We start from the raw sequence: 288,358 nt of genomic DNA, 5'->3' as shown, positions 1-288,358 counted from the left end.
AAACTTAAGCACCTGTTATAAAAGTCTGGTGCATGTCACACTGTCACAATATCCTTTCTGTGGGTTATGGAAAGCTGGAGAAGCATTGTTTCAGACATGGGGACAAACAGAGGACTGGGGCCTGTGGTCCTGCCATCCCGGTTTGGAAATGGGAGAGGTCTGATCTGATCAAGGCAGAATCTGGATTAAGTAGAAATATATTCAGAGCCAAGACAACAATCATGGATATACATACTCCATACATGGAACTACATTATCCATGAGATGGAAGAGGAATGCTCCTTCCAGCCCTCCTAAATTATTTGTTTAACATATACGAAAGACATTAATCTCTAGCCACTCACACCCCTCAAAACTTCTAGGGGTAGGATTTATTATTCAGTATTGAGAACACCCAGTTCTGCTAGGACAGCTGAATATTAGAATTTGAAGGATGACTTTACTCGGGGTTTAAAAAAAAAGCAGGAACAATTCCTCCTACACAGTTGACCCTCAAACAACATGGGCTTGAACCGTGCAGGTCCACTTACACATGGATGTTTTTTCAATGAAAGTTACACCAAGTCTGCCTGCCCCTCCTGCCTCCCCTTCCAATTCCTCTACCTGGTCATCCTCTGCCACCCCTGAGACAGCAGATCAACTCCCCCTCTTTCTCCTGCTCCTCATTCTACTCACTGTGAAGACAAGATGAAGACCTAATGAATAGTAAACATATTTTCTCTTCTTTATAATTTTCCTGATAATATTTTCTTTTCTCTAGCTTCCTTTATTGTAACAACAGTATGTATTACATATAACGTACAAAATACGTGCTAATCAGCTGTTTATAGTAGGATATTAGTAGTTAAGTTTTGGGTGAGTCAAAAGTTATACTCAGATTTTTTACTGAGCTGGGCGTCAGCGCCCCTAATGAACTATGTTGGAGGGTCAAGGGTCAACTGTATTAGTTCACTAGAGCTGTCATAATAAAGTACCAAAATTTGGGTAGCTTAAACAACAGAAATTAGTTGCCTCAGTTCAGGAAGCTAAAAGTCCAAAATCAAGGTGTCCAGAGAGTTGATTTTTTCTGTGGACTGTGAGGAAAGGATCCATTCTAGACCATTCTCCTTGGCTTGCACATGGCTGTCTTCTCCCTGCATCTTCATGTCATCTTTCTTTTTTGTTTTTTTTTTTTTTTTTTTGAGATAGAGTCTTGCTCTGTTGCCCAGGCTGGAGTGCAATGGCAAGATCTTGGCTCACTGCAACCTCCACCTCCCAAGTTCAAATGATTCTCCTGCCTCATCCTCCTGAGTAGCTCGGATTCCAGGTGCATGCCACCATGCCCGGCTAATTTTTGTATTTTTAGTAGAGATGGGGTTTCACTATGTTGGCCAGGCTGGTCTCAAACCCGAGTCATCTTTCTTCTGTGTGTGTCTCTGCATCGGAAATTTCTCTCTTTTATCCCTTTTTATAAGGACACCAGTCACAGTGAATTATAACCCATTCCAAGAATTTCATTTTAATTTGGTTGCCACTGTGAATACCCTACCTCCAAATAAGGTCACATTCTGAGGTACCAGAGGTTAGGACTCCCACATATCTTTTTTGAGAAGAATACAATTAAACCTGTAACCCCTCCCTTTCCACAAAATCTAGTTCCATGGTTCTAAAGGAGGGAAAGAGCATCAGAATTAATGCCTTCTCATGAGTAAGGCACACTGGGGGCACTAGGAGAAGGGATTAAGTCAGAGAGAGACAGGCTCTAGAAATCCAGCCAAGAAGAAGGTCCTATGTAACCTTTACATTTTCTTTGCACATTCAATTAGAAATTAGAAAATGAGAAGACTCTGAGTTCTTCAGCAAATGACTAGACTATGAGTCCATTGACTGGGTAATTTATAAAGAATGAAATTTATTTCTCACACTTTCAGAGGGCTAGAAAATCCAAGATCAAGGCGCCAGTAGGTCTGGGGTCTGGTAAGAGCCCAGTCTCTGCTTCCAAGGTGGGGCCTTGAATGCTGCAACCTCCAGAGAGGATGAACTCCTTCCTCACATGGCAGAAGGGCAGAAGAGAGCAAACCCACTTTTCTGAGCCCTTTTTATAGAATCGTCAATCCATTCATGAGGATGGAGCCCTCATGACCTAAACACTTCACATTAGGTGCCACCTCTCAACACTCTTGCATTGGAGATGAGGTTTTAACCCGTGAATCTTGGAGGGAACACAAACATTCACACTGTATCATAGATAAATAGACTTGTCCATAGATGGCCCTCAAATGCTAGAAGGACTCTGCACAGGAACCCAGGGACAAGACCCATCTATGATTTGGCTACAGAGAGCAGAAAGAGCACAGGGGTCAGTACAAGCCTGCATGCATGCATCTGGGGCCCCTCCCCACCCAAATAAGGCCCTACAATCACCTTTTGGAGAGGAGAAAAAACAGAGATAGGAGCCTGACATGTTGAGAATTTACCCCAAGGAGATGTTTCCACAAAGGTGACTATTTTAAACTGAAAGACACTTTCAAACCAAAAGAGTGAGTCTGAGATGCTTTAATTGGCAAGTTGAAAAACTAGAAACATGTTTTCTTTTCTACCCATCTGGGGGAGGGTACTGGAGCAAGATTAGCTCCATTATGGAAAATAAAATTTACATTTTCTTTGCACATCCAATTAGTAATATAAAATTGTCAGCCCTTGTTCCTACTACACAGGGAAATGGAGTTACAGAGACCAAGTGAGAGGACATTTTGGGGAACATTTAAAAATCTAAACCCTGAACAGAGGTAGATATGAAACCAAGAATGAGGTGAACAATAAGAATGGGAACATCTGCACAGATGTTAGACTAGCTTTCAATGTAGCTAAGTAGATACCTTTACTCTGACCCAAACCTACCTTACGTAAAGTCTCAACTGTGTGGCCATGACCATACTGGCCATTTTCCCCACCAGGGAAAATGTCAGGGTTCTCTAGAGGGACAGAACTAATAGGCTAGATGTATAAATAAAGTGGAGTTTATTAATGAGTATTGACTCACATGATCACAAGGTGAAGTCCCACAATAGTCCATCTGCAAGCTAAGAAGCAAGGAAGCCAGTCTGAGTCCCAAAACCTCAAAAGTAGGGAAGCCAACAGTGCAGTCTTCAGTTTGTGGCCAAAGGCCCAAGAGTCCCTGGCAAACCACTGGTGTAAATCCAAGAGTCCAAAAGCTGAAGAACTTGGAGTCCAAATTTGAGGGGCAGGAAGCATCCAGCATGGGAGAAAGTTGAAGGCTGGAAGACTCAGTAAGTCTACTCTTCCATTTTCCCCTGCCTGCCTTATTCTAGCTGTGCTGGCAGCTAATTAGATGGTACTCACCCAGATCGAAGGTGGGTATGCCTCTCCCAGTCCACTGACTCAAATATAACACCCTCACAGACACACTTAGGGACAATACTTTGCATCCTTCAATCCAATCAAGTTGACACTCAGTATTAACCATCACATCATCACTTTCACAAGTGCTTTCCTGTGCAACCCCAAGTCCATCTTGCTCTTCCTCCTGAACTCTCCTCCTTCCTCCCAAACTGCCTCTGGATTTTAACCATTCTCCAATGTCTTAGTTCATTTTGTGTTGCTATAAAGGAATACCTTAGGCTGGACAAATTATAAAGAAAAAAGGTTCATTTGGCTCAAGATTTAGATGGCTGAAACGTTCAAGCTTGGGTGTCTGCATATGGTGAGAGCCTCAGGCTGCTTCCACTTGTGGTGGAGGGTGAAGGAGAGCTAGCATGTGCAGGGGTCACATGGCTAGAGAGGAGGAAAGAGGGATGGAGGAGGTGCCAGGCTCTTTTTAACTACCAGCACTCATCGAAACTAATGGTGAGAATTTACTCACTTCCAGGGAAGACGCCAATCTATTCATCCGCTGCCATAATCCAAATACTTCCCATTACCCCACCTCTGACACTGGGAATCAAATTTCAACATGAGGCTTGATGGGGACAAACAATCAAACCATAGCACCCCTTGATCTGTGCACTCCCTCTATTAGAGCACAAGCCTAATGCATGCAAAACAATTACATATCAAAAGCATTCTCCAAATGACTCTCTTTCATTGTGAAAGGGAGCTTGCTGTTAGCACAAGAGCTAAGCAAGCAACAGCTTTCGGGAAGTGATAACATCAGGATCTGATAGTGGAGCCCATGCCAAATCTCAGCAGAGAGCCTCAGGGCCTGCAAGCACTGTGCATCAGACTTGGCACTGGTATCCTCAAGCCACAGAAGAACCATTTCTGGAAAAGCAAATGAAAGCCAGAGGGCAAAGGAGCCAGAACAGCAGTGAGGCACTGAGAACTCTAAGCTCAACCCATAAGAGCACTCCCCTCCAAGTCAGCACAACAAGTAAGCACAGGCTTTCTACCTCCGTCAGGCCAGATGTTTCTCTCCCCGTTCTAGCTGAAGGCTGAAATATCCCTTAACTAGTTCTGTGAGTGTGTTGTTGGTTATAGCTTCTCTCTGTATTGCTACAGCCCCTGCCTCTCACATCCACCTGCTCCAGGGCACACAGCGCTTGCCCTGCAGGCTGAGGTCCTCCTGCTGGGCTCTGAGTGGCAAAGACTTTAGCATTTTTAGCATCCTGCTACTCAAATCTCAAACTGTGGGCCCTACACCAGCAGCTTCAGCGTCACCTGGATGCTTGTTAGAAATACAGGCTCCATTGCAGACCCACTGAATCCAAATCTGCCATTTCAACATGACCCCAGATGATTGTGAGACAGAGTCAAGTTTGAGATACACTTTAACAGACTTTTCAAACTAGGTGTAAATGGAATCACCTGGGGAGTTTTTAAAAATATTGATGCTTACCTCCCACCTCCCAAAATTCTGATCTAACTGACACAGGGTGAGATCAAAAGTATTAAGGGTTTTAAAAGCTCAGATGATTCTACTGGGGAGCATAGCTTGAGAACCAATGTTTCACTCCTCTCCCACTTGGATCTTCTATTTGTTCATTGATTCGCTCTCCAGTTACTGAACAAAGCAAATTATAAGCTCTCTTTTTCTATTTAATTTTATTTTTAACTTTTATTTTAGATTCAGGGGGTACATGTTTGTTACCTGGATATATTGCATGATGCTGAGGTTTGGGGTATGAATGATCCCATCACCCAGGTAACGAGCATAGCACCCAACAGTTTTTCAACCCTTGCCCTTGTCTTTTCCTCCCCACTCTAGTAGTCCCCAGTGTCTATTGTTCCCTTCTTTGTGTCCATGTGTACTCAATGTTTAGCTCCCACTTAGAACATGCGATATTTGGTTTTTTGTTCTTGTGTTTATTTGCTTAGGATAATGGCCTCCAGCTGCATCCACGTTGCTGGAAAGGGCATGATTTTCTTCTTTTTTATGGCCTTGTAATGGTTCATGGTGTATATGCACCACATTTTCTTCACCCATTCCATCGTTGATGGACATCTAGGTTGATTCCACGTCTTTGCTATTGTTAATAGTGTTGCAATGAACATATGAGTGCGTGTGTCTTTTCAATAGAACTTTCTTTTTCTTTTGGATATACACCCAGTAATAAGATTGCTGGGTCGAATGGTTATTGTCATTCCCTTTTTAACAAACCAAGTTATAAAAAGATTTTAAATCCAAGCTTTGTGCTGCTAACTCTAATGAGTCCAGAGCTTCTACTTTTTATCTTCCATGGAGGTAGGAGGTCTGCAGAAGGTGGTGGCAGACACAGGCCCAGCCAGGAACTGACAGCTTTTCAACCACAGCCTGGTTTCCTCTCCGAGGGCAGAGCAAGGGTTTGTCCTTTAGTATCTGGACAGAAGGAGAACTTTAGGGGCAGATCAGGCAGTTGACTAGCCTGAAGGGTGTATTGGGTCCCTGGTTAAAAATCGATAACTCCCCGGTGGAGTGGCTAAGCTCCGTCCCTTTTTTTAGATCAAGCCTAGTGGTGATGAACTTCAGATCAACACCCTCAACACCAGCAAGCTCTAGTTACATGAGCATTAGCCCAACCTGGGCCCCCTCCAAGAACGACAATATCAACCGGCAAGAGGCTGGGATCCCAGCTGCCATCTATGAGGGAATAAGCCCAAGGAAGCTGGCAAAAGGGGTTCTGCTTACATCCAAAAAATTCCTGCAAGGCACAGTGGCTCACACCTATAATCCCAGCAGTTTGGGAGGCCAAGGCGGGCAGATCACCTGAGGTTGGGAGTTCGAGACCATCCTGGCTAACATGGAGAAACCCCATCTCTACTAAAAACACGAAAAATTAGCCGGGCGTGGTGGCGGGCACCTGTAGTCCCAGCTACTCGGGAGGCTGAGGCAGGAGAATGGCATGAACCTGGGAGGCGGAGCTTGCAGTGAGCAGAGATGGCGCCACTGCACCCCAGCCTGGGCGACAGAGCAAAACTCTGTCTCAAAAAAAAAAAACAAAAAACAAAAAAATTAGCCAGGCATGGTGGCAGGCACCTGCAATCCCAGCTACTCGGGAGGCTGAGGCAGGAGAATCGCTTGAACCCAGGAGGTGGAGGTTGTGATGAGCCGAGATCATGCCATTGCACTCCAGCCTGAGCAACAAAGGAAAAAACAAAAAAAAAAAAAAAAAAAAAAGTCCAAGAAGGAGGGTGGGAAGCCCCAGCCCAGAGTCTTTGCCGAACGTGAGCCCTTTATTGGGCCACAGGGTCCCTCTCATTTCTCAAAGTATAGGCTGCCTAACTAGGGCCTTCCCAGATTTTTGGACCCAAGTAGGCTTCATCTTTTATATGGAAAATTGGCTTATATTACAATCTGAGTAGTTTTATTTATTTGTTGTAAAGAAAATTTGCCCCAAAGTGGGTGTCTGAAGGAAATGAAAGAAATAGGAGATCTGTCCCCCAGTAATCTTTTTTAAAAGTACAGGTTCTCATCCACCAGGTACACTTAGGAGGAAGAAGGGGAGTAATGCCATGCCTCAGAGTGGCTGTATGACCTTCAGTGAGTCATCTCCCAGATCTGAGCCTCAGCTTCCCAATATGTAAAATAGGGGGACTCAGTTTCAATGATCTGTAAGGGGCACCTTCCTATTTAAATGGTGTATGGTCCTACCTAAAGGCTGAGGCTTTAATTTTAAACACTTGGCAACAACTGTTACAATCCCAAAATCTGGTGACATAGTTCCTCCTGATTGGAACTTGGTCCATATGTCCATCAACTAAGGAATGTGTAGAAAATTCCTGAGAGGATGTTAGGGGAGATAATACAGGCAGGACGGGGTATCATCAGCCCTGACTGGAGGTTGCTGATGCTCTTGTTTTGTTCCACTTCATGGAGCAGCAAAGACGAATGAATCTTCTGAGCCCACGCCAATCAGGCTTTCACCACCACCTCTCCACCAAAATAGGTCCTTTCCAAGGTCACCAACAACTTCACATTGTTAAAATAGTAGCAGAGCTTACCCTTAGCTGACTACACCTCTCAGCAACATTCCTCACGGTTGACCCCTCCTGCATCCTTGAAATACTGTCTTCCTCTGGCTTCCAGGACACCCCACATGCCTGATTGTCCACCTACTTCTCTCACCACTCCTTCCTGGTCTCCTTTGTTTGTTTCTTCCCATCTCCCCAAATACTTAGTGTTACAGTGTCCCTGGTCTTTCGACCTCTTCTCTTTTCTCTCTGTATCTACTCCCCCTGGTGATCTCACCTGTCTCATGGCTTTAAAACCACTAATGATTTCCATCATTACATCTCCAGCCCTGACCTCTCCCTGCTATAGGATGTCAAGTGAGCCTCAACTGACCAGAGATGTTTGAGATAAAGGAGCTTGTATTCCCAGTGAAAGACAGGGAAACACCACCTTGAGGCTAGCCAGTTTTTAAAGCTTCCTTTGTAGAAGAGAATGAGTACTTACTGCTTACAAGACAAGCAGCATGTTTTTCAAAAGTCAAAAGGAAGCTTATGAGGAACAAGGTAATACTCTCTAGATTGCTGGCCTTGTCTTACGCACATTCATTAATTCATTTTGTACACAGAAATAATATGTCCATGAACCTGGGGGAACCACTCTTTTGAGAGACCTTGCCCTTGGAGTTCCTCTGACTCAACATTAGGAGCAAGATAGAGTAAGACACCTGTTCTTTTATGTTTGCCATTACCTATGAATGAATGAAACAAACGCATAGTTCTGCATTGGTTAATAAAACAAAAAGCCCGCTAAAAGGCAATGGTATATATTCAGCAATCACATTTTGAAGAACAACTATATTCAAGACTCATGGCAGGTTCTGCATGCCACTGATGCATCTGCATGACCTTTCCAAGGCTATTTGTCACAGCAGCCCCGAAATCCTGGCCTCTAAGGGCCTAAGTGTTCTGGAGTAAATAGGCCAGGCCAGCACCTCTGAGAAGTAGGGGCTCACCCCATCCTGAGCCACCTTCCTAGTCTCTGAGCAACCTCAGCATCAGTGGCCCTCTGACCGCATCAACCTGTGGGTCCCTACTTGTCTGAACACATACAATTTTCTTTCTTTTAATTGGCAAGCTTTGGAAAACAAGTACATGAGTGAACACAGAGCAAAGAGTTTAGTCTGGGAGCTATTTCTCGGAACTCTCTTTTGAGAAAGAGTTTCTAGCCCTTCCCCACTTTCATGAGATTAGAGAGATAAGAACAGGTACATGGAGGGAGGGGTCCACGCTCTGGAAAACATTTTTGGATCTGATAACCACCCTAATGAAGCCCCAAAGCTATCACCTTTGGATGGGTTTCTCAAACATGGAATTCTACCAAGATTTCTGTCAACAGGCCTCAGAATCCCCTCTCGCCTGCCAAGCCACATGCTACACAAAGGTGAAGAAAAAAGCAAGGCACTGAGACACGTGTTCTATCAAGCCAGGGGATGCGCAATGTCTGCCCATGCAGGCTACGTTATTATCAGCAGGAACTGACAGAGGGGTCTGTTCTCCCCTCTCCAGGCAATGGAGGGGACGCTTCCCACCTCTGACCTGTGGCTGAGCCTGGCCTGAGCAGAAATCCCAGGAGAGGTCCCGGCCTTGCTCGCATCCTGCTTCCTGTGCTAAGACCTGGTCGGAATGAAAGATGGTAAAAGTTCTTTCATATTGGGAAGGCCTTTACAAAGCTTGCCTTTACTATTTTATAATCTCTACATTTTATTGTCCTTTTAAAATCGCAAAAGCAAGCAGAAACATGAGGAGGCTGCTTTATTTGCTCTCACACTCAACAACTGGGCTGCTGAGTTACCAGTTCCCCCTACTCCTTGATTCAGAAATGGACACTAGAAATTTTTCCCACTTGTGACTGAAGCTGCAGAAACTTCAACCTGTTTTCAGTTACCCTGTTGTACCTCACAAGATTCCATCCTCTTCTCAGTGGAAAGAAAGCCATGGCCGAGGCATTGCAGGTCTAGTGTGGCTCTCAGACTCTCTGGGAGCAGCTGACACACATTCAAGAACAGGGAGTCCCTGAAGGGCGGCTGAGGACAGATCATGGGACCAGAGGTGAGAGGCGCCCCACAGGGTTGGAGACCTCCTTATAGGTGTGAGCAGTGGGGTCTGATGCACCACGGTGAAGGCATTCAGCAGCCAGGTCCTGAGTAGCTGAAACACAGGATACACAGAGGGCAATGTCTTAGAGCCACACCAACTGGGTAGGACTGAACAGATGGTCATTCAACAGATGATACACCTTTAGGGTGTATCAGCAATCCGTTGGAAAACTTGTTAAAAGGCAGATTCTAGCTCAGCCCTAGATTCTGATCCAGCAGGCAGGAATCTGCATTTTTCCAGTTTTTCCAGCTGATTCTAACGTAGATGGACTCTGGATTGCCATTTGAGAGACACTGATGTAGAACAAGATCGGTTAGACTGGAGACATTAGCCAAGGTAATTTCTAGAGAGAATGTGCTTACTCAAAGTCTTGAGGACAAATTTAAGGTCAGAGTCCAGAGAAATGAACATGAACACACTCGCAGCTTAAAGACTAGGTTGGGAGGCCCAAAGGAAGCACAGGTTCAAAGGCGCAAGGGAGTCATTACGGTGAACAAGCCTCAGAGAAGCTTCTGGAAGCCCATGATCTGGCAGATGGCACACACAATAGTATGGCAGATAGCACATACCAGGTAAACCCTAAATGCATACGGTTCATATTACATATAGGAAAACAAGGCATAAGCCTAAGCAAGAGGCCTGGCCCCTCCAAATCTACAGCTAATGCGCAGAGTCCTTTAGAAGCGTGGGTCCATTAGGGAATTTTACCTTGCCTCAACAGAAACTATGGTAAGCATAGGTGCTGCAAGGAAGCCATAGTTCAATTGCTCTACATCTATTGTTCCAGCAAGGATGATGCTAGGTTCTATGAGAAATTCTAAAGATGACACAGCTCTATTGTCAAAGGGCTTACGATATAATCATAAAGCACTTTAGAAAACTTGGCTATTTAAGTAAGCCCAAATACTGGATAATGTTGAAGTAGTTGACTGCAATCTAGAGCACAAAGTGGGTCCTGTGCAGACAGGAAAAAGCTCACAGAGTAGGCAGAGGGTCGGGACTAAGTGATTTAAAGCCCTCGTAATTCTTTCTGCATGGCCCCTTTTTCCAGCAGGCCTGACCATGTTCTATGCAATTCACACCATCTGAAAATACATCGCAGCCCTCCTGTTCCCCTCACAGCATTAGTTCTCACCTTGCAGCCTCTGGGACTCACATTCAGCTTCTTGCTCTGTTCCTACTCTCATCTTCTGATACTTCATCTTCACTGTTAAGGTTTTGCCATGCCCTTGAACATGACATTAGATACAACTCCAGTTTTGACACTTACTACCCTCTCTCTCCCCACTCACGGCACAATGATGATTTGCAAACTCCCTCCAGCCATCTTGGATATATAATCATGCTCCCTGATCCAACCTTGCCCCTGACCCTTGCATCCTTGTACCTTGGTATGGCACCTTGTACCTCCATGGGCAGCAGCTCCATGGGAATTTTCCAGTCCCAGAGAATTCATGCATTCATGAAGGGAAAGAACAAATGGGGTGAGTATGAAGGCAGAAAGGAGAGTTGGAAGATAAGGAGCAATAGTCAGACAGGAGAACCTACATTTTGAGATCAACGATAATGTCTTCCCTCTCAATCAGGATACTTCTTAATCTCAAGTACTCTATTGGGAAGGAAGAGATCAGCTGTTTCTGGGCTCAAATAAAGGTAACCTTTGACTGGAAGCACTAGGCAGGCACAGTCTTCTACACCTTGATGGAACCTCATAGGAAGGTGGAGGCTAAAGCACAAATGACATGTAAAGGCAAGTCTGGTGAGACTGAGCATTAGTGGAAGAACTCCAGTGGCCTGGCCTGATCTTCACCTGAGCCAGGTTGCTGGAGGCGTGTTCTTGCTGAGCTTCATCTGTGGCCCCAAAGCCTTTGGGGATTCAGAACCAATGGGTACTCTGCAGTCTGGTCTCCACATGACCCCCAGCTGGCTTCGTGATGAAAGAAATCATGCTCCATGTAAGAACCCATCTTCTGAACACCCCACTGCACTGTCACTGGTAGAAGACAAATCTGATGCTCTAGGGAGTTATATAGTTTATTTCTTCTCATTTCAACCTTTCTATTTCTCAGACACATATGCACAGGTGCACACACACACACAAGTGCACACACACACAAGTGCTTGTGCACACGCATACACACACAGAGGACTTTGAACTGCCTAAGGCAAGAATAATTCCATATTCATGTTCCACAATGCCTGGAGAAAGCTTTTCACACAGTAGGCCTTCAAAAAATCCCACTAATGAGCAGGATTCATAATAGTAAAGTAAATGATGCTGCTACAAATCTGAACCGTGGGAGGATCCATGAAGAATGCCAGGTATGAATATCTGCAGGGTCCATCTCATAAGGATGCAGTCCCACAGATGTCTATAAGCCCCTTAACTCACAGCCTCAAATTAATCAAGCAAAGAGACTAAGAGAAACTTGTCAAGTCTTGTATCTCCTTAATTTTACCTTATGCTAAGTTTCCATGATAGGGAGCAGCTATGGCCGGTCAGCAGTCACCAGCCATAGTCCAGCCCTTGGAGGCTTGGAGATCTACAGCCTAGATTGAAGAGTGTGGAAATGGCTAGGAAAGTAAGGATAGGTAAGAATTATCTATTGTATCTACTCTATAAAATTATAGATAAGCCACTCTTCACTTTCCCAAGAACCCCTCATTGATAAAGATTTGCAGAAAGTGTCTGTCTGGGGTCCCTGTTGCTTCCTTTACTTTTCCTGAGTCAGCCACAGCTGTTTCCCTCCTTATAATCATCTCATTGTCGTTGGATGGCAGCAGAGACTTTATGAGAAAGCTCATGGGGCTACGGCCCTGCCTCCTTTGCACAAGGATGAGAGGTTTCAAGGATACCTTTTTCACAAGGGCTGCTCCAGGATTTGGGCCAGTCCCACAGCATTCCAGATGCTTGAAGTCTGGCTGAAAACCTTGTGGGAAGAGAAAATCCTTTAAGCAAGAGAAAGCCAACATACATTAAACTGTTCTTGTCTTCCCGGATAGGTTGTGTTTTGTGAATAGGGCAATATGTTATTTCTCCCAAGAAAAGAAAAAACAAAACTGATTCAAAATGTACTGAGGTAAAAAGAGTTGTAGAAGAAAATTAATCTTCAGATTCCCTAACTTTTTGTGCCCATAAATAATCTGTGGCCTTGTCCCAGAGAGAAAAGCGTCTGCCATTTTGGCAAACCAGGTATCTCAGAGAGAGAATAGAGTTGCCCTGTCTTGAGAAAAGACCACAAGGGCAAACATAAATGAAAAGAACAAAGACTCTGTATTGTTGAGCTGAATGGCCACCCAAATATCCCAAAGAATGAACTTTAACTTTCTCAACAGAAAGGCAACCACAAGAAGTTTGGCAGCTCATGGAGAAAGTTCCTTCATGAATATGTGGCCTTCACAGTGCTTCATCTTTACACAGAATTAACTCTGGTCCTGAAAGATGTGTGCCTTTTCCTGTTTTGTTTTAATGGCAGACTCAGAACACAGGGTACAGTTTTGCTTCTGTCTTTAAAGTTGTCCTTGCTTTGCCCTCCAAGGCCTGTAGCCAGTCGAGCATTTTTGGCAAAACAGAAACACTCTCTAATCCCAAGAATGCCCAGGAATCAGCAGACATAGATGGTTCCTAAGCTTATTTCCTGTGTTCAGATTCAAGAGTGGAATCCCAGTTTGGCCTGGCTACAGAGGCTGGAAGATAGAAAAGGTGAAAAATTCTCTAAAATGTTTCCAGGTTTTCTATTTACTTGGATAAGCAACAAACCAATAGCTGTTTGGAGTAGCTAGCTGGCTGGCAGCAATTTTCCAAGAATTTCCAAATAGCAATACGTGGCCTAAGAAAGGGAGGTACCAGGAAAGAAGTAAGAAGGGAGCAAAGTAAAAAATGATTTATTGGTGCCCTTGGCAATATAAACTTGAAGTGGACAGCGCAGCCAAAAGTATCTTGCTACTGCAGTAGGGAAATTAGCCAAAGGTGGTGTCAATTAGAGATACAAGGGGTGGTAATTTCATTGGAGAAGCCAACTCTAGGCAAAGGGTATGGGTGCTGAGCAATTGCCCCAGCAACCTGCCAAGGTACACTCTATTTGTTTTCACCAGGACTATGGATAGGGGTGTGTGTGCATGAGAGAGAGAGAGAGAGAGAGAGAGAAAGAAAAAAAGTAGGTCATCCTATCGAAAGAGAAGGTGAAAGGGTTGAGGAAGGCCTCTCTTCTCTCTGATTTATTGTAGAGCAGGAAGAGTCACTGTCTGCAATACACAAAATAATACATTAGGAAAACAAGAAGTCAAACTTTCAAGAAGGCAAAGGGAAATCAAAACCAGAGATAGGACAAGGATGAATGAAAACACCTGGCATAGAAGTGAAACGAGAAAAAAGGAAACTTTTGCTTTCTCGGAAATACACAATTGGTCTGAGCCTCATTCTTTGGAAGTTAAGTCCAGTCCTTCTGAAAAAGATGTGTGGACCACTGAAGAGGAACCATGATGATAATTCGCCCCCTGCAGGCTGTGGGAGAGGAGGTTTGGAAGACAGGTAGGAAGTTGGCTCTCTGAATAATGTAAACAATGAGGAGGTACATTGTCCTTTGAGAGGTGATAAGGAGGCAGCCATCATTTAGCAAAATACTATTGCCCTCAATGATAGATGTGCTTAGGTATTTCTATACCAATGGTTGTAATGAAAAGAGTACAAACTTGAGTCAAACAGAAACAACTTTTCTTTGTGTATACAACAGGAATAATGCTGATTACCCCAATCTTGGCTACAGAGTTAGAATGAAATGGCACCTGGAACTTAATAGATATTCTTTAGATTTAATTTATTCTCTTATCCTCTTCATGCCGAGATAAAAGAGTACCAGTAGAAGAAGTTTAAGACACATTCTCTAGAGACAGAAAATGTAAATTGCATAAGATAATCAGTGGCTTTACCCATTGATTCTTCCAAAGAAAAGTTGGGTGTAATGGGCAAGAAAGGAAGGGATGAGAAACAAAAGACAGTGGACAAACAGAATTCAAAATCAGTTGTGTATTTCTGGTTCTGGATTTCAGACACTAAATGTAGAGCCTCTAGTTAAGAGTGGAACGTCTCTCACAATGCCTGGAGACCAAATGAACTAATCCAGAAGCTTTAACTAATGTGAAGGAAATGCCAGATAAAAAAAATGAAGAGAAGCTATAAAGAATAAGAGATATGGCAAGAAATATAAAGTTGGAAAGGTGATCAGTGAACCACATGAAGAAATAACTAAAAATCAGGCAAAAACAATACTAATGAACTCAGACCTCTATGTTCCAATGTCAGAGCATGGACAACAAAAAACAAGATTCCAACATTGAATGGAAAATCTGATCTCAAAAGCTTTACCAGTGGCCAGGTGCAGTGGCTCACGCCTGTAATCCCAACACTTTAGGAGGCCGGGACTGGCAGATCTGGCCTGAGGTCAGAAATTCAAGACCAGCCTGGCCAACATGCTGAAACCCCGTCTCTATTAAAAATACAAAAATTAGCCAGGCATGGTGGTAACACACCTGTAGTCCCAGCTACTTGGGAGGCTGAGGCACAAGAATTATTTGAACCTGAGGGGTGGAGGCTGTAGTGAGCTGAGATCATGCCACTGTACTCCAGCCTGGCCAACTGAGTAAGAGTCTGTCCCCAAAAAAAAATTACCAGAACTTCTTCGAATGGAGCTCAACATTGAAATATTGCAAACATGCTGAGAAGGGAAGACAAAGTAGTTATAGACCTAAATAATGCTCTGTGTTGCTGATGGCATTACTCACACACTGTAGGCAGAGATATAAAATGGTACATATTTCCTAGAGGGTAATTGAAAATGTGTAGTGAGTGTTGTGATGTGCCATCAGACTCTTCCTTCAGAACCAAGGGAGCCATTCTTCTAGTTGCAAGAGGCCAGCCTGCTGCACTGGTTTCTGATAGCTGCTCTCACAAATATTACCACAAATTTCATGGCTTATGTTTTAGGCAAATGCTAAAACTGTTTTAAACAAATGTATTATCTTATAGTTCTAGGCATCAGAAGTCTGAAATGGGTCTTGTGTGGCTAAAATCAAGACGCTGGTAGAGCTGCATTCCTTTCTGGAGGTTCTTGGGAAGAATCTATTTTGTTTGTTTCTGTTGGGGTTTTCTGGGATTTTTGTTTTTTTACTTTTTTTTCTTTTGTCTTTTCCAGCCTTTAGAGGCTGCCTGCCTTCCTCGGCTCATGGCCCCATTCAATCTTCAAAGTTGAATCTTTCTTACATTATATCATTGACACCCTCTCCCTTCTGCCTTCCTCTTTATAAGGATCCTTGTAATTATACTGGACCTACCTGGATAATCCAGTATGATATCTACATCTTCATTTCATCTGCGACCTTCATTCTTCTTTGCCTTGTAATCTAACATATTCATAGACTTCAGGAATTAAGATATAGACATCTTTGGGGGCTGTTATTCTACCCACCATGTCTGACAGCTGCTCAGAGCTGAGTCTCTCCCCAGGAGTTATCTTTGGTTGAAAGCAGCTGCCTCACACAAGGTTATGCTCCACAGGAAAAACTGGCATCCAATGACTGGCTGATTTGAAGGCTCAAAGGTCCAGCCCCCCTCAATGCCTCAGTATGGAACAATCCTCACTAGCCATCCCAGCTCCAGGGTCCCCTTGAATCAACTAAAGCCATTGCTGCAATGTATTCCAAAATTCAGCTTTTTTCTGGGACTAGTCTTGCTTTTTTAGGTCCCTCCAAGTTGTTGTTCTCAAGAGCTCTCTCCAATATCTTCTTGCTAACAAATCTCTGTCTCAAAGTGTTTCATGGGAAACCCCAACCTAAGGCAGTGGATGTCAAGTATGGTCAGAGGAAGCTGACTCTAAAATAGAACTTAGGAGATGGGCACCTGCTAGCCCATTAACAATGAGGACCCCATCACTAGTGAAAACTGAAGTATGTATGGCCCTCACATGTTATACTGGTGTGTTAAAATATACCTTGGTGCTCAGTGGGATGGGATACAAGTGGAAGGAAATGCACCAAAGGATGCAATATCTTTGACATTTGAGCTATTCTGGGGAAACTGGGATTGCTGATGCTGAGTATTATCTATGTGCTGGGAAAAAAGAAGGGAAATATGGGAAAGGGGAGCTGATCAATTGTCTATTGAAATCAAATTGTGATAGCCAGAGGACTTCCTTGGCAGCACTAAAAAGTGACTCTCATCTTGTATAGTTTGAAAGCAAAAAAAATCTGAGAATCAGGCCAACGACTTAATTATTAGTACAACTCAAAAAAAGGTAGAATTCTCAATCCCAGCAAATCTTGATACTCCAGATCCCCTCAGAACCATTTGCTCCTATAGAAGTGATGCTCTCCTGTTCAAGTAAAGACCCCTTAGTTGAAGACAACACAGGGTTCTCTGCCTGTAAAACAATATGTCTTCTCTTGGGATTTGGCTCACATCTACCCTCCTGGCCACTAGACAGTCGAGTTGCAATAGAAGCTGGCTAGGAAAGTGCCGAGTCAGCTAGGAAAATAAAGAGCGCAAACCCCAAAGGGGTTGTAGGTCCCAACCAAAATGTGCCAGCAGAGGTCAGTAAACTGTAAATGGAACTAAAGCCTGAGAAACCTGGATCAAGGGGAGTAGAATACAAATTTGAATAAGGGAGAGATTGTTGCTTTGAAGCTACTCTCTCACAATACAGGGTTCAACTCTGGTAGGAACCCAGGCAGATGGTGATTAACGTTCTGCTAGCATAGCTCTTGGAAACTACCATATTCTACCATAATACATTATAAAAGAAGAAACCAAAAGACTCAAAGGGGTGGGCATAAAATGTAGAGACAAAATGGAAGCTGGAAAACCTACCAGCAGATGATGTTCTAAGACATATCAGAAAGACATTGTGCTCACCAGACTGATGAGAGAGGTAATGGGAGCACAGCAGCAACAGCATCAAGAAATTCAGTGTTGCCTGTCCTCTGTAGGCCAAGCTGATTATGAAAATTAAAAAGTGGGTCAGGCATGGTGGCTCATGCCTGTAATCCCAGCACTTTGGGAGCCTGAGGCGAGCAGATCATGAGGTCAGGAGATCAAGACCATCCTGGCTAACACGGTGAAACTCTGTCTTTACTGAACTACAAAAAAATTAGCTGGGCATGGTGGAGGGCGCCTGTAGTCCCAGCTACTCCGGAGGCTGAGGCAGGAGAATGGCATGAACGCAGGAGGCAGAGCTTGCAGTAAGCCAAGATCATGCCACTGCACTCCAGCCTGGGCAACGGTGCAAGACTCCATCTCAAAAAAAAAAAAAAGAAAGAAAAGAAAAGAAATTAAAAAGTGATAATCCTTTACCCACTTTCCAGGACTAAACCAGTTTTCAGATCTTCCAGTGTTTGACTGAAGGAGAGACCAGGTACCCAGAAGGAACAGCTCTGCAGTGCCACAGCAAGTGTGTAAGGTAATGACTGCCTCGGTTTTTGCCTAAAGGACCTATAGCCATTTAGTCAAGTAACTCTAAACTGAGGAAAGGGGAATATTCTGACACTTTGAGGTTGATGGACGCACGGTCAAAAATAACATGGATACCTAGGAAACTGAAGCATCATCATGCTTCCCTTGTTAGAGGACATAAAGAGGGCAGATAATAGAGCTGGGCAAGTTGGACCAACGAATCTTACAGTGGGTTTTTTCAAAAGATAAACAAAATTGACAAAACTTTAATTAGATTAACCAAGGAAAAAAGAAAGGGCTCAAAAAAATAAAATTACAAATGAAAGGAGGTATTAAAACTGATACCACAGAAGTACAAAGGATCACAAGAGACTATGATGAACAATTACACACCAGCAAATTGGATGATCTAGAAGAAATGAATACATTCCTAGAAGCATACAACCTGCAAAGACTGACTCATGAAGAAATAGAAAATTTAAACAGACCAATAACAAGAAGATTGAATCAGTAATCGAAAACCTCCCAACAAAGAAAATCCTAGAACCAAATGGCATTATTGGTGAACTCAATCAAGCATTTAAATAATTAACATCAATCCTTCTCAAATTCTTCCAAAAAAATGAAGAGAAGGAAACACTTTCAAATTCATTTTATGAGGTCAGCATTACACTGATACCAAAGCCAGTTAAGGATGCTACAGCAAGATAAAATTACAGGTTGATACTCCTAATGAATGTAGACACAAAAATTCTCAACTCTAGCAAACCAAATTCAAAGCACACTAAGAGGATTGTATGCCATAATCAAGTGGGATAATCCCAGGAATGCAAGGATGGTTGAACATATGCAAATCAATAAGTGGGATAAACTACATTAACAGAATGAAGATTTATGATCATCTCAATAGATGTTTCAACAAAAGCATTCAACAAAACTCAACATTGTTTTATAATAAAAACTCTCAACAAGTTGGGTACAGAAGAAATATACCTCAACATAATAAAGCTATATATGTCAAGCCCACAGTTAATATTATGCTCAAATGATGAATAATCAGGAGCAAGATAAGGGCACCCACTCCCACCACTACCAATATTATTGAAACTTATAGCCAGAGCAATTAGGCAAGAAAAAGAAATAAAAGTCATCTAAATTGAAAAGGAAGAAGTAAAATTGTCTCTGTTTGTAGTTGATGTGATCTTACACATTCAGCCAGAAAAACATTAGAACTAATAAGCAAATTCAGTAGAGTTGCAGAAAACAAAATCAGCACACAAAAATCAGTGTGTTTCTATATAATAACAACAAAGTATCAGAAAAAGAAATAAAGAAAAAATGTTATTTACAATAGAATCAGAAACAAAGTATTTAGGAATAAATTTAATCAAGGAGAAATAAAAGATCTGTACACTGTACATAAACTATAAGGAATTGAAACAAACTGAAGAAGATATAAATAAATAGGAAGGTATCCCATGTTCATGGATTTTTAAAAATTAACATTATTAAAATGTCTACACTACCCAAAATAATCTACTGATTCAATGCCTTTCCTATCCAAATTCTGTGGGCATTCTTCGAAGACATAGGAAAAACAATCCCAAAATTTGTATGGAACCACAAATGACCCCAAAAAAGCCACAGCACTCTTGAGAAAGAACAAAGCTGGAGGCATTACATGTCCTGATTTCTAATCATATTACAAAGCTATAGTAATCAAAACAGTATAGTACTAGCATTAAAACAGACACACAGACCAATGAAACAGGATAGAGAGCCCAGAAATAAACCCACACATATAGGGTAAACTAATATTTGACAAGAGTACCAGGAATGCATATTGTGGAAAGAATAATCATTTTCATACACAGTGTTGAAAAACTGGATATCCACATGCAAAAGAATGAAACTGGACCTCTGTCTTATAACACACACAAAAAAAACACTCGAAATTAAAAACACAAATATAAGATCTGAAACCATAAAACTCCTACAAGAAAACATAGAAAAAACTTCCTTGACATTGGCTTCACAATTACTTTTTTGATATGACACCAAAACACAGGAAACAAAAGCAAAAATAAATAAATAGGACTGCATCAAGCTAAAAAGCTTCTGCATGACAAAAGAATCAGCAAAATGAAAAGGCATCTATAGAATGGGAGAAAATATTGGCAAACCATGTATCCATTAAGGGGTTCATTTCCAAAATATATAAGGAACTCATACAACTCAATAGCAAATAATAATAATAATTTAAACTAAAATTAAATTAAATTTCAATTTATTAAATTAATACTCCAATTAATTTTAATTTATTAAATTAACAGCCTAATGAAAATGGTCAAAAGACCTGAACAGACACTTTTCTAAATTCATAAAAATGTCCAGCAGGTTCATGGGCAGGTGTTCAACATCGCTAACCATCAGGCAAATGCAAATCAAAACTACAATAAGGTATCACCATATGCTTTCTGTATGGCTATTATCAATAAGACAAGAGGTAAGTGTTGGTGAGGATGTAGAGAAAAGAGAAAACTTGCGTACCCTTGGTAGAATGTAAATTGGCACAGCCATTATGGAAAACAGTATGCTGTTGCCTCAAAAAATTAAAAAAATAACTACCATATGACCCACCAATCCCACTTCTGTGTCTATATATCCAAAGGAAATAATATCAATCTCTCAAGGAGATATCTGCACTCTTGTGTTCACTGCAGCATTAGTCATAATAGCCAAGACATGGGAACAACTTAACTGCCTGTCAACAAATGAATAAAGAAACTGTGGTATACATGTAGTTAAATATTATTCAGCCATAAAATTGGAGAATATCTTGCCATTTGTGACAATATGGATGAAACGGGAGGGCATTATGCTAACTGAAATAAGCCAGAAAAATGAAGACAAATACTGTATTATCTCACATATGGAATCTAAAAAAGTCACACTCACCGAAACAGAAAGTTGAATGATGGTTGCCAGGGGCTGGAGGTTAGGGGAAATAAGAGTATGTTGGTCAAAGGATACAAACTTTAGAATATAAGATTAATAAGCTCTGAGGATCTAATGTACAGCATGGTGGCTATATTTAATAATACTGTATTGTATATTTGTGATTTGCTGAGAATAGATCTTGTGTTCTCACCACAAAAACAACAATGGTAACTATCTGAGGTGAGGGATATGTTAACCAACATAGCTGTGATAATCCTTCCTTCACAATATATACTTATATCAAATAATCATGTTGTAAATTTTAAATATGTACAATTTTATTTGTCAATTACACGTCAATACAAGTGGGAGGGAAAAGACAAGAAAATTGCATGAGCTAATGACCCAAGTCCTAATGTCATTCACCACTGTTGCACCAGCTATGGCTATATGGGCACCACTTATGTTCAGCTGATAGAGGAAGGGAAAAGCGAAGCTTTGTTCAAAACAGATGGGCCAGTTTGATGTAGGAATACAAAACAGAAAAAGTCTTTAGTGTTCTCAGTCCCACTCATGAGTAACCCTAAAAGACAGCAGTGAGGGGACATCCTCCCAAAGGACTTTAGGTGATGTACCTGGCCACCCACTTTGTGTGGAAAGTGGCTGAAGGTAAAATACATCTAAACTCATGGGCAATTGTAAATGGGTTGGCTGGCTGCTTAGTGGCCTGGAAGGAGAAAGACTGAAAGATAAGGAATAAGGAAGTCTGGGGAAGAGGAATACGGAAGTGGACATGAAGTGCAAAGAGCTTCATAAAGATCTTTGTATACCATGTTAACACCCACCATGGAAGAGGCACTTCCTAGTCAAATGGACAGACTGATTTGGCCAGGTGATGTCAGCCAGCCTTTCTCATTAAGCCTTTCCCAGTGCCAGCCTTTCCCAGTGCCAGCCTTTCCCAGTGCTGGCACAGCAGGCATATGAACAGAGTAATCATGGTGGCAGGCATGGAGGCTGTGCAAGGCAGCTTACAATATAGCTGATCTAGTTTCTGCTGCTGCTGAATATCCAGACTATCAGGAACAGAGATTACTGCCGAGCCCCTGACAAAGAACAATTCTTCAAAGAGTCCAATCGGCCACGTGGTGGCACAGCAATTACATCAAACTTCCTTCTCCATGGAAGGGTCAGCAATTCATCTTGAAGGAAATAAACACATATTTAGGATACAGGTTTGCCCTTCCTGCCCACAGATCCTCAGCCGGCACCGTTATCTAAGGACTTACTTCATGTACGATTCACTTAACACAGGAGCCCACACAACATCCTGTTGTACCGAGAAACTCACTTTAGAAGAAAAGAGGTGCAACAATGAGCACAGGACCACAGCATCCACTGGTCCTGCACTTTCTGTACCATCCAGAAGCTGCTGACTTTATAAAGTAAAGGAACACCCTTTTGAAAATATTGCTGAAGTACCACATTCAATATAATGCTTAAGGCTAGAGTGGTTAAGCATCCTGCATCCTCCAGGATGCAGCGTCCACCCTTAATAATAAGTGACTATTATACAGTACTGTGTCTCCTCTATATAGATTACATGGTTCAGGGTGGAAATAGGGCTAGTCCCTCTCACTATCTCACTCAATAACCTACCCAGGGAATTCATCCCTTCCGTCCCCACAACTCTGAGCTCTGCAGCTCTAGAGAGTCTGGTTCCAAGAATAGAAACACTTATACCAGGAACACTACAAGAATCCCATTAAACTTTAAGCTACAGCTGTTGGCACTTTATATTTCTTGTGCCAAGAGGTCAACAGGCCAAAAAAGGCATCACCATTTTGGCAGTGGTAATTGTTCAGGAGAAGGTTGAGCTATTGTTACACAAGGTGACAGAAAAGACTATTTGGCATCCAGAAGGACTTCTTGGGCATCTCTTGGTAATACCTTAGCCAATTGTAATGGTAAATGGATAAAAGTAGTAGTCACGGCTTGAGAAGGGCCTGATGACTACAGGCTCAGATCCTTCATGGATGAAGGTTTGGGTCACCCAACCAGGTAAGCCACCTGGAGCAGAGCTTTCAGCCAAGAGGGAGGGAACTCTACACTGGGTTGTAAAGAAGGGATTTGATGAGTGTCAGTTGTGTCCCTGAGAACAGCTGCATTGTTGAGAGCTACAGTTTGTCCCATTAATCTTCCTCTTGTACATTTCCCTAGGAAAAGAAGCAAACCAGAGTTCTAGAGGAGCTCTTCCCAGATAGGGTGATTTTTTAAAATAAGAAATATGTGGTCCAAGAGTTGAAAGGGGTAACTGAAACAGTCACTTTGATGCACCACAAGCTTCCCCACTTCAGTTCTGAGGGCTCATTCCCCCAGCTGCCAGATACGTTATCTGCTGACAGCTAGCTATTGAGTCTTTCTTTTGGAATTGCTCTTGGCCAAAGGCAGATGCCTCACCCAAGGTCATGACCTCTCCCTGGAGACAACCTGCATCCAATGAGAGGTCAATGCAAGACCACAAAAGCTCAGCCCCCTTGCCTCAGCTTGGGACAACTCACAGGAGAGCTCCAAACTCCAGCGCTCCTCAGGATCAGCTGAGGCCATTGTTGCAATACATCATAGTTCATCTTCTTCCTTTGCCCAATCCTTTTCCTCACCCTCTCAAGGGTGTTGAGGGCACTCCTTTAAAAAATTCCCACACAGAGACTCTCTGTCTCTGAGTCTATTTCATTGGAACATGATCTATAACATAATATATATCAAAATCCTTGAAAACATTCATCCACTTTAACCCAGTACTCTCACATCTAAGACAGTCTAAGGTAATGAGAGATTAAATCATAGTTTTGAGTTTGCTGTTATAACATTATAATTTTTAAAAAACTATAAAGAAGCTAAATGTTCAAAAAGAAAGAAATAGCTAACATAATGGTATAGAATTCTTTACAGCCATTACAATTCACATTTCTGAGAAATATAGTGACATAGGAAAATGTTCACAATATAATTTTAAGTGAAAACAGCAGGATACAGAACTATAAAATTAAAAATGGTTTGCAAACATATTACTTAGAGAACTATCACCTTTAAGAGAAACTCAATGACCCCAGTGGTAAATATATTTAAAAAAATCTAAGGAGATAGTCAAATTTTGTTTAATTGAGTAAAATTTGATCTCATAGCCAGACCTATTTTTAGGTAAAATAAAGATAGTAAATTCTCTAGCACTGGATATTTGAAGAAGAGCACAAATGACACTTGGCTTGCTGTAGAGTAGAATTAAGCATGAATTTTAAATGTTTAAGGCACCATTTTGCCCTCTGGAATTCCATTCTGCAGTGGGTGTCTTAGAGATGTGTGGTTTTGGTCGGCTTGCCTCTGCTTCCCCTTGGCTGGCTTGGCTTTGTTTGATTTGTCTTAGTTAACAACTTAACTCTTGAAGACATCTGATTTCTTTGGCTAACTTTGACAATTAGGCAAGAAGGAATTTGTTTGATCATCTTCACCTCAAAACCCTACAACCTTTAGACCTTTATCACAAGCATAGAGGAAAAGAATTCAAAGAAAAGAAACTCATGTAAGATGATACTACCAAGTATCTCTAGGCAATAGGAAGGAGTAACCCAGACCCACCATTAAGGGAAGGGCAGTGCTTTTAGAAAATAAGATTGTATATTGAGACAGACTAATTGTGATGTTGTTATGTCGCATGTTTAAATAATCCCAGGTGCACATTCTCTCACTTTCATCAGAACCCAACCACACCAAAGTAGGTCAAAGAATCTGACTCCCTTCCACCACCAAGCCTCTTAACATTTTCTAGACCTGAATACAAACCAAACACTCTCATTTTCCCAATTTCTTACTCCCACCCAAGATATTTCAAACATGTGAAATTGATTATTTGAAGGCATAAAGGAGTGAAATTTAAGATGAAAGACATTCCTTCCCCAACCACTGCTCTGCACTCACATGGCAACTTGGCCTATGCTATAGACAGGGGAGATGACATTTAAGCTCCATGCAGAGATGAGCCCTGTCTTTGAGTTCTTTGTGGCCTTTCCTTCAGTGAAGAGTGTCAGTCCCTGTCTGTCCCTGCCCTGCCCCTCCTAACCACAGATGTCCTAGCCTGGCCATGGATGTGGAGTTCTTCAGAGCAAATAGAGTCCATGATTTTGTGTTCTCAGGGGTCATCAAGGTGTGCCAATAGCTTTATCTTCCCTTTTCACTTCATTTTTCTCTAATATGTGATTAAAATGCAGGGCTATCCCAGAAGGAGTTGACTAGAGAACTAAAAAACAAACAAACAAAACAAAGGGACCCTAAAATGACTTCATGGTTAAAAGAAAAACCTAACAGTGAAAAAATAAAGGCATTATAATGAACTCTTCCTCATACTGTCTAGAGTACTGGGGAAATCTCTTTGATGTAGAATCACTGAATGAAGAAAAGCCCATGTGAAACCAGAACACTTGGGTTTATCCAACAAATATTTTTAAAGCACTTGCTATGTATCGGGCACTGTACTAGATGCTGAAGATACATAGACCTGGACACTGCCCTCATGGAAATTATATTCCAGCAACTCAGATTTGTCAGAAGATTGTCCCACAACACTGGGTAGACTGCACAACAATGTCAGGCACAGTAGTGCCGTAAGCTTATCCATCCCTTACATGTTCCCAGAGGGCTAAGAAAGGGAAATACCAGCCAGAAACATCCTATGAAAAGATTACCTGGAACGACTCAAGAAAATCTGCCCAGGTGCATCTGTTTACCTCTCCTCCTCTGCCAAGCAGAAGAACAACATTGAATTGGAGAACACGTACGTTAATAACTCCAAAGAGAGGCTAGTATCTCAGCTTTAGCACCAGCTCCCTGGGTGCTACTATAGTTCTGGGCAAAACTGCAAAGCAGCCAAAGTTGGTCTTGCAACCATCCCAACTTTAGCCCATTATCAATCTCCCAGACATCACATGCACATAGCCTACCCTAAATCTGCCCCAAATCCTTCAATCAGCCTAGACATGCCTCTAGAGTAGCGTCTGGTTTAAAATGTAAATAAGGTTTAACCTTAGCAGGGATGCCTCAACATCTCCCGGCAGACCTCCCGGCAGACCTTCCGCCTAGACAGGAAGAGGTGGCATAATGGAGCAAGCCTGGGTTTGGGGCCAGAAAGACCTGGTTTTCTACCCCAGTTTCACTACTTACTATTTTGTGACCACAGGCAAGTTACTTAACCTCGGTTAAGCCTCAATGCTCTTGGCCACAAAATGCAGATAATAATGCCTGTCCAGATATATTTCGGGAAGATTAAATACAAACAAGTTCTTCATTTCTTATCCTATCCTTCCTCATCTCATAAGGGGAACCAATAAAGCTCAGCAAAAACACAATAAAGACATTGATTTTATTTATTTATAGGCATTGGCAGAAACCCCATCATGAATAGGGAGAACCTTCGGAATTCTGCTGCAATTGATTGCCTTGGCTGGGAGATGTGAGGAGGTTCCCGGAGCAATGTGAAGAAATCCAGGGGATCGCCTGGGCAGGACCCAGGCCTCTAGGCAAAATGTGTGGAATAAGACATTGGTTTTGTAATCCTCCTAAGAAAGAGCATGAAAAGCAAAGTGCATTCTTAATTATTTCAAAGAGCTCTGGGTTCTATATAATCTGTCCTGGAAATAATGAAGAGAAGAAAGACAAAACTTCACTTTATTTACAGAGGTGACGTTACAGGGATTCACCATCTATTATTACCTGGCAATACCTTAGGGCTGGCCTCCACCACTGCTTTTTACGCAGAGTAAAGTACACATGAAGTCTGTTGTTCAAGGCCCTGACCCACATCCAACCTGGACTCCCACCACTCTCTCTCAGGCATTTTGGGCTAAGCTGTAACTCGGCCATGTCTTCCCTACACTAGTGACAGGCTTCTGCTTCATCCTGCTCTTCTCTCCAACTACCAAGCCCTCCTTTCATGTCTTCCCATCAACCTTCTCCACATAGCCAGGCCCCTGCTCAAATGGACCCTCTCCATCAGGGAGAGGTAACAGAAGCTAGAACCCAGGCTCAGGGTCCATAGACCAGGCCCCGGGGCCTGCTGGGGCCAGTCAGTATGGTGGTCTCAAAACCACAGACCTGGGACTCCGTTCATAATGTGGCTGTCAACCGGGGTGCCCTTACAATTAACTTGGGAGCTTTTAGAAATATATAGATGCTCATATCCCCACCCCAAATCTTCTAAATCAATATTCCTTAGGGGATAAGAGAGGTACCTCGGTATCTGAATTTTTTAAAGACTCCACCCTGGATTCTAATGCATGGACTTAGCTGAAAACCATGGCTCACAGATAGGGACTCTTCTATAAAAAGGAAACTAGATACTATGGCATGACTTCAAAGACTCTATAAATAGAGCTGATGGAAAATAATACAAAAAGTAGTAACTGGACAACCTGAACATTTACAAATCAAAAGGGCCAGGTGATAAGTCGTTCGGGGTGTTCAAAGATCTGAGTAAGAAACCAGTGAAAAGTTTCATTATTTCTCACAACTTACTGGGAAGCAGATGGGTGGAGGGGAGTGGAAGCTGAAAATGTCTGGACATTTGTTCTGAAACTAACCAGCACCTGTAAATCTGTAATTAGCAAAGTAAGGATAGTTGTGGCTAAAAATGTAGTTTGTAAATGTATCAAGGACAGTGGAATGTCTCAAGCAATAAGCAAAATGGCTTTCTTAAGGACAAAAAAATCCAAAACTACATGATATCTTGTTTTGGAAAGGGTAACCATATGAGAAGACAAAAGAAACACAGCAGCTGCTGTGTTTGGGGCTTGAGTTGCAGCATTTCATACAACAGCTCATGAAATTTTAATTGCTAACATTTAAAGGTTCAAATTGGCAGGGAGAGCTAGTCACATGGGTTGAACACTAACAAAAGATTACCAAGGAAAGGTGAGGCTCTGTGGCACATCTCCAGCAAGAAGAGGTGCTTAGCAGGGTGCCCCGGAGTCAGTGCTTGCTCACTCCAGATTGGATTCTGCTTTCTAATTAACAATGTGGAAGAGAGAACAAAAGACCCCTGAAAGATACCAGAAGAAGACTTGCAGAGGAGGATGAGGGCAACCCCCAGAGAGAAGAGCAAAATGAGACAGGTGAGTCCACAAAGCTTAATCTATAGGCAAAAACAGCAGATAGCTGAGACTACTTACAAAAAGGCAAACTAGCTCATTGGAGGAAAATTCACTAGAGCCCCTTATATTTTGGAAACAAAATGACACAGACCACAAAAATGTCTCAACTATCAACATGGGTAAGAGTGTCCAGCACCCTGGAGAGGAGGTCAGGCTGTACAGGAGGCAGCCAACCCACCTTCAGATCAGGATCAGCAGAGGCATTGCCAAGACAAAGTACATTCAGAATACTAATTAATAGCTATCAATGGTTTCTCTCTAGAAAAAAAATGAAGTGCTACAGGGAATGTCTATTAACCAAATAATCCACTTGAAGATCTTTTTGCCCAACTGCTGTCATAATTTGGTTTCTCGTTCCAATTTCAGATTAAGTTCACACTACTGTCATAATTTGATCAGCATGTGCAAACAGCCAAAACCAGAAACACATCCATACCTCTACAGCAGCCTAATCTAAGAAGAAAAAGGGGAGGTTGGGTTGGTGGTCAAAGGGAGAAAGGAATTTTCATTCCCTGTATCTGCCCCTGGGCTAATAACAGCCACCATGAGCTGAGTGCCTGGTATAAGTCTAGCCCTGTATGAGACACATCATTCATATTGCTCACTTTAACTGCCATGGCAGAGTTGTGAGGCAGTTATTAGACTTATGACTTGGAGAAACTGAGCAACTTCCATACACATCTAGCAAATGCAATTGTCTGGATTTGAACTTGTGTCCCTCGGACTTCTCAATCTATGCTCTTTCCCTGCATTGTTCAGTCACCCCCTGTTCTCTTTAAGAGAGTTTTCTCCCCAGTTCCCCCAGCTCTCCACCGCCCTCTATTCCGCCTCTGTGCCTGAGAGGCCTTGACAGCCTTGAGAGCATCACTGGACAACCCTGGCATACAGACCCTTTCACTGGGGCCCGGCCAATAAGCAAGCTTTTCTTTGATACAGAAATGTTTGTGGCAGTCTCCACCAATCTCACTGTCCCACTAGCTAGCTCCCTGTGGAGTCAGGAAGGGCAAAGATCCTCTTCTTCTGGGAGTGATCCTACTCCTTGGAAATGCTTCACGTAGAATTCTATGGTTTCCAACTGCTGGTGAGTCAATCTCTGCCCCCCTGGATTAAGAATCAGGTAGAAGGAATTGAAAAGGAGCTCTGCGGCCAGCAGGCATTTAAAAGGCCATAGAGAAAAATGCAGGACCGCTTGAGAAGGGCAGATAGCAGAGCAGCTAGGAGTGCCCCTGCTGGAGCTAGAGAGTGAGGGTGTAAATCCTGGCCCCAGCATGTTCTATGTGCACTTGGGCAACCTGCCTAACCTCGCTCAGCCTTCGTTTTCATATCAGCAAAATAGGTTGTGGTGAGCAACAGGGTAAAGCACTTAGTAATGCTCAATGGATGCTAGAGAAACAAAAACAGAGCAGAGGCAAAGATTCCAGAAGCCTCAGGATGCACTTTCAACATCCCTAGATGAAGAACTTTCATTAACTTAATCTCTCTTGTTCACTTCTCCAGGGACTAGTCCTTGTTTCTCTTGTCTTGTGTAGGCTAATATACCTCTGAAGTTGTTCTTGCAACCATTTCCCCTAAGTTGATGAGGGATAACATACAAGCAAAACATGCACTGAAGTTGAGTGGCTGCAAGCAATGGACTTCTTTGAGTCAGAAAAAAAAAAAAAAAGGGAAGGAGCTAGGAGCTGTCGGGTGGGGAAGAAGGAGAAATGATCATAAAATTGGATTCCAAAGCATTCAATATGAACATTCCCAGCAATAGCAGATGCTTTTTGCCTACTTTAGATAAGACTTCTGTGATTTAGACCTCTGGGCAAACTGAGAAGCTGTTGGATGTTGAGACATTAAATCTAAACATGAATGCCTGAACCCAAGCACAAAAACAAGCCCAAACAAGCCTGCAGTTCCCGCTACCCATCGCATCTCACCATGAGTCAAAAACCCACTACTTAGGCCAGCTGCCACTGCTGCTGCTGCCAAAACACAAGGTGGGTGGAACCTGAGCAGTGTTCTACCACCAAAGAAAGAACTGGATGAGGGTTCTGCTTACTCAGTGGGCGGGTTCCACGTGGAAGGGTTTCCTGCCACACACAGGGTCCAGCATGAGAAATGGCAAAGGCAGGGAACAATTCAGGGGTGTCCAAGGGAGAGAATACAGTCACAGGTTCTTAGTTGCTGTTTCTGGTTGGGCCAGTAAAGCCCCTTCCTCATCCCTCTTTTCCATTTATCACTAGAGACAGAAACTAAAAACCATGGCTTCAGGCTGCTAAAAGCCTAAAACAAAATAAAAAGAACAACAAAATAAGGCGGGTTGGACAAGCCAACTAAATGATTGTATATACTATTTTACTATAGCTACTGCCCCCAAAGGCAGCTTTGGATGCCATCTTTGGATTTCTCACGATTTTTCAATATGTAGAACATAGTAGATTCTCACACAATATCTGCAGAATGAAAAAATAAAAGTGTGCATGCAAAGGGGTGGCTGGGTCACTGTAGTCCACCCCCGAGAAGATGGGAAAATGCATTTCGTTAAGGCACACGGTGATGAGAGGCATCCCACATGGTAGAAAGAGAACCAGACTCGGCATCCAGCCTTTAAATGAGTATGTAAAAGAATTTCCCAAGGCTCTTGTTAAAAATGCAGATCCTGGTCAGGCGTGGTGGCTCATGCCTGTAATTCCAGCACTTTGGGAGGTCTAGGCGGGTGGATCACCTGAGGTCAGGAGTTTGAGACTATCCTGGCCAAAATGGTGAAACCCTGTCTCTACCAAAAATACAAAATCAGCCAAGCATGGTGGCGCGTGCCTATAATCCCAGCCACTAGGGAGGCTGAGGCAGGGGAATCACTTGAACCCGGGAGGCGGAGCTTGCAGTGAGCCAAGATGGTGCCATTGGACTCCAGCCTGGATAACAAGAGTGAAACTCCATCTCAAAAAAAAAAAAAAAAAAAAAAAACATGCAAATCCTAAGGCTTCCCTCTCCAGGAACTAAAATTCTGGAGTGGGGCCCAGGAATTTGCTTTCCTAACAAGCTCCTGGGATGATTGTGATCCAGGTGGCCTGTGGTTCACATTTTAAGGAACAACCATTCTAAGTCCCACTTAATGGTAGCCTTACCTTGAGCTTCAAAGATGATCAGCATGCTGGCCACATCTTCCTCCAAGGGCGTCTCTTTAGCCTCTGAAATACTAATGGATACCAGCAGCCTCTAAGACCTACGCGCCATGTTATGTTCTGGAGGAGATGACAGGCAAACCCACTCATCAACAAAGGGCTTATTTGTAAGAGAAGTTCCTGGTGGGGCCAGTGGTGAGAAAGGGGGAGTAGCATTATCTGAACCATAGTCCATGCCCCACTAAAATTTCTGTCACAGGAAGTAAGAGCCTTCTGTGTAAAAGCACGTGTCCCTTGGAGAGAACATTCCTAGAAAACATAGAGGTTTTCATTGCTTAGTTTTAGAAAGGCGACAGGGTCAATCCCCCCATTACTATGAAATACGGGTAAATGGAGAGCGTAGTATGCTGCAAAGCATCATAAAAATAATTTTACATTGTTACTGGCTTGATTTTAATGGTAGGTTTTTAGGGGAACAAAATAATAAGAGAAATTTTTCTGAGTGCTCCGACAGGAGACCTCTCTTCAGAGTTGAGAGACATCCGTTGCAAAGCTGACTGATCCCAAGAGGAGTGCATTCTTGGAAGCCCAAGTCCAAGACACACAAAACTCTGGGTTCAGGAAACAGCCCCTCTCTGGAGAAGGAGCCTCACCAGGTGCGTGAGAGTGAAGAAACCAAACACAAGACTAAGGAGGAACTATTAATAGCAAGCTTAGCTCCCAACCTAAAGCCAATGAAGTGAAATGCAATCTGCACCCTGTATCTAGGCCAAGGAACCAGGAAGACAACGCCGTGCCCTCACCCATGCTGGATGAAGTCTGTCAGCCTCAGGCTCAGCCCTCTGCAGCAACCTGATGCCCTGCCTTCTTCCAAACCAAGACTGTCTTCTATTTTGTTCTACTAGTGTTTGTTGAGTGCGTACTGTATACTCTTGGAAGTGTGAAGAAATGATCCTACCTGCCTAGCAGTGTGTATACCTGTCATTCCAGACCAGTTTCCAGTCTCATCTGAGATCATAAGACACCCATAAAGTCCCAAAACTTTCTTTTTAAATTCATAGTTTAAATGTCAGACCACATTCTCCAAAGGGACAGTGCTGTAGTCATCAGATGTGTAGTCTAAACCTAACAAATTCATAATATAGCTAAAATTATACACATGTGCCATAAAAACAAGGAAAACATTTCTGCTACATTATTATAATTACATTTAAAATAACTCAAAAATATTTTTGAGCAGTTATCCTTAGTGATGACATCCTTGGGAAATAACGTTTAATTAGAATTTAATGAAAGAGAGTTCTGTAGAAAGTATGAGAAAACTGCATTCATAAGGACTTTAGATTCTTATCTCACATTCTTTAAAAATTTTTTCTCTTTGTAAAAATACTACATGCTTTTGTGGAAATTTTGGCAAAACATTAACATTTTTAATACAGATATAAAAAATAAAATTTAATATGAAACCAAAAATTAAAAGCTAATATGTATTTCTGTCCAAGATTTTTTAATTCTAAATATATATGCGTGTATTTTTTACTTGAAAAATAATTTACAAATATTGTTGTAATCTACTTTTTCACTTTTCTGTTATCAAATTATCTATTTTATCATAGTCTTCTCAACATTGTATATTAGCTTTCTTCTTAATCCTTGCCAAATAGCTCAATTAAAAATTATATCTCATTTTCATTTTTATTTATTCGATTACTGTTGAAATTGGTCTTTTCTCCAATTTAATGGCCACTTGTATTTTATCTATATGTAATTATAATTAATTATCTTTCCATCTTTTACCTACTTTTCTGCTGGACTGCTTATAGTTTTCTTAAGTTGAAAAGATTGTGAATCTTTACATATTGCAAATATTTTCATGGTTTGTCATTTAATTTTTATCTGGTTCATGGTGGTAACACACAGAAATTTTAAGCTTTATATAGTCAAATCTATCCAGTTTTTCTCTTTTAGTTTCTCCCTATTTTAAATACTGAAACTATTTCCCCGGATGATCCAAGTTCATTTGCATTTACATGATGAAAAGGTCAAATCTATATAGATAGAAATACATTGACAGGCCTTGCCTCTATCCCTACCATCCGCACCTCATTCGTCCCCATCCCCTGCAGGGAAGCAATTTTATTTGTGTCTTACTGATCCTTTTAGTACGTCTTTTTGCAAACTTTAAAACAATTATCTAGTTGATCTTTCTGGAATTGGTACATGGTATTGCATTTTGAAAAGGTTGTTTTTTCCAATAAATTTTCTAATTGTTTACAGTTGATATCAAAACAAACTGTTGATTTCTGAACCTTTATTTTGATTACATTCACCTTGTTGATCTAGTAATTTTTTAGTTAATTGTCTCAGGTTTTTAGATGGACAATTACATCATTTTTATAATTTATGTTGATAATTTTGTCTTCTACTTCCAAATAGTATGTTATTATTATAGTTCTTATTTTATTCCATCTAAATAAGCCACCATTTTACTTTGTGATGGCTTTATAATTAGCACTATTTATGGTTTTTAATCATAATTGGTATCTCTCTTTTCCAGTTCTTAAAGGGAATGGCCGTGCCACATCTAGAGTTGCTGTTATCATTTATGTTAGTTAGGATGGTCTAAACTGTGTTGCTTTTAGTAAAACAACCCTAAAATCTCAAAAGCCTGGGACAGCGAAAACTTATTTATCACTTAAGCTACAAGTTGATCATGGGTCAATGGAAAGGTCAGGTCAGGTCATCTAGATCCAGGCCCATTCCACCAGAGCTTATACAATCAAAGGCTGTCATTTAGGCCGGGCACGGTGGCTCACGCCTGCAATCCCAGCACTTTGGGAGGCTGAGGCGGGTGGATCACAAGGTCAGGAGATCGAGACCATCCTGGCTAACACGGTGAAAACCCATCTCTACTAAAAATTACAAAAAAAATTAGACTGGCCTGGTGGCGGGCACCTGTAGTCCCAGCTACTCGGGAGGCTGAGGCAGGAGAATGGCGTGAACCTGGGAGGCAGAGCTTGCAGTGAGTCAAGATCGCGCCACTGCACTCCAGCCTTGGCGACACAGCGAGACTCCTTCTGAAAAATAAAAAATAAAAAATAAAAAAAGGGCTGTCGTTTACTGTGATTGAAGCTAGAGGAAATAGAGGAAGGAAAGCTGGAAAATTTTGCACTGGCTTTTACAGGTTTCGGTCCAGAAGTGACACACATCATCTCCAATCACATTTTACTGGCCAAATCAGGTCACTTAGCCATGTTCCAAAAGGGCATAGAAATTTATTCCTACCATTTGCCTAAAAGAACAGCTTGGAAATATGGGTGGACAGAGCTAATAAGTTACCATATCACTCTGAAGCACACACTTTCATATATACACCACAAATGCACAGAAGACATTCCTTCACTACTGGCGATAGGTTTTCAATATTAGATTTTTGGATTTTTGGAGGAGACAGAGTGATGTAAACTAGTTGCACAGATGAACTAGATGATTGTTAAATGAACTCTAATCCAATAATACTCACCTTTTATAAAGATTAGAGTCAACTCAAAGATAAAAATTTTTTTAATGCATGAGTTGTTAAGAGCTTTTACTTAATTCTTCTCTTCCCCTTGGAAAGCATAAATTAACTAAAGTTTACTATAATTACTAGTGGCTGAATTCCAGATTTAGATTTATAATCATGTACAGCATAGCTAATAATTTAATTATAAGTGTAAACGATTCCTAAGATGCCAATACTTCATTGTCAAACCTTAACTGTTTCACAAAATTTGGGTAATCTATGGTCTAGAAAAGACACTGCCTTTTATAACATTGAATAATAACAAAATGGCCGTATATTCAATAAATACTAAGTAATTACTAAATAATTCAGCCTGGTAAACCATTTTCAATTGTGTCAAAAGCCAAAGGTATCATTCAATCTTTCCTCATTTGAGATGTATTGCATTTCTTACATGTGATGGTTAATTTTAGGTCTCAACCTGACCGGATTAATGGATACTCAGGTGCTTGGTAAAATAATATTTCTGAGTATGTCTGTGAGGGTGTTTCTGAGAGATTAGCATTTGAATCAGAGGACTGAGAACAGAAGATCACCCTCACCAAGAAGGGTGAGCATCATCCAATCCATCAAGGGCCAAAGTAGAACAAAAAGGCAGAGAAAGGGCGAATCTGCTCTCCTGGATCTGGGACATCCACCTTCTCCTGCCCACAGACATCAGAACTCCAGGTTCTGGGGCATTAGGACTCAGGGACTTACACCAGTGCCCCCCACCCACCAGATTCTCAAGCCGTTAACCTCGAACTGAGAATTATACCATCATCTCCCCCGGTTTTCAGGCCTTTAGACTCAGACTGAATTATACCTTTAGCTTCCCTGGTTCTCCAGCTTCCAGCTGGAATATCATGGGACTTCCCAGCCTCCAGAATAACATGAGTCAAAGCTCATGTACACCCCTCTTAGAGAGAAATAGAAACTCTATTGGTTCTGCTTCTCTGGAGAACCCTGTCTAATACATTATACAAGGCAACTCTTTACTGTGAAGAAAATGGAGTCATTCAATCTTCACCATCCCAAACAGAACAGGCTCTTCCACCACGGCCTCCATCAGGCCCTTGTTGGCAGGCCTGGGGCATGAAATCACATAAAGTGGACTCTGGATGGAGAAGGCATTCAGGAACCAGTGCACTGGTCTGCAGTGTGCAATAAGCTCACTCATGTGCCCCTATATCTCCATTTTCTACCTCTCTCTAATGAGAACATGAGGGATTGCTTTTAATACACAGATGAACATTTGGGCCATTCATATAAACATACAACAATCCTGTCAACAGTATTATAGTGGATGTCCCATAGTTGTGCCTCCTCTAACCTGTGAATTAGCAATAGATCATCCTATCCAGAGGCTTGGTCTGTGTGCTTCTTCTAAAGGTATCAAAATAAAGAAGTTGTTTCTTCTTTTCTCTGCTCCATAATCAATATACAACACAAAGCTCCATTCATGCATAGTTTGAGCTAGGCCATAGCATGACCATGTCCTAGAACTTACTTTCTGCCTTCTGATATCCATAGTAAATCGCCAAAATATGTACTCAATACATTAATTTTTAAAACTAGTCAATTTAAGATAGAAATATCACAAATGGGATTTTGGCATCATAAGATAAAAAAATCAATTGATTGAAAGTCTTGTTCTTTAAGATTGAATTATTTTACATTAGAGAGCACTGAGTATACACTAAATAAATTCATAATTGGTTTGATTGACATCATTTATCCACAGTCCATAAACCAAAGTTATCCATTGTCATTGATGAACAGCGTTTGAAAACTATCATCAATTTAGTTGCTTAGAAATGCCAAGATGCGGCCGGGCGCGGTGGCTCACGCTTGTAATCCCAGCACTTTGGGAGGCCGAGGCGGGCGGATCACGAGGTCAGGAGATCGAGACCACGGTGAAACCCCGTCTCTACTAAAAATACAAAAAATTAGCCGGGCGTGGTGGCGGGCGCCTGTAGTCCCAGCTACTCGGAGAGGCTGAGGCAGGAGAATGGCGTGAACCCGGGAGGCGGAGCTTGCAGTGAGCCGAGATTGCGCCACTGCACTCCAGCCTGGGCGACAGAGCGAGACTCCGTCTCAAAAAAAAAAAAAGAAATGCCAAGATGCCACCTTAGACGAGGAAGGCCTCTGGCAAAATACATTCATGTTCTGCCTAATGACTTTTGTCCACCATGGACTGCATATATGACAGTAGACTCATAAGATTATAATACTGTATTTTATTGTATCTCTTCTAAGATTAGATCTGTTTAGCTACACAAATACTTACCATTGTGTTACAATTTCCTACGATATTCAGTACAGTAACATCCTGTACTGGTTTGTAGCTCAGGAACAATAGGCTATACCATATAGCCTCCACATGTAATAGCCTATACCATCTAGGTGTGTGTAAGTTCATTCTATGATGTTCACACAAAGATGAAATCGCCTAAGGACACATTTCTCAGAACATATCTGGACTGTAGGAGAACAACAATCTGATTATCAGATCTTCAAAACGTGGGCAGCCTTACAAGATTCAGAGTTTAACTGATAAGCATGTAATTTGCAATTTCCTAACCCTGAAAGTTGTCAAGATAACGTTTTAATAGTCCCTTATAGAACTAACAGACTCTTCCAATAAGTAGATGCTGCTTTGTGAATTCAGTCCTATCATGAGACTTCTGAGTTGGGATCTTGGAATCTCATTAGCCTCAGAATCCTAAGTTTATAATAAAGATGCATAGAGGCGTAGTGAGTAGCATTTGGAAGATGCCCTTAATTCTCAGTTCTCCAGTTTATCTTAATCTCTTTATACAAACTCCTCTAATCCTCAACCTGGCTTCTGCCTGTGCAAAAGTCAACATATGAGTTAGTTACTACTCCCCAGTGAAAGACGATAACATTTTCGGAGTGATACTTTATGTATATTTAGCATTTGTCTTCCCTAAACTTCAGTTATAGAAATTCTCTCATGAATCCCAAAAATATGTCAGTGAACTAAGAGTCTATAAACATACAATCATGGCATTTAATATCTTATTAGCTACACAGAAAAATAAGGTATTTTATAGCACATGCTCCTTAAGAGATTTCACTATTGACATTAAAATCTCCAATGGAAATTCTCCTTGGAATTGAGGATATATTGTAGCAGTGGTAAAAAATATTAATATTTGTTGAGAACTCACCATAGCCCTGGCATTCTGCTAAATATTGGATATCCTTTTCTCATTTAAACCTCACTGCTATCCTATGAAGTAGAAACTATTATTACCCCTATTTTACCAGAAGCAAATTGAATCAAGAGAGTAACTGTTTTCCCAAAAATCATCAGCAGGAATGTTGCCAAACAATGGCCTCACTGCCCAAGGTACACAGAAGTCAGTACTATGGCACCAGCTTTTGAGAAAAGAAAGGGCTTTATTGCAGGTCAACTGCCAAGGAGACAGGAGCCAACATTCAAATCTGTCTTCCTGAACTGGGGTTTGAGAGCAGGTTTTCCAGGCAAACAGCAACAATGCAAGGGACAGGAAAATGAAACAAGCCATGATTTGACTGGATCATGCAAAGTAATGCCAGGTCTTTGGCTAAGTCCATACTGCAGCAAAACAGGGCACCCCTTGCTTCTTAATTTGGCCCTTGTTCCTTGATCCGAGCACTTGGGTTCCACACATGGTTGACTTTTTTATTCCAGCTGGCTCCAGTGTCCTGAATTAGGCACCCTTAGTTCATTTGGGCATGCTCAAGTAATGTGACCGGCAACCTGGGGTTCCATTGCACTGAAAAACAACTAATCATTTTGTTACTGACAACGTTGAATTGATTCTGCCATTACAGAACGACAAATTAGCAGGAACTGCAGTGTTGAGGTGTTGGTATCTTGGGCTAGGTCGTAACAGTGGAAATAGAAATGAGTGGATCTGGGGTACACTTTGCAGGCAACAGCAGCTGCTGATAGACTGAGTGTGGCAGGTGGAGAAGCAGCGGCAATCGGGGTGGCTACTAGGATTCTGCTTGAGTAGCTGCCCTGATGGCATTTATGTATATGAGAGAGAAGTAGGTTGATGCGTGTTCCCAAGAGGAGAATAAAACACACTGTAGTCACGATCTACAAATTAAACACATAATTATACACACAGACACATGTACCTAAACATATTCAAAACATGATCCTAGAGGAGGGTGTTTGTTCTCTTGCTGTTTTTCATACTGTCCTATCATGGGAGACCCACAATTAGGACTTTGAAGTCAGCTGTTTGCTTGGGGTTTTGCTAATGCTTCCATGTATCAAAGTAAGTCACACACTGCTGAGGAGAAATCTGGCATGGAAACATCCTTGAATGCCACCCTACCCACCATGGTTTATATAAACCTTAGCTACAGCATTGTCTAGAAATGGCTCTTCTTTGTCTTTTCTTTGGAACACATTTCTCACTTCAAATGCAACTACCCTTTGCCAGCCCAGGATTTTCCCAATACTGAACGGGTGCCCATCTTCAAGGACAATTCCAAAGGCGTGCCCCTGCCTTTGCAACAACGAAGAGGGTTTCCCTCATTGTTTTTCTTGTCTTATCTGCATCCAGAAATTTCTGGCTTGTGCCATTTTAGTTTTATATACTTTTACTTTATTTCATTTGAATTTTAGAAAATAATGAGTATTTAAGAGAATAAGTGTTTGAATTTAAACAACTAGGAGTAGGATTACTGCATGTAGAGCCTGGGATTGCCATTTGAAATCATTAACCGGCCTGAGACCAACCTTTCCAGCATGCCTGCAGGGATGTCTTCCCGCGTTCTGATACATCACACATTGTGTGACTCCCAAGCAAGCTCTTGGCCACTCAAAGAAAAACCACTGAATCAAAGGAGATGGCATATAAGTCATTTCATCAATTACTTATTTCACATAGATTTAAAACTATGTCTTGCTGAGCTCAACTTTACTGCATGTTTGAATAGTGAAAGATAATGTGCGAAGAAAAAAAGGGGCAAATCTAATCACGGGCACAAATACCCTTCTAGAACCACACTTTAGATAAGAGTGTCCCACAGAGGCTGGGTGAGGTGGGTCACGCCTGTAATCCCAGCACTTTGGGAGGCCGAGGCGGGCAGATCACGAGGTCAGGAGATCAAGACCATCCTGGCTAACATGGTGAAACCCTATCTCTACTAAAAAATACAAAAAATTAGCCAGGTGTGGTGGCGGGTGCCTGTAGTCCCAGCTACTCGGGAGGCTGAGGCAGGAGAATGGCGTGAACCCAGGAGGCAGAGCTTGCAGTGAGCCAAGATCACGCCACTGCACTCCAGCCTGGGTGACAGAGTGAGACTCTGTCTCAAAAAATAAATAAATAAAAAAGTGTTCCGCAGAACAACAGTTCCTTGGGATATTCACAGGTATTCTCTCTTTTTTTTGCAAATTTTATTTCTTTTTAAAAAATTGTTATGGGCACATAGTAGGTGTATATATTTATGGAGTACATGACATGTTTTGAAACAGGCATGCAGTGTGAAATAAGCACACCATGGCAACTGGGTTGTCCGTCCCCTCAAGCGTTTATCCTTTGAGTTGCAAACAATTCAATTACACTCCATACATTATTTAAAAATGTACAGTTACCTTATTGACTATATTCACCTGTTGTCTTATTCATTCTTTCTATTTTGTGTACCCATTAACCATTTCTACCCATTCCCAGCCCCCCACTTAACAGTGTATTCCAAAAGGGGACAAATGATCTGTGGTCACATGAGTAATGCTAGGTTAAGTATATTTGAACAGGCTCCTTCACTATAGACTTCTCTAGATCTTTTTGTTGTTGATGTTTTTCTGTTTTGTTTTGGTTTCGTTTTGTTTTGTTTTGTTTTGTTTTGTTTGAGATGGAGTCTTGCTCTGTTGCCCAGGCTGGAGTGCAGTGGTGCAATCTCAGCTCACTGCAACCTCCACCTCCCAGGTTCAAGTGATTCTCCTGCCTCAGCCTCCCGAGTAGCTGAGATTACAGGTCCGCACGACCATGCCTGGCTAATTTTTGTATTTTTAGTAGAGATGGGGTTTCACCATGTTGGCCAGGCTGTTCTCAAACTCTTCAGGTGATCCACCTGCCTCAGCCTCCCAAAGTGCTGGGATTACAGGCATGAGCTACCGTGCCCGGCCGACTTCTCCAGATCTTTAATGTGATGCTAATAGGTTCTGTATCTCCAAGAAAGGAGAGAGGGCATTTAACTGTTTCCCAAACTTATTTAATCACAGAAACCTACTTTTGAGAACGTTTTGTGGCACATATTTTGAGAATCTCAATTCCAAAGGAAAGAAAAACATAAATAAGGGCTTAATTGAAAGGACAACCTCATTTAAAAGTTGACATAGAGGCCATTATCTGGGTCACAGAAAACTAAGGCCTGAGATTTGTCATGGAGTTCACGTCCCCATTTGATCACTAAGATAGAGACTTGTCATTGTAATGGCTGCTCAGCACCTGTGAACACCTGCCGTGAACTGACCCAAACCAGTGTGACCCAAACACATGAGGCGAGGCATGCCCGTTATCACACTATCAAATAAGGAAACCAAGTCTTAAACCAATTTTTTGCTCCATATACAGACATTTACAATTGCTTATTAACAATTCATACAACATGTTTGGTAAGCTCAAAGAAGTCCCATTTTCTGTCCTTTTAGGGGCTCTCAGCACCACCTTGACTGAAACATTTCCTCAAGACAGACACGGCAACATGCCCGAGGCAGGATTCTGGAAGGTTCCTAGGCCATGCCGGGCAACTTGGAATTCTCCAACTAAGTGGGTGGACACAGGGCCAGTTAGCAATCAAGTCTCGGGTACTATCCCTAAGAAAAAGGCTGCAGTCTCTGCTGGAGCCTTATACCCTCTTCATTAAAAACAGGGAAGGGCTCTAATATTTTAGCCAATTGAGGTAGCTGTATTAGTTTGTGAGGGACCACAGGCTGGGTAATTTAAACAATAGAAATTTATTTTCCCAGAGTGCTGGAGGCTGGAATGCTAAGATCCAGGTGCTGGCAGGCTTGGTTTCTCCTGAGGCCTCTCCCCTTGTTTTGCAGATGGTCGTCTTCTCACTGTGTCCTCACATGGCCTTTTCTCCATACACGCACATCCCTGGTGTCCCTGAGTGTCCAAATCCCCTCATCTTATAAGGACTTCAGTCAGATTGCATTAGGGCCACAATAATGGCCTCATTTTAACATAATCACCTCTTCAAAGATCCTATCTTTAAATATAGTCACATTCTGAGGTACTGGGGCTTAGGGCTTAAATATATGAATTGGTAGCAGGGACACAATTCAGCCCATACCAGTATCCTAAATATTGATTTTTTTTTATCAAAATGATATCCCATATCTAATGTTCATTTTGCTAATTAATGTCACTAGTTTCCACAGTGAAAACTCCTTTCGGATATTCACTATGCTAATTAGCAAAGTCTCATACACTTCTCTTTTTTTTAAATATAATTTCAACTTTTCTTTTAGATGTGGGGGCTCATGTGCAGGTTTGTTACATGGGTATATTGTGTGACGCTGAGGTTTGAGGTATGAATGAATCCATCACTGAGATAGGGAGCATAGTACCCAATAGGTCGTTTTTCAGTCCCTTACTCCCCTCCTTCTCTTCCCCCAAGCAGTACCCAGTGCCTATTGTTGCCATCTCTATGTCCATGTGTACCAAATGTTTAGCTCCCACTTATAAGTGAGAATATGTGGTATATGGTTTTCTGTTCCTGCGTTAATTCACTCAGAATATCAGCCTCCAGCTGCATTCATGTTGCTGCAAAGGATATGATTTTGTTCCTTCTCATGGTTGCATAGTATTCTACGGCATATGTGTACCACATTTTCTTTATCCAATCCACCACTGATGGGCACCTAGATTGGTTCCATGTCTTTGCTATTGTCTCACTCGCTTCCTTCCATCACTAGCTCCATAATCAGTCAGGTGCAAGGGCATCTGACTGACTGAGCCTAATAGCAAGAGAGGCTGGTGAAGTATGTTTTTGGCTTTTATCCTGGGAGGAAAGGACTCATATAATTGGGCTCTTTTTTGCATTATCTGTATTTCTTTGCATATTTCAGCACAGACAATGTGATAAATCATCTGTATGCCAGCTTCAATGCTAAGGGCAGCCAATTACCTTAATACAGAATGTACACTAGAGGGTTGCTTACGTAGCAACACTCAGGAGACTTCAACAAATGCTCCGTTTATACCTATAAACTGAGTAGTGTCCTCATAGGAGCAGCCTTGGATGGGGTTTGGCCAAATGTCGTTATTTCAACTGTTTCTCTGTCTTCTGGAGATTCTGTGTTACCTCACAGATAATTCTTGTAATCCCTTTTCTGCTTAAACTAGCCAGAATTCATTTCCTTGCAGCCAAGGCACCTGATACAGTTACCAATCCTTAGATTTTCAGAAAGCATATGCAAGATATGTTATGGTATAGTGATCTCCTCTCTCATAAAACCAGGGAATCACAGGTTGACCAGTTGACCTGCCTAATTTAGACATCTCTATACCTACAGCAGGGAGAATTAGAGAGTCATATCATGTTGGAACTAGAAGGGACTGTAGCAGTCATCTAATACAGATGAAGAAATAGTCCTAGAGAGAAAAGACTGCACCAGGCCACATCCATTTTTATCCCTACCCCCAAAAGGATGTTTTAAAATAACCCCTGTAACAATTCTTAGCCTGGGATTATTTTTATTTAGGTTTAATAACTAAACCTATTAATGTCAGCCTGGAAGATGAATATAATAGGTGGTCCTAGTTGTTGGGGTTGTAATTTAGGAGAGAACAAGTTTCCATTTCTGTTTAAACCCATAATCCAAGGTGGCAGAGACAACGTCAGGAAAAAGCTGCACAGCCAGGTCTTCATTAGAGACACGCTGGAGCCCAGGTGAGCTTGCAGAGTGACCTATCCCCCAGGCTGGGCAGTGAGTCACTACAGGGTCAGTTCGGCATGTTTTTCTCTGTTTCAGACTACAGTTCAGCTAGGCTTTAGGTCGGCATCTTTCTAGGTTGCTGGGGAGGCCTCTCTGGTCAGGGTACGGAGAGGAAAACAAGATCTCCCGGCCTAACCAGACCAGGCTAGACAGGAGAGAGGCGCTGCTGTCTGGTTGTGGGCGTCATCCAGGGTAATTCACTCTTCTGTGTTTGCCACCCAGTCATATCTATGGTTGTAGGTTTGTTGTTGTTACTGTTGTTTTCCTTTGAGTTTTTTTGTGTGTGTTAAAAGCTAAAGTGTTCAAAGAAAATGCATGTTGTTCTCATCCCTCGACCAAGCATGTTTTCTCAATTAGATGCATTTTCACAGAGAATTAGTCTTAAAACCCCTGTGAGCTTAAAAATAGATTAAGAACTATTTCTTAAGCTCCCTTTCTTTGGAATTTAAAGTGTTTTTGAGTGGAGTTTTTTTGGGGGGTGGAAGAGAGGAAGTTTAGCATAATTAAGCAGATCAAGAAAAAAAGAAAATCATTTAACTATTTCTTATATGATCCTCAGGCTTTGAGGTTCACTCATGTAAATAAAGCTCAGCATGGATATTCATTCATTCATTCATACGTATACTCCTTCATTCACAAAAGACTGTGTATCTATCAGGTTCAAGGCACTGCGCTAAAAGAAATATACAGGAAGAAGCCCGGAGCATTTAAGAGCAGGATGTTGACAAACACACACATTGAAGATACTATGATTTGAGCTTCTGACATTTGGACTAACTAAAGCTGAGGAAATTGGCATCTATCTGGCAAAATGGCCAACAAAGAAGACACCAGGCAGAACAACCCACAGAAAATTTCATCAGCCAGGAAATTAGAATTCACTCTCCCCATCCAAAGAGAAAGTTAATTACTGGCTTTGGTGGATTGCATTCCTGGCTCTGCAGTATTATCTTAACACAGAAGGCAAGAGAAGGCAAGAAGGGGCTGAAAGAGCCATCCTTCCAAAATATACTTGGAAGAATTAAAACACAGATGTTCTTCTCTGGGGCCCTTGTGACTGGTCAGATCCTCTTGCCCAGATCCTAAGAGGGCTTAGTGGAAACAAAAATGGTGGTTGTGAATGTGAACACTATTAATTGGTCTTTCTTCTGTATCCAAAAGTCTAAGCCTTTCTGAATGGAGTCTTTCAAGACTCAGCTCAGACACTACCTTTTCAAGGAAACCTTTTGTGACCTCTCTGCCCCCAACCCCACACACACGACCACGCCAGCTAGACCACAGATCTTCCTTAGCATTTCCACACATCTGCATTACCCCTCATGGCCCAGCCTCATTATCAGCATCCCTCATGAGCCTGGTGGACACTTGGGGTGTCTCTGGCACATTGTAAGCCCTTCATAAATGATCTCTGAAGGACTGTAATACATAGTTTACACAATTTTCAGCATATGAATTTAAGGGAAAACATAAAAGAAAAATACCCATGGTGTACATTTAAATAATAATAATACATAAAGGAAAGTTCACATATTTAAACAGAAAAAGACTGACTTATACTAGAAGAGAAATAATGACCTATCCCACAGGGTATATGTAACACCATACATTTTCCAAATTGCCAAAAGAGAGGTAGTTTGCCTAAAGTTAACTCCCAACTCTATCCACTTAAAGGTGGAGGGTCCATTTATTTTTAACAGTGAGGAGCATTTCAGAATAGAATGTTCTCACACAAACACACTGAAGGCACATAATTTGAGCTACTGAAACCTTGAACTCGTTAAAGCTTTAGTTGTTGGAATGCCTACTCCTAACTCTGCAAGATTATCACACTTAGAGAACATCTGAGATTGCAGTCAAATAAAACTTAGGTTCATCTGAAAAATTAATTGGTCTACATAATTATTCTGCCACATAATAACAAGCTATCAGATGTAAGCAATTCATGTGTGTTATTTTAATAATTAGCACAACTAAGTTACTTTCCTTTTCCACCTCTGGCTTTATATATCCTCTAATATGTGTACAAGTGTCTGGCCTACTGTGTTCCCCACACCATGGATTATTAATGCCAACCACACACACACACACACGTAAGCAGAGGCAGCAAAAGATTAAAATCCTGCACACCCTGTTTTGCCTGCCTCTGCTATGGCCCCGGGTGGTGCTCCCCAGTACTCCCAAGCTCTCTGCCTCTTCATTCTCTCTCTTTTCCCCTACTTCCAAGGGAGGATTCACACTGGATGGGACTGAAACGTACACAGTTTGGGGTTTCTCATTTTCAAAAGATAATATTAAATTATTAATTCTACTGGGTGCGGTGGCTCACGCCTGTAATCCCAGCACTTTGGGAGGCCGAGGCAGGCGGGTCATAAGGTCAGAAGTTCAAGATTAGCCTGACCAACATGGTGAAACCCTGTCTCTACTAAAAATACAAAAAAATTAGCCAAGCATGGTGGCATACACCTGTAATCCCAGCTACTCAGGAGGCTGAGGCAGGAGAATCACTTGAACCCGGGAGGCGGAGGTTACAGTAAGCTGAGATTGCACCACTGCACTCCAGCCTGGGTGACAAAGCGAGACTCCATCTCAGAAAAAAAATTGTTTCAAAATTAGATAGAAGTAAATATGTATTTTAAATGAGAAGTCTCATCAAACTAAAAAACAAAGTAACAAATATCACAAAATCTAAGGGAAAAAAATCTCGAAATAAATGTATTAGATAGTTCTTTGTGTAGCACTGGTCCACGGACTGCCTTCTGACTATGCCATGTATATTTCAAACCTTGTCTCTCCTCCATGACCCACACGCATCCAGGGGCGGCCACTGTAGGTTGACATGACCATCGTGATAAGACCTCTAGCACTGCATCTTCAGGTCAGGGCAGCAGGTGGGCGATAGGAAGATGAATGGAAGCCATTCCAAGGCAAGGAGGGCTAGCCATCACCTCACACAGTGACTGTGAACCACACAGATATATCTTCACACCCTGTCCCCTTAGCTAGATCCCAAAATTGCCTGTAGTCACTCTAACTCTCTAACAGAGAAGTGTGACTGAGGCAAGTTAAAATGGAAAAGTCAGAGGACGTAAGCAGTTGTAGCTAACATGTCTTACTTGTGCAAATGTTGCCAAACATGACCACATGAACGCATCACAGGGGTTCTCTAGGGCCTGGGAAGGAACCCAGGCATGTGAGGGACCCTGACACCTAAGCCTCTACAGCTTCTTGGTAATCCCACCTCTGCCTTCCTCTCACACATCTTCCCATGGATTCCAGTCCCCAAGCTTCTGGGTCCAGCAAGGCAATGAGGCTCAAGGCACTGAGCGCCATGCCTTAGGGCAGGATGGACAAACTGGCAAAGGAAACAGGAAGAGTAAATCACACAGATGCCCTCTGCCTTCAAGTCTTGGGACAAAGAGGGATGGAGGGAGGGGTTAGAGTTCTGAGCAAAGCCGGGACTTTGAACTAAGCAAGTGGACGCTAGCTCATTGAATAACCATGAGCTAAGTGCTTCACATGGATTACTGCTTTCATCCTCACTACCACCCTAAGGAAAAGGAGAGAGGGAAGGAAAAAAGAAAGAAAAAGAGGAAGGAGAAAGGTGAGAGAAAGGATGATGAGGAGGAGGAGGAGGAGGAAGGAGAATATGGAGAAGAAGAATGTGAAAAAGAAGAAGGAAGAGAGAAAGAAGAGGGGTAGGAGGAGGGGAATAAGAAGGGCGAGGGGCCGGGCGCGGTGGCTCAAGCCTGTAATCCCAGCACTTTGGGAGGCCGAGGCGGGCGGATCACGAGGTCAGGAGATCGAGACCATCCTGGCTAACACGGCGAAAGTCTGTCTTTACTGAAACTACAAAAAAATTAGCTGGGCGTGGTGGAGGGTGCCTGTAGTCCCAGCTACTCGGGAGGCTGAGGCAGGAGAATGGCGTGAACCCGGGAGGCGGAGCTTGCAGTGAGCCGAGATTGCACCACTGCACTCCAGCCTGGGGGACAGAGAAAGACTCCGTCTCAAAAAAAAAAAAAAAAAAGAAGGGGGAGGAAGAGACAGAGGAAGAAGAGAAAGAAGAGAAAGAGATCAAGTGAAAAAGAAAAAGGGAAGGGGAGGGAAAAGAGCAAAGAAGAAAACGTAAGCTGATAGAGAGAGATAAAAGAAAAAAGAGAAAGTTTACTGGTGAACTCCTCTTCCCTAGGAAGCAGCAGTGTTTATCTTTGGTGTCATAATAAAATTAAAAGCTTTTTTTCAGACTATACACTCATCCTCTTAAATTAGAAAGAGTGACAATTTCTTTTGGCTCAGTTCTGCAAAATGCAAGTTGTCATGATCTCACCTCTTAAAAAAAGGAAAAAGGAAAAAAGCAACCTCCCAAGAGATGGCTATCACTTCAAGCGAATGCCCTGCGGGCCAGCCATTTGGTTGCTGTCCATATTTTCCAGTGGCATGTGAGTCTTTCACCCAGACTGCAATCCCATGCCAAGCTCCATGTCATGTTCAATCTTCAAAATCTTTTGTACGATTCCAACACTTTCCAGCAAGAGTTGATTTTCTTTATGTTTGCTTGTCTTTTAACTGACTGACACTCATAATTTTCTTCCAAGGAAAAAAGAATAGCAGAAAACTGGAAAATATCACCTAATCTGTACTGCACATGTTAAGACTGTTCAGAAAAGTTGAAAACTTATAATTCACAAATGGGTGGCTTGAAGCACCAGTTGAACCTCAGAAAAATTAAATTCTTTAGGAGGAATGCCTTTAATTAGAATCAGAAGCAGACTCCGTCATGGAAGTCCTGGAAACTCCATTATTTCACAGATTTGCAGACTCATAGACTTGCTTATTTATTGTCAGAAACTTCTGGAGGTCTCTCAATGAATCTCCAAGTTACTGGGTGAGACCACACCTAGCCCAGGATTCCAGATGAACTGCCTAGTCCATATTATTGGTGAAGACACCCAGGAAATATTTCACAACCTATCTCAGTAACATTCCAACGTGTTATAATCCTCGCTTTTAGGAAATCCTTCATTATTTCCAAAGATACTGCTACTGCTCTACATCTTTTGTGAAAATAACAAGATCAAAACCTTTACAATCTCAAAAAAAAAAAAAAAGGAAAAGAATTAAGGGACATTCTCTCTTTTTTTTTTTTTTTTTTTTGAGATGGAGTCCCATTCCGTAGCCCGGGTCAGAGTGCAATGGCGGGATCTCAGCTCTCTGCAGCCTCCGCCTTCCCGGTTCAAGCGATTCTCATACTCAGCCTCCTGAGTAGCTGGGATTACAGGCACCCGCCATCATGCCTGGCTAGTTTTTGTATTTTTAGTAGAGACAGGCTTTCACCATGTTGGCCAGCCTAGTCTCAAACTCCTGACTTCAAGTGATCCACCTGCCTTGGCCTTCCAAAGTGCTGGGATTACAGGTGTGAGCCACTGCACCCAGCCCACATTCTCTTCTTCTGCAAACTAACATGTCTATACCTTTTTCAGTCCTTTAATGATCTGTGTGGACCCTGTACATAACAACGTGCTCTGTGGGCCCCTCCGTTGTGGGTCGAACAACTAAACACCTCACTCTGGTTGGTGCCAGCCAGATGAGTTGATGAAACCTGAGAGGCCAGATTGCTTCCAGTTCTGTAAAACCTGTTTGAGAATTAAAAGAGATGCTCCATCATGTCCTAGGCTGAGTAAATATGAAGGAACAGTGTAATTCTATGGAAACTGACAATCCCAACAGTAAGCCAGCACAGCACCACCCCCAGGAGCAACAGCAAGTGTTTGAGTAGGCTCAAAAGAGAGTTGGGGAACTAGGGGAATTCGGGCTGCATGTGATGGGGAGAAGAGGGTGTGGGATAACATGGGTTGGCCTTGGTTGATAGGCTATGTCCAGTTTCTGCTGCCTCTGTCTCTCCTTCCTCCTCCTTACCTCACTCTTGAGCCCCCCACCTTTCTCTGTCTCCCTATCTGAAACATGTACCCTGCTCTTAATTGGGAAACTAGTAAACACTTCTGCTGATTTTAATCCTGAAACATCATTGAGACCATATGAAATGAGTCTCAAGGAGCAGAACCATATGAAGGGAAGGACTGTGGGCTTGCAGTCAGCGCACCTGTGCTGTCTTCTGGACTTCCACCACCAACAGTCTCCAGGACCTGTTTCAAGTTGCTTCACCTCTTTGAACCGACTTCATCTATTAACTGAGTGGTTGAACTAGATGACTCTTTCTGGCTTAATAATTCTGTGATTTCATTTCTGGAGGAATTTCAAGCATTGGTAGAGAGAGAAGAAACTGAGAGGCAAGAGGTATGGTTTGGACTCATCAAATTAAATCACAGGTGACTTTCCAGTCCCCCCACCACCCTGATCTGTCAGGCTGCCTTTGAGTGTGTGGCCTTCCTGCAAAATGGCAAACACTTGAAAAAGCTTCCACGCTGAAACCCAAACCAGACCATATTTAGGATGCCCCATAAGGTGGCATTTTTTACTAAGATGATAAAGGATAAACAGTGGCGGAGTCAGAGAGGCTGCTCCCAAATACAGTCCTCCCCATCAGCAACACTGCATTAGCCTGCACCTATCGTCCAGAGTATGAAAAAGACTTTTGCCAAAGACGGCTTTTGGGGATTTATCATTATTACATGTTAAGAGCCTGTTCTCCATGTCCTCACTTTCCTACCTTGCTAATCTTCCCCATTTCCATCTTTCAGCCCAGTGTGAGACCTCACCATCTCCTTTTCCCATCTTCTTTCCTCCATACACTTGGTTTCCTAGCAGGTCAATGTCCCTGCCCCTTCACTGGAATCCATCCCTCCTGGTTATTCTTTTCTTTGTGAACCCGCTGGACTACATTTCAAAGTTACCCAAAAGAGGGATACAAAGACACAATAAAATCAGAAATAATGCTCACCCTTACCGGCCTGCAGTTAAGAGTGTGTGGAACTAGGGTGGCTGCAGGCAAAGAGACAGGGAGAAGGGCTGCCTCCTGCCATGGGCAGGACAGTAAATGGTGCAAATTTTCTGGAAAGCATCTTAGTAATATAGGTGAAGAGCCTTTACAATGTGTTTATCCTATGACCTATCCTTATTTCTTTTATTCTAAAGGAATAAGAAGAGGTTTAAGCAAGGCACGAGTGAAAAGGCAATCCAGACACAGGAAAAGGGGCTGTTATGATGTCTATGGTTCTAAGAAATAGAAAACAACAACTTGGCTTAAATAATGAGCACATAGCCAAAGAAATCTAGAAGTAGGATGCCCTTAAGGGTTGAGAGATTTAACAGCTCAAAAATGTGACCTGACATACGAGTTCTTTCTATGCTTTTGTTCTTCCTCCTCCAACACTGGTTTCACACTAAACTTGGCTCCCCAGTGGCCAATAGCACCAAACAGCACTTATCAGCATTCTTGTTGGTATCCAAAAGTGATGGAGAAAGCCTGATTTCACATGGCTCTTCCTTAAAAGCAACAAAGGACTTTTCCCGGAAGCCTTCAGCAAACCTCTCACTGGCCAGAAGTGGATCACCACGTGCCAATTCCTAAATCAGTCACCGGCAGAGAAGCGGGGAAAAGGGGAGGAGGTGTTTACCCTCAACCAATAAGCCTACCCCTGCCCACTGAGATCAATTCCATAAAAGTATTGCTTCAGTTCTTTGAAGAGGGGTACAATGTTTGTAGGTCACTCACCACATTTACCTGCCAAGAGCTAAGGGATAACTGAGTAAAATGGTAGAGCTGGTAGGAAAATGGTGAGTAGTCCCGTCCTTCTGTGCCATAATCGACTTGTACACAAACAGACTTGGAAATTTAAACATAAGAACTCTCTCTTCCCAAGCCCAAGGCTTTGGGCACTTCAAATCTGGTCCTTGCCTGGGCACAGTGGCTCACGCCTGTGATCTCAGCAATTTGGGAAGCCAAGGAGGGTGGATCACCTGAGGTGATGAGTTTCAGACCAGCCTGGCCAACATGGCGAAACCCAACTCTACTAAAAAATACAAAAATTAACTGGATGTGGTGGCACACGCCTGGAATCCCAGCTACTCAGGAGGCTGAGGCAGGAAAATCACTTGAATCTGGGAGGCAGAGGTTGCAGTGAGCTGAGATCGCACCACTGCACTCCAGCCTGGGAGACAGAGCAAGACTCCATCCCAACCCCCACCAAAAAAAAAAAATCTAGTCTTTACATGTGAAAAAACAAAAGCTGATTTTTAAAAACTAAATAATAGTGTTAGGTGATAAGTTATATGATAGAGATAATGTGTGCTTTAAAACACACAGCATAAAGCAGATGGAAAACACCTCATGGAGAAGGGAGAGCTTGAATTGGTGTTTGATTGAAGGACAAGAAAAATCTGTTGGTAACTTCCCTCCGGCTCTGACCTCTGATGCAGTTAAAGTAAAGCAACTTAGAACCATGATCTAGGGAACATATTCAGAGAGAAATGAATTTATGATGTCTTCAATTTGAAGATGCTATGATTTTAGACTATTCTAGAATACAATGATTTTTGGCTGCTTCACACTTGTAAGAAATGTTCCACTACTGAAAATTTGCAACACTTAAAAAATTCCTACACAAAATCACAGCCCACCTTGCTGTTCTTTGCTAAATAAACAAAATATTTTTTCTCAATTATGTTGCTCTCCTTAATTACACGCAATTTTAAAACTAGCTGTAACTGACAGTCCTTTCCTCACATTTACTGCCAATGTATTTAGGTCAATCCCACCTCCAATTAGAGAAACTTAGAAAAAGGAAATCCTACAGTGAAATGCCATATGCCTTACAATTTTCAGTAACTAATCCTCAAGGATGACAACTTGGCGAAAAAGAGAACTGGACCAGGTTCCTGAAAGGTCCGTCACTTCGGCCCACGTTAATTGATTGCCTTAAAATCACAGGGCTTCCAGGTTGTAGAGACACACTCAAAACAGACTATTGCCCTCACATTAAAGGGGATAGGTTTTCTTTTCCCTTTTCCCATCCCTGCTTCTCTCAAAGCTGCATAGAGGTGTATGAGGTTTGGGGAATATTTGCAGCACATGTTGGCTGGCAAGAATGTGGGTGAATTCCTGTTAAGGTGCACAGACACTCCCTCTTCTATGACCTTTCCTTTCCACCCAGAACAACTGGAGTCTCATGATAAGAGGAAGGGCTTTGTGTTTGAGATAAGCAGCTTCTATACCTGTCAGCTTTCTCTAATAAGAAAGCTTTTTCCTGCCACCATATAGGTCACCTTCTTATTGGTAAAGCATGATGAAGTTTGGAAACTGTTGTCCTTGTTTTGTTGAAAGAAGCCAAGTTCCAAGAAATCTCCAGAGAAATTCCTACAATCCCTCAGCCATGGCAGCATGAATCCTGAAGGGGCAGTGAGTACTGGTTTCTACTCTCTCTGCACAGCTAAGCCTAGGGGAGATAATCTTTTCATACAAGATGCATTCTGCTTTTGTGGGCCTCTTGCAGCCCTCAAGCCCCCATCGGATCTGTACACAATGATCCAGTGGGCCAGAGGAGCCCAAAGCCATCAGCTGCCCATCCCTCCAAGAACTGTCTCTGACTGTCCAGTATCATTGAGCAAGTGGAAAGAAGAAAAAAAAAACCAATTACTTTTCAAAGAGCAAGACGAATGCTGTAGAAGGAGAAGGAAGGGGAGGGAGATGGATGGGTGCCGACCCCCGAATCTTCAGATCTGCTTGAATGAATCATTACCTATGATTTGAGGGACAAGAATCTGATTTTACTCATCAACCAATAGAAACTTTTCTTACTGCCTCCCAACATCTGAAATCCAACAAACATGTGCCTTAGAACATACCGGTCATATTTTAGAGGCATTTGATATACATATTGAGTAACCGGAAAACACTCTTTCCGTAATACACACACACACACACACACACACACACACACACACACACACACACACCATCTTGTCATACAACACTCCCACGCAAGAAAAGCGAAACTGCTGTTTGGTGAATGTAAACACTTGGCTGTTTGCAGCAGTCGGGAGTCCTGCCAGGTTTAAGTGCTAAGATGGGAGGTGAACCCCAGGGGTTTCCCCTGCCCATGCTGAGATCCTTATTTGGTCAAGCTTCTACCTATGCCCTGGCCTCGGAGCCAGCCCGATAGCGCTGGACCACAGCAGAGCCAGCGAGGCTGCTGACGTCCCATTCCGAAGAGATGAATGGAATTCCAGGCAGCTGGAGTCACGCTGGCTTGGGACAGTGGCTTGGAGACCAGACTTCAATGACAGAAGCACAAGGCAGCAGCACTCATGGCAATGTTTGCACCCACAGAAATGTAACCCACACCTCGGGTTCAGGAGCCCAAAATTGAAAAGAACGTTTAGGGAGGAAAAAGGGAAATACAATAATAGGCAGAGGGTAATTTATTACTCTATGGGTCTGCTCTGTAAATAGTTGAAGACTCTGGAGCCAGATGGTTCTGCAAATTCTCCAAACAGGAGTCACGTTAAGAAGCACGAGTGGGCACAAAAACTGTTTTTCAAGACACAATTTCAATTTGGCTTGAGGAAACTGGATACGAGTAAGTTTCCTTAAAATTCGAGTAGAAAGCAGTTGTCCTCCCCGGGCCCCTTGATGAGAATACGCACACCGCCCCCAAGCGGCCGGCCGAGGGAGCGCCGCGGCAGCGGGAGAGGAGCCTCTGTGGGCTCTCTGGCAGCCGCGGCAGGAAAGCGCCCGAAGGCAGCGAAGGCGAGCGTGGCGCACCAACCCGCCGGCCCCTCCGACGCCTCGCTGACCTCCCGCGGGGGCGGGCGTGGGTCCAGCTCAGGACAGGCGCTAGGGGGACGCGTGTCCTCACCCCACCCGGACAGCGGAGGAGAGTCAGCGAGGGCCCGAGGGGCAGGTACTTTAACGAATGGCTCTCTTGGTGTCCCCTGCGCCCCGTCGGCCCATTTTTCTTTTTACAAAACGGGCCCAGTCTCTAGTGTCCACCTCTCAGCCATCAACCAGGCATTCCGGGAGATCAGCTCGCCCGAAAGCTTCTGCCCCACCCCGCGAGCCCTCCTAGGTGGTCTCCCCAGCCCCGTCCCTGCTCGGGATGCTCGCTGATCACCCCGAGCCCGCGTGGCGCAAGAGCGAGAGCGCCTAGCCCGTGCGCGCCAAGGCTGCGTGGGCGGGCACCGACTTTTCTGAGAAGTTCTAGTGCTCCCAAGCCCCGACCCCCGCCCCCTTCACTTTCTAGCTGGAAAGTTGCGCGCCAGGCAGCGGGGGGCGGAGAGAGGAGCCCAGACTGGCCCCCCTCCCGCTTCCTGCCCGGTCGCCGCCCATTGGCCGGAGGAATCCCCAGGAATGCGAGCGCCCCTTTAAAAGCGCACGGCTTCTCCGCCTTGCCAGCCACTGCGCCCGAGCTGGCCTGCGAGTTCAGGGTTCCTGCCGCTCTCCAGGAGCAACCTCTACTCCGGACGCACAGGCAGTCCCCGCGCCCCTCCAGCCCTCGCCGCCCTCGCCACCGCTCCCGGCCGCCGCGCTCCGGTACACACAGGTAAGTCGCCCCCGGCGGCCGCCGAGGACTAAAGCTGCCCGGGACATCCACCTGGAGGGCTGAGGCTTCAGTCCCTCTGGTGGACCCCGGAACCTACACTCTCCCCGCTCGCCTGCCCCAGCCCGCCTCTCTCAGCCGCTGGAGGATTCTTCAGGGCAAGGCTCCAGAGCCATCCTCTCCAGCCTTGAGGTTCACAAACCAACTCATCAGGACACCCCAAGATTTCCTTACTCTCTGAAGTCCTCCTTAAGCCTTTGTATCCGCACTCCAGGGAAGAGTCTGTACTTCCCCGTGCCCTCCCTGCAACCCCAAACTACAGCTTCTGATCTTGTTCACCTTCGACTTCCCAAAAGCCCCCAAATTGTTGGTCTTGCGCCCCCCACACTTTAAAACCAGCATCTCTTTCCTCCACCTCTCTCTCTCTCATGCTCTCTGGAAAGTAATCCCGTTGTCCTTCATTTCAGCAAACGCGGGGTCAAAGAGGGATGGTCCCGGCCCTGTCCCCATGCCCGGCCCCGTTTCTGCGCACCCTCCCTGCCTAGCTGATCTCTGACCCTCCGCTCTTGTGCTTCCTGCTACAGGATCCCTGCTGGGCACCAACAGCTCCACCATGGGGCTGGCCTGGGGACTAGGCATCCTGTTCCTGCTGCATGTGTGTGGCACCAACCGCATTCCAGGTGAGTTTGTGTGGCACCTTTAGGGGAAGGAGGGACGAGGAAGAGGTGCTGGCTACCCCAGGTGTGCCCCCTCACGTGCTGTCCTCTCCCAGCTCCTTTGCTCTTGAGGCTGACTGGACATCAGGACGCAGCTTCACTCTGATCCTGGTGTTTATTCAGCTCTTTCAGTGGTTGCCAGGAGTTTTCACCCCAGCCCTTTGTCTCCACCCCTAAGGACTCAGCCCCCTACCGCTGGTTCCAGCCTAGAAAGCTCACTATGTGTTCTCTCCTGTCTAACAGAGTCTGGGGGAGACAACAGCGTATTTGACATCTTTGAACTCACCGGGGCCGCCCGCAAGGGGTCTGGGCGCCGACTGGTGAAGGGCCCCGACCCTTCCAGCCCTGCTTTCCGCATCGAGGATGCCAACCTGATCCCCCCTGTGCCTGATGACAAGTTCCAAGACCTGGTGGATGCTGTGCGGGCAGAAAAGGGTTTCCTCCTTCTGGCCTCCCTGAGGCAGATGAAGAAGACCCGGGGCACGCTGCTGGCCCTGGAGCGGAAAGACCACTCTGGCCAGGTCTTCAGCGTGGTGTCCAATGGCAAGGCGGGCACCCTGGACCTCAGCCTGACCGTCCAAGGAAAGCAGCACGTGGTGTCTGTGGAAGAAGCTCTCCTGGCAACCGGCCAGTGGAAGAGCATCACCCTGTTTGTGCAGGAAGACAGGGCCCAGCTGTACATCGACTGTGAAAAGATGGAGAATGCTGAGTTGGACGTCCCCATCCAAAGCGTCTTCACCAGAGACCTGGCCAGCATCGCCAGACTCCGCATCGCAAAGGGGGGCGTCAATGACAATTTCCAGGTGAGGCTTCTTCTCTGAGCCCTGCTCCGTGGGATCATCTGCTAGACAGGTGACCTGCCAGGAGGGCTACGGGAAATCCTGGCTGTAAACTAAAGCAGCAGTTCTCAGATTTTAGGCAGCATGAGCATCACCTGGAGGGCTTGTGAAAGCTCAGCCTGCTGCATCCCAGCCCCAGGGTCTGGGATTCTGTAAAACTGCAACTCTAACAAGTACCAGGTGATGCTGATGCCGGTGGTCTGGGAAGCACACTTTGAAAACCACTCAGGGAAACAAGAAGTGGTTTTCCTTTAGCAGTCAGCCTGTTCAAGCCTTAGATACTCCTTGGGCTCTTAAGAAAAGAGCTTATTTCAAATGCATTCCCCCAATTTTAATCTTGTTTGAAATGGATACTTTCTATGGGCAGAATCAGTACCACTTTGCTATTGGATTCCTCATGGGGATGCAGCCGGTCTCACATAAAAGGTTAAAATAGCAGTTAGTTGTTGCTGTTACAGCTTCATCTGTGCCTTAACTTCTAGATCTTTGCAACGGTGGCTTTGTACTCCCACATTTAACTCTTTGACACTGAAAAGTGTCATTATATCCTCTGGGCTTAGGATCAGATTCCATTTCCTGTGTACCCAAGTAGGCTGATAACTGAATTCTTTGTAAAATACTCAAGACTTGGCAGAAGTCACAATTAAGATTTTGAAGTTGTTTGGCGATTTATGTTGCTGTGTTATTTTGACATAGTGATCTTAAGACAGCTCTTTGAAGCTTTTAGAACATCTATTGTATGCTTTTCCTAGCATAGAGACAGTCTCCCCTAACCCCATCCCCACCCCCCTCAGCATTCTACAAGTAATGTGTGTCCTCTGCCCACAGGGGGTGCTGCAGAATGTGAGGTTTGTCTTTGGAACCACACCAGAAGACATCCTCAGGAACAAAGGCTGCTCCAGCTGTGAGTACCCCTCTATTTTTAGGGCACATAGGGAATCGGGGGGAATACCACCAAAAACAAGCTGAGAAATTTAGCAGTAGTGGTTATACATAAATTACCCCCAGTAAGATCAAGAGGCATACAGAAGTGACCCCAAGGGGTATTATACACACACACACACGTATACACACATGTGTGCACACATGCAACCCCTCTACCTGCATCCTTCACACCAAATGAAACGTCTTCTACCACTAAGAACTCAAGAGGCTGGTTGGTAAGAGTATCTATTTGAAGTTTTCATTTGGTTTCTTGCCAGCTACCAGTGTCCTCCTCACCCTTGACAACAACGTGGTGAATGGTTCCAGCCCTGCCATCCGCACTAACTACATTGGCCACAAGACAAAGGACTTGCAAGCCATCTGCGGCATCTCCTGTGATGAGCTGTCCAGCATGGTCCTGGAACTCAGGGGCCTGCGCACCATTGTCACCACGCTGCAGGACAGCATCCGCAAAGTGGTCAGTGACCTCTGCACCCAGCCCGTTAGCATGAACCCTGGAAGGTTTATCGCAGGTGGTCCCAAATGACTGAAAGTGCGGGGGGACACTAATGATATTCTCTCCCATTTAGACTGAAGAGAACAAAGAGTTGGCCAATGAGCTGAGGCGGCCTCCCCTGTGCTATCACAACGGAGTTCAGTACAGAAACAACGAGGAATGGACTGTTGATAGCTGCACTGAGTGTCGCTGTCAGGTAAGGGACCTTCACCAGCCAGAATAAGAATGGACAGCTTTTGTTTGAACCTACGTCTTTGGGGAAATACCCTAATCGCCACAGAGATTCTTTTTATGTTCCATGGCCTGATACCAAAGTGGGTTTTTTTCTTTAAGATGCAATTATGGCATCTATAAATTCTTCTTTAAACTCTCAGATGGTTTATCAAAGTGTTAATTATACCCCAGGCTAAGTATCTAAGAGAATGAATCTACTAAGACATCTGAATAATTTACCTACCTTAGTTCAAAGACTAAGTGTTGAATGTCAGGTAAATAAAACCTGGTTGGAACATTCATTTTTTTCCCAACCCTGATTTATATTCAACTTTGGCATAGCTTCTTTTGGTACAGTAGCAATTGCTTTTCAAATCACTTAGCCTGACACTGTTAGGACGTTACTGTCTACTTTGCCCAGATGGCACTGCCAGCTGTGTCTGATTCACTCTAGCATCCCCCCATGCCAGTGGCCATCTATTAGTAGCAAAGTATTTGAATTTGCTGAAATACAAATCACAGATGACTGGCTTTGGGAACCAACTTCATTAAATTCCCATTCTTTTCCAACAGAAAGACAGATCACAGATCTATAGATGAGAAAAAAAATGCTTATAGATCTTCCTTCCTCCCCCCAAACACACAATATAAAAATGTAAAAGTCCTGGCTGAATTTTCTGAGTTTGATTTCAGACATAGATTTGACCCATGATGTTTGTGGGTTCCTCTGCTATAAATTCTTTGTACTGTAACTTCCACCCTTGACTAAGTAGCAATTAAAAAGAACTTTCCAAGGAATGGAGTGACACGTAAACTAGGACTAGAACTGTCTCCACGATAGTGGTGGCTGCAAATATGACAGAGACAGATCTTCTATGAAAATCATTCCACTAGAGCATTGACAGCCCTGACCATGTTTTGGCTTGTAAAGGAAATGTTAACAGGATGTAGACTTCTGTATGCAACATGCTCAGCAGCCTGTTCCCCTCTCACTCTCTTGCCCTGCAGAACTCAGTTACCATCTGCAAAAAGGTGTCCTGCCCCATCATGCCCTGTTCCAATGCCACAGTTCCTGATGGAGAATGCTGCCCTCGCTGTTGGCGTAAGTTCCTCAAATGGCATAGCTATTCTTCAGTGACTAGGTCAGTTCTACATACATCCTAGATAGCCGAGCACAACACTGGAACCCCACCCCCATCTCCATCATGCTTTCATTCAGTTTCTTGCTGCAGCAGCTGGTTAACTGACAGCTTATCTGCTGTACAGAGCCAAAAACTCCATTATGAGTACATCATAATTACCCATCTGGATTGCAGTAATGGCAGTGAAGATCTTGGTATAGCTCATTAATTCTGATTTTTTGCTTTGAGGAAAAGAGATGAAGACGTGGCAGCAACAGCTCTAAGTTGACTGCTTTTAGAATTTGACCTTAGTGGCACAGAATTAAGAAAAATCTGCTCACCAGAGATATTGACAGGCTTACTGTGTGAGCATTGGCCTGATGGGGCCTGGAAGTTTTGCCCCTTTCATCTGTAGGGATAAGAGGGCCTAAGAGAATAACAGCAATCTGAGCTCCAGAGCACCAAAAGAAATAAGGCATGATATTATTCCATGGCACCTTATCCCTGGCTTTTGTTACCAGTAAAATTAATGACTTTGCTGAGACAATATTTAATGTAGCAGGTACAAGTTATAAAAGTGATTCATCACAACTAAGGAAGAAAACAGGAAAACAGCACTTGCCCTTCACACACACGTGCACACACACGCACATGCACACACACACAAATACACCCTTGTCACAGCTCAGAATAACCAATTCCTTCCAGGGATCATATCAGCGATATTGGCACTGTAATAATCGTTTTTACATCTGTTTGCTGTTCCGCACTCACTTGACATGTACATTAAAACGAACAAAGCTAGCTGGGGGTAGCAAAGTTTTGAACCTGAATCACGGATTGCTAAGAAAACTTACAACTAACGACCAAGGAAAATAAGTTCTTTGTCTTCTGTCTGATACAGCTAGATGTGATTGTAGCCGTGGTGCCTGGGCAGATGGTAAACAAACATGCTGTCCTCTTATGACAATATGTGCAGAGAAGGCCCCAAATGCTGGGGTGAGAGGAACAACAAACTGACTAACTCACGGCCGAGTTGGAGCCAGAGCCAACAACAGCTCGGCTGCCTTCAAACTCATCTGTCAAACACATGGCGTATGGCTCCGCTGACAGAAATGACTCCTATAAGCTTCCTCGTACTCGTGCATTCTTGGAAGTCTGAGACTGGAAATGCCTACCCAGATATCTTAAGTCAGTAAAGGAAAACTCATTTGCAATGCTGAGAGGGGAAAGGAAAAGCAATGAATAGGAGAGCATACACTGTGGGAAGGCTCAGCTGTACTGAGCCAGGCAAAGCATCCGATTACCCCACTGCTGTACACATCATGACCTGGGATAAACCCCTGGGCCGTTGGCCTAAGAAATATGTTGCTTTTCATCCTGTATAACTGCAACTTTGTGCCGGCTCATATTATGTTCTAGAGAGCTCATGTACACCATGGTGACCATAGTTAATAACACTGGATTGTGTGCTTGAAATTTGCTAAGAGAGTAGATCTTAAGTCATCACCAAAAAAAGTAACTATAAGATGACGGAGATGTGTTAATTGGCTTGACAGTGGTAATCACAATATATGTGTATATCAAAACATCACATTATACACCTTAAATGTATATAATATTTGTCAATTATACCTCAGTAAAGCCAAAAATAAATAAATATGTTGCTTTTCACCCTCTGGCAAGTGGAGGGCCCTGAATAGCCCTCTAAACAACAGCTTGTCCTAATCATCACGTACCTGATGAACCCGTTTCCCCTGCAGCCAGCGACTCTGCGGACGATGGCTGGTCTCCATGGTCTGAGTGGACCTCCTGTTCTACGAGCTGTGGCAATGGAATTCAGCAGCGTGGCCGCTCCTGCGATAGTCTCAACAACCGATGCGAGGGCTCCTCGGTCCAGACACGGACCTGCCACATTCAAGAGTGTGACAAGAGATGTAAGCATCTTAGCCTCTCAGGGACGTGGAGAACTGACCTGTCCTTGTTGTCATCACCAAGGGCAGCTCCACAGCATATCCATTAAGAACACGGGTTATAGGATCTCTGGATCCCAATCCCAGTGCTTAGCTGTGCACCCTTGAGCACAACTTACCCTCTCTGAGGCTTTTTCCTCATTTGCAACTTGGAGATAATAATAGTTCTTGATAAGTTTATCTTGAGCATTTTATTTAGATACTGCATGTAAAGCAGTTAGCATTGAGTTTTGGTTCATGGTAAGCACCCTGTAAATGTTAGGATATTAACAGCAACCCATAAAAACAGCAAACTTATCGGTTCTCTGGTAGAAAACATTCCATGTTGACATTTGGGCATGTGGCCAGGAGCCAATTTCTACCGTACACTGGGTTTAGTTGCCATTGACCATTTCCTGGAAATACTTCTGCGTGCTCCTGATGAGAGCCTCTATTTGGCTGTCTCTAAGCCAAAACCATTTGTGACCATCAACTTTGTACTTTAGTTAAACAGGATGGTGGCTGGAGCCACTGGTCCCCGTGGTCATCTTGTTCTGTGACATGTGGTGATGGTGTGATCACAAGGATCCGGCTCTGCAATTCTCCCAGCCCCCAGATGAACGGGAAACCCTGTGAAGGCGAAGCACGGGAGACCAAAGCCTGCAAGAAAGATGCCTGCCCCAGTAAGTGTGAGCTCCGCTGCAAGGGTGAGCATAGGCAGCAGCTCTGCCCAGCTGGTTGCCTGGCATCTGCAGCCTGCAATTCAGTGGGTCATAGAGCAGGAAGGTTACCTACTAGAGAAACAAACAGAAGCAAAGTCCTGCAGGCTCAGCAACTTCTTTTAATGAAAAACAAACTCACCCTCTTCCCCAGCATTCTTTCCATGTGTCAGAGAAGCAGAGGTTTCTTGAACGGGCTTATTAGGAGAGTCTATGACAAGGGAGGGATATGAAAGTTGATCTTAATTGTTGCCTGTGGCTCATCTTCTTACAGTCAATGGAGGCTGGGGTCCTTGGTCACCATGGGACATCTGTTCTGTCACCTGTGGAGGAGGGGTACAGAAACGTAGCCGGCTCTGCAACAACCCCACACCCCAGTTTGGAGGCAAGGACTGCGTTGGTGATGTGACAGAAAACCAGATCTGCAACAAGCAGGACTGTCCAATTGGTGAGCCACGCAGCCCAGGAAGAAATGACCTAGGAGCTTTGCTATTTTACTGAATGCTGCAGTCAGCATTCAAGGAGATTCCAGCTTGGTTAGTCCTGAGCGGTTTGATTGCTCAAAGATGCAGGTGGACAACCTAATCCCAACAAGTTATCGGTTCCCTATACCCTATAATATCTTACACTGTGTTAAGTGCCCAGCATGGCAGTATGGCAGCTTAGACCAATCATTTACTGTGCCTGTCTCTCTCTCCTTGTCTCAGATGGATGCCTGTCCAATCCCTGCTTTGCCGGCGTGAAGTGTACTAGCTACCCTGATGGCAGCTGGAAATGTGGTGCTTGTCCCCCTGGTTACAGTGGAAATGGCATCCAGTGCACAGATGTTGATGAGGTGAGGAACTGATGGGGCTCCAAGTTTCTGGATCTAGGAAAGCAGCTAACCTGTGCAGTCGCTTCCTTATGGCAGTGACTTCTAAACATGAAGCACGCTCTTATTTCCTCCATAGTGCAAAGAAGTGCCTGACGCCTGCTTCATCCACAATGGAGAGCACAGGTGTAAGAACACGGACCCCGGCTACAACTGCCTGCCCTGCCCCCCACGCTTCACCGGCTCACAGCCCTTCGGCCAGAGCGTCGAATATGCCACGGCCAACAAGCAGGTACAGTCAACTAGATGAGTAAACCAGAGGAGAGGAGAGCTGTCCTTGACCAAAACAACTAGGAGAGGGAGGAATGTAATTTCTTACCCTTCACCAAAAAAAAAAGGGCGAGGAGATGAATGTACGGTCTCATTTTAGAAATGTGATTAGAAAATCCATGGTAAATCCTGCAAGGGAAAAATAGTCTTCCATATTTAAAAATGCTGCTCTGGAATAAGTTGTGAGCAGATGGACTTGTAAACGCCTAGGTGCTGAGCAAATTCAAGAAAAATAAACATAGAGCAAAGTTTGCTTATAGCCTCAGGGAGAATGGGGACAGAGGTAACCCACACTCTTCCAAATGGAGCCTCTGTCTTCTCAGAGATGACAGGGATCTGGACTCTTGTTTCCATGATATCTGAGGATTCTCGAAAGCTCTGTGTAACAGCAGGATGGTGTACCCTCAGGTGTGCAAGCCCCGTAACCCCTGCACGGATGGGACCCACGACTGCAACAAGAACGCCAAGTGCAACTACCTGGGCCACTATAGCGACCCCATGTACCGCTGCGAGTGCAAGCCTGGCTACGCTGGCAATGGCATCATCTGTGGGGAGGACACAGACCTGGATGGCTGGCCCAATGAGAACCTGGTGTGCGTGGCCAATGCGACTTACCACTGCAAAAAGGTAGAGCCAGGTCCCTCGTGTGCCTCCAGAAAGAGGGCCCATCACCTTATCAAAACACATGCTAAGGAATTTTAAATACTTAAAAGTTTGGACATGAAACTAAAAGATTAAATCTCCCAAAGGGAGAGGGGCACTAATTCCTATTAAAACTAAATCACTTGGTGCCAAAAACACGAACAGGGCTAGCTCTTTGGGCAACTGTGTTCCATAGTCAAATCTTCTGTCCAAAAAAAAAGTTCGGTACTCTATCCAAATACCAGCAGAGCATGACTTGCGTTCACAACATCTATAAAGCCTAGAGCATTTACACAAATTATGTATGTATATCCCCCAAGAAAAGTTTTATTTTCTTGTCTTCCCATAAAAAAACATACGCTGTTACTGAGCCAAATTCTGTTCTTTTTCTATTTGGAATTCCAGGTACACTCCCTCATGCATGAGCTCAGCATGAGGAAGGCAACTGAAGCAGTGATATATATCTTCTCTTTCCTAGGATAATTGCCCCAACCTCCCCAACTCAGGGCAGGAAGACTATGACAAGGATGGAATTGGTGATGCCTGTGATGATGACGATGACAATGATAAAATTCCAGATGACAGGGTAAAAACAGTTTTCCATCCCTTTTTCATCTTTTTAATTCAGCAACAGCCTGAAACACTTTAGGATTCAAGGAAATTACATGGCTATGGCAAAAAATATACCAAATCAATACACAGGATAATTAGAAATTATTCATTGTGTTCCAGTAGTTTAAGGATGTAGATGTTGCCAAGAGAATTTTTAAATGAGGGTTTTGTTTTTCATCAGAACTGTTTTTCTCTGCACTTGAGAAATTATAATGCATAAACAAATGTCACTTTGTTCCCTAGATTCATTTCAAATGTCACATCGAAATTACAGTAAAATTGGCTTTGGGCACACTACGAACTGAGATGATGGGATTATATTCTACATCTCACTAACTTCTAACCCACAGGGATCCATTTTTTTAACTATGTCCTTTTAACTTTTGTAGTGATCATTTTACACGGAGTGATCAATTAGCCTATGCACTAGGTGGAAAGTATTGCCGATTTTCACAGTTTTAGACATATTATGCACATGGTTTGAGGCTTGAGCTGTTTTCAAGGACAACATTGTTAAGTGCTCCATTTCTTCTCTTTGCAGGACAACTGTCCATTCCATTACAACCCAGCTCAGTATGACTATGACAGAGATGACGTGGGAGACCGCTGTGACAACTGTCCCTACAACCACAACCCAGATCAGGCAGACACAGACAACAATGGGGAAGGAGACGCCTGTGCTGCAGACATTGATGGAGACGGTAAGGTGCTGCCTGATCAGAGGGCCCGCAGGAGACAGGGACATGCACAGCTTTCCAAGCTTACTTCTGTCTAGTCCTGGCTATTAGTATGCACTTTGGTGGAAACATCCAAGGCTGGAGAGCCCAGCTCTTATTTGTCCCTTGTTCTCTCCAGGTATCCTCAATGAACGGGACAACTGCCAGTATGTCTACAATGTGGACCAGAGAGACACTGATATGGATGGGGTTGGAGATCAGTGTGACAACTGCCCCTTGGAACACAATCCGGATCAGGTAGGTGGATGGACTCCTTTCAGAGTCTTTCAGTAAACTATTGGAATATCCCTTTCATGGCCTTTGAAAAATGAGCTTAACAAATTTCAAACACTTTCATTACCGTGGCTCCCCGGGTTCTCATAGCCAACTGGAATATGTTCACGTAAATAATTTGCCTGACATGAGATCCTTGCACAGAGTCTCACAGATCTTTAGCATGAAGATCTCGTAACTTCGGTCTTACGTTCTGTAAGAAGGGCTACTGGACTTGGCTCAGCATGGTCTACCATTGTTAAGACAAATTATACAAAGCAGAGATCTGTGACTGACAACTGTACAATATTAATATGTAATACTAAGAGATGGAAAAATAAATGTGCATAAGCAAAATAACCATGTTCATGGCTAATGATGTAATCTAGCTATGAGAAAATCATCAAACTAAGGATACATCCAAAACCAAAGTAATTTATCCCTGTCATAAACATTACCCAGACAGTATACAACACAGGGACCAGTGGTCTGTTTCCATCTTTTCAGGACTTACAGAAGTTGACATGTCAACAGTTTTACAACTGAAACCTTCTAAGGAAATTCTGTTAAAGTGTCCAGAGAATTTCATTTAACATTAAGATGTAAACAGTTAACATTTCATTTCATCTTTAGTAATTAAATAACTCTATTTGATCTTATTTAGAAAGTTTTATATTTAAAACATTTTTAAATTATCCCTTCTCAGATTTTTATAAGAAAACAAGGATAAAGGAAAAAAACTTTTAAAATGTAATTGCTACTATTGCTATCTTTCTGCAGGAGTATGTAAACAGACATGACACCCCACTGGCTATATCAAACAATGGAGAATTTTCCCTGTGGTGGGCGCATAAGCTATCTTTAACATGAATGGTTTGTACTGCAATTTACCCTCCGTTTACCTCTCTCTTTCAGCTGGACTCTGACTCAGACCGCATTGGAGATACCTGTGACAACAATCAGGATATTGATGAAGATGGCCACCAGAACAATCTGGACAACTGTCCCTATGTGCCCAATGCCAACCAGGCTGACCATGACAAAGATGGCAAGGGAGATGCCTGTGACCACGATGATGACAACGATGGCATTCCTGATGACAGGGACAACTGCAGACTCGTGCCCAATCCCGACCAGAAGGACTCTGATGGTGAGTGAGGGGAGCCACCTTCTAAGAGAGGGACCGCTGGCACGGCTGTGTAGACTGAGGAAATGAAACCAAGGCTCAAAGCATTTGAGAGGATGAAGGGACCAAATGCCAACTTAGACAAGATAGTGACATTTCTGACACCAGGAATAATAATAGCACTTCAGAATTTTGCTGAACTCTTGCTTTTTTGACCTCAGGCGATGGTCGAGGTGATGCTTGCAAAGATGATTTTGACCATGACAGTGTGCCAGACATCGATGACATCTGTCCCGAGAATGTTGACATCAGTGAGACCGATTTCCGCCGATTCCAGATGATTCCTCTGGATCCCAAAGGGACATCCCAAAATGACCCTAACTGGGTGGTACGCCATCAGGGTAAAGAACTCGTCCAGACTGTCAACTGTGATCCTGGACTCGCTGTAGGTGAGTAGTGAGTTCTTAGATCCTAAGAGGCTGATGCATACATGGGGAAAAACAAATATAAAACCTGGCAGTTGTACCTATCCCTGTGGGTGCTGAGGATGTCTGGGAACACGATGGAGAACCTTCTGAAGGCTGCAGGTTTTAACCTGGCTCTGGGCTCTTCTTCCAGGTTTTGACGAGTTTAATGCTGTGGACTTCAGTGGCACCTTCTTCATCAACACCGAAAGGGATGATGACTATGCTGGGTTTGTCTTTGGCTACCAGTCCAGCAGCCGCTTTTATGTTGTGATGTGGAAGCAAGTCACCCAGTCCTACTGGGACACCAACCCCACGAGGGCTCAGGGATACTCGGGCCTTTCTGTGAAAGTTGTTAACTCCACCACAGGGCCTGGCGAGCACCTGCGGAACGCCCTGTGGCACACAGGAAACACCCCTGGCCAGGTAAGAAGCAAAGCCCTGCAACAGAGAGAGAGCTTATGGGTGCCTGACTAGCACTGGGGATGCTGTGCTTTGACCAAGACTCTGACCAGGGAGTCTTAGAAACTTCCCAGCATCACCAGCTGCAGCATTGAACTCTGGTTTGTGAAAACATAATGGTGTTGAAAAGGGAGCTTGACCAAGAATTGCCCTGCAAATCCTTAGGTGCCTTCAGCCTTTTCAAACAAAAAGAACTCCTTCCCTCCTCTCTGTCTGCTTTATATGTGCGCTCACTGGCACACAACAAATATGAGAGGACTTGGAAAAATTCCCCATTGCAGCCCTCTAACTTAGATCAGCTCAGTACCTTTCAAGCATTGCTTCTGATGGAATGAAACAGAAATCTTTACCTGAAGGAGCTGTGTTTCAACCTTTCCTTTTCCTTTTCCTTCAGGTACGCACCCTGTGGCATGACCCTCGTCACATAGGCTGGAAAGATTTCACCGCCTACAGATGGCGTCTCAGCCACAGGCCAAAGACGGGTTTCATTAGGTACGATCATACTGATTCAATTTCACTTACAGTCACACTGATGGACAAAAAGACAAAAAGTATTAAACAGCATTGTCACTGAACAAGATTTTTTTTCCCCTGCAGAGTGGTGATGTATGAAGGGAAGAAAATCATGGCTGACTCAGGACCCATCTATGATAAAACCTATGCTGGTGGTAGACTAGGGTTGTTTGTCTTCTCTCAAGAAATGGTGTTCTTCTCCGACCTGAAATATGAATGTAGAGGTAAGAGCAGCGTCACCATGAATGTACACTGGACATCTCTATTTCAGACTAGTATCAAGGATGACAGTTATGGGGGAGTCCAATGTAAAGACTGTTTTGGAGACAGGGTTATTTCTATTTTGCTTTTGAGGACACAAGGACAAAAATGGAATAATGCCTAGGCACTGTGGCTTATGAGTTCCTGAGTCCTTAGATATAATATTAGTTTGCTTAGCAATCTCTGTGCTCCTCATACACAGTGCAAAGGTAAGGTGCAGAAAAGCTCCTATACAATTTGGACTTCATTAATAATACTGTTCTTTACAATTATATATTTATATATCTTACTGCTTAGTGTTTTATGCATGCCATCACAGCACAAGTTAGCATTCCCAACTTTTCCCTGTATATAAAGAAGGGAGAGGAATGTTGCTTTCATATTGGCATGTTAAATTAATGTTCACTATTAAACTTAGCATATTTTTTCTCATTCTTTTTTATTCAGTGATTACTTAAGCTCACTGAATCCAACACTGGCTCCACCACAAAATAAGTACTTAATATATGTTTACTGGGCCAAGGCCAGATACCTAAAAGATCAATCAGAGTAGAGAAAGATGGTTGATTTTACTCAAAAAAAAATCTAAATTATTAATGTAATTTTTGGGTCTGAATTTTTAAAATAAGACTCCCTAAACTTTTAACATTGAAAGCCTTGGAAAGCATAATATACGTTCTGGAAGGTTCACGCTGTGTCGGTCTCCTAGCATCAATGTCAGCTAATAAAATTAAATGCTAATGTGCTTGAACAATCTTCAAATTAGGCTTTTGTCATTAGAAAAGTAGAGCTATTCCTATGTGGTTAACTTATTAACTGATACTAAGATGTCTATGCTTTTATGAATTCGTTTTCATTTGTATATTTATTTATATTTGTTTATTTAACAGATCCCTAATCATCAAATTGTTAATTGAAAGACTGATCATAAATCAATGCTGGTATTGCACCTTCTGGAACTGTGGGCTTGAGAAAACCCCCAGGATCACTTCTCCTTGCCTTCCTTCTTTTCTCTGCTTGCATCAGTGTGGACTCCTAGAATATGTGACCTGCCTCAAGAAAATGCAGTTTTCAAAAACAGACTCAGCATTCAGCCTCCAATGAATAAGACATCTTCCAAGCATATAAACAATTGCTTTGGTTTCCTTTTGAAAAAGCATCTACTTGCTTCAGTTGGGAAGGTGCCCATTCCACTCTGCCTTTGTCACAGAGCAGGGTGCTATTGTGAGGCCATCTCTGAGCAGTGGACTCAAAAGCATTTTCAGGCATGTCAGAGAAGGGAGGACTCACTAGAATTAGCAAACAAAACCACCCTGACATCCTCCTTCAGGAACACGGGGAGCAGAGGCCAAAGCACTAAGGGGAGGGCGCATACCTGAGACGATTGTATGAAGAAAATACGGAGGAACTGTTACATGTTCGGTACTAAGTCATTTTCAGGGGATTGAAAGACTATTGCTGGATTTCATGATGCTGACTGGCGTTAGCTGATTAACCCATGTAAATAGGCACTTAAATAGAAGCAGGAAAGGGAGAGAAAGACTGGCTTCTGGACTTCCTCCCTGATCCCCACCCCTTACTTATCACCTGCAGTGGCCAGAATTAGGGAATCAGAATCAAACCAGTGTAAGGCAGTGCTGGCTGCCATTGCCTGGTCACATTGAAACTGGTGGTTTCATTCTAGACGTAGCTTGTGCAAATGTAGCAGGAAAATAGGAAAACCTACCATCTCAGTGAGCACCAGCTGCTTCCCAAAGGAGGGGCAGCCGTGCTTATATTTTTATGGTTACAATGGCACAAAATTATTATGAACCTAACTAAAACATTCCTTTTCTCTTTTTTCCTGAATTATCATGGAGTTTTCTAATTCTCTCTTTTGGAGTGTAGATTTTTTTTAAAATGCTTTACGATGTAAAATATTTATTTTTTACTTATTCTGGAAGATCTGGCTGAAGGATTATTCATGGAACAGGAAGAAGCGTAAAGACTATCCATGTCATCTTTGTTGAGAGTCTTCGTGACTGTAAGATTGTAAATACAGATTATTTATTAACTCTGTTCTGCCTGGAATGTAGGCTTCATACGGAAAGTGTTTGAGAGCAAGTAGTTGACATTTATCAGCAAATCTCTTGCAAGAACAGCACAAGGAAAATCAGCCTCATGAGCTGCTCTGCCCCTTGTGCTCAGAGTGGATGTGATGGGGTTCTTTGTTTCTCTGTTTTATCTTTTCAAGTGGAATTAGTTGGTTATCCATTTGCAAATGTTTTAAATTGCGAAGAAAGCCATGAGGTCTTCAATACTGTTTTACCCCATCCCTTGTGCCTATTTCCAGGGAGAAGGAAAGCATGTACACTTTTTTCTTTCATTTTTCCAAAAGAGAAAAAAATGACAAAGGTGAAACTTACATACAAATATTACCTCATTTGTTGTGTGACTGAGTAAAGAATTTTTGGATCAAGCAGAAAGAGTTTAAGTGTCTAACAAACTTAAAGCTACTGTAGTACCTAAAAAGTCAATGTTGTACATAGTATAAAAACTCTGCAGAGAAGTATTCCCAATAAGGAAATAGCATTGAAATGTTAAATACAATTTCTGAAAGTTATGTTTTTTTCTATCATCTTATATACCATTGCTTTATTTTTATAAATTATTTTCTCATTGCCATTGGAATAGATATCTCAGATTGTGTAGATATGCTATTTAAATAATTTATCAGGAATACTGCCTGTAGAGCTAGTATTTCTATTTTTATATAATGTTTGCACACTGAATTGAAGAATTGTTGGTTTTTTCTTTTTTTTGTTTTGATTTGTTCCTTTTTTTTTTTTTTTTTCTTTTGACCTCCCCACATTTTTACTATTTGCCAATACCTTTTTCTAGGAATGTGCTTTTTTGTACACATTTTTATCCATTTTACATTCTAAAGCAGTGTAAGTTGTATATTACTGTTTCTTATGTACAAGGAACAACAATAAATCATATGGAAATTTATATTTATACTTACTGTATCCATGCTTATTTGTTCCCTACTGGCTTTATGTCATGAGGTATATAGGTAAATACCATTCATAAATCAATAAAGCATATACAAAAAGAAATTACAGTAAATCATAGCAACAGTCACAGTTTGTATGCGATTTAGAAAGACTGAGTTGCTAAGGCCTAGGCTTAGAATTTGCTGGGTTTGTGGAATAAAAGAACAAAATGATACATTAGCCTGCCATATCAAAAACATATCAAACAGAAATTACCCCCAAGTCAAGGGCCCCCATAAGAATAAAATTTCATATTAATGTCATTAGATGTCATTGAATCCTTTTCAAAGTGCAGTATGAAAACAAAGGGAAAAACACTGAAGCACACGCAACTCTCGCAGCGACATTTTCTGACCCATGAATGATGCATTGGGTGGGCAACACGAGTGCATGTTGTGGAGACACTTTGGAAGTAAATGTGGATTAGGGAGGAGCTGTCCTTGCAATGTTGAGCCAAGCATTACAGATACCTCCTCTTGAAGAAGGAATAATAAGTTTAATCAAAAAAGAAGACCAAAAAAATGTAAAATTTGGAAGGAATTCATAAATGCATGTGTGTCTAAATACAAATTATCATGTGAAGAAAAGGCCCAAGTGTACCAATAAGCAAACCTTGATTTTTGGATGGGCTAATCATGAATGTGGAATACTGACCAGTTAATTTCCAGTTTTAATGAAAACAGATCAAAGAAGAAATTTTATGAGTAGGTTAAAGGTCTGGCTTTGAGGTCTATTAAACACTAGAAAGGACTGGCTGGGTGAAATAAAATCTTCCTTGTTGATTTTTCACTCTCATTCTATAAATACTCATCTTTCTGAGTAGCAATGATCACATATAAATGTAAATTGCCAAATCATTTTATAGTACCAAGGTGAAGAAGCAGGAACTAGAAAGTGTTGATAATAGCTGTGGAGTTAGGAAAACTGATCTGAAGGAAATAATTCTTTGAAATGGCAAACAAATAGCATCATTCATTCTCAGAAGAGTTCAACGTTTGAAGTGCTTGGAGATAATTCTAATTCATTCTTGGACAGTGAAGCAAAACTGATTGAAAATACCAAGATAAGACAGAAAAAGCTACTGGGAAGAGAAGCTTTTCTTCCAGGCATGTTCCAGTTTCACCCTAAGACTGACCTTCAAATAATCAGGTTGTACTGAAATAAAGGACTGTTAAAAATTAAAATTATGTCATCGAGATGATAGCTTTTTTCCTCCTCCAACAGTTTATTGTCATGTGTTGTGGGAGAGCTCAAGTGAAGAGCAATAAACTCTAGGTCTTACAGGAATGTACAATAAAGGTGGTGCCAGTAGTTTTTATTTCTAAAGAGTCACATGTAGAAAAGCCTCCAATTTTAAGCTCCTAAATTCATTCCCTAAATTAATTGACTCTCTCTCTCTTCTATAATTTCTTTTTCTTTTTCTTTTTGAGATGAAGTCTTGCTCTGTCGCCCAGGCTGGAGTGCAGTGACACAATCTTGGCTCACTGCAACCTCTGCCTCCCGGGTTCAAGCAATTCTCCCTCCTGCCTCAGCCTCCCAAGTAGCTGGGACTACAGGCGCCCGCCACCACACCCGGCTAATCTGTATTTTTAGTAGAGACGGAGTTTCACCTTGTTCTGGACAAACACTAAGCCCTAAAGGGAAATCCAAAATAAAAACACTTATTTTTAATAACACTTTCTATCTAAATGAGGGTGACTTTTAAAAAAAAATCCAGAAGCTTTGTGTTGAATTATATTACAGACTTAGTTACCAGTCCTTGTTAGAGTTACCTTCAGTTGACATGCTATGAAGGGTCTCACCTCTTTTATGGCAGAATTCATTACTTAAAATCACTCTTATTTTCTTCCCCCTTACCTAAATAACAGAAAGACTCACTATGGCCCAAATATCATTGGCAGAAGTAAACTATAAAGTCATAAGCCCTTTGCAGTGCAAGTCTAGAAATAATTTTATTCTGTGTTTCTTTCTCTCCCCCTTCCCTCCCCTTCTTCCTCCCTCCCCTCCCCTCCCCTCCCTCCTCCATCTCTCTTTCTGTCTCTCTCTCCTCTCTCTCTCTCTCTCTCTCTCATACATATAAACATCAAATACCAGAAAAGCATAGATTTAGAAAGCTGAACTCCTCTGAAAGGCTGATGGACAACACTGGCCCCTCTCTGCCCCATAACAAATTCTCACCCGTATCACCTTTGCCCTCTGATTCTTCCCATCCAAATCCTAAAACACAGAGTGTGCCTCATGGCATTCCAATGAGAATCTAAAATCACGACTTTTAACTTATGCTTCCATCCCACAGCAAAACTCTTGGCATCAAGATAAATTATATGTAGCACATTGACATCAGCATGAACAATTGCTATTTTAAATGAACAAATAGTAAACTGAAATAGTGTCTGGAAAAAGAAACTGCCTATCAATACCTCTGAAAATAGTAGCCATAGAATTCCTCATTTTAAAAGGTCAAAGAAATTCCACGTAAACAATCATTAATGTTATTCACTATCAGTGGATGAACATGTGCCAGCAAAAACAATGTTATGTATACATTACTCCAAATTTTATTAAAGGCAGCACAATAGCCTGCTCATTTTTTGATTCAGAAATAAACTGGACTTCCAATCCTAATGCCAACTCATCTTATGGAATGTCAACATAAAATTTTCTCATGAATCTAAGTTACTGACTTGTAACTAAACCATCTCTCTTAAAATAGTACCGCAGACTTTCTTTTAAAGTAGCTCATCTTTATTTGATGCAATCTAAAAGGCCCAAACTCTGAAAGAAAATAAGAAACTATTGTTAACTATTATTAGCAAAGTAATATATCAAATAATTCAAACTCCTACTTAAGAAACGTGTCATCACCAATAAGGTAGTAAAGGCTCTTCTAACATTGCTTTGTTGAGGCAATTCATTTCATCTTATGGCAGGCTGTACCAATTTCACAGAAATGAGACGAGTGGGAAGAAGGAAAAGCAGGGCCACGGCAAAAATTCCCAGTGACCAGCATGATCTGTCTGAATCACAGTAGAGGTGAAACATACAAAATTGAATACAGGACAATCACAACACTTCAACGAGTCTTACCCTAACACATATACATTAAAATGTTGGTTTTTATAATGAATCCTAATATTGTAAGATTAGCAATAAATTTACAAACAATGGTCCCAAAAATTTTAATGAGCAAAAACCATTGAACAATTACACCCCAAGTCTCAAAAATATCAAGGAAATATAATCCACAAAGAGCGACTCCAAATGTCAAAATCAATAAAGAATAGTCTCTACAGTGCATTCATTGAATTCAAATAATTCAATGAAAAATTTACTTTAACTTCATTACCAACTTTCTTAAAAGCACACCCAGCAAGTCCTTGATTAGGATTCTTTACATTCTTCTGCTGCATCTTTAGTCTCCTGCTCATCTGCACATAAAAACAATAACCACAGTTATTAGAGATTCAGAAATGTATGCAATAATTAAGAAAAATAACTCAGCCTATAAAATATTAAATCCTTTTACACATGAGGCAATAATCACACTCTCATTTAATACTTATTGAACAGCCACCATGAGCTGCAGACAAAGTTTACAAGAAAAATAGAAAGATCAGGGCACCTACTCTCACTGAGCTTACAGCTCAGGGAGGACACTACAGGTTTTGGAGCTAAAATGATTATGGATGTGGAGACACACACCGAAGTTAATATTTTGCTTTATACTAAGTTTCTGGGAAGTAGAGTGAGACCAAAAGTAGATGTTATATGTAGAATAGATAAGAGCTGATCGCCTTTCATTTCTTGAAGTGAGAAAAAAAAATTGTGACATTAACATAAATGGAATGGAAATATTTTTCTACCCTTGGTGAGAAGGTATCAGAAAATGCAGAATTGACAATAGAACTAAATTTTAAAAAGACAAAGAGAAACAGGAGAAACTGGAACCTTCACGCACGACTGGCAGGAATGGAAAATGGTGCAGTAGCTTTAGAAACAGTCTGGCAGTTCCTGAGAAGGTTACCATAGACCTGGCAATTCCACTTCTAGGTATATGCCCAAGAGAAATGAAAGCATACATCCATACAAAAACTTGTACACAAGGGTTTATGTCAACATTATATGTAATAGCCAAAAAGTGGAAACAATCCAAATGTCCATCAAATGATGAATGGATAAGCAAAATGTGATATAGCCATATAATTGAGACTTATTCAACAACAGAAAAGAGTGGAGTACGGATACATGCTACAACATGGATGAATCTTGAAGACATAATGTAAGAAGCCAGTCACAAAAGGCCATATGCCATATGATTCCATTTATATGAAATGTTCAGACTAGGCAAATTCACAGAGACAGAAAGACTGGTGATTGCCTAGGGCTGGGGTTGGGGAGAAATGGGAAGTGATTACTAATACCTACAATGTTGCGTTGTGGGGGGTGGAAAAAATAAAAAATTGATAGTGGTGATGGAGGTACAACTCTGTAAATATACTACAAACCATTGAATTGCACATTTAATGGGATAAATTGTAGGAAGCTGGTGAACAGTGGCTCCCCAAAACTCACATCCTCATCCCTGCAACCTGTGAAAAGGGTCTTTCTAGATGCAATTAAATTAAGCATCTTGAGATAAGAAGATCATCCTGGATTCTCTGGGTGGGCCCTATATTCAATAAGAAGTGTTGTTATACAAAAAAGACAGAGGGAGATTAACACACACACAGATGGAGGGAGGCAATGTGAAGACAGAGGCAGAGACTGGAGTGACGTGGCCACAAAGCCAGGAATGCCCATACCCAGGGGAAGCTGGAAGAAGCATGGAAGTGTTCTAGCATTCTCTCCTAGGGCCTCCAGGTGGCATGTGGCCTTGGTGACATCTTGATTTCAAACTTCTGGCCTCCAAAACTGCGAGAGAATAAATTTCTGTCATGGTAATTTGTTGTGACAACCATAGGAAACTAATACAAATATATAAATTATATCTCAATAAAGCTCTTATTTAAAAAAGACTCAACCTTGTAATGAAGGGCAGATGACTTGCAGTTTCAGAGCAAAGTGATAAATGTAGTGGTACTGTCAACACATAGAGAAGAAATATTAAACAGGATGTAGAGGGAGGTGGGATGAATGAAAAGTGGATCACAATACCCCATGCATGAGGTGGGAGATGATGGGACATAATTCCATGCCTTCGTAAGTGCTATTCTCTCACTATGGAGTGTTCTTTTTGCCCACCCAGCAAATAACCATTCATCCTTGGAGGTGCAACTTAAATGCCACCTCCCATCCCTCTGTAGTGTTGCCTATGTACTTTGTCCTGAAGCTCTTACTATGTTTGTCCTACCCTACTGTAATTATCTGTTTTAAGTGTCTGTCTTTAAACTCACTTAAAAATCATCATCAATAGACCTACATTGAGTAATAAAATTTTTCATCAATAGACCTAGAACAACGGTCCTCAACTGGGGGAAATTTTGCCCCCAAAGAACATGTTTTGCAATGTCTGGAGACGTGTTTGCCTGTCGTAACTGCAGAGGACACTACCGACATCAAGTGAGTAAAAGCCAGGGATTCCATTAAACACCCTACGACGCACAAGACAGCCCTTCGGATGTCCAGCTCAAAACGCTAACAGTGCTGAGGCTGAAAAACTCTTAGAACTTAGAAAAGCATCTATTACACAGTAGAATCTCATGAAACGTTTGTGGGGTAAATCGACGAATGAATGGATGGCAGATGGATGATGAATGACTAGCATGGAGCCCTGGGGTTTTAAAGCATGGCTGCGCAGCAGAATCACCCAGACCCTGTTCTCAGAAACTGACTTAAATGACTGCTGCCAGAACCCACCCCTAGAAATTGATTTAATTCATCTGGGATGGAACCAAGCTGCTAATCTGTTTTAAATCTCACCAGGTGATTCTAACATGCAGACAGAGGTAAGAGGCAGCACCGGCTAAGGAACAGACTCAGTATAGCTTAAATGCCAGGCCGGCTCAAGGCAGATGGAAGTAGAGAGACTGGGCAATCAAAAGTATGCAAAGCATAGATAGTTCCATACTGGTTATATGTGTCTCAAAAATAAAATATTAACGAGGAAAGAGTAGAGAACTCAAGGGAGGGTCCCGGGGCATGCTTGCTCTGACTAAGAGGTTGCCCAAAAGAATGACAAGATGGATGGCTGGAGAGATCACAAGACAATGTGGATGCAGCAGTATCTTCATTAAAAAGAAATTTAAGAAGAAAAAAGCAGAGATTCAGCAGATGGGGAAAAAGATACTTTCTGTACATTATTTTCACTACCACCATCTGTTTTTGATAATCCTAAAGTAGAAGTAAGTAGTAAACCATTTAGTCCGGAGCTTCTCACTCTTTAACATGCACACAAATCACTGGGGGTATCTTAAAATTCAGGCTCTGATTCAGTAGGTCTGCAGTGGGCCTGGGACTCTACATTTCTTTTTGTTGTTGTTATTGCCCAGGCTGGCGTGCCATATCATGATCTCAGTTCACCGCAACCTTCACCTCCCGAGTTCAAGCAATTCTCCTGCCTCAGCCTCCCGAGTAGCTGGGATTACAGGCATGCACCACCATACCCGGCTAATTTTGTATTTTTAGTGCAGACGGGGTTTCTCCATGTTGGTCAGGCTGGTCTCAAACTCCCAACCTCTGGTGATCTGCCCGCCTGGGCCTCCCAAAGTGCTGGGATTACAGGCGTGAGCCACAGTGCCCAGCTGAGACTCTACATTTCTAACAAGCTTCCAGCTGATGCTGACACCACTAGTCCATAGACCTAGTTTACAGTCACAATAGCGGATCTTCAGTAACTTTTTACTTTACCCAATTTGAATGAAGCAACAGAATCAGAAGTTTCCAATAATTGATAAAGTGATAAGGACATTACAGTTAAATATCAAAACTCTCAAGCATGCCTTTGTTCATTTTATATTGCTAAACAAAAAGATAGAGAAAATGATCAATAGCAAATATTTATATGAAAAGTCTACCTCAAGAAGAATTAAAGAAAATTAGTTGAAAGTAAATTGAAGATGTAAATTAATCAAATATAAACTTACTATACACTAAGGTTTTATATTAAAAAATGAATTAACATTAGACATTTCTAATATGGCATCTCTGATATTTTGGCCAAATAAACTCTGGAAGAGGGTTGGTTTGACTAGACAAAGGGAGGTTAAGTCACTAAGGGCATTGAAGAAGCAATGTGTAGCCTTGGAAAAGTAATTTAACAAATAGTAACTATGAGGTCTGAAGGCACACACTGTTTGAGACAAACAGAAAACTATTAAGGCAATGATGAGTTAAGGACTTCCCTAAGAGCAATCCAAAATATTTTTAATGGAAAAGATCAGCTAATAGGGTCACTGTTTCTAGAATCTCACCACTCTCCTGCAAACCAGTAAGACTATACTATAACAAAGAAAGTTTTCTGAAACAATCTAGTTGCCTTGAAACTGTTCAGGTGGTATGACGAAGGACATATACCAACACAGACCCCCTTCAAACCACTGCAACACCCTTACCAAAAGTCAATCTGCCGGCAACCAGGCCTCATCCAGCAAGTTACAATCAATGGGCAAAATTTCAACCTCAAGTATATTCAGATTATATAGTCATCATTATTAGTAGAACTTTTTTTTTATCTGAGGATCCCAATAAGATAACATAATTAGCTTTCTTTCATCTAAACTGAAATCTATAGTTCTCAAGTGTTCACAGTGAAATCCTGTCCCTAGCATTAATTTAGCAGCCTGGACATTCCATCCCGGGAACTCTGATTTCAGCAAGTCTGGATAGGTCCTTGGACACAGCTAGAAAACAAATAAGCAAAAAACTCCCCAGATGATCTTGATACTTACTGTGGATAGGAATAATGCTCTGTGGTTTGTAACAGTGCTTCTCAAACTTTATTGCCGGGAAGTTATCACCAGGGATCTTATTAAAATGAAAATTCTCATGCCCTAGGTTGTGGGTGGGCCCTTAGGGGCCCTGCATTTCTAACAAGCTCCCAGTGGTAGGACTGCACTACAAGCAGAGGAGACTTACAACATGGAATGGAAATTCAGTGTCTCCAAAGGACCAAGCCCATGAAGTAGAGAGCGCTAGGTGGGGGCTGTGTCCCCTTGGAGAATACACACGCCTTCTAAGGGGAGCATCTGCTACTCAGCTCCCGTAGGTGGTGGTAGAACTTGCTGATTTGTCAGAAATGTCAGAAATCTAGCCTTTTATGGAAAAATCTCCTGACAACGTTCAATGTTAAATGCCATGTAAGCCAACCAAGTCCAGTCACAGAGCTAATCATTTTATGTGAATGTTCTCATTTGATCCTCATTACAACCCTACAGGGTATTAAGCCATCTTATATGATAGATAAGGAAACCAAGGTGTAGAGGAGAGAGAAAGAAATTAACTAACTTACCTAAGATCTCCATCTAGCAGCAGAACAAGGATTCAAACCCAGGTCTTCCCTACCCAGAACCCACGTTCCTAACCACTAGGCCACTTCCCACTGGTGCGTGGTAGGCCACCCTCCCTCTGCTAATCTACGTTCTAGCCTGGGATTCTGCTACTTACTTGGACTCCCTTAGTTTGGTCCTTTGAGTAACTAATCTGCTCTTTGGTTTTATGTTCACAGTTTCAATTCAGAGTGACCAACCGTTCCAGTTTGCTAGAGGCTGAGGATTTCCTGGGACATGGGACATTCAATGGTAAAACCAGGACACTTCTGAGCAATCCAAGACAGTTGGCCACTATAGTTTTCATTTAGAGGTATTATTTTAAAAAGAAAACAAAACTTACATGACTCTTACTGCATTTACTATAGGCTTTTAAACTGACACATAATTGTACATATCTATGGGATACACAATGATATTTTAATACATACAATGTCTAGTGGTCAAATCAGGTAAATTGCATACCCGTCACCTCATTTATCAATTCTCTGTGTTAAGAACATTCAAAATCCTCTCTTCTAGCTATCTGAAAATATATATTATTGTTGACTATAGTCACCCTACAGTGCTATAGAATATTAGAACTTATTCCTCCTATATAGCTATAATTTTGTATCCTTTAACCAATAACTCCCTATCCCTTCCTCCCTGCTAACTTATACAACTTTTCAAGAATACTGTTCACTCAATAGGTCCAATGAGAAATTCCACTTTGTTTTTCTTAAAGAATTAGTGCAGTTCTGTCCCCGTTTTTTACTGCACAACTGATTTTGTGTCCGGTTTTGCCCTATTTTACTACGTTTGTTATTTGCTAATACCATGTTCATCTTTATTTTATGAATTTCTGTTAATAATTAGCTCAAATGCTTAGTAGGAAGGGAGAATACTATACAAGCATAGATGGCTTTTGCTTTGATTACCTAGAAAGCAACTCAGTATTAGATAATTTGATTAAATACTAGACTAACTCACAGACCTGATGCTTTTTGCTTCGGAAGTGCCAATACATTCAGGATTGTCTCTGAGGTTAAGTGTGACCTGACAACACTTAATCCCCACTCTCCTCATGCTTCCACAAGGAGGAACTTGCAGTGGAAGCATGCTGGCCTCACTTCACAGGCTCCACACTGTCCGCGGGAAGCTAAGTTTGGGGGATGAAATGGCATGCTCAGCTCAGCCCCTGCCTCCTCAGGAGTCGGCACCCAGCTCCCACCTGACGCTGCTCCCCAAGGCTCCACGCTTTGCTCCTCCACCCTATTGGTTTTACATGGACAGGTCTCCACAGATGATGCCTGAGGTTTTCCATCTCTGCCAGTGACTGGGTGGGTATGTTTATTTTAAAGGCATAGCATTAGAAGCCTGCCTGGCTGCCCACCGGATCATGACAATCCTCTACATTTCATTAGCAATAAAGCGAACCTCCTTGATCTCCATTTGTCAGAATCTACCTCTCTCTCAATTGGTTCTGACCTGGGTGGGGAAGAGAAGAGTACTATTTATTTGTCCCGTAAAACCCCAGTAACTAGTGAGTACAATGCTGAATTTACTGAACCTTGTATTCAAAAATTCAAATAATAATGGTTACCATGAAGCTTAAAGCACAAACATTGATAACGTGTTTCACATTGAAAATTTTTAATACAACTGATAGGCAAATCCTTATTTTTCAATACCACCATTTAAATTGGTCTTCAAGGTCACTGAGTTTGGTTCTTGTTTTGAAGCCTTATCTGACTCTGCCTTTTAGAAGCAGAATTGAAATAGATGGAACAGACCTCAGCACATCAAGGAAAAGACAACTACGTATCAGTAACACTTGCTACTGAAAGAGAAAACAATAAATGGCTTTTCTTATTTTCTTCCTGTCTGCTTCCAGAAATCTAATCGGAATCACACTCTTGTGTATCTATTTCCTGAGAAGGAGGTAGAACAGAAATGTAACAGCCGAACACACAGTGACTCCTCATTAGTTATGTCTCCAAAGGGCTTTTTGTCAAGAAAACTGACACAGCATTCAGTTTTGATGCACACTTTTATAGAAAGCACATAATGTACAATTTAGTATTTTAGAATAAAATTGATCAGCAAGTTATTTTAATAATTGTAAATAATGAGGTTAGTAAAACTCCAACTTCAGATATTCTAACATGCTCAAAGTAATAATGTAGGACCTATTCCTTCGAGCTTATTATGTAATAAACAGAAAGTAAAATATGGTTCACATATTCACACCTACGACATCTTAATCATACTCACAGAGTTAATTGTTATAATTGCATATTAAGATTATCTGGTATAATCAGAGCCATGTTCTATGTCTCCATAGCTTCTTTCCATTAAGTCACATTAAGTTCCAATTCATTCCATCTTGTCATGCTCTACCCAGTGACAGATATGCATCAGTGTGACTCATGTTCACATAAAAATAAAGTCATATCTTAGCAAATTACTTTTCTAAACCCCCCTACATTATGGACTCCATGGGAATGAGATCCCATACACAAGAAATCATTGCATCCAATTTCGTAAGTTTGATTTCAGAAGTCAGAGGAGATTCAGATACTTTCTCTCTAATAAAAACCCTTTATCCAAAAAGAAGGACAATATACTGCAATTTTAGAGTAGAACAAAGTTTTCACAGTTCATTTATTAAATGAAGATCTTTGGTGTGGAGAAAGCAAACCACACCCATCTAACTGAATTGCATTTGTAAGTGAACTCTGCTGCTAAATAAAAACATTATAGCTGGAAGTTCTAGTCAGCAAGACGGCAGAATGGGAGTTGCTCAGCTCCCATACCCCCAACAAAAATCCAACCAACAACTATTTACAAGCAAGAATATCTTCATTAATACTCCTGAACTCCTTGAACGTGAAAGGCTGAGACACCCCCTTGGACCACATAACTGAAAAAAGCCTCATTCAAGGGGTAAGTGGAATAGAGGAATGGTTTCACTTTGACCACATCACCACTCCCCAAACCCTGCCACACCTCAAGCCAGCACAGCACCACACACAGAAGATTCCCTGGGCCCACAGTTTCTACAGTGGGAAAAGAGAGTCAGAGGCAAACATTCAGCTTCCCCAACATTCTGGGACCCTGAGCAGGAAACTCACTCATTATTATCGCCCGGGAAACACTGGGAGTTCAGGCAGGGCTAGACCACCTAGGATCAGCCAGAAACACAGAACAAAAGTGAGACTCACAGAAACGAGCACATGGATCTTGCAGTGGCTCTGCATTCTAGCCAATGGAGGCACTCCACCAGAGAAACTGGCCAACAGCATTAGCATTGTCCTGCAGGAAGTACAGTCAACTGATCTGTCAGGCTTCACTCCCTAGCCAGCTTCCCCACCTAGCTCTGGTGCTCTCCTTAAGCCTTCCCCAGGCCAGGCAGCAAGGGCAGGTCACTGATTACCTAAGGAGGGTAGCAACGGGCCCCACCCAACCCCAGCAGCCAACTAGCCTAACCCTACCAAGTCTTCATGTTCTGCTTAAGGCTTCCCAGGCTGGGAGGCAAGTGCAGGTCAATGAATGAATATCTATGGACAAAAGTACCTGGCCCCACTCAACCCCAGCAGCTGCATGGTGACCCCACAAAGCCTCAGTGCTTTGCTTAAGGCTTCCCTGAGGGAAGCCTGCATCCACGCATTTCTCTAGATGATAGCCTGGTCCATCCTGAATGGCTGAGCACAACAGCAGAAACCTTGCCCAGTCTCTGAGCCCAGCACACAGCCCTGCCCAGCTACAGATTAAAAACAGCAGTACTTCCCAGTCAGAGAAAATAACATGCAACCCTGTGCAATCAGAGGCTATTACAGAGACCAGCCAGTAGCTCCACCTTAACTGTGGAGTCCAGCTAGTGATCTGTCTCATCAGACCACAGAGCACAGCCAGAAGTTCCACTTGACCTCAAAGCACAGGCAGCAGGCTGGCCCAACAGCAACCCAACAGCAAGGTCTACCTGTCTGGGGTTGTTACCAGCTGGCCCATCCATAATCAAATGCTAAACTAACTAGTGAAGGTCTACCAATGTGAAAGAAAACCTTCACGGCCAAAAGTGGTGGCCATTTCCTCAAATGTGTAGACAACAAGGTTTAGAAAGAATCAGGGAAATGTGACACAACAAAAAGAAACTAATAAAGCCCCAATAATGGACCCTGAAAAAAATGGAGAGCTATGAAAAAAGAATGAAGAAAGCCTACATAAATTATGGGACACCATCAAGAAAACTAACTTTCTTACAATAAAAATCTAAGAAAGATATGATAAAGAAAAAGGCCCAGAAAATATATTTAAGAAAATATGGCTGAAAGTTTCCAAAATTTGTGGAAATACAACAACATCCAGGTATAGAAAGCTCAGAGATCTCCAATTAAATTCAAGCCAAAGATGAGTGCACCAAGACAAATCATAATCAAACTATTAAAAAACAAAGACGGCCGGGCACGGTGGCTCATGCCTGTAATCCTAGCACTTTGGGAGGTTGAGGTGGGCGGATCACAAAGTCAGGAGTTTGAGACCAGCCTGGCCAATATGGTGAAACCCCGTCTCTACTAAAAATACAAAAATTTGCTGGGCATGGTGGTGCGTGCCTGTAGTCTCAGCTACTCAGGAGGCTGAGGCAGGAGAATCGCTTAAACCCAGGAGGCAGAGGCTGCAGTAAGCCAAGATCATGCCACTGCACTCTAGCCTGGGTGACAGAGCAAGACTCTGCCTTAAAATAAAATAAGATAAAAATAAAAATAAAACAAAGACAAAGAATCCTGAAAGCAGTAAGAGATCAGGAATGTATCACATTCAAGGGAGTCCCAAAACAGCAATCAGCAGATTTCTCAGCAGAATCCCTGCAAGCCATAAAAGGGTGGGATAATATAATCAAAGTGCAGAAGAAAAACAAAACTGGCAACCAAGAATACTTAACTCAGCAAAGCTATTCCTCAGAAATAAGGGATAAATAAAAACTTTCCCAAACAAACAAAAACTAAGTAAGTTTATCATCATTAGGGCTGCCTTACAGGAAATGCTAAAGGGAGCTAGGCTGAAATAAAAGGCTCCTAATTGATACATAAAACGTATAAAAGCAAAAAGCACTAAATGGTGTAAGTAAGACATAGTCATATTCAGAATAATACTGTAAGGATGATGTGTAAAGGAATTTTCTCTGTATTATGAGAGTTAAAAAACAAAACTATTAAAAACAAATGCAGCTATAATGAATTGTTAAACGAATCCAAATTACAAAAAGATGTAAAATTTACATCTAAATCATAAAAGATGTCGGGGGAGGGAGTTAAAGTATTGAGATTTTATATGCGATAAAAGTTATCAGCTTAAAATAGCCTGTTATAAGAAGATTTTTTGTTTTTGTTTTTTTTTATTTTTTAAAGATATGGAGTCTTGCTATATTGCCCAGGCAGGGCTCAAACTCCTTGGCTGAAGTGATCCTCCTACTTCATCCTTCCAAGTAGATGGGACTACAGGTATGCACAACCATGCCCAGCCTGTACAAGATGTTTTATATAAACCTGATGGTAAACACAAACAAAAACCTGTAATAGTTGCACAAAATATAAAAGGAAAAGATTCAAAGCATACCATCACAGAAAATTAGCAAACCACAAAGGAAAAGTAGCAAGAGAGGAAGAAAGAAACAACGGATCTACAAAACAACCAGAAGCAAATTACAAAATGGCAGTAGCAAGTCCTTACCTATCAGCAATTACCTTGAATGTAAATGGATTAAAGTCGCTAGTCAAAATACATAGAGTGGCTGAATGGGTTTTAAACATAGTAATAAAAGGCCAACTATATGCTACCTATGAGAGACTCACTTTACTAGTAAGAAAATACATAGACAAAGTGAAGGGATGGAAAAATTACTCCACGCAAACGAAAACCAAAAGAGAGCAGGGATTAGCTATACTTATATCAGACAAAATAGACTTTAAGTCAAAAGCTACACAAAGAGACAAAGAAGGTCATTATATAATGATAAAGGGATCATTTCATTAAGAGGACATAATTGTAAACATATACACACCCAACACTGGAACACCTAAATACATAAAGCAATTATTACATGATCTGAGAGATAGACTGCAATAGTATAAGAGTAGGGGACCTCAATACCCCACTTTCAATGATGAAGAGACCATCTAGACAGAAAATCAATAAGAAAACATTGGACTTGAATTACACTTTAAATCAAATGGACCTCACATTCATATACAAAACATCACATCCTACAGCAAGAAAATACACATTCTTAAGCACACATGGCACATTCTCCAGGATAGGCCACAAAACAAGTCTTAATGAACTTAAGAGGATTTTAATCATATCAAGTATCTTTTCTGATTACAGTGGCATGAAACTACAAATCTATAACAAGAAATCTTGGAAAATTCACAAATATGTGGAAATTAAACAACATGCTCCTAAACAAACAATAGGTCAGAGGGGGAAAAAAGGAAATCAAACTATATTTTGAGATAAAAATGGAAACACAACATAACAAAACTAATGGGATGCTGACAAAAGCAGTTCTAAGTGGGAAATATATAACAATAAATGCATATTATCAAAGAAAAAATCTCAAGTAAACAATCTAACGTTAAACCTCAAAAAACTAGAAAAAGAACCAACTAAGTCCAAAGTTGGCAGAAGAAAGAAAATAACAAATATTAGAGCCAAAATAAACGAAATAGAGACTAGAAACAATAGAAAAAATCAACAAAACTAAGAGTTGACTTTTTGAAAAGATAAACAAAATTGACAAACCCTTAGCTAGAATAACTAGGAAAAGAAAGAAAGAAAACTCAAATGAATAAAATCCTCTGAACTTATTACATCATCATGTAATGGGAAGATAATGATTATGACCATATTTTTGTCTCATGATAGTTTTAGCTTATACAAAAAGTCTTAATATAAATGACCAAAAATAAAGAAATGCTTAAATTATGATATATCAATAGAATATATTGCAGCCATTATAATGAATGATTTAGAAGAATATTTAATTTAACAGAGAATGCTCAAAATATAAAAGAAAAAATAGCAGAATATATTATAAGAAGAATATGAAGACAATTTAAAATATACAACTAGAAAAAAGATGAATGTTAATATTAACAATGAATAGGTCTGGACAATGATTTTATCTTCTACACTTTTCTGTATGTTTCAAATATCCTTCAACAAATTTACATTTGTTGTGCTATTAGAAAGCAATAACAAATACTTTTTTAAGTCTTAAAGCTAAAAACTTCTGCTTATTTAAAACAAAACAAAAATGAAATGAAAGAGGAAACATTATAACTGATACCAAAGAAATACAAAGGGTAATTATGTAAAATTATATGCCAACATATAATAACCTAGATATTTTATTGGATAACCTAGACGTGAACAGATTCCTAGACACATACATCCTACCAAGACTGAATCATAAAGAAATAGAAAATCTGAACAGACCACTAATGAGCAAGGAGGTTGACTCAGTAATAAAAAGCCTCCTATCAAAAAAAGGCCCAGGGCCAGATGGCTTCACTACTGAATTCTACCAAACATTTAAAGAAGAACTAATACCAGTGCTTCTCAAACTCTTCCAAAAAATTGAAGTGGAAGAAAGGCTTCCAAACTCATTTTACAAGGCCAGCATTACCCAGATACCAAAGCCAGACAAGAATACTACAAGAAAAAAAAATTACAGGTCAATATCCCTATTAAACACAGATGTGAAAATCCTCAACAAAGTACTAGCAAACCGAATTCAAAAACAATTAAAAGAATCATTCACATGATCAAGTGGGCTTTATCCCGGTTCAACATATGCAAATTAATAAGTAGGATATACTACATTAATAAAATGGAGGACAAAAACCATATGATAATCTCAATAGATGCAGCAAAAGCATTTGACAAAATTCAACACTACTTCATGATAAAAATTCTCAACAGATTAGGTATAGAGGTAAAGTACATAATAAAGGCCATATAAGATAAATCTGTAACCAACATCATACTCAACGGTGAAAAGTGGAAAGCTTTTCCACAAGGATGCCCACTCTCACCACTTTTTTTCAACATAGTACTTAATGTCCTGGCCAGAGTTAGGCAAGAAAAACAAATAAAAGGCATCCTAATAGGAAATGAAGAAATGAAATTATCCCTCTTTGCTGATGACATGATCTTGTATATAGAAAACGCTAAAGACTCCACCAAAAAACTGTCAGAAGTGACAAAAAAAAATCAGTAAAGTTACAGGATATAAAATCAACATACAAAAATCAGGAGCATTTCTATACATTAAGAACAAACTATCTAAATAGGAAATTAAGAAAACAATCCCATTAACAATTGTCTCTAATAAAAAAAATTAACCAAGGAGGTGAAAGAACTATGTATTGACAACTATAGAACACTGATGAAAGAAAGTGAAGAAAAAGCAAATCAATTAAAAGATGTCCCATGTTCCCAGCCTGGCCCACATGGTGAAATCTCGTCTCTACTAAAGATAGAAAAAATTAGCTGGGCGAGGTGGCACGCACCTGTAATTTTGGCTACTCGGGAGGCTGAGGCAGGAGAATCACTTGAACCTAGGAGGCAGAGGTTGCAGTGAACCAAGATCATGCCATTGCACTCCAGCCTGGGTGACAGGGCAAGAGTCCATCTCAAAAAAAAAAAAAAAAAAGATGTACCATATGCATGGATTGAAAGAATTAATGGTTAAAATGTTCACACTATCCAAAGTCATCTATAGATTTAATGCAATTCCTATCAAAAATCCAATGTCATTTTCATAGAAATATAAAAGACACAATCCTTAAATCTGTATGGAACCACAATAGACCCTGAATAGCCAAAGAAATCTTGAGCAAAAAGAACGAAGCTGGAGGTCACACTCCCTGATTTCAAAGTATAACACAATCATAATTGCAACAACATGCTACCGGCATAAAAACAGATAACATCAATCAACAGAACAGGACAGAAAGCCCAGAAATAAACTCATGCATTTACGGTCAATTGATTTTTGACAAAGATGTCAAGAATGCACAATGGGGAAAGGTGTTGGGACAACTGAATATCCATATGCAGAATAATAAAATTTAATCCTTATCTCACTCCATATATAAAAATCAACTCAAAATGGATTAAAGACACAAATATAAGACCCAAAACTGTAAAACTACTAGAATAAAACAGGGGAAATGCTCCATGACATTGGTCTGAGCAGTGACTTTTTTTTTAATATGACCTTGAAGGCACAGGCAAAAATAGACAAATGGGATTATATCAAACCAAAAAGTGTCTGCACAGCAAAGAAAACAATGAACAAAGTAAAGAGACAATCTGTGAAGTAGGAGAAAATATTTTCAAACTACACATCTGATAAGGGGTTAATATCCGAAATATATAAGGAACTCAAACAATTCAATAGCAAAAAAAAAAAAAAATTAAAAAATAGGCAAAAGACCTGAACAGACATTTCCCAAAAGAAGACATAAAAATGGCCAACAGGTTCATGAAAAAATACTTAGCATCATTAATCATTAAGAACATGTACATTAAAATCAAAATGAGATGCTACGTCACACCTGTTATAACAACTATTATCAAAAGATGAAAGAGAGCGGGTGTGGTGGCTCACGCCTGTAATCCCAGTACTTTGGGAGGCCGAGGTGGGTGGATCATGAGGTGAGGAGATCAAGACCATCCTGGCTAACACAGTGAAACTCCATCTCTACTAAAAATACAAAAAAAAAAAAGTCAAACTCATGGAAGTGGAGAGTAGAATGGAAGTTACCAGTGGCTGGGAGATGAAGAGGGGGAAAAAGGGAATGGAGAGTTGTTGGCTAACAGGTACCAATTTTCACTTAAGGAAGAATAAATTTTGAGATGAATTGCACAGCAGGGTAACTACAGTCATTAATCACATATCGTATGTTTCAAAATAACTAAGAGTAAATCTCAAGTGTCTTACCACAAAAAAAGGTAAGTGAGGTGATAGATATGTAAATGAGCTTGATTTACTCATCTCACATTGTATACATACATCAAATCATCATACTTTACCCCACAAATGTATATAATTATGATGCCAATTTAAAAAATATTAATTTAAAAATTACAGCTTGCGAAATTTCATGTAAGAAACAAAAAATCCAAATCTTTATATAGAATGTGTGACTTACATAACTCTTAAGCAACATTACCTACTTTCATTGGTAATGTAAGGAATAAATGTGAACCATATTTTCAGTGTTTTATTCTAAAACTGGTTATACATTTAAATTCTTTTATTTATTAAACAGGCACTTGGCTTAAGGCAGCACTTTGGACACGATGGAAAATGTAACAATGAATTGCAAGATAGAATCTCTGTTTTTAAAAATGTTATGCAGTTTTAAGGAAGAGAAGGTGAGTGTGTATGTGATCCTATAGGAAACCAAAGTGCTTGGACATTCACAGAAGACAGAAAACTTAACAGAGGGGACCGGGGAAGGCTACAATCAGAGAGGATAAGGTTGGAATTCAAACACCACTGAAGGGGTACCTGAACATTTCTGGGAAGAAGAGGGCCTGAACAACAGCAGAGGCTAGGAAAGCACCGGAAATCATTAGATCAGATTAGCTATACACTGAATAACATTTAGGTGACTACTTAGAGATTGATTAGGAAAAGAACTTCAGGTCAGACCATGGAGACACTGAACAGCAAGTTAAGGAATTCTGATTTTGATCAACAGGCATTCGTGAGCCATAGAAGGAAGTGTGGTTATCAAAGCTGTGCTTTAAGGAAATTCGTTTAGTGGTTGTCAACAATGGTAGGAGGAGAAGAGAGACTTGAGGCAGGGAGGTCTGGGAGAAGGGTTACGGGATTGGTCCAGTTGAAGTTGTAGGAAGAGAAAGGAAGGGATGGGCATGAGAGACACTGCAGGAATATAACAAACAACACCTGAACACTGGAAGTGGGAAGCGAGAAAGAGAAGTAATTCAGTGATGACTCCGATTTTGCACCTGGGTGACTAAGGAAATGGAAGTCAAAACTGAAATCTGACTCAGTTCAGAGTTAATGGATTATAGATTTAATAAGGAATAGATTAATAGAAATGTAATAGCCAATATATTTTAGAGTAATCTACAATAGAGGTAAAAGTTGAATCTATTTAAATAGATTCACCAATTGTTACACAGATTTCTAACATAAATAATTGAATATTTGTTTGTGTCAAAAACTAGTTATAGCTGTATCCTGTACCATGGTACCATTGCAAGACGAAACACTAGATCGTGACGAAACACCTATGAACATAGGAGTGGCTCAGGAGAGGAGGTTTGCATATAGAAACTAATATAACCACAATGAGTTATGGCGTTTTACATTTTAAATTCATTCGTTAGAACAAATTTTCATCACTAAAGTTTGAAAATACTAAAGTTTGAAGTTGAAATACTAAGCAAATCTATTCAAAGTATTTCTCTCCATTCAAACTAATTTCTCTTTTCCTGTGAAACCAACATTTTCTGGATGACACAATTAATTACCATCAAGAATAACGTATTTCATAGAGTACTAACCTCAACTTTGATTTCATAAGAGCATTGGGAAATAGGTTTTATGTTTGCATGCTCTTATTGACGGTACCTGTGACTTACAAACATACCTTCTATCCGACTCTAATTTAAACCATAATACCTTTATATTGAGGTGCTTTTAAGAATTATTTACCAAAACACATGTTCGCCAAGCCTCACCTGCTATTGTATTCTCTGGAGAACTGAGTTTCAGATGTTGGTCTTCTGATGAAAGGCTCACACTGATACCATACAGTGGATCATCTAAGAAGGAGGGCCTTTTCAGTCTCCCAATGCCAAGAGTCTTCGACATAAAATAGTCTTTTCTGTCACTAATAATATCATCCTTGGAGAACTGAAGGCATTTCATATTCTCTGCTTCAGTGACAAGAGCTTCTGACATGTTATGTCCAGTCAAGGCTTTAGTGAGATAGTAGCCTTTAGAAGCTTCACATTCTGCACTCTCAAGCATATCTGCATCTTCTACCTCAGTTTTCTGGACCTTTGTTTCTGATTCATTTAGCAATTTAGAGATGATGGACCTGGAAAGCTGGGGGAACACAGGTGTTACGTCCTCAATGTCTTCATTTTTTCTTTCTGAAGAAAGTTTAATGATGGATTTTTGTTTAAGTATGCATTCATCCAGAAGACACTTTAACTGTTCTTCAGAGAGACGTGATGTGGACTCTAACTGATGAAACAAACCAAAAGTTTACATAGTCAGTTGACTGAGTAAACACATTTGTTTTTGGTAGGCATCCAGTAATACAATATAAATGCAAGTAACCCCTTACGCAACACATAAAAATAGAAAAATAATTCATTGTAAAGTATCCAAAACTGTAGGGGAAATGTCATAATCCTGGCAAAATCTTTGGTTGGTGTTTCTCTGACCCCACCCATCCCTCAGCATGAACCCCACCACCATCCAATTCCTTAACTGGGAAAAAAATTGGCATACAAGGCAGACTACCCCTACCCCTGGGGGTTCAGCACTCCCATGTCTGTCCACAACTGTCAGTGGACAATACTGCTGAAGACAGAAAAGGAAGGGTGAAGAGTGGTGCATCCTGCGATGTGTCGTTGCTGCAAAGCTGCAGGTCTAGGCAGAGGCCAGGGGCATTCCAGAGGCGGTGCATTTGGGAAGAATGATTTGATCATGCCTATTTAATCTCTGCTTGTAAAGGTTACCAGGGCTAAGTGTTTCAACCAAGACCTTAAATATCTAAAAACATTTTTTTTCTTCCAGCATAATTCTCAGGAAATAAATTTTTAAAAATCAAATGAAAGTAGAGAGCCATGTTCTACAAGACTTCAGCTGAATAGCATGAATTTGAGTTGCAACAATCTCAAAAAGTAATTAGATTAAAATATAGTGAAACACACTGAAAAAAAATGTCTACTTCCCCAAAAAATCAGTGTCTTCCATGGTTTAAATGTGGATTATCTAGGAAAAGACTAATCCTCCTTTACAGGGGGATGAATTATCTGAGAACAAGAAGTCCCCATAAGAAAACTTAATCATGAATTTCAATGACTTTAACTTCTACTTCAGCAAAGTAAAATAATGTTATTGGCCTACTCTGAAAGTACACAGTAAAAAATAACTAAATATTCTGCATATGTAAAGTACTGAAATAAAAAGCTATTACTGATACTAGTATAGTTAATTCTCCACTATTAGGTAAAGCTTCTAATGCAACTAATAAATACTAACATGTAAAACAATTTTGTGCCATGTTTAAAAAATATTGTTTAAAATTATATTTAACTTACCTATATTAAAACTAGTTTTTACAGTGGCAAGTGTCACTATGAGTATGAGGATAATAAGAAATTGTCTGGAAATATATTCTTAGTAATTATTTGGAATTCAAAATTCAGGTGACTGACCCTAAGGTTAATATGTATGTCAAGAAATAGGATTAGAATAATGTATTAGCAAATTCTACTGTTAGTCACTAGGCATTTCAGGAATCCAGATATAATATTTTATCCATCCGTATCCAGAATCAGGAGCATTGTCTTCACCCTATTATGGAAACCTAGTCAAGCAGAAAATGAAGGAAGTCCTTCTATGACATTAGATACCTAAAATACACTTTCAAACTTTGCTTATGTAAAATTACTTATAATGTGTAGACAATTCCCTAGGATTTAGAAAGAGCCCGCTGAGTGTCATCCTTACCAAACATCCTCATCAAAGCCTTATTATGATGAAATTTTTAAACACTAGAAAAAAAATCAGTCCACATTAGAGCAGGTCTCTAGGGAAAAAACGGTAGGAGGGAGGATTGGTAGATTATCCAATACGCTTGACCATTTCCAAAAGTAATATTGATATGATAGATGTTTGGCAGTTCTGATGATGTATTTGGCTAAATACACAGAAAATGAAGCAAAAAGAAAATCAAAGCAATTATGAACTCTGGGGAAAACAAAAAGTTTTACAAAAAAAAGGAAAAGCAGTGACATATACACAGAAAATTAGGCAAAAGAAACTAAGATAATCATGAAGTCTAGGACAAACAAAAAGTTACATGAGAAAGGATGCCATAGGCTAATAATTGCTTCTGCTGTGAATAATATTTACACAGTCAATGATAATATAAATACTGATGACTAAGGTAAGCAAAAATTGTGACTTAACTATTTTGGGGAAATGTGAGAAGAAACAAGGGGTGTTTGCGCTTTATTAGTTAAATTATTGCCTACCATTACAGCAACCCAATATATAATGTCTAAAACTAATCAATTAAGAAAGTTATTAATAAATAATATAGAGGTAAAATTAGGAAAAACATAAAAGGTTTAAAAGTAGTTAACTGGAGAAAATATTTGGGGTAGGGAAGGCTGAGGCAAGGGGCTGCCATTTTTATTTAAAACATTTTAACACAATTTTTTCTTTATTACTATAACAAAAGTTAAAATTAAATATAAAAATAAAAGTAATTTAAATGTACTCTTTTTTTTTTTTTTTTTTTTTACATGGAGTTTTGCTCTGTCATCCAGGCTGGAGTGCAGTGGCGCAGTCGTGGCTCACTGAAACCTCTGCTTCCTGGGTTCAAGCGAGTCTCGTGTCTCAGCCTCCCCAGTAGCTGGAATTATAGGCACCCACCACCACACCTGGCTAATATATATATATATTTGTATTTTTAATGGAGACAGGGTTTTACCATGTTGGTCAGGCTGGTCTTGAACTTCTGACCTCAAGTGATCCACCCACCTCAGCCTCCCAAATTGTTAAGATTACAGGCATGAGCCACCAGGCCCAGCCCAAATGTTTTAATAAAAATGCACTTAGAAATAAAATTTAAAATATTTAAATGAAATTCCAGGTGACTGTATGTTTGGACATCAGAAGCTGACCCATGTTTCACAGAGCCAGAAATTTATATAATCTTGGAGCAAGAGAAGGGTATTTCTTAAAAAAGAAAAAAATAATACAAAATTACAAATTCAAAATTAGGTACAAAAGCGAGTTTCTTTTATTTTAGAATGTGAAAAAGATTACAACAAATTACTGGGATCTTGGGGAGGGTTGAGTCCATTTCTTACAGTATCTCTTTAGGTCATTGACCAGACGCGCTTACAGAAATGTTTGCTGATTGCAACCTGGCTTCCTCTTCCCACCCCAAAGCTCCTATAAGTGAGAGGCCCTGAGCTGAATCTTCACTGGCTTCATGGTAAATTGCTTCTGGGTACTATGAGATAAAACATTACACATTTCAGCTTGTGTGTACACAGAAATAAGCTGGACTACAATTACCCTGATCCTCCTGGGGGAAGCAGCTGGATAGGAAAGATAACACAGAAGACTAGAACCTGGGCTTCCATCCAAGCTTTGCTGCCTTGAGCTTGTCACCTGAGTTCTCAGGGGCCCATCTCCTTTATCTGTAAAATGAGGAACTTTAGAAGATAATCTCTACATTAAATTCTAACTCTAAAATTGCTTTTTATGAACAACTACTCTAAAAATAAAAATAAATTTTAAACTAAACTTTTCTACTCACTTTAGCGTGTAGCCTGGGTAGAGTTATGAAAACAAAATAATAGCAAAAAGAGAACTTTTATTTATTTAGCTCCTTCACAGTATCAATCCTGAACTCTTATAAAATAACTAAAAATTATCTGGCCTCAAAATATAAGTAAGAGCAAATGAAATACATTAAGCCCTCAAATTAATTTAATGGTAGTGCTTCTGGGTGCAATACAGATTGGAAACTTCAACACGACCCATCTTTCTCATCTTTTGATTCCCAGAAGAGTCTTGCCCACAGTCAAAGCTCAGTAAATGACTATCATGAGAATTGAATGATTAGAATGCTTAAACCATTTTTTAAGGTATATATTAATATAATTTATTTACAAATACTGAACTGAACTAAACTAGGGCTCCATCACAAACATCCGTAACTGCCCTCAATAGTTAAGGAACCATCTAACCCACAGCCTTTTTCCAGATTGCTCTCGAAAATTCTGAGCTAATAAGCACCACAACTGAACCACTCACTGTGCAGGCACTGTCAAGTAACCATCTGTTCAAGTATTCACCTCAAAGTATTCATCTTTCGTGCCAGCTCTAATTTCCCAGTATTCCATAAACAAGTTATTATTCATACTACTCCTGTCCTTCATAAAACTCAACATAGTGCATCTCAGTCTTCATTTTTCCAGGCCAGAACCCAATCTCTTTTCAATCTGTATATGAAAGCCCCTCTCTTCCCACCTTCATTTTAGTAGCTCTTTTATGAATCTTCTTTCTTGTTTCAGCCAATACACACACATTTCATAGTAAAAGAGTAAATCTATTGGATTTTTCGTCAGGAAAAGAATAGAAAACACATGCGGTTTTAGTTCTGCTGCATCTTGCTGATCTGGTTGGCACACTAGGTTATGTCTTACAGAATAATAATAAATAGGTAGCATTCACTAAGCAGACTAGACTCTGCTCTAGGCATATTACATGTATTGATTCCTTTAATCTTTGCAATAAACCTATGAGGTAGATACTATTGTCATTTCCACTTTGCAAATGAAGAAACTGAAGCACTAAGAAATTAAGTAACCTCTCCAAGGTCATATAGCTTCTAACCGGTGGACTTGAAATTTGAATCCAGGTAGTCTGGGTCCAGAACCTAAGTGTCTAGCCACGTGGCTACACTGCCACTCGCTGTAAATGAGTTCTCCCTCTACCACCCTCCAAGTGTCCTTTTCCCAACTGCTCTTCATTTTTCTGTCCATTCTATCAGATACAGAAACTCTCCCTGCAGAACAGTTTACTTAACTTGTGACTTTATTACCCAGTTTAGCTTTTGTATGTATGTTTTATGCAAATGTACACAGTGTATGTTTTATGCAAACACATATAGTGCCCTCTCTTTTAGCTCATTAAAAAAAAAACCCCAGCCACAACTCCATTCCCAGGATGCCCACTGTTTACACATCTCCACCCAGATAAATGCCAGTTTGATGTAGAAGCTAAATTTGATGAGGAATGCAACTTGTAATTGCTGGAGATAGAACACAGACTGTGGATTACCTCACTCTCATCCCTGCCCGTATGCTATATATCCGGAGTTTCCCCAGCCATAAAAATCTCCAGTTAATTGGGCAATGGATTTGTTGACAAGGCAATCAAGATTATGTCCCTGGTGCAGATAATCAGAAAGTCTACCCATTATAAACCAGCAGAAGCAATCTTGTCCTTTGATGTAAGCTTACTTCGGGTGTTTTTTATTTCCCCCAAACAGCATTCCTAAAGACCCACCCTATGAAACCAATACCATTATCACAAGTGAGAAAGGGTGGAAAGCTAGAATGTTCTAAATGATTAACAAGGAGAATATGGATGTACACAGATTTTAATGACACCTAGTTCTACTTCCAAATAAGCAACTAAAAAACATTCCACCGTTTGCTTAATGACGAAGATAAAAGTTTACAGCTCTCTGTTGCAACCACTGCTGGCAACACCTCAGTAGTAGTTTATTTTAGTCAAGGTTTTTTGGCTATAAGGAACAGAAACCCTTATGTCAAAAAAAGAGGTGTTAGGGTTGAGGTTTGCTGTAAGATCAAAGAAGTCATTTCATGGACAACAACAAGCAGGAGATAAGAGTATAGACTGCCCTTTCAGAGTCTAGAGCTGAGAAGCCACCAAGAACCAAAGTCATGTGCCCCATCTGTCTTTCTGGGTCCATGTCATCTCTTAACTCACTGCCTGCCTGATGCATCCTCTTCTCTGCAAACCAGCTTTCTCTGCTTATTGATGGTTTCTGCTTTCTCACAACCTCTGCTTGCCTATGTAGCATGAACTGACTCTGTAAGAGTATCACACACACCAACAACTGACTATGTCCTTTAGCTCTCTATATTCTTTTGCTTAAATTTTCAAGCAAGATAACCTGGTTGGTCACTGGCCAGGTTGATGGACCGCCTGTGTCAGGTTCAAGTGTCCACCACTGGTCCAAACATCTGAACAGAGGGTCACATGGTAGAAACACGACCATCCAAGCCCAAGGTTTTGGCAGGGCTGTGGGTAAGGTGATTTCCCAAACAAGAGGGTATCAACAGAACAGGGATTCAAAAATATCATATTTTTGAACTATAATCACTATGAAGTAAGTAACCATCAGAAGGAACCTGCCACTTAATTTAGTTCTATAGTCAACTACAAGATTAATGACTGAAGTGTTTCCAAACTTCACCGATCTCATTAAATCTGGGTACTCACTGAAGAGTTATTTGAGATATAAGTGTTGAACTAGTTGACAGAAAATATCTACCTGTGCATAGAAAAATAAAGGCACTCCAGTTAGGCTACAGAACAGCATTATCGAGTCTGAATGCTCGCAATAGGCTCACATCACTTGCTATAGCTCTTTTGGATTAAACACATCTAAAAATCAAGGGGGAAAAATAATTGGTATTCATTTTAATGTCTGTATCAATGGCGCTAAGGATTCATAGGAGAAAAGGGCTTGTTCTTCCTTCCTCTCCTAGCTCCTTCCCTCCTTTTTCCATTCTCCCACCTTCCTCTCCTACACTGAGGCTGCCCCAATCATATAAAGACAAGTCCGGCAGGTAGACTGCTCTTAAGAGGCCAAACCAAGGACAAAGGGTCCTGGGGGCCAGGGACAATCTGGCATATTTTTCACCAGAATAGTCAGAGGCTGTCTGGCCAGAAGAGAATCTGAACTCTAGTCAAAAAGGAAGCAAATATCATCGCCAGAGAAACTATGTAAACCACCATGAAGAGTGAGGGTTGAGGCAAGGCTGTAAACAGGAAAGTGAGTCAGCTCCCAGGTCAGCAGCCAGGAGGCTCGGTGGACAGAATAATACTGAGTGTGAAGTAGGTCAAGGCAAACAGCTCTGAAGCGAGGTCGTGAACGTTGTGGTGGTGTGGGAAGGCCTTTTTATGTGGGGCCTGGCATGGCAAAGTCACCGTGCAGAATCAGACCCCACCCATGCCTAGGCTACCCATCTTCCCCAAACAGCTGGGTGAGGCAGGGCTTGCCTTACGGGTTTGCCTGGTGAGAGGCTGCTGTGGCCCTGGGCATTCTGCGATGGCTCTTCTCCCGTGGCCCAGGTGCCCAGGCTGGCTCCATGGCTTCAAGGATCCAAGCTTTCTGTTTCTATGTACCAGAATGAGAGAGGTGGGCTGCCAGTGGGACCCCAGTGTGTAAGTTAGGGATGAGCATGGATCGAGGGAGCTAGAAGCAGGAGGTAAGATTCTCAAGTCCTACTATTTGAAAAAAGGCTAGAAAAGTGGCTTGCTGGGGACATAAGCAGAAAAGTGTGGAGGTGCTTGGTAGGAGAGCCAGACTGTGCTTTCTAACAGGGTGATTGGTGAAAAGGGACTCTAAGTTTTCATTTTGTGAGACAATTACCATTTGAGGATTGCCAACAGTAGCTGTTTTCTAGCAGTAGAGACAGCAAGTCCACTTGGATCAGATGCCCTTTGTTCTGAGCAAGTCGCCGGAATGGCCCTGTTATCACATGTCTATCACTTTCTTTCCCGAAACAAGTCTGGGGCCCAGCTCTACAGCTGGAGGGGGCCTGGCACCCCTGCCCCAAAGTCCCAGCTAAAAAAGCCTGGCCAGGAGATAAGGTGCACAGACTTGCATAAAGAGCCTAAAAAGGGGCCCCTGATTGAGTAGTTCTCATGCTCTGAGGGAACTGGAACCTACTCCACCCTCTACTCCGGGAAGTAGATCCAGTTTGTTACTTTAGAGCAGCTAGCTCCCACTGCTTGGCAAGACTGTTTATTGGCTACTATTAGTTATGAGTATCATTTGCATGGGTGAAGGCCTTCTGTACTCTCAGTTTGATGATGCCTATTTTTACTGTGTAGATATAAGTTGGGTCAAGGAAGGTTGTGATGGGGTCAGTAGTCAAGAAGGCCATTAGCTATTTAAATACCTTAACCTCCAGTGGATTCAGATTAACCCTCACCCTCTTGCAGGAAATCAGCTGATAGATGAGTCACATTGGAGAAATCTGGTATAAATGAAACTTAAAGAACTTATGTATGCCCACAGGGGTCTCTAGAACTTTAAATACTTGGCTTGATATCATCTAAACTTCACAATTGAAGAGAAGGTATCCTCAGAACTCTGTCTCTGGGATCTTCAACATGTGTCTTCTGTGTTGAGCTGGCCTGAAGATGGAGGTGCTGTGTCTGTAAAGGATCTTCCCAAACAGGGGTTCATTTAAGGCCAGGTCAGGGGAGTGTATCCAACACCCTCCACCTTGTACTGGTGCTGAAAGAAGGTGGAGATGTGGCATGGACTGGAAGGTAGTACCTGGCCTTGCACAGCCTGCCCATAGGTCAGTGATATGGTTTGGCTCTGTGTCCCCACCCAAATCTTATCTCAGATTGTAATCCTCATGTGCTGAGGGAGGGATCTAGTGGGAGGTGACTGGAACACAGGGGTGATTTCCCCCACACTGTTCTTGCAATAGTGAGAAAGTTCTCACAAGATCTGATGGTTTTAAAAGTGACAGTTTCCCCCGTGTGCTCTCTCTCTTGCCTGCTGCCATGTAAGATGTGCCTCTGCCTTCCGCCGTGATCCTAAGTTTCCTAAGGCCTCCCCAGCCATTTGGAACTGGGAGTCAATTAAACCTCTTTTCTTTATAAATTACCCCATCTCAGGTAGCATTTTTACAGCAGTGTGAAAATGGATGAATACAATTAGACAAGGCTTCAGGTGCCAGGACTTCTGCTTTCCAGAGACATGAGCCCTTAATATTTGATCAGTGCCACGATCACCAGCAGCTCCTCTGCCTCTTATTGTGAGAAGCATCTCACTAGTGTAGCACTATCTGGACCCTGCCCCCTCACCCCAATCAGAGAGAACACTCAGCTAGGCCCCACCCATATAAGAGAGAGCCCTCAAAAAGATGCTCAACCCTGGGAACTGGAAAAGAAAACTGAGTATTTCCTTACATGGCCAAGAAGTTTCCCAGCAGCATACACAAGTCAAAGGGCCAAGCTGCACTGACATTACACTGCTCAACATGACTGGATTCAGATTACCCATCATCCAGACCTGTGCACTTGCCTGCCGCCAGGCTGAGCACTTGCCTGCTGCCGGGCTGAGCAGATGTAACATGACCTGTGCTGCTCTCACAGGTGTAGACTTGGATGTCACTTCAGATGCCACTGCTATGGCCCCTCAAGTCACCCATGGGTACATCAAGCCCCTCTTGGCTCCTTCCCAGGATTTCTTGTCTATTGCTGATGAGGTGCGAGTTGCTAACAAGGTGTGGGATGGTCAGCTGGCCATTTCTAGGCTTGTACAAACCAGAAGTGCAAGAGAATTCATGCCCCTTGGGGCAGACTTTGACCAAGGGGAGGCAGTGAAGGAGTTACTTTCCCCCAGAAGGACTCCCTGAAATGCAGTCACCCACATGGCATCTCTCTGCATATGTCCCACAAGTCACCCACATGGTACCTCTGCGCATATGTCCCACAAGTCACCCACATGGCATCTCTCTGCATATGTCCCACAAGTCACCCACATGGCATCTCTCTACATATGTCCCACAAGTCACCCACATGGCATCTCTCTGCATATGTCCCACAAGATCAAACAATCAGATGTACTTGCTAGCAAGCAGTAGTCAGGTCAATGATACAGCTCTTATATTTACTCTCTTTCTTTGCTTCACTTCTCTTGTTCCCCACTTCTATTTCTCTGGTGATGCTTTTACTAATGAAGCGGCAGCATATATACTTTTGCCTCAGGTCCCGCTGCTCCACACTAAGATACAATAAGCAACAGCTTCCAAGTCAGGGCTGGGCAGGGCTCTGAAGGGGGCAACTCGAACCAAACAGAGTGGGCCTGGAAGCACAGGGTCAGCAGCTCCAACCAGCCTCTGTAGACTGTCAACAAGGCTCACATGCTAGCACTGGCTGGGTGCAGGTACTGCAGGGTTATGGCCAGCACTGTCAACGCCATAGGAGATAGGAGGCAAAGTGATGCTTCAGGATCCTTGGGGCTAATGGCTTAATAGGTGGTTTCTACTGGCAGAGCTGGGACCAGAGCAGCAGAGTACTGTCCAAGAAGGCAGAGTCAAAGGAGAAAATCCTTTGGAGGCCTAGGATTTGCCCAGGGCAGCCAGAGGCAGCACTACTAGAGGGAGAATATGAATTGGAGCCAGGGGCAGAAAGCCAAGGTCACGGCTTAGGTTGGAGTGTCGAGATAAACAGAAAGAATGACAAGCATGAGGTATAAAAGAGGTCACGGCATGTTGTTCAGTGCCAAGGCATGTCCACTGCGAAGACGTAGGAGGCCTGCTTTCATTCTGGATGGGCAGAGTGTAAGACCAGGCCAGGGGGCTAAAAGGAGTGAAGCAGGAGAAGACTCTAAAAGCCACTGAGGAATCAAAATGAGGTGCAAGTTGAGCCATGCACATGTGTGACATTCCTTCACATCTTAGACGCATCTCCAGCACACTATCTTTAAGTTATTTCCTCGTGGCATTTTATACTCCATTTGGGAAAGCCTCTCAAGTTAAGTGTTCCTTAAGCTTGCACACTCTCTCTCTCTGAAAGCAATAGAAAGCCCCAGAGGGAGAGGAAATACCCTTACCAACAGCAGAGCTTAGCAAGGGGAGGCTGACATTTCTAACTTTAGATTCCTGCTCTCTCACTCCCCAGCTGTTTGGTATTGGGCAAATCACTTAACCTTTCAAAGTCTCAGATTTCTAGTCAGTAGAGTAAAAATACTAACAACTAGCTGACTCCAAACAACTATTGGGAGGAATACTAACGAGCAACAATTTGCAATAGCATGAAATACCTGCGTGAAGCTGTAAGGACCATGCCTGATACAGACGAGGCAGGAGCTCCATCAATGTTGGAACATCAATAGCAAATCTCAGCTTCCGTCTGGAAGCTGGCAGCAGCAGCAGCAGCCAGATGGCCTCTCTCGGAAGCTGTACACTGAAGCCCGTACTTTGCAAGTTCAACTGGCCCCTACTTTGGAAGATCTCTCTTGGATACCAGGAATGGAGCTTTATGGACGATCTCACAACTAACAATTCACAATGAGTAAGCTGTCACGTGTACTCTTGTAGATTCATGGGGCTGGGGAGGGGGTGCTACAGAGGCCATGAGATGCTGGGAGAGGGCACCCAAGAGGGAAAGGTTGGCATGTGATTGTCTATCATCGCCCTCGGAAGGTTTATACTTCAAGGCTGACTCTATTAAGTCTTCAGCATCAGAAAGTACTGTATGTAGTAACCACAAAGTGACCAGAAAGGGGCTGGCTTCTAGATACTTTTACATTTGGTTAAAATAATCCGTCAGGGCACCAGGTGAGTCTTGTAAAGCGCAGGGCTGAAGCCAAGCCAGGTTCATCCCATGCTCTACGCACAGGGGCACGTGCCCCATTAGTCAGTTTTTCTCTTGTTCCTCAGGCTGCCCCTCAGCCCTCTCCGCCTGCGCACACCCTCCTCAGGAAGCAAACTCTATTTCAAATGTTTACTCATTTCCTATTGCCCTCACATCAAATCCTGAGGTGTACTTCCTCACTACTGTCCCTGAGTCTAAGCAATCTAGGTCAATGTACAACTCTCTCAAGGAACAAACTCACATTTTATAGGAGCCTCGTTGAATCAGAATGACTTAACCTGAAGAGGTGATTCTAAGAATGGAATCCAAGCCCCATAGCTGGATGATAGGAAGACATTTGAAAGATATTACTTTGAGCACCCTCAAATCAGGCCACACTGGGCAAAGTTAGGCCTAGTCTGGTTCTACAAATGGTCAGTGCTGACAAATTTCATCAGATCTGATTTCCCTCCTGGGTATAAATCTAGTGCCATACAGTTAACTCCACATTTAACTTGCTAATCACAGAGAGCTTTTTCTGGTCACAAATGGGTGACTTGTAGCATTTCCCAGGGTTGAGCAAGTGCTCCTGAAGCTCTGCCCTGTCTAGACACATATCTGAAATATCTAATTACCCCTGTACCTTCTGTAGAGCACACAAAGCCCAACGTCATTACATAAACATGAAGCTCCATATTAATATATTTGCTCAGTGAACTGTCCTTTTACATTTGCCAATCTGAATGTGAAATCACGCTACTGCTGAGAATAAGGATAATATATTGCGAATAAGAAGTTCCAAGTTGTGCTATGATCCAAATTATGAAAGTTAAATTATCTAGACAGCAAACCTAAAAAGCTGTGTAGTGAACTGAATCCAAATTCAGAAGAATCTAAATAGCTTGATGCATATCCTCTCTTAAATGACACATTTAAATAGTTTCCCTTTCGCACAGAGCAAGAAGCTTTGAGAGATGAATCCATCCACCTCCCTCCCTGTCAGCGGGTCCCACATTAGGTGGGTGTCCAGACCAGCCCAGGTCATTAGTCAGTTGCACTGGGGGTAGGGCATGGAGTGAACAGGGCTGATAGCCCTGGACTATCTAGTATGCACCACATACAGTATTTATTCCATTTACCTCTTCCAACTACCTAGTGGGGAAAATCGGAAAATCATTCTCCACACTGAACAGATAAGGAAACTAAGCCTCAGAGAAACTGAATGGTCCAGGGCCCAGAACTAATAAAAAAAAATGAAGCCAGACTATAAAGTTAGGGCCTTTTCATACTAATTGTCTTCAGACAGATGCTTAGAAGAGTTAGTTAAACTCCTTTTCCGAGGGGGAGCGCCTGGCAGCAGCATGGTACCATAACATGCCCCCTCCACACTCTATCTGGCATCTGAAAATGTGATACCACAGAGCAGCCTAGTAAGGGGAGCCCCTTTCAATTCATAAATCTGAGGCAAATGTATAAACAAGAAGCCCTCACCAGTGGGTGGCGGCTGCCCTCTGTGTCTCCCAAACCTGGGGCATCAGGCTGTGCCATCCCAGTACCCTCTGCATCTACTTTCCCTGCTGGATGTAAGTTCCTCGGGCTGGGACCAGGTCCTCCTCATCTCTGTGTTCCCATACCTAGCACAGAGCCTTGGTATAAGATGCACACATGACAAAGCTTTGTTGACTACATGATGCTTTCTTCGGGTGCTCCTCCACCCTCTGCAGTGACATCGCTACCCCTAAAAACTCAGTGCTCTTAGTCTGTCTCCTTACTGACCAGTGGTCCTAGGCCACGGCCCATCCTAGGCCCAACTCCTCTTCTCTCCCCGATGTCTTGTTCCCTCCAGAGCATGCACTCCCCACAGGACTTTGGATGACAATGGTTTAATCAATTAACGAACCTTTGTTTATGATTTGGGCACAGCAGATAGCAATGCTTTAACTCCTGGAGGGCTCCCCAGTGTGAGAAACCTCAGATCCCAAGCAAGGGCAGACAGACAAACTGGTTGAAAGGAAGGGTGCTGAAAGTATTCTCCATATCACCCTGTATAGGCAATGAGTCACCCCACCTACGGGCAAAGGCGAAGCAACGAAGACACCTCTTCCCAGACTTCATGTCCACTTACCACGGAAAAAATGCTTCAGATTTGCAAAAATGCCCAAGCGCAATAAAAAGCCTGCATTCTGGGCCTATTGCTATGATATTCACTACAAGTCTGACACAGAGGTTTAATTTGGTCTGCTGTGAAAATAGAACCGAATAATAATCACAGTCTTTGATTGTGGTTAGGTTTAATTATAGAAACCTATTCAAGTACATATATATTAATAGAAAGCCTCACAAACATGGCAGAAAACCATTTCTATTCATAAGTATTTACAGGGAAAGCTCTTCTTATTTACTTTATTTAAATAAATATTTCAAATCAGCAAACCAAAAAAGAGCCCCCACCTTTCATGTGAACATTTTCTAATCATGTCATGTGAATATTTTCTCCTTTGATTTCCAATGAGCTAGCACAAGCTCTGGCCTCTGCACTAGATGGTGGTGCTGAGTCACTTATACAGAATGGAATTATGGATTATATAAAGACTGACAAGTACAATAGATGTTCAATGTGGTGGTTGTCGGAAACATCACCTAATTAAATATGCTAAAATATTTTGGCTGAAAAATTGTTTTAAATCTTCACATTTTTACACCTTCTGATTTTCTTTGTTGTTGTTGTTGAGACAGGGTTCGGCTCTGTCACCCAGGCTGGAGTGCAGTGGCTCAATCTTGGCTCACTACAACCTCCACCTGCCGGGCTCAAGCTATTCTCCCACCTAGCTTCCCAAGTAGCTGGGACTACAGATACGCACCACCATGCCCGGCTAATTGTTTAATTTTTTTGTAGAGATGGGGTTTTGCCATGTTGTGCAAGCTGGTCTTGAATTCCTGAGCTCAAGCAATCCTCCCACCTCAGCCTCTCTGAAGTGCTGGGATTGCAGGCGTGAGCCACTGCGCCTGGCAACTTCTGATTTTGTAATATAGAAATAACTGTCTTGGCCAGGCGTGGTGGCTCAAGCCTGTGATCCCAGCACTTTGGCAGGCCGAGGAGGGCGGATCATGAGGTCAGGAGGTCGAGACCATCCTGGTCAACATGGTGAAACCCTGTGTCTACTAAAAATACAAAACTTAGCTGGGCGTGGTGACGTGTGCCTGTAATCCCAGCTACTCAGGAGGCTGAGGCAGGAGAATCGCTTGAACCAGGGAGTCAGAGGTTGCAGTGAGCCGAGATCGGCCACTGTACTCCAACCTGGTGACAGAGTGAGACTCTGTCTCAAAAAAAATAAATAAATAACTGTCTTTGGAAGTCAGACAAAATAATGAACAGCCTTTATTTCCTTTTAATCTAATTTCAAATTAATGTTTTAACTTCAAGTAGGCAGGGCAAAAACACAATTTCTCTCAAATCGCGTAATAAGAATTAATTGAAGGGTGATAGGTCGAAATACAAGGAGCATAAAAATGAAAACACAGAGATGTGGATTCAGAATTGTGCTTCCCTTTGCTAGATATAAATTTCACTCCTATAATTATCATTTTTAATGTCCAAAATCTTCCCCACATAGGCTATACTTTTTTTTTTTTTTTTTTTGAGATGGAATCTTGCTATCACCAGGCTGGAGTGCAGTGGCGCGATCTCGGCTCACTACAACCTCCCCCTCCCGGGTTCAACCATTCTCCTGCCTCAGCCTCCCAAGTAGCTGGGACTATAGGCACACACCATTGCGTCCAGCTAATTTTTGTATTTTTAGTAGAGACGGGGTTTCACCATGTTGGCCAGGATGGTCTCGATCTCCTCACCTCACGATCTGCCTGCCTCTACCTCCCAAAGTGCTGGGATTACAGGCGTGAGCCACTGCGCTCGGCCTGGCTATACTTTTTAAATGTCCAAACAATTAATTAACTTAATCTAGTTTTTTTTAATTCATAAAATGCATTACTTAACTGAATTCAACAGTTAATTAAGCCAGGTGACTTCTTCATGACTGACCTGTTAAAATCAATTTTGCATTTATAAATTACCATGAACCTATTAATGCATAGTATAATTACTGTATTATAACTAACTTCTACATTAAAACTTGCAATATGGACTGTGAAGCCAGTGGAGAGGAAAATCTTTAGACGTAGTTAATTGAATAAATATATAAATTTGAAGATTTATTAGGGATTTAAACATTCTGTTTCAAAACTGAAGCCATCACATACTATTATTCTAATTTATTTCAACCTACAGTTCATATTTAAGTGCTGTATATTAAAATGTTGTAATAGATGCTGATTATAGCATCTTCATGTAAACTGAAACACCAGACTTTGCTGCCATACATACTGGACAATAGGTGAAAAAACTCCAACAGCAGAGTAAACCAACAACATTCCTAAAAGATCTAAAGATTCTCACAGCCTCCAAATTTGCAGATACAGAAACCTACATATAGGCCCTCAGTATCTTCCACAAGCTCCACCACCCATCTACCAGCACCTGTACCAAGTGCCCCACCATCCCTCATGTCACTAGACGGACTCCCTGTGCTCCTCTTGATGGCTGGTCCCTCTACCTGCACACTAGAGACCACTTTGTCTTGCCTACTCAAGGTCATTGCTTTGGCAATCTCCCCACTCTCTTTTGCATCACCACTTTCCCCCATCTACTGGACTTTTCCCACGAGCATACAAAAAGCTGCTATTCTCCAATATTAAGGAAAAGCCCTCTTTTAATCCCGTTCTTCTCTCTGTCCACCACTGCATTTCTCTTACTTTCTTTACAATAAAATTTCTTAAAATAGTTGGTCTTACTATCACCAAATCCCTCTCCTTCTATTGTCTCTTAAACTCAACCCAAACAGGGTTTAGTCCACCACTCCATTAAAACTGCTCTTGTCTGTGGTACCAATGCCCTGCACATTTCTACAGCAGCTGTTCATTCTCAGTCTCCATCTTACCGGACCTCTCAGCAGCGTATATAACACAGCTGAACACTCTTCACCTGGCAACATCTGGATAGAGCATACTATACATTTCATAACTCAGCCCTATTTGTCAATGTAACTTTCTACTTTGATTTATCCAACAATTTCATTTTTTGGCCAAGAACTGTAACTTTCTCAAACCATTTTCCCCTTTCTTCATTGTCTTCACCACACTAGCATGTGACCTGTTTAGAACTACTGCTCAGAACAAAATGAAGTGTCTAAAACACAGTGATCATTACTGTGAAAATGGTGAGGCACAGAGAATGAAGCTTCACTGTCATGCGGACGCCATGTCTCCTTCCCACTAGTACATGTGCATCTTACACCAAGACATCAATGGTACCTAATATATCTTATTCCCAGGATCCTATGAGCACAATGTCACAATATATTGGACTAACATTGTGCCCTGTGTGACAACCTTGCAGACAAAATGGTAACACAGAGCCAAAAGGAAGATAGAGGCCTAAAAGCAAGGCAATGAAGTTATTCTGCTGCCCCTATGAGGTACAAGCAAACTGTTTATTCTCTGCTTATGTGCCTTTAGTAAAAAAAGCACTGGGCTGGGCACGGCAGCTCACGCCTGTAATCCCAGCACTTTGGGAAGCGGAGGCAGGCAAATCACAAGGTCAGAAGATCGAGACCATCCTGGCCAACATGGTGAAACCCCCGTCTCTACCAAAAATACAAAAATTAGCTGGAACATGGTGGTGCATACCTATAATCCCAGCTACTTGGAAGGCTGAGGCAGGAGAATCGCTTGAACCAGAGAGTCAGAGGATGCAGTGAGCTGAGATCATGCCACTGCACTCCATCCTGGCGACAGAGAGAGATTCTGTCTCAAAAAAAAAAAAAAAAAAAGCATTTGCCAGATAGATACATGCATACCAAAGATCAAGGCATGTGTTTAGTTACTAGAAACTGTATCCTGAACAGGACACATGTTCCAGTAATCTCTGTAAGGTCTCCATATTTCCATTTCCCCAGTTACTCTAGTAAGTACACTCAGGTCTCTTTCAAAGGGCCAGATCTAGCAAGTTCTTGGCCTTCGTTCCATGTAAGGGATGTTGGGCTTATGAACTGACCTGTCTGGGAACGATCAGATAAGGGACTATGATTTCCTATTGTAATAGCTTAAATCAAGCCTCCATTTGCCAGAAGACCCAGAGTTTTTTGGTTGTAAAAATCAGGTGGCATAGCTAAGCACCTATCCATTTCAGTCACAGGAATCTCATTATCAGTAGCCATTCCCAAAGATTCCTGGTCATCCTGATTAAATACCCATCCTGCTGCCTATTATGGAAGCCATGCTGCCTACCCACCTTGCCTTCTGATGGTAAGGTGCCACTGCTTAAGCTCTATTTACCCCAGGATCCTAATATCCCTAGCAAGATTAGGGAGTCCCATTTCAGTGGTACGATACTTCACAAGCATCAGAGGTCTACAGAGAACAGCCAAATTTTTTTTTTCCAATGAAGCCAGTTGGTCCCTCCTCACTGTATCTGTTAGGCTCTTGTTGAAGAGCATCTCATCAGGACCCTCTCAAGGAAAACAATTGGAATACAGATCTCCATACCCATGATATATCCCCTCCAACAATATTATCTCCCTAAGTGCCTGGACGTCTTGCTCTTATAGTAGTACACGACAGAATTTCTAGCAGCTTATTGGTGCCACAGTCCCAGTTTTGGTCAACCAGTCAAGAAAACATAAATAGATCAATGCCATCTATTTATGCTAGTACACTGAATTCAGAACCTCTGGTTAAGTGCTCTCATAGCAATAAATTCAAGCCATCTAAAGTGGTATTTTTCTCTATTTGACCTAAAACTTTCAAAATCCATTTTCGTACATATTCCCCCAGAATATTTTTCAGTATCAATTGGGAAAGTCTTGCAACTCTTTAGCACCATAAGCTATCACCTCCTACCTTTGACTTTGTCATTGGTGTTTTAAGGTATTCTGGGATCTAAGTTTAGTTACACGTCTGGGAGTAGGGCAGAAGGAGAACTGACCTACCTTTGTAACGCAACTCCTTTAGATGGCAGAAAATTCCATCAAGACACGAATAGCCTCATCAGAGAAGGCCACAGGGCTGCTCCAACTGGCAAGGGTGGGTTGATGGACTTCAGAGATTCAGGGTGCCCTGAATTCACCAAATCCTACCATATCCCCTGTTCTAGTTCTCAGAGTCCCACTCTTTCTCTAAATACCCAAACCAAATACCAAAATAAGGGACCTAGCTGTGAATTCAAATGACATCCTTAGTTGACAACTTGCATTACTGCATTTGGCTTTTGACTTTTTAACCCTGAAAGAGTTACAAAATAAATTTGTAATATATATAGTACAAAAGAGATTCTTTTAGTGTACTCATAGAAAGCCCCTATTTTTCAATCCATCCTTAGGTAAGAATATTTAGGAATTTGAGCTTATATTCCCTTTCTTTAAGCCGTCTGCCACTATTACATGCAGCCATCACAACAGCCCAGTTTTTCAAGTCCTCATTCCTATGCAATTGTTGCATGGAAGTCCCTACTTGGTTCCCAAAAGGTTTTCTTTCAACTAGCAACTCATTCTAGAAGTTCACAGACGATTTATTTGCTAATTTTCCACCAAATGTTATGGGGTGTCAGTCTTATCCCTTATGCAGCTGGATTTTTCACTGTCTTCAGCTCCAACTAACCCAGACAACCAATTCCAGCTTCCCCCAATTTTTCTGTGGTTCTATTTCCTGGAACCATTCCTGGTTTCAAACTCCCTATCAATCTAGGTTCTTACTTGCAAATAACAGAAATAACAAAACAAAGACTGGCTGCTTTAAGCAGAAATTGAATTAATTGAAATGATGGTGGATATTCACACATAATCACTGAGAAGGCTATGGAAGGTACTGGAGAACAATCAGGAACAATAGTAGGCTACCCAATCACAACCAAAATCATGCCACAGAATTTAACGCTGCTCCTTCCACTGGACCACTCAGCTAGCTAGCTGAGCTAACTACACCAACATCAGGAGCAGAGACCGGACGCGACTGCTGGAACTGCCACCACTGCCACTTCAGTAAACCGATGTTTCTATCATCACTGCACACATTGAGTAGACCATCACCCATTCTCTGTGGTCTGTCCATTAGTACCGAGTGGGTATGCCTGATAGGCTGGGTCTAGCACATGTCCTGTAGCCAAGGTGGCTGGGATACTGAATAGTGGAACTTCCTAGATTCAATGATGAGAGGCAAGCTCTGAATCCTGCTAAGATTCACAAACTGGGGAACTTCCCAAACAAGGGAAGAGAAATCATATGTAAGGCAACCACGAAAAAAAAAAAGACAAATACCCCTGTAGGTATCTTCTTGGTATTTTGGGGAAGCATCATTACAGAAAAAGAAGATGGATTTTTATGTGAGCCAAAGTTGGAAAATTTTCATGCTAAGGGAAAAACAGAATGTTGCAAAAGTTTCATTTATTTGTAGGTGTTTTGCAACTATGACAGTTAGGAATATTTTATAGGGAATAAAAAGAAAGCAAGTAAAGAGAAAAGACTCCCTTGAGTTTCACCACGCAAATTAGAGAATCTGGAAATAATACTCTCGATCCCTCATTCTTTTTTCTGTCCTCAATAAGGCTGATTCAGAAAAAGCATTTATAGTATCTGTTAGGATTTCCCAAGAATATTGTAAAATTCTACAAGGACCTACAAGAGAACATTTGCTACCAATTAGAATGGATCTGAGCATCAAAGAACAGAAAAATTCTTACAATAACCTGATTTCACACTTCCCGTTAAGCATGTTTGAGTACATTATAGCAAAGCATGTTAAAGCAACCTGCCCTCCAAAAAGTGCAGCTAAGAGGAGAACCAATGGAGCAACACTGGAGAACCAGAAATTTAATTCTAGGAGAACGACAGGAAATGTGTGAGTGGCCAAAGGAATTAGTGAGTACTCAGTGATTTTAGACGCTTTGCCATTGGTGAGGAGCAGGGAAGTTCTTTCTCCTTGTTAAAAAACAGGATCTGGAAGCTATGGAAACACACGGTGATTTCTCATCTTAAGCAGGTATGTAGTCTTCTCTCTTGCTACAATCTTCAGAGCATTATGTAAGAATTTTAATTTATCCATTTGTTAGCATTTGGATATATGCATCCATTTCACTGTGTGTGTTTTGACAACAAACATCTAGAAGACAAATGACTTAATAAAATGTGCTTAGATGGGCCATAAGGAGGAGTGAAAAAGAAGAAGGGAAAAGAAGATAGTAACAAGGAGGCAAAGAGGGAACCGAAGAGACTATAATATTTTCCTATTTCATGCACATGTGGGTGCGTGTGTGTGTGTGTGTGTGTGTGTGTGTGTGTGTGTGTGTGGTGGGGGGCGGTTTTGCCTAGCAAATTTGCTCCATTTCAATAGAAACTTTAAACTTCAAAATTCCTTTTTTTTCTTATTTCTAAGTATAAAAGCTAATACTTATTTAAGACCCAGTGCTTTATATTAAGAAAAATATAAAGGTATACATTTAGATTTGAAATGTAGTCTATGAAACTGGAGGTATATTATGAAATCAGAAGTAATATTAAAAACAATAAAAGAAAACAAAGAGAAAAAAGAGCAAATGGCTTTTACAAAGAGGTTAAAAATTTACTGAATTCTCTTGGTTCCCAACTAACACCAAAGACGAAAGTTCACCATTTTGCTTTTTTCTGAGGCTACAGATATAGTGGTCATTGCCAAAGCTAGAAGGCCTGCAGGGGGTCCAGAGGAATTTAAGAGAAATGACTCTGAGCAGTGGAGGTGACGAAGCAGAAACAGCATTTTCCTTGTTCCTCTGACTACCTTTTTTTTCAAGTGTTTTTAACATGGCTCGTGTAGGTCTTCTTTGCAAGCCCTTGCCAGCAAGTGAAAAGCAATCTAGGAAACCACAAGCTTGGTCTGTAATTGAAACAAACAATTTTAGTTAAAGGCGATAAAAGCAGTAACAACAAAAATGGATTCGAAGTTGGTATACAAAACTCTATAATTATGTTTCTTTAAAAGGCTACAGTCAGGAACTACATACAGTATATTTTGTATAGGAACTTTGCAACACAAGTGAATATGCTAGGGTTTCTCATGAGTCCTGTGACTCTCAGAAACCTGTCTTCCAAATAGTTCTTTTGATTTTACCCTAAAGTATACAGCAGTATATGGAGAGCATTTTTACTGTTTAAAATCACAAATGCAAATAAGAACATACTGTAAAGGGTTGAGTATCCAGTAGCACACTCTGGATACCCAAAAATGTACAACAGGGAGGAACGGGGACTATTTTTTCATATAAATTCTTAACAATCTGCAAAAGGAAAAAAATGAAAGCCCACAAATAAGCAGAGCAACTTAGTTATAAAATTTTAGTCATTTCAAATTCATCTAAAAACAACAAATATAGTATTTTATTCCCACTAGACTGTAAGTCTCATTTGTACAAGAGCCAATTTTGCCTTTGCATTATTGTAATCCCAGCACCTAACAGGGTACCCAGCAAAGAGAAGATGCTCAGTAAATATTTGTTGATTAAATAAATAAATACTTAACGTGTAAAACAATAATTAAATGAATGCTTGTGTTAACCCCATGTATGTACATAACATACACTAAAACACGCTTAGGACCCAAATAATGTCAATTAACAAGGAGAGGTTGAAAGGTGAGAAAAGAGGAGAGATGAAAGCATAAAATAGAGAATTATCACTTAATCTCTGGAAATTCCTGTAAGCAGTTACCCATTGTTCATGACACCTTGAAAATTCTCATCTTTAACCTATTAGAATTCCTTCAACTGAATAGCCACAGCAGCCTCCAGAGAGATCACTTTTTCTGGGCATAATTAATGGTCTCCTCCTTGCTCCATTATCCTAATAACATTCAATGAGGTCTCATCTGGCTGCATTAAGTTTGGAACCTCTGGTAATGTCATAGAATCAGAAAGCCTTACACATGAACCATCTAACTCAACCTCCTTAATTCACTGATGAGGAATTTCCCAGAGGTTCTGAGTGCCTTGCCCCGGGTGGCAGCAGAAAGAAAACTTCTTTTGTTCCACAGAGTTCTGGGGTACGTGATAAAAGAAAAACTTCAGCTGAATTAAATTTAAAGGAGTTTGAGCAATGAATAATTCGTGAATTGGGCAGCCCCCAGAATCACAGCAGATTCACAAAGACTCCAGTGCAGCCACATGGTAGAAGAAGATTTATAGACAAAAAAAAAAGGGAAACGACATACAGAAATTGGAAGGGAAGTATAGAACAGCTGGTTGGTTACAGGTCAGTGTATATGTCTTATTTGAACATAGTTTGAACATTGAGCAGTGTATGAAAGGTTGAAGTCTGGCCTCTGGCTGCTGGGATTGGCCAAGACTTGGCTATTGTTACAGGTGCATACTACTAAATTAGGTTTTCAATCTCATCTGTCTTTAAGCTAGGTTACAGTTCATCACAAGCACTCAAATATAAAAGTACAGAGTCCTTCTCAGGCCATATTTAGTTTGCTTTAACATATGGCAAAGAATACTAAATTATACATCCCAAAAGGCTCATGGACAGAAATGATTTGTTACTGAATATAAAGATCTGTTAGATACCTGGAAATCTTTGGAGACAAAGATGCTTCAAATGGCCATAGAAGGGAATGCATAAGGAAGGTTAACACATTACAAATACAAAATTTTTCTATGCCTAATTCAAACTGAAAAAAAAAAAGTTTTTTTAATTCCTGTCATTCTCCAGAGAGAGGAAAGCAAGAATTGTTCTCTATATCTGAGCTGTGGTATCAGCATATTACCCACCACTAGAGCACAAAAGCAAAGTTCAGGCCTTCATTTTAGAATCAACATGGGTGGCTGGTGACTGTCAATTTCACCAATGGGTAAAAACACACGACTTCCCTGGATGCCTGCCATTTGCCTCCCATCGCATAGTAACCAGCTGTGTAAGTAAGCAAAAAAATCCTCGAAACTGTTTATTGACTATAATTAGCAGGGTTTATGGTATTTGAAAGCAAATAAGCACTATGACAAATATAATAAAATATGATGCATAAAAATGATGTAAAACCGACTTGATGTTCTATCTCACTTTCCAATGAAAGTTGTTTTCCTGGTTTACCTGATGAAATGTTTCAGAGGTTCACTGAATGAACTATGAGTCATAGCCTCAAGTCTCTGGTTGCCACTTTACCATTTACATGATTTAAGGCCAAAATCTGCTCTCCTTCCAATGTCATAACAAAACTGCACAAGACTATAACACAAGCCTCACCACCCATATCCTAGAGCTTTGCAGCAACCAGCAAATGTAAAAACAGAAAACACCGGAGCTCTAAACAGATTACGCAGCTGCTGTGTAAATTTACAGCAGTCTATAAGCCTTCATAATATTAGTAATATTTATAAAATTATTAAGCAGTCCTTGATTATAGCGTATTATAGAAATGCAAATTGCAGTCACAAGAATAGGATGTGGGTTGGGACTCTTGAAATCAACCTTCATTTTTTGACCTGACATTTGATATTTTGCTATAAAGCCTCCAATTTGAATGTTCTACTTGTCAGAGTTAATGAAACTGAAATGAGTCACAGATACTATCTATGACTCATATTATTATAATATCACAATTATATAATACTGCAAGTATTCATGGTGCAAAAAAGAATGCCGTAGGACAAAAGAACTTCCCTGTAGATCCAGTCATCACAATGAATAAAGCCCTAAGCATGCTTGCTAATTTTAATGGGACAGAAGAGTCTCAATGCAAGTTTCCCCTCTCCCACCCCTGTTTTTTATTTAATTATTTTTAACCTGCTTCTGGTCCAAGAAACCATTTCCTAGCCTGGAGTGCTAGGCATTTATTAATGGCCTTTCCAGCAGGGCTGACATACATGAGTGGCTGTCTCCAGCTCACTCACAGACTTGGGGGCGGCTCTTAGCAGCCTGTTTCTACCTGAGGGTCTTTGTATTTAACTGAATTCTTTAGTGACAGGGATCTGCAGAATAAAGAATGCTGCATGGGGTAGGAATGCACACACGTGTTTTCAGCTGCCTCATATTCAGGCCTGCTGTGACTCAGCTTAGAAGATCAAAGTTATAAACTCATTTTTCATTTCTTAGGGGAAAATGTCTCAGTAAAAGTAAGAAAACCTGAAACCTTTTTTCAAGGAAGATATGAAACAAACTTTCAAAGTTTTTTTGTTTGTTTTGTTTTGTTTGTTTGTTTTGCTAAGTAATGGTCAGTATCATGAGATGACATCCATGAAGCTCCACTAGTGACTCTAAAATTATATATAAGTTAATTCCTATGGTAAAGTGTATAAACTCACTGGTTATTGTCATTGTGTTCATCCACCTTCATTGAGCATATCTCTAAAACAATGTTGTACTATAATTTTTTCCCAGGAGTTTTAGAGAGAAAATAAAATTCCTCTAACGGAGACAGTTTCTTGACACAATTGTTCAGTCCTCGAAGCACTTCATTATTAGGTGGTAGCCATATATTTGAATCAATAAATTCATATTCAGACTCTGCCTTCAGAGAAAATCCCGTAGCAGTATAATTAATCCTTTGCACCTGAGGTTTAAAATGTGGCAGAATAATAGCATCATTTTTAGGCACTGGCAGAGCAGAATTAAGTTCAATAAAAAATGGGAAAGATAAAAGGAAAAAAAGGAAGATCCAACATATGAAGCGGCTGCTATTTTATTTCAACATTGCTTATATGTTTAGGAAAATATTTAAAAGATGAGTAGACAAGAATGAAATGATGTATCACAAGAAGTTTGTTTCCTTCTTACAGGTTTCAAAATTGAAATTGTTAGAGAAAATGAAAAATGAGTTTTTAAGTGTTGCGAGTAATTCTAGAAAATGTTTGTGCACACAAAGCCTGACTAGACCTATTCCAGATGATGTTCTTATCTGGAGCTTCCCAGCTAGGTTAATGCGGGCATTGCCAAATCCTGAGGTACCTAAAAGGAGTTGTCGGAGAAAAGTTAATACAAAAATAAAAGATGGAGAAACAAATAATATAGACTGTTTTCTTAGCAGAAATAAGCCTGCCAACTACCCATTAGAGACTGGTTAATACTTGTGAGTCTCAAATTGCCTGAATTTATTCTGGAGCTTCTAGACATATCTGGGGAAATTGAGACAACGTACTTCTTTCTTTTTGTAAAAAAACAGTAGGTGTTACCCAAACAAGTGGGAACATCAAGTCTGGTCTTTATTCCTGAGGTTGCCTGCAAGTTGCTACATTCGTAACAAAAGTGCCTTTGCAGTTTACTCTTCAGCATATATTATTTCATAAGCAAGGTACTCAAATTGAATCTCAGCTTCAAAACTTAGAATCAATCACATTTTTCAACCTTCCAGTTTAGTTTTGGTATGACTGCAATGCTAAGGAAGTGTGCCAACCATAAATTAAAATAACATCTGAATGTACCCTACATAGTTTATAAGCCTACAAAGGACCTAACGTCATGAGGTTTATGAGTAACAAACCTTGGTGACAGTAATTTTCCTTAGCTGAAACTCTGTCACTTAAGATAGTCTGTGAGACATCCAGTTACTCTTTGAGATTTCTCATCAGTCTTTTAGTATTTTAAAAACTCAATTGCTGAAATTACGCCTATACGGTCGATCCCTCCAAACACATCTCCCTCCTGAAATGTCATGCTCCTCACAGCTGAATGCCTGCGACTGTCCCAAACACTTCCCCTCGCTACAGGAAAATGCATTAACCTCCAGCTGCCCGGCCGAGTGTGCCATGTCCATATCAATTAGGCTTGAGCATTTAAAACGGCTGTTCCTGAGGTGATTAATGACTGCAAATGAGAAGACCTTTCGTTTCCCGGGGACAGGTCACCCCAGACCCTGTGTTATCGCCACCAGTCAAGGCGTCCTGCTGAACCAGGCTGCCATGCATCCCCTTTCCAGCCCATTTATCAGTCAAACCTGCCAGGATGATTCTTTTCAGGTGTGCATCTGAGACACGAGGGGGGAGACCTTTGTTTTAATTGCGCATGGTTTGCTTTATGGTCTCCAGGAACTCACGAGAACTTTTGCCAAAGAAGTTTCAAATTCAGAAGCTGGGACAAATGAGCATCTCCACCAGGGACCAGAAGCAATATCTAGATACACAATGTTCAAAATCACTTTTCAGCACTGTGATTTACAGGCAAGTACTGAAAACAAAACAACTTAGCCAAGAGGATTTTTTAAATTTGTAACTAAAGGTAAACCTGTTTTATAGCTGGCTTCTCACTGTTCAGGAAATTCCAAGGCCAGCTGCCATCAAAGGTTGAGAAAATAAAATGATTTCATTCAAGTTTTCAAATTGCTCATGTAAAATGGTATTCCATTTCTCATCCAGGTATAAGTGAGCTGAACAATCATCAGGCAGTTATAGTCAAAAGAAACTTTTCAGAACAAAGCTGTCATTAAGAGATATAAAAACATTTATCCAAAGAAGACATAACAGTGGCCAACAGCTATGTGAAAAAGTGCTCAAAATCACTAATTATGAGGGAAACGCAAATCAAAACCACAATGAGATCTCACCTCATGCCTGTTAGTATAACTGTTATCAAAAAGACAAGAGATAACAAGTATTGATGAGGGTGTGGAGAAAAGAGAAACTTTCTACATTCTATATACTACATTACATACTATATAATGTAGATTGTATGTATTATATAGTATGTAATGTATGTAGATACATACATTACATACTATATAATGTAGATTGGTACAGCCATTGTGGAAAACAGTATGAAGGATCCTAAAGGAATTAAAAATAGAACTACTGATACAGTGGCTGCTGCCATCACGTCAGCTGCAGCAGGGAAGCGTGGCTGAGGCTGCACACTCCATGGAGCCAGTGGAAGCCCTGCCTCTTCTGAGTTGGAAAGAGAGCTATGTGCCGCTACAGCCGCCCAAACTGCAGCTACAGACCCACGCCTCCTGCTCTAGGGAGCAGGCAAGAGCCCCGCCCTCCTGGGTGAGGCTACAGGCCACCCAAACTGCAGCTGTGAATCCAAGCCTCCCTTGTGCTCTTGGGGGAGCCAGGAACAGTCAGGATCTGCCCTCCCGGGTGCAGCTGGAGCCACGGCACTGGCGGCTGCAGATCTGGGACTCCCAGTTGGGAAGCAGGCAGGAGCCGGAGACAAGCGGGAGCCCTGCCTCTTCCGAGTTGGCCAGGCGGGAGCTCCTGGGTGCAGCTGCTGCCGCCCTCCCAGGTGCAGGGGCGTCTCTGCAGCCTGCACCCTCGGGCACCCCAGGAAGGTTCCCTCCCCCTGTCCCTGAAGGCTCAGGGGTGTCTGCTCCCACTGCCTGGCCTCTCTCCCCTCCCAGTCTCCAGCTCCAATCTCGGAGCGGGGTTGGGGCCAAGCCCCAGGGCCATGAATGGCAGCAGGAGGCAAACAGAGTCCGGGCGGAAGGGGGCAGGGTCCCCAGTAAGGCCCCACTTTCAGGCCGTCCCTGGCCTGAAGACTAGAGGCCGGGCTGCCAGTCCTGTGGACGGGAGTGGAGACTCATGGTGCCTCTTTGGCTTGCCCCTGGACTAACTGGCATGCACTCTGTCCTCTCTGAAGTCCATAAAAGCTCTGTACTCAGCCAGAGCAGGGCAGAGGATGGCTAAGGACGAAGACGGCAGAGAGACTGGGACCAGACCACAAGCTGCAGAGAAGAGTACCCTGTCTGCTGATAGCTGGAGACGATGGGAAGACCAGCTGCAGAGAGGAGTACCCTATCTGCTGAGAGCTGCAGAGATGACCTGCCAGTAGAGAGGAGCTACTCACTCCTTTGAGCTGTTCTAACACTAAATAAAACTCTGCTTCTTCACCCTTCACTTGTCTGTGTACCTCATTTTTCCTGGATGCAGGACAAGAACTCGGGCAAAGGCGCTGTGGCCACAGAGGTTTCCCACCAGAAAAATCGACACCTGAGAGATCTCCTAACACTACTGGGTTGGGCTGTAATCCCAGCACTCTGAGAAGCTGAGTGAGGACGATGGTTTGAGAACCGCAGCGCCAACAAAGACAAAAACACCAAGAAAAAAAAAAAAAAAAAAAAAAAAAAAAAAAAAGGCTGCATTTGGTGATATGTGCCTGTAGTCCCAGCTACCCTGGAGACTGAGATAGGAGATGGCAGGATTGCTTGAGCCCAGGAGTTTGAGCTTTACAGTGAGCTATGATTGCACCACTGCATTCCAGCATGGGATACAGAGTGACATTGTGACATACGGTCTCTTAAATTAAAAAAAAAAAAAAAGACTGATGGAAATGAAACTTAACTTCATAAAGGTATCCACAATTCCTTGTTCATTGCAGCATTATTCACAATAGTCAAGATATTGAAACAACTGAAATGTCTGTTGATGGATGAATGGATACAGAAACTGATACACACACATACAGAGAAATATTATTTAGCCTTAAAAAAGGAGATCCTGCCATTTGCCACACGAATGAACATGGATGACATTATGCTAAGTGAAATAAACCAGACACAGAAAGAAAAACACTGCATTATTTCATTTATATATGGAATCTAAAAAAAGAAAAACAAAGTTGAATACACGAAGATAGAATAAAGTAGTTATTACCAGGAATGTGGTGAGACTGGTAGGAAATGGGGAGATATACGTAAAAGGATGCAAAGTTGCAGACATGTAAGATGAACAAGTCCGGAAGTCTAACATACAACATGAGGACTATAGTTAGTAATAATGCCTTTTATTTGAGATTCTTGCAAAAAGAGTAGATTTTACGTGTTCTTTCCACACATACACAAAGAGGGTAACTATGTGAAATGAATGTGTTAATTTGCTTGACTATAATAACCATTTCACAATGTATATCAAAACATCATGTTGTATACCTTAAAAATATACAATAAAAAAATAAAGTGGTTTTTCTTTTTGTGGTCAAAAAAAGAGATACAGAAACAAAAGCCCTGTGGATGCATCATCTGGGGTTTATTCCACTTGACATATGAGACTCTGCCTTATGGTAGGGCTCAGGTATCCACCTGTCCCTTCTGGCCCTGGGCATGCCAAACCTACACGCAGAAGAGACTTGTGCTACCCCTTTCCACATCTTTTCTACCCCATGACATCACTGGTATGTTACTCAGATTTTGGTGTTTTCTAACAGTCTCAGGACATAGGAAAATAATTTACACTTAAAACTTCAGAACAGCCATTCAAAAAATTATCACTTATAGAATGAGAACACACACGTGCTGTGAATAGGAGAGGGAAGGCATTAAAAAAAAAAGACTTCTTAAGGTCAGTTTTCCAAAAGATCTATGTTTAAATGTTCTAACAAAATCGACTGCATAAGGACATATAGATATTAAACTGGTATATTGGGAAAAATACTGCATGACATAGAATGTCTGAAATCCAAAAATAAATTAATATTACTATGCTTTGCGCCCTTTAATCAAAAGTAAGAAGTTAGTCACTGGTATTTAATGCACACAAGAATCTAGTATAAAATTGGTACCAAAAAAAAAAAAGAAAAATGACAGAAACTTGAGATTGTACTGGCAGCTTGAAATTTTCTAGAATTCTAAATTTTAATTTTAGTCTCTAACTTAATATAAGATATTTGCCAAATGTCCATAGAATTGAAGGTTTTGTACTACTCTCTAACAATATATAATGTTTTCTTAACTTGGGTTTGATGTAGACCAGTGGTTCCACAAACTAGATCATAACCTTAGAAGGTGAGACATACGCATCATAAGGTCTTAAAAGTTCTCCAGGTGATTCTCATCTGCCATGGTTGGGAACCACTGACACAGACCAATGCTTTCCAAGACCCCACCTTATTAGGAAAAGAAAAGACATGTATAGCAGTTAAGAACCCAAGAGTAACTCAGAAGGAGTAAGTTAAACAGATTTTTTAAATTATAGTGATGTAAATAAGATACCAACATTTGTGCCCAAAAGTAAAGGTAGGTTGGAAATGGTGAAATGTGTGATGTAATCGGTGGTTTGGGGCCTATCAGGGAGACTTCTTGGGAAAGTCTTAATTATAAACTGAATTATAAAGGTCAAGAGTCAGTAAATCACAGAATAAAGAGGCAGGCATTTTAAAGATGACCCCTCCAAATAATCTGAGCATTCAAGCCACCAAGTAATAATGGCTATAATTATCATGTGTTTTATCTTTATATCATTATTTAAAAAGGAAAGCTATTTCAGACTGGGATTTCTTGTGCAAAGTTTTTTTTTTAATTTGGGTTTTTTGTAACTTATGGAAAACATTTCACCTAAAAAGGAACGGAAATCTTTGTCCAGCCTAAGAGTGAGCGGAAGAGAACTAAGCAAACAGAAACAACCAATAGCTCAAAAGCTGAGTACCATAAACACCTACACATTTGACTGGACACAATTTCAGCCTTCTTTAAGAGGAGGGACTTAGGAGTCTTCAGAGTTTTCAGCTGGAATAAGATGTATAAGGATAAATTGTTTATTCCATAAACTGTTTTGCAATATGAAAGACCAAAAACGCCTGTAAAGCCAGTGTGGCTCCCGCTCCAGGAACTCTAGATGGTAATGTTTCCTGACAGAGTAATTTATCCTAAATTTCACATCCTGCAAGCATAAGGGTCAAATATATTTTAGTAATAAAGACATTATAAGTTTCCGAGTAGAAATGCTTCAAGCTTTCAATCTCCAAGAACATTTGTCCCACCTATTCTGATAATACTTTACTATCCCTTTGTTTTTCAAGATACCAGAAATGACTGAGATGGAATGTAATCTAGCTTACTTCTTATATTTAAAAAGATCTCTTGTTTTTGTATCTATCTAGGCACATATAAAAATCAGTATGTGACCTACTACTACCCAGGCAGAGGTTAGCATCATTTTCTAAGGCTCCTTGCTCTTCACTGTATTTTGGTCTTTTCCATCCCTGCCTGACTCCACACCACTCTCAAGCTAGTCTTCCCAGACACTTTTTCCACTGTGCCATCCTCTGCCCGGGAACCAACAAAGCGTTCCCTGTGGGATCAAGTCCTGAACACTCAGCTTGACCCTCTCTAATCAGATGAATCTGCCTCTGCAACGTTATTTCCACGTTCCCCAACCTTTCATTCTAATTAAGCCAATATCCCGATTGCCTTCCACAGAAATCATGTTTTCACTCCTATACTTACTCAGTAAACACTTACTGAGCAGCAGCTGAGTGTCAGGCCTCGTGCTCATTTCTGGCCCCACACTTTTGTTCCTGCTGCCCTGGCTCAAATGCCAAGTCCTCCACAAAGCTCTCTTCAGCTGTGCTGACCCCCCACTCAGCGTCCTTATCCTCAGGATTCCCCACATCAGCATTCACAACCTGAACTCACACAGCACTTTTCTAGAATACTTTCAGACATTCTATTTCAAATAAATTTGGAAACTCTGGTTCAAACTCAGTTGGACAGGTTTCTCTACTGTGGAATTCTCAGAGGCTTTAATAAGCTACCATCAGTTGTGAATTCCTAAGACGGTTATATAACATTCAGAATTTCACAAAATTCCTTGGCCATGAAAATTTTACAGTATAATTGCTGAAATCCCAGGACAATCTTATTTGGGAAATGTTGCCTACTATTATTTAAAATTGGTACCACGCAATTTATCACTTCATCACATTGCTGGCTATATGGTATTATCCTGTTACTTCTCTATCTTCTTTCCATACATCTTTGTCCTTTTCAAATATCCAAAATATTAAGTGAATGGATCTTTGATGGCTGAGACAGGTTGAAATGGCAAAAAGACGGCCTGGCGCGGTGGCTCACGCTTGTAATCCCAGCACTTTGGGAGGCCGAGGCAGGCGGATCACGAGGTCAGGAGATCGAGACCACAGTGAAACCCCGTCTCTACTAAAAATACAAAAAATTAGCCGGGCGTGGTGGCGGGCGCCTGTAGTCCCAGCTACTCGGAGAGGCTGAGGCAGGAGAATGGCGTGAACCCAGGAGGCGGAGCTTGCAGTGAGCTGAGATCGCGCCACTGCACTCCAGCCTGGGCGGCAGAGCGAGACTCCGTCTCAAAAAAAAAAAAAAAGAAATGGCAAAAAGACAACAGCACTTTTGAAAACGACTTTATGTAGACCACCTCCCTGGCCTTAGCGTCCTCATCTGAACAAGGCAACTTCCCAGTTCTGACGGTCTATCATACAGCATCTCAGCGTTGTGATTCTTAAATGAGTATTCACTGTACAATCCTATAAAGGTAAGAGCTAAACAATCAGATATCACCCCCAGAACATTCTTCGGAAGTCTTTGTGCTCTGTTTTCTTACTAATGTAATAATAGCTTGTTTTCTTATGATTTTCCTCCTTTGAATAAAAACAATTCTATTAATTTAGGTTTCTTGTCATTTGGCTTTGAGTTAACACAGGCTTTACTTGACAGGGAAGGGAATGACTCGGCAATCACAGCAACAGCCACACCTGCAGTGCTCCTTCATTTCCCAAATGCAGCCAGTAACTGGTCAGATGGAGTCCCAGAGGGCACGGGCCACAGAGAGAGGAAGTCGTCTGATGGGAGGGTGGGCATGAACCCGTGGGCATGAACCCATGGACATGAACCCATGAAAAACAGCTGTCATGTGTCTCCATATCTAGTTATACTTCAGGTTCTAGTGGATGAACAACCAACCAACCAATTTGTTTTATAAAGTAGGGTTTCCTAAGTTAACAAATCTTAAATTTCTTAAGCTTCCAGAGCCCACTGGAAAAAGATCATCACAATTCTAAGACTCTGGAAATGATGAATGTCAAAACAATCCCTATTCCATTATTCCAATAAATTTTGTGACGTTGATGTGATTTTCACACAATGTTTAATGCAAAATGACAAGCGACTCAAATTTCCATATTATTCTTTTAACCATCTGTAAAAAATAGATAAATATGATATCTGGTCCAAGCGCTAATGAATGAAAAGTGCATTATTTCCTCCTCACAGCAGGTGTGTGACTTTGGGCAAGTTACTTCTCTAAGCCTCAGTTTTCTCATCTGTAAAATGGGGCTTATTTCATAGAGTTGTCCTGGGTGTTCAAAAAAAAAAAATGTATTCAAAACACTTAACACATCATTGTGTGATTGTTATTGCTTTCTTGCTTATGGTTGTTATTATGATTATCATTCGACTAGTGTTATTGTTATAAAAAGGACAGTTAGAAAGAATTCTATTAAGCCTCTGGAAATTACCTCACTTCGATTTGAAAGCCAATTCTTTCTGCAATGTTCTAAGTCAACCTATACAAATTGTTAGATACAAGTTGGAAAAGCCCAGAAAATCGTGTGGTCTCTTTTGCCTTTAATAGATTCCTCCTTTCAACCACTACGTATCTATCTCCCCCAATTCACATCATCAAAAAAAAGCTTAATGCAATTAAATGGGGAAAGAAGTTAAGATGAAATTAGACAAAGCCACATTAAAGCAGTCAGCTCAATTCTTGACACACAGATTGGAGGACAAATAAAGGGGTGAATGGAAGAGATGTTTTTCTTCCCAGGCAGGAGGCATGAGTTGCACTCCCATAAATGTCAATAACCAGCTGTGTGACTCTGAGTGGGTTGAGAAACTATTAGAATAGATGACCTCCATATTTCCCTTCCAGCTCAGCCTCAGAGCCCACACTGTTGCTTTCTGTAAAGTTAAGTCTGAAGGGGGAGGATCGGGCTAAATATTACCATTTTAAAAAAGAATGCTAGTGCTATTCAAGAATGAAGTTTAATTCTCATTCCTTTGGAACACAACTTCAACTCATTTACTTAGATAAATGCTTTCCAGTACGTTTATTAAGAGAGCAAGAAGTGATGTTTTGATTAAAAGTTAATTCTAAACATTTGCTACATTCAGAGCAGTACTTTGTTAGTTATATATTTTGAACTTGCATCTGTATTTATAGAAGCAAGTTCAACTTATATATATAGGACTAAGAACTGTTGAAATAAAAATTTGTTGTGGATTTTGCACATTTCGGGTGATGAATCAAAAGATTTCATCTGCCTAAACATTTCTTTCCATTTTTTTTCTTAATCTTGGATCCTACTTATCTAAGCACGCTTCCTTTCTACTGGATATAATTTCAATAACTTCAAAAGCAAACACAAAGTAATCTTATCTGTGAGATTTCTCAAACACTTTTTTCTAAGTCTTTGTTATTTCATTTGTTATACACAAACCTAGATGGTATAGCTTACTATACACCTAGGCTATATGGTATAGCCTATTGCTCCTAGGCTACAAACCCATACAGCATGTTACCGCATTGATTACTGTAGGCAATTACAACAAAATGGTAAATATCTGTATATCTAAACACAGAAAAGGTAAAGTCAAAAATATATTTTTAATGGTATGCAGGCTGGATGCAGTGGCTCATGCCTGTAATCCCAGCACTTTGGGAGGTTGAGGTGGGTGGACCACTTGAGCTCATGAGTTTGAGATCAGCCTAAGCAACATGGCAAAACTCTGTCTCTACAAAAAATACAAAAATTACTCAGGCATGGTGGTGTGTGCCTGTAGTCCCAGCTACTTGGGAGGCTGAGGTGGAACAATGTCTTGAGCCTGGGAGGCAGAGGTTACAGTAAGTGGAGACCACGCCAGTGCACCGTAGCCTGTGTGACGGAGCCAGACTTTGCCTCAAAAAAAAAAAAAAAAAAACCCAAAAACGAAAAATAGTATGCCTGATTACTGATTAGGGCACTTACCATGAATGGAACTTGCTCTGGGTGAGTGGTGAGTGAAAGTCAAGGCCCAGGACATTACACTAATGTATATTTTATAAACACTGTGCACTTAGGCCACACTAAATTTATTTTTTAAATATTTCTTTTTTCAATAGTGAATTAACCTTAGCTTAACATAACTTTTTTACCTTCTAAACTTTTAAATTTTTAAAAACTTTTTTACTGTCTTGGTAATAACATTTAGTTTAAAACACAAACCCATTAGCTGTACAAAAAAACTTTCTTTCTTTATATCCTAATTCAATAAACTTTTTTCCATTTGATATGGGTTGGCTGTGTGTCCCTGCCCAAATTTCATCCTGTAGCTCCCCTAATTCCCACCTGTTGTGGGAGGGACCGGGTGGGAGATCATTGAATCATGGGGTCAGGTCTTTCCCATGATGTTCTCATAACAGCGAATGGGTCTCAAGAGATCTGATAGCTTTAAAAGGGGGAATTTCCCTGCACAAGCCCTTTCTCTTTGCCTGCTGCCATCCACGTAAGATGAGACTTGCTCCTCCTTGCCTTCCGCCATGACTGTGAGGCTTCCCCAGCCATGTGGAACTATAAGTCCAATTAAACCTCTTTCTTTTGTAAATGGCCCAGTCTTGGTTATGCCTTTATCAGCAGCGTGAAAACAGACTAATACACTATTTTTATTTTATTTTTTTACTTTTAAATTGTTTGTTAAAAACTAAATAGAAACACACACATTAGCCTAGGCCTACACAGGGTCAGGATCATCAATATCACTGTCTTCCACTCTACATCTTGTCCCACTGGAAGGTCTTCAGGGGCAATAACAGGCCTAGAGCTGTCATCTCCTATGACAACAATGCCTTCTTCTGGAATTCCTCCTGAAGGAACTGCTCGAGGTTGCTTTGCAATTAATTTATTTTTTTAATAAGTAAAAGACTCTAAAATAATGATTAAAACTATAGTATAGGCCGGGCGCGGTGGCTCACGCCTGTAATCCCAGCACTTTGGGAGGCCGAGGCGGGCGGATCACGAGGTCAGGAGATCGAGACCATCCTGGCTAACACAGTGAAACCCTGTCTCTACTAAAAATACAAAAAAAATTAGCCGGGCGAGGTGGCGGGCGCCTGTAGTCCCAGCTACTCGGGAGGCTGAGGCAGGAGAATGGCGTGAACCCCGGGGGGAGGAGCCTGCAGTGAGCCAAGATCGCACCACTGCACTCCAGCCTGGGTGAAAGAGCGAGACTCCGACTCAAAAAAAAAAAAAAAAAAAACCTATAGTATAGTAAATACATAAACCAGTAATATAGTCATTTATTATCACTATCAAGTACATGCTATGCATAATTTTATGTGCCATACTTTTATATGAATGGCAGCACAGTAGGTTTGTTTACACCAGCTTCACCACAAACATGTGAGTAACCTGTTGTGCTGTGATGTTACAACAGCTACCTAGCACTAGGTGATAGGAACTTTTCATCTCCATTATAATCTTATGGGACCACCGTCGTATATGCAGTGCATCAATGACCAAAACATCCTTCTGTGATACATGTGTACTAAATGTTTGAAATATTGCAACTCGGCAGAAATTTTAAATGGATCATTTATAGAAAAACTGCTAGAGCTCTTTGAGAGACAATAAATCCAATTCAGTCTGCCCAGTCAGAGCAAAGACAACCCCTTCAGAAGTTTTAAGACGATGCAAGAAAATATATATTCTCTCAGATCTAACATGTATATTCATTTTTCAGCAGTTGCAGGGATTACTGGCTGGCTGGAGCTAGTCCACAAGGACAACCACATCAGTCAGGAAGACCTGTGACCCAATGGCTCTCATGTGCTCATGGACTAAACAGGAAACAAAATTCTGCGACCCCAAGTATGGTAAATGATGAACGGCAAGAAAACAACTGGCCTATCTTCTGATCATGTAAATTCCTTTCCTTTAAAGGGAGGTTTGTCTGCCCAGAGGCTTAAAGGCAAATCATGAAATCACGTGTCTTCTGGAAAAAGACACACCAGCTGATAAAAACATGGTTTCTCCAATAATCAGTTAAAAACATCAAAATATTTATAATTATGTGCTATTGCTTGAGCTGGCATTCTCTATTTCTCATCACTTTCATCGGCCAAAGTTTATTAGGGTATGGAAGTTAATAAAACTTAGAGAAAAATCCCAAGGAAATTCCATGTCTTTTGTGTTCCCTCAAAATGAAGTTTTCCCAGTATCTGTTTTCTCCTTATTGGCAATGGTGAGAAGGAATACTATATGAAAAGAGATTTAAAACCTATCATAGACTTTGTTATATGAGAACAATCCTTTCTGGAAAAGAAATGTAAACTTACAGGGATTTCTTAAGGGTCTCCATGGATATACACCATCCCACTCCTCCAGTAGCTGTTAGCTTTTATGTGCAAATGTACTGAACTAGAGATCTATTATATCAAAAGGACATTTTCATCCTAGAATATTTTTCAGAAAAACAAGCCTCAAAATGTAACTCTTCTGTGCAGATGCAATTACCCAATCAATTCTTCTGCTGATCCAACATTCTAATAAGACTGACAATCCATTCATTCATTCATTCAGCAAACATTTATTGAATGCCCACTACAAAGTTCAGTGTTGTAATGACTGAGGCTCTGAAAATCATGGCTCCAAAACTCAAAACCTGTGAAACCTTGGATAAATTTCTTAAATTCTCAAGTTTCAGTATCCTTATTTAAAATACTAGTTGCTGGTATGCAGCTACTTTTTATGAACCAACCTAGAGAAACCCCATCCTCCTTATTCAGATGCCCTACTGGGAGGAAGGTGCGTGGGTCAACCTCGAGGAAGACTGATGTATTTTGTAATGATCTTAGGATAGGACACAGAATCTCAAGCAGGTTGCTCTGGATCTTTCCACTGTTCCAAGAACAAGGATCACTCACCAAGGCACTAAATGCAACCATTTCTGTTGCATATAGACAGAGAAAATTAATAAATGTAACAAATGATTAAAAGAAGTGTTCAGGAAGAATTCAATATACAATCACATAACTAGAAAGGCAACTATCGATTAGATGAGGCCGAAAGGGCAGCTGTGCATATTTCAAAGGGCTCTGAATGCCAGATGAAAACATCTGTACACAGAGAGGGGAAGACATGAATAGGTTTGAACCCTAAAAAGATGTTTGTCGACACCAAGCAGACTGGACTGGGGTAGGGAATGAGTGGAGGCTGTGAAGCCAATTAAGTTTGTGGTCACAGTTCAGATAAGAATGTAAGGAAGAAAAAGGTTTCAACAGCATAATCTTTAATACAATGCTTCTCAGCCTTGAGTATTGCATAGGCCATTTGTAAATAATTTACAAAGTTAAGTTATTATTATCATAGTGTTACTTAAAGGTGTATAATATTCCTTATACCTATAGCACCAATGAAAGTAAAACCAAAACGAAGTTACAAACCTAGGTTAATACTGTTCTAAATCTTGTCCTCTTTCTGGCTTTTCGACACCTCTAAGACTTCCAACCTCCTTCCTCTAAAACTAACGATTGTCTGAGAGTGTGGCACTTGAAGCAAAAGACCTGGGTTCAAACTCTGACTCTGCCACTTACTAGCTGGAGACTTAGGGAAATTGCTTCATCAATATGAGCCTCAATTTCTTCATCTATAAAGTCAGCAGAATAACCTACCCCATACAGTTTTTGTAAGAATCGAAACAGTTATGTGGAAAGCACTCTGTTACCCATGAGTTCTCACTGATACAATCTTGTGGGCTTGCATTAATATGCAAAAGACAACAGAAATTTGCTAAAGTAAGTGACATTTTTTGGAAGTGTTCTGAACTATTAATATTTTAAAAGAGAAAAATCAAAAAATGTTTATAAGAACAAGGCAATCATTTATTCTTAACTACTCAAACTCAGAGGATCATGTGTGCCTGCATTTCATGCCATCATTTGCAGAGGAGGAAAAGTAGACAGGTTGAGGGCCCGTGCGTGTTGCTGACAAAGGCAAACTGAGCCCAGGCCTTGTGGCTCCCAGATCTGTTCACCAATTAAAAGCTACAAACTTCATTGATAATGCTTATAGCCAGCTAAAAGAGCACCTTCTTTGGAAAGCAGCACCTGGGACCCTTCCACAAACTCTCTGCGATGCACTAACACAAGTCTCAAAGACTGGGCATTTCCCAGGGAAGATGGAGGACACCACACCTCAGAACCTTTGCTACCCTCTGAGACAAGGCTCACTCTCCATATGAGAGACCTCACTTAAGTGAAGAGAGGGAAGCAGTAATCCAGCTCAGGATCAATAGAAAGAATCAACTAAGTCTTCCTGTGTAGATCTATTTCATACCAAGGACCTCATGTCTTCAACTTGGAAAGAAGTTCAAAGAAAAAATCAGGGATAAGATTACACAATTTACAAACGGACTTCACACACATCATATTTGATCCACATGGTCACCATGTTAAATTGATATTATGACCCAAAAACACTCTCCAACAAAAACAACATGTTTATTTCTATTGTCTTAATCTTAAGCAAAAAATTTTACTCGATTTTTCCATTTCTTCTGTTCTTGGAGAAAAACTTGGCACACCTTTAAAGCAGTAGTGAACTTCCCATTTTTGAGGAGGCTTAAATATTGTTTATAAAAATAGCAAATAAAATGTTACTCCACCATTCCCCCTTCTTGAAAATAATACGGTACAGTACCAAATTCCATTCATTCTTTCACTTATTCATAAAACAAACACATTGGTAGCACCCAGGATATGCCACCATTGTGTTATCCTGGAGGACATAAAAATGAAAACAACCAAAGTCTCTACACTCTGATCATAAAATCAATATTAATAAAAAATCATAGCCCGCAGATGTGGACTGAAGAATATAAGACCATGTCAAAAATCATGAATTCGGGGTAAAAAGAAAGTTACTAAAGACTGGGATGACTGTACAAATACACAGGAAAGAAGTCATCAACAAAAAATTCTAAAAATGCCTCAAGGTTTGGGCCATTCATTCGAGAACAGCATATATAGTAGGGCCTGTGATGGATGGTCAATACAAAAACTCTGTGACACTAACTCAATTTGCAACTTAACGAGAGTATTAACTGTGTACTTTTAACATAAAATAAAATAGGTGACTACCTTTCCACAATTTTTAATATTTATTCTGTGTTTTTTAGCTTGTCCTTTAAAAAATGAGGAATCTATTAACATTAGTTTTCAGGTTACCATCTTAGGCAATTAAATATGAATAATCAATGCAAATTAACCAATATTATATAAGGAAATTTGACTTATCTTTCACCCTAAGCAGACATGTTTTTTTTGTTGTTTTTTTTTTTTGAGATGAAGTCTCACTGTTACCCAGGCTGGAGTGTAGTGGCACGATCTTGGCTCACTGCAACCACGTCCTGGGTTCAAGTAATTCTTCTGCCTCAGCCTCCTGAGTAGCTAGGATTACAGATGCCTGCCACCACACCAAGATAATTTTTGTATTTTTAGCAAAGATGAGTTTTCACCATGTTGGCCAGGCTGGTCTCAAACTCCTGATCTCAGGTGATCCGCCCACCTCAGCCTCCCAGAGTGCTGGGATTACAGGCATGAGCCACTGCAACTGGCCTAAACAGACATGATAATCTATTTCTTTAATAAAAATAACTTGTTTGCCTAAATTCTCTGTAATTACAAAATAAGAATGTTGTATTAAGATAAGATTTTTAAGATAGATATAGCAATACGTAGCTCATCCCGAATGATCTAATTCCAAAATCTTGCATATATTTGACTGCTTCCTATTTAGAAGTTGTATTAAAAGTCAATGGATTCTTTAAAAAGCAAAACATTGAGTTGTCGTATGACCCAGAAACTCCACCCCTAGGTATACACCAAGATAATTAAAAACATGTCCGCATGAAAATTAGTATACCAATGTTCATAGCAGCATTATTCGTAATCGCCAAAAAGTGGAAACAATCCAAACGTCCAAGTGACTAATGAGTAAACAAAATGTGGTATATCCATAAAATGAAATATTATTTAGCAATAAAAAGGAATGAAGTACTAATACACGCTACAAAACTGATGAACTTTGAAAACATTATGCAAAGTGAAAGAAACTAAACACCAAAGACCACATATTGTATAATTCCATGTATATGAAATGTCCAGGCTATGAAAATCCATAGAGACAGAAAAAAATCAGTGGTTATGCCATGAAATGGGGAGTGACTGCTAATGGATATAAGGTTTCTTTTGAGGGTAAAAAAAGTATTCCAGTATTTGATAGTGGTGAAGGATGTACCCTCTGTGAGTACAATAAAAAACACTGGGCCGGGCGCAGTGGCTCACGCCTGTAATCCCAGCACTTTGGGAGGCTGAGGCTGGCGGATCAAGAGGTCAGGAGACCGAGACCATCCTGGCTAACATGGTGAAACCCCGTCTCTACTAAAAATACGAAAAATTAGCCGGGCGTGGTGGCGGGCGCCTGTAGTCCCAGCTACTGGGGAGGCTGAGGCAGGAGACTGGCGTGAACCCGGGAGGCGGAGCTTGCAGTGAGCCGAGATTGCACCACTGCACTCCAGCCTGGGCGACAGAGCGAGACACCGCCTCAAAAAAAAAAAAAAACAAAACACACTGAATTGCACACTTCTTAAAAAGTGAACTTCACTGTATTTGAATTATATCTCAATAAAGCTGTTATTTTTTTTAAAAAAAGCAATGGCTTTTCAAATGCTTCCTGAACCTCCTTGGCCTCTTTTTGCCCGTTTTTATTTGTGTCTGGTTAATTTCCTCATATATAATAAATAAAAATAATTACAAGAATAAATATGACAGCTTTGTCAGTGTGTATATCACTATAACATGTTCATTCCGGAATTTTTACTGCAATTTTGCTTCTAAAATTGAAACGTAATAACGTAGAAAATTCAGTGTCATTGGGTACTGTTATGATAGCAAGAACTTCTGAAATGTTTTCTAAATATGCAGTATTTCTAAGTCCAAGGATCATTTCAAAATATGAAACAAACACAAGACTTAGTGTGACTTCTTTTTTACTTCTATCCCTTCCCCCATCCTCACAAAACCAGTACCCATCTATGGGAAAACAGAAAAATGGCCAACCTCCAGCTAACTCCAAGGGCAAGAATGACCAGCATGCCCTAGGATTGAGAGAGGAAAGAGAGAAGGAGGGGCCTATATTTCTGCCTTGACAACGTAGTAAGTAAAACGTAGCACACTGTTGCCCATAGTTTCAACCAGTGGATTAGCAGCCCCACCTTCTAGGTGAGGCTAGAGAGGGTGAAGAAAGGGGCAAATGTCCTTGAGTTCTGTCCCCATGGCTAGAGAGAGGAAGAACAATCTCCTCCCAGACAGAAGCACTCAGTAAATGCAGGCAGTTTTTATATATTCTCTAGCCCACATGACATTCAAATAAGTCTCAAGAAAGGCTAGTTGAATTGAATTCATCAGAAAAGGGCAGGGGGAGGAGAGATCACTGAGTATTTATGATGTTGTAACAGTTTTAACTGAATATAAGTCAATGGATCAATTCCTTGATTATAAATCTTACAATTAGATTACTTCAATCAGCAGGTAACTTTTGGCAGATTTCAGTAACATTAATGCACTTTCTAGCCTAAATGAAAAATGGCTGATAAAAGTCCAAAAGATAAAGTACACAAGTAACAACTTACTGGGTTAAAACAAAAGATTATTTAGAGTAACATTTTATTTATTTAGAAAAAGAAAACTGTAAATTAGTATTATCTAAATTTTTAAAATCCGCATGCTAAATTTTAGTGAATTTTCTTATGTGAAGTAGACACCTTAATCTTAAAGCAATAATTGGCTCGTCATGGTGGCTCACACCTGTGATTTTCCCAGCACTTTGGGAGGTTGAGGCAGGTGGATTACCTGAGGTCAGGAGTTCAAGATCAGCCTGGTCAAAATGGTGAAACCCCATCTCTACTAAAAATACAAAAATTAGCTGGGTGTGGTGGCACATGCCTGTAATCCAAGCTACTCAGGAGGCCGAAGCAGAAGAATCACTTGAACCCAGGGATGGAGGTTGCAGTGAGCCAAGATCACGCCACTGCACTCCAGCCTGAGCAACAGAGAGAGACTGCATCTCCAATTAAATAAATAAGTAAATAAATAAATGCAATAATAAGAAAATTAACCATTTGAACAGCTTTTGACTTCTCTAGTGGAAAAACACACTAGATTGTTGGTATGCAAACTAGGGACTTCAAAATATTAAGGAGCTAAATATTTCCCTGGCAATTTTTTCTCCCATTTATTTTCCTAACAAACTCTATTTCAATATACAGAACATGGTTAACTTCTACTTAGTCACATCCAAATGATGAGATGGCTTCCTGTATACAATAGATCTGGACAGATAATTGGGAAGCAGAGCATCTGCTACCAATTTTGACTCATCTGAGCCTAGCTTAGCTAATGTAAAAATTTACCACTTAAATTAATCCCAGATTATTTTGTATAATCTTATTACTTGGATCATTTTTTATACCAGGACCTAATAACATGATTACCTTGAGAAAAAATATGAATTATATGAAAATTAGAAAATAATTCCAAATGGATTTGGTTCATCCACATTGAATTCAAAGATGACCAGTTATTTTTCTGGACAGTACAGGTGGAAATTCATTTTGTCCAAAGTGCTGAAAATATGACAATCTAGACCCAAAGCACTATGGGTTTGGTTATAGATTACAGAACTAATTAACTTTATTACCTTATTCTTTCCCTCAAGTCATACACCAGAGTAAAATTGCTTCTGTAAGAGATACAGCTTCCTAACCACACATATTAATTTTGGGGTCATAGCAAGTAGAGTTCTGCCCAGCTGGAAGTCACCCTTTTTTTCCACTAAGACTGCATGGTTTTAACATCACTTGAGGATATAAAAATATTATTTAATCAGCCATTCAGGAGCCTGCTCTCCTGCATTCCATTAACACCTTCTAATACAGCATAAACATTGTAAAGGTTATATTTTTAGACCGGCCAGAATGTCTTTGAAAAGTTATTAGATCACCCCCAGAAGAGTACTATAACACAAATGAATGAGTCACAGGACTAACTAGAAGCAGGGCAGCATCTAGTTTTCAGAAATGCAGTTAACTACAACATTAAAAGACTTCTTTTCTAACGTTCAACTGCTTTCACCTCTCTTTCTGGCTATAGCGGGAGTGGGGGAAAGGGCTGTGGGGAGGGGAGGAAGATCATTATTCAAAGGCACTCAAGCAAAAAACTAGACAAGTTGTATTATTTTAAAATATTAATTAATAAAGTTATACTAGTTAGCAGGAGTCTAGATGTGCCATACCTAAAATAAATGTAATCAAGCCCCCCAAAATTATAAAGTTTTAAAGTTTAGCTACAAGTATAAGATTTAGAGAAGTTGAAAACCCAGCACCTAGAAGGGTTCTTTAGAAGAGTTTTTTTATAGTTCCATTATCTACCCAAAAAAGGAGGAGGAAAGATTTAGCAAGTAAGATGTTTTGAAGTAACAGACATTCTGGAAATTAAGGATATGTAGACACAGGCCCTGCAACTCTCAATTAATTTGCACAATGTTGCTCAATGAAAAATAACGAGGTGGATACATCAATCAACAGTGAGGTCTTCTCCAGCCTTCTACACTCAACAGTACTGAGGAATCAAATCGACTTCCTTCTGCCTCAGCTGGATAGGGATGATTATCTTACTATCCAACACTAGACTGTAAGGTTAAGAAAAACCCACTAAGTCATTGAAAAAAATAAAAAGTACTACAATTAATGCTTTGTATTAACTTTAAAAGAAAGTCCATTAATTTGGTAACAGAATGCAAGTGTGAATCCTACTAAATAGTACTCAGGAAAGGCAAACAATTCACTGCTAATTGCATATATAAACGAATATAATGTCATAAAATAAGAGACCATAAATCAAAACACAGCTAAAGCATTACTGTCCTGTATATTCTATGCATTTTCTCACTGGCAAAAAAACTAGCAAAAACCCAAAATGACATATTTAAAGCATAATCTTAGACAGCAACCTTGCTAAACTCAAACAAGCTCTCTTGTTTAAAATTTTCTTCTGAAAAAATTAATTCTGCCCAAAATAAAAAGATTCATAATGTGCAAAATAAAAAATCCCTTACTGGTCTGTTGTTGTTTATTACTATTATCTATTACTGTTGTTTTCAAATCTTCTAAATACCATATAATAGTGACAAAATTTAATTCGACTTTTTCCTACTTGAAAACGAGTAGTGCACATTATTAAACCCACTGACACTTCTGTTCGTTTTCAACAAAACCTACAGATTCGCCAGCGTTGAATTTCCAAGTACACCACAAATAATTGATATCACAAGGGAAGAAATGTACTCCCCAGAGAACATAAGATATAAATATAAATCTTAATTGTTTCTAAACAGATACGAATAACCTCTATACCTGTCCATGTGTATTCAAATCTATGGTAAATATATCCAACTCAATACCCAGTCCAATTTAATTCCAACATGGAGTAAAGGGAAGGTAATGAAAATTCCCTTAGACCTCTATGGTAGCTGCAGTTATATTCAAATCAAAACAATAGGAACTGTACTTGGCACACTCATAATACAGCCTTATAATATAAGGTTAGGAATGAAAATGGACTAAACCATTTTCATTGAAGGCAACTTGGGCAGAAGTAACAATGTGCAACGTATTGAGAAAAATAAGGTGTGAAACAAAAGGGGTTGCAGAATTAATTTCCAGGATAAAATACTGTCCAAGGGGAGATAAAAAAGGAAATAGACAAAAGTCTCAAAAGGATAACTAGGTTTTTAAAATGTTTCTTACAGGCATTATTCAGTGATCCTATGCTCTATTTAAACTCTACTTCATCGGCAAGAAAAGAATTTCATGCAGATAGATATTGTGCAATGGAATGTAACAAAGCATTGTTCCAAGGTATTGTTTATTAATTTCTGTCACTGATTTTGGATCCATTCCTAATGGTAACTAAAAGCTTTTTGAATTGAAAACATTAAAGGGCTGTTAAAAGAAACAAATGCAGAGAGCAGGACAGCCCGCAGCATAACCGTCCAGGGTGGCTGGGGGAAGGGTCTTCACATTTAGATAGCACCGGCAAGAACGCAGGTTTTCTTAATACTACTAAAATTATGTTAGTCTTCAACAACTAAAAATATTCTGCAATAGCTGTTTCACCTAAGGTAATTTATTCCACTTAGAAAAGCAACTAATGAATTGATAAGTCCATTGAAAAGTGAGTGAGTCATATTTTTAATGTCAAATTGCAAAATTCTTTATGCTTGAAAAGAATTAGAATTAAGAAATCTGTTAAAATTTTGGCTAAATGAGCACATTTTAAAGGTTTTTTAAAAGAAAAATTTAAGTTCCCTCAGACCTATATAAAATTGGTCAAGAATCCATCCATTCATCATATTTAGTTACAGCCAATCAAAAGCTCATTCCTTTAGGACTACAGCAAAATCCAGCAATCAACCTGTAGCCAAGGAGCTGAATATTCATAGAGAAAAATCACATAAGCAAGCAAATGTGTTTTATTTTAGATTCATTATCGCCTCCACAAATGGACACGTAAGGCTGCTATATTTCTCATAAGCATGTATTCCTGTTTCAGACAGCTATTTCATACCTGCTCTTCTCTCCTTCAACCACCCCAACACACACACCTGACCCCAATCTCAGATGATGACCTTACATTTCAGTGGGAAAACAAAACCCTTTAGGTAAGAGCTCACCCAAACCCCACCATCAAGTTACAAACCTTGGAGCATCCATTTCCAGTGTCCCTTTGCCCCTCCTATTACCAGGGAGAGATGTCCCTCCCTCCAAACAATACTAAGCCCCCCTACATGAGCTGTTGACCTTCCTCAAAGCACAAAAGACCCATCCTAGGGGAGAAAGTGCAGGGATGCCTGCAAATGATCTCCCTCCTCTCTAACTGTAAAAATACTACCTACTTTTTTAATGTAGCTATTTCCTCCCACTAGAATATAAGCTCCATGAGAGCACAGACATTATCTTGTTCACCTGGCTGTCTAACACATGCAAGGGCGTCCATTTTTGGAGCTGTGCAGTAAAAATTCCTTAAATATTTGTTGCAAGTCCTATCTTCTATTAAGCCTTCCCCTTCTCCCACTACTCCCACCGAAAGCGTCATTCATTAGCATGACCCCAGCTGCATCCAGGGAAAATTAATTACTACATCTTTTGGGCTCCCATAACATTTGAATCCCTCCTACAACACAGAAGAGACATTTTTATATACATTCTTCCTAACTCTGATTCTCGTTCCACACTATAAAACAAGGTACTTAAGAGGAAAGACTGCCTTATTTATCGGTTATTAGATCCTAAATCAATGCCTGAATGAGCTCAAGAGAGTTTCTTTAACTGCACTGGGGAGAAAGTCCAAACTGCTTTATGAATTGATTTATAACTCATCCCCTACTTTTTCAAAAGAAATATGTAAGAGAAAGTACCTATTTAATAAATAACAAAATATTACTTTTCTTTATTTACAGAAGTTATTTAGTCATGAAGTAGACAAGCAGGGTACCACTTAACACTAATTTAATGGAAAGATAGTCTAAGTTTGTAATGAGAAAACGGAAAATGGCTTTTCCCCAAGGTCAAGACTAAGGCAGTGGCAAAGTCAATTAACTACTCTTTAATCTTACCAACACCAAAAAGAGCTTTCATTTCCCACCAACCCACATCCATAGATTTCAAGATTTTTATTATTATGGAAGTAGTTGATAATTTTGTCTATTAGTAAAAGAAGAGTAAAGTTTTAATTAATTATACTGAATAAAAGGTGGGTGGAGCTATTAAAAGAACAAACAGGTTTTCTTCTGGGCCATACCACAGAGAGCTAAACAAAAGCCACTTTAAGAAAACTCCCTCAGAGTACAAGAGCTGCTTTTCTCTGTAGATTCTTACAAGATAATGATCAAGCAAGAAAAACACCTAATTTCCTTTTTTTCTTGGATTCTTATGTTTCCCAGAGAGATTATATTCACAATGTGGAAAATGAAACTGTTAGAAGAATCTCACTTACTTATTAACCCCAGTAAACTTAAAAATTAAATAAAATACGGCATCAGCAATTTGGAGCCTCTGGTTAATAATAAAGGGTATAAACAGCGAAGCAAGAAACTCTGCGTTAATCAACTATGTTGTCTGTCATTCTGTGTTTCCTTAAAGTGAAAATGGTGAACTATGCTGAAAAACAAAATAAGATAAACCTTTGTGTGTGACTAAAAATCTAGCCAGCCGAGTTTCTGGCTACCAGATATAGCAGAATGGCATATTCAGGACTTAGAAAGACTAACATTATCTATAAGTCTGCAATTTACAAGAAGTAGTTTTAATAGTGACATGAAAAAGATAAGAAACGGTTCCACATAAAGTTATTCTTATTATGATTTCAATATTGTTATTTGCATGAATGATTATGAACTATTTTTTCATCCATTCGTTCAGGCACTTATTTATAGGAAGTACTAGAATGTCACAGAGGTAATAATTAAACTCCCAATTGTTTAAATTTTTTCATAGTGAAAATAAATATTCATATAGAATGCTTCATAAAGTAAATAGTTTCAAAATAACACAGAACGACAAAATAACCAGTTAAATCACCCTATCAAAGTGAATGACCCCAATTTTTTAATTTTTCAAACTATATAGAGTCCCTCATTTTCAGTTGCTCCACATCTAAGCGTTCTTGTGTTTTCTTAGAGGCAGCACTGAACTTCAGAGTCAATCATGTCCAATTTTTAGGATGCCTTTGGAATTGAAGTCTTAAGACCACAACTAACAAAAAGCAAGTACTTTGCTCCTTCACAGCAGGATGCAGATTCCTTTTTCTAAGCAGAATTCCAGACATTCCATGAGTTTCCTATAAAAATAGATGTCCATTTTAAAGTAGGCCAGCCTGAACTCATACCAGCATAAAACAGCCAAGAAGCACACTTATGACTGGGAGGTTTACATCTGCTCTTGTAAGCAAACTCTAGAGATTTCCATTCTTCAGCTCCACCCTAAATCTGCCTCTCAGCTCTTCCTTACTATCACAAGACAGTGGGAGCTGTGAAAAGATGGCCTAGTGGTTCAAGGAAAAACCACTGATCAGAAGAGCCCTGAGGACAAACATGGACGAGTGCTTGACTTTCCCTTCCTCCTCTAAATAAACTGCCACTTTAGAAAACTGGTATTATATTTAAAGGTTATCACTTCTCATAACTCAATGACTTGATTAAAGAAAATAATTTTTTTAATAAATCAAAAGTACCATGATTTTTTTTTAACGTGACACAACAGCATACACTAAAATACCATGAAGAGTACAAAGCTTAAACAAAGAATTTAAGTGTAGACATCAGAGTAAAGGCCTGGTTCTTAGTCTCTGGTAGCACATGTAGAGCTTGACTTAAGTGGGATTTACACCGGTCTCTGTCTATCCTTAGATGCCCCCAGGAGTGAGATGGAAAGCATAGGCTGGTCAGAAGAGGATTGTGTGACCCTTTTAAGCCCTTAATTCAAAAAGATTTATCAGATCCCTACTCTGTGTCAGGACTGTGCTTGGCAACTGTAAGCCGAAACAGACCCAGTCACTGCCCTTCTGGAGCTGAAGCTTGCTGAGGGAAACAGACAATCACACAAAGGAACATATTATTACCTCCCATGAGCAGTTCTAGGAGGCAGTCTTAGGGGAGAGTGAGAGAGAGAGACCCAATCTATTCTAGGGATCAGGGAAAGCTTTCCCAAAGGGAGTAATGTTTACACCAAGTAGAAGTTAACCAGGCATAAAAGGAAAGGGAAAGGACGTTCCAAAATTAGAAATCAATTTAGGCAAAGGCCTGAAGCAAGAGGGGCAAAGCCTGTCAGAGGAATTAGTGAGTTTGAAAAGGCAGGTGTTGAGGGTTGGGGTCTAGTAACGTAACTAGTGAAAGTTGAGGCTGGTGGGTGCTAGGCAACAGTTAATGCCTAGTCTTTCAGGCCTTATTAAAGTCCTGAGAAGCAGAGAATAACATGACCAGAATGTCTGTAGAGTGAAGAACGGGGTTGAAAATAAACCTACAGCAGACAGGAGGAAAACAGTGGCTGGCCTATTGCAGTAAACCTAGGATAATAATGGTAGCCTAAACCAAGAGGGTGGCAATGGAAAAGAGAGAAGTGGGCCATTTTTAGTGATCTCAGATACAGTACTTTTGATGATCTTCTAATGAACTATATCATTAAATTTCAAAAAAAAAAAAAAAAAACTGGCCCGTAATAAGCATTCCATGAATATTTGTTGATTCAGTTAATCTTCTTCATTCCATGCTTCTTCCTTCTTCCTTGCCTTTTTTGTGAAGTCCCCTCCCCAGGTCTGTCTGGAGTGGACCCACCTTGCAGAAGCAATTTCTCCAGAACAAAAATCTGTCAATTCATATCTTAATATGTCAGCACTAAAGGAATAAGAGGATACAAAGGAAAAATACTAGGGAGAAAAATTCTCTCTGTCTTCAAGTTCAAATTTTCATGTCTCTAACCAGCATTTTGCAGCTTGACTTCTTTTGGGTATTTAAGAAAATTAGCCTATATTGTGTTTCCTGCTATGAACACCAGGTGCCATACTATGTTTCATCTACACTATTTAAATGACAAGCCAACTTCATTCCTTTTATTGCCAGATCAGCTCCCTAGAGGTCAGAGTGACCGTGTCACTTGTCTGGTCACAGAGCCAGAGAGAACATGAACTGGGAGGTCAGATCAGTTGGAATCTTAACCCAGCCTTTTCTGTTTGCTTACCACACTAGTTCACAAGTAGCTACAATTCCTTCCCCTCGCTTTTTCTTCACATATATTGGCTGGCCACCCATTTAAAAATAATAAATACGTCCACTGCAGCATGATGTTAGTTTGCTGAAAGTTAGGAATAAGACACAGGTTATTCTTTCTAGTGTGGCCCAGAATTAACCATAAGATCTTAAGCAAAGTATTCTGCTTCTATTTTTTCGTTGGTCAGATGAAGATAATGATATAAGTATATGAATTATGCGTATTATTGTTAGTAATGAGAGTTCTAAGCAGTAGACACAGAGAGGTGCCACTCCACGCCCTTCAAGAAAGGCCTTTGTGCCCAGCTGTGGGGTGGGTGGTCAGCAGACAGCCTTCAGGAGGCAGCAACCTTAGGGCCAGCCTCAGCTGCAGAGTGATGCTTGCCTGAGCTCTCCCACTTCCCAAGGTGGCCCATATTCAGTCCCTGAACAAGGGCGATAGAAGGGCTGTCCACTTCAGCCTACACAGGCCGCCGCTGACTAGAAACCCTGCTGCATTCACAAGGCTTGCCAGGCCTGCATGGCAGTTCAGCTCCTCTCTCTACCCAAAACTGCTTCCTCCCCCTTCCTTTTACAAGTAGTGATTCCTAACAAACATCCTGTACCCCGAATGCTATCTTGGCAGTGCTTCTAAAGAACCAAAACCATGACACTGTACTTTCTTACTTTGGAGATATTAACTAGGTCATCATAAAACCTAATTACATATTCGAAGTGCCAAGAACAGGCCTGTTGAGTAACTTGATTTGAAGTTGTTCTATTAATTAACAGAAAGATATCTTTATTTCATATTCTAAACAAATCAAGTCCTAGTTGATAGTTTTTATTAATCTTAATTTAATTATATGCCAAGTTTGAACATTCAAGTTTTTATCCCAGATAACTTTGGATGAAAGTTGAGGCTAAAAATAAAAGGATAAAACTAAATTGGGACATCTAATATAATTAGAGTGTCACTTCAGTGACAACAAATACATTTCAGTCTAGTTTTTAATATGTTACACAAAGCTGGTTCTATAAGTGCTTGGCATCAATAAATTAACAACCAGCATTTTTGCCAGCAAAGCCAGCAGCATGCATATAAAACCAACAAGGGATATTAGGCCCACTGCCAAAGCTTTATACAACTAGTGTCACTTAATTTAGTTCTCATATCAGAGTGGAATCATGCTCGTTCTGGAAAAGTATTTCTTCCAACCCTCCCGGAAACTGGAAATTAATATATTTCTCTGCTTGCTTATAGCCAACACTACAATTTTACTTTTATCTAAATCTGGAGGTAATGTTTAAAGACTGTAATTTTAAGCTATCCAAGTGAGGATAAGTTTTAAAACATTACATGGATAGTGGTGATAAGAAGTGAAATGGTCATTCTAAACCCCTAAATAATACGACCACTGAATTAGATATGCATAGAGCCCAAAAGGTCCTTTAACTCAATGTCCAGAATGTATTCATTCAAATATTATTTAGTGAGCACCAACTATGTGCCAGTCAATGTTCAGGTAGGCAGAGCTATTCCGATAGTGGTTATCTTGCTTGGTGAACAGAAACAGGAATGCAGGAAACAAACTCTGCCAAAAGATCCCTACACTTAAGAAATGGCAAAAAATATACTCATACCTATTAAAAATAAATGAAAAGAACCATATATTAGATGCAAACTAAAGATTCATGATTATTTTCTCTCTTTTGTCTTTTTCTTTTTTTTTTTTTTTTTTTAGAGACAGAGTCTTGCTCTGTAGCCCAGGCTGGAGTGCAGTGCTACGATCATAGCTCACTGCAGCCTCAGTATTATTTTCTTAATGGTGTCCAAAAGAATACTGAATAAAGGTCAACCTGGAATGTTGAACCCTACTTAGTTCATAGGCAGAAACAGCTGCCAGCTTTCGGTCAACTGCTGTCTTACTAAGACTGCCAAATGGAAAGCCCAATAGGGCTGCCATGTTATACTGCATGTCATTCCAATGTTACCCATCACTTACATTCATTGTAAATACTGAGTGTTTAGGAATGCCACAGAAATTCTGGAGAGTCACAAACTTCTAAAGGTGTCGTAAGCACTTACACAACATTTTTATAAGCAAAATCTGAGAAGTATGATACTATTTTTCATTTTAGAATTCAGTCATATTCTTCACTAAATTCAAAACCAAACCACATACATACCACTCAGGCCAGAGGGAGGCTGAAAAAATAACACTTGACAAACTGACAGAAAAATGTTACCTCCTGCAGAGAAATAGAGGTGTTAAAACAAACCAGGTTGATTCTTGTTTTTATTAATGTTTAATCATTTACAGGACATACTTCATTTGCAAAGAAAATACTTGTTCATCAAGTTGAAAGATGAATGATAATCGCTTTTTGAGCATTTTATATTAACTGGATTAAGGTAGGGAACTAGCAAAAGGGCAAAAGGCAAAATTTAACAATTCTTCCTAAAATTTATTTGTCAATTTTTTGGTGTTCTAGAGAAGAAAATAATTTTTTTTTCACATTTTCTATCACTCCCAAAGAATTTTAAACAGAAAATTTTATTATTTTATCCTTTAGTTCATTATGATGAATTAAATACTTGATAAAAGGAGAAAAGTAAACTATCTTTTTATGTTGATTTTTTTTTTTTTTTTCAAAAAACCAACTGTGTGGAATGAGGGACTCAGAGACTAATTATATGAAGACTATGTTAATGTTTAATTTGGTTATATTTTAAAGAACCTGAAGGCTCCTGCAGACTGTTTTCATTCTATGCTACTACCCCACTCCTGGGCGCAACCACCAAATTTTAGTGCCACCCTCATAAATGCCAAGGGAGTAAGTTTATTTTTCCCAAGGTTCAACAGAGATCTCTTGTGCTTAGTCTGAGGGCAGTGGAGTCCTGCATTAATGCATATTTTTATTAAGCTCTCACTTTAGTTCAGCATGCAACAGATATTTTCCAAAGGTTTTTATAAACCTTCCTAGTTTTCTGACTTAAAAACCCAAAATACAGTCATGAAGCCCACGTATCTAAATATTCCTGCTCCAAAGTGAACAATGCAAAAATCTCTCAAAGTTACCATTCTCATCATTAAATCATTTTAGATTTAATTCTCAGTGCAAAATGACCAAATAGCCCCCAAAGTTTCCAGAAACTCTTGCCTCAGCAGGGAGCTAGCCTTCCCAAAGAGCACAGAGAATCCAGCTAGAGTCACCTACCCACCAGATCTCACCAGATACAGGTTCCACATACTTTCCTGCATCCAGAAAATATAGGAAGAGATAAAGACCTGGGGGAATAGTATTTGCATAAGCAGCAGTTATGACTGTGGGTTTTGGAGTCAAGGAGACTAGCGACTACCTCCTGATTTTGCCAATTACTAATTGTATGACACTGGGCTAGTTGCTGAATCTGTCCAAGCTCAGCTTCCCTGTGTCAAGATGAAGATGTCAAGATGAAGATCTACTTTAGGGAATTCAGTGAGAATCCAGCAAGATGCTGAGGGTAGGGCATTCAGCACAGCGGCTGCCTTAGCAGTGCTCCATGAAGAGGCAATTGCTATGATTACTGTTGTCCTCAACATTGTGATCAGCCCAAACACCTCCATCTGTCAGCTGTGCTTAGAAAGGGCTTGGCTGTGAGCAACATGATTGCCTGTCTCTCCCTTCTCTCCAGGAATAGTACAGACAAGATAGAAGAGTCAGTGGTTGAGGACTAAGAGGTAAGAATATTTTGGTACTGCGGTTCTTTATAACACTTAGGAATCAAAGCAACTGGTACCTTGAGTACACTCAAGGGAAAATCAGATCAGTGGCTTGAAAGTGCATCCAGTATACTTGGATATGCAAAAATTAATTACATTTGATGGCAATATAATAATAATAGTAATAAAGATACACTTTAACACAACAACCTCAGAGATAATATCATACAGATTTTTCAGATAACTCACAGTAGTTATTAAAATTTCTGAAGACCACATAGCTGGTAAGGAGAAGAGCCAAAATTAGAATCTAAGTCTGTTTCATTCCAAATGTTCATAATCACTGTAATCTGTTCCAAGTGTCCTCCCAACAAGCTAGAAGCCTCATACAAAACCACTACATGATGGAATGAGATGGATGAGATGGGGTAGGATGGAAACTCATGGCACACTCAATACAGAACTATGTGGCCTAAAAAACCAGAAGAAATGGTCAGGCCTTCTACAGAACATTCCACACAAAGTGTCAATCTAAAATGAGGCCCATTAATCATCTGGTAATTTTAAGATCAAACAACTGAGACCACAGGATAATCACGGAACTTGTCAGTCCTAGAATGTATGGACTCTAACGCATATGTCAGTCATGACATCAACTCTCACAACCAAAAACTGCCCAAAAGGTTTCTGAAAAAGAGAAACTTTAAGAATAACAATGAAGAACAAATACGGACATTTTTAAAAGTCTCTTTTTACTAACCTGGGAGTAAACGCAACAGTCTCAAAAAAGCAAATATCAAATTTCCTTTTTTAACTACAGAGTTAGATTAATCATAATCCTTAGCTCGTAACACATACGCTTTTTGTTTAAGAGCCAGGGTCTCACTTGGTCATCCAGGCTGGCATACAGTGACCCAATCATAGCTCACTGCAGCCTCGAACTCCTGGGCTCAAAGAATCCTCCTGCCTCAGCCTCCCAAGTAGCTGGGACCACAGGCACACGCCACCACACCTGGTTAATTTTTTTTATTTCTGGTAGAGATGAGGTCTCGCTTTGTTTGCCTAGCCTTGTCTCAGACTCCCGTCCTCAAGCAATCCTCCTGACACAGCCTCCCAAAGCACTGGGATTACGAAGATGAGCCACTGAGCCTGGCTCATAACACATACATTTATCTCTCCTTAATAGTCCATGCATGGCCTGCCTTTATATTTAATCATTTATATTTTATGCATGTATTTGTATGTTCTAGATAATATGATACACCCTCATGAACCCACCACCTGACACAAGAACTAGAACATTAAAAATTTACACCTATCAAGTGTTTCTCTTCAACCCATCTGCATTAACTGCTATCATGAATAATACATTTATAATTGGCTTATTTTTCTATATATATATCATATATTTTATATATATCTTAAAAGCATATTTTTTTAGTTTTAGTTATTTTTAATTTTAACACATTAGAAGTTTAAAGGAGAAAAAGGATGTCATATAGATTCATAAAAGCATTTAATAAAATTTTATATAAATCCCTGATATAAACTGTAGTAAATTAAGTATAGAGAAGGGAACATCCTTAAACCGACCCGATTTTTTATTTTATTTTATTTTATTTTGAGATGGAGTCTCGCTCTGTCGCCCAGGCTGGAGTGCAGTGACGCAATCTCGGCTCACTGCAAGCTCCGCCTCCCGGGTTCATGCCATTCTCCTGCCTCAGCCTCCCAAGTAGCTGGGACTACAGGCACCCGCCACCATGCCCAGCTAATTTTTTGTATTTTTAGTAGAGACAGGTTTTCACCATGTTGGCCAGGATGGTCTCAAACTCCTGACCTTGTGATCTGCTCGCCTCAGCCTCCTGAAGTGCTAGGATTACAGGCATGAGCCATGGCACCCAGCCAATTTTTTTAAAATCTATAACAAGCTTCACACTTAATGGAAAAACATCAAAAGCACAGACTTCAAACTCAAGAATTAGAAAAGAATGCCTATTATCATTACTTCTTAACATAATCATAGAGCTCCAAACAGTACAAGAAAAAAAGGCAAAAGGAATGGAAAGGAGGATATTAAAATGTCAACTATGACTGTATACATAGAAAATCCAATAGAATACCAATAAGTTATTATTTTTAAAAAGGAGCATTCAGCAAGATGGCTAGATACAAGACAAATGCACAAAGACTAATCACAGGCCAAGAGTGGTGGCTCACACCTATAATCCCAGTACTTTGGGAGGCTGAGATGGGTGGATCACCTGAGGTCAGGAGTTTGAAATCAGCCTGACTAACACGGCCAAACCCCGTCTCTAATAAAAATACAAAAATTAGCTGGGTGTGGTGGCAGGCACCTGTAATCCCAGCTAGTTGGGAGGCTGAGGCAGGAGAATCGCTTGAACCCAGAAGGTAGAGGTTGTAGTGAGTTGAGATCACGCCAGTGCACTCCAGCCTGGGTGACAGAGTGAAACTCCATCTCAAACAAACAAACAAACAAAAAATCTAATCACATATCTATACCCTAGCAATAAATAGCTAGAATACATAATTTAAAGATATGACTTATAATAGCACCAAAAAGTATCAAGTAATTAGGAATAAATATTTTTTAAAAAGAGATGCAAGAGTCAAACCGGGGAATTTTAAAGACTGTACTAGGAGACATTTTAAAATAACCAAGTAAATTGAGAGATATACCAGATTCATAATTAGGAAGACCTAATATCATAAAGATGACATTCTTTCCAAATTGATGCAAAAATTAAGTACAATTCTTTTTTTTTTTTTTTTTTGAAACAGAGTCTTGCTCTGTCGCCCAGGCTGGAGTGCAGTGGCACGATCTTGGCTCACTGCAAGCTCTGCCTCCTGGATTCAGGCCATTCTCCTGCCTCAGCCTCCCAAGTAGCTGGGACTACAGGCGCCGGCCACCACGCCCGGCTAATTTTTTGTATTTTTAGTAGAGATGGGGTTTCACCGTGTTAGCCAGGATGATCTCGATCTCGTGACCTCGTGATCCGCCCGCCTCGGCCTCCCAAAGTGCTGGGATTACAGGCGTGAGCCACCGTGCCCGGCCAAAATTAAGTACAATTCTAATCAAAATCATACATGGGTTGTTCATGGAACTTAAGAAGGTGATTTTAAAATTCACATAGTAAAACAGCCAAGATACTTCTGAAAAAGAAAAGCAAGGAGGGGACCTGCACCCTATCAGTTATCAGCATTTCTTACAAGGCTAAGACAATCTAACTCTGGACAGGGAGAGACATATTGACCTATGGAGTAGAAGAGGGCCCAGAAAAAAAAAAATCCCACACATATGCATAACTTTAATATATGACAGAGATGGTGAGTTTATGTGATAAAAATGAAAACAGAACCTCCATTTTACATTATACAAAAATTAACTCCAGATGGATTAAAGACTTAAAATATCAGAAGCATATCTTTAAAATGTTTAGTGGAAAATATGTTTTACGGACTTCTTTCTGAATCTGATAAAAAAGTATTTTTTAAAGACACAAAAGTACCCATTATAAAACAAGATACAGTATTAGTAAATTCAACTCTTTTAAAAACAAGGACACGTGATCATCAAAAGTCACCTTATAAAAAGTGAAAAAAAGCTACAAACTGGGAAAGGATAGCTCTCATCTGTATAATAACCAAAAGATTAGAATCAAGAATATATAAAGCACTTCTATAATAACAAGAAAAACTCAGACATTCAAAAAAAACTGGGCAAAAGACATGAATAGGCTTTTTTTTAAAAGGGGGGGTGGAATATATTAGGCATAAGGATTTGAATAAATATTTGACCTCATTAGTGATCAGGGAAATGCACATCAATTATAAACTCACATAATTGGCAAAAATGTTTAAGTCTGATAGTAGCCAGTGTTTCAAGAGAATATGGATGAACAAGATTTCTTAAATATTGCTGGTAGGAATGTAAACTGGTACAACTACTTTGGAAGGCATTATTGCATTATCTTTTAACATTCAGATACTCTATAACCCAGCAATGCCATTCCTCTGTGAAGACTAGAGAAAATTTTGTACATGTAGAGCAGATAACACGTACAAGAATGTTTATCACAGTAGCATTCATAATGAAAATCTGAAAATAACCCAAATGTCTATTTGAGAAAATGCAGAAATAAATTTAGGTACATTCTCACTATGGAATGTTATACAGTCCTAAAAAAGGGTGCACCACTGCATACAAAAATATAGATAGATCTTGGCAGCATAATACAGACTGAAAAATTAACTCCTGAAAGATGATCAATACCAAGATACTCTTTTATCAAATATAAACTTAAATATAAAATGTAAGGATATATTAAACCAGGGATCAACATAACAATCAAACTGAAATCCCTACCTCAATAAAAACTTATCTTAAAAGTACAAACCTCCAGAATTTCCATGGTGTCATATGCAGTCTACCTCACGTACTTCATGTGATAAAGTTCTGCATTTCATCAAGATGAAGTGAAATGCAAATAGATAAAACCACAACTGTACAGTAGTAGATATTACACCCTCTCTCATTAATTAGGAATAGTTTGCCTGCTCACTTAAGAATGAATATCCTAGCACTTTGGAAGGCTGAGGCAGGTGGATTGCCTGAGCTCAGGAGTTCGAGACCAGCCTGGGCTACACGGTGAAACCCTGTCTCTACTAAAAATACAAAAAAAAAAAAAAAAAAATAGCCGTGCGTGGCAGTGTGTGCCTATAGTTCCAGCTACTCAAGAGGCTGAGGCAAAAGAATGGCGTGAACCCGGAAGGCGGAGGTTGCAGTGAGCCAAAATCGCACCATTGCACTCCAGCCTGGGTGACAGAGTGAGACTCCGTCTCAAAAAAAAAAAAAAAAAAAATGAATATCATACCTCATACACTCAGTCATAGAGTCTTGAGAAACTAGTGGACCAGAAAAACACTAGGTGTATTATTCTGAAAAAGCACACTCTGGAAAACAGCTCAGTCACATCATTCATCTTGCCACAATACAGTGTCCATCTGTGACCATTTTTGAGTGAATAAGGTCACACATTTGCTTAAAGATAATTTTTGGGCCCAGTAAGGAAATCTCTTTAGCTCCTAAATTAGAAGCCAGAGGAGCTTGGCAGCCTTCACATGTGGGAAACCTATTGAGCAGTGAATAGAATAATTATTCCTGAAGACTGTGTGTTCTGGATATAGGAATGCGTGCGGCTCAGTGCTCCGTGAAAGGCACATTTGCCTTCCCAACTCTCAGAATATATTAAAAATGAGTTTTTTCCCCTCCTAAATGTCATTAGCATACTCTGATAATAAACAATTGTCTTTAATAGCCATATATTTAATACAGTAGTTATATAGAGATGCAGCCGCTCAGCCTATTGTCCTGAAAACTGGAAAATCTGCTCTTCCTGTCCTAAATATTAAGGAAGTACATAGCAGATGCTGGAGAATCTGTAAATTAAATATAATGGGATTACCATGAGTTTTCACTACTACAGGTATTTAGATTCCATTCTTACATGACTTATCCACACTGATGAAGAATACGCATAAAATTAGGGTCTTTTCTGCCTTTGATAAAGAACAAAATAGTGGTAAGATAGTTTTAAACAACATGAGTTGAGTTCTTCATTAACCGTTGCAAGTGTCAGAATAGTGTTCTATTTGTGAGTGGCAGAAAGTATCAAGACACTAGGAGAGGGCAGTTAAGAAAGCCCCCATAAAACTATGGAAATGAGAATATGGTACAAAGGTAGACAAATTCCTTGTTACAGAAATAAGGATATCAAAATGAATTAGGTTTTTTAGATCAATAATGTCAAAAACCATTAAGTATGTGATTCATTAAATGCAATAACCAAAATAAAAATATTTTTCTTTTCAGAAAAGTATTCCATGATGTACTGATTTCAAAAGAACAAACATACACATTCCAAAACCACTTGCATATATTGACAATGTTGGTGACACATGAATTAATATGAGCTTTCTGGGGAGAACAGGCTTGAACTTCGCCATATATGTGTCTGTCCTCCCAACTGGGCTGTGAGTTAAGAACAGGGACTGTCTTATTCCTTGTTGCATCCCAAGGGTGTGATTCAATTTTGGTGCTTAGAAAATATTTTTTGACTGAATGAATCAACTTGGTATTATATACCAAGCGCTTTTAAAATTATTTTCACACCCCTTTAAACCAGTATTTCTACCCCCTAGGAATTTATCTGAAGGAAATAACCAGAGACACAAAGACACAAATACAGGATGTTTGTCACAGTATTATATCTAATAGCACAAAATCTAAATGTTCAATCACAGAGAAATGATAAAATGTCATAAATCAAACAAGGAACGTAGTACTAGGCAGTGTTTTAAAAGTGTGTTTACGACTGGGCGTGGTGGCCCAGCACTTTGGGAGGCTGAGGCAGGCAGATCACGAGGTCAAGAGATGGAAACCATCCTGGCCAACATGGTGAAACCCCGTCTCTACTAAAAATACAAAAATTGGCTGGGCGTGGTGGTGTATGCCTGTAGTCCCAGCTAGTCAGGAGGCTGAGGCAGGAGAATCACTTGAACCAGGGAGTTGGAGGTTGCAGTGAGCCAAGATCGCACCACTGCACTCCAGCCTGGTGACAGAGCGAGAATTCGTCTCAAAAAAAAAAAAAAAAGTCTGTTTACAAAGTATAATTATTGACAAGGAAAAGGAAAATTTTCATAATGTAACATAATATGTCCAGTATATTTAATACACATATACACCTAGATTCTAATGTATTATATACATATGCATGAGTATATTTATATCTGTAGGAAAAAAACTTGTGAAAATACGCCAAATTGTTAACACATTTTGCTAATAAATAGAACTTAGTTGATATACTTTAAAATTTACAAAAGTAACTAAAATTATACTTAAAAATGAAATATAAATAATTTTAGTTAATAAACATACTCCATTTGTGTATGTGCTGTATCTAGAAACTATCCAACAACCACAAAAAAGCATCTGCTATTTAGTCTCATAATTCAGAAACGAGACCTTCATAAGGAAAAGGAAAATACACCAATATGGTTTAACCACCATAAGAGCAACTCCACCAAAATGAGCACATACTTTAAAAATAGTCATGCACGTAAAATATCTCACTGGAAAGGTAAATATTAGTGAATATTTTATTGGAAATATAAAAACATTCATATTTAGAGTAATGTAATCGGGAAACAGACCTTACAAAAATATTCTAAAATATTTTAAAATAATATACACTAGAAAACAAATACAGTTGTTTCCAAATTTTACTTTCTAAAAATAAAATCCTACTACTAATTCTTAACAAGGGTATGGTATTTTCCTTTTTTAATGCTGTTTTATGTTATCGCTCCCTAAAGTCAATAACTGTATCAGAATTCTGGGCTCATCTGATGAAAACATTCCATCCCTATTGGAAAACAACACGAAATCACACAGCCTGAGTCTGCTTCCCTGTATAGTCCACACAAACCAAACCACGAAAGCTACTAAAATTAAACGGTGGAGAATTGATTCACTGATAGGCCAGCAAAGGGTTTTTAGGTTTTTTAATTCTTTGGGTATTGTTTTGTTATTGTTACCTTTTTTCTTTAATCCAGGGAAAGTCCCTACTACAAAGGTCTCAAAGCAGAATTGAAAAGAATGGATCTTGTCTGGGTGTTTAGCTCTCCATATACACAGGTTCACTCTTCAGCAGAGTTTACTAAACTGTTTAGTGTCTTTGAATCAGTTTTTCTCTTTGTTAATTAAAACAAGCTAAATTGCCTTTTATGAATTCTTAGGAAGTTCTATTCTCAGATAACCTACACTAAACTTTTAAGAAAGATGGAGAACGGTTCAGAATAATTATTACAGTAGCCAAGAAGTCCAAAAACGCTAACGGCTAAGGAATAAGGAACCCTGAATATCTTAAAACCTGGCTTTACAAGCCAAAGAGATCAAGACAAATATTGCAAGCCCTTGTACATTTGTCTGACCTGTTGCCCCAACAAACTGACAGGGAAAGAGAATACCCAAATTCTGGTCATAGGCTCAGCTACTATTCAGCTGAGACAACCTTGGAATCTAACTTAAAAATAAGAGTTCTGGGCCAGGCATGGTGGCTCATGCCTGTCATCCCAGCATTTTGGGAGGCTGAGGTGGGAAGATCATTTGAGCCAAGGAGCTTGAGGTTACAGTGAGCTATGATCAGGCCACTGCACTCCGGCCTGGGCAACAGAATGAAACCCTGTCTCTGAAAACAAAATAAAACAAAAAACAAAAATCCTCATGTAAAGACAACCTGATCAAACAGGAGAATTTACTACTATATGCAAGAATATTGTAGTTACTGAAGGAATATTTATGCTAAAGCATTTTAATGATTATTCAATGTAAAAAAAGTATTAATTGATTAAGGGGGGAAAAACAACATTATCACAAACAACGTCATCACAGGATTCTCCCTAGCTACATAATTTTCCACTTGTCATAGATGCAAATTTTAAAATTACTATTTGAAATAGCCACAAGTTACCAAATATATTATTTATAGATTATAAACCTTCAGCTTTTTCAGGTCTTAAACTTAGCATTCATTTGAACGTTTATAATCACGTAACTGAAGTCTATACAACATTAATCTGAAGTAGTGAACTCGTGAGCAAGATCCCACAGTACTTAACTAATTTCAGTGAAGAAAGTGCGCATCTTAAAACATGCAGTGATAGAACTGGGGAAATGCAAAGAATAGGCCTGAAATTCCACACAGTGGGGAGATCTTAAAGCATAGCGAGACTCTGTCTCAAAAAAAAAATAAAATAAAATACTGTAAGAAAAAAAGATTCTATTAATAAACATCTAAGATTCACTATCTCAAAAACTAATAAAAGATGAGAATATAAACAAGTTTACAAAAGTATCTGATAAATGCATAGATAATAGAGCAGGAACCAGTTCTTAAAGTGTATTTATTCAGAGTATCTGACAGACAATGCTATAGATGGGGTGGCAGGGACTGTGAGTTGCCTCCCAATGTCTGTTTTCTTTTGACATGGTATCATAATTTCTAGTTGCCCATACAGTCACTTAACGCAAGATTCATTTCCCAGCCTCCTTTGCTGCTGTGTATGGTCATATGACCAAGATTTGGCCAATGGGATGTGAGTATACATATTACACACAACTTCTCAGTCATGATCTTTGCCCTAGTTACAATCTGATTGAAATGGTCAGAGCCATCTTAGGCCATGAAATAGTAGATATATGAGCATCAAGGTACAAGGAGCCTGGGTCCTTGGTAACTGTAGAACCACAATCAGGCCTGGACCTTCATTCTAGCCATGTGGATAGTAGGGAAATAAATATCTATCTTGTTTGCACCATGATTACTTGGGTTTTCTCTATAAATAACAATTATTAGTCAAAATAATACAATAGCTAACATTTATTTTACATTTACTACATACCAGACACTGTGCTAAGTGCTTTATATAAACTCTCTCATTTGCTCAAGACAGTAACAGTTTCAAGCAATTATTCCTATCCTCAGAAAGCCAGGCCTTATAGAGAAAAGATAACTTTCTCAGAGTCATTCAGCTACTAGGGCCTGAACATAGGCCTATATGATGCTGATGCCATGGTCAGGCTGTGAGCCACAACCACATACACAGTAAATTCCATTTGCCTGGGGTGGAGACCAGCCACAATCCCCTCCTACAAAGCATTCCAAGAACGTTGAGTTTTATGTCCCCCAGATTTAAATGGCATATCTTCAGGACTGTGAAGAAGAAAAAAAAATCACATCACAGCACAGAAATGAAGAAAGAGTTATATAGCCAAGAGTCACAGAGGAAAAAGAAATCATTTCCACTGCCACTCCAGTACAATGCAACTTAAAGTCATGCCATAAAGCTATACACCAAATGGTTTATAGTTTTTTGGCTTTGGTTTTTTTGTTTTTTTTTTTTTCTTTCAGCAGGAGGAGATTATGGAAGACCTTTATTTTCTACATTATATATTTTTATAAGGTTTGAAATTTTTATAATCATCCAGTATTACTTTTATCATCTAAAAAGACAATAAGGATTTTTTAAAACATGTCATAATGGGTATCAGAAATTTTCCTGCTTGGAATTTTATTATTTATGAGAATGCAATTGTAAGTTATGATTAAAAGTGTCAAAGTGTTAGAGAAATGTAATTATAGAGATAAAATAATAAAAGAAACATATCAATTTTTAAAAATCTATTTCCAACTATATTATTCCAATATGGGTTTAAAGCAGCTGATAACAACAACTACAGTATAACACAGGAGGAGAGTTAAGTGAAAAAAAGTTGAAAGCAAAAAGGAAAGTAAAGGTGAAAGAAATAAGATGAAAATGATTCCAGATGTACAGTCAGTGTGCAAAACACATGGGCTCAGGTTCTGTAGCCTTGTTACAGATACGCTGAATTTTTTTTCTAAGCTTCCTAGCAGACAAGGCAAAAAGGAGCTCAGAGTGTCCATCAGATAATAGGAAGTGAATGGTTCAGAAGGAAGCACAACTGATTTTGGCACCAGGACCTACTGAGATGCTTTCTCTAATGAGTCCACAGAATGAAGGTGCTTTTTCACAAAATGAATTGTGTGTCCAAACACAAACAGGATTTTTTTAAATGTTGAGGCCCAGTTGCATGTATAAAAGTTTAATAATTTGGGGGCCAAAATTTAACTGAAAGCTGAAAGGCATGCATATTATATAGAAATGCAAATAAAATGGTCGCAATATAATTCCTGGCCAAGTTTCCAACCACCTTCTCCTTTATATAAATGATATACTGTAATTTACTTTCCATAATTCACTTTCTTTGCAGATACTAATGTCTTAAATATTACTGAACATTTTTAAATATGCAGCACTAAAATCATTATGGCCTGACATTTTTATATGCTTATAAAACACATTTTGTTCTAACTGTTTTTATTAGAAGAAATGTGGCCTGCTGCAAACCAAAACCTACATATTTTACTTTGGAAAAAAAAAAAGCAGCTGGAAATATAAAACCCCACACATTTGCTTTTAACACTGCTTGGGAACTAAAACCTATCATGTGCACTTGACTGTGTTTTCACAGAAAAGCAGCACTCTCACTGCAGGCACAGCCCATAGCATTCTCACTGCTCCCCAGGAAGGGGTGAGGGGGTGACTGTGCAAGCTGCAGCTCCCCGGATGAGGGCTCCCTTTCATAGGGATCTCTGGACCATTGTGTCTCTAGACTTAAGAATACAGAAAGCAAAATTCCTTGGAATTTAGCCTCTGAGGAGGCAGGCAAATTATGTTAACCACAAGCAAACATCTACATTACTTTCTGGTTTGTTTCCATTACCTTCCAAAATAAATTGCAATTTAAAATCAGATCTTAGAAGACTACATATAACAAGACACCCGTATATTTTCTTTTCTTGCCTTATGAAATGACAAAAATTGCAAAAACTTTTAATAGCATTTAAATTTTAATACTCTAATCACGTGTTTATATTTAAATAAATGTTTGTTTCTTAAAATACGATTTATTCCCAAACTCTCTTGCTATAAATTAAAACACAAATGGAAGACGAAGATGCCCAGAGATGATTTCAGTTGATGGAAGTTCCTGGTCCAGTACAGAAAGGGAAAGAGAATAACAGTAAATATAAGTTAAAAGAAGGGTGGAAGCAAAATACACTGGCAGTAAAGGCATGCTGGTACCAGGTGGGTTCTTGGAAAACAGGTCAGCAGAAGTTAACAGGGTGGTCACTAGCCCAATGAGCCAACTGTTTGCAAAACACTGGTCCAAACACAAGCCTACTTGTTCTCTGCTGGCTGGTCCCTTATTAGAGATTTCCAGCTGGAACTTCAAAACTGATACAAACCATGGCCAACTGGGCTTTGTCATGGGAATGCAAGACTGGTTGAGTGTTCAAAAAACAACCAATGTAATCCACGAGATTAGCAGATTAAAAGGAAAAAAAGTCGTCATCAATCAATGCAGAAAAGCATTTGACAAAATTCAACATACATTCATGATTAAAAAAAAACTCTCAGCAAATTAGGAATAGAAGGGACCTTCTTCATTCTGATAACACCTACGTCTAACATAATACTTAATGGTGAAAGATTGAATGCTTCCCCCTAAGACCAGAAACAAAGCAAAAATGTCCACTCCCACCACACCTACTTGACATTGTACTAGAAGTTCTAGCCAATGCAAGAAAATAAGGAAAAGAAATAAAAGACATGCAGATTTGAAATAAATTAAGTTGTTCCTATTCACAGACAACATGACTGGCTATGGAGAAAATCCCAAGGAATCAAGGGAAAAATAATTTCTAGAACTAATAAGTCATTTTAGTAAGTTCACAGGATAAAGTTCAACACAAAAATTAACCATTTTTCTATATATACACTTCTTGTATACACAGAAACCAAAAAAAAAAACACATATATTAGTAACCAAGAAAAAATACCACTTACATTGTTACAATTTATACTTAAGTACAGGTCTTAAAAAGCACATACAGGATCTATATGCTGAAGATGACAAAATGCTGCTGAAAGAAATGAAAGAAGACTAAATAAATATAGAGGCATACCATTTGATGAATTGGACGATTCGACATAATAAAGCCATCCATTCTCACCAAACTGATCTACAAATTTATGCAATCCCAATAAAAATCCCAGTATGATTTTCTGTAGGTACAGACAAGCTGATTCTAAAATTTATATGAAAAGACAGAAGAACTAGAATAACCAAAACAATTTTGATAAAGGAAAAATAAGGTTGGAAAAATCTTATCTGCTGATTTTAAAATCTAATATAAAGCAACAGCAATAAAGACAGTGTGGTATTGGCAAAGGAACAGACACATCTGTGTCTGAAATTTTTCATCATAAATGGTTTTTAAAAATAAAATTTAAAATAAACCAAATAGGAAGAATCTGGAAAGGTCACTGAGGCACATGGGGAACATTATTAAAAGGCTGGAGAACAGACACTACAGCTGTGATTCCTGCCTGTCTCACTCACTCACTCAAACCCAGTGCTTGGCATACAGCACATAGGCCATAAATAGCTGCTCAATGAATAAAAAGTGAATGACGCACCAAGGGAAAGCTTACTCTTTTTCCTTAACCCTATGGAAGGAAATAGCACCAAGAATCCTAATGAATTGATCTCCTTAATTGAAAACCAAATAGAGAAAGCTGCTTTAAAAATAAATTTTATTTTAGAATGTCAAATTCTAAAATAGAATGTCTTTTCCAAAATACCCCAGCCTACACTGCTTTCTCTTTTATGAACTCCTCTAGTAAGTGGCCTTAACATTTCTTACTCAATCAAATACAGCGTTGAACTGTCCTCCTGTGTGTGGTGCCTGGGCTTTACCATGTGGTGAGGATGGAAACAGCTGATATGTATTGATGGAGTTCCCGCCATATATCCTGGCACTGTTCTAAGTGCTTTCCGAAAGCTCAACCCTGCAAAGCAAGTTATTAGTATCCCCTCTCCCAGATGAAGAAACTGGGGTATAGAGGGTCAAGTAACTTCTCCAAGGTCACACTGCTAGTCCGGGCCAGAGCACGGACTCAAACACAGGCAATTTGGCTCCATACTTGACTCGACATTGCCTCTTCTGAGGACCTTGAGAACCCAGACTCCTATAAATCACGCTATTTTTGTGTATTTTTCTCAGCAATGTCCACCTAGGACAGTGTTGGGTATGCAGCACACACTTTAAAATCTAAATGACTGGTGTACTATCTGGGCTGTATTTACAAATTCCAAGAGCATCTTTAGGGAAAGTTTTTAGCTAAAGTCTCTGTTGTTCTGAAGAGCCCTCCTGAACTTTCTATAATGTTTAGTTAATTCCACCATGAGGATTTCCATGACAAAAAAAAAAATTGTTCACGTGTGATAAAGATAAAATGTTAGTACTTACCAGATGTTAAGTTTTTAATGTAAATATTGCCCAAAATAGATACCAAAACAACACTAGCAAAGTAAAAACCCTCCTGGGGAAAATTATTTTATATCTCAGTGAAAGTCTTCTCCTATAAATCCCCCTGCCATCCCCAACAAACACACATAGAAAGCCTTTGATGGCAAAGGAAACCTCAAAGATGTCTTGCACTGAGAAGATAAAATATACAACACCCTCCAGGAATTCTGGTCCTTCTTAAGATCTCTATCACTAATTGTTTTGGAAAACCTCAATACAAGTATTTGTTTCAATTCTGGGTTACATGTGGTTTAAGGGTAAAGAAAAGAAATGACTGTAGTCAGCCATCCACGGCCATCTCTCTAATGCGGTATGTGCTTACTGAACATACCTCATCTGAAAAAAAAAAGTTTATATAAAAGATGAGTTTTTCCATTGATCTTTTTTCTTCTACAGCATTCTACTAAAGAGAGATTAATCCGAAAACAACAGGAAAGGCCTTTAATGAAACCTCACAGCAGCTGGCCATAACCCAGGCTTTAGCTGTGTCCCACGATACACTCCAGACATTCTGCATGTTCTCTGTATATTACATGTCAGACCATTCCAATGGAATGGGAAACTATGACTACACTATAATTTTTACATTTAACCCAAGTTTTTGCTGACATAATTAGCTAAAAATATTAGCAAAAAGGGTAACAAGAGCTGTCCAGTTAACAAAACTAATTTCAAATAACAAATTTGGAGAAGGATAATTTCAGTGACCACAAAGTAAAAGTAAAAACTTTATCCTATCAAGGACAGCAATAGGCTAATCGAATTCACCACCTACAAGGGGATTCTTTAGGAAACCCACCACGGGTACCCAATTTCCACGGGCAAGAAAGAGAACACAGACGTGATTATGTGACCACTAGGTGGCACCTTTACACTGCTTCATCTCAAAACCATATTTCCACCTCTACTATGGCTTTCCCAAAGTATTAGCAGTATAAAATTCAAAACACAGGTGCCTCACTTTAACAAAAACTAAATTTAAAAAATCAGAAAATATATTTTTAATTAGAAACTTTTCCCATTAATTTCTACATATAAGCCTTTGGTGTATAATCACAGAAGAATATCTCACCAAACTGTCACTATAAATTGGTATTGTGACTTTATCGCCCCTTGGCAATGCATTGTTCCAGTATTACAATGTAGAACTGAGATAAATTTGTCTTCATCCTTTTTATCACAAATATCTTCTAAATGTACATAACAGGAGTCTATTCTGCCCCTCCCCATAGAAGGTGGTTATTTGAGAATGAAATCTTCCATACAAAGTGCCACTCTCTTCAAAATGCTTTGACAAAGGCCATTAACTGATTTAACTTCTTTACTTATAAATACACACAAAAGGACTCACCAAAATGACTCTAGAGACTGCTCATCTTACAGAACTTGATCTGGTATAGTAGCTTCAACTATATGTGTAACTGAATTAAAATAATTTCAAAAGCCCTGTGAGCAAAGGCTGTGACTAACTGAAAAAACAAATGGTGGCCTCTAATACTTCTTGAGTCCCAGCCTATGACGGCAAGTGTCAAGTAATCCTGCAGACTGGGTAGAATGTATATCATTTCTTCATCCCTTTCAAATAAATATATTGAGGTTTTAAAAGATTTTTTAAAACAGGTCTAGATTATGACCTTGTAGGATCTACAAACAATTAGCAAATTTCCCAAGACTTGGGTGACATTATTAGATTCAAAGGGAAAGTCTGCGTAATGGGCATTTTGCTTATTTGGAATTATGTTTTATGTTTTGTTTGTTGTTGGCAGGAGCATGGGGCAGACAGTTCTGCCTACTTGTCTGTATCTATTTGCAAAATATCACCCCAGTTTCAGGCAGCTACAAATGGCTGGGTCCCAAGTAAACTTTTTAAATGTGAGGTTTCTCCTTGGCAATCTCAATCTCTCCTTTTCTCTTCAATCTGTGTCCTTCCCTGCTTTGCAGCCTCTTACTCAATAACACTCCTGCTTTTGACACCCAGTGCCCTTTCACCTTTCTTTTTCTTTTTTTCTTTTCTTTTCTTTTTTTTTTTTTTTTTTTTTTTTGAGACGGAGTTTTGTTCTTGTTGCCTAGGCTGGAGTGGGAGTGCAATGGCACAATCTTGGCTCATTGCAACCTCCGCCTCCTGGGTTCAAGCAATTCTCCTGCCTTACCCTCCCAAGTAGCTGGGATTACAGGCATGCACCACCACACCCAGCTAATTTTGTATTTTTAGTAGAAATGGGATTTCACCATGTTGGCCAGGCTGGTTTCAAACTCCTGCCCTCAGGTGATCCACCCACCTCGGCCTCCCAAAGTGCTGGGATTACAGGCATGAGCCACCGCACCCAGCTTTCACCTTTCTAAACTGACTGAGGCAAGGGTCTAGAATCAGCCATTTCTATTCTAAGGTAAACATGTGCCAGTCACTTGCAGAGTTGGTCCCTACCTCCCATGTGGTTCCCTGGCACTTTGTATCTGCCTCTTTTTCAGGCCTGAATATCTCACATTGTAACTCTCTGTCTACATGAGGGCCTCCTCTACCAAGCTAAAAGTTTGTCAAGAAAGAAGACCAGGTCTTAATCTGTATGCCCAAAACCTACCCATGGTGTTTGTAAACAGTAAGCCCTTAATGAATGCTTGTTTAATCAATGTATCCTCTTGCCTTGCCTGATTTACATTTTAAGCCTCTTCTCTAATTGTGGAAAGGCTTTACCTCTACCTAACACAGGAGTTCTTAATTTTAGAGTTCAAGAACACGTTTTTATGTACATCTATATGAGCATTTTTCCAGGAAAGAGGTTCACGGCCTTAATGAGATTCTTAAAGGAATCTCTAACTCCCGAAATTTGGAACCAAACCAAGCCAAAGAACTTCAAGCACTAGGAATCAGAAGAGAGGCGTATTATTGGGCTAAGGGGCCTGCCAAGCATCCGTGGAACTATATTGGTAGGAAGCAACCAACTCTGCTTATAGGTAATGTCTCTGAATACAAAGCAGAAGTAGACAGACTAGTCACTGCTGAGAAATCAGACCAGCTGATGCAATCGTATGCATTCACAACATACATACCTATAAGAAACCACAACTTCAGGGAGACGATAATGATCAGAATACAGATGCTCCTCAACTTACAATGGGCTTACATCCTGATAAACCCATTGTAAGTTGAAAATACAGTAAGCCAAAAATCCATTTATTAAATACAGCTAACCTACCGAACATCATAGTTTAGTCCAGCCTACCCTAAACATGCTCAGAACACTTATATTAGCCTACAGTTGGGAAAAATCATCTAACACAAAGCCCATTTTATAATAAAGTGTTGAATATCTCATGTAATTTCTTGAAAGCTGTACTAAAGTGAAAAAAAGAATGTTGGTATAGGTATTCGAGTATGGTTTCTACTGAATGCATATGGCTTTTGCACCATCGTAAAGTTGAAAAATCATCAAATTGACCATCATAAGTCAGGGACCATCTGTACTGTGATTTCTAGAAAGCCACAAACTTTTAAAACTGGGTAGCAAAGGTATAGGACTGCAGAGAAAAATACCTATTTGTATTCCAGATTCTAAGTCCTGTGCAGAAGCACAGCTCTGTTCCACGTTGAGTGTTCAAATACATACAGGCCTATGCCCTCTAAAATCCTGCTTCATGTGGCTCTGACCCAGCACCCAATCTCTTTGCCTAACACCTGTGGGTGAGGTGGTGTCCTTCTCCAGTTTTGTGCCTCCTAAGTAGAGCGTACCACTGGAAAAATTTTCATAGGCTAAATTTTAGTGAATTACTAAGAACAATTTAAAAATGGGGAAGTGTATTTTCTAGAGGTCTGTTTCACCAAGAATTTTCAGTGGTGTTAACTAGTTTGGATGAGTTATTTGACATATGAAGATGTCAGGTAGATACATCCCAGGCCTCTCTGACCTGGACTCTCTGAATGACCAATTATACATCAGGGGTTCCCATGATCCACTCTTCAGGTTCAACAACTAGAGTGACTCCCAGAACTCAGGAAAATAGTTAACTTGCTATTACTGCTTTACTGTAAAGGATACTACTGAGGAACAGCCAAACGGAAGAGATGCATAGGGAAAGGTACACGGAAGGAGCACAGAATGTCATTGTCTTCTCTGTGCACCCTCCCAGCACCTCTACATGTATACCAACCCAAAAGCTCTCCAAAACCCATGATTTAGGGGTGTTTATGAAAGCTCCATTGTATAGGCATGATTGATTAATTCTTTGGTCATTGGTGATGAGCTTAATCTCCAGACTGTCTCCCCTCCCTGGACATCTAGGATGGACTGAAAGTTACAATCTTCTAATCATGCTTTAGTCTTTCCAGTGACCAGCCTTCATCCTGAAATTAAATAGGATCCTCCAGTTACCAGTTATCTCATTAGCAAACAAGACACTCTTTTCCCTCCAGAGAGTCCAAGGGTCTTAGAAAGTCTTGTGTCAGAAACCGAAGACCAACACCAACTATTATAACAAAAGTTGCGCCTATCACCCCTCTCACTCAGGATATTACAAAGGTTTTAGGGGCTCTGTGCCAGGAATTGGGGACAAAGACTAAATGTATATTTCTTATTATATCACAATATCATACATACTTAATCAAATGACTACATTTATAATAATAGTAAGATTAGTTATCTAAATGCCCACACAAACGGCATAAATCACTGAAGTCCTCAAAAAGAAAATGTTAGATGCAAATGGAGAAGCATTTGAGTCCATTATCATTATATTTCTACCTTTCTTCTTCTGATGTGGGTTTTCTTAAGTCATTCATTTCTCATGCTGAAAATCACTCATTCTAAACCAGCCTTTTAGGTAGAAGGCCAGCACCCATGTATTAGGCTTTCATGTTGGGATTCAGATGATATGGAATGGAGTTTTTCTACCATAAAGGAGAATATATTTGAATAAGCCTTTAAGAATGAGAAAGTGAAAAACAGGGGAGAATAACATGGGCAAAGACTCAGTGGCATAAAGAAGGTTTGTATGTTAGGGAACAGCAAGTTGTTCACAGCGGTGGGCACGCTGGGTGGACTGGGAGCCATGGCGAGAGATGAGGCTGAAAAGCGTACAGCCAGCCAGGAAATCTGGATTCATCTTAAAGGTTACAGGACCATTATAGGATGTTAATCAGGGGAGTGACATATCATATTTGCATTCTGGAAAGATCATTCTTGCAGCAGTGTGGAAATGGACTGAAGAGACTAGTTGCAGAAGGATCAGTTAATGTGGTAAGACAGAGATAAAGGATTTGAAAGACATTAAGGAGAAAGAATACACTGATATGACTCCCTTCATAACTGTGGGGTAAAATATAGTCCAATCTCTTCTTTTCCCAATTCACTGGTTTTGAGACTCCATTAGTCTATGTTATTAGCAGCAATTCCAGTATCTCCCTCCTGACGCTGCTCCGCAGCCCTACCCCAAATTGTTGAAAAATGCTGAGGTCTGTCCTGATTCCAAATACCAGCTCAAAACAGAATAGAAAGCCTGATCAGTCCAAGATGAGTCCACATTTCTAGCTGCTGCAACTCCTGGTAAAATCACAGAGTCGTCACTTGTGTCCATTGCTGCCACAAACCCTGGTGTTCCAGATCCCTGCAAAGACGACAGTGATGCCTCACACTTGGGATCCCAGGGGACTGCTGCTTTACCTTAACTCACATACACTGTCAGAGGATCAATGCTGTGCCAGAAACCCAGGCCCAGCCACGAGCCCTCCCTCATGAGCCTAGAAAGGCCCTAATGTTAGCCAGTTCAACCTTCTCCTTTCTCCATAGTGAGTTTCCCTCTGGGCCCCTTGGAGTCCTTTCTTTCCAAGGGACCTCCGCTGGGGCAACATCAATCCATCAAAGAGGTTCGAGTAAAATTGAGCCAAAAAAGAGAAAGGGATACAGTTGGACTCCCTTTCCTCCAGGCAGTGCCTTGGCCCCTATACAGGCAATCAGCACTGTGAGACTTTGTCTCACCACCAATTTCCTGTCACTCTTCTCCCAGAATCATGGTTACTCATTTGCACTATATTTGCATAATTAATAGGGTTAAGTCCAGTCTTTGGGGAAGGGTGACTTTCCATGTACAGCTAAAGAGCAAGTGCCTGGACATTCCTCACAATTTAGAAAAGAAAAGAAAAAAAGAAGTGTCTGTCTTTAGTGACCAAGTAGATGGGGATGCAACTGTTCCTGCTCTGAGTGCCAGCAACAGGGCAGTGGCCCCGGATGAAAGTCACCCCACTGCAAGGCTTGGCCAGTGACTGGAGCCTCCTGTGTAAGAAGCAGCAGTGTGCCAGCAAGCACCATTCATCAAATGGAACACAGCAGATTTCAGCCCCTTCTTTCCCTCAGCCAGTCACCTCTGGACAGTGCACAGTGACCCAGTGGGCCTGCCTGAAACTGCTAAGGCAGAATGTTCTTCTTCAAGAAGTTAGGTTCCGGGATGAGTCTGTGACCTCGGCCAATTAAAGTCCTTTCCAAAGAGTCTCATCTATTAAAGAAGAGAGATCCTGATACGATAAAGATGGCAGAAGGGGATTGTTTGATGGGTACACTTTTTTTCACGGGGTTGGGGAAGTACTGGACTGAAAGTGATGAAGTCTCTCAACTAATGTGACTCCTTCCTAGCTCAGGAAAGAGAATTATCTGTGAATTCTCTCACCCTCTCTGAAGTGCCAGTTACCAGGGGGGCAGTCATCAGTCTATCATCTTTATACTTCTTTCAAGAGGCTTAAAGCCCTGTGAGGGGATAGACAGATAGAGAGTGAGCGATAGATAGATAATTTTAAAAGCTAGACTAGCAATTACTTGCCAAAAAGAAAAAACAATTTCCTGTTTTGTGCTGTCAGTAAAATGTAAAATTTTACAGAATTCCCGCAAGTGATTCTCTTTAAGTGCTGCAAAACGATTATTTTCTACAAAGTTGAAAAAGAAAATTTTTTTAATGCTGATAGGAAAAGATCATCTTATTAGGTGCTTTGTAATGTAGGGGGAACTCCAGTCAATAAGCAGTGTGAGGTGGAAGGAAAGAACCCCCAGAGGGAGATGAGACTTGCACTCCACGCCAGCTGCACTACCAACTATGTGGCCTTCAGTGACCACCTCACAGGAATCCTTCAGTTACCCACCTGGAGGGCTACTTAAATACCAAACAGAATGGTTTATGTGTGAAATGCTTTGCAACTATAAACGATTATTCACCTGCATTATAATTATGTTTCTACAAATTGTGCTTGTCAGTTCACATCCCAAAAGGACCTAAACATTAGACACCATTTTACAAATCATAAAATGTCATTAGGAAGTTCTGAAATACACTCTGGCTGAAGAAAATACAGAGTGCTTTAGGAAAAAAAATAACACATCATCCACGTCTTCAATTCTACATCCTAAATAAACAGTTTAATCCCATCACATAACACAGCAAAGCCTGTTATCCGATAAAAGGAGAGTACTAAACCCTCAATTTAAGGACTAGTTACAACTGATTAAAGTAAGGATACTTATAATTTAGTGTGTAAGAATGTATGCTGAAATATAATTAGTGCCTATGAATTAAAGCAGGATGGATTAGGCTAATTCCTGGAATGCTATTAGAGAGAAGACCCTAGGTTTTAAAAAAAAAAAAGAAAGAAAGAAAAGAAGAACAAGAAAGAATGATCTTTGTGTTTGCACAGCAGCTAAGCCGCTTAATGTCCCTCTAATGGATCTGAATGGGAAGAAAGGGGAGAAGGGGAGTGGAGCCCTCTCCATGGCGTCAGCCCACGCTATGCCTGCCTGGCACTGCAGCCCTGGAAACCTGGGTACAAGGCAGAAGGGGCTGAGTTGCATGCCCTCCGCTCACTTCCCAGCTTAATTTATATGGTAATTAGAGCTCTGCTGCCAGAAGGGAGAGCATCTGCCAAAAGTAAAGTCCTCACAATAACAAAACTGACATGAGCTGTGATGCCGCCAAAGTGCTGACTAAGAAATTTCTTTTATCTCCTTTTGAAGCCATAAAGTGCATTCATGTTATTACTAGCCGGGAATTTTTATCAGTCCTGCACTGACAGCAATTATTTAACACATGCACAAAACAATAGAGTTTCACACCACGTAATCAACCTTTGAGCTCCGTGACTTCCAATGCTCTCACTGGCTGGATTTTATGGTCTGGTAGCTCCTGAACAGCCAAGTATATAAGCCACAAAAACAGTATAAAAATGATTTGAAGCAACCACTTTTTGTGCCCTTGCAGATTTATTTAATGACTGAGGCACACTCCATGATCATGGGCCAATGAAAAGATTTGTCTGCCCACCTTATTCGCTGTGTTTGACTGCTACGATAAGTCTCTGTGAAGGAATCAAACTGAACGCATGGTTGTTGACCTGTCCCTACATCTAATTTTTCCAAAACATCAGCCAGAATAAGATTTAAGTATTTTAGCCATCTATTTAAGGTGGACTATATTACTACCTTTCTCAGTAAAAGAATTCATTCAAATATTGTGTTTGAATATCAACTCTGCTAAGGCCCAAAATAGAATACTATACACAAAGGAGAAGAAAATCAAGAAAACTGCTTTCAGGTATCATCTAACTGAGGAGTTGCAATCAAATAATAGTGATAGAGGCTGTATGTGTTTAAAGAACTCTCCTGGAAGTCAGATGTGGCTTATGGACAAGTCACCAAAGCCCTATGTCTGGTGTCCTTATCTGTAACAATAGAGGTAGGGATAGCTATGCCACCTGCCTCCAAGGTTTTCATGAAGATGAAACAAAAACTGCAGGAACATAGAAAAATAGATTTTAAGTATTCTCATCACAAAAAAAAATGATAAGGAGGTGAAGTGATGGATATATATTAATCAGCTTAATTTAATCTTTCTACAATGTATATACACATCAAAAGACCACATTGTACCCTATAAATATATTCAACTATTATTTGTCAAATAAATTTAAAAACTGCAGTAACAAGCCCTTTGCAAACTATGATGCACTATATAAATAAAGGAATAATTATTCTCTGCAAATGATACCAAGTGATTTATTTTTTTCTTTGGTCACTCCAATTCAAGGATTTTAGCATGTAACCATCAGAGCCATGGAGACCTTGAAATCTAATTGCATTTACTAATTTACTATGAGTTATCACTAGGAATTCCCTAACTCAGTATCAAGAATATAGAAATCAGAATATCAAAGTTTTAAGAATTATGAAATTTGTCTAAAGGGAACATATGGTTTAAAATAGATGGCTAAAACCAGCAAGCATTATCAAACAAAGTCAACTTTGAAAAGACTCAAATTATATATGCAAAATCCTCAGTCACTATGTAAGTTCATGACTTTATACATATTTACGTGCAAAGTTTGAATTATATTATGACTCATTTTTGGCCGGTTATGGTGGCTCACACCTGTAATCCCAGCACTTTGGGAGGCGAAAGCAGGCGGATCACTTGAGGTAAGGAGTTTGAGACCAGCCTGGCCAACATGGGGAACACTGTCTCTACTAAAAATACAAAAGTCAGCCGGGTGTGGTGGTGGGTGCCTCTAATCCCAGCTACTCAGGAGGCCGAGGCAGGAGAATTGCTTAAACCTGGGAGGTGGAGGTTGCAGTGAGCTGAGATCGTGCCACTACACTCCAGCCAGTGAGACTTCGTCTCAAAAAATAAAATAAAATAAAAAATAAAAAAATAGAAAAGATATATATATATAAAGACTCATTTTTAAAAGCATTTTTAGTCAACTAGTTTTAAGTATTAAAAACATACTTAATGTAGGCCAGGCATGGTGGCTCACGCCTGTAATCCTAGCACTTTGGGAGGCCGAGGCGGGTGGATCACGAGGTCAGGAGATTGAGACCATCCTGGCTAACACGGTGAAACCCCATCTCTACTAAAAATACAAAAAATTAGCCGGGCGTCATGGTGGGCGCCTGTAGTCCCAGCTACTCGGGAGGCTGAGGCAGGAGAATAGCATGAACCCGGGAGGCAGAGCTTACAGTGAGCCGAGATCACGCCACTGCACTCCAGCCTGGGCAACAGAGTGAGACTCCCGTCTCAAAAAAAAAAAAAAAAAACCATACTTAATGTAAGCCAGGTACTATAGAAAGGTCATAATCAATCACATAATCTCTTTCTTAGGCCATTTATCTGCCCATACATCTGTAATAGAGATGTGCTGTCAGTAGGGTTTACATTTTCCCAGCAAACGGAATCATAGAACAATAGGGTTTTAGAACTCTGTCTTGCTTTTATGTAGGTTGTACTTCCCTAACATTTGCATATGCCAGCATTTCACCTATTTTCTTAAACTGTATGCAATAGCCATGCCATGCCACCATTTTGAAAAGGTACTAGCTGCCTACCTGGGGTTAGTCCTTGACCTCTACATCAAAATACACTTCTGGTCATTGTCTTTGGTGTTTCATTGCCTTTGGTGTTCTCTGTCAGCCTGCCTTCCATGGCTGCCAATTCGCCAATTCCCATCTGTACCCTGTGGCACCCAGTACCCAACTGTTCCTCTTCTGCTTGTCTCATTCTGCTCCTTGTCTCTAAATGATAACTCAAGCTCTGCCTATAAAGTTTTCTTGCCAAAGTATCACATTCTACTTTACACACTTTACCCTTCAAAGCCTTTAAATTATTGTTTATATACACCCACGAGTTATATTTATTTGGGTCCCCTATATAATTTTAAATTCTTATAGACACAAATTTAATGTTACTATTTTTCACAGTCAAATTTAATATTACCATATTACTTTCATATGCAGAAGTATGACAATGGGTAGACTTCCCAAACTATGCAAATTCCTGCTTTTTGACAGATATTTAAATCTTAATACACTGTTAGGAGCCCACTGACTACAGGACATTGTTTGAGTTGCTAAGAAAATTTTCTGAAGGATAATCTTAGGCCATCGATGTTGATCATGTGTGTTTGCACACAATGTAGAGATAGAATAAATAAAAATTAAAACAGTGAGCTTACTACTTCTTAGCTAACATTCAATTCAAATATTAAAAGTAGACTCGCTCAAGAAAAAAATTACATTCTTCTATGTTTTTAATTGTCACTGCTTATCTAAACCTTAGATACTAAGAAATGAAGGTAAGAAGAGATTAGCAGCAAACTTCAAAGGTAATAGCAGGCGCTTTAGCAAGAACATAATTAGATGGTGATTTCATTGACATTACTTACTCAAAACACACTCTAGAGATGATGCAGGGCTTATACATGAAAGTATATAAATGCTTTGATGGATCACTTCAAGAAACAAAAAGCAGGCTGCAATACCCAGCATATATTTCTCACAAATGACTCCATATGAAAATAAGATAGAAAAATAGCACCTCGCAGAACTTTTCAATATTGTAGAACAGTAAATAAAATTAACACTTTAGAGGTAGTAAAATCTGTAACATACGTGACAAAGAGTATATGTTTTAAATATATAAAGACAGCTTTCCAATACAAAACGAAAAGAATGCCTTAATAAAATAAATAAATGAAAAAAGATACAAACGGGCAATGCACTGAAGAAGAAACATAAACTGCCAATAAACAACTGAAAACATGTCCAGATTTACTAGTAACCAAAAAATATATATAAATTAAAGCAACTATATCATTTTTAAACTCTGAGATTGGCAAAAAAGAATACTAACACTATAGGTATAGCATTCTAGAATATTCTTAGTGCAAGAATAAATTACACATCCTCTCTGGAGGACAATTTGGCAACACACAGCCAAACTCTACACATACACTCTCAGCAATTCCACTTAAGAATATATCCTAAGACAATAATTAAACAAATGTTCACTCTGTCATGGTTTATAATAACAATATTGGACATTACTAGAAATGAACAAAGGCCTCATTCAATAGACACACTCATATAGTACCATAACATATTGTTAAGTGAAAAAGCAGACTATAAAATCTATGTAGAATATGATCCTGGTTTGTAAAAAGACAAAAAAAGGAGGAAGGAAGGGGAGGAGAGGGAAGGAGATTGAAGAAGAAAAGAAAGGAGGAGGGGGAAGGGGTGTGTGTGTGTGTGTGTGTGTGTGTGTGTGTCTGTGTGTGTGTGTGTGTGTGTGCGTGTGTGTGTGTGTGTTGGGATGGGTGGAGGTGAGCATTTGGGGTACATGTGAATAGGGAAAACCTCACAGGATAATGACCTGTGATAGTGTTAACTATGCTTATATGCATAATTTTTCTTTTCTTCTTTATATTTTCCTAGAATGCCTGAATGCCCCCAAAAGCTATTTTCACTACGAAAATAAATTTAAACTATAATCACATTTGCATAACCACTTTATAATTAAAGAGAAATCTTTCAACAAATTCTCCATCCTTATCTTCAGAGGCAGTCAGCTATTATTTCTAGTTGGGCACAAGAGAACCCTTCACATTCACAAAGTGTGTTTCTAGTTATACCAAACAAAAACAAAAACAAAAAAAACTAAAACTTGCTGTGTGTCCACAGAGACTCTTTAAAAATATTCTCTAGTACTTGCCAGTGGGAAGCGCCTCAGTAGAGGCAGGGCCTGAAACCTCATTCCATGTATCAGATACTGGTTGGCCAATAAGAATGTGAAGAGTTAAATACCCTTCCAGAATACTTCATGTATGGAATGAACCGGGATAAATAATAATTACATTAGCAAATAGTGTCCAAAGAAAGATTTCTGAGATATTCTAACTTCAGGAATCAAATACAAACTGAGTTGACATCAAGTTCAGCAGCTATAAGAATGAAGTAAGATATTCTGCCCTGTGCTCCCCAAATTTGTCTTCTCTCATCACTCCCAATTTAAGGAAGGAAAAGCCTGTAACAGAAAAATGATAAAACAATACAGTTTCCATCATTTTAGATAGACATTGTGAATAATTCTACAAAGACACACTTCTCCTACTTCTCAATATGTCCAAGAGGTGAAATTGAGCATATTCTTTCTTTTCCGAGATTACACATATGGTTTCAATAATTCTTTTATTTCAATTTTCATTTCTTGGCCATCATTTTTTAGATCAAATCTAACAACCCACGTCAGACTCACTTTAAAAACACACAGCTAGACACTTCTATGGCACCTCTCTCTTCACTATTTTTAGACTCTCCTAGAATCCTACTAATGCCTGTTTCTTCTACACCCCTAGAAAATTAGAATATTGGGGAAATGTTTACTTTTTTAAAAAATAAACCAATGTATCTGAGTACTACATAAATCACCCTTTTCTACTCTGAAACTGCCGTTAATAGCCACTAGCCACATGGGGCAATGGAGACCCTGAAAGGTGGCTGAGTCAAAATCAAGATGTGTTATAAGTGTACAAAACACACTGGATTTCAATTATATATATATAAATTTACAATTAATAATGTTTATATTAATTACATGTCAAAATGATGTTTGAATATAGTGAATTAAATATAATTTCATCTGCTTCTTTTTACCTTTTTGATGTGACTAGCAGAAGATTTAAAATTACTTATGTGGCTGCATTGTGTTTCTGTTGGACGGTGCTGGTCTGGAATGCTAGTTCATCATGTTGAGATTCTTATTGCCATTTCTGTAACTCTGCAAATACTCAGTATTCTCTTTAAATAACAGGTCTTCATCAGTGGCATTACTCAAGAGGTTTGCTCCCACCACCACACTCAGTAAAACACCTGCCACTAGTTACTCCTTTTCCCCAAAATTAAAGTCTGTGCTTACCAGAAGCTTTAGCTCTACTTTAATCTGAGCACTCTGCACTCCTCATGATCAGTGTTTTCCCCAGGGGTGTTCTGCCCCTTTGTGCCACATACACTTGAGCAGTGGAGCGGCATTATAGTTTGCCAATGCTGGTGGATGGCGTAACTTTCAATTTGGGGTTCAAACTCGCTTCCCACAGGGCAAACACACTAAAGTGCCACCACAATTCCCTCGCAAAACTCATTCATTCCCTGGATTCTCCCAATGCACCAGGAGGAATGTTAACCATTTGATACCTGCCCAAAAGTGGGCTACTGTATCAGTTAGGATTGCTTTCATAAAAGAAACCCAGTGACCTGCCTGGCATAACCAAGGTTGGTTTATTTTTCCAAGTTAAGAAATTGGTCAGAGGTAAACAGATAAGAGGTGATGCAATAGCTTTATGATGGGACAACTGCCCTAGCCTCCTCTGTCTTTCTGACCTGCGCTTGTGGTCTCAAGATGCCTCCTGAAGGTTCAGGCAGTGTATCTATGCTCCAACCAAGAAGGGAAAAGATGAAGGGCAAAAGGCACATGTCAGCTGTTTTTCTTTTTAGCGGGAGACTTCCACTTTTATCTGACTGGCCAGAACTAACTTATGTGGTCACCCTAGTTACAAGGGAGTCTGGGACGGTATTTTTAACTAGAATTTTACCAGTAAGGAAGAACGGTAAATGGATTTGGGGTAGGCAGTTGTTAATGTGTACCATAGCTATATTTTCACAAATATTATTGCAATTTTGTTAGGCATAGGAATAAATGCCTAGGGATAAGGGGATTAAAGAAAAATCCAACAAAATTCACAATCTTAATGTTGGACACAAAGTTGGGAGAATGGAAACTTTAAGAATATAATGTCTATTATGTGGATCATTTCATTTTATTGAACGTCCACTTTTTTGAATAGTTCTTACAACAACTTTCAGCATGTATCTTTGCTGACAGTAAAAGTATAATCAACCTGCCAATAATATCTTTTCTAAAAGTTTAGTTCATATTAAATCAAAAAGCTGCTCAGAAAACTTTATCCACCAGTCACAGCCTGCTATTCAACATGGCCTCACTCTACTTTTATAACTTTATTTCCTTTCATCTGGAGTGGATGAAAGCAGACCTCCAATGTAAAAAGGACTTTCTTCCTGAGTCATCTGCAAAATTCCACACTCCTGTCACCCATCTGATCCAATACCAAATTCAGCATTCCACTCAAATTTCTGAAGCATTGTTGTTGTTAATAAGAACCACTGTCTGTTTTTCAATCACTACCACTAGAAGATATTTTTTTTTAAAGACATAGAAACATAGCTTCAGCAGTTCACAAGTATTAAGGCCCACGCCATGCCAAGCTGAGAATGGGAGAGCCGCACTGGCTGAGGATGCCAGGCCCTCAGCTGGGAGCACTCACTCACTCACTCACTAAGTGATTCACTCCAAACAAGAGCCCTGCAGAAAGCCTGATTCAAGTTCTTGGTTCAGCAAAATTCAAGTTTCTAAAATCACATATATATTTATGGCACTGGCAAAAAGTCAGAACTTTGTATGATTAATTCATAAATGTTACTGATCAATTCTGTTCCCTATAATGGCCCAAGCTTTCCAAAAGCTGGCCCTTTTCCACAAAGTGTCTTCTTTCTGTAACACCCACCCCCATCTATACCAAATGAAACCCTACTCATTCCTCAAGGCTCAATTCCGATTTCACATTTTCCACAAAGCCTTTCCAAATCGCTCTGCTATAACTGTTCTCTATTTTGATCAAATATAGCACTTTATTTCTATTTCTCTCATGTCATTTATTTCTGCCTTATATTTGTCAACCAGTCCCAGCCTCTCCCACTAGGTCAAAAGCTTGACTCTATACTCTTAGCAGAGCATTTTCTTTATTTCTTTGCATTAAATTAAATCTGGATTTGTTTTTTCTATGTGACAGACAAAAAGTAATTGTGCAACATCATTGACCACAATGTTGTTTTAAAGTCTGGTCACAAATTATGACTGTCAAAATAATAATCAGCCCATCGCTTTCCATTTTGAGCTCCAGAGAAAATTATTACAAATATATGAAGGGATGTCCTATGGCCTTGAGCAGAGAGGAAAGATTGCCTACCCCAGTGTCTATACAAGGCTTTCACTACTCCACTATGCAGCCCATAGGTCCCCATATAAATTCAGCAGCAGAATCCAGTTACACAAAGATTCTTGAGCATCTGCAAAGGATGAATAGATTTCCTGAACCCAAAAATTGGGACACAGAATTTTTGTGCCATTCCAGGTGAGTTCCCATTTAAAATATAGCTTTGATTGGATGCAGTGACTCACTCATGTAATCCCAGCACTTTGGGAGGCCGAGGCAGGCAGACTGCTTGAGCCCACGAGTTCGAGACCAACCTGGGCAAAATAGTGAGACCTCGCCTCTACAAAAAATACAAAAATTAGCTGGGCGTGGTGGTGCATGCCTATAGTCCCCGCTGTTCAGGGGGCTGAGGTGGGAGGATCACTTGAGCCCAGGGGGCAGGGGTTGCGGTGAGTCAAGATTGCACCACTGCACTCCAGCCTGGGTGACAGAGTGAGAACCTGTCTTAAAAAAAATTTTTTAATGGATCAGGGAGCACACTTATTTAGTAAATCTGGTATGTGTTCCAATTAAGAAACTGTATAATGTAAAAAGTTGGGGTGATAAGAATTAACATTTTAAGGAACAAAGAGCAGAAGCTAAGAAGGGCAATAAGAAGGGCAAAAAAAGTTGGAAAAAATCCATCTTACTGGCAAAAAAATAATATTCTTGCAAATGTAGGTTGTGTGTGATTATAATGTATCTCTTTTTCTTCCTTCTGCCCCAGGTCTCAGAGGCTAACATGCTGTTCTAGAAAAACTAGATAACAACTTTTCTCTGACTGGTTTGAAAAACTGATGTTGTTCTCACTAGAGGGATGGTGCAAAGCTTTAAAAAAGCTACAGAATGATGAAGGGAAAATAGACGTAAGTGCCAGGATCCTGTTTAAAGGATCAAGGAAGGTCTAACTCCAAGAATCTCCACTTAACATTCTCTTTTCATTTCTACGAATTCTATCTGGTCTCATTTCAAATCTTTGTCATATTCTCAAAACTCATTTTATTTCCTTAAACATATTAAACAGACATACTTTACATTCTGAAATAGACCACTCCAAACTCTGCAGTCTACGTGGAACTGACTCTATAGTGTGTTTTTTCAATTAACAATTGCTCATGATAGTTTATTTCTTTATGTGTTGGGGATGGGAGGAGTCCTCTACTGTGGATTCATGGCCTTTCAATTTTATTTGTGGGAATTTATTAAGGTCTAGGTTTAAATTATTGTGTTCTTCCAGAGAGGTTTCCCTTTCCTTCTACCAGGAGCTGGGATTACTGCCAATCTGAGACCATTTTCAGCTGAACATTCAACTTGGCCCTACAGGTGGTATGAACTCAAACCCAAAGCCTACCTTCATGCAGGGGGGACTTTTCTTTTCCATTCCACCCACAACCAAAGCAGAGACAGTTATCTATGTCCCCACCATGCCCTCTCCAGAGCAGATTCTTCCTAGTGTTTCCACTTGGGGTTAACCATTTGGTGTGCTGACTCTATGTGAGAGCTCTGACTTGACCTCAACCCTGTCTTGGGCTCTGTTTCCTGTGCTCCCTACACATGGCTGGTTAAAACCCACACTTTAGGCCTTTAGAGGTTAACAGATACCACAGGGACCAATGTTTGTTCCAATGGTCACTTACCCTCCTGACACATAGTATCTTGTCATTCCTACCCTCCAAGGAATTCCCTTACATTTCTGCCAGCTCAGCCATGCTTTTAAAACTACTTTTTTCAAAACATATTTTATCTACCATGTTCAGGTTTGCTTTCCCAAGCACGGTCTCTCTTAACATCTAGTCTGCCATACAGCTAGAACTGGAACTCTCCCCTCCAGAGATTTGCATAAGGGCTGTTAACAGTCCCATGTGGCATATTACTACCCTGGGTCAACATCCAAATAATAGGCTTCATTTCAACCTCTAAAATCAGTATGTTTATGTATACATTTTTCTTTTATCTCAGTGCTATACTGTTTAAATATGGTGTGTGTGTATCACATATTATAATCTTTACAATAATTATTTTATATAATTATACTTAATTATATTCACATTTATTTATTTCTTGAAGCATGTACCTGTACTTGTTCCATGTAATCACACCTACAGCACATGGCCTCTACGAATGAACTTTAAAAACTAATTCAGAAAGCAAAAGGTAAGTTATGTTAAAACCTAACTAGTCTTATTACCTATTTCTAGAGCCTCTGCTCAACAATAAGAATTTAAGGAAAAATAAGTAATATTATAAAACAAAGTTACTATCATAATTGTCTTTTTTTTTTCTTTTTTTGATGGAGTTTCATTCTTGTTGCCCAGGCTGGAATGCAATAGCATGATTTTGGCTCACTGCAACCTCCACCTCCCGGGTTCAAGCAGTTCTCCTGCCTCACCCTCCCGAGTAACTGGGATTACAGGCATGCACCACCACGCCCAGCTAATTTTGTATTTTTAGTAGCGATGAGGTTTTGCCACATTGGTCAGGCTGGTCTTGAACTCCCGACCTCAGGTGATCCATCCACCTCAGCCTCCCAAAGTGCTGGGATTACAGGCGTGAGCCACCATGCCTGGCCCATAATTGTCATTTTTAAGGTGCCTCTCAAGATATGGCACATTATTGTTCAGAAACAGCACAACGCCTACATCTTCTATAACATACCATCTGCACTATCACAACAAGTGAAAAACCATAATCCAGAACCAAACGTCTTTAATAACTTTTAAAATGTTTACAGTATAGGTAGAATACAAAGTATATTTATAACTTCTCTTGTTCCAAAATGAATTTGAAACTGAAGCCTACTAATATATTTTATAAACTGATTTAAAATGATAGTTGAAACAAAGTAAGTTAATGAAAAAATATCCAACTATCCTTAACATTTTCATCTCAAACATTAGGACAAATACCTAATCCATGCAAGGCTTAAAACCTAGATGATGGGTTGATAGGTGCAGCAAACCACCATGGAACATGTATACCTATGTAACAACCTGCATATTCTGCACATGTATCCCAGAACTTAAAGTAAAATTTAAAAAATAATAAATAAATAAATAAATAAATAAAAACATTTTCCTCTCAAAGAACTCCAGCTAATTATGTTTTAAATTTCTCATAAATTATATTGATCTATGTAGTCAATAACTTTTAAAAGGTTACTGGGTCATTTATTCATTGCAGGATAATTCATGATCATCAGCCAAATATCTATAACTGTACTACATTCTCAACTATTAAATGATAATATTCCACTGCAAGGAGTTTTGTTAAGGTTTCTGCATTAAGTGATGTAGAAATATATAATTCTGAAAATTTTACGTTCTACTTGCTTGTTTCAAAATGGGCCTAAGATTAAGAGAACAAATTTTTTAATGTTTCTCTGTTAATGTGCAAATCTCACTCTCCAAAGTTTACAACCAAATGTTTTGCATCATTACACACACCTGCCACCATCTACAGAAAGAACAAAAGTTGTATACTCTAAATACCAATTATATGTGGCAGTGTTATTATTTTATCCACATTTCTAAAACCTGTTACAAGTGAAAAAAAGATTAAAATAATCTTTTAATCTAAACAAAGACACCAAAGTATAACTATTTTTCCAATTCAGACCTTCATTAATGTATGAATACCAAAGCACACTAGTTGGTCTTCCTGTTTAACCACAAATATGTCAGGTCTGTTTGGAGTAGTGTTGAATGTGGAAAAGATGTATATCCGGTTGGTAACAGCTTAAAGGTTTTAGAATAAAGCCTACATTTGTGGGTGGCCACAAATCTTAGCTGAAATTGGCTGAACTATACAGATGTGACTTACAGAGGTTGGATTTATTGAAATGTTCACAGGTTGAGGTGTCAGAAGAGTTGGGCTTCTGATTATTTCTGAAAAATCATTTAGCTGCTCAAGACTTTGGTTTCTAATCCATGGAACTGGCCCACATGACCTCCAAGCCCCTTTAGCTCTCACATTCAAGAATTCTGAATCTATAGCATGTGTAACAATTGAATGTAGACTTTCCAACCCATTCTCTAAGCAGAAAGAACACTCCAGTCTTCTGACTGGGGTTCATATATGCTTATATCAGGTTAAATGACAAGAGCATGTCGAAATAAGAATCAGAATGAGAGGATTTATCATTCTTTGTGAGCCACATTCTTATCCTCAATGCTCAGCAACAGGGCTTAGAGTGCTAAACATTTTGATGCAACAATGACAATGCAGTTCACCAAACAAGGACAAGCTCAGTGGTTTCCAGGAAACTGAAAAGAGAAAGAATGCGGATAGAAATAGTAGAGACTTCAAATGACGAAGAAAATGAATGAAGTTCAAACTGAGAATCAAAGAGAGACACAAAAAAGACCTAAAAAGTGTGGTCAATGCATTTGGAATGACTAGAACCAGGAAAAGTTTTTCCTAACAATACTAACAAAACATCTTTGAGAGTATTTTATCATTAGTGGGATCAATGGGATAAGGTCAGATTGATGATTTTTTATTTAAAATGCAAAAACTAAAATGGAATTCTTTTGATTTGTGAAAGATAGGATCATTATGCAACTTCATCAAAGGTATTTTTACCTAACCCTAGAAGTCAAAAATGTTCTTTATTTTTTAAAAAAACAAAAAATCTTTATTGTCACAATGGAACACTCACACCTCTGAAAAATGAGACAAATCATGAATTATTGTTAATATTCATTTAAATTACTCAAAAAGTCCATCATTATGTTAATGGATTAAAATATCCTTAAATAAAAGAGTGATATAATAAAATTGCCTCAATTATGGCTCCCCTTTCTTTAGGAATAAAGGCAATTTAATAGAAAGTAGAAAATTATCTAATAAAGGTAAGTTACAGCACATATTCTATTTCCCTTCAGATGGTTGTTAGTATATATGTGCCAATATACGAATATATATATATATAAAACATAGTTGATAAAAATCTATCTTAAATGTTTATTTTTATGTTTCGTATCATATATTTTCAATTAAAAGTTATATATTAATCAGGTGCGGTGACTCACGCCTGTAATCCCAGCACTTTGGGAGGCCAAGGCTAGCGGATCACTTGAGGTTAGGAGTTTGAGACCAGCCTGTCCAACATGGCAAAACCCCGTCTCTACTAAATAATACAAAAATTAGCTGGGTGTGGTGGCACATGCCTGTAGTCCCAGCTACTCAGGAGGCCAAGAAAGGAGAATCGCTTGAACCTGGGAAGCAGAAGTTGCAGTGAGCAGACATCACACCACTGCACTCCAGCCTAAGGCAACAGAGCGAGACTATGTCTCAAAAAAAAAAGTCTTCTAAAAGTCTTCTATTGACAAAGTCCACATACTTGTCATTTTTATCATCCTACCATAGTATTAAATGGGTTAATATTATATAAGTTGCTTTGACATTCCCTTCTTTGAGAACATTTATTTCCTGGGGTTTTTTTTTGGTTTGTTTGGTTGGTTGGTTTCCTTGGGCATTATTATTTTGAAAATATTCCTAAAAGTAGAATTATAAAGGTCAAAAATATGAATCATATTATAGCTGTTGTTACATTTATTGACCAATTGTTTTCCAGGAGAAAAAATAACCCATTCAAAAAGCTACCAATAATGTCCAATTATTGCTGTCCCAATCTTTACATCACTCTTACTGACACATAATGATATCACATTTGTCATTCTTTTGGCTGGCCTAACAGGTGTATATAGTCCCTACAGGTTGTCTGAATATGAATTTTAATTGCTAATAAGGCTGAATATTATTCCTTGTGATGACTCACTCTATTTTTCTAAATATATAAAAACGACTTATTGAGATACAATGAGCAATGATCTCTTGTACACATAGATGCTTTCCACATTTTTAAACATTAATTTATTTCTGTTTATAGATACAACACATGTATATTACAGAAAGTCTGAGATATAAAGAAAAGCACAAGAATAATATAAAAATCACCATAATCCCAACACACTTTTCCCTTTAAATACTGTGGGTTACAAAAAGTTAATTTCCTTTCTTCCCCTCCCCATCCATCCCAATCCCCGCTAAAAGTAATTGCTGTTAAGCATTTGGTATATGTATATTGTTCCAGGATTTTTCTATGTCTCTTTTTATAAAAATGGAATCACACTGATCACTGTCTTCTGCAACAGGCTTTTTCCTTAATACTCTATCACAGACATCTTTTCAAGATACATAGACCTACCTCATTCTTTTGATAGGCAGATGGTATTCTATTCTGTGTTGGTACAATAAGTTATGAAACTGGGTGAAAGCGAGGCAAGAGGATCCCAGCTGATATCTGAGGTATATATATATTACAATTTTTCAGTTATGGTCTCATAGGTAACTGCCACCAGTTCCCTTGCCCCCATAGGTATCTGCCACCAGTTCCTCTGCCCCCTTGATCTTTCATTGCAATCACCCAACCTCTCCTCACCCTTGCCTCAACTCATCATCGTTCATCTCCAGCTTTGGTGGACTGCTGAGGGCTGTCAGAGAAACCTTTCAGGCTTCCTGACTGACTCCATTTCACAGCAGGGTTTCCAACCTCCCCTGGGCTACCTGATTGTAGCCCATGGCTTTTTTCTCATATTCACTGGCTCTATTCAAGTCCCTTCCTACCCTTCTTCAATCCCCACTCTACCCTCCCACTCTGACCATTCAGAGAGGTCGCTAATTTACAGGGTAAGTAGAGAACATTCAAACATGGCCTCGCCCACCTTCTCTTCATCTCTCAGCCTGCCTTTCTTGGCCCACCCTTCCTTTCTTTCACCCTGAGTCAGGAAAAGGGTACCTTGGTTCTTCTCCAAGGCTTACCCCTCCATCTTCAATGTTGCCCTCCATACGATGTCCTTCCCCCCTTATCCTGGAAACAAGCTTATGTAAATGCCGTATTATGTTAATAATAAAAATGTATATAGCACTTAAAATGTCCAGACCCTGTTCTAAGTACCTTATATATACTAATTTAAACTTCATAACAGCCCTAAGAGGTGAGTGTTAAAGTAATTGTAATTATCTCCATTCTACAGATTAGCGAACTGAAGCACAGAGGGTTCAGGGGACCTGCCAAGCTCACACAGCTACTAAGTGCACAGTTGAGATTCAAACCCCAAGTAGTCTGGCCCGTAACCACCATGCCCCCTATATAAAGCTTATATAATAGGACCAGGGAAATGATTTAGAGCAGAGTGGGGTTAGAAGACTGGATGGGCAGAAAAGCCTGTAGAGCACCCAAACCAACAGAAAACTGCTCTCTTGTTTGTCTGGTTTGAAGTACCAGAGACAAACATCACTTGTATGGCAAATGATGAAAAGACTGTCTGTGGGGGCTGTCTTATGGTGCCTATTCTATGAAAGCAGATACTCCCATTATCTCTTCATTCCAACATCTCAAATTGTCTCGATACAAGTAGCTAACCTGGTGGAAAAACTCTTATCTGTAGTTAAAGCCACTACACTTAACACCATGGGAACCAACTGGGCAAGCAGCAGGTGGCTCAGCACAAACTCCCTGACATGTGAAAAGAGCTCAAAGCACAGCTCCTCCACCTACTCACCATCTACAGGCTGCCTGCTTGTGCCTGAGACACTCACCTAAACCATCCAGGCACCCCATGATACTTCAATACTCTCTCTACCCAGCCAGTGTCACTCCAGTCTACTTTGAATACTTAGTCCCAGACAGACCATTTCCAATGAGATAATTCTAACTTTCTTCCTCAATATTTACCAGAAATACATCTCTTTTTGGCTTCCCAATCACCAGGCATTTTCCTCCTCCACTATAAAGAATCAAATTAACATTTAACATGTTAGCCCTTTAAATCTCTTTGGGAAGTTACCATCTGTGATTTTTCTACCAAACCACTCCCCTTCCCTCCTACCCCAACCAACACACACAAAACATACATGCACTAGTCTCTTCTTTGCTGGGTTAAATAAATACATGTAGCCCCATTAACAATCCTTCATCTGACCTGGTTTTACATCTCTTCCTCATCTTGGTCACTCTAATATCTAAATATGATCCATTTTGCTTACTTCTCTCTTAATGTGTCCCAGAGCAGCTGTATGACACTGTTGACTCACACTAAGGAAATCCTACAGATGTGCTTCACACATGCTGCTTCCAGCACCCAAGGCTCATCCTTCCTCCACTCTCAGAGCTGCTTTTCAAGGCCCCTATATGCCTACTGAATTTCATAGTAAATGTGTGAGCTTCAATCTTATTTCACTGTGTCTACTTCCCCTAGCTCCTAATAGCTAAATCCACTGATGCCAACAACACTACCACCTCCTACGGACTAAATCAAATCCCACTTCCTCAACCAGTCTTGACCAAGACAAATGTGAATCAGCAGCCTCAGCCTAACCCTGAAACACAGAATTAAGCTACTTTTCCAGCCTTTACTGACGAATCAATCCTGGATGCAGGCATTTCCAGGACCCCACAGGGCTCCTATACTGCCCCTTAGCTCACTCTTTCTTCTCCCATCCCTAAAACAGGATATGGGTTTGATCCTTAGATCACCAATTCAATGGCCACAGATTACCTCTTCCACCAGTAATCCTGAAAGGATGTTCCATTGCAGGAGGCAGAATAAGGCAAAACTGCAAAGTTGGCCATTTCCTATCATTCAGAAACCACACTCTCTGGTTGGAGGGCAGTAGACTAATTTTGTATATAGAAAAGACAATCTTGCATTCTCCTAAAAAGTGTTACTAAACTTTCAAAAGTAACTTTCAATAGAAGATTTAATCCAATTAATACCAAATATTTAGGAAATACACAAACTAGTTATAGATACTATATATTACAAATAATATCACTTCTTATCAAAAATAAGTGTGCCAAGAATCTCTGTCAAAAGAACAGAGGTCATCTTGCACTACTCTCTTGACTTTAAAGCAATGAAATGAAGTCTCTCAGACAGTGGTCCCCAACCTTTTTGGCAATGGGGGGGTGGGAGAGGGGTATGGTTTTTGGATGAAACTGCCCCACCTTAGATCATCAGGCATTAGATTTTCACAAGGATCATGCAACCTAGACCTCTGGCATGTGCAGTTCACAACAGGACTCATGCTCCTATGAGAATCTAATGCCACTGATCTGACAGGAGGCAGAGTTCAGGTAAAGCAAGAGATGGGGAGTAGCTGTAAATACAAACAAAGCCACCCTCACCTGCTGCTCACCACCTGCCGAGTGGCCCAGTACCTGGTCCTTGGCCCAGGGGTGGGGGACCCCTGCTCTAAGAAACTATGTAATTTATTCAAGGTTACAGAGCAAGCTATTAACAAAACTGAAACAAGGACTCAGGTCTCCAGATTCCCAGTTGAAATAATATCTAGCCATCTATGAGATACAGTGCGTTTTCAGAGTTTGAAACACACAGTATCTTCCCCTCAACAGGTCACATGGTACACAATATGAATCTACAATTATGAAATCAGTTATGAATCTACAGTTATGAAACACTAAGCAATGAAAACATAAAACAGGGCCAGGCGTGGTGGCTCTCGCCTGTAATCCCAGCACTCTGAGAGGCCAAGGTGGGCAGAATGCTTAAGCCCAGGAGTTAGAGACTAGCCTGGGAAACAAGGCAAACCCCTGTCTTTCCTAAATATAAAAAAATTAGCTGGTCAAGGTGGCACACACCTGTAGTCCCAACTACTCAGGAAGCTGAGGTAGGAGGATTACCTGCGTTCCAACTTGGGTGACGGAAGTGATGTTCTGTCTCAGAAAAAAAAAAAAAACAGAAAGCAGTACAGATCAACATTCATGGGCCTTTATCATGCAGATAGCAGCCTCTGAAAGTGTTGACTATAAAACAAAAAACTATGAAAATAAAATTTGTATAGGGGAACCCAAACATTTCGCTCATGAATGTTACTGATTATAACAAGTTTATCACACTTTAATTCACAAAAAAAAATTAATCATGAAAAGAAAAGCAAGTCCCAGAAAGGCAATAACAGCATAGTTGTTAAATGCTAACCATTTGAATCCTACCTCCTCCACTTACTAGTTGTATAACCTCAAGGAATTAGACGACCTCTCTTTCACTCCATTTCTTCATCCATAAAATGAGGACTGTGGTATTTATCTCATGGAGCAGTGTGATGATTAAATACTTTAGTATCTGCGAAATACTTGGGACAGTGCCTGGCTCATAGTTGGTATTCAATAATTGCTCTTATCTACTCATATATTATTCTTTTCCACTTGGATAACAACCAACTCTTGACATTTATCACATCCCTTTAAGTGTAGCCAAATTTCATAAGGCACTGGAATGACTTGCAGTTTCTTAAAGGACCCTGGTTTTGAGCCAAAAATTAAATAATGGCAGAGACGTGGTAGAAAATAACAGGCACATGTTCAAGGTATGTGATAAATGGCCAGTGTCTTAGTCTGTTTGGGCAACAAAATAATGGTATTTTGGGTGGTTTATAAACAACAGAAATTTACTTCTCACAGTTCTAGAAGCTGGGAAGTCCATGATCGACGAGCTGGCAGGTTTGATTTCCTTGTTGATAGGGGTCACTTCTCACTACATCCTCACATAGTAAAAGGGGCAAATAAATGAGTCCCCTTGGGCCTCTTTTATAAAGGCACCAATTTCACTCACAAGGGCTTCAATGACATGACCTAATCACTTCCCCGAATTCCCCACCTCCTAATCCCATCACCTTGGGGACTAGGGTTTCAACAGGAATTCTAGGGGGACACAAACATCCAAACCACAGCAGTCAGAAATCAGGAGAATGGATCACGGGGAGTGACAGGCTTAGCCCGCCTTGGATTGGCAGATATGGGGTGAGACGAAGTACCAACAGTTTTCAAAACCAACAAAACCACAAACATTTCATTAATCACATCGAATTTACAATGTACCATCATTACCACTACAATGACTGGCCAAGAGCCCCCTTACACTTCCCTACCATTCCTACTTCTTTTTTTTTTTTTTTTTCTTCTTTGAGACAGAGTCTCACTCTGTCACCCAGGCTGGAGTGTGCAGTGGCGCAATCTCGGATCACTGCAACCTCTGCCTCCCGGGTTCAAGCAGTTCTCCTGCCTCAGCCTCCCAAGTAGCTGGGACTACAGGCACACACCGCCATGCCTGGCTAATTTTTTGTGTGTTTTAGTAGAGACGGGGTTTCACCTTGTTACTCAGGCTGGTCGCGAACTCCTGAGCTCAGGCAATCCGCCCGCCTCGGCCTCCCAAAGTGCTTGGATTACAGGCGTGAGCCACCACACCCGGCCCATTCCTACTTCTTCTACTTCATCCCATCAACAGAATCAGAGAAATCTCTCTGAAAATGGAAATAGAGGTCTCCCTGAAATATAATGCCCATGAGATTTCCCATGCAAAGCAAATAAAAATGAGCTATAAAAGAAGCATGATGTATTCATTCCCTTTAGATCTGCTGCCTAACTCTCATTAGGTGGCCCTGATCTCCATTAGGCTCTGTGTCAGTGCAGCTATCTGTGGGCCTGCAGGCAGTGAGGGGCAGTTCAGCTGGCCTTGATTACAAGGTGTGAAGACGGGATTGTGGCACACTCTCAGGGGCTCTGAAGGGGATCACATTTTAAAATCACTCACCTGATGTTTACTCCACGATGCAGCATATTAAGTGGAATAATGAGAGAAGGGAGTGACTGGAAACAAGAAATCCTACAAAAACCAGGTTATAAGTGGCTAAGGCATGAGGTGACAACACTGAGAAAAGGGTGATAAAAGTAGGGACAAAAAAAAAAAAGATTTTGAGTCATAAGCCACTCAGGAAGAATATGGCAACAAACTAGTCACATTGGTTAAAACTCAAAGAGGCTCGAAGATCACCCAAGATAGCAGAATTTAGTAGGAGACCAAAAGGGGTTACTGCAGGTAATTCTGCAAGACCACAATCACAAGCTCAGCCTTGACATGTTTAATTTTAGGTAAAATCCAGGTATCCAGCTGAAAACATTCTATGGGTAGCTGGAAAATCACAGTATGATAGAGCATTTCTAACAGGTTCAGAGCGTCAACCAGCTCACAATTTAGTTGCTTTAAGAGTTTTCACTCATCAGTAATGACATGTCTTTATGTTAAGCAAGAAAAACATGAAGTAGGCCAAGAAAGATTTGGAATGTATTAAAATTAATTAGTTACTAATAATATATTAGTAATTACACACAAAAAGTGAGAGAATTTAAGCTATAAGTTCAAAACATAGGGATGATTTTAGGGAGAACTACCAAATTTTTCCACGAAAAACATATATTTGTGCCACTGTCAGAATATTAGGATTATGGATTATTATTCTGACTTCAGATAGTATCTTACACACTATCTGAAGTCAGAATATGTTCTATATGTTATTTAATGTTTTATATTATATAAATTGCTTAAATTAAGAATATCAAAGTCCTATGAATTATATTTTTAGCTTTTGTTCACATTGTTACTGACAAATTCAGATGGCTGATTTAACACATGAGAACAGTCATACAACAGTCAAAAGAGACTGAAACCTTTTTTGGTACAAGTGTTGGTTACAATTAAACTTTAAATAAGAGAGATTGTCGGGTGTGGTGGCCCACACCTGTAATCCTAGCACTTTGGGAGGCTGAGGTGGGCAGGTCACTTGAGCCCAGAAGTTCGAGACCAGCCTGGGCAACATAGTGAGACTCTGCCTCTATTTTTTTTCTTAAAAAAATTAACTAAAACAAAGACTTACCACATTTTCCTTCATCATTTTCAGCTTTTCATCAATCTCTCGCAGCCGATTATGCAGATCGCGTTGCTCTTTGGTGTTCCTAAGTACCTTTTCTCCTGGAGTCACTTCCATATTTCTTTCACCATCGCAGTCAGGTTCCTAATTAAAAAAAAAAAAAAAAACATCATTCACAGGCTGGAAATGTGCTGTCACATAGCACCTCAAAGCAACTGAGCCTTGAGGGTTAGCTTTGCTTCTCAAACAATTATTTCTTCCCTTCAAAACAATATTTATAACGCTTTAAAGTCTTCCCATTTTAGGAGGTAAAGGTCCAACTGTACATATAACAAGTAGGAAAGGAACTCAGCTTCTGTAATCATTTGGGAAGCAGAAGGAGACAGTGACAAGAGCTGGGGCCAGGAAACAGGAACCTGGGTTCTGGTCCCTGTTCTGATACTTGCCAGCTTGAGACCTTGGACTTTTCTCTGGACTTCAAGTTTATCATGTATAAATAAGAAGGAAAAAACCCTGCCCATCCATATTATTAGAAGCAGCTGTGTAATAATGGGAAGAAAACTGGATTTGGCAAGGTCAGAAGTTTTGAATCTTCACCCTGCCTGGTTCCTGACTAGACTGACCTGAGGGAAATGAATTAACCTCTCTGAGCTTCAGTTTCATCATCTGTAAAACAGTAACAGTAATAATAGATCTAGGCTAAAAGTCATCACAGTATGTAGTAGGCAAGCAACAAATGCGAGCTGAATATATCCTTTGAAAAGACTAAGTATTATATAGTGAAAGTACTTCATTATTTTCTGCAATATTTATATTGACAGAACCATATTTTCCCAAAGTTAATGTTATTTCTGGGTGATAAAAATGGGCATTTCTTGATAGGAATTTGGTCCTGTATCTAAGATTAAACTTCCTTTCTCACACACATATGCTCTGTGTTGCCATATAAGTGATGGGCAGGAATGACATTTTTGAAATCACTCAAGCCATAATCCTGTTAACTCCCTCATTCCTCACATAGAGATGGTCACCAGGAATACTATCTAGTTGCCAATCCCTAATACCTCTCTAATCAAGGCACTTGTTTCTTTCTCACTGTCTTAGTTAAGATATCCTCATCATTCACCAGCAGTTTTTAAACTCCAGTGAGCTTCAGAATCACCTCCAGAGCCCAGGAAAAAATCCGAAGGACCAGCCTCTACCCAAGAGATTCTGATTCAAAAGGGAAGGACAGGACAGGCATGGTGGCTCACACCTGTAACCCCAACACTCCAGGAGGTCAAGTCAGGAGGATCCCTTGAGCCCAGAAGTTACAGACCAGCCTGGGCAACACAGTGAGACCCCATATCTACAAAATAAAAAATAAAAAAAAATTAGCCAGGCATGGTAACACCTACAGTCCCAGCCACTTGGGAGGCTGAGGTGGGAGGATCACTTGAACCTGGGAGGTCGAGTCTGCAGTGAGCTGTGATCGCACCACTGCACTGCAGACTGGGCAACAGAATGAGACTCTGTCTCAAAAAAAAAAAAAAAGACTAAGGACTAATAAACTGAAGCACACCTACTTGAGAATTCAAGAACTACTGACTTAGGCTGCTGCCTGAGCCTCCTGGCTGGTCTTGATGCTCCCAGTCACCCTGTTGATTCCATTTTTTGCAGGGAAGACACAGAACAAGGTGCAAAGTATTCATGCTTTAGGCCCTGCCAATCTCTTCATCTCATTTCCCACTGCTTGAGACTCAGACTCAAATGTGCAGCAATATTCACTACTACTAGTTCCCCCCATTTCAACCCTCCAACTCCTGAGACTCCTACCCATTTTGGGCCCAGCTCAAGCATATTTCTATAATATTCCCTGACATACCCATGAAGGACAAATTATTCTCTCAGCCACGCCACATGCTCCTTCATTGCACTTACCACACTGTCACTGCCTAGACAGTGACATGGCTGACCTTATTCTCTGTATCCTAATGCAAACTATAATCCCAAAGCTATGTAAGCACTGGCCAATAGATTGTAATTTGGGTTTTCGAAACTTTCAGCAAACTAGCAATGAATTTCAGTAAAATTATTATTGTATACAATTCTACCAAGCAAATTATTAAAAGAGTGCGTCAATTTCAAGAAGTGATTATTTTATATTTGGTTCATTTCTCACTTCTGGTAGCTTTCAATCTCTAGAAGCATCCTGATATGGTTTGGATCTCTGTCCCTACCAAATCTCATGTCAAATTGTAACCCCCAGTGTTGGAGGTGGTGCCTGGTGGGAGGTGATTGGGTCATGGCGGTGGAGTTCTCATGAATGGGTTAGCACCATACCCTCAGTGCTGTTCTCATGATTGTGAGTGAATGAGTTACCATGAGGTCTGGTTGTTTACAAGTGTGTAGCACCTCCCTCTTCTCTCTCTCTTCCTCTTGCTCTGGCCATGTAAGAAGTGCCTGCTTCCCCTTCACCTTCTGCCATGATTGTAAGTTTCCTGAGGCCTCCCCAAAAGCAGAAGCTGCTATGCCTCCTGTACAGCCTGCAGAACCGTGAGCCAATTAAACCTCTTTTCTTTATAAATTACCCATTCTCAGGTATTTCTTTATCGCAGTGAGAGAACAGACTAATACATATCTAGAGGCTGAATTATTATCAGAAATTTTTTAAAGGAACTCTAATGTTAGGAGGAAGTTTGGAAAAAATGGTATCAAGGTCTCTTTGCAATGCTAAGCAGTCAGCATTTTATAAACTTTTATGATGATACACCACCTATGAAGTAGGACACATGGTAATCTGAAAAACACCCTGGATTTCATTTTTAAATTGAAATTATTTTAATAATCTACAACTATGATTTTTTCTAAATCTTGGGGCAAGCAAAGACAAGGCACAAAAAGAAAAAAATTATAAGTTGCGCTTAACAACATTTTTAAATGTTGCTTAATCAAAACCACCATCGTGAAAATGAACAAACCACTGACTGAGAGAAAATGATCATAACACACAAATCTGACAGAGGACTTGTATCCAGAACATATAAGGAACTCCTACAACTTCATAATAAAAATAATCAAATAGACAATAATAATTAATCAAATGAGAATCAAATTCTATAAAGACTTGCACAGATGCTTCATAAAAGCTATGTGCATGACAAATAAGAACATGAAAACCTCCTCAACATCATTAGTCATTGGGGAAATGCAATTAAACCACAATAAGACACTACTACATAGCCACTAGCATGGCCCAGATGAAAAAAACGGTGAACACCAAATGTTGGAAATGTGTGAAACAAGGGGGACTCTCTTACATTGTTTGCAGGACTATACAATGGTACAACCACTTTGAAAAACAGGCCATGTCTTTTTTCTTTTTTTTTTTTTTGAGATGGGAGTCTCACTCCGTTGCCAGGCTGGAGTGCAGTGGCGCAATCCTAGCTCATGGCAACCTCTACCTCCTGGGTTCAAGCGATTCTCCTGCCTCAGCCTCCTGAGTAGCTGAGATTACAGGCATGCACCACCATGCCTGGCTAATTTTTGTATTTTTAGTAGAGACGGGGTTTCACCATGTTGGCCAGGATGGTCTCAATCTCTTGACCTTGTGATCCACCCAACTTGGCCTCCAAAGTGCTGGGATTACAGGTGTGAGCCACCATGCCAAAACAGGCCATTTCTTAAAAAGTTAAATGTTTGTCGATCCTGTGATCCAAAAATTCAACTCCTATGAATTTATCAAAAAGAAATTAAAATATATAACTAAAGCCTTGTACACAAATGTTCATGGCAGCTAAAAACTGAAAACAGCCCAAGTGTCCATCAATAGAAGTATGATAAACTATGGTGAGCACCTGCCACAGCTGGGACAATCAGAGTGTTTCTCCTTGAGCTCCATCTTCTGGTTAGGTTTAGTCAAAGTGAGGGGAGAGTATAGGACAGAAGGAGAGAGAGCTTGGGGTATTTTTTCCCCTTTCCCTCATGCTTTTGCATCACAGTTTGGGCAGTGATGTATCCCTGAGATGTGCAGAGTTTTCTTAGATTCAACTGCATATTCATGCTCAAAGACTAACAGAAGACACACTTAGAGCCACTCTACTCAGAAGGATATAAGACAGGAAACACAGCAGGGCAGTATCAGGTATCCCTTTTCAATGGGAGTGTTTGCTACAGTCCATGCCAAAACAATATAGGTATAAAGACCAAAACAGCTATAAGCTGCCTGTCTTAAAATCCGCATATCCTACAGGAGCCATTGTCTCTTGAAATGCCCTCATAGGCACACCGAGTCCAGGGACCCAGCAAGAAACGTGCCCAGCCACAAGAATCACTGCAGTCAGAGATGCCCAAAATATGGCTTCTCCATCAGGTCTTTATAATTCTCCCAATCCAGGGATCATTTTAAGCATAAGCAAAGTCGCCTCCTAACCTATTCAGCATTCCAACTTTTCTCAGATTGCCAAGGAAACAGAGTTAGGAAACTAATTACAGCTCAAATGCTCATGCCGAGGGGGCTGGGGTTGGCTAACCCTTTGCCCATGTCCTCTATTATTACAACTTCAGACGGCCAGTTCTTCTCCCACAACTCCAGCTGTCGCTGAGCTCCCACGCACTTTTTCTTCCCCCGTCCACTGTGGCTCATCTCTCAGTGTTCCAACATCGACTGTTAGCTCCTTTAAATCTATACAGATAGTCCCTTCATATAATTATCTTCGAAATCCAAGCTAGGTATTCCTTCTGCTTCTTGTCAAAAACTCTAACATATCTATATCTATCTATCTATCTATCTATCTATCGATATATATATATACACACATATATATACACACACACATGTACACACACATATGTATATATATTTATATATATGTGTGGGTATATATGTGTGTGTGTATATATATAGATATATATATATATATAGTCTGTGTGTGTATAGAGAAATAGACTGGAAGGAAATTTAACAATAATTAACTTGGTAAAAATCCTGATTATTTAATCTTATTTTTCTTATTTTTTTGTAGTTCCTGAATTTCCTACAATAAACACGTATCAATTTCATAAGCAGACAAACCTTTTTTTTTTTTTTTTTGAGACACGGTCTTATTCTGCCACCCAGGCTGGAGTGCAGTGGCACAACCACATCTCACTGCAGCCTCGACCTCCCAGGCTCAAGCAATCCTCCCACCTCAGCCTCTCAAGTTCAAGTGGCTGGGACTACAGGTGCACACCACCTCGCCTGGCTCATTTTTTTTGTATGAAGAAGAAATGGGTTTCACTATGTTGCCCAGGCTGATTTTGAACTCCTGGGCTCAAGGGATCCTCCCACCTCAGCCTCTCAAAGTGCTGGGATTACAGATGTGAGCCACTGATTTTTTATTTTTAATAAATTTTTCTGCCAAAGCCATTTTTGTCTTGCTCTGACAATGTGACTCTCCATACCTAAGAGGTATACACCAGAAGGTTGGATTCTAGCTTCAGTTCTGCTGGAACAATCAGCTGTGTGCTTTTGAGGAAGTCACCTCCTCTTTCTGGGTCTTAGTTACTTCTGAGAAAGTTATTTCCCCTGCTAATAGCTTATGAGTCTGTAATTCTCTACAATTAGACCCAAAGGATATATAACAGCTTTCTTCAGTCATGGCCTCCGATGGCATAACCATATAGTTCAAATATTTGAAAAATATTGTATGATGAAAGCAGGGGCCAAGAGGGAGCAAGAAAAGGTTGCCACTGAGGCTGATGAAAATTGCCCAGCTGCAAAAAGCTCTGTGGTGCCAGCAAAGATTCTTTTGTCACAACAAAGTGCCAACCAGTGCTATCTGTCCTCGTGATCATCAGGAAATATCTTGATTTCTCATAGTAGAAATGTTTAATCAGATTCTCTGACCAACATATCATTTCTGTGTTTCTGGGTCATACAGGAATGCTTCTATGGAGAATTCAATAAAAGCTCTCCTCAATATGCCACAAGAAGAGAACTGTCCCTGAGGCCAAGATCAACAGATACTTGTTGATTTGACTAATTGGTTGCCAAGAGATTCTGAGTTTATCCTTAGAAAAATTATCTGTGGTGTTGACGAGGCCAAAAGGGTTCTTTGAAGCAAAATAAACTCATTTTCAAAAATCACAACAGAGGAAATTACCCACAGCTTCTTAGGTTATCTGATATGCAAATAAGGCATGCATTAAGGATTGGGAAAATACAAACCTGCCTAAATAAAGACAGCTTGTCCTATGTTTTCAAGATAATGCTATACATTTCTGTAGGTTCTTGCTATTTCCTGTCATCAGATGGATCATGTGCCTGGCAGTACCAAAAGTAGGGAAAAATATTTCAGGCAGATTGTTTTTATCACCTTGGAATAATGCCATAAAATGAAGGAAACCTTGACTACCTCAGAAGCTTAACAGAGGAAAGCAAAGAAATATAAACTTCACAGTAATCTGTGAAATGGAGGTGGCAAGGGCAGTTTCCCAGATTTAACTGGAGATCTAACAGATTGGCACTGGAGGTAAAGAGCTCTGAAGTAACTTCTTGTTTGTTCCTCAAACCCAGAAATCCATGCTCCTGTGGCTTCTATGGGTTTTGGAAATGAGCAGATGGTCAATAAGATTTCTGTGCCTGTGACTAGCATACATTTAAAAAATCCTAAATTCCTGCCCTCAACCAACACATTAAGTACGTTTGGGGTCAAGTGGAGTCCATGGCCCTTACTAGAACTATACAAATCCTTGGACCCAATAATAAAACATCTTTCAGAATTACATGTCAAACAATGGTCTGTATTTCCTCAATTTTAGCTAATATTGACACAGGAAGAGACCAAAAAAATTAATTGTTGCTGTCAGCAATAATAGCATGATCTTGGCAAGAAAGGAGATCAATATAAACTACAATTTTCTTCAATCAAATGTTTGCTAATTTTTTCTTGAGCTTACCAAATTATATACAATTGAATCAATATTTCAAGAATAAGAAAATAAATCAAATTAAGGAGGACCTTTATATTTAATTAAACTAGTTAGTTTAAGAACACAGCAATGCCTCCTGTCAAGGAGAGCCATTTCTGAGGCCCTCCCCAACCAGAAAAAAAATCTAACAGTGAACTGGAATTCTAGATTTAGTAAAACTGATTTCATGAGAGATGAATAAACTATACTTGTATATAAGAGCCAAATGGAATAGAATTTACTATTGAATCCGGTTGCTAAGGATTTAAGAAACTGAATGCTTAAATAACTCCTATATCTTAGATATTTCGGGAGAGAACCAGAATCTGATACATCTACAAATAAGAAGTATGGTAACTAAATTATAGAACATCACTCAGTTTTATGGTGGGATTTACAATACGTGGAAAGAACGAACTGATTTGTTGAGGATTAGGAGATGGATACAGAAAAGTATGCACAGTTAAACCACAGATCTTAAGAAAAAATTGCTTCAATTAGTTCTCTTGCTAAGACAAAATGAAAATAAAAAGCAGATGTAAAAACTGCAACCACATATTATTCACATTACAGAAAGAGCAGTAATATGCCATTCTTTCTTTTGACTGTGACCACAAGCTTTGATTTATGCTAAGGAAATCAGATACGTAAAAGCCAAATGCTGCTTTTAAAACATTGCCATAAAGTTAAGTGCTGGGCCAGAGCATCTATATGAGAACAGCACAATCAGCGAGCCCATAAGGAAAAGAAGACTTCTTATCTGCCCTTTTCACAAAGACCAACACCTCCTTCATCTCTGAGCCACATTCCTAGAGTTCCTCAAGCTATTCTGACTCAACCACATTGACTCGACCACATTTATCATCTTAAATCTATATGCATACCTACTTACTACCTTATAGTTACCATACACGGATAAGTCACAAAGTCTATGTTTCAACTTGTTCAGAAAACTGTTTTCTTGACCAACAAGGAGAAATATTCAAAGGAATTTTTAAAATATCATGCCTTCATCAAATAACCTTTCCTTTCTCTGTGCTCCCGCAGCATACACTTTCCGTACTTTTCATCCGATCAGCGCCCATCTGGTGGTGGTTCTTGTTTCATTGCACAGTCACTCCACAACTTGTTCTATGTTTACATCATATCCTCTGGTATCCTACAAGCTACCTTGAGGTCAGAGATCAAGCTTCATACTAGTCTGGACACTACATCAGCCACTACAGTGTCTCCTATGAAATAAGCAGGCATTCAAAAATGTATTGATGATCTCTGTAAAGGCTGGACAAGTAACATAAATGCATGAAGTGGGCCTTAGGGCCTGCCATACAATATAGAGTGGTGGATACTGCAGCAAACTGGAGAATCTGTGACCCATAGAAAGAGCAGTTGCTATTCAGCTCAATACGGTAATTGCCAAGCAAGAAGTTAGGTCTAATGCTGACATATTTTCTAATTTGAATTTTTCAAGAGAGAACTAGAAATTTGGATTTTTATAGGAATTTACCTAATTTTTAAATGTTGGGTAAAATAAAATCTTTAAACCCTTTGTAAGCAAAAGGAGACCAATCTGGGAGCTTAATTTGTCCTATAGGTCACGGGTTCCTGACCCCCAGGCCATGGACGGTTCTGGTAGGTGGCTTGTTAGGAACTAGGGCCCACAGCAGGAGGTGAGCAGCAGGCACAAGTGAAGCTTCAACTGTATTTGCAGCCACTCCCCATCACTCACATTACTGCCTGAGCTCTGCCTCCTGTTAGATCAGCAGTGGCATTAGATTCTCACAGTAGTGTGAACCCTATCATGAACTGCACGTGCAAGGGATCTAGGTTGCACATTCCTTATGAGAATCTAATACCTGGTGATCTGTCATTGTCTCCCATCACCCCTGGATGGAACCGTCTAGTTGCAGGAAAACAAGCTCAGAGCTCCCACTGAGTCTACATTAAGCTGAGTTGTATAATTATTTTGTTATATATTACAATGTAATAATAATAGAAATAAAGTATACAATAAATGTAACATGTTTGAATCATCCCGAAACCATCCCCCTTCCTGGGCCCGTGGAAGAATTGTCTTCCACGAAACCAGTCCCTGATGCCAAAATGGTTGGGGATCACTGCTGTAGGCCACCAGTTTTCAGCCTCGTGATACATAATGGTGGTCTTCTTCTGTGTCTCTGATCCATCTGCCTCCTTCCCTAGTTCCTCTTCCTCCTCCAGCCCCTCACTTATGGAAATAGACTTTCTGAATATTCCTTGGATGTGTTCTCTCTCTCTCTCCTCTGAACCACCACAGCACTTTAACTTATAGCCTTCTATGAGCCTGGGCATGGTGGCTCATGCCTGTAATCCCAGCACTTTGGGAGGTTGAGGCAGGTAGATCTCTTGAGGCCAGGAGTTCAAGACCAGCCTAGGGAACACAGTGAGACCACATCTCTACAAAAAATAAAAAAAAATTAGCTGGTGTGATAGCATGCACCTGTAGTCCCAGCTGCTGGGGACAGTGAGGTTGGAGGATCACTTGGGCCCAGGAGGTAAAGGCTGCAGCAAGCCATGATTGCACCACTGTACTCCAGCCTGGGTGACAGAGCGAGACCTTGTCTCTTGAAGAAAAAAAAAGCTTTCTATAGCACTTGCCTGTGCTGTCTTGTCCACAGTTTTCTATGTATACTCAATACCTCCCATAGGGAAGTATTAACTCAGCTACTCTTTACAAGAACCCTAAAGAATATTACCATTATTTTATAAATAAGGAAAATGAGGTTTAGAAAGCTTCTAATTAGTGCCCAAGTCCACAGAACTAGTAAATGCTAGAGCCAAATTTGAAGTGAGGCTTTTTTTTGAGACAGAGTCTCGCTGTGTCCCCCAGGCTGGAGTGCAGTGGTGCGATCTCGGCTCACTGCAAGCTCTGCCTCCCAGGTTCATGCCATTCTCCTGCCTCAGCCTCCCGAGTAGCTGGGACTACAGGCACCCACCACCACGCCTGGCTAGTTTTTTCATATTTTTAGTAGAGATGGGGTTTCACTGTGTTAGCCAGGATGGTCTCGATCTCCTGACCTCATGATCTGCCCGCCTTGGCTTCCCAAAGTGCTGAGATTACAGGCGTGAGCCACCATGCCCAGCCTGAAGTAAGACTTTTTGATTCCAAAGTATTTTATTTGCCTGATTAATCTTTAAGTTCTCTACAATTCCTGACATCCAGCAGCACTCAATATGTGTTCAATCAATTGTTCAAAAACAGAAATTTATATTCCACTTAAAAAAAATTCTTTCTTGAGGACGAAGAAAAATTACTGATGAGTTAATGGTTTGCAGAAGAGTTAAAGTGAATATGAACTATGAATATTTGTGGATTAACAACTGATTGGAACTCATTCATCAACTACATAGATACACAGGGTTTATTCAAGATACAGTGTATTTATACAAAACCTAATCCAATCCAAAAATAATATCCCTAAAACACTTTGCCATGTTAGCATTTCTGCTTTGAAAATTCAATGTGCAATGCTGGTTTTAGTTAGAAATGAAGAAATGCCAAAGGGAAATTGAACAAAAGCTCAAAAGATATTCTTTTTTTGCATGCAAGAAGCATAAATTATTTCTTTTTAACAACTACATTACATTTTTGTTTCTATATCCAATGGGAGTCCCAAAATGTTGTTTTCCCTGTTCTTTCCAAATATATGTTGTTTCACATAAAAACACATAATAATCTCAGTATGTAACAAAAATGTAATGTACCGGTTTTCCCTTTCATTATTTTTAAAATGTCTTATCTGAACCATAAATGTGAACTCTGAAAATGTGATTTTGTTGATGATGAGAAAATGGGACCATATTCATGCTTTTTACTTGAAGTTCTAATGGCCAAACAAATCTCTGAATTCTCTATCTCTTTCAAGAAGAGGAGGAAACAAGGGTCACCAGGTCATTCCCATGCTATATTTTTGCCAAAAATACACCTTTTGGACGGCGGTATCAGTGCCTCGGACTTCACAGACTTCACTTCATTTGACAGCCGTGAAACATTTTCTATATTTAAGACCACAGTTCAGCTCTGAGATTTCAGCTGCCCTTGAAATCTAACAATAACAAAAATCAACTAAAACATGAAAAGAACAAAGAATATCTCTGAAACATTTTATTATCCCATCTACAGTTCCTCCTTTTTGAAAAATAGAATTCAGTGACATAAATAAACTAGCCTAACTCATGTCAAAGTCCTGGGGTATGGCCGGACGCGGTGGCTCACGCCTGTAATCCCAGCACTTTGGGAGGCAAAGGCAGGCAGATCGCGAGGTCAGGAGATCGAGACCAGCCTGGCCAACATGGTGAAACCCCATCTCTACTAAAAATACAAAAATTAGCTGGGCATGGTGGCGGGCGCCTATAGTCCCAGCTACTCAGGGCTGAGGCAGGAGAATCACTTGAATCCAGGAGGCGGAGTCTGCAGTGAGCCGAGATCACGCCACTGAACTCCAGCCTGGTGACAGAGCAAGACTCCACCATAAAAAATAAAATAAAATAAAATAAAATAAAATACAAAGTCCTGGGACACATTTGAGTGAGGACGAAGATGCCAATTATCTCTGTTTTCCAAGAATTTTAATCCCACTGCAGAATTTCAAATCGATAGTGGGAACAACAGCACCACTACTGCTGTTTAAAGGGTCAGAAGCAGCTGTTCCTGTTCGTTAGAAATACAACCAGTCACAAAACTGTTTCCTTGGGACACCTTCATACTGCTCCTTTCCCCTGAGGTTGCTTCAACTGGCATGAAGCTAGATCCCCAACCTTCAACTGACAGCTTAGAGAAAGTGCTTACTATAAATCAGAAGGATTACCTATAGGCTACTGATATTTAAATCTTTGGATGGTCCATGAAGATCACGGCCATCTACAATTGTAGAGAAAATGATCTGGTGAAAAGTTTTACAAAGCTGCTAAAGGAGTATTAATCTCTTCTGCAATCATACATTTTCTCCTCAGTCTACCACCCAAACCAAACCAGATTCCATGAAGTACTAAAATACAGAGGTGAGGGAGAAATTTACTTTTCTGATGTGCCATACCTTCTACCAGATTTTTTTTTTTTTAACAGAGAATCTCATTGTGTTGCCTAAGCTGGAGTGCAGTGGCACTGTCTCAGCTCACTGCAACCTCCACCTCCTGGGTTCAAGCGATTCTCCTGTCTCAGCCTCTCGAGTAGCTGGGATTACAAACACGCACCACCACGCCCAGCTAATTTTTGTATTTTTAGTAGAGACAGGGTTTCATCATGTTGCATGTTGGCCAGGCTGGTCTTGAACTCCTGACCTCAGGTGATTCACCCACCTTGGCCTCCCAAAGTGCTGGGATTATAGGCGTGAGCCACCGCACCTGCTTTGTAAAAGAATATTTGAGGGAACTACTGAGAGAAGAAACACATTCATTTCAAAACTCTCATAGGAGAGAAGTCAACATAATGTGCTTCACTGCTTGATGTTAAAGGAGTTAAAAGAATGTGGCGGAGTAAGGGACAATGGCTGCCACTGCTAATACCTAGTGCCACAGGAATAAAGAAAAATAAGGCTCTCAAAGGACTCATGAGTGCCATATCCGCTTTCTTCTCTCCCCTCTCTCTTGATCATGATCAAGATTTAGCTTAAATCATAGAGATATAATAATATTAAAATAAATATTTCCTCAGTGACCCCATCCCAGAAAATTACCAAATGAAAGAAAAGTGAGTAGAAAGTGGAAGTAACCAAAGGAATATACACACTGTTATGAAACTATGATCACTGGAAAAAGCAACTGGTTAACAACCAGATTGTAAAATTATGTGAACAGCTTCAGCACACATTAACTTGAACAGTCTATGGGTTCTTCAAATACCTGATTATTCCGATTTTCAAGTCTTGGAAAAAAACTGGAAATTGTTGGGGAGGCTGCAGAGAGTTCTTGGAGTTTTATATCAATTTCAGCAAGTTGTTGATGCTGGGTGACTGCGAGTGCATATCCTTTTACTGGGACCACCCAGCCAGACTGATCACCCTAAGAGGAAACAAGGGTCACGAGGTCATTCTCAGGCTATATTTTTGCCAAAATATATCTTTCAAGTGGCTATAACAGTGCCCAGGACTTCAAACACACACACACACACACACACACACACACACACACACAAACAGAATTAACATTGGGTTAGTAAAAGAATAATATGAAACAGTTCCTGGTTTGTTATCTGCCAGCCTGTATAAAGTATCTTCTAATATTTTGAGGGGGATTTCCCCTGTGGAACAAATCTCGTAGTTTCACAGTCTGGTTCTCATGACATTCTCATTTTTCTACATTCAAAAAATGTTTTGTGACATGTTAAGTAGGAAGAAATCAGGTTTACCCTGTAATGGGACATGGTATTTTCAAGCTCTGTCCCTTAAAAGTAACATAGCATCTATAAAATCAGTTGCTTGGGTTTCACAAACTTAATTGATCATCTTTCATTCAACTAATGTTTGTTCCATATTATCTCATAAAACCCATTCATTACACTCATTCAAAAATAATGCCTACTGAACATATGTATTATGCTAGGCACTGGTGATTCAATATGAATATCACAAGGTTCTGCCCTCGAGGAGTTCTCAATTTCTTGGCAGCAACAATTTTAACAAGGTGTGAAGAGTGCTGGTAAGCCTTGGGCACCATGGGAACCAGAGAGGATCAACTAACCTCTGTGAGCAGGAAGAGGCTGGAGAAAACAGGACCTTAATCAAAGAAAAACCACGATCAGGTCTGTATTTTAAAACTGGAACTACTGAGAGCAAGAGTGGAGGCAGAAAGACCAGTTAAGAAGCAATAGCTATAATCTAGAACAAAAGTGCTGAATGGCTGAAATAAGGAATGTTTTCTGGGCATACAGAACAGAATCCAGAGATACATAAGAAGTAGAATTTACAGAACCTGGAGATAATTTTATGGAAGAGTAAAGGGAGACATAAAGATCAAGGATAAAGAATAAGTTCCTCAAGACAAGGATGCCCACTCTCACCACTCCTATTCAACATAGTACTGGAAGTCCTAATCAGAGTAATCAAGAAAGAGAAAAAGATAAAAGGCATTCAAATAGGAAGAGAAGAAGTTCAACTATCTCTGTTTGCAGATGACATGATTCTATACCTAAAAACCCCATAGTCTCTGATCAAAAGCTCCTATATTTGACAAACAACTTCAGCAAAGTTTCAGGATACAAAATCAATGTACAAAAATCAATAACATTTCTACATACCAGCAACACCCAAGCTGAGAGCCAAATCAAGAATGCAATTCCATTCACAATAGCCATAAAAAGAACAAAATATCTAGGAATACAGCTAACCAGGGAGGTGAAAGACCTTTACAATGAGAATTTAAAAGCACTGTACAAAGAAACCAGAGATGACACAAACAAATGGAAAAACATTCCATGCTCATGGATAGGAAGAATCAATATTGCTAAAATGGCCATACTGCCCAAAGCAATTTACAGATTCAATGCTATTCCTATCAAACTACCAATGACATTTTTAACGAAATTAGAAAAAACTATTTAAAAATTCATATGAAACCAAAAAAGAGCCTGGATAGTCAAGGCAATCCTAAGCAAAAAGAACAAAGCTGGAGGCATCACGTTACCTGACTTCAAACTATATTACAAGGCTACAGTCACCAAAACATCATGGTACTAGCACAAAAACAGACACATAGACCAATGGAACAGAAGAGAAAGCCCAGAAATAAAGCCACACACCTACAACCATCTGATCTTCAACAAAGTTGACAAAAACAAACAATGGGGAAAAGGACTCCTGTTCAATAAATGGTGCTGGCATAACTGGCTAGCCATATGCAGAAGATTGAAACCAGAATTCTTCCTTACACCATATACAAAAATCAAGTAAAACCTAAATCTATAAAACCCTTGGAAGATAACCTAGGAAATACCATTGTGGACATAATCCCTGTCAAGGATTTCAAAATGAAGATGCCAAAAGCAATTGCAAAAAAAAAAAAAATTGACAAATGGGACCTAATTAAAGAGCTTCTGCACAGCAAAAGAAACTATCAATAGGGTAAACACAATTACAGAATGGGAGAAAATATTTGTAAACCATGCATTCAACAAAGTTCTAATATCCAGAATCTATAAGGAACTTAAAGAAATTAATAAGCAAAGAACAAATAACCCCATTAAAAAGTAGGCAAAAGACACAAACAGACAATTTTCTACAGAAGACATACACATAGCCAACAAGCATATGAAAAAAACACTCAACATCACTAATCATTTGAAAAATGCAAACCAAAACCACAATGAGATACCATCTCACACCAGTCAGAAAAGCCATTATTAAAAAGTCAAAAAACCACAGATACTGGCAAAGCTGCAGAGAAAAATACCTATACACTGCTGGTAGGAATGTAAATTAGTTCAGCCATTGTGGAAAGCAGTGTGGCAATTTCTCAAGGAACTTAAAACACAAGTACCATTCAACCCAGCAATCTCATTAATGGGTATACACCCAAAGGAATATAAATCATTCTACCATAAAGACACACGCATACAGGCCAGGTGCAGTGGCTCATGCCTATAATTCTAGCACTTCAGGAGGCCAAGGCAGGTGTATGGCTTGAGCCCAGGAGTTCAATATCAGCCTGAGCAACATGACAAAACCTCATCCTTACAAAAAAATTTTAAAAATTAGCCAGATGTGGTGATATGCACCTGTAGTCCCAGATACTAACGAGGCTGAGGTGGGAGGATCACTTAAGCCTGGGAGGTCGAAGCTGCAGTGAGCCATGACGACATCACTGCACTCCAACCTGGGTGACAGAGTAAGACCCTGTCTCAAGGAAAAAAAAAAAGACACATGCATGCGTATGTTCATCGCAGCACTATTCACAAAAGTCAGTCTAAATGCCTTTCAACAGATTGGATAAAGAAAATTTGGGACATACACACCATGGAATACTATGCAGCCATAAAAAAGAATGAGATCACATCCTTTGCAGCAACATGGATGCAACTGAAGGCCATAATCCTAAACAAAATGACACAAGAATGAAAACCCAAATACTACATGTTCTCACTTATAAGTGGGAGCTAAACATTGAGTACACATGGACACAAAGAAGGGAACAACAGATACTGGGGCCTACTTGAGGGCAGAGGGTGGTAGGAGGGAGAGGATCGAAAAACTACCTATTGGGTACTATTCTTATTACCAGGATGATGAAATAATCTGTACACCAAGGCCCTGTGACATCCAATTTATCTACAGAATAAACCTGCATGTGTACCCCTGAACCTAAAATAAAAGTATTTATTGATTTAAAATAAATGACTTAAAAAATAATAAACTTTGTTGTGGCCTTACCAGAAAAAAAAAAAAAAAGAACAAGTTCCTGATTTTGTGAAGTAGGTTATGGTGGTCACATTATCTAAACTAGGGATTCTATAGAAGAAGCAGGTTTGGAGAGAAAGATAATGAATTGTTTGGGACCTTTTGAAACTGGCAGACATCCCTCTAGGATATCCACAGATTATGTTAGGCAGTTAAATATGTTTACGTGAAATTCAAGATAGAGACTTGGGATTAAATAAATACACTTGACTTACCCACATATCTACAGTGGTTCAAACCCTGGGGGCTATGAGAATGGATAAGTTCACAAAGGGAAGCATTAGTGCAAAAAGAGGACAGAAGAATCATGAAGAATATTTGGAATAACGTGTCAAGTAGAGGGCAAAGAAACTTATTTCATACATTTTGATTTCATGATGTTAATACCAGGAATTAAGCCCTAGGTGATCATCAGAGGCATTATAGGTAAAAACTTTATGCACAAAGACTTTTATATTTTTATCCTCTTGACCCTGGCATTCACAGTCCATTTCAGTGAAACCAAACAGTGTGTGAGTCTTGGCAGGGGAGGATCAGGACAAGACACTCCTCCCCACCCTCTCATATCAGGAAGACAAACAAATGACCTAGATTCAGCTAATCGAAAGCAAACACCCTGAACCTTGAGGGACAGAAGCAAAGGTGCAGGGAAATATTAATAGGGACAGTGATGGTGGCAGCAATGAGCATCTCGTGGAGAGCAAATGTCTGGTGGCTGTGGAGCCAGGGACACCCAGCCCCTAACCAGGCTGTTCCTAAAGCCATGTTTATGGCTGCCTGGACATCTGCCCAGTGTACAAACCTGGTTCCCCAAACTTCCCACTGAGTCTATGGACTACTCAAGACTCCCAATAAATTCATTTTCTGTTGCTTTAGCCAAAGTCCATCTTTGTTACTTGCAACCCAGAACACTGACTGGTAAAAAATTTATTGCCATGCTATTTATAATAAAACGTCTAAAAATAGGGGAAAAGTGGGTAGATTGTAGTACATCAATATAAGGATTATGATATAGTCATAAGTGTTTTTAAATACACTTGTAAGTTGGTATAAAGAAACTGAGCTTCGGCCGGGCGCGGTGGCTCACGCTTGTAATCCCAGCACTTTGGGAGGCCGAGGCGGGTGAATCACGAGGTCAGGAGATTGAGACCACGGTGAAACCCCGTCTCTACTAAAAATACAAAAAATTAGCCGGGCGTGGTGGCGGGCGCCTGTAGTCCCAGCTACTCGGAGAGGCTGAGGCAGGAGAATGGCGTGAACCCGGGAGGCGGAGCTTGCAGTGAGCTGAGATTGTGCCACTGCACTCCAGCCTGGGCGACAGAGCGAGACTCCGTCTCAAAAAAAAAAAAAAAGAAATTGAGCCTCAGTGAGGTTGTTAGCTAAAGGCACACAACTCTAATAAACTGACAGAATTCCAGGTTCTGATTTAAATTCTATTGCTCTCCCTTGAAGATAAACATGGACAGCTTAAAAAAAAAAGAAAGTTATGCATAATTTTTAAAATATATTACCTAATTACTCACAAACTCTGGTAATTTTTCCTAAATAAAAGTGATGTCAATACCATATAGCCTAAATGATAAATAATAAAGAATCACAAAAAAGTAAAACTATGAAATCGATGATGAAATAGTGGCTAATAAATTTTAAATTCTGTCTGAATGGGATTATTTTCAAATGACACTGAAGTTAAAAGAGCATGTCAGATGAAATTCACCAGAAATGTAAATGTTTTATGCACTATGCCATTACAGAAATAAGATATATGTAAAAGGCAGTAAATGGCATCATGTTTTTCTATCTGTCTAGCGCCTCTATACACCCTTGCTATGTGTGGGGAACTTCTAGCTTTTAGGAATCTTACCTTCCCAAGACAGAACAGAAAATGCTCTTCACCAGCATCCTTTATAGCTAGGGTTCAGGCAGGTAACTAAGGGTCCACCACCAGACTCCCCGACTCAGTACTACTAGATGTGAGTGACTTGAGATCGGATGCAAACCCATTTCACTGGCGAGGGTGGTAGTAGAGACATCTAGCTTAGCGGGTGCCATTCACTGCAAGTGTGAGTTCCCAACATAGATGAAAATATTTTTTAAATTCTAAATAAGTATCCTAGAGCAGCAGTCCCCAACATTTTTGGCAACAGGGACAGGTTTCTTGGAAGACAATTATTCCATGGACTGGGGGGAATGGGGTTAGAAAGGATGGTTTCTGGATGAAACTGTTCCACCTCAGACCATCAGACATTAGATTCTCAAAAAGAGCAGACAACCTAGATCCCTCCCATGCACAGTTCACAACAGGGTTCGTGCTTCTATGAGAATCTAATGCTGCGGCTAATGTGACAGGAGGCGCAGCTCAGGTGGTAATGCTCGCTAGCCCACTGCTCATCCCCTCCGGCTGTGCAGCCCAGTTCCTAACAGGCCATGGGCCCAACTGGTACCAGCCCCCTGTCCTAGAGAGATTCAAGAGAAGATTACATCCATAAAATTATGCATGACGGCTGGGCATGGTGCCTCACGCCTGTAATCCCAGCACTCTGGGAGGCTGAGGTGGGCGGATCACCTGAGGTCAGGAGTTCGAGACCAGCCTGGCCAACATGGTGAAATCCCGTCTCTACTAAAAACACGAAATTAGCCAGGTGTGGTGGCAGGCATCTGTAATCCCAGCTACTTGGAAGGCTGAAGCAGGAGAATCACTTGAACCCGGGAGGCAGAGCTTGCAGTGAGCCAAGATCCTGCCATTGCACTCCAGCCTGGGTGACAAGAGTGAAACTCCACCTCAAAAAAAAAAAAAAAAAAAAAAATTCTGCATGCCACTAAAAAGAACAACTAGAGAACAAGAGTTCAGGGAAATTAAAACATAATTATCATTTTAGTCATCTTCTTTAAGTTGTGCATTTATTTGTCAAAGATGAGGTTGTGGGGCACTTCATAAAGGAAAGGGCACATTTGAAAACACAGATTTAAAAGAGCACAGAGAATTTGAGAACAGCAAGAAGTTCGGTATGATTTGAGAATATAGTAAATAGGTTCCTTCTTCAAAGTTTTCCTAAACTTTTCCTGCTGCACTGCTTCTTCCTCTGAATTTCTATTCTAACATTTGTCACCATCCATCTGACTCTAGAATTTCTGTATGTTTACCTCCCACATCAGGTAAGAGGACTTGCAGAAAGAACTCTCAGTAAATATTAGTGTAAATATTTTTTTTTTGAGACAGAGTCTCTCTCTGTTGCCCAGGTGGGAGTGCAGTGGCACAATCTTGGCTCAATGCAACTTCCACCTCCCAGGTTCAAGCGATTCTCCTGCCTCAGCCTGCCAAGTAGCTGGGATTACAGGCGTGCACCACCACACCTGGCTAATTGTTGTATTTTTAGTAGAGATGGGGTTTCACCATATTGGCCAGGGTTGTTTCAGACTCCTAGCCCCAAGTGATCCTCCCGCCTTGGCCTCCCAAAATGCTGAGATTACATGCGTGAGCCACCACACTGGGCCTAAAAACAATTGTCTTTAAAACTCTCAAAAGAGAGCTGCGTGGCTAAGCAGCAGAATAGACTGGTTGAAACCCAACTTAGAAAACTGTAGAATGAGCTCATATGTACAAAATGACAAAAAAGATTAAGATTATGAGAAAGATGTTATAAGACCTGGAAGAGAGATCCAAGAGGTCCTATAGCCACCTGTGGCAGACACTGTCTACTGACTGACATGATCCCCATTTCTATCTCTACTACAAAAAAAGAGAAAGTCATATACCTGAATCCCCCTTCTCACTTGCAGCAACATACTGAACAAATGGCTATGCGATACAGCTTGGCTGGTGAGGTGCAGGTAGAAGTCATAGGGACACCATTCCACCCCCAGTGAAAAAGCAAAGCCTCAGAGGAGAGTCTCTTTGCTCTTTACCCTTCCCTCTTTCTGTCTGCTTGGAAAATGGACACACTGCCTACAGATGCAGCAGCAATCTTGCAAACCTAAAGACAAAATCCACATAGGAATGTAGAACAGGAGGACAGAAAGACATGAGCAGCTCACTCCTGGATTTCTTGTTAATAGAAAAAAATAAACTCATTACTGTTTAAGCCACTGTTAGTGGCAGCCAATCACATTCTCAGCTGATACCCCATTTATAGGTATCCTAAAAGGAGAAAAAAGAGATGATTGAAAGAAAGAAAGAACAGAAGATAATTTTCTGAGCTGAAGGAAGATTTGAACCTTCAGAAAGAAAGAGCCTACAAAGTACCAAGCAGGAACTGAAATGTTTTCAAAGACACATACAAATATAATCTGATAAAACTGTGAACTCCAAAATAAGGAGAAAATCCTACATGCTTCAAGAAAAAAAGGATTTTGCAAGTAGAATTTAGTTATCTGCTAAGCTAACATTCAAATGAGGAAAAAATAAATATTTGAATACACAAACACTCAAAAATTATCCACACTTCACCATTTCTTGGAGCAAAATTTTTCAGAAAGGTTCCAGAAAAATAATTCAAGGAATGATTTATACAAATAAATAATTCGTTGAGTCCAAATACACAGCTAATGATGTGGCTAAAAGTTTTGGCTAAATTTTGTTTAGAGAGATTCCTAACATACAAGAAGCATACTGTTTTTAAAGGTAAAGACTAAAATGTGTAATATTCTAGAACTAAAATTCCAGATGATTTCAATATATCCTGGAGGAAAGAAAACGAAACACAAGGGAAATGAAAGTACACCAAAGATCCAATCTTGTTAAAATATGAAATTTTAGAAACTAATTATTGAAGTTGAAAATAAAATATGCATTTTAATGTATTTTTAAAACCTGAAGGTTAACAGTACCAGATCAGAAATAGGATATTAAGTTTCCAAACCACAAGAGGATAGGGAGATAAACAAAAACAAATATGATAAATAAAATATAAAGTTTGATGTCAAGAAAAGATTCAAAAAGTATGTGGTCATAATGAATATGAGTAAATTAAATATCCTCATATTGATAATAACAAAAGATAAAGGATGAAGAAACAAAGATAAAGACACAAAAGCAACAGCAAAAGCCTAGCTACATAGTACTTGTAAAAGATCAAAAACTAAAATGATAGAGATGACCTTAAACTAGAAAGACGAGACATAAATACTAACCAAAATAATATGCAAAAGGCAGTATTATTAACAAAAAGTCATTATGAAAGCATTCCTAGAATGTATAAAGAAAATCTATCGCCATAGTTTGATATGCAGTGAGACCATGGGTAGCAGTTTACCCAATTTCACAATTAATAACAAAACCAGAATGAAACCCAGATCCCTTAATTCTTACTGGTATCTAAGCTTTTGTTAATAAAGTAGACAAATTACAGTTATGTGTTGCTTAACGACAGGGATATGTGTCCTAAGAAATGTATCAGGCAATTCTGTCATTGTGCAAAAATTGTCGGGTGTATTTACACAAACCTAGATGGTAGAGTGTGCTGCACACCTAGGCCACATTGTAAAGCCTATTGCTCCTAGCCTATAAATCTGTACAGCATGTTTTGTAGTTACTGTGTTGTAGGTGATTGTTAACACAATAGGAAGTATTTGTGAACCTAAACATATTAAAACTTAGAAAAGGTACAATAAAAATATGGTATAAAAATCTTTTTAATGGCATACCTGTAAAGGGCACTTAACCATGAGTGGAGCTTGCAGGACTGGAAGCTGCTCTGGTGAGTCAGTGAGTGAGTGGTGAGTGAATGTGAATGCCTAGGACATTACTGGCTGCTACTGCAGACTTTATAAACACGGTAAACTTAGGCTACACTAAATTTATTTTAAAATATTTTTCTTTATTTAATAATAAATGAATTTTAATTTACTGTAACTTTTTTACTTTTAAAACTTTTAAATTTGTTTAACTTTTTCACTCTCTTATAATAACACTTAGCTTAAAACACAAACACAGTATACAGCTGTACAAAAATATTTTCTTTCTTTGTAAACTTTTCCCTATTTTAAAATTTTCTTTTTTTATTTTTAAGATTTTATGAAAAACTAAGACACAAATGCACCTATTAGCCTAGGCCTACACAGGGTCAGGATCATCAATATCACTGTCTTCCACTCCATATCTTGTCCCACTGGAAGGCCTTCAAGGGCAGTAACACGCATGGAGCTGTCATCTCCTATGATAACGATGCCTGCTTCTGAAATTCCTCCTAAGGACCTGCCTGAAGCTGTTTTACAATTCACTTTTTTATACATAAGTACAAGGAGCACACTCTAAAATATAGACCTACAGTGTCACTAGGTGACAGGAATTTTTCAGCTCATTATCTTATGGGACCACTGTCATATATGCATGTTGACCAAAACATCATTACGTGGCACATGACTATACCATGAATCAGCGAAGCTAAAATATCTCAGAATTATGTGGGCATTTAGCAGTTTCTCTCACCCACCCTTTTCCCCTACTTCATCAGCCCCAGGCATAGCAACACCTTCACCTGCTCCTAGACACAGCCCCCACTGGGACCTCACCATCTCAGGAAGGATTATTTAGAGGATTATTATCTGTGATATTCTGTAGATATGTTTTTGGTTTTTGGTGGAAGGGAGGGATATTTTGTCTGCCCAGCAGAACTTTTTTAACTAGGAGCAGTTGTGAACATTTTACAAGTTTAATGTTTCTCACAAAAAATCTGAATTTCTAGCTTCCCTTGAAAAATTGGAGGATCCAGGCAGGCCTGGCCTGGGATTTCCATGCGCCGCCACCAGCAGACATCGAGTGTTAGCTCCCATTGGATGGGCACACCCTCCCCTGTGGGCCACAGGGGTCACTGCATGTGCACTGCTTTTGGACTTACAGCAAAAAAACTACGCTCCGAATCTCTGTGTCCCTAGATGTGGAAACTAAGACAAGGATTCTTCTTCAAGTGATTCACTGGGAGAGTGCCTTTGGGACCAGGGACATGAGGGAAACAGCCGAGGGCAAGGGCACAGGGCCAAGAGAGGATGTGGTCTCAGCTGAAGACCAGCTTCAGTCTGATCCCTGGGGAAGCTCTGGAGGACACACTGCACCACAGAGCTAATCTCACATTTAGGTAAGGGGCCTAGGGTAGGGAGGGAGTGATATCCTCGGCTGTTTGGCTCAGGGAAATTCTCAGGGGAAGGGGACAGCTGTGCACTCTTAGCACAGGGCTGGGGCGTGGATGCACAGACCGGTGTCAGGGAAAGGGGATATGGGCAGGGTGCCAGCAGCATTCACTCCATCATGTCCTTATTAAATGCAGGGGAATAAAAGATATACAATAGAGCTAAGTGCTTCAAGGAACATAGGACAGTGTATTTCTTCACGGAAGCAAAGAATATTCCTCAAGTTTAGTATGTAAACAAGTGCAAACATTGGGCCACAGCACTCTTTAGGTGACCTTCCCGGGCCCTATAAATACTGCGTTTGCCCCACCTCACCCCCATTACATGCTGTTCCCCTCTTTCAGTTTAGTCTGTCTCCACCTGGACTTATCACCATAAGCAGGCCCTCCTCTTAACCCCAGGACTCTCCAGGGAACTGGCTGCTCAAAGCTAACTGGGCAGGAACAGGATGGAATTCTTTAGGATTACTGAAGAAGACTACACTGAAATACCACAAAACCAGTTTAGGGACAACAAGAAAAGGAGACAGAAAAACACATTCATATGTCATCAGTAATAAGCACATCACATCACAGGCAGAAGTTACTGTGATAACCAATGTGTAAACACTTCTTAGAACGACAATAAATAATCCTTTGAAAGTCAATAATGAATTGACCAAGAATAAATTTGAAAACCTCAATAAAAATAATTGTATAAAACAAGATTTTTTAAAAAAAATTTTAACTTGTATTTTAAGTTCAGAGGTACATGTGCAGGTCTGTTGTATTTTAAGAGGTACATGTGCAGGTCTGTTATACAGGTAAATTTGTGTCATGGGGGTTTGTTGTACAGATTATTTTTTCACCCAGGTATTAAGCCTAGTACTCATTAGTTATTTTTCCTGATCCTCTCCCTCCTCCCAGCCTCTACTCTCCAACAGGCCCCAGTGTGTGTCACTCCCCTCTATGAGGCCATGTGTTCTCATCATTTAGTTCCCACTTAAAAGTGAGAACTTCCGTTATTTTGTTATCTGTTCCTGTGTTAGTAAAACAGGGTTTTTTTAAAATCAGAGAATAAAGTCTCAGAATCTGAAAAATTATTGTAAATTTGTGATACTGGGCCAATAATATGATTTTTTAAAATCTAAATTAAGAATTGTAGTGTTCCCTATCAGAGTTTACGTACCTCAGAACTGGAGAGCCCGGAATCTTTCTCATCCAAGTCCTTCAAAAGCTCAACCAGCCTTTTCTTCTCTCTGTCAACCATAACCACTGGGTTTCTTGATTCCTTGGCCAACTACAGAATTTATTAATGGAAAATATCATATAGTCAAAGAAATTCATAGTTCAGGAAAATAAAAATGGAATCTGAGACTTCTACACTACAGATACACAAAGAGAAAAGTTGCAAGATTAGGCATTTTACATTTTCTAGGTAATTTTATTTTACACCAAAATTTTTGTATAGGGCCATTCTCTAATATCCAAAGATATTATCCCTATAAGCAGGCCCTCCTGTTAACCATTCCAACAGACATTTTATTAAAAAATAATATAAGCAGTTTTCAAACCTCTCTATTATAGATAAAAAATATAAATGCAAAAACATACTTGCTGAGACATTTGGAAGAAATCTTCTTGCCACTTTCTTTGGGGTATTTCTCCACTAAATGAAAGTGCTTTTAAATTTCAAGACCATCATATGAGGAATTTAAATATTCAGTTACTATTAAAAAGGGGAAAGAGAAATCTATGGTAGACCTGCTATCTGTGTTAGCAAGAACCTGGATAAGAGGGGAACTCTACTACTCTAGGAAAATTGAACAGTAAATAAACATACAACGGGCCACTGCAAAGACAGAGACAGAACAAGATGGAGAAAATTTCCTGAAGAAGATCCTGTGAATGTGGAGCACAAAAATCAAGAGCCCCAGAGGCCAGTCCTGGCAGTGGCAGGCTGACCCACGAATCCAGTTTGCCTGGAAGTGATGTGCCACTTATGGGGAATGCATCAGGCTTGAAGGGTAAAAAATTACTTAACTCTCTCTTGTCAATACTCCACACTGGCCCGTGCAGTTTTCTAGTGACGCTGCTCAAGGGTGTACAGAGCTTCTGTCCTCCTCACTACATTTCTTGTTGTAAATTAATTAATTCACACTCTGGTCTAACCCAGGAACCCGTGCGCCCTTGTTTAGTTTGAGTCTGCCTTAAAGACAGGCTGCAAGGCCTGTAAGACCAAAGATAGGTGCTTGAAGCAGAAGCTAATGAAGGCCAGTGACCAGCTGCCAGGAGGTCCAGCAAAGAGGCGGACAACCAGTTGGCTTCTCCAGCCCAGCCCTGCTGCTCTGCCAGGAGCATTTTCCATTCAAAGTTCTAAATGTACTAGCTACAAAATCAGTCTCATTACTTAAAAAAAAAAAAAATTTTACTAATATGCAATTTAAAATCTGAGAAACATTGTCCAAAGCTGTTATCTAAATAAATGTTTTGCAAATTGCAGGAAACAGCCTATTTCTGGACAGTGAAATAAATGATAGATGCACCTAGCATTTTTAAAAAGAGATAGGAGAGGATAGGATGTAGTGGGTTGAACATAGAAATAATGAAGTACTGGTTTATAAAAGTTTTCTTTCATTATATCTACTAATTCAATCATTTATACATTTAGGATGGTTGAAAAAATATTTAAAGACACTGAACAAAACTATTGCCATTTTTTCAACTCATTTAACCCCAAATTCTGGCTTCTGAATTTCTAAGTACATACCTCAATGTTTCTCTTAATAAAATCCCGGTTGTGTTTACCCCTGAGCTCAATCTTTTCTGTATTTGAGAAAGGTTTCTTTCCTGATTTGATCAATGACTCATTTCTTTCCACATCACAGGTAAAATCTAATATTAAAAAAGTTCAAAATTTTTTCATAATTAAAAGTGTCAATTATGCTAAAAGTTCACTTTAAGCATATATTTATATAAGAAATAAAACACACAGAAGAACTAACTTCTACATTCCAGATCCAGAAACCTGATATACAATGGAGATCTATTCTTAAAAAGATAAATGTGCTACTGTAGCTTCAAATGAAGTTCTCATAAAACTTCTTGTGTAATTCATTATCATGTATCAAACTTCTTCCTGTTGATTCCATGAGAATGATGGGAAATATCAATAGAACTTCAAGACAGACATGAGAAGAAGAAACCGCTGATGTTAGGGAGACTTTAAAATACATTTCTTATTTCAGTCTTAACACAAAACAAAAATTTCCCTAAAGACTAGGTCATCCCTGCTATTCTATTAATTTGCCATCACGCTTTCTGAACAGTGCATTTTGTTTCGCCTGTCTTTTGAGCAAGGTCTGGGAGTTAGCATCCCATGTCCTAGCTCCCATCTGCACAAACCCCTAGAGCCCATCTCAGTTGGCCAATTTTCCTCGACCTTTCGGAAGAGGCTTGAGTCAATGTCTGAGATATTCAGACACTGAGTGCTCAAAATAAGAATAAGAAAAATACTTGTGGATTCATATTCCCTTTATAAAATATCGTTTTCTATGTGTCACATTAAAATATTTTAAAACAAGATCATGTGAACCCTTCATTAAAGCTCTGAAAATATGCATGAAGAAGAAATGTCTCCTTATATAGTGCATGCAGTTCATCCTACAAAACAGGATGCATTTCCACATTCAAGTCCACCAAAGAAAAAAACACCAGTCACAAGCTCAATCCAGACAAAGTTTATATAAAAGTTAATTTTGTTTTATAAGGGAGGTTACCTGAACAAAAAGGATTAAGGGAGCTAGTCAATTGGCAGGTTATAGCTAGTTATCAAAGAGTCAATACAGATATAACCATTTAAAAATTTTTTGATGAAAATAGCTGGAAAGAACGAGGGAAAGAGTAAGATCTCTTGATTAAAATTCTTTTCAAACAAAAGTAGCTTTGAGTAAAAAAAAATATTTTACTCAAATTTAAGTTATATAAGCTTACAGGCAAATAAACCTATGCTTTATACCTGGGGCTTTATTTTTTAACAATCACATAATTATCTTTTAAATCAACTACCAATAGTTAAAGTATGAGTTACGTTTTTGGTGAGTGGCCTAATAGATATAAAATATAACACTTCTTTCCATAATTCAAGTTGCATACAGTCTTTTTAGTTGAAATATGACATTTGTTTATTCATTCAGTTGAAGTTTCATATACTCTTAAGCAACACAACATTTAAAAAATACAAATTGAATACAGCCATGTTTACATTTATCACAGAGCTTCTTTAAAACATATTTCTAATAACAGTAGGGAAAACACATTGGGTTATCTGGCCAGAACTGTCTTCACTAGAAATGTCCTCTTCTCCTCTCCAGTCTGGTATTGACATAGCTGCCATGTTCCTACAGTGATCCCAAACCTTGCTGGGTTGGACAAGTTGGTTGAGCCAGGGGTAGGCCCCTGACCCAGCTGGATCACTCAGCCTCTTCTCTAGGATTGCAGAACTGAGCCAACCTCTGAATGACTAACCACAGCATATGCTCTTGGGAACCAAAGAAAGCTGCCTCCCACCAAAATCATTTTCACAGACTTGTTTTTGCTTAAGCCAGGTTTTCATTACTTCCAGCCAGCTTTTTTTAAAAACTCTTTATTATTATACAAAATTTCAAGCATCCAAAGTAGAATGGTGTAACAAACTCTCAACAACTAGCTGCAACAATAACCAATCTTGTGTCATCTTGAACTCTACCTGCTTCCACTTACCTTTGGATTAAATTACATGAACTTATTTCATTCATGAATATTTCTGTATACAGCCAGTATTCCCTTGTGAAAATGTGTATAATCACACAAATTTAAATATACCTTTATTGAGTTTCTGCATCTGCATTTCATATTCTTCTGGAGGGATTTGAGTATGAAACACTGAGGAAAAGCTGTCTTCCTCCTCATGAGAAGGACCTGTTGATTTAAAAAATCACCTGTTCAATGCTCACAAAACAAATTAAGTAGCTGTCTACAAAATTGCTTTAAAAAGATAACATTTAATATTCTCTCCAGCGTTCCTCAATCCCCTCCACACACATAAATTTCTTAAGACAATGTCAATGTCACCTCCAAGTAGAAATGACAATCACCTTTATGTGATTAAAGAGAGGGGTAAACTACTTAGAAAACAAAAAGGTTTAAAATTGTTTTTGAACTTTCATTTTTTTGTTGCAACCACTATTATTGACATACAGGAGCCAATGAAACAAACTACAGAAGCTAAGATAGTTAAACAGCATTTCCCTAGAACTTAAGCACAAAAAGGATGTGTAAGAGTGTGCTAAAATATCACATTAACTCTCCAGAGATAATGCACCCAAATCTTGATGTTCATAATACAGAGAATATGCATACTGAGTAACTATAATTATGGTTTTCTTTTTTTATTTTAGGTCCCCAAGGTGGAGACTTCAAATATGTGATCAGTCATTAAGATAAAGGAATGTGAGAGATAACTTGTGAGACTCTTAGCAGTTAATTTTCTTCTTTTCTGATGTATTTCCTTGGCACTTCCATAAAGAAAATAGGATATTGTGTTTTTCAACTTCTTTGTTTCAATGTAGTTTATTTTTATGTTCTCTCTATTAGCTAATTCAGACACTGTATATTTGCAAGACGCTGCTAACATAAACATTTTATTAAAAGTGTGTCTCTATACCCTAATGTGAAAGAATCTGCCAGGTTGTAGCACAGAAATGGTTTTGCCTCAGAAAACATGGGAAGTCTTGAGGATATTACAGGATCCACCACCTCTCCCAGAAAGCAAACCAGATACAGACAAAGGAAGCAGGCAGAAGAGACATTCACCCTCAACACACAATCACCAAATTCAAAACACAAAACTTCTGCTACAAACACTAATTCATCAATTCCAATTCTCTAATTTGGAATTCATTGTAATGAATTTTGAACTGTGGTTGACATTACACTGTTAATCTCTGTACAATCTTTGATGAGTTAATCAAGCAAATTTGTGGTGTAAGCCTGGGGAGAGAGGGGTAAACTACTTAGTAAACAAAAAGGTTTAAAATTGTTTTTGAACTTTCATTTTTTTGTTGCAACCACTATTATTAGGGGGTCTTCAACATTCATTAAAAGTAGGCTCAGCAAGCCAGCGATTTGGCAACATTTTGTTATCAGTTTAAGTTACATTTACATCATCGTCCTGAAGTGGTAATATATTTTTCTATCCCATAATTCCTTTATGATAACAGTTCACTCAATTTTATATTAAAACACCTGAAAAGACATAAAAATATGAAAATTTACAATATGGAAAACCCTCACAGGTGATCAGCGACTATCCGAGACCAGTGTCATGCAGGTGGTAAGAAAAATTTGAAATTACTCTTGTGACCCTGTGGCTCTTTGCCCATCATCCCAGTGGTATTCACTGCCTCAGAGAGAGGTGGGTACTACCTACAGCACAGGTGCCATCGATTGGCTTTGAGTTTAAAAGACAACAGTTTTAAAAGTTGGGCATTCAATTGCAAGAGCTTAACCCTTGGAGGAAAAAAAAAAATTTTCTGAATTCCAAAAGTCTGCCTTTAGAAAGTTCTTCCTTCTTTTTCAAAAACAACTAATGTAGAAGAAATTATGGAATTAACCATTTAGTAACCATCATAATAACTGACTCAGGTAAGTATCATCAATGAGTGATAAAACTAGTGGGTGACAGTTTGAGGAATAATAGGATCATAGCCTCAAACTATCTATCTCCCCACAAGATGATTTATTAATTACCAAAGGAAAAATAGTAACTTTACCATGGAGAAACCTGGTAGACACCATTTCCATCTAAAGTGGTCAAAGTTAACATTGTGAGTATCAGGACAATCACCATCATGCACTTCCTGATCTGATTCATTGAGAAGGACACCATTACTTTTGTGGGATTCCTGCCAAAAACACATAACCTGAACCTAAACGAGCAGAAACAAACCAACCCAAACTAGAGGACATGCTACAAAATAATAGGCCCACTGTCTTCAAAAATGCCTATGTCATAAAACACCAAGACTAAAAGGTATGACAATAATCTAATGCATAGCCTGAGATTTTCCTTTTGCTATAAAGGATATTAGACGGACAATTGGCAAAATTTCAGTAAAGCCTACAGATAATTGCAAAATAATCATTTCCTGATTTATATGTATAATCATGCATGTATGTGTGTATATGTGTGCCCTTGTGTGGAGAGGGTAAGACAAAGAGAATGTGGTAAAATGTTAACATTTGGAGACTCTGGATAAAGAGTATTTGGGAATCCTTTGTACTTTTCTTATGACTTTAAATCTGAAGTTACATCAAAATTCAAAGTTAATAAGAAAATTTTAAAAATTCCTCTCTTCACTACAAACATTCATGTGAGAAGGAAAAAAAAAATCTCCCTTTAGAGATCATGAGCCAAAATGTTGATGATTGAGCAAGTTTTTAATATGAGTCCTGAAAGAGGAAGATTGCAGGATGTGATTTAAGTTGCTTCCTGCCACCCCCGGAAGAAATTAAAGCCCATCCCAAATAAGGACCTACAGGACCTAGAAGACTAGCAGAGGGGATGAGTTTAGAGTAGACACAAGTGATACAGGTATTAAGCTACTCCCTGGCACAGCCCCTGGAAGTGAAATCCCGGAGGTGCATAGAGAACCTGAAAAGGATGGAGAAACTCAGGGCAGAGTGAGCTCTGCCTCACTGTACACCTGGAACTGAGGGGAGACCCCGCACACAGGAACACAGTGCTCTCCACCCACCCATGACAGCTGCAGAGAAGCAAAGGCAGTGTGGCATGCTTACAGGGAGACAGAGGCTGAAGTAGTCTGTCTCTCTCTCTCTCTCTCTCTCTCTCTCTTCTCCTCAGTCACAGATAAACACACACACACACACACACACACACACACACACACACACACACAGTTCCCCATGGCTGGCTGGCCTGTGGCTTGAAGGAGACCAGAAGCTCTCACATGCCCCTGTGAAGAAGACTGGGGTCGTGATGAGGGGGTGGCATAGAGCCTCCCACCAGAGAGGATGTGGCAGGGACAACACACAACATCAGCATCTGCTGGCAGATGACAAAGGCTAAATGGGACCAGCTACAAGTCAGCAGATGCCCCAGCTGGCTTCCCATATCCACAGACCAAGCAGGACGGGATGCCTCTGAGAGAACAGTAAGGACCAGATGTGCGCGCCACCCCCCGCCACCCCAGGCCATGATGCTACACAAGCGTCCTCCCGAACCCAGACACCACCCTGAGAAAAGGCAGAGAGAAACAGAAAGGGAAAAAGAGCCTCATTTCTGAATACTGAATTATGCCATACAATTTTTAGATGCCATACACAAGTATAGTAAATCCTCTCTTAACATCATCTATAGATTCTTGGAAACTGCGACTTTAAGCAAAACGACATATAACAAAATCAATTTTACCACAATCTAATTAATATAAATAAGAATTAAGTTTCTATGGCACATTTCTGGTTACAAAAACATTATTAAACTTCTAAATAAAGACAAAAACACTTGTAATATTAAACACTGACACAAATGTGGGCTCTAAGTACATTTAAGAAAAATTAATAAAAATAAGCAAGGTAATTCTTTATCAGCTTATTCCAATTCAGAGTCTCGGGTGGCCAGAGTCTATCTTGGCAGCTCAGAGTCCCAGGCGGGAACGCACCCTGGACAGGATGCCATGGCAGGGTGTGCTCACACACACCCACACTCACTCACAGTGGAACCACGTAGATAACCTAACATGCATGTCTTTGAGATGGATAGGAAACCGGAGTGTCTGGAGAAAACCCATGTAGACAGGGGAAAGACAAACAAACTCCATACAGACAGTGGCCCTAGCTGGGAATCCATTTTTTTCCTCATCAATGTTATAATAAAATGACACTGAGCCCGGCGTGGTGGCTCATACCTGTAATCTTGGCACTTTGGGAGGCCGAGAGGAATCTCTTGAGCCCAGGAGTTTAAGACCAGACTGGGCAAGATGGCAAGACCCCATCTCTACAGAAATTTAAACATCAGCCGGGCATGGTGGCATGCACCTGTAATCTCAGTTACTCCGGAGGCTGAGGTGGGAGGATCCCTTGAGCCCAGGAATTCAAGGTGGCAGTGAGCAGTGATCATGCCACTGCACTCCAGCCTGGGCGACAAAATGAGATCCTGTCTCTAAAAAATAAAAATTAAAAATAAAAAAACATGATGTTGAATGAAACAATGTCATTCAAGGATCTACTGTTATCTGTTTCCAGAATCTGGAAGCAATTGCCACCAACACAAATGATAGAAAGGGAAAGAGAAAAGCAATCAGTAGCCATGCAAGCTTTGCCTACTGAAACAGCGCAGGGGCAGACTTAGATCTAGATGCAAAGCAGCCCCTTGACTCAGAGATAAAAGGAAAAAATCAACCAGAAATTAGAGTCCCCATCTCCTTGAGCAACAACGTTGTTTCTTGAGGCAGTTCAAATGCTGTTACTCAACTGCTGTCACACTTCTTTCTACATCTATTCAGAGGCTGCAGCTCTTAGAAAACAACTGGACAGAAAGGAGGCAGAAATCAGCAATGAACATTGATCACAATTTTACCAGCATCCAGATGAACAATGAGCAGACTCAAGGCAGATGTGCCTTTTTGCTCTGTTGGTAAATGGCAGGTGTGGATGGATTTTACCTCATTGGAGGATGAGAAGACACAGAAGGAAAAAAAATGAAAAACAAATGAAACAGCATCCTGGTAATCAATGGGACAGCAGACATTTTGAAAATAATTATTAAAAAATCATAAAATTTCTAAAAACTTGTTGGCGTCCTCAATATATCAAAATATATGACATTTGTGAAACCAGAGGAGTAAGTCACAGGAAAGAACCAATGAATGTAAAAAGACAAGAGGATGGGATTATAAAAATAAAGGGGGAAGAAGGGGGGAACTGAGTGAAATAAGAAGGGATGATAAGAAAACCAATGTGAAAGTGTATCTTTTAACAGGCTAGTTTAAAAGAGTACACTCATTGCCTCACCTAACATGTACATCACTAGACATATTAGTGATTTTCCTGTTAGACCCTAATGGTTTTCCTGTTTGGGCTTCCCTCCTTCCCTCCTTCCATCCTTCCATTCCTTTCTTCCTTCCTCTTTCCTCCCTCTCTCCCTTTCTTCCTTTCTTTTAATGCTCATTTTCTTGTCTTTTTTTCCTTTCTCCTTTATAAATCGTAATCCTAACTATACAACAATTTGGAAAGTTTGCACTTTAATTTGAAGTCTAAGTTATATAAACATAAAACACCAAAAGCAATGGCAACAAAAGCCAAAATTGACAAATGGGATCTAATTAAACTAAAGAGCTTCTGCACAGCAAAAGAAACTACCATCACAGTGAACAGGCAACCTACAGAATGGGAGAAAATTTTTGCAACCTACTCATCTGACAAAGGACTAATATCCAGAATCTACAATGAACTCAAACAAATTTACAAGAAAAAAACAAACAACCCCATCAAAAAGTGGGCAAAGGACATGAACAGATACTTCTCAAAAGAAGACATTTATGCAGCCAAAAAACACATGAAAAAATGCTCATCATCACTGGCCATCCGAGAAATGCAAATCAAAACCACAGTGAGATACCATTTCACACCAGTTAGAATGGCCATCATTAAAAAGTCAGGAAACAACAGGTGCTGGAGAGGATGTGGAGAAATAGGAACACTTTTACACTGTTGGTGGGACTGTAAACTAGTTCAACCATTGTGGAAGTCAGTGTGGCGATTCCTCAGGGATCTAGAACTAGAAATACCATTTGACCCAGCCATCCCATTACTGGGTATATACCCAAAGGACTATAAATCATGCTGCTATAAACACACATGCACACGTATGTTTATTGCGGCACTATTCACAATAGCAAAGAGTTGGAACCAACCCAAATATCCAACAACGATAGACTGGATTAAGAAAATGTGGCACATATACAGCATGGAATACTATGCAGCCATAAAAAATGATGAGTTCATGTCCTTTGTAGGGACATGGATGAAACTGGAAACCATCATTCTCAGTAAACTATCGCAAGGACAAAAAACCAAACACTGCATGTTCTCACTCATAGGTGGGAATTGAACAATGAGAACTCATGGACACAGGAAGGGGAACATCACACTCCAGGGACTGTTGTGGGGTGGGGGGAGGGGGGAGGGACAGCATTAGGAGATATACCTAATGCTAAATGATGAGTTAATGGGTGCAGCAAACCAACATGGCACATGGATACATAAGTAACAAATCTGCACATTGTGCACATGTACCCTAAAACCTAAAGTATAATAATAAAAAAGAAAAAAAAAAAAGAAAATACAAATATACCTAATGCTAAATGATGAGTTAATGGGTGCAGCAAACCAACACGGCACATGGATACATAAGTAACAAATCTGCACATTGTGCACATGTACCCTAAAACCGAAAATATAATAATAAAAAAGAAAAAAAAAAGAAAATACAAGGAATAATCTTAAAAAAAAAAGAAGAAGAAAGTCAAGAACAAAAAATGATTTTCTGCCTCTCCTCTAAAGTAGTACAAGGAATTTAGAATTGTTTTACTTACCCTCACTTTTCTCCCACTTTTCAGCCTCTGTTAATATAATCTGGACTTTTAGGCCTACCTATGGTTATTCTTATCTTCCAGTGTAGAGTAATTCTTGGATTTATAAACATACATTTCTTTCTGTTCACCTCTGTATTTGGCTGGTTATAATGCTCACAGATAATTCCTTTATATAGCAAATTCTGTAATCCTGGATTGTACATTGTGACTCATTTGCTGGTTGCCTAGAGTACGTTTTCAAGTACATTTATTCCAAAAACATTATTAGCAGTGAATTATCCACTCTACCATATCTAAGAATGTCTTTCTGTTGTCTTCACACCACAATAACAGAAGCAATATGTAATCCTTAGTTACTATATTTTTCCTTTATTGCAAGAAAGATATCTGAATTCAGCTTCCATTTTTATAGGTAAAATAAGATTATTCTAATTTGGGCCTGGATGCTTGTAAGATTTCTCAAAATCTTGCCTGTGTATATATGGGTATTGGCCTTTTATCATTAATAGTGCATATATAATATTTTTAAATCAGAAAAATTTCCTGTGATCATTGTTTCTGTAATAGTGATACTAGTTTACTTTCTCAGAAATTTCTATAATTTTTAGTTGGAATTCCTATTCCCTATCTCCACCCTTATCATTTACTTCATCATTTCCTCATGTATTTATCCCTTCATGATGTGGAGCATCCTTCACTGCCTTGATTCTCCTGCAGTCTTAATTATGCTCATTACTCCAATAAGTGCATTTTTCCTATTTTTCCTTGTAATCCTTTCTCATCTTACTCAGCTTCTTTTTTAAATCATCCTCTTGTCATTTCATGTTAATACACTCTTTCTTCAGGGTCTTCTTTTTTGGTTTCACAAATAATATGCATTTTCTACTATATTGAAGGATTCCAATCAGTTTTCAGAAACTAATAAAAGCACAATTATATTGAAAGACCTTAACAGAACTCTCTAAGATGAATGCAAATCAAGTAGACAAGTTATAAGGACATTTTGCATATTTCAGTTTGTTCTCCACAGAGAGAAATAGTCCTTCTTTTCAAGTGTCCATGGAACACTTATAAAAGTTAATCATATATTAGGTGAATTTTCGCTGCAGGTATTAATCATATTACAGGCAAAACAATTCTCTGTGTGGAGCTTCCTTATGCAATTCCTGACCTTTAGCAAACTTGGCCCCTGGCATAGTGGCATAAATTCCAGTAGTTCCCTCATTCTCCCCTGCAGCACATCCTTATGACAACCAAAAATGCACACATCCAAATGTCTCCTACAATTGAGAACCTTTCTACTAAGCTATAAAGAAAATTTCAACAAATTCAAAAATATCAAAAACAGTTCTAAGAGGGAAGTTTATAGCAACAAATGCCTACATTATAAAACAAGAAAGATCTCAAATAAGTAGCCTGACATTATGCTTCAAGGAATTGGAAAAATAACAAACTAAACCCAAAGTTAGCAGAAGGAAGAAAATAATAAAGATCAGAACAGAAATAAATCAAAGAGAGGACAGAAAAGCCACAGGGAAGGGGAAATCAATAAAGCTAAGAGTTGTTTTTTTGAAAAATCAAAATCAACAAAAGTTAGACTAAGAAAAACACAGAAGACTCAAATATCTAGAATCAGAAATGAAAACAAAGAAATTACAACAGACACCTAAGAAATAAAAAGTATCAAAAGGAACTATTATGAATAATTATGTGTCAATAAATTTGATAACCTAGAGGAAATGGATAAATTCCTAGAAAAATATAAACTACCAATATTAAATCAGGAAGAAACAGACAGCCTGAACAGATCTACAGTAAATACAGAGATTGAAGTAGTAATTAAAAACCTCCCCACAAAGAAAACCCCAGGACCAGATGGTTTCATGGCTGAATTCCACCAAACTCTCAAAGAAGAATTAATACCAATACTTCTTAAACTCTTCCAAAAAAAAAAAAAAACAGGGCTAGAGGGAATACTTTCTAACATATTTTATGAGGCCAGTATCACCTTGATACCAGAGCCACAAAAAGACTCCACACAAAAGAGAAAATTACAGACCAGGAATCTCTGATGAACATTGATGTGAAAATCCTCAATAAAATATTACCAAACCAAATTCAACAATATATCAAAAAGACTACACATCATGATCAAGTGGGATTTATCCCTGGCAGGTAAGGGTGGTTTAACTTATGTAAATCAATCAATGTGATATATAAATAACATTAACAGATTGAAAGACAAAAACCACATGATCATTTCAATTGATGCAGAAAAAGCATTTGACAAAGTTCAACATCCTTTCTTGATAAAAACTCTCAAGAGTTTAGGTATAGAAGAAGTTCACAGTTAACATCACAACCAATGGGGAAAAACAGAAAGCTTTTCCTCTAAGATCTAGTATAAGGTAGGGATGCCCACTCTCACCACTTCTATTCAACACAGTACTGGAAGGACCAGCAAGAGCAATCTGACAAGAAAAAGAAATAATAGGCATCCAAATCAGAAAGGAAGAAGTAAAATTATCTCTACTTGCAGATGCCATGATTTTGTACGTAGAAAACCTCAAAGATTCCACCAAAAAAAACCTATTAGAAGTGATAAATAAATTTAGAAAAGCTGAAGCATACAAAATCAACATATAAAAATCTGTGGCATTTCTATACACAAACAACCTAGCCTTAAAAAATCAAGAAAACAATCTCATTTATGATAGCATCAAAAAAAATCAAATAAGGTACTTAGGAATAAATTAAACCAAGGAGGTAAAAGATCTGGACACTAAAAACTATAAAACAGTGGTGAAAGAGATTCAAGAGGACACAAATAAACGGAAGGATACTCCATGCTCATGGATCAGAAGATTCAATATTGTGATAATGTCCACACTACCCAAAGCAACCCCTATCAAAATCCCAATAATATTTTTCACAGCAATAGAAATCCTAAACTTCATATGGAACCACAAAAGATCCCCAAATGGCAAAAGCAATTCTGAAAAAGAAAAACTAAAGTTGAAGGCATCACACAGAAAGGTAATCAAATTAGTATTAGTAAGGTAATCAAAACAGTATAATACTGGCATAAAAACAGACACATAGACCAGCAGAACACAATACAAATCCCAGAAATAAATCCAAACATATACAGTCAATTAAGTTTTAACAAGGGCCCAAGAAGACACATTGGGGAAAAGGTAGTCTCTTCAATAAATGGTGCTGGGAAAACTGGAATTCCACATCCGAAAGAATGAAATTGGACCCTTATCTTACATCATACACAAAAATCAACTCAAAATGAATAAAAGATGAAAAAATAAAATCTGAAACTATAAAACTCCTAGAAGAAATCATAGAGGGAAAGTGCCTTAATATCACCCTGGGCAATGATTTCTTGGGTATCACACCAAAAGTTCAGAATACAAAAGCAAAAATAAATAAATGGGACTACATCAAACTAAGAAGGTTCTGCCTAGCAAAGGAAACAATCAATAAAAGAAAAAAACCTACAGATTGGGAAAAACATTTGCAAATCATATATCTAATAAGGTGCTAATATTCAAAATTTATAAAGAACTCATACAACTCAATAGCAAGAAAACACAGCCTGATTAAAAATGGGCGAAGTGAATAGATATTTTTTCAAAGAAAACATAAAAATGACCAACAATGTGAAAAGGTGCTCAACATCACTAATCATCAGGCAAATGTAAATCAACCCTACTGTGAGATAACGCCCTGTTAGGAAAGCTATAATCAAAAAGACAGCAGATAACAAGTATTGGTGGGCCGGGCGCGGTGGCTCACACTTGTAATCCCAGCACTTTGAGAGGCCGAGGCGGGCAGATCACGAGGTCAGGAGATCGAGACCACGGTGAAACCCCGTCTCTACTAAAAATACAAAAAATTAGCCAGGCGTGGTGGCGGGCGCCTGTAGTCTCAGCTACTCGGAGAGGCTGAGGCAGGAGAATGGCGTGAACCCGGGAGGCGGAGCTTGCAGTGAGCCGAGATCGCGCCACTGCACTCCAGCCTGGGCGACAGAGCAAGACTCCGTCTCGAAAAAAAAGAAAAAAAAAAAAAGTATTGGTGAGGGTGTGGAGAAAAGGGAACCCTTGTATACTGTTTGAGGGAATACAGATTGGTGGAGCCATTATGGAAAACAGTATGAAGGTTTCTAAAGAAATTAAAAATAGGAAGAATTACCATATGACTCAGCAATTCCTCTTCTGGGTATAAACGCAAAGAAAATGAAATCACCACCTCATAAAGACATCTGCACTCCCATGTTTATTGCTCCATTATTCATAATAGCCAAGATACAGAAACAAACCAGGTGTCCATTGGCAGATGAATGGATAAAGCAATGGTAATACACACACACACACACACACACACACACACACACACAAAGGAATATTACTCAGCCTTAAAAAAGGAGAACCTGCCTTTTGCCACGACATGGGTAGACTTGGAGGACATAATACTATGTGAAATAAGCCAGACACAGAAAGAAAAATACTGAGTGATCATGATTTCACTTATATGTGGAATCCAAAAAAAAAAAAAAAGTCAAATATACAGAGAAAGGGAATAAAACAATGATTACCTAGTGAGAGAACACTGGGAGGAAATGGGAAAATGTAGGTCAAAGGATAAAAAGTAGCAGATATGTAGGACTAACAAGTCTAAAGATCTAATGTACAACTCAAGGACTATAATTGATAATAGTGTATTACATTCAGGATTTTTGCTAAGTGAGTAGATTATAGCTGCTCTTCCCATGATGGGGGGTTGCGGAGAGGAAATGGGTAACTATGTGAGGTGAGTGATATGTTCATTTGTTTCACTATAGTAACCATTTTACCATATATATTTATAGATATATGTATCTCATATCATGTTGTATACCTTAAATATACACAATAAAATTTATTTTTAAAAATATCAAAACCGGTGGGTGGAGCCAAGATGGCCGAATAGGAACAGCTCCGCTCTCCAGCTCCCAGCCCCAGCGACACAGAAGACGGGTGATTTCTGCATTTCTGCTTGAGGTACTGGTTTCATCTCACTAGGGAGTGCCTAACAGCGGGTGCAGGACAGTCGGTGAAGCACACTGTGCGTGAGCCGAAGCAGGGCGAGGCATTGCCTCACGCGGGAAGCGCAAGGGGTCAGGGAGTTCCCTTTCCTAGTCAAAGAAAGGGGAAACAGACGGCACCTGGAATATCGGGTCAGTCCCATCCTAATACTGTGCTTTTCCAATGGGCCTGGAAAACGGCACACTAGGAGATTGTGTCCCGCACCTGGCTCGGAGGGTCCTATGCCCACAGAGTCTCGCTGATTGCTAGCACAGCAGTCTGAGATCAAGCTGCAAGGCGGCAGCGAGGCTGGGGGAGGGGCGCCCGCCATTGCCCAGGCTTGCTTAGGTAAACAAAGCAGCCAGGAAGCTCCAACTGGGTGGAGCCCACCACAGCTCAAGGAGGCCTGCCTGCCTCTGTAGGCTCCACCTCTGGGGGCAGGGCACAGACAAACAAAAACTCAGCAAGAACCTCCACAGACTTAAAGGTCCCTGTCTGACTGACAGCTTTGAAGAGAGTAGTGGTTCTCCCAGCACGCAGCTGGAGATCTGAGAACGGACAGACTGCCTCCTAAAGTGGGTCCCTCACCCCTGAGCAGCCTAACTGGGAGGCACCCCCCCAGTAGGGTCAGACTGACACCTCATTCAACCGGGTACTCCTCTGAGACAAAACTTTCAGAGGAACTATCAGACAGCTGAATTTGTGGTCTCACGAAAATCCGCTGTTCTGCAGCCACCGCTGCTGACACCCAGCCAAACAGGGTCTGGAGTGGACCTCTAGTAAACTCCAGCAGACCTGCAGCTGAGGGTCCTGTCTGGTAGAAGGAAAACTAACAAACAGAAAGGACATCAACACCAAAAACCCATCTGTACATCACCATCATCAAAGACAAAAAGTAGATAAAACCACAAAGATGGGGAAAAAACAGAGCAGAAAAACTGGAAACTCTAAAAAACAGAGCACCTCTCCTCCTCCAAAGGAATGCAGTTCCTCACCAGCAACGGAACAAAGCTGGATGGAGGATGACTTTGATGAGTTGAGAGAAGAAGGCTTCAAACGATCAAACTACTCTGAGCTACGAGAGGAAATTCAAAACAATAGCAAAGAAGTTAAAAACTTTGAAAAAAAATTAGAAGGATGGATAACTAGAATAACCAATGGAGAGAAGGGCTTAAAGGAGCTGATGGAGCTGAAAGCCAAGTTTCGAGAACTACGCGAAGATTGCAGAAGCCTCAGTAGCAGATGCGATCAACTGGAAGAAAGGGTATCGCAGATGGAAGATGAAATGAATGAAATGAAGCGAGAAGGGAAGTTTAGAGAAAAAAGAATAAAAAGAAATGAACAAAGCCTCCAAGAAATTTGGGACTATGTGAAAAGACCAAACCTACGTCTGATTGGTGTACCTGAAAATGATGGGGAGAATGGAACCAAGTTGGAAAACACTCTGCAAGATATTATCCAGGAGAACTTCCCCAATCTAGCAAGGCAGGCCAGCATTCAGATTCAGGAAATACAGAGAACGCCACAAAGATACTCCTCGAGAAGGGCAACTCCAAGACACATAATTGTCAGATTCACCAAAGTTGAAATGAAGGAAAAAATGTTAAGGGCAGCCAGAGAGAAAGGTCGGGTTACCCACAAAGGGAAGCCCATCAGACTAACAGCTGATCTCTCAGCAGAAACTCTACAAGCCAGAAGAGAGTGGGGGCCGATATTCAACATTCTTAAAGAAAAGAATTTTCAACCCAGAATTTCCTATCCCGCCAAACTAAGCTTCATAAGTGAAGGAGAAATAAAATACTTTACAGACAAGCAAATGCTGAGTGATTTTGTCACCACCAGGCCTGCTCTAAAAGAGCTCCTGAAGGAAGCACTAAACATGGAAAGGAACAACCGGTACCAGCCACTGCAAAAACATGCCAAATTGTAAAGACCATCAAGGCTAGGAAGAAACTATAGCAACTAACGAGCAAAATAACCAACTAACATCATAATGACAGGATCAGATTCACACATAACAATATTAACGTTAAATGTAAATGGGCTAAATGCTCCAATCAAAAGACACAGACTGGCAAACTGGATAAGGAGTCAGGACCCATCAGTGTGCTGTATTCAGGAAACGCATCTCACGTGCAGAGACACACATAGACTCAAAATAAAGGGATGGAGGAAGATCTATCAAGCAACTGGAAAACAAAAAAAGGCAGGGGTTGCAATCCTAGTCTCTGATAAAATAGACTTTAAACCAACAAAGATCAAAAGAGACAAAGAAGGCCATTACATAATGGTAAAGGGATCAATCCAACAAGAAGAGCTAACTATCCTAAATATATATGCACCCAACACAGGAGCACCCAGATTCATAAAGCAAGTCCTCAGTGACCTACAAAGGGACTTAAACTCCCACACAATAATAATGGGAGATTTTAACACCCCACTGTCAGCATTAGACAGATCAACGAGACAGAAAGTTAACAAGGATATCCAGGAATTGAACTCAGCTCTACATAAAGTGGACCTAATAGACATCTACAGAACTCTCCACCCCAAGTCAACAGAATATACATTTTTTTCAGCACCACACCACACCTATTCCAAAATTGACCACATAGTTGGAAGTAAAGCTCTCCTCAGCAAATGTAAAAGAACAGAAATTATAACAAACTGTCTCTCAGACCACAGTGCAATCAAACTAGAACTCAGGATTAAGAAACTCACTCAAAACTGCTCAACTACATGGAAACTGAACAACCTGCTCCTGAATGACTATTGGGTACATAATGAAATGAAGGCAGAAATAAAGATGTTCTTTGAAACCAACGAGAACAAAGACACAACATACCAGAATCTCTGGGACACATTCAAAGCAGTGTGTAGAGGGAAATTTATAGCACTAAATGCCCACAAGAGAAAGCAGGAAAGATCCAAAATTGACACCCTAACATCACAATTAAAAGAACTAGAAAAGCAAGAGCAAACACATTCAAAAGCTAGCAGAAGGCTAGAAATAACTAAAATCAGAGCAGAACTGAAGGAAATAGAGACACAAAAAACCCTTCAAAAAATTAATGAATCCAGGAGCTGGTTTTTTGAAAAGATCAACAAAATTGATGGACTGCTAGCAAGACTAATAAAGAAGAAAAGAGAGAAGAATCAAATAGATGCAATAAAAAACGAAAAAGGGGATATCACCACCGATCCCACAGAAATACAATCTACCATCAGAGAATACTACAAACACCTCTATGCAAATAAGCTAGAAAATCTAGAAGAAATGGATAAATTCCTCGACAAATACACCCTCCCAAGACTAAACCAGGAAGAAGTTGAATCTCTGAATAGACCAATAACAGCTTCTGAAATTGTGGCAATAATCAATAGCTTACCAACCAAAAAGAGTCCAGGACCTGATGGATTCACAGCTGAATTCTACCAGAGGTACAAGGAGGAACTGGTACCATTCCTTCTGAAACTATTCCAATCAATAGAAAAAGAGGGAATCCTCCCTAACACATTTTATGAAGCCAGCATCATCCTGATACCAAAACCTGGCAGAGACATAACCAAAAAAGAGAATTTCAGACCAATATCCTTGATGAACATTGATGCAAAAATCCTCAATAAAATACTGGCAAACCGAATCCAGCAGCACATCAAAAAGCTTATCCACCATGATCAAGTGGGCTTCAACCCTGGGATGCAAGGCTGGTTCAACATACGCAAATCAATAAATGTAATCCAGCATATAAACAGAACCAAAGACAAAAACCACATGATTATCTCAATAGATGCAGAAAAGGCCTTTGACAAAATTCAACAACGCTTCATGCTAAAAACGCTCAATAAATTAGGTATTGATGGGACGTATCCCAAAATAATAAGAGCTATCTATGACAAACCCACAGCCAATATCATACTGAATGGGCAAAAACTGGAAGCATTCCCTCTGAAAACTGGCACAAGACAGGGATGCCCTCTCTCACCGCTCCTTTTCAACATAGTGCTGGAAGTTCTGGCCAGAGCAATCAGGCAGGAGAAGGAAATAAAGGGTATTCAATTAGGAAAAGAGGAAGTCAAATTGTCCCTGTTTGCAGATGACATGATTGTATATCTAGAAAACCCCATTATCTCAGCCCAAAATCTCCTTAAGCTGATTGGCAACTTCAGCAAAGTCTCAGGATACAAAATTAATGTACAAAAATCACAAGCATTCTTGTACACCAATAACAGACAAACAGAGAGCCAAATCATGAGTGAACTCCCATTCACAATTGCTTCAAAGAGAATAAAATACCTAGGAATCCAACTTACAAGGGATGTGAAGGACCGCTTCAAGGAGAACTACAAACCACTGCTCAATGAAATAAAAGAGGATACAAACAAATGGAAGAACATTCCATGCTCATGGGTTGGAAGAATCAACATCGTGAAAATGGCCATACTGCCCAAGGTAATTTATAGATTCAATGCCATCCCCATCAAGCTACCAATGACTTTCTTCACAGAATTGGAAAAAACTACTTTAAAGTTCATATGGAACCAAAAAAGAGCCCGCATCGCCAAGTCAATCCTAAGCCAAAAGAACAAAGCTGGAGGCATCACGCTACCTGACTTTAAACTATACTACAAGGCTACAGTAACCAAAACAGCATGGTACTGGTACCACAACAGAGACATAGATCAATGGAACAGAACAGAGCCCTCAGAAATGATGCCGCATAGCTACAACTATCTGATCTTTGACAAACCTGACAAAAACAAGAAATGGGGAAAGGATTCCCTATTTAATAAATGGTGCTGGGAAAACTGGCTAGCCATATGTAGAAAGCTGAAACTGGATCCCTTCCTTACACCTTATACAAAAATTAATTCAAGATGGATTAAAGACTTATATGTTAGACCTAAAACCATTAAAATCCTACAAGAAAACCTAGGCAATACCATTCAGGACATAGGCGTGGGCAAGGACTTCATGTCTAAAACACCAAAAGCAATGGCAACAAAAGCCAAAATCGACAAATGGGATCTCATTAAACTAAAGAGCTTCTGCACAGCAAAAGAAACTATCATCAGAGTGAACAGGCAACCTACAGAATGGGAGAAAATTTTTGCAACCTACTCATCTGACAAAGGGCTAATATCCAGAATCTACAATGAACTCAAACAAATTTACAAGAAAAAAACAAACAACCCCATCAAAAAGTGGGCAGAGGACATGAACAGACACTTCTCAAAAGAAGACATTTATGCAGCCAAAAAACACATGAAGAAATGCTCATCATCACTGGCCATCAGAGAAATGCAAATCAAAACCACAGTGAGATACCATCTCACACCAGTTAGAATGGCCATCATTAAAAAATCAGGAAACAACAGGTGCTGGAGAGGATGTGGAGAAATAGGAACACTTTTACACTGTTGGTGGGACTGTAAACTAGTTCAACCATTGTGGAAGTCAGTGTGGCGATTCCTCAGGGATCTAGAACTAGAAATACCATTTGACCCAGCCATCCCATTACTGGGTATATACCCAAAGGACTATAAATCATGCTGCTATAAAGACACATGCACACGTATGTTTATTGCGGCACTATTCACAATAGCAAAGAGTTGGAACCAACCCAAATGTCCAACAACGATAGACTGGATTAAGAAAATGTGGCACATATACACCATGGAATACTATGCAGCCATAAAAAAGGATGAGTTCGTGTCCTTTGTAGGGACATGGATGAAACTGGAAAACATCATTCTCAGTAAACTATCGCAAGGACAAAAAACCAAACACCGCATGTTCTCACTCATAGGTGGGAATTGAACAATGAGAACTCATGGACACAGGAAGGGGAACATCACACTCCGGGGACTGTTGTGGGATGGGGGGAGGGGGGAGGGACAGCATTAGGAGATACACCTAATGCTAAATGACGAGTTAATGGGTGCAGGAAATCAACATGGCACATGGATACATATGTAACAAACCTGAACATTGTGCACATGTACCCTAAAACCCTAAAGTATAATAAAAAAAATAAATAAATAAATAAAAAATAAATAAATAAATAAATAAATAAGAAAAAAAAAATATCAAAACCATGACCACAATATTATGAGACTCTATATTCGTTTTTAAAATATAGGACTTACACAAAATTCTGGAGAAGAAAAGAAAGTCATCATCATTTTCTAAATAACTATTAGATCAATAAGGAAATAAAAACATAACATCTTGTGGAAAATGATGAAACCACATACAGGAGTGTGCTACAGAGATAAAGCTATGTTCAGAAACAAATTCACAGCAATGAAGCTTTCATCATTTTTTTATTTTTATTGTTATTTTAGATTCAGGGGGTACACTACAGGCTTGTTACAAGGGTATACTGCATGATGCTGAGGTTTGGGTTTTTATTGATCCCATCACCCAGATAGTAAACATAGTACTCAGTAGAAAGTTTTTCAACCCTTGTCCCTGTCTCTCCCTCCCTCCTTATGGAGTCCCTGGTGTCTATTGTTCTCATGTTTACGTCCACGTGTACCCAGGGTTTAGCTCCCACTTATAAGTGGGAACATGCAATGTTTAGTTTCGTTTCTGTGTTAATTCACTTAGGAAAATGGCCTCCAGCTGCATCCATGTTGCCACAAAGGAGATGATTTTGTTCTTTTTTATGGCTGCATAGTATTCCATGGTATATATAAACCACATTTTCTTTATCAAATCCACCATTGATGGGCATCTAGGTTGGTTCCGTGTCTTTACTATTATGAATAGTGCTGTGATTAACACATGCATGCAGCTGTCTTTTTGATAGAACAATTTATTTCCCTTTGGGTATATACCCAGTAATGGGATTGCTGGGTTGAATGGTAGTTATATTTTTAGTTATTTGAGAAATCTCCAAACTGCCTTCCACAATGGCTGAACTAATTTACATTTCCACCAGCAGTGTATAAACATTTCCTTCACTCTGCAGCCTCACCAATGCCTGTTACTTTTTGACTTTTTAATAATAGTCATTCTGACTTGTGTGAGATGGTATCTCATTGCGGTTTTGCTTTGCAATTCTCTGATGACTAGCGATGTTAAGCATTTTTTCATACATTTGTTCCCCACTTGTATTCTTTTGAGAAGTGTCTGTTCATATCCTTTGCCCACTTTTTAATAGGATTATTTGTTTTTTGCTTGTTCAATTCCTTATAGCTTTTGCATAATAGTCCTTGGCTGGAGGCATAGTTTGCAAATACCTTCTCCCATTTTATAGGTTGTCTGTTTATTGTATCGATATTTTCTTTTGCTGCACAGAAGCTCTTTAGTTTAATGAGGTTCCCATTGTCAATTTTTGTTTTTGTTGCAATTGTTTTTGAGAATTTAGTCATAAAATCTTTGTCTAGGCCAATAACCAGAAGAGTATTTCCCAGGTTTTCTTCTAGAATTTTTATATATTTAAATCCTTAGTCCATCTTGAGTTGATTTCTGTACATGGTAAGTTAGAGATCCAGTTTTATCCCCCTCCTATGGTTAGCAAGTTTTCCCAGCACCACTCCTTAAGCAGGGGCTGCAAATAGCAATTTCTTACCAAAAAGTACAGTGTGGAAAAGGACAGGGAAATACGGTAACTTATAGTGGAAAAATCTTACAAATATTTCCTCAGCCAGGTGAACAGAGTTAACATTAATAGCAATGTTATGTTAATAATATGATGTAATGTAATGAAAATGACCCTGTAACTCCATGGTTTTCCTCCCAAAAACACATACTCTTAGTCTAATCATGAGAAAAGCATGAGATAAATTCCAACTGTTGGACATTCTGCAAAATACCTGACCAGTACTCCTCAAAACTGTCAAGGTCATTAAAAATTAAAAAAAGTCTGAGAAAGTGCCATAGCCAAGAGTAGACTGAGGAGGCATGAGGGCTAAATGGAATGTGGCATCCTGGATGGGATTCTGGAACAAAAAACGGACATTAAGTAAAAGTTAAGGAAATCTGAATATATCAATATTGGTTCACTAGTTGAAACTAATGAACCATACAAATGCAAGATGTTCATAATAAGGGAAACTGGGGGTGGGTATAGGGGAAATCTCTGTACCATATTCATAATTTTTCTATGAATATAAAACTGTGCCCAAATAAAAAGTTTAGAAAAAACTTTCAGATTAAAAAGACTGAGAAAACATGAACAAAATTAGAGATGAAGAGGATGTACAAACAATATGAAAAAGAATTATTATTTAAAATACTATCTGAGATTGTATGTTAGTAAATTTTTAAATCTTCATGAAGTGGATACTTTAAAATCTTAGTGACATGGATGCATTGCCAAAATTGACTCCAGAATAGCTAGTAACCTGAAATAGAATAGTAAATATGAAGGCAGCTGAGAAAAGAGTCAGAGAATTGCCTCCAAGAAATTATTTGAACCAGATGGTTTTTCCAGTGAAATCTTTCAAATTTTAAGGGAACAGATAATCCCTGTGTTATATAAACTGTTTCAAATCATAGAAATAAGTGAGCAGCCACCCCCATTCATTTTATGAAGTTCACACAGCCTGACAAAGCAAACACACATACATCGACTCTCCACCCCCAACTTCACTCCCTATACCATAACAAACATTTCACACACCTGTGTGTGCACACACAAACACAACTAACCTTGCTTATAAATACAGATGCAAAAAGTCTGAATAAATTCATCCATTTAAATCTGGTACTAAATTAAAAGAATAATCTTCCAGAACCAAGAAAGGTTTGCCCATGAATAAAAGACTCGTTTAGTATTTAAGTCTATTAATTTTAAAACATTAAATATGTTGGACATGAAATAAAAATTTATAATTTAAATATATACTGAAATGCATTCAATAAATTTCAACACTAAGTTCTTATAGTTCTCAGCATAGGAATAATTGTTAAAAAGGACACAAAAATTAACATTATTTCCTGGTGATATGTTCATAAACTAAAAAAAAAGGTAAACAAGTAAAAATAATTAAAATTAATAAGATAATTTAGTTAAATGTACAAATAGAAAACAAATTATAAATGTCTAAAAAGTCACTAACTTTTGCCTATGTCATTAATAACCCTTTGTAAATACGACAGGCTAAACACCAATCAGGGTAATAACAATAAAAAGATATATAAGACCTATGTACAGCTAATAGATGTATGAAACCTGCAGAAATTCCTTGACATATAAATGATAATATAAGAGACACAGACCATGTTCCTGTTGATGCAGTAATGTCTAGTAACTCAATTTGTTGAGCACTTACTATGTGCTCTAGAAGTCAGCTACCATGTCGTGAGGACATACACGCATCCTATGGAGGGGTTCGTGTAGTAAGAAATTAAGGTCTCCAGCCCACAGGCAGCAAGAAACTGAGGTCTGCAAACAACCATGTGAGTGAGCTTGGAAGCTGATTCTCCAACTCCAGTAAAGCTTTCAAATGACTGTAGCCCCGGCAACCATTTGACATGAGGGATCTTGAGTCAGAGCCACCCAGCTAAGATACTCCCAGATTCCTGGCCCACAGAAACTGTGAGATTATAAATGTTTGTTGGCTTAGGTTGCCATGTTTTGGGGGTAATTTGTTACACAGCACTAGATAACCAGTACAATGATCTTGCAGGAAATTGACACCATGGAGGCGAGACTGAAAACTGTTTGAATAGTCTGATAGAGAAATGCTGAGATCAAACCATTTAATAATGGGGGTAAAAAAAAAAAAAAAAAAGGTCAGATACAGATAGGGCAGAACAGATACTCATTTGGGGAACTCAGGGGAAAAGTGTAAAAGAAAAATAAGGGAGAAACTGAGGCTGGCTCTTGAGTTTCTAGTTTAGGAGACTAGGTGGGGATGCAACCATTAACCAAAGCAGAGAAAACATATAAAAGAAGGAATAGGTTTCAACAATAGGGAGGAGGAAGGGAAGAAAAGAAAGAAAACCAGCAGGGAATAATAAACCCAGTAAAAATTGTGCTACGCTATGAGAGGTCATTGTGTCAGATTCTACAGTGATGTCAAGTACAATCAAAACTGGAAGTATGCCATTAGATTTCGAATTTAGGAGGACCACTGATGAAGCAGCTTCCATAGTGTGACAGTAGAAAATACAGACACTGAAAAGTTAAGAAGTAAATGGAAATTGACCAGGTAGCACCAAGAGATGTGGACTATTCTTCCAAGAAGTCTGACCTTTGAGGAGAAGAGGGAAACTGAGTGGTGTCTGTTTTAGAGTAAGGTTAAAAAAAAATGAGGAAAAAGGCTTATTTGTATGTTCTGTTGGTTATTCATTGGTTCAATGGCTTTTTGATTCTGTTTTAGGACTAGAAGAGTTAAACATGGTAAGTTAAAGGGAAAGAGCCAGGGAGATTGAAGCTCTAGATGAAAAAATGGAATGACGAACAAACCAACAGCCAGGAACACAGTGAAAGGGATGGGATGTTACTGATTTTGGCCTCAGAGAATAAGAGTACCTTCCTTCCATCTAAAGTTAGAGGCAAGAGGGAGGGGATGAATGAACACAGTCAGGATGAAGCTTAGAAACAGAAGGAACGAACGTAAAAGGAATTCCTACCCTGTAGATTCATTTTCTCTGGAAAGGAAGACCAACCAAGACAGTGAAGGTCTTGCAGAAGACAGGAGATGACGCACATAGTAATAGTTTGGAATCACCATTTTGGAGAATGCAAGAGATTGCTAAGCAATGCTGAGACTCCAACAGAAATTAAAAACCAAAATCCTTGCCTGTGTCAGTCAGCACAGTTATGTGATTTCCTCCCTCTATCCTCTGCATATCAGAGTAGAAAGAGAGTACCAGATTTTCTTTGAGTATTTAATCCAAGCATCCAAGAGCAGAAGTATCATACATCTGAATCTCACAGAAAAGGCACCTAGAAAAAAGTATTCTCAAATTTTAAAAAGCCTAATTGGTTATGAAGTTGATGTTTTGTGTTTATATTCATTTATATATTTGGAGCTAGAAATACAAGAGAGAAATGTGACAAAGACAAAAATAACAACTTCTATCAAAAGCAGACAATAAGCAACCCTGTCACTAGATGTATTTGTCTCAAAGAATATTGAATTCTACCTGCATTCATTAGATAAATGACAGAAACTAAGGGAAAACTCCTGGTGTTGTAAAGAGTTTTGATTTTTGCAACATGCCTCTAAAAATACCCAAAAGTGACCCCTCAGTAACAGGATGGGACAGACTTTTAAAATATTTCAGAGATCTCTAGCAAGTACAAAATTGTTTACTTCAAAATCCCAGTGAGGTTAATATGTCTGGATTATAAGGTTCAAATGTGATGTAAATCAATTTAATGTTGTTTTCAACTTCCTCTTGGAGTCAAGGCCTCTTTTGTGTTTAGCACCTATAAATAAAAGTAAATGCACTACCCAACTACAGTTATTTTTTTCATTTATTTGCTGTTGCATATTTGTGATGTTATAAGCAAACTGGGATGGGTTTTGTGTTTTGGAAGCTGAAAACAGGTTGGAAATTGCCATTCAGCCATCAGCCCAGTCCTTAAAGTTAATTGTTTGTTTGTTTGTTTTTTGGAGATAGGGTTTCACAAAGCCACAAATGCTGCAGAGCAATGGCATGACTGCAGTCTCAAACTCCTGGACTCAAGCAATCCTCCCAGCTCAGCCTCCTGATGCTTGGCTAATTTTTAAATATTTTGTACAGACAAGGTCTTGCTAAGTTGCCGAGGCTGGTCTCGAACTCCTGGCTTCAGGCGATCCTCCTGACTCCACTTCCCAAAGCGCTGGGATTACATGCATGAACCACCACACCCAACCTGAAGCTAACTCTTAAATAAGAGGATAAGAAAAACTGACTAGAAAAGAAAAATATCCATCCTAAGAATTTCTCCCTTTGTTTAAAGACAAAAAACAGAAAGACAGTAGGTTTGGGTATATTGATAGGTATGCTGAAATAGGTCTGGCTTTAATAATGTGATCATGCTTAAAATGATTCTCTCTAAACATAGCTTTCAAGTCCCTTGCAGCTCCAGCTTTCACATCATTAAGTCCACTTAATTTCCATGTTCGAACATCAGGACTAATCTAACATTATAAGAAGTGTCTGCAGAGTGTACAGCAGTCACGTGACTCCAGAAATACAATGGGAGCTCTATAGGTTTAAGCCAAAAATGTATGCCAGGAGCTTTAAAAATTTTTTTAATGCTTTAAGGCGTTTTAAAGTACTTATTGTAACTAGATGCTGCCACCTACTGGACAATTTACAAGTGCCTTAAACTGTGCTGGCAACAAAAAATTATCATACAGGAAAAAAAGGCAAAATTTTCCTGTTTTCCTAATAACACTTATAAAAATATCTTATTTAGAAATGTATGGCTATATATGATTGATTAAAATAATTTTTAAATTTTTATACATTTCTAATTAAAACAGTAGCTGAGATCCAATGAGTAACGGGAAATTCATTTCAGTGTAGAACAGATGTAAGTAGCTTCGTACCACCTTATGACAGTGCTTATGTTGAAACAGCAGGAATATGAGACTTTCAAAAAATCCGTGGCATGAGGTCAAACTGGACTGTTGTGTTTCTAATTATTTCTTTCATACTTGCAGTGAAAATATTCTGCTAATAATACCAAGTTTAAGCTGATTATTCCAAAAGTTTCCTCTTTTAGAGTAGTCCAAAAAACAAATTAATATAATTAGGTTAATAATGCAGCCTAAAGTAAATGCTAACTACGTTTTTGTTTTTAAGAATTTTTTTAAAAAACCAGATATGTGTGGCAATAAATGACTCCAAAACATATGTCTATGAAGTAAACAGCAAGCAGGAAATTTCATTAAGAAATTTGGCTTTTCTGTAAAAGAACAATCATCAAAAAAAGATTCTAATTAAATCTGAAGAAGCCAGTAATACAATAATGTTACCTCCTCATTTTGGTGAACTGGTCAAGTGTGAACTAATTAAGACAGTCAGTAGCAAGAGTGAAGGGCAACAGACATCTGGTTCACCTAACAGTATCTTGTATTCCCTTTTCCTTTTACGTTGACCCTACTTTTCCATCTTACCTGCTTTGCACACACTGCCAATACATAATAGCTAAGAAGTCTGAATCTAAAAACTGAAGCTTTAATAATGTCATCATGTTTAAAACAATGATTGTCTCTGAACATAGCTTTCAAGCCCCTTGCAGCTCCAGCTTTCGTATCATTAAGTCCACTTAATTTCCATGTTAGAAAATCAGGACTAATCTAACATTATGGGAAGTGTCTACAGGGCCTATAGCAGTCACATAACTCCAGAAATACAATGTGGACATAGACTTAAGCCAAATATACATGCCAGGAGCTTTAAAAATTAAACATATTTGATAGTTTTGATTTGGTTTTGAAAAAAGGGCAGCTGAAAACAAATGTCTTGCCTTCCAGGACCAAAAGTTCACTGGGTAGTGAACTCTGTGACCAAAAAGGTTAATGTTAAAAGGCCACCATAGATCCACTTACAGAGTGGCCTGTCTTCCATTGCTTGCTCCAGAGTCAACCACAAGCAGGTGTGGTCTTTCAGAAAAGCCCTATCCACTAGAAAAATCAGTATTTGACTGCTGGTTTCCAAACTATAGATGTTGAGATACTATAACATCCAGAATCTCATTCCTGACACTGTCCATGGATTTTTTTTTTTTTTTTTGGAATAAGAGGTGTAGTCTCATTTCTATGAAGGTGTAGAATTACTGATAAACATTGAATGAAATATATTAGTAAGTTGTACTTTTCCAAGCAGACTACATTCATATACTGGTCTTTAGACATTTAAATAAATAAAAAAGCAGTTCATAAGATATAGCTTTAGAGGTGCTTTTGCAATCTCTTTTTTAAAAAATAATGTAGTCATTGCTAAACTCAGAAAAAAAATAGATTTGAGAAAAACATGTTATTCCAAAATACTGCCCTAATAAAATATATTATAAAGACACAATAAACAAAATAGAGTGGTATTAACATCAGCACAGACAGAAATTTTAATGGAATAAAATAGAAAATCTGAAAATAAACCCAGTTCCTACATGATAAAGCTAGCATTTCAAATAAGTGGGGAAATGACGGATTATCCAATAAAGGGTCTTGGAATAGCTGGTTAGCAAATTGGGGCAAAAAAACGAAATCAACTCTCTACCTCATATCTAATATCAAAATAAATCTCAAGTGAGTTAATATTTAAATTTTTTCATTAAATTATAACTGATGAAAGGAAAATACATATTTTTATATAATCTTGAGACATAAAAGGCCTTTTAAAGCAGAGTACCAATGAATGATAACATAAAGGAAGTGACTAACTAGAGCAAGAAATGTCACAAATTTTAAAAAAAGTTAGAAAAATGCTTTTGGTATTTGTGACAAATAATTAATATCCTTAATATTAAAAAAGTCTTTCAAATCAATAAAGAATACCTCACTTTATAAAAGAGACTAAGACATGAATAGGTAACTCACAACTTGGCTAAACAAAAGAATAAATCTATAACCTCCCTGATAATCAGAGAAATACAAATTATTGTGATTCCACTTTAAATAAACAAAGCTTAAAAATAACTACCAAATCCACTGTTGGCATAGAAAAACAATATTCAGATACAATGTGGGTAAGAGTCTAAATTGATTTCAGTAAGTCAATGTGAATAAAAATCTTGTGAAAGTCCAACCCTGCACTAAGTACTTCTCTTACAGGAATGTATTCGAAAGTATACCCATTTTCTATAGCTGCCCTAACAAATTACCACAAACTTAGTGGCTTCAAACAACAGAAGTTTATTCTCTCACAGTTCTGGAGGCCAGAAATCCAGAATCAAGGTGTCAGCAGGGCCACCTTCCCTCCAGAGGTTCTAGAGGAAATTCTGTTCCTCCCTCTTCCAGCTTCTGGTGGTTGCCAGCAGGCTTGAGGCTGCATCACTCCAATCTCTGCCTCCGTCTTTGCAGCACCTTTTCCTCTTCCTTATCTACCTCTTCTCCCTCCATCTCGTTCTGATAAGGCTATCTATGACGGAATTTAGGGCCCATCTCAATATTCCAGGACTTAATCACATCTGCAAAGACCCTTTTTCCAAATAAGGTAACATTCACAGGCTCTAGGGATTTGACATAGATATCTCTTGGGGGATTGGGGTGGTTTTTTTTTCAGCCTACCACAGAAGGTAATCATTGCAATAATTGACTAAGGATGTCATTGCAACATGTGTAATTTAAAAAATTGAAAAACTAAGGGAATAATCTAAATGTTCAACAGAAGGGTATTAGTTAAACAAATGATGGCACATCCATCTAATGAATTAATACATAATCATTAAAAATAATGCTCATGCGCATCGTTCCAGTTATCTATTGTTGCATTAAAAAAATCACCCAAATCTAGTGGCATATGGTAAAAATTATTGCAGGCAAGATCTACAGATTGATGCTGAAATTAGTAGGTGAAAGCTGGAGAAGAAACAGGATATTTGCAGTCTTAAAGCATCTCCCCCAAGATATGTATTAATGTTAAACGAAAAAAATAGTAATTTTACAGTGGAGAAAACCAGCAGACACCATCTTAACAAAGTGATCAAGGTGAAACATTACCAATAATAATATATAACAGCATTAGGTATACCAAATGTGATTGACTGAGAAGGGCACATAACTTCCAGACTATGCTTGCCAAAATTCATAACTTTCATCTAATCATGAGAAAACATCACATAAACCAAAACTGAAGGATATTTTACAAAATAGCTGATGAATACTCTCCCAAACGGTCAACATCACGACAGACAAGGAAAGACTGAGGAACTATCACAGCATGGAGGAGATTAAGGAGACATGACAACGAAATGTAACATGGGATCTTGGATTGGATACTAGTAAATAAAAAGGACATTAATGGGAAACCTGGTAAAGTTTTAAGAAAGTCTATACTTTAATTAATGGTATTATACCAATGTTGATTTCTGAGTTTCGATCACTATGGTTATGTAAGATTAGGAGAAGCTGGGGGGAAGGGTATATGGAATTCTGTACTACTTATGCAAATTTTCCATAAATTTAAAATTATTTCAAAATAAAAAGTAAAATATAAAACTTAATGGCATACAACAAATACACAGAAAATGCTCAACCTCACTAATCATTCAGGAAATATAAATTAATCACAATGAAATATCATCTCACTCCTGTCAGAATGGCTCTCACCAAAAACACAAAAGATAAAGTGTTGGTGAGGATGTGGATTAAAGGAAACCCTTGCATTCTGTTGGTGGGAATGTAAATTACTACAGCCATTATGGAAAAGTGTATGGAGGATCCTCAAAAAACTAAAAATAGAATTACCATATGATCCAGAAATCCCACCTCTGGGCATTTACCCAAAAGCTTTGGAATTCGTTTGTCAAAGAGATGTCTGCTCTCCCATGCTCACTGCAGCACTACTCACAATAGCCAAGTTACAGAATAACCTAAGTATCCACCGGCAGATGAATGGATAAAGAAAACGTGGTGTATATACACCATGGAGTACTTTTCAGTCTTTAAAAAGAAGGAAATTCTATCATTTGCAACAATATGAATAGAATTAGAGGACGTTATGCCAAGCAAAATAAACCACGCACAAAAAGACAAATAATACATGTTCCCATTTATGTGTGGAATCCAAAACAATTGTACTTATAGAAGCAGAGTGGAATGGTGGTTACCAGAAGCTGGAGGATGGGAAAATGAGAAAATAATGGCCAAAGGGTACAAAGTCTCAGTTAGACAGGAAGAATAAGGGTTTTTCTTTGAGATCTATTGCATGGTGTGGTGAATATCATCAATAAGGATGTATTATACATTTCAAAATTGCTAAGAGGCTAAATTTCAAATGGTCTCACCATAAAAGATGTTAAGTATTTGAGGTGATGGATAGGCTAATTAGCTTGATTTAATTATTCTATATTGTATTCATAAGTCATAGTATTACTTTGTACCCCATAAATATAAATTGTCAATTTACAATAAAAATTTTTTAAGTTAATGGCATAAAAGAACAAACACTTTATTATGCCCATGCTTCTGTGGGCCAGGAATTTGAGGGACACAGCAGGAACAATTTATCTCTGCTCCACTATGAATGGGACCTCAGATGGCTGGGTAGCTCCCTTTAGCTGGAGATGCCTGGAGCAGGTCAGGGGGCCGTATGGCTAGCCTTGGTTATTCTCTGCATTGTGTTTGGTGGGGCTGAAATGTCCAAGCTTGCTCCTTTATTCAGTGTCTGCATTGAAACTGTTGAACAGTCAGTGTTTCGGTTTCCTAGGGCTGCTGTAACAATTTACCACAGGCTGGGTGGCTGAAAACAACGGAAATTTATTCTCTACAGTTCTAGAAGATATCTGAAATCAAGGTGTCAGCAGTGCATTCCTTCCGAATGATTCCTTGGGTCTTCCTAGCTTCTTCTGGCTTACAGCAATCCTTGCATTCCTTGGCTTGTAGCTACATCCCTCTATCTTCACACAGCCTTCCTCCCTGTGGCTCTATGTCTCTTTGTGTCCTCTCCTCTTTTTTAAAGGCCCACCATAATCCAGTAAGACTTCATCTTAACTAAGTCTCTGCAAAGACCTTGTTTCCAAATAAAGACACATTCCAATGTTCCAAGTGGACATGAATTTGAGAGAGACGTTACCAAAATCACTATAGCCAGCAACTGGCCACCATCATCTTCTCTCTGCATAGCCCCTTCATATGGCTTGCTTGGGTTTCTCACAGCATGGCAGCCTTGGGTAACCTGACCTCTTACATAATGGCTGGTCTTCCTCTGAGTGAGCCTTCTAAGGAAAGCAGAAATTGCCTGTTTTCTTAAAGACAAGGCCTGGAAATGGCATAGTATCATTTTTGTTGTAATATATCAATCAAAGTTGTTCCAGGACAGCCAAGACTGAAATGGGAAGGAAACATGGACTCCATCTCTAAGTGAGGAGAATGAACACAAATAAAAGGAAGGAACTAATGGTAGCTGTTTGGAAACAAACTACCACACACATCTATTATTGACAGTTAAAGGTGCTCGTGAAATACAAATTGGGAAAAGGTTACAAAATACCATATACATATATAATTTGATCATATTTTTATTCTCAAAATATATACATGGATATTTGCATTAAACACATCTCAAAAGATAAAGAGTAAACTAAAATATTAATAGCAGTTATCTCTACAAGTTGAGAATTTAGCTGACGGTAATTTTTTCAGTTTAACCAACATTTTCTTATATAGATTATACATGTGTTACCTCCGTAACAAAACAGAAGATGCAAAAAGTAAATGATCTATGAATTTAATATAGGCCAGACTAGTATTTTTTGATGTTTCAACTAGGATATACAAAAATACAAAATGTTTCTAATCCCTAAAATTTTCACCATCATATAAATGGGTTAAAGGTTACATGACTCCATAATATTTCTGTTTTCAAAAAAGAAGATTCACAAATATACATACAAACAAAGGAGAAAGGTAGAAATAAATGTGCAGAATTGGCTCATCTCAAAAATATAGGTCTGTGAGAGACCAGGAAATAGGACAAATCAGTCATAGATTTTAACAAAGGGAGTTCCACGAGCTCGTAAGCAGTTAGGGAATTGTATGCAGAAAGTGGGGTCTAAAGACACCTAAAAGAGACAGGAAGTAAAGGCAATGACATACTTTTGTCTATTTCCCAGTTTGTCCCTGCCCTGTCCCCCTTACCGTCAAGCAGACACGAACACTTAAAGACACCGAAACATACCTAAGCTTGGAGTAGTTTCATATAATCCTACCTAATGTGATCAATTACTTCCCTAAAGAACAGTCAAACTCACACAGAACAGGACATAAAAATTGGATTGCTAATTTTACTTTAATCCAAATATTCCACGACTCAGATAAAAACAAAGTTGAATGACATCTCCATCTACTCACCAACAGTTTCTTCAGAAACAGCAGTCAAAGATAAAAATTTTTTTGTATTTTCCATCTCCTCTTTACTTTGCCAAGCTTCACTATATTTTGCAGACTAACGAAAGAAAAATTAAAATTTAAACATGGGAAAAGAAGGCAACTATAATCATTGATTTTTTAAATTCCAACAAGGCTCCCAATCACATACATACAAACGAGAAGTCTCAGGCTATTTTTTTTTTTGAGGAAATCTGTAAATGTTCTCTGTTCTCACAAAATTCTGTCAATGGGTATTCCCAGATAGAGTCAGAGTATACGCCTATCATTATATGATAATTACCTTGCTTAAAATATCATAAGTTTCTGCTTGATATTTTTATAATCTGCGAGTAACTTAAAGATACATCATCAAATTAAAAAATTTCAGACATTTCAAGATTGTTACTATGTTTTATTATGTTTCCATTTATAGTTCTTGCTTCAAAGGAAATAAAAACTTGCTTTGAGATTCAATAGGAAAAAGTGATAGGCTAACTTTTTCTGCTAAAATTTCCAGAAACAATTTCTCTAGTTTAAAGCATTGCATTTTGGATGTTTCTTTCTTTCCATCCCAATGGACTTCCTGGGAACCTCATAAAAATGTATTTTTAATTACTACATTTTTAATTCATATTATTGCCTAGGAAACTTTCCCAGAAGTCAGTCAACTGTTCAAGGAGGGCTTTATCAAAAACAACCAATCTCTTATGACGAGGTTCCTTACCTTAGAGGTGCTTTCCTTTGACGGTCAAAATTCAAATATGAGCCAATAGCTATATACCAAGTCAATGTCAACATCTAGTCAACTTCAAGCCCTCAATATTATAGAGAATAAGAGGTCCAAGAAGGCCAAGGGAAGTTCATTGAGCACCAGGAATTTGCTGAGACAGAAGCAAATGAAGTATGGTCCCAGACCTCAAGCACTTTACAGCTTCCCAAAGATCTTGATCAGCACAGGAAACAGTCAACTCCCCAAAACTTGTTTGTCACAAAGGTTTACCCAAATAATAAAGCTAACCAGAGGGTTAAACTATGTCTACTTATCTCCGAACTATAAGGCTGCTGAAGAAAAAGGAGACATACGTACTTGATGAAATCAGCTATTACACCCTTTCCTGTTCCAGAGATGGAGGGGCCCAGCACTTTACCAGCCTGCTGCTGGTAGGAGACGTGGTACCCTGGGCCTGTCCCTGGGGAGATGAACATGCCAGTGCAGTGCTTGAAATCTGAATGCTGCAGACCAAGTTTTCTTCTCAGGTTCCAGAAAAATATCACCCCTATGACTCCTTCGTATACACACATATACATACTACTGCCACCACCTCCACAAAATAAAGCAATAAAGGCTGGCCACAGTAACACCATGGTCCATGATTTTCTTATTCATCTTATAGAGGAAATTCTTATTTTTTTTTTTTTTTTTTTTGAGTGTCTTGCTCTGTCAGCCAGGCTGGAGCACAGTGACATGATCATAGCTACTGCATAGCCTTGAACTCCTGGGCTCAAGGGATCCTCCCACCTCAGCCTTCCAAGTAGCTAGGGCAACAAGCACACACTACCATGCCTGGCTAATTTTTTAGTTTTTTTTGCAGAGATAAGGGTCTCTTTATGTTGTCCAGGCTGGTCTCAAACTCCTGGCCTCAAGCAATCCTCCTGCCTCAGCCTCCCTAAGTGCTGGGATTACAGGTGTGAGCCACCATGCCCAGCCAGGAGAATTTGTTTCTTACATGTCAGCATAAGGTTAGATAATTCTTACCTTAATTTCTTCCCACAGCTTTATTCTCATTTCTAGACCTTGCTTCTTAATTTCTTTTTCTCTGCGTTGTTTCTTTGCCAATATTTTATCAAGTTTTTTCATCTTCTGAATAGCATCTTGAAGTTGAGAATCTAATTCTTTTAATTTGGGTTCATCTATATTGTGTTGAAAGTAAAAATAGGTTTGTAGTAAAACTGTAAAGTTTTGTTTTGTTCTTATAATTTGTTCTTTCATTCAACAAATATTTATAGCTGATAGTAATAACTACTATATTGGTACCATGTATCTCAATCTACAAGGTGCTTTCACATGTGTTTGTCTATATAATTATCTAACAACCCTATGAAATAGACATTTATCTCTATTTTACAGTTGAGATAACTGGGTCCTTTCAAATACGTAACAAATTATAGCACTGGACTCAGAAGTGATTCTCATGATTTTAAATCCCAAATTCTTTCTCCTTCATTCTGTTATACTTTCTATGTTCATGACTAAGAAATAGGAAATAAGGAATAAGACAAGAATCCTGTCCTAAAGCTGCTTCAGACTAACTGAAAGAGAAGGCATGTACACAAATGGCTACGGTAGAAAGCCGTATGTCTTCAGTGACACAAAGTGGTTGCAACATATAGAAAGAAAAAAAACTCAAAACAAGTACTCTGCGTAGCTTGTATCTTTTTTCTATGCTGCTTCCTTTGTTCTAATTTCTTAAAGTACAATTGATAGTCACTTCTTTGAAATGAAAGACTCTTTAGAACTTCTGTCATTAACTTATGATTAATGATAATAATAACTAACATTTATAGAGTTACCTGATAGGCACAGTTTTAAGTGCTTTATTTTTAAACATTATATCATTTAATGCTCATATTAACCCTCTGAGGTGGTATAATCACTGTTCTCATTTTACAAATTAGTAAACTGAAGCTAATTTTTAACTGGGTTACATGTATGTCCAAGGTCATATAACTGGTAAATGCCAGTCAGGTTCCACACAAATCTGTCTGACTGCAGAGCCAAAGCTCTTAGCCTCTTAGCCACAGATGATATTCTCTCCTTTTAAATCTGATGAAAGCTGATAATCCAGCAATGAATAAGCATGAATGCTCAAACAGTAAGTCTCAGTCACCCCAGGTTATTAGAAGTGGCATATTGTGCTAAGTAAGGCCAAATTTATCAACTTTTGAAAACCCAAAGAGTTCAGTGATGTTTCCCTATAATGTACATCACTTCTTCTTCTTCTTTTTTTTAAGAGACAGGATATCATTCTGTCACTCAGGCTGAAGTGTGGTGGCATGATCATAGCTCACTGCAACCTCGAACTCCTGGGCTCAAGCAATCCTCCCACATCAGCTTCTGAATAGCCAGAGCCAGGACTACAGGCGCATGTCACCATACCTGGATAATTTTTTTGAAAAATTTCTGTAGAGATGGGGGTCTCACTATGATGCCCAGGCTGGTTTTAAACTCCTGGGCTTAAGTGATACTCCTGCCTGGGCCTCCCAAATGCTGGGATTACAGGTGTGAGCTACTGCTCTCAATTCCGTCACTTCCTCTTAAAGGAAAAAAAGAAAGAGGAAAGCAACTTATCCAAAAAGGAAAAAGGATATTATTAATAAGGAGGTTCCTTGAATTTTATTGCTTATGTACTTCAAAAGCAACACCTTCTAGTTCTCATTCCCAACTGCCAATCCTAGCATTCTCAGGCTCCGTGAACATAGGTAGTCTATATAGCAGGCATTTTGAAGTAACTCATGCAGTACTAAAACAATATAAACAAATCCAATGTAAACTGTGTCAGCAGCTAATCTCAATTATAATATCTTTGAGATGGGAAGGGGACAGGGGAGTGCTGGGTAGAGAAAGGTAGAGTCCCTGGTGAGGGCTCTACCCTTGGGCCTGTGCCCATGGACCTAAGTGAGAACAGGCACTTCTATTTTCACACCCAAATGTTGCATTTTCCAAGGCCACTCTGGCCTGCCGTGCCCCCATCCTGGGCCCATATAAACCCGAGACCTTAAGCGTACAAGACACAAGTGGCTGGACATTGAGAGGAGCAGAGGAACACACCAGCAGACACTGGCAAACCAGTGACTACAGAACAATGCGGATGCCAAGGTGAGTTCAGCCAGACGCAGTCAGAGGAGAGTTCCGCCACTGGGCAGCCCGACTTCAGGGAAAGACCACCTTCCCATTCCATCCCCCTTCCAGCTCCCTATCCATCTCACTGAGAGCTACCTCTACCACTCAATAAAACCTTGCACTCATCCTCCAAGCCAACATGTGATTCGATTCTTCTGGTATACCAGGGCAAGCACCCAGGATACGCAAAGCCCTCTGCCCTTGTGATAAGGCAGAGGGTCTAACTGAGCTGATTAACACAAGCCACCAGCAGACGGCAAAGCTGAAAGAGCACACTGGAACACTCCCACTTGGGCTTTGGGAGTTGTAAACACTCACCCTTAGACACTGCCATGGGGTCAGAGCCCAAAAGCACTCCCCATGGCCTCTGCACCTGCCCATCTGCCTGCCCCCTCTAGGGGTTTGAGCAGGGAGGCAGTGAAGAAGTGAGCCGTACCCTTGTCACACGTCCTTCAAGGGGGATAAGGGAACTCTCCCATTTCACTTTGTTTCCTGAAAACCATAATCCTGAGTCACCTGACCTAACAGTGAGAGTTTATCTCATCCCAAACATACTCTAAATCACAGCTCTCAAACTTTTCTCAGCTCCCCTTTACAGCCTTAAAAATAGTTTAACTTTTCTTATGTGAGTTAGAGCTATTGATAATGAACATATTAGAAATCAACACTGAAAAGTAGATATTTACTTATTAATTCACTTTCAAAAATAAAAAAACATGCTATTACTAATTATGTTAACATAAGTATCACATTTTATGACAAATAACTATATTTTCAAAAAAATTAGTGAGAAGAGTGGTATTGTTTAAATTTGTAATATCTGGATGAAGGGAAGACAGCTGGATTCTCATATTCTCATAGGAAGACAGTCATCCTATTGTAATCTGTTGTTTTGGCTAAAGTATATGCAGAAAATTTGGCCTCACACTGATATGTGGTTAAAACAGGAAGAGAAAACTTAATAGCCTATTCAGATAATTGGATAGTCTTCTTTGATACTACACCAAAACTTAACAGGGGTGGTTTCCTACAGGTTAACTGTTAAGTGAAATCTGTAATCAGATCAGTGAGCTTTATGTATTTGTTCCATTAAAATCCATGGATCTATATTTCACGTTGAATGGATCTTTTATCCTACATTGATCATTTGGAAAACAGTGGTTAACTAAATTACGCAGACCTTCAACCTCTTAACACATTTCATTACACAATGGCATCAGTTAATATTGCCACCAATTTTTATAAGAAAAGTCTAAGTATTGGAAAACTATCAACCTCACAGTGACATATGCAGTTTTCCAAAACTGTAATTTTCACTTGAAAGTTCAAATTTTACCATTGGCAACAAATACTGTCAGTAGTTATCCTCGAAGTAACATGTTTATTTTCTTAAAAAGAAGTCTACCAAATACCCATCTGAATGAGAATTGTTTGTCAGTCATTCTTTCAAGTAAAAACGGTGTTCCATTACAAAAGTGGCCAGTTCAGCTCTCAACTCCAACCATCACAAAAGTACTTTTCTTCAACACAACCTTCAAACTTCAGTATACAGCATAATTGCTTTATGTATACTTCCCATTTTGCCCCACAGGATGTTAAGAAGATGCATATTTAAGGGTCAAAATTTCATAAAATTGATAGTTTTTACTGATTCATAGCCAGTGACACCGGCTATTTCTTTTTCCTGCCAGTGCCTGGTTGCAAAGAATACAATGACTACTAGTACATTTTGGTGCCATTGTCCTGATTCATGATAAAGCACTGCAATTTTGCCCACCATTCCTTTTATACCATCAGTGCAAACGTCAGTATGATGGACACAAAGGCAAACAGCATCTCAGTATTACTTTGAAAACAGCTTTTACCTTGCAGGGCCCCTGCAAGGGTCTCAGGGACACCATACCCCAGGGCTCTGCAGACCGCTTTTTGAGAAACACTATTCTAATTCAATCTGACTAGAATTAATTTACCAGCATAAAAAATGTCATCTTTGAAAATCCAAATGTTATTGGGTGGGACTATCCCTATAAATTATAGCATATATTTTATTGTACAATTTTAGTCATCAAAAAATCAATAAATTGCATCATAAAATGCAGAAATACTCCCTACTTGATTAATGCACAATGACCACAATTTTATTAAATGACATATTTTGTTATATTTCTAATATATTTAAGGGCTCTTAATATTCTTATAAATAAAAAGTGATTGCTCACAAATAGTCTATGTCTTTTTTTGGTCTATTATTTATATTTAGTTGATAAAAACACAGGTAAAACTAACACCTTAAATATAACATTTGTAATTATCATTAGCCAATCACCTAGTGATTATCCTACCTGAACACTCAGGGATTATCTGATGTTGAACCAAATCCAGATCTTCATCTGATCCCTCTTCAGCCAATTTTATTTTCTCAGAGCAGCTTTCCTGCTTATCATCATTACTAGTTCTTCTATTCTCTGTATTACTGCTTTCGGAGTGGTCCTCTTTTCCAGAGTTCAAGTTGCTTGCAGTACTGCCCTAAAAATAATTTCCAAAAAAAAAAAAAGTTTCCAAAAATACTGTTTTTTTTTAAACTTTACATTTCTACAATATTTTGACACTAATGGAAACAGATGGAGAATGTACATAAATGCATACACTAGCATTAAAGTATTCTAGAAATATAACACTCTAATTAAATGTAATTTAACTACACAATTCCACGTAATAATATTTGCACCATTCTTCAGCAATCCCTAGCAATAATGGAGAAGAGTCTACCTCAGTCCTGAAGGGAACTGCTATCTGCCGGGCTCTGGGATAAGGCAGACGGGCCTGCTCCTTGAGCTTACACCAGGATGGGCAGTCAAAGGTCTAATACGACAGCCACTTGCCACATGTTGCTACAGAATGGCTGAAAAGTGGCTAGTCTGAGTTGAGATGTGCTTTCTAGTGAGAGTCTCCTAATCAGAACCCTGTGCTTTGGTCATTTATTTATTTCTACGTTATTCACAGTTTTTCTATTTCATTTTAGTTTCCCTTTACATTTCAGCAAAGTTCATTTTGAAAACACCATTGACACAGCTGTGTTTTCCTAAGAGAGAACAGAAAAGGACCTCCATGGCCGGGTAAGGGAAAGGCAGGGATCACAGGCCCTGGGGTTTGTAAACTGTGATGAAAATCACTTCAGAAGTTAACACGGCCCAAGGGAGAGAGGCAAGACCTCAGAGAGAGAGTCAGCCCCTTCTCAAATGAGTACCTTTCCCCTCCCAACAGAGAGACTGTCTCCTCCAGCCCATCTGCTCTCAGCCCTCCATAGGTTTTGTGTTCTCTCTGCACCACATGTTCAACTCTCCACCACAATCTGCAGTCCCCTCGTGAATCCCCAGGGTGGAAGATGGGCAGTGCTGAGAATGAAACTGCCAGGAATGCAGGCCTCCATGGGTATGTCCCTGCCTGAGCCAGGACATAAACCCAGCGGTAATAATCATAGCCATCATTTATTGAAGAATTACTATCAGTCATGGCCTGCCTCATTCACTTCTCACAATGACCCTATGGTGTAGGTTTCTCTACCATGAATTAACAGAGAAGAAAACAGACCTAGCAGAAAATGAAACTAGTGAAGGCCCAATTTATAAATAAGCAAAATAGTGTCTACTTTGCGTAATCTGGGAGGTGGTTAAACAGGGTTCCCTGTTCAAAAACATATTTCTGCCAAATGCCAGAAAAAGCCTGTAATTCCACAATATGCAGTTAATCCTTAAGGCCTTCTGTCCTGTGAAAATGCTAACATTTCTGGGAGAAGTCACACAAGTTCTGTCTGTCATTTATATTGGTGTAAATGAACTTAGCAGACCTTCCTCTGTGGCTGGGTTTCACATGGGGGAATAAAGAATACACAAAATATGACTAGATGGATAGCACACTTCAGGGTACCCCAAGACCTTTCACATCCATCATCTCATATGACCTTAACTTAGAAAGAGCAGAAGGTAATGAGGTACAAAGGTGAAGCTGAAGAACTAGGCAAATTACACAAATTTTCCCGTAGTTTCCCACCCCACTAGCTACCAACTGTCTTCCCCAACCCATTGCCCACTGGTCTCTCCATTCCTAACCCCCTTGCTCTTCTGCTCTGTGGCCTATATGCATGATTTTTCTCTCTTCCTCATTCTTAACATCACATCCCATCTCTATATAAATATATATACATTTGGACAGGGTCTCACTGTGTTGCAAAGGTTGGAGTGCAGTGGTGTGATCACAGCTCACTGCAGCCTCGACCTCCTGGGCTCAAGCTATCCTCCCACCTCAGCCTACCTGACTAGCTGGAACCACAGGTGCATGCCACCACATCCAGCTAATTTTTGTATTTTTTAATAGAAATGGGATTTCACCATATTGCCTAGGCTGGTCTCAAACTCCTGGGCTCAAGCAATCCACCCTCCCTGGCCTCCCAAAGTGCTGAGATTACACATATGAGCCACCGTGCCCAGCCTATTTTTATTTTTTGAGGTAGTGTCTCACTCTGTCGCCCAGGCTGGAGTGCAGTGGTGTGATCTCAGCTCACTGCAGCCTCCATCTCCCGGGTTCAAGCAATTCTCCTGCCTCAGCCTCCCGAGTAGCTGGGATTACAGGCGCCCATCACCACACCCAGCTAATTTTTGTATTTTTAGTAGAGACGGGGTTTCACCATGTTGGCCAGGCTGGTCTCAAACTCCTGGGCTCAAGTGATCTGCCCACTTCGGCCTCCCACAGTGCTGGGGTTACAGGCATGAGCCACCGTGCCCAGCCCCACCTCCATTTCTCATGGCTCCACTTCCCCCATTCCATACCTTTATGTTAATCACAGGAAACGCAAATACCTCATGAAACCCCTTACTAGTATTTAGATTCCTACTTGAAACCCATGGGATTTTTACACAAAATACAACTATTGGCTCTTTAAAAAAATGCATAAGCAAAAACAAGCCAAAATTTTTAGAATGAGAAATATATTATCACTAAATACATGTCACTAAAACACTAATATTTTAAGCTCATTTTATGCTGTGAAGAAAACCTTTGGTAAAAATTTAATAAAAGACAAATCTGAGCAATAAAACTAACTAGCACACCAAGATTTATTAATCAAACAATATGTAAGGTTTTCTAGACGCTGAATGATTTGCAATCAGCAGTCAGCAAACAATATATTTGTAGCTTTCTTCCCCAATCTAAGGTGAACTTTACTGACTTTCTATGAACTTGATTAACACAAATCACAACTTTGAAAACTTTGCTTTCAATATAAGTGTCAAAGTCCAGATTGGCTAATAAATATTCTAGAGTTTAACCTGTAGCTTAGCAGGTTCAAATAAAATCTGAGTTTACATGATCACTGATATTCTCCTTTTAATAAGTCTTGAATGAAGTAATAGTAATCTGTGTATTAAAATATGTATAAGTATCAATATCATGAAGTTGCTGCTTAAAAAAATTGTCACCCAGAAATAAATAAGCAGGAATACTGATTCTACGCTACTCTAAAATTTGCAACCTGGACAACATAATGAGACCCCTGTCTCTACTTAAATTTTTTTAAAAAGGAAATTAGCCACATATATTAACATGGATGAATCTCAAATGTATTATGTATGCTAGGAGATAAAAGCCAGAGTGAAAAGCTACATACTGTATGATTCCATTTATACAACCTTCTGGAAAAGGAAAAAGAAAAGAGAAGGGGAATAGATTAGTAATTGTAAGGGATTAAGGGTGACATGGGATTATCTGCAAAGGAATAGAATGAAAAAATGTTTTCAGGGATGACGGAACAAATTGTTCCATATCTTGATTGGAATGGTAGTTATATCACTTAATCTATCTGCCAAAACTCATAGAACTATACACCAAAAAGTGAATTTTATTGTATGTGAATATTTTTAACTAACGATTAAAAGTTAATAGATCAATTGAGATACAATATTAATACATGAGAAGATTTAATATCACAAAGTTAGAAATTCTCCCCAAATTAATCTGTAAAGTCAAAGCAATTTCAATCAAAACCCCAACCGGATTTTTCAGAACTTAAAAAACTGACGTAAAGCACATATAGGCCAGACGTGGTGGCTCATGCCTGTAATCCCAGCACTTTGGGAGGCCGAGGCATGTGGATCGCCTGAGGTCAGGAGTTCAAGACTAGCCTGGCCAATACGATGAAACCCCATATCTACTAAAAATAGAAAAATTAGGTGTGCCTATTCGTGTGTGCCTGTAGCCCTGGCTATTCGGGAGGCTGAGACAGGAAAATCACTTGAACCCAGGAGGCAGAGGTTGTAGTGAGCCAAGATCACACCATTGCATTCCAGGCTGGGCAAAAGAGCAAGACTCAAAAAAAAAAAAAAAAAAAAATACATAAGAAGAGCAAAAAGCCAAGGATAGTTAAGACAGTCCTGAAAAAAAATAATATGGAAGAGCCACTATCAGGTATCAGTAATTATTACAAAGCTGTAAGAGTTAACACACCACATAGTAATGATGCAGGACTAGATGAAACAAAACTGTATTTTGTACAAAGTCACTTACAGCTAGGGTTCTGGATGTATGTTAGGATAATCCAATTAGATGAACCTGCACAAGATTTAGAAAGCAGACGTGAGGTAGAAGCATCGTCCTAAGTTCCTGATAGGAAGCTGGCAGAAAAATATCAAAGGCAGCCATCTCTGCATGTCTAGTCACCAGCTTTGTGGTTCTGAGGGACTTGTGGCAGTGGTGGAAGCAGCAGCAGCAACTTTCTGATCTCTGGATTACAGCTCTGGTGGCGTGACCTGAGAACCCATAATCCAGGGAAAGCCCCTCCCTCAACTCCCTTTCTTGCTGGTGGTCGCCTGTAGATTTTGAGGTCTTCCGTTGATTTTGAGGAACTAAACTCTTTTTTGCAGTGGGGGAGGTGGAGGGGGAACACAGTCTCACTCTGTCACCCAGGCTGCAGTGCAGTGGCACAATCATAGCTCACTGCAGCCTTGAACTCCTGAAATCAAGCTATCTTCTTGCCTCAGCCTCCCGAGTAGCTGGGACTACAGGCATGTGCCACCATGTCCTGCTAATTCTTTAAATTTTTTGTAGACTTAGGGTCTCACAATGTTGTCCAGGCTTTAACTCTTGTATTCAATCCCTTTCTGCTTGAAATACATAGAATGCTATTCCTGAACCACATCATGACAGACAGAACTCTAAGAGTTCCATAATGCAGAATCTAGTCTACAAATAAAAAAAAAATGAGTATGAATTCATTAACTTGCCAAAATTTTTCATTATAATGTTCAAATTATTCATTTCCTAAAACCTTAAAAAATAAATGGGAAAACTAATAATGCTTTAAGTAAAAAAATCAAGTCTAGAAGTCTAGATATTTTAAAGAAAAAAAGGGATGGCTAAAGAAAAAAAAAATAAGGTCACAGCCAGATAATATATAATATGGTTTGGCTCTGTGTCCCCACCCAAATCCCATGTCGAATTGTAATTCCCAGTGTTGGAGGAGGGGCCTGGCGGTAGGTGACTGAATCATTGCTGTTCTTGTGACAGCGTTCTCACGAAATTTGGTTGTTTGAAAGTGTGTAGCACCTCCTCCTTCACTCTCTCTCCTGCTCCAGCCATGTAGGATGTGCCAGCTTCCCCTTCACCTTCCGCCATGATTTTAAGTTTCCTGAGGCCTCCCCAGCCATGCTTCCTGTACAGCCTGTGGAACCATGCAAACCTCCTTTCCTTATAAATTACCCAGTCTCAGGTAGTTCTTTTACAGTAATGTGAGAAAGGACTAATACAATATACCTACCCCAAATATACATCACATGGCCTTTACCAAACCATTTTTTTAAAATACTGAATCTTTTTAAGTAAGTGTTTTTAGTAAAAGCCAATGGTGGTATATTAGATGTTGGAATACAAAACTTCCTTATAAAGAAAAAAAGAGTCAATGCACAAGTTTTAACAAAGTACAGTGTAGAGAAATAAACCACACTCCAAAAAAAGAAAGGAAAAAAAGGAAGGCGGGAGGGTGGGAGGAGAGGATTGGAGGGAGTAGAGAGAGGGAGGGAGGGAGGGAAGGAATGGAGTAGAGTTTTTTCATGTTAATCTAGATTAAAACCCAAGAAATCAGGCCGGGCGCGGTGGCTCACGCTTGTAATCCCAGCACTTTGGGAGGCCGAGGCGGGCGGATCACGAGGTCAGGAGATCGAGACCACGATGAAACCCCGTCTCTACTAAAAATACAAAAAAATTAGCCGGGCGTGGTGGCGGGTGCCTGTAGTCCCAGCTACTCGGAGAGGCTGAGGCAGGAGAATGGCATGAACCCGGGAGGCGGAGCTTGCAGTGAGCCGAGATCGCACCACTGCACTCCAGCCTGGGTGAAAGAGCGAGACTCCGCTCAAAAAAAAAAAAAAAAAAAAAAACCCCAAGAAATCTGCAAGTGCTCCCCAAACACATCATCTAAGGAGAAAATTTTAAATGGGATGTTAATAACAACCTTAGTTTCATCAACCGCTGAGAGGCTGGGGAAAAGAGTTTAAATCTTTTCTAAACAGTAAATTACCTTGAAGGATCCTGGTTCTGTTGAGAGCACCTCCAAACAAGCATGTGAACTTCTGCTCCCAGGGCGTATTCTTGAATTTGAAGCTGGTTTTGAAATTCCATCTAGGTTTCCCTTTATAATATCCATTGAAATCCTGGAACAACAAATAAAATATTTAATACCAAGCGACTTGGATATTTAAATCTTTCATTAGTTAGTATTAATATCCAATTACTCAGAGGCTTTGTTTTAAAGATTATGTTGCTACTGAAGTCACACTTAAGGGTTCCCCAGCTTCACCAAAAGACATCTTGTGTACATGGATTGTTCAATCTTATGCCACAGTATGGATAAAATATACTGCCCAGGATGTTAGATACTGAATATGGCTAAAAGAGAACACAGAAGTGAATGCCATCTCGGTTGCTTCCTGGGCCTCCAGGAAAAAACATTTACGTGTCCCTGGTCTTCCCCAAGGGAACACTCAGGGGCACCTCTGTCTCTCAAGCAAGATCCACTTCATCTTAATGATTTGCTAAGGCCCTCCTGCTACTTACTTTTTTTTTTTTTTTTTTTGAAAATGAGTCTCACTCTGTCACCCAGGCTGGAGTGCAGTGGTGCAATCTTGGCTCCCTGCAACCTCTGCCTCCCACGTTCAAGCAATTCTCCCTGCCTCAGCCTCCCAAGTAGCTGAGATTACAGGAGCCCGCCACCACGCCCAGCTAATTATAGTATTTTTTTTTTTTTAGTAGAGACGGGGTTTCGCCATGTTGGCCAAGTTGGTGTCAAACACCTGACCTCAGGTGATCCGCCCGCCTCGGCCTCCCAAAGTCCCCCTGCTGCTTTCTTTTGGTTTTGCCTTCTTTTTTCTAGCCTTGCCCACTCTAGTTTAGCCTTGTTCCCTCTCAGCTCTGATTTCTCCTCTCCCCCATGGGGATGCATTTTCATGGAGTACCTATCTCCAGGGCACTGCTCTCATTTTATCAACCCTCCCCTTCTAAAACCCGTAATTCTATTTCTGCCCTCTGAAGCAAGAGAACAAAACCTACTTCCTTTATTAGAGGATAGATTTTCATTATCTGGCTACACATTACCAATCTATTTAACTATTTTTCACGTGATATTATCCACACGCCTCTCACCACCCTGGCTGCTTTATGTCTAGTGCTATTTCCAGAAGCAAGATAAGCTAAAGAGACACAGTGAGTGATGCAGGCACATTGATCCTTCCAAACCGTGTAGCTGATCAAGACCATTCCAGATCTGTCCTGTGACACTGGGGCAACATGCATGCTGAGTCAAATGGAAGAAAGAGGGTAATTCCAGCTTTTGCCCTCTCATATTCGGCTTTACATGTGAATGGGTGTCTTCCAACAAATCCTTTCCTAAATTCCTATCAATTATACATTAAACCATAACAAAATGAAAAAGGCAATTGCCTCTACCCAACAATGTCCTTTTCTTATCCTACAAAATGACTCATCTTTCTTCTGCTTTTTGAACAGCAGAGGCAGAGTCCAGAGAAGCTGTGGACACAGGAGAAAGCACAAATATAAACAACCTGAGGCTTCACCTAGGTACACAGAGCGATGTTACGGCTTGGCTTCCAACCATTCAATGTGTCAAAGCTTGTGTTTAAGAGACCAGGAGGTCAGCTCTTCCCATCTCAGCAAATGAAAAAAGCATTGATCTCAACATTATTCAAACTCTGCAAAAGAGTTTGGGCTCACTCAGGAAAGCACTGACATTATTATTGTGGGATGATGAATCACCCTGGCCCCTCACATCACAACCAAAAAGCGTAACTCACCAAAAGGCCAAATGTCTTGTAAACGCCCTAAGCAGCCTGTCAAGGGAGACTTATTACAGCTTGCAGAGGGAGCAATGAGATGGAAGCATGCGCAGAGCCGCATAATACATGTCAATAAAGGCAGAGGCACAGGCAACCAACAATGACCTGGATCAGCTAAACGGCTCCACAAATCTTTCATTCTGCTTTAGAAATAGGTCTGTTCTATTAGGTTCACTCCTGAAAATAATAAATTAAATAAAACGCAGTTCCTGAGGTAGGTGGGGACGCAATAACAGACTATCTTATGAATTTGGCCATCTAGAAAAAGGTATGGGTAAAGGGTATTAAAATTGGATCTTATAGATGTATTTAAGCATTTGAGAAGAAATTGCAACTGCCACATAGAAATTCCACAAGAAAAATAAAGCATTGTACAAGAAAAATGCAATCAAACAATATGTAAATAGTTATAATTACGTAAGCATTGAATGTTGATTTAACCAAGTATTATGCCTTAATTACATTGAGTGTTCGTGAGGAGTGCACAAAAGGAAGCGAGTAGTATCAGAAATGTAATCTGTTACCATAGGAAATCAGAGACTGTCCAGAGATTGATAAAGCCAAACAATAGTTAAACATAATACTTTAATAAAAGTAAAAACTAATTTTATAAGTAATAAAAAATATGAAATCTCCAACAGACTGGAAGGAACATAAAGATAAATTTATAAACATAAACGTAAAGATAAATTTCACAATTATGGAATTAATGACTTAGTAAGCATGATACTAAGAGTATAAATCAAAAAGGAAAAGACTAACAGATGTAGCTACATAATAGTTAATGCTCTTGAGTCTCAAACATGAAAAAAAAACTCTAAGTGAAATTAAAAGGAACCTGAGAAACTGGGGAAATAAATGCAACAAAGATGAGATACAAAAGGTTAATATATTCACATATTTAGAGCTCTTACCAGTCAGTAGGAACATTCTAATAGAAAACTGGGTAAAGATTTTAAACAGAAATGCACATATCAAAAAAAAATAGAGAAAGAAAGACATACAAATTGTCAATAATCCTGCTTTAAAAAGTCCAATTTCTCTAATTAAAGGAATATACACAAAGGGACCTGAAAGATGATGACACATCAAGGAAGTAAGGGTAGGGGGTTCTGGATTGGTGGGTTTCTGGATGTTCTTGTCCCCTTGCTTATCTGTATTTTCTGTTTTTCTATTAACTATATCTTGTATTTATAACTAAAGAATTCATTTATTATAGAAAGATCTCTAGAATGTACTAAAAGGGATTTGAAAATAAATAAAAATCACCCAACATACCACCACCCTGAGCTAAACACTATTGGTACATCTCTTTCCCATTTTTACTCTATGTCTTTTTCAACAAAATTGGACTAATGTGTTTCTCACCACTACATAATGAGCATTTTCTTATGACATTAAAACACTTCAAAAGAGAATCGTATTTAATTCATGATACTTGATAAAATAGATAGATTAGATATATGACCAGAACCTAAATTGTAACAAGTGCCAACTTTTTGTAACATTCATTTCAAACAAGATTAATTTAAAGTTTTTCATACTGGCTTGTGAGAAATGCAATCAACACAGATGATTTAAAGCCAAAATGGGGACATATAGCTGCTATAATTTGGTATTTTGAGATGAATAAAACAATCAAAAGAAAATGAATCCTCCTCTGTTTAGTCATTATGAGTAGCAAGCCTTTAAAAAATGGGACTATTTTCATTATTTTTATGTCTAAAAACTATTTATGTATGGTTAGTTTTTTACTTTATATATTTGTGTATTCTGTAAGAAATACTTGCCCATGCAGAAAAAAACAATACAGGTGAATATTAAAAATGTTTTAAGTCAAAATTCGGCTTACCCCAAGAATTAGTGTTAACAGAGACTTCCAAGTCTCATTTTTTTAAGGCATATGCAAACCTTCTATCCTTTATACTCATCGACTCCTCCCTAACGCAAACACACACACAAATGGCATGGTGCTTTGCAACTTGCTTTTTCACAATTAACAATCTATTTTGGCCAGGCGCGGGGGCTCACGCCTGTAATCCCAGCACTTTGGGAGGCCAAGGCGGACGGATCACGAGGTCAGGAGATGGAGACCATCCTGGCTAACACAGCGAAACCCCGTCTCTACTAAAAAATACAAAAAATTAGCCGGGCGTGGTGGCGGGCGCCTGTAGTCCCAGCTACTCGGGAGGCTGAGGCAGGAGAATGGCGTGAACCCGGGAGGCGGAGATTGCAGTGAGCCAAGATCACGCCACTGCACTCCAGCCTGGGTGACAGAGCGAGACTCTGTTTCAAAAAAAAAAAAATCTATTTTATATATTTTCCTATATCACCATTTATAGATATACGTCATGCTTTCAAACAACAGCGTAATATCCCATAGATGTAGCACTGTTTTAATCAGTTCACTTAAGTTGTGTATAGAATATTTGCTATTAAAAGCAATTCTAAAACTTGCTCAAAATGTATCACAGACCTAAAGTAAAACTTAAGACTATAAAATGTTCTTTTTGTTGTTGTTATTGTATTTGTAGTAAAGACGGGGTTTCACCGTGTTGGCCAGACTGGTCTCGAACCCCTGACCTCAAGTGATCTGCCTGCCTCAGCCTCTCAAAGTGCTGGGATTATAAGGGTGAGCCACCATGCCCGGCCAAAACTATAAAATTTCTAAAAAATACATGCAAGGCCGGGCGCGGTGGCTCACGCTTGTAATCCCAGCACTTTGGGAGGCCGAGGCGGGCAGATCACGAGGTCACGAGATCAAGACCACGGTGAAACCTCGTCTCTACTAAAAAAAATACAAAAAAATTAGCCGGGAGTGGTGGCGGGCGCCTGTAGTCCCAGCTACTCGGAGAGGCTGAGGCAGGAGAATGGAGTGAACCCAGGAGGCGGAGCTTGCAGTGAGCCAAGATTGCGTCACTGCACTCCAGCCTGGGCGACAGAGTGAGACTCCATCTCGAAAAAAAAAAAAAAATACATGCAACTGTGAGTTAGGCAAAAATTTCTTAGATACAACATCAAAGGCATGATTCATAAAAGAAAATGATAAATTGGAAGGCATCAAAATTTAAAACTTGTACTCTTCAAAAGATGTTAAGACAAGGAAAACAAAACCTAAAGACTAGGAGCAAGTATTTGCAAAACACATATCTGACAAAGGACTCATATCCAGAATATATAAACAAGTATCAAGACTCAATAACAAGAAAGCAGGATTTGGACACACACATCACCCAAGATGATGTATGGATGGCAAAAGAGCACATGAAAAGATAGTCATCAAAAAAATAAATAAAAATCACAATGAGATACCACTACACACCTATTCAAATGACAAAAATTTTTTAGAAAACTGACAATAGCAAGTGCTGACAAAGTTGGAGAGCAACTGTAACATTCATATTGCCAATGACAATGCAAAATCATCACTTTTCAAAACTGCTTGGCAGTTTCTTATAAACATATACTTACCATATGACTCCACAATCTCATTCATATTTCCCCAAGAAATGAAAACTTATTCACACACAAAAAAAAACCTGTACATGAGTATTTATACCAGCTTCATTAGTAACAGCCAACAACTGGAAAGAACCCATCTGAATGTGCCTCAAGTAGGAAATGGATAAATATACTACTGTACATCCATACAATGGACTATTGTGTCTGGAACTGGTTCCTTCCCGAGGGTTCTTGGTCTCACTGACTTCAAGAATGAAGCCACGGACCCTGCCGGTGAGTGTTACAGTTCTTAAAGATAGTGTATCTGGAGTTTGTTCCTTCATATGTTCAGATGTGTCCAGAGTTTCTTCCTTCTGGTGATTTTGTGGTCTTGCTGACTTCAGGAGTAAAGCCAAGACTTTTCGCAGTGAGTGTTACAGCTCTTAAAGATGGCGTGTCCGGAGTTGTTCGTTCCTAAAAATGGCGCATCCAGAGTTGTTCATTCCTCCAGGTGGGTTCATGGTCTCGCTGGCTTCAGGAGTGAATCTGCAGACCTTCGCAGTGAGTGTTACAGCTCTTAAAAGTGACACGTCCAGAGTTGTTCCTTCCTCCCACTGGGTTCTTGGTCTCACTGGCTTCAGGAGTGAAGCTGCAGACCTTCAGGTGAGTGTTATAGCTCATAAAGGTAGTGCAGACCCAGAGTGAGCAGCAGCAAAACTTATTGCAAAGAGCAAAAGAACAAAGCATCCACAATGGGTAAGGGGACCCGAGTGGGTTACCACTGCTAGGTCAGGTAGCCAGCATTTATTCCCTTATTAGGCCCCGCCCACATCCTGCTGATTGGTCCATTTTACAGAGAGCTGATTGGCCCATTTTACAGAGAGCTGATTGGTTCATTTTACAGAGAGCTGATTGGTCCATTTTTAGGGAGTGCTGATAGGTGTGTTTACAAACCTTTAGCGAGACACAGAGCGCTGATTGGTGCATTTTTACAGAGTGCTGATTGGTGCGTTTACAAACCGTTAGCTAGACACAGAGCGCTGACTGGTGTGTTTACAATCCTTTAGCTAGACACAAAGGGCTCATTGGTGTGTTTACAATCCTTTAGCTAGACGGAAAAGTTCTCCAAGTCCCCACTAGACTCAGAAGCCCAACTGGCTTCACCTCTCACTATTACTCAGCAACATAAAGGAACAAACAACAGATACACAGAACATGAATGAATAGCAACTGCATGATGCTAAGCTGAAAGAAGCCTGATTCAAAAGGCCACAGGGTGTTTGCTTCCATCAATATGACATTCTGGAAAAGGCAAAATTACAGGAACAAAAAAACTAAGAAGTGGTTGCCAAGGATGGGGCCAGGGGAGGGGTTAACTACAAAGAGCACTAGGGAATTTTGGGTTCATGATGAAACTTCCGTATTCTGATTGCGGTAGTTGGTAATTACATAACTGTATGCATTTATCAAAACTCATTGAACTGTAGACTAAATGGGTGAGGCTTACCATAAGTAAGTTATACCTCAATTTTAAGTTAATATCTTTGTGCCAATCTTTCTTTAGTTATGTTCATACATCCATAAAATAAATTAGAATTGCTGAGTCAAAGAACACTTATGTTTCAAATTTTGGTAGTTTGCCAAATTGTACTCCAAAAAGGCTGCACCAAATTACACTACTTCCCCTACACTGGCCTGGGGCCCATCTGGTTATGTCAAAGCTGCTTCAGCTTCTCCAGTCTGACAGGTGTAAGAGGTATCTGTTAATTTGGTTTACATTTCTTCACGAGAAAAGCTGAGTCTCTAATCAATTGTTTGCTGTTTGCATCTTTTTATTTTTCCTGTGAAATGCCTATTTGCATCCTTTGCCGTTTACAGTCTAGTTTAAATGGCTGGTGATCACGTCTAGATCCTGGTGGGAAGATCTAGATCTCGGGAAAGTGGGAGCCTTGGTTACAGGTCCTAATGTTAGATGATTCCTGGAGAAACAACCCCCGCGGAGGAAGACGTCCCTGGGGCCCCGCCCCCAATGAGCCCGCCCCCGCCCTCTCATTGGCCCTGTCCGCTCTCCCTGACAGTCCATCTACGGGCCGAGCAGCCCGACGCAACTCCGCCCCGCCCACTCCTCGGCGCACCGCCCCGCGACCGAGCTCCGCCCTCATCCGCGCTGCCCCTCACCTTCCCGCCGGGCCTCCTCGAGGAACTGGCTGCGGTCAGTCAGGGCGCAGATGGCCGCAGAAGCGCGCCGCCGACACTCGCCGCGCCAGTCACTTCCCCCCAGAGGAGAGGGGTCTCTCCCGCCACCGCAGCCTCTCTGGTGGTGGAAGAAGCCGCCGGTCCAGATCCCTCCTGCCTCTGGGACCGCTGTTTCCCTGGCAACCAGATGCGCGACGCTTCCGGTCTCGCGATAGGGGAAAGGGCGGTACCATCCGGAAATGGGACCGGGGCCGGCGGGTGCTGGAGCCCTGCGAGCTGGGACTGCCGGGCTGTGTCTTTCCGTCTTCGCTGCCGACGGTGGGGGTTGGGAGCGATTTGTTCGTCTTTAGGCTGGATTCGGAACGGGGACGTCTGGATGCTTGTGTATGTATCTCTGTCCCTCATATTGCTGTGATGCCTTACAGGTCAGTTATCTTCTCCGAGCACAGTTTCCTCCTCCGTAAAATGGGAACAATGATAATTCCCTTCTCACAAGACTTGTGCAGCTCAGAAAGACCATGTATGTGAAGCTCTAGTAAATTTGGGGTGCTATGGAAATTTTTTAAATATGAGTTTTGCACAGATTCGGCTACAGTCCAAAAAGTTACAATTGCTTTTTGCACCTTCTTTCATTTCGTAGTTTCTCTTAATTCTCAGTGCACGCAAATTATTTCCCTACGTCCACAAACTGATTTTCCTCACCTCCAGTGCCATCAGATTTCTCCTGATTTCCAGTCTGAACAGCAAATTACCGTTTACAGGGTATTTTCACATTCAGAGCCCCTTTGTCCTCATTGTTTTAACTAGGTACGATGTGGTTTTTTCAGCGAAGCAAATGGTCATAGGTTGAGTTGCTGAAAGAACACAGCTGCAGTCTAGGCCAGTGCTGGGTATAAAAACCTGGCTATAAATGCCATCCCTATGCTCCTGCATCCTGCATCTTATCACCAGCCCAGACTTCCCTGAACTCCAGACTCCTTTACCTGACTGCCTATTTGGCATATCCACTTAGATGTGTAAGCATCTCAAACTTCACACGGGAAAAAACAACTTCTCCAGAGTCCCCCACCCACTTTCTATCCATCTCAGCAAATGGTAATTTCAGCCTGCCATGCCTAGACCAAAAACCTTGGAGTCGTCCTCAATTCTTCTTCCTCTGTCACTCTACAATCAATTTGTCCTATCAGCTCAGCATTCAAAATATATCCAGAATCCAAACATTTGTCACAACTTCAGTGCTTCCATTCAGGTCCATACTGACATCATCTCTAAATGATAAGGCTTTCTGTTGGCTCTCTGACCTCCACTCCTACCTACTGCTTTCCCCTGGTAAACCTGGTTCCAGCCCCACTGTCCTCATTGTTAAGTGTTTCTGTGCAGGGATTTTTTCCCAGCATTTCTCAGGGAATTTATGTGGCTTTCCAAATCTCAAAAGAAAAAAAGTTGCAAAATGAAGAAAATAGGAGAAAGTATCCTAATTCTCCTATGAGAATTAAAACTTAGCAGCCAACCTAGAGATGTTACTGAAGAAATTCACCAATGTCAAGTTGAAAACCAGCGCAGGAAATGCTTATTTCGATGTTGAGGTCAACATTTTCAGGAACCAGGACAGAAGCACTTGAGAAAGACATGGCCACAATCTCATCAGTCAGTCTTATTTGTAATTGGTGCCATGTAAGTGTATGTTCCTGGCCCTGTGTGCTGCTGGCAGTGAGTCATTCTTGCAAATAAAATACAAATAGGTTGATACTCATTGTATACTTTATACAAATTCTGTGAGCAGTGTTCAAAAAAGTAACGAGTTTTGGATTCAAAGTAAATCCTTAAATTGGCAGTTTCCAACCCATGATTCTGGGTAGTACAGTTAACCCTGCTAGGAGATCTATTATTTGAATACTACTCTATAATGTTCTCTGTGTTTTCCGGTATTTGAATATTTGCTATAAACTCCAGTTCTTGTAAACACTTCTAAATTTAATAGTTCTCATTTTTTAAACAAAGGCTTCAGATACTTGTAATAATTAGTAAAGAATATGAAGAAGGTATGGAATATTTTAAGAATAAGATTTTGAGAACAGCTGGTAATTCTGATTTCCTATTTCTGCATCCCAAAGATCAGTATCTGTCAGAAATTTGGAAACACTTGTTGTTCCTCCAATCTAAATAACCACACACACACACACACACACACACACACACACACAAACACACAGACCAGCCTGAAATAGTTTCCCAGCTATCCACGTGGTTTGCTCCTCTCTTTCCTCAGGCATCTGCTTCCTCAGGAGGGCCTTTTCCAGCCACCTTGTATAAAATAATTATCCCCATCTCCACACTCCCTACCCTCTCTCCCCTCAACCCTGCTTTGTTTTTTTATGAAGAAAAGAGACGACATTATTGGATTTTGATACTAAACAGCTAGGTTATCTTAGGTAAATACATAAGCTTTTGTGGGCCACAGTTTCTTCATTTGAAAAATGAAGTTGGACTAGTTTTGCAGTGCTTAACTGCACAGCACATTAGAACCACCTGGGGAGATTTCATAAACTACTCAACCGGGGGTGTACCTGAGATCAAATGAATCTAGGGCTTCTCAACTTTAATGTACAGACAAATCACCAAGGAATCTTTTTAAAAATGCTGATTCAGTATCAGATGAGACCCGAGACTAACAGGCTCCTAGATGCCAATGCTCCCCGTCCACCGACCGCTGTTTACCTAGCGGCAAGACAAGATCATTGCCAAGTGCCTGCACAATTCTCATACACCATAAACGAAGGCCCTTCTTTCCGGTTTTTAATTTGGTGACTAAAGTGTCCACTGAGAAAACAATACCTTCCCAATTTCTTGGGGGGCAGGGGCTGAACTAAGAAAAAGTGGACCTATGATTAGTGCACATGATTACTACTGTTTTCATTTTTTTAACTGTTGCTTTTAAAATGCAACATAAGATGCATATAAAGCAAGTGAAAATAAAATTCGGGTTCCACGTAAACTTTGTGTCTCTTCACTGTTTGTAACCTTTCCAGACTAAGTCCCTATTGACTATATTTTGCATAAAACTATTTATCTCATTTTGAATTGTTTTGTCTGTATGTCACTCTCACGTTGTTTATTTACCTCCTGATGCTTCCGTTTTGTAAACCGCCGAGAGGGTGTGTGTGCCTTAAGGGCCAGCTTTAATAAATTGCATTTGTTGTGTATTTGTTTTTAATTTCCCCAAATACTTCTGTGTCAGCTATTGCAGGTGACACCCTCAAAACATTCGGATGCAAGTCCGAGAGCACCAAATGTCTATACTGTGTTTTCTGCAGTTCCATTTTCAAAAATTGCAAACACATCCTGGAAAGTGTTGTGCCCTTCAAAGTCATTCATAAAAATTTCTTCTAGAGTCAAGATATTTGAAGCTAAAATTTCCCTGGTCTCATTCCAGGTTGATGACATATGGAAGTGGCAGTGTTAGTTTCAGAGTTAGGTTTTGTTTTTGTTTGCAGTCTCCCCCTACTCTTGACATCCTCCTTCTGAGTGGAGTCAGATTTGAATGAATGAAAGCAAGCAAGAGCATTGTTTGCCATCTGGGCACCAGCTACCATTTCAGCCTTGTTGCCCCAGTTTCCCTTTTCTCACCATAAACTTCAACCAAATGTAACAATATGGTAGGAGAGGGATCTCATTAAGCCTCATATCATAGATTCTACACACTGGATTTTGTGTAGAGTAGCCATTTCTACTGGAGAGCAGATAATAGTGTTTATCACTGGACAGTTCCCATGTCCTGTGAATCTATGCTTAGTGTTATTGAAAAATTACATTTACAAAGTGTTTCAGACTTGCCTTCGAAGCATCATTTCACTTCATTCATAACATTCTATGAGTCGGCACTAGTATTACCTGGATTTAGAGTTGAGAAGCAGAGCACCTAAAGGGTAAGTAATTGTCCCAAGGTCATTGGAGAACTAACTGGCACTGGGATTCCAACCTAGGTTCCAAAGCCTGCCCTCTTCATCTCCTCAGGGGTCCGAATTCTAGAAGAGGAGATATTTGTGTCCACTAGATGGTGCTGATTGTCCTCTTAAAAAAAAAAAATTGGCAGCCACTTTCAGAAACACGTTCCTTTGGATTTTAGGTGTAATTCAAGAAACCACTGAACTGAAGTATCTTGTATGTTTGAACTGTGCTTGGATGCGCCTTTAAATAGCCACCCAAATAGGAAAAGTGAAAATTTGATCTCAAAAAAAAATGCATTTTTTAAAATGTTAGTACATATAAATAATATCAAAAAACCATGGTGACTTTGAGACACTGAAAGTTCTCACACATCTGTATTTACATTAAATCAGTAGACTTAAAAAGAAATACATGTTTTATTCCATGTACCCCTTTTATAGCAACTGTACTCCCTCCAGCATCTCCCAATCCTGCTTGGCCACAGTGCCATCCATGCCGGCAAGGGTCATGAACAGGGAAGTAAATAAAGCCGGAAAGAAACAACAGATTCTGGAACAAGTAACACTTGTTTTTATTTATTTATTTTTTTCGAGATGGTCACGCTCTGTTGCCCAGGCTGGAGTGCAGTAGCACAATGATCATGGCTCACTGCAGCCTCAACTTGCCAGGTTCAAGCAACCTCCCACCTCAGCCTCATGAGTAGCTGGGATTACAGGCACGCAACACCACGCCCAGTTGAATTTTTTTTCTTTTGTAGCGGTGAGGTCTCCCTATGTTGCCCAAGCTTAATGCTATTTTTATTGAAAGTAAAATACATGTTAAGTATATGTTTCGTGTATGCTTAGTACCTTATTTTAGTACATTTTTTAGAACTTAAAAGCTGTGAAATAAACCCGATTCAAATGGGTTCTCAGATTTTATTGTTCAGAAGGATCAGTTCAGGTGTTATTTAAAATATTGATTCTAGTCCCTATTACATGATTCAGTGGGTCTGGAATGCAGACCAGGAATCTGCATTTTTAACAAGTCCCTTGGTGCTTGTGGTACAGATGAGCCACTGACTTCAAGTTAATGTTTTAGAGGATAAATACTGGCAAGGACATTGCTCCCGGAGGCACCATGGAGCCCCCTGCAGCTATTCTACGCGGAGGCTGTGAACAGTGACATCCAGCACTTCCTTTGTAAACAGCAGGCTAGAGACTGAAAAATGCTCTCCCTATAGAACTCTTTCCCTCCTCTCCCTGTCTGCTGTGGAGTGCTACACAGAATTAGCTGCTGGTCAGTGGATGTCTCCATTGTTTAAAAGATCAAGCTTACAACTTCTCAATGCGTATTGGTCCAAAAACATAGTGATGACTTTAGGTTTGTTTTCAGTGAAAGAAGTTAGATCATGTATTGTCATATAACTATTTAATTGGCTCGAGAGATCCGAATGTCAACATAGGGGGCTAGAAACTTCCAGGACATTGTGAAATTGTGTAAAAATCAGTGCACACATACATACACACACACATACACAGAGCAGTGCAGCTACATGCTTCTGGCCTAGAGGGTTGTTTTTAAAGATAGTAAAGTAAATCAATGAAAATGAATGTATGTTATAATATCCGGAGTCATTTGCAGGGGGAAGGTGTCATGTCAAGTCGGCCCTAAAGCAATCGGCTCTGCCAAGTGAGTCATTCTCACCAGAAAGGAGAAAAAAATCGGTTTCTCTTCTTTTCTGAGGAAATTCCCTCAAAGTAACAGACTGCTTAACTTTCTCATGATCTTACTGGCTACAAAGTTTGGTCACCTGCAGCAACTCTGTACCTGTGAAGATTTAGAGTTGGCAGAAACTTCCCAAGGCCAGCTGCAGTTTCAGTTGCTGGATGCCCACTGAGATTAGTGTCTCTCCCCTGTCAGCTGAATGGATGTGACACTGCTTGCGCATAATGGCTGAAATTTCACTGCAACTATCAATCTTGGGCTGAAACCAACAGATTCTGAACATTGCCCATGCATTGGGTTTCATGCTTCATGCTTTCAACCTACAGGTAAGCTTGTCTCTGAATCCAAAACCTAACTTCAGTATTGAGCTTGGTCTTTTTGATCCCGTAGGGGTTTGTTAGTTTGTTGTTCTAAACTGGATCTCCTGATCTATGTACTTGGTTGAGGTGAGCAGGTCTAGGCAAACCTACCCCCAAAGGCCGAGGAAGCTGAGAGGCCAATGAAAGAAGCTGACAAGTCCAGCTTCTCAGAAAGAAACATTCAATAGGGGCTTACAAACAGAAGCCATGTCTCTGGCGGCCAGAGAGACAGTGGATCCCCGCACCTGCCCTCCAGAAAGCATTTTTTATATAGCAAGATTTTAGGGAAAGATGTGCAGCCAGTCATACCTCAGGCCTTCTTGCAAAACTCATGACCCCTGTGGTGGTTAGATAAGCATCTCTGTGGGGGTTTATCTATGCTACAGGAACACATTGATCATCTTGCTATGCAACAGGCTGTTTTCCTACAATACTAAAATGAAGTTTTAGTATATAAGTTATGTAAGCCTTCATTATTATGTAAACTTTGTACATATTTTAACAAAAAATGAAGCTAAAATAATTAAGATGCCGTATTAGAAACATATTCAAGCCAAATATTTAGGGTGTTAAGCAGCAAGGTATGGAAATGATTTTTCTCAGAGTTAACATCTCAGACATAAGGAAATAAGAAGTAAACCACCCCAGGGGTTTGTTCATCAGTCATGGGTCAGGCTACCACAATGTTTAAGCCTCATCCTGGCATTCTTAGCTTCTCACTTTATTTCTTACACAATCTTTTTCTTAGCTCGAATCCAAAGTAATGTTTCTATCTGAACATACGGTGTTTATTACACTAGGAACTAGTCATCACTTTGAAGACTATTGGTTTTCTTGTTTACATTTTTAAAATTTGATCATCCAAACTCCTTTCTTAATAGAAGCTGGCTTATTTCCCCTCATTTTGCCATAATAGGCAAACTAAAATTAGTGTTTTAATTTAGTTCAAAATTTTTTATGTTTTATATTTTTGTAATTCATCACTGACACACATTTTAAAATACACATCTCTGAATTTTCTGTCCTGTCTTTGCCAAGAACGGTGTGGCCTGGGCCCAGTCTCTTAACCTCTTTCCACCTCAGTTTCTTCGTCTAGTAAATAAGAGGTAGATAAAGGTTTCTGCCACTACTTCCAGCTCTGAGACCCTGTGATTTTCTGATTTAAGCAGTCTCTGCTCTCTTTGGAAATGACCTGCTCATGTATCTCAACCCAACATTCATACCAATGTAAAAGGCATCTGCTCAACGTGCATGGCAGCAAGAATTGCTTGTTTAGAAACATCTGGGTAATGGTAACAGCCATCTGTCTTGTCCCTGCAATTGTCGAACAAGGAATTAAGCAAAACCACAAGAGAAGTGCACTATTTTTATAGAATGATGCAATAGAACAGATTAAGAATTGGTTTAGGTTTTATGAGAGTTGTACATGTATCCCACCTCTGTTATGGAAGGGCAAGCCTCTTCATCTCTTCAGACTTCAGTTTACCAGCCTATCTGTCAAACAATGGGAAGATAACTCTCTAGCACTGTTCTTTATTTTGTTGAAATAGGGAAATTAATATGTTCTTGAGACACCATACTGAATTTTTCATTGCACTTGTTAATAAAATGAGTGCTTTTATGTCAAATAATAGCAACCATCCAATCCATGCTGGAGAATGAAAGAAAAGTAGATGAATTATCTGGTTCAATTCATATCTGGTGTGTATTAAATGCTCATCTATCTTGTATAGCTTGCTACTGATGATGGTATTTTTGTGAAAATTGCCAACAATTTTTTAAATGAACCTAGAGATCATTACCTGGACCCAAATTTGTGAGAATTTTATATTCAAGTGGATACTTGCATCCATGCATTCAATTTTCTATCACTCATTGGTCACTTTTTCTGAGTTAAATCTTCTAGCAAGGGCCTGGCACGGTGGCTCACGCCTGTAATCCCAGCACTTTGGGAGGCAGAGGCGAGCGGATCACGAGGTCAGGAGATCGAGACCATCCTGGCTAACATGGCGAAACCCCGTCTCTACTAAAAATACAAAAAATTACCCAGGCATGGTGGCGGGTGCCTGTAGTCCCAGCTACTCGGGAGGCTGAGGCAGGAGAATGGCGTGAACCAGGAGGCGGAGCTTACGGTGAGCCGAGATGGTGCCACTGCACTCCAGCCTGGGAGACAGAGCCAGACTCCGTCTCAAAAAAAAAAAAAAAAATCATGAGTTCTGCAGAAAACCAAATACCACATGTTCTCACTTGTAAGTGGGAGCTAAATGATGAGAACACACGGACACATTGAGGGGAACAACACACACTGGGGCCTATCGGAGGGTGGAGGGTGGGAGGAGGGAGAACAGCAGGAAATATAACCAATGTTACGAGGCTTACTACCTGGGTGATGAAATACTCCGTACAACCAACCCCCGTGACACACATTTACCTACGTAACAAACTGCGCATCCTGCACATGTACCTCTGAACTTAAAAGTTAAAAAAATAAAAAATTTAAAAAGAATAATAAGTTCTGATCCATAGTCTTGGACAAAGCACTTAATTTCCTGGACCTCAATTTCTTTATATTAAATTACAGGGGTGGTATATGACTAGGCTAAAATTTTCCAAATTCAAAATGTTATCACTATATAAAGTAAGTGAGAATTTTATGGAGAAAGAAATCTTTTGAATTTAAGAAAGACTTGTCATTCATCAAAAGAAATCATTGGAGAGCAGGGACCATATCTTGAATACTTTATATTCCATTACAATAACATGTATTAAATGCAATAATATTTACTGTTATGAATAAATGAATCTTGTTAGTTTCATATCCTTACAGGGAAGAGTATCAAGTGACTCTCAGGAATGTGGGCAATGGGTGAAAGTGGTTCGATGGCAGAAACTTTTAAAGTTAAGTAAACCCAGTGCAGAATTAACAAGGAGGGCCAAGCACAGTGGCTCACTCCTATAATCCAGCACTTTGGGAGGGGGAGGTGGGAGGATCGCTTGAGCCCAGGAGTTCAACACCAGCCTGAGCAACACAGCAAGACCCTGTCTCTACAAAAAAGTTCTTTAAAATTATCCCTTGAGCCCAGAAGTTTGAGGTTGCAGTGAGCTATGATGGTGCCACTGCACTCCAGCCTTGGTGACAGAGTGAGGCCTTCTGAAGGACCCTTTGAATGTCCTTTTAAGGCCATATAACATCTTCTTATATCTCCCCGAGGAGATTAAGAATGGGTTGGGTTTTTTTTTTAAGTTTTCTTCTTTTTGTATATCCTGTTTTTCCCCCTAATTTTTTTTCTTGTGTGTTTGTTTTGGCATCTGCCTGTATGTTAGATACTTTCCTCAGAGGACTGGTCATCCTTGGCTGTCTGCTCATGTTTAAAAGTCTCAAAAAAAAAAAAAAAGTGAAGATATTAACATGGAGGACACAAGACACAAGAAGATGCCTCTGAGTGCTCTCCGCAGAGCGACCTCAGTCTTGGCATTCCTTCAAGAGTATCTTAACATTTATTTTAAACTGAATGCCTCTACAACAAAACAGGGGAAATCATGAGGGAGAAGAAGTAAATTTGGAAAATGACACTGAGCAAGACAGCTGCCAAGCATCAAGGATTTTCATCTAGTCTCCAGTACAGTTTAATGATATGTGCCAAGCGGGTATTCAAAAAATAGTTATGATAATGATAGATGATAATGATCATCACTACTTTAGAGGGTGCTGTGGAAGAATTGGGCATTAATGCCTTCTGTACTGTTTTTAGCTCTGTCTCTAACTTGCTTCATCTCTTAGGGCTAATGACGTGGCCATCTGTGTCTCTAGTTTCCCCATCTGCAAAAAAGAGATTGTATCATTTCCTACAGAAAGCCCATGGACTGTGCTTTAATATCCTCCAGTGAAACATCATATCTAAATATAAAGCAGGCAATAAGAAGCCAAATGTTATCAAGGGAATAAACTTTAAGACAAAGTATTATAAATTAAAATTAAGAACTTCTAAGTAATATTCTACTGACCTTTGGTTGATGCAAAGGTACTTGTATTGCATACACTTTAGATTTTTTTAAAGTAGATGAGAAGATAAATTATAAATAAATAAATCCTAGGATGCTTTGACTTATTAAACTCAATATCTTAGACATATTAATCCAAAATATTTTGTGGGTTCTAAATTAATTTCTAAAGCAAACCAACATTACTTAAATTAAATCTATATAACAAAGTAGCAATAATTCTTAAAAGCACTGTAAAAATACACAAAAGAAGAAAGAAGAAATCTTTCTTCTTGGCTATAGAGAAGATATGGGGAGAAAAGTAGAATTCATTGTAGCCCAGGATTGCCTAGTTCATACAGCCAAACCAAAGGTATTATCTGGGTACATCTGACATGATTTGAGCATATCAGCAAAAGCCATCGGTTTCTCTGACCCTGACAGCCTAAATTGCCTCATTTTCTAAATTTCCTCTAATGATGTATATAGTTTCTTCTTTTTTCTTTTGTTTAGTCTGATGGTGCCTTGCAAAATTCAGAAGCCTTTTAACTTTAATTTGTATTCTTATCAAAATAATACACGTAGACTGTTTTAAAATATAACTAAAAGGCTTAAAACAACACAAACAAATAATAACAGTCCCAGAGACAAGGACTTGCAATAATTATAGCCGCCTCTTCTGGCAGTCATCACACATCCCCATATTTCTAAATAACTCACATTCTACTCTGTTTCGCATCACACATTTTGAGCATAATTTGATTTTGCCTCCTGTCATAGTAGATAAGGATATCGCTCTCTTGTGCAATACTTCCAATCCTTAGGAAGGTAAAGTCCTGACTAGAAGGGCGTTGGGAATGGAGTGTGGGGAGAAGATCTGGAAATACAGGGTAGTGGTGAAGCTGGACTAAGGAGAGGCAGCTGGCTCAGCAGTGTGGCCCCAACACCAGATCTAGCTGGGGCTTTAATTACTTCTCAAACAGCTGTCAACCTCTCCAACCTGAGCTTTCAATTCAAAGTTACCTAGAGAAGCCAATACCTTAGCTAAGAATTATTATTGTCAGGCAAAAAAATACAATAAACCTCTAGCAAAAAAACTAGAAACTAAGACAAACCCATAGAGAAGAATTATCCTTAATATCCTCAGTGAGATAGTAGAAAATGTTTCCTGCCCTTAAAAATGAAGATCCAGGGCCGGACGCGGTGGCTCATGCTTGTAATCCCAGCACTTTGGGAGGCCGAGGCGGGCGGATCACGAGGTCAGGAGATCGAGACCACAGTGAAACCCGTCTCTACTAAAAATACAAAAAATTAGCCGGGCGTGGTGGCGGGCGCCTGTAGTCCCAGCTACTCAGAGAGGCTGAGGCAGGAGAATGGCGTGAACCCGGGAGGCGGAGCTTGCAGTGAGCCGAGATTGCGCCACTGCACTCCAGCCTGGGCGACAGAGCAAGACTCCGTCTCAAAAAAAAAAAAAAAAAAATGAAGATCCAAAGGACACAGAAGAAGAAAAGAAAAAAAAGAGAGAAAAAAAAGCTCTTGGGAAGTTCTTAAATCTGCTGCCCAATCAGTTACTACCTTCCATCTGCTTTCCAGCTTCTAAAATTTGTTGCTGTTGTAGACTCACCTGGAACCAGAGAGCGCTTTGTCTTCTCTCCTATTCCTTGCATCCTTCTGGATTTATGACGTTTCTGTTCAACCCCTTAAATGGGGTTTTAGTGGCATTTCAGGAAGAAATAGAATTAGACATGTATAATCAATCAGTCATTTCTTATCAGGAACCACACATGGTTCCTTCGTGGGGTTTTCTTCATTAAGTTAATATAAAATTTCAGATACAGCATAAAAAGGTAGATCCCAGGCAGGAAAACAATGAATTTATCTGAGAAGATTATTTTATTTTATTGATATTGTACCCCAAACAGGAGCAATTTCTGATGCATTCTTTGCAAATAATAAATTAGCTCACATATCAAGTATGATGAGGGTGCTTTCTGCAGAAAATTGCAAAACTTTGACTCAAACTTGTGTGTACAACATGAAATTTATTGTCTCACATTAACTGGAAGTTCAAAGGTGGAGACATGTGACTTAGCAGCTCAGTGACATCATCAAGTACATGTTGCCCTATCTGTACTGTGCTGTCCTCTTTGTCACCTTCATTCCAAGGCTGGCTCACCTAACTGTCGTCATGATTTACTGTAGAGTCTGAACTTAGAAGTGGTAACTAATCCATGGAAGCTTCCTTTCTTGTTCCTTAACTGTAGCCCAGGGAGATCCTAGCACTCTACAGTCACTTTGAGATATTAAAGAGTCTGGTCCAGTTTTAAAGTTCACAATGATGCCCTAATATAATGCTCTTCCTCTCCCCCAACTCAGGCTGGATCTGTAGCCCAAGGAACTCACCATGAGTGGATGAGAAACCTCTCCTCCTACAGCTTGATGTTTCCTCTTGCAGGTCTCCCTTCTGCCTCCATGGAGTTAGGAGGAAGGACGGGCAAAAGGAGGAAACACCTTCTCCTTGACTGGTGCAGCCACTGTTCTCTCATTGGTACTTGGCAGGGAATCTCCAGAGGTGTGGCATATGGCCCTCATTGTACACGTCTCTGGTGCCAGACACAGCGCTGGCCTGACCACTTTCAACCCCTCTCAGCATCCACCCGCAGCCTCCTCCAAATCTGGCCAGGGGCCAGCTTTCAAGTCGAGTTTCTGTGGTGTCTCCTTGACCTTAAGAAAATCACCCATTCTCACCATGCCTCATGGTGGGTGTGCAGGATGCCCTCTCTGTTTACTCTGTCATCTCTCTCCAATTCCTTTCTCATACCTCCAAATTCAGAGGGCAGATCAGCAAGTCCATCCCTGAAGCAGATGTCCAGCTGAGGAAAAGCAGCCAGGCTTGCATTTTTCCACCGAGCAGATGTCTCATGACCTAGACAACTCTCTTTAAATTTCTTCTGTTTTCTTCATAAATAACCTGGGTTTGCATGGAGGACAGAGGTAAGGGTTGGGGAGATGGTCCCACCCTCCTCAAACCACCTCAAACTTTTGGCTAACCCAGAGTGTCTCAACCTTAGCACTACTGATATGGACCAGATAATTCTTTTTTTTTTTTTTTTTTTTTTGTGACGGAGTCTCGCTGTTGCCCAGGCTGGAGTGCAGTGGCGTGATCTCAGCTCACTGCAGGCTCCGCCCCCGGGGTTCACGCCATTCTCCTGCCTCAGCCTCCTGAGTAGCTGGGACTACAGGCGCCCGCCACCTCGCCCGGCTAATTTTTTGTATTTTTAGTAGAGACGGGGTTTCACCGTGTTAGCCAGGATGGTCTCGATCTCCTGACCTCGTGATCCTCCCGCCTCGGCCTCCCAAAGTGCTGGGATTACAGGCGTGAGCCACCGCGCCCGGCCCCCAGATAATTCTTTGTTGTGAGGGCTGTCCTGTGCATTAAAGGGTATTTAACAGCATTCCTGGCCTTTACCCAATAGATGACTGGAGCATGCCCCACTCCTTGACAATTATGACCAAAACTTCACTGGCCTAACCCTAAGAGTCCCCTCTGTTCTCCTGAAACCTAGGTTTTGAGACACAAAAACTAGGAAGAGATTCAAAGGATATCTGCTTTCCCTTGAGGCAATGAAAGCCTCGTCCCCTCCCCTGAGGCAATGCATGTGAATAAGAGGGGCCAGGCAAAAAGAGAAGAGAAGTTAGATGCACAGGGAATATGGTTAATATAGGAAGAGCATCATGCCATGTGTTCTATTTTCTCACCTGTTTCCTTAGAATATATATCACGTGTTTATTCTAGTAACTCCTTTGTGTGTATATTGCATTTTGTATATGGACTGTAATGAATACACATATAAAAAGAAATTTGAGGGAGGCAGAAAGATTTCATCACTAAGTTCTGATCGATATAGCTGATAGAAGAATTATTCTTCAAAGCCCAACACACATGCCTGGAACTGTGTTTCTCAATATTGAACTTCCCCTCCAACTTTGGAACTTACACTCCTAGTGCATTAAAAGGAGGCTTGGGTGTTTGAAGAAGGAGATGGATCAAAGGCCTTGCATTTGATGCCTTTTAACTCTGCAGGAGTCATTCCAAGGAAATCAATAAGAGCCAGCAATAACTCCACTGAAAGCAAATCTTTCATCACTCATACACGACAGAGACCGCGCCCCTGCTCCAGGTGCTGTATCTCTTACGTATTCATTCACCATTCACTCATTTCAATCTGGCAATAAGAAGCCCGTGAATCCCCAGGACATGAAGTGCTGTAGAGGTTCGCATAAACAATGCCAGAGATCACACTTTCATTTCTATACAGGTTTCCAACCTTTATTCTACTGATCAACTGATACCTTTGGCATAAATGGGGGAAAACATGGGCTGAAACTGAGGCTAAGAAAAAGGGAGCTGTTTTATCTTCCGAAACCTCATGTATGGAGAATCTAAGCTCATTTCCATTTATTTTATACGCCTTGCACAAAAAGGCTTTTGATGCTGCCCTGGGCATTGATACTTATTTCAATTCCTATTTTATTCAAAGATTCCCAGGTTATTTACCATGACTCATTTCTCTTTTGGTTACAGAGCTCTAATGTGGCACATTAGTTGGGATACAAATCTGCTAAATATCTACAACTATTTGGGGAAAGTGCATCACTATGTTATGGTATTATTGACATTGTATGGTGAGGCATTGGTAGACTACACTATGAAAGCATTAACCCTTTCCCTCCACCACAATTCCACCCGTAATAAGCTTTTTTCCTTGTGCATCTCTGATCCGAACTGTAGCAGCAGTTGCATGTGCGCAGAGCCACCTCACCTCTGGGGCAGGTCTGCCAAGAGCTCCGCAGTACCCAGCTGGGTTGCAGCAGTGGCTTTCCTCCTCAGATGAATCAGACCAGTGCTTGAGCTCCAGATGTTCATTTCGCCCACCAACTAACTTGCAGTTTCTTTCCTACAGATGGGGCCACTTTGGATTTGCGTATCTGTCCTTAGATACTCTATGTACTCGGCTCTGCTCTTACTTTGATACGGTCATTGAGTGCATTCATATTCAGATATGGCCTACACGTTAGTGGCCAAGGTGAACCTTCTTTTAACATCCTATTTTTTTCAACTGAGAATTGTCTAGTTAAGAAATACTGTGGCTTACACAGTTATTTTTTCTTCGGGGAATCTAATAGTCCCTTGGCATTATGTATTACCCCAAAGTATCATCATTATGAAAATTAATTACTGTTAGAATAACTGGGGAAAAGACCTATAGTTTTCTAAGAATATTCCACATAAGCTGCCTATCCACTTTATTTTTTTATGTAATGTGTAAGTGCTAACACTGATATAGCTGTACTCTGTGCCAGGCATTGTGTTAAACAGATTATCTCATTTAATCCTAACAGGTGCTCTATGCCTCACTTGGACTCCCTGAAAACAGAGCTTGAGACGAGGGCCTCGTGCAGGTAGTATGTTTGGGAGGTGATCCTTGAGGCATGAATGAGGCCTGCAGAAAGTGAGTCGGAGAAGGAGAAAGTAGAGACAATATAAGACTGCATTATTGAAGTGCCATGATGGGCCACAGGGACTTAACTCCGTGTCAGTGACCTCTTGAGAACTGCACAGAGGCCTCCCACAATTGTCCAGCAGGACAGGTAGCAGGGGTATTTATCCAGTGGTTCCCATGCCCCACAGGCCAAGGATTATTCCCAGACACAGGGAGCTCTGCTTGCAGGGAAGTGAGTAGATGCCGCCAGCAACAGCCCACTGCGGACACAGCTAAAGTCATAGGTGAAATATGTGAGAAGGGGCAACAGAAGCTTCTGACACAATTATTATCCTCCCATTTTACAGAGAGGGAACTGAGGTACATGGAGGTTACTTCATCCTCCCAAGGTCACAAGGCTAGTCAGTGTGGGGCCAGGATTTAAACATAGGAAATCTGACCTCAAATCTCATGGCCTTAACTGCTGTGCTCTGACCTCCCGCAGGAGGGATGATGACGGCTGCACTCCAGGCTTCCCTTGTGTAGCGCCGTCTAGAGATTTGGGTGTCCATCGCCAATTCAATCTGGAACCCATCTTGGTGATATTTTTTCAAATGCTGCAATTCCTCCTTAGGGAATTTATTTTCTTTTAGTTGCAACAACACAAGAAAATGCTACCGAAATGCCACATCTGCATTCATGAGAAAAAAAAATGAATATCTTTCATCAGAGACCATGTAGGAAGAGACAGATTCCAACAGTATGTCACTTGAGGGAGAGAAAAGGAGGAGAAAACATAGCTCAAGAGAAACTGCTTTTCAATTTTTTATTAAAATGTTATTCTTCAAAGAGTATAGAAATACACCTGGCAATGACCTGTTAGAAGTCAGCCATCTGCTTCAAACATACGTAAGAAACATACCCAACCAGATTCTGCCTCATCAAAATTTATTAAGTTGTACATATACAGTATATTATCAGAACAACACCAAAGTGGCTACACTTGACAGATTCTCCTAAAGTGGACACAATTTTCCTAGAGATTATTATTCCCCTTGATAAAAGTTGTAATGATTGTGAAAGTTTTGAAAGATAAGCTTGAAGGGCCACAGCATTGACTATCAGGGAAAGGAGCTATAGATGCCATGCACGCAGGGCCCAGGAGGCAGCGGAGCCGCAGGAGGCTGTAGCAGCCCCCTGTTTCTGCTGAGATCAAACAATGCTATGAGGAGACCAACACAAAGAGGAAGGTGCTTCCTCTCCAGGGGTAGGGTCTTTGGGTTCACATTCAGGAAACACAAGACACCACACCCAAGAGAAGAAAGGAAAACAGAACTCCGTACGGGGTCTGGGGTCCCTCCGAGAGACGGGGCCAGTGTGGTCAAAAGAGGGGACGAGTTGAGATGTGGAAGTTTGCTGATGAGGACACCCACTTCCCTTCAAGCTTGCTCAAGGCACCAGACTAGCTCCCCTAAGTACCAAGAGCAAGAACACAACACTCTAGAGAAAAGGGCAGAGCTGGCACTTGGTTTGTCCTCACTAACAGGGAAGTGTTATCTGCGGTTCTAATTCAACCTGGTGAAATCCACCCCAGAGGGGTCCCAAATTGCTTGTGAGACTGATGAGTCGAGGACACTGCCCTCCCTCTTCTACCCACTCTGGCTCCTACAAAGACAGGGAAGGAGCAAGTCAAGAGCTCATCTGGGCCAGATGTTGCCTTGGCACTCTACAATGATTATTTCTCCCTGTTCTGTTCCTCCTCTGTGTCCAAAATTAAGAGAGAACCACAGCTGTACAAACAGACTGAAAAGGAGACTGGCCACACCTGAGTTCTGGAGTCTTCCTCGGAAGGAAAACATCTTTGTCAGATTCTTGCCAACCTTTTGGGTAGAGTCACCTTTCCAAATCAGGCCTTTTCAGTTTGATGTTTCCAAAGGACCCAGCTGACACTAACACTCCATTTAAAAAATACCTTTTAATTCCAAAAGTTTGCATAAGATGATTTTTTCAATATACTTGACTCATACTGGTTGTTACATAGCACCTTTCATGTGAGATCATAGGGAAGAGAAAAAAACTACAGCGCCATAGGCATCTCTCAGGCATCTCCCCCTGTAAGCTTCTCTCTCATGTGTTGAGAAAACACAATTTAAGGTGAAAGACAGAGCAAAGACTTTTCAGTGTTTTCCAACCAACACTGACCCTGACTGGAGGGTGCAGGTGTATCTCTCTGAGGCGTTGGTGATGCCAAGGGAAAATCAGAATTATCAAGGACAAAATATCTCCCTTACTCCTGGGCACATCTATTGCCATGTGTACCATAGGTGAGGAATCGTCATCCCTTACCTACATCCCCAATGAAAGGGATGAAGGGTATCAGGAGAAACAGTGAGTCATATGACTGGGGCTTCCAGAGAAACAGTGTAAGATGCCAAATCCCTATCTTCTCAATAGAAAATGTTTGACATGTTTAAGTTCATCAAACAGGCATTTTCTCTGGGGCCACCATGCTCTATCATGATCTTGGAATTCCCTTAGAGTGCCCCTGCTCCCTGCTGCTGTGAGCTCTGAAAGTCTTCTCTCTGTGTGTTCTCTGTGGAGCCCAGGGAAGTGAGGCATGCCCAGAAAGTGCACATGGAGTATCCACCTCAAGACCCATTCAAAACTGCCCAGCTCTTGTCCCCACAGAGAATAATGTGGACTTCACTAAGGACATGGATCACTGAGATGGATATATATACTCCCTCAATAAAGAGGACACTGGATTTTATGTATATTTCCCTATCATTCAAAAGCATCTGGCCCATAGTGGAGGAATCAACTCACACTGAGTTGCAAGGAGATCATACAATCACATGGCCATAGCATTCCCACACTCTGGTGGGAATATGGAAGCTCCCCGTTGCTTCCAAGAATTTACAATCCTTGCTAGGAATCCACCTTTGGAAAAATGCTCACTTTATTGTTTCTGCTTATCTTCCGCTCCACCCTGCCTACCTTGGGCACCTTTGTCTGGATCAGCTCTTCTGGGGTGTTGCCCAAGGGGGGAAGCAGCCGTTTCTTGCTGTTTCGGGTCTCTGAGAGCCACTGAGGAGGCAACTCAAAAGGCCCAAAGCCAAACTGCAGGGAATACTTATCAGGGAATGTTTCAGGTTCCACAGGGGCTGCCGGTGCCACCTGGGATATAGAGTCCACTGTGCTCAGGGGTGGAGCAGAGGGTGCAAACTGTGGCCCCTGCTCTCCCTCCAGGCAGGTGCTAAATATCTCCTTGGCCTGGAAGTCAGCTGAGCCAATGTACTTGGCCTCACTCTCTTCCTCATCCTCTGTGGGCTTAAAGATCTGCTGCTGCCCAATGTGGAACATCTCCAGGAGCTGGCTACCCGAGCGTATGCTGGGTTCCAGGCTGGCCTCAGCCATGCCGCTCCCTGTACTGACCACATTACGGCGACTGTACCGGTGGTGTAGTTGCACCAGGGTCCCTATCAAGCACTTGCGGACAGATTTGTTCACAGTAAGAAAGAGAACAGGGTTTGCCAGCAGGGAGACTTTGGGCAGCCAAACGGCAGTGAGCAGCAAGAAGACGGAAGTGTCGGGGACATTGAGCACGGTCTGGTAGACGACCAGGGTGGCATAGGGCACGCTACACAAGATGAAGACCATCACCATGGAGAGCAGGGTGGCGTGCAGCTCGGCCTCCCGCTGGGAGGCATAGGGAATAGAGATCGTGTTCTGTGGGGTCCGGAGCGCTGCTATAATGACCTTCTTCTTCTGGCTGGCACTCAGGGCCCGTCGGATCAGTATCAAGAAGAGGAACACCACCGCCACAGGCACAATGACCGTGGTGATGTTATACACCAGAACGTACACCAGGTGGCCCAAGGAGTTGCTCCAGACTTCCGTGCAGGTGGACGTGGCATAGATGTCAGCCACATTGGTTACTGCAAACACAGGGACGCTGGCCACCACTGCATGGGCCCAGATGTACATCACCAGTTCACGGGACTTGGCATCAGATATTTTCCTCTCCAGTGGATAGAGGACTGAGTAGTACCTGCAAGATACACAAACAAAATTAATTCCACAGAAGATACTTTTTAAATTAGGGGAATCTATATCACCAAAAGTAGACGAGAAGGAAGAAAGGTCAAGTTCGTTTATTCAGCCTAAGACAGAGAAGCACTGGGGGAATCCAGGAAGCCAGACCTTAAGTTTTGAAGACTTTGCAAGTACAATGAGAAGCGTCACTAGACCAAAAAATAAAAACCTTTCCAAAGGAGCAGAGGAAAGCCCTGTCCTCACGAGGCTTTACAGGAAAACAAGTAAATAATTTCAATTCATAGCTAGCTTTATAATTATTGCTACCAGGATGAAATCTCAAAGAGTGCCCTCCATATAAAAGATTTCTCCATCTGCTATAAAGATATCTA

At 40.1% G+C, this 288,358-nt stretch overlaps 5 protein-coding genes across 8 annotated transcripts in view; 2 read left to right on the top strand and 3 right to left on the bottom strand.

Annotated features, from left to right (window-relative positions):
- The first annotated feature begins 55,077 nt into the window (after nucleotides 1–55,077).
- Nucleotides 55,078–73,424, top strand: THBS1 (thrombospondin 1). Its single transcript, XM_032174223.2, has 22 exons — nucleotides 55,078–55,227; nucleotides 55,809–55,904; nucleotides 56,184–56,743; nucleotides 57,608–57,683; nucleotides 57,982–58,181; nucleotides 58,294–58,416; nucleotides 59,442–59,535; nucleotides 61,318–61,491; nucleotides 62,013–62,189; nucleotides 62,500–62,673; nucleotides 62,933–63,060; nucleotides 63,176–63,328; nucleotides 63,775–63,993; nucleotides 64,487–64,594; nucleotides 65,162–65,321; nucleotides 65,476–65,594; nucleotides 66,525–66,759; nucleotides 66,957–67,184; nucleotides 67,354–67,625; nucleotides 68,056–68,153; nucleotides 68,259–68,398; nucleotides 69,326–73,424. Exons 2-22 carry the CDS (start codon nucleotides 55,838–55,840, stop codon nucleotides 69,331–69,333), a joined length of 3,513 nt encoding a protein of 1,170 aa, XP_032030114.1. The 5' UTR covers nucleotides 55,078–55,227; nucleotides 55,809–55,837; the 3' UTR covers nucleotides 69,334–73,424.
- A 1,308-nt stretch (nucleotides 73,425–74,732) lies between these two features.
- LOC116481504 (fibrous sheath-interacting protein 1-like) lies at nucleotides 74,733–92,608 on the bottom strand. The gene is made up of 3 exons (XM_032174222.2): nucleotides 92,519–92,608; nucleotides 91,720–92,230; nucleotides 74,733–74,898 (listed from the first exon to the last, which is right to left on the bottom strand). The coding sequence occupies exons 1-3, from the start codon at nucleotides 92,606–92,608 to the stop codon at nucleotides 74,852–74,854; spliced, it is 648 nt and encodes a 215-aa protein (XP_032030113.2). The 3' UTR covers nucleotides 74,733–74,851.
- Nucleotides 92,609–113,019: 20,411 nt separating this feature from the next.
- On the bottom strand, nucleotides 113,020–268,573 carry FSIP1 (fibrous sheath interacting protein 1). Its single transcript, XM_058427928.1, has 11 exons — nucleotides 268,436–268,573; nucleotides 260,986–261,118; nucleotides 254,762–254,945; nucleotides 250,275–250,429; nucleotides 248,501–248,594; nucleotides 217,660–217,755; nucleotides 215,567–215,691; nucleotides 213,986–214,096; nucleotides 202,146–202,304; nucleotides 189,342–189,479; nucleotides 113,020–113,335 (listed from the first exon to the last, which is right to left on the bottom strand). The coding sequence occupies exons 2-11, from the start codon at nucleotides 261,109–261,111 to the stop codon at nucleotides 113,315–113,317; spliced, it is 1,209 nt and encodes a 402-aa protein (XP_058283911.1). The 5' UTR covers nucleotides 261,112–261,118; nucleotides 268,436–268,573; the 3' UTR covers nucleotides 113,020–113,314.
- Nucleotides 268,230–269,864, top strand: LOC131381106 (basic proline-rich protein-like). The gene is made up of 2 exons (XM_058427203.1): nucleotides 268,230–268,771; nucleotides 268,879–269,864. The coding sequence occupies exons 1-2, from the start codon at nucleotides 268,230–268,232 to the stop codon at nucleotides 268,979–268,981; spliced, it is 645 nt and encodes a 214-aa protein (XP_058283186.1). The 3' UTR covers nucleotides 268,982–269,864.
- Nucleotides 269,865–284,743: 14,879 nt separating this feature from the next.
- GPR176 (G protein-coupled receptor 176) overlaps nucleotides 284,744–288,358 on the bottom strand; it is a 124,645-nt gene continuing 121,030 nt past the window's right edge. For all 4 annotated transcript variants that reach the window (XM_032174221.3, XM_058427934.1, XM_058427932.1 and 1 more), the window contains exon 3: nucleotides 284,744–287,982. In XM_032174221.3, the coding sequence (XP_032030112.1) occupies nucleotides 286,860–287,982 (1,123 nt within the window). In that variant the 3' untranslated portion in view covers nucleotides 284,744–286,859. The remainder of the gene's footprint in view (nucleotides 287,983–288,358) is intronic.

The sequence above is a fragment of the Hylobates moloch genome, unplaced genomic scaffold (genome assembly GCF_009828535.3).
Source record: "Hylobates moloch isolate HMO894 unplaced genomic scaffold, HMol_V3 SCAFFOLD_14, whole genome shotgun sequence".
Classification (NCBI taxonomy): Eukaryota; Metazoa; Chordata; class Mammalia; order Primates; family Hylobatidae; genus Hylobates; species Hylobates moloch.
This window is presented reverse-complemented; position numbering and strand designations above follow the sequence as displayed.

Coding starts and splice junctions, on each gene's coding strand:
- LOC131381106 (XM_058427203.1), top strand. CDS start 268,230: ATGATTCCTGGAGAAACAACCCCCGCGGAGGAAGACGTCCCTGGGGCC. Junction 268,772..268,878: donor TTCCGTCTTCGCTGCCGACG/GTGGGGGTTGGG, acceptor GATGCCTTACAG/GTCAGTTATCTTCTCCGAGC.
- FSIP1 (XM_058427928.1), bottom strand. CDS start 261,111: ATGGATATTATAAAGGGAAACCTAGATGGAATTTCAAAACCAGCTTCA. Junction 254,946..260,985: donor CAGAACCAGGATCCTTCAAG/GTAATTTACTGT, acceptor AATTATTTTTAG/GGCAGTACTGCAAGCAACTT. Junction 189,480..202,145: donor TTGAAAATCGGAATAATCAG/GTATTTGAAGAA, acceptor TTTTTTAATTAG/GAACCTGACTGCGATGGTGA.
- THBS1 (XM_032174223.2), top strand. CDS start 55,838: ATGGGGCTGGCCTGGGGACTAGGCATCCTGTTCCTGCTGCATGTGTGT. Junction 65,595..66,524: donor TGGAACACAATCCGGATCAG/GTAGGTGGATGG, acceptor TCTCTCTTTCAG/CTGGACTCTGACTCAGACCG. Junction 66,760..66,956: donor CGACCAGAAGGACTCTGATG/GTGAGTGAGGGG, acceptor TTTTGACCTCAG/GCGATGGTCGAGGTGATGCT.
- LOC116481504 (XM_032174222.2), bottom strand. CDS start 92,608: ATGCACCACTCTTCACCCTTCCTTTTCTGTCTTCAGCAGTATTGTCCA. Junction 92,231..92,518: donor GGAGTGCTGAACCCCCAGGG/GTAGGGGTAGTC, acceptor TTGTTTCATCAG/TTAGAGTCCACATCACGTCT. Junction 74,899..91,719: donor TCCAGAGAATACAATAGCAG/GTGAGGCTTGGC, acceptor TTTTATGTGCAG/ATGAGCAGGAGACTAAAGAT.